Raw genomic sequence first — 261,814 nt, forward strand, 5'->3', positions numbered from 1 at the left:
TGCAGTTTTCCCTCATGTTCCCCTTAGACTTTTCACCTTTCACCCTTAACCCATGATTTCTAGTTGTAGCCCCACCCAAACTCAGTGGACAAAGCCTGCTTGCATTTACCCTATCTAAACCCCTCATAATTTTGTGTACCTTTACCAAATCTTCTCTCAGTCTTTTGCATTCCAAGGAATGCAGTCCCAACCTATTCAATCTTCCCATATAACTCAGTCCCCCAGACCGGCAACATCCTTGTAAAATAAAAATAAATGAATAAAACCTGGTGAGGAAAAGGATGGGTGAGGGAGGAGAGGTGAGGTAAGAAACTAGGAGGTGAAAGGTTGAAGAGGTAAAGGGGTAAAGAAGAAGGAATCTGATAGGAGAGGAGAGTGGACTGTGGAAGGACAAGGGGCACCAGAGAGAGGTGAGAAGGAAAAGGTTGAAAGGATAACCAGAATGGGGAATGGTAAAAGAGAGGATTGAAGGGGCAAAGTTAGAGAAATCGATGTTCATGCCATCAGGTTGTAAACTACACAGACGGAATATGAGATGTTGCTCCTCCAGTCCGAGTTCAGCCTTATCACGGCAGTAGAGAAGGCTATGGGCAGCCACATCAGAATTGGAATGGGCAGTCGAATTAAAATGGGTGCCACCAGGACTTCCTGCCTAATCAGCGTCAGGTCTCGCCATGTAGAGAAGGCCACACCAGGAGCACCAGGTACAATAGATAACCCCAGCAGACCTGCAAGTGAAGTGTCATCTCACTTTCCCAGTCCTGATCAAGGGTCTCAGCCAGAAACGTCACCTGTTTATTTCCTCCACCCACCTCCCCATAGATGCTGTCTGACCTGCTGAGTTCTTCCACCATTTTGTGTGTGCTGAAGTGTTCTGTTTTAAAGCTGGACAGAGTATTGTTTCATGAAAATCATTGCAGAACAGCATTTCCCTATGAAAATACCATGTGGTTTATGTTAATGTCATAGAAGATAGCATGATAATAACATTTTTCTGGCATCTTAAATTATTGAATTAAATTGTGGCTCTTGCCCCAAGCTCACCGCAGTCACAGCACACTGTTTTAAAAGCCACACTTGGGTCTAATAGAGAAGAAACTTAGCCTATGCTTAAAGACCTCAAAATTCCAAAGCAAATTATGGGAGAATTGATGAAAATTCTTTTTTTTTTCAGTTCATATGAACTACCTCCAGGAACCATTTTTCCTAAGAACCAGCAAGATTCAAACTGAAAACATTATTGATTGCAGATACTGGAATCTGGAACGAGAAACTAGTTGTTGGAGGAACTTGATGACTCAAACAGCAACTGTGGAGGAAAATGAACTGTCCTCATTTCAGGTCATGGTCCTTCTGTTAAGGCTATGCTATATTTTTAAAAAGATGGTATTAATATTGATGTTGGTTTATTGTTGTCACATGCACCAAGATCTCTTTTCTGTCTTGGTTTTGTGGTGATCTGGAGAAGAAAAATTTCAGAGTTGTATAATTCATTAATAAAATAAAGCTTTGATACAGTGAAAAGCTTGTCCTACAAACTGTTTATACAGATCACATCATTACACAGTGCATTGAGCTAGAATAAGGTAAAGCAATAATAATGTCAAATAAAATACAAAAACTACCAAATATCCTGCAGTTCAGGTGAACGATAAAGTGCAAGATCATAAGATAGATTATGAGGCCAAGAGTCCATCACAAAGTCCATTCAAGAGTCTGATAGCAGTAAGGTAGAAGCTGTCCTTGAGCCTGGTGGTACATGCTTCCAGGTTTTTGTGTCTTCTGCCCAATGGGAGAGGAGAGAAGAGAGAATGTCCAGTTGGGTGGGGTCTTTGACTATGCTGGCTGTTTTACAGTGGCAGCAAGAAGTATAGACAGAGTCCAAAGAGTCCATAGATGGGTTAAAATTATATGGTGACTCATAATTAGTGTAAAGTTACTCAACAATTATATGAATGACTCTGGAGTACAAGACATATCAATAATGAGTGTCACCTTACAATGTACTCAGTGAGGATTGTAATGTTCTGACACACTGTACTAATAAATCATTGAACACTGACAGTATCAAAACTTCTAAAAGCGCTGACTTCTTTATGAAAACACGGTGTCCTTAAGGGTCCATTAGTCATATGAGAATTGTTATCCTTTTAAGAATTAAATATGTTTATTTATCTTTTTTTTTTACCTTGGTTTAATCATAGCAACGTGGGTCCCACAGCTCTTCAGTTGAAAAGAATACGTAAGTTATCACAAATTGGTATCTCTGTGTGACAGTTCCATTGGTCGACTATCAGTCAGGATCTAGACTGCTGATCTAGACACGTGAGCTCAAATTCACCAAGGCTGCAGGAAGACTTGAATCTGAACAATTACTTAATAGACACATGGAGTCGTAATCAAGTCATACTATATCAAGCCCATCTGGTCCATGTTGACCAAGATGCCATCTAAGCTGTTCCCATTTACCTGCCTTTGACCCATACCTATAAACCTTTCCTATCTATGTACCTTTTAAATGACTTTTAAAGCTGAAGTTAAAGCAAAAAGAGTCTTTGTTGTGTATTCATTATTTCAATAATATTTGAGTAATCATGTATTAGGGTTGGGGTTAATTGGTGATTAAGCATTCTTGTTCATTTAAATAATTCATTGCGAATTATATACATAAATGCACAAATTGCATATGTCATCAGACTACCATGTGATAGATGCATGGATCACTGAAAGCAAATGCAAAGTTAGACTCATATCCCTGGATTCCAATGTCTTCCTTTGAACTAGTTTAATGTTTTGAAGTTACAAAGCATAACAGTCTCTGTGACAGAAACCAGTTAACTATGAAATGACTGTAAAACTCCAACTGGGAAAGAATTCTACGGTTATTACCTCATAAGGCTTATGTGTGACTGCAGACCCAGCTTATGGTGTGATGTCTGAACTGCACCATCAGTTGTTAGAATGTAGAACGTAGAAGAGCGCAGACCCTTCGGCCCACAATGTTGTATTGACCTTTTAACCAAGATCAATCTAACCCTTCCCTCTTGCATATCCCTCCATTTTTCATTCATCCATGTGCCTTTATAAGGGTCTCTTAAATGTCCCTAATATATCTGCCTGTACCACCACCCCTGGCAGTGCATTCCATACACTTACCTCTCTGTGTAAGTGCCTATGACATCACCCTTATACTTTCCTCTAATCACCTTAAAATTATGCCCTCTTGCATTAGCCATTTCCACCCTGAGATAAAGCTGCTAACTTTCCACTCTGTCAATGCCTCTTATCATCTCAAACACCTCTCATCCGCCAAGGAGAAGAACCCCAGCTTGCTCAAGCTGTCCTCAAAAGACACGCTCTCTCGCACAATGCTCAGCAGAACAACATGGGACACAACAAGCAACAAAACGACAACAGCAAAACAAGCCCTTATTATTAAATAAGGGCAGTGGGGTAAGCAGATGGGAACAGTGGGGGTGGGGGGCCTGGTGGAGGAAATGTGGAGTGATGAGTTTTGTAAACCGAAGGTAAACTGTGCTTAATGAAAGGAAGAGAAACCACAGAAAGTGGCATTATTTTTCACTAACTCAATCAACAAATTATCTGTGGTATAAATACCAAAGTGTGGCTCACAGATCCAAGAGTTTTTCAACAGACAAATGCAAAGATTTTATTTGAAATGTAACAGGCCCCAGAGTGGTTTAAGAGTGATGTTTGGACAATTTAAGTGCCAGATCAGAATGAAAAGGCCAGGGTGTCGGGGTCGGAGGCGAGGGACGGGTCAGTTCTGGCTGGTTCTGCTCGCTGCTCCATGATGTTTACTCAATTCTGTGCTGAACTGAGGCTGTGGCCTGTTCCGGCTACAGCGATGCCTGGCTTCGTGTTTGTGGTCTTGCAACATTTAATCAGCACCGCGATGAATTGAGGCTGTGGCCTGTGATGCCTGGCCTCATGGCTTTCAGTTCTGAATGCTATTTGACTACTTTTATTATTTGTTGATGTTGGTGTGTGGCCAAGTGGTTAAGGCGTCAATCTAGTGACCTGAAGGTCGCTAGTTCGAGCTCAGCTGAGGCAGCATGTTGTGTCCTTGAGCAAGGCACTTAACCACACATTGCTCTGCGACGACACTGGTGCCAAACTGTATCGGCCCTAGTGCCCTTCCCTTGGACAACATCGGTGGCGTGGAGAGGGGAGACTTACAGCATGGGCAACTGCCTGTCTTCCATACAACCTTGCCCAGGCCTCCGCCCTGGAAGCCTTCCAAGGCACAAATCCATGGTCTCACAAGACTAACAGATGCCTATATTGTTTGTTCTATTGTTTTTTTCTCTGCACATCGGACGTTTGATGTTTTTTTTAATGGGTCCTTTTGGGTTTCTTTGTTTTGTGGCTGCCTGTAAGGAGATGAACCTCGAGGTTGTGTAATCCTTTGATAATAAATGTACTTTAAACTTTGAACTTAATCAAAAGAAATAAATTACATGTAACACCCTGGGAAAGGTTTCACTGCGAACATAATGGTCTTCCTACAGGAGCAGTGTTTGGGTTATGGTTAGAGATCATGGGTGCTTTGGAATGTGAGCCACCCAATGACAAGAGTGTGTTTTCATATTGTGTGCCTGACACCGGTGTGAGCTGGGGCTTTTGCTCGGCGGGAGATGAAGGGAGAAGACGCCGGAGAGAAGAGCTCCTAGGACTCGACCCGGAGCGGGGCCATGATTCGATGAAGCCCAGGGAGATCGAAGGAAGATCAGTGAAGGGGAAACTGTGAGCTCCAACTTGTGCACATTAGACTGTTACATTAAAATGGGCCCTTTTCTTTTTTTTTTACCTTTTCTTTACCAACCCTTTAGTCAAATTAAGATTGTAAAGCTGAATGGTTTAATTGTATGCAGTGTGCTGTCTGATATTTCATGGTAGTTATTTGTAACGGGGTAACGAATCATGCAGCATCCATACAAACAGGGGGTTTCACTCTCCATCTCACACGTTTGGTGGGGCCAGAGATTGTCTTCCCCAGACTTATGCAGCCAACGGAACCAAAGTGTTTCATATAGAATCAATTTCCCACCAATAGTTCAATATAAGGACATTTGCCAACATATCTTTCTTTACTCTTGACTTCTAAGTAGTACAGGTATTTCTAAGTTAAAGACTGAAGATGTTCAAGCTCATGGATTCAATCATATCAGGCCTGGCCTTATAAAAAAGATTACACTCCGAAGTAGCCTTTACTGGCTAAATGAATTCACCTTAATTACAAGTATTATTTAGTTGTATTCCGCCTTTTTTCGCTTTGTCAGTCAAATAATTTTAGAGTTTACTTAGAGTTAAAGTCAAATAATTTTAGAGTTAAAGTCCAAAATTTTACATGGAAAAATGAATGATTTATGTCTAGAACATTCTGAACTTGACCTCCACCCATGTTTGTTGTCTGTAGTCTCATATTACCATGAATGGAAGTCTGATTATGACGTCGTGAACAAAATAAGATTGACTGCTAATCTGCTGTGAAATAAATTACGTGTAATCTGGAAAACAGAAAAGGAATGGCTACAACTCTAGTGGAGGGGAAGGAATTCTAACAGGAAGGGCATTACTACAACTCTAATGGCACTTGGAAGGGAGCTCTAACAGGATCTCGAATGGAGGAGAGGGAATTCTAACAGGAAGGGCATTACTACAACTCTAATTACACTTGGAAAACAAACAGGAAAAAGACAAAATTGCATTTATATAGTACCTTCCAGAATCTCCCAAAGAGCACACTTTGCAGTCAAAGTACATTACTGTGCAAAAGGCGCAGTTGTAGAAACACCCAGCACTGAGACACCAGGCAATGTCATTTGATTCAGAAAGTTGATCATTAGAGAATATCTCTCTAGGGCTTCCTGCTCTCTTCCCTCTCCCTTCCCTTGCCCTTCCCCTCTCCCCAGCCATGCTTCTCCTCTCCCTGCCCTTTTCCCACTCTCAGTCAACAATAAAGACCCAGATCAGAATCCGGTTTATCAACTCTCACATTATGAATTTTATTATGCGTCAGCAATATAGTACTGAACATAAAAGTACTACAGTTCTGTACCATTAGGACAAGGATTTAGGTAGGGAAACCTTCTTCCTCCAGGCCATGAGACTACTGAACTCCCTACCACCAACCAGATCTCACCATGTATGCAGCACCAGTAGCGTATACAGTCCACCTTTTGACTTGTGTTATAAATTTGACGATTTACTTGTAGTAATATTACCTTTGTGTTGTGCATGAGTTATATGTAGTATGTTGTGTGCCTTGATTCCTTGTAATGTTGTTGGTTTGGCAGTACTGTACTGTGAAAAAGTCTTAGGTATATATATATAGCTTGGGTATATAAGACTTTTGCACAGTACTGTATGTGACAACAAGGAGCAGAGAGCGAAAGTAAATCTGGTGGGAGCAGAGGACGTTGGGAATGGCGAGGGTGGGGCGCCACGGGAGGGGTGTGGGACAGGTGGCAGAGAAGGAGCGGAGGATGTGATGTGGGTGCAGACACAACCAACCTTGAGAAGCCAGGCAAGGTTATTTGATTCCAAACTTTGCTAATAAATGTATTTTTGAATTTTTGAATCTTTGAACTTTCAAATAAAGGTATCTTGGAATATACCAAAGTGAAACGCACACACAATCATTTCTGATGGAATTTGTACAGGACCTGGGTTAAAGTCCTGTCTTATTGATCTTGCATTAAATAATTACCAGCTATGTCTCTTGAATATTAATCCAGTTAATTTTCAATGTTTTTACAGCTAAACATTTTATCTTTTTTACATTACATCTACTTTTATATCGGAAAGGGTTTACAGGACAAAAAGGACCACAGGCGGAAATCCAATTTCATTCATATGATTTCTGACTCATTGCTTGCCACCTCAGGAACAGAATTGCATCATTTGGCCCATCATATCTGCTCAGCCATTTGATCAATCAGCTATTTTCTCTCTCAACACCATTCTCCCACCTCCTCCCTGTAAATTTTGATAACCATTCTAATTAAGAATCTATCAACCTCTGCCTTAAATATACCCAATGACTTGGCCTCCACAGATGTCTGTGGCAATGAATTCCACAGATTAACTAACCTCTTGCTAAAGAAATTCCTCTTCATTTCAATTCTAAAGTGATGTTCTACCATTCTGAGGCTGTGCACTCTGGGCCTAAACTCTTGCATCATTAAAAACATCCTCTCCACATCCACACTCTCTAGGCTAGGGGTTCACAACCTGGGGTTTACAGACCTCTCAGTTAATGATCAGAGCCCATAGCTTGAAAAAGGTTGGGAATTCCAGATTAAGGCCTCTCAATACTTAGTATATTTCAATAAAACCTCCTTCCCTTCATTCTTCTAAACTCCAGTGAGTATAGACCCAGAGCTATCAAATACTCCTCAACATTAAAACCCTTCCATTCCCAGGCAATTCTTCTCTTCACTCTCTCCAACAGCAGCTATGCTTTCTTAGGTGTGGGGATCAAATTCTACATAGAAACATAGAAATGTAGAAAACCTACAGCACAATACAGGCCCTTCGGCCCACAATCTGTGCTGAACATGTACTTACTTTGGAAATTACCTAGAGTTACCCATAACCCTCTATTTTTCTGAGCTCCATGTACCTATCCAGAAGCCTTTTAAAAGACCCTATCGTATCCGCCTCCACCACCATCACCAGCAGCCCATTCCACGCACTCACCACTGCCTGCGCAAAAAAATACGCCGGACATCTCCTCTGTACCCACTTCCAAGCACCTTAAAACTGTGCCCTCTCATGATTGCCATTTCAGCCCTGGGAAAAAGCCTCTGACTATCCACACGATCAATGCCTCTCATCATCTTATACACCTCTATCAGGTCACCTCTCATCCTCCGCTGCTCCAAAGAGAAAAGGCTGAGTTCACTCAACCTATTCTCGCAAGGCATGCTCCTCAATCCAGGCAACATCCTTGTAAATCTCCTCTGCACACTTTCCATAGTTTCCACATCCTTCCTGTAGAAGTGACCAGAACTGAGCACAGTACTCCAAGTGGGGTCTGACCAGAGTCCTATATAGCTGTAACATTACCGCTTGGCTCTTAAACTCGATCTCATGGTTGATGAAGGCTAATGCACCGTATGCCTTCTTAACCACAGAGTCAATCTGTGCAGCAGCTTTGAGTGTCCTATGGCCTCAGACCCCAAGATCCCTCTGATCCTCCACACTGCCGAGAGTCTTACCATTAATACTATATTCTGTCATCATATTTGACCTACCAAAATGAACCACTTCACACTAATTTGGGTTGAACTCCATCTGCCACTTCTCAATCCAGTTTTCCATCCTATCGATGTCCTGCTGTAACCTCTGACAGCCCTTCACACTGCCCACAACGCCCCCAACCTTTGTGTCATCAGCAAATTTACTAACCCATCCCTCCGCTTCCTCATCCAGGTCATTTATAAAAGTCACGAAGTGAAGAGGTTCCAGAACAGATCCCTGAGACACACCACTGGTCACCGACCTCCATGCAGAATATGACCCATCTACAACCACTCTTTTGCCTTCTGTGGGCAAGCTAATTCTGGGTCCACAAAGCAAGGTCTCCTTGGATCCCACGCCTCCTTATTTTCTCAATAAGACTTGCATCGGTTACCTTATCAAATGCCTTGCTGAAATCCATATACACTGCATCTATTTTATCAACTTGTTTAGTCACATCCTCAAAAAATTCAATCAGGCTCATAAGGCACGACTTGCCTTTGACAAAGCCATGCTGACTATTCCTAATCATATTATGCCTCTCCAAACGTTCATAAATTCTGCCTTCAGGATCTTTTCCATCAACTTAGTAACCATTGAAGTAAGATTCACTGGCCTATAATTTCCTGAGCTATCTCTACTCCTTTTCTTGAATAAGGAAAGAGCATCCGCAACCCTCCAATCCTCCAGATCCTCTCACATTTGCATTGATGATGCCAAGATCATTGCCAGAGGCTCAGCAATCTCCTCCCTCACCTCCCACCGTAGCCTGGGGTACATCTTGTCCAGTCCCAGTGACTTATCCAACTTGATGCTTTCTCAAAACTCCAGCATATCCTCTTTCTTAATGTCTGTATGTTCAAGCTTTTCAGTCTGCTGTAAGTTATCCCTACAATCGCCAAAGCCCTTTTCTGTAGTGAATACTGAAGCAACGTATTTGTTAAGTACCTCTGCTTTCTCCTCCGGTTCCATACTCACTTTTCCACTGTCATACTTGATTGATCCTATTCTCTCACGTCTTACCCTCTTGCTCTTCACATACCTGTTGAATGCCTTGGGGTTTTCCTTAATCCTGCTCACCAAGGCATTCTCATGACCTCTTCTGGCTCTCATAATTTTATTCTTAAGCTCCTTCCTGCTCACCTTATAATTTTCTAGATCTCTATCATGACCTAGTTTTTTTAACCTTTCGTAATCTTTTCTTTTCTTCTTGACTAGATTTTCAGCAGCCTTTGTACACCATGGTTCCTGTATCCTGCCATGCTTTCCCTGTCTCATTGAAACGTACCTTTACAGAACACCACGCAAATATCCCCCGAACGTTTGCCACAATTCTGCCGTACATTTCCCTGAGAACATCTGTTTCAAATTTATGCTTCCAAGTTCCTGCCTGATAGCTTCATATTTCCCCTTACTCCAATTAAACGCTTCCCTAACTGACCAGGTTCATTTCCCAGTACCAGATCAAGTACAGCCTTTCCTCTTGTCAGCTTATCTACATATTGTGTCAAGAAACCTTCCTGAACACACCTAACAAATCCTACCCCGTCTAAACCCCTTGCTCGAGGGAGATGCCAATCGATATTTGGGAAATTAAAATCTCCCACCATGAGAACCCTGTTATTATTACACCTTTCCAGAATCTGTCTCCCTATGTGCTCCTCTATGTCCCTGTTATTATCGTGTGGTCTATAAAAAACACCCAGTAGAGTTATTGACCCCATCCTGTTTCTAATTTCCACCCACAGAGATTCAGTAGACAATCCCTCCATAACTTCCTCCTTTTCTGCAGCTGCGACACTATCTCTGATCAGCAGTGCCACGCCCCCACCTCCTTTGCCTCTTTCCCTGTCCTTTCTGAAATATATAAAGCCTGGCACTTGAAGTAACCATTCCTGCCCCTGAGCCATCCAAGTCTCTGTAATGGCCACAACATCATAGCTCCAAGTACTGATCCAAGCTCGAAGCTCATCCGCTTTGTTCATGATGCTTCTTGCATTAAAATAGACACATCTCAAACCATCGGTCTGAGCATATCTCTTCTCTATCACCTGCCTATCCTCACTCTCGCACTGTCTCTCGCTTTCTCTATTTGTGAGCCAATAGCCCCTTCCTCCGTCTCTTCAGTTCGGTTCGCCTGTTCCAAAAGAGGTCCCAATGATCCAGAAATCTGAATTCCTGCGTCCTGCTCCAATCCATCAGCCATGCATTTATCCTCCAACTCACTCTATTCCTATACTCACTGTCGCATGGCACAGGCAGTAATCCCGAGATTACTACCTTAGAGATCCTGCTTCTCAACTTCCTTCCTAACTCCTTGTAGTCTGCCTTCAGGACCTCCTCCATTTTCCTGCCTATGTCATTGGTACCAATATGTACCACGACCTCTGGCTGTTCACCTTCCCACTTCATAATATTGTGGACCCGATCAGAAGCATCCCAGACCCTGGCACCTGGGAGGCAAACTACCATCCACGTTTCTTTCTTGCATCCACAGAATCGCCTGTCTGACCCCCTAACTATAGAGTCCCCTATTACTGCCGCCATCCTCTTCCTTTCCCTACCCTTCTGAGCCACAGGTCCAGACTCCGTGCCAAAGGTGTAACCACTGTTGCTTCCCCAGTTAGGCCGTGCCTTCCAACAGTGCTCAAACAGGAATACTTATTGTTTAGGGGGATAATTCTATTATTCTATTAATGAATTCAGTTTCCTTGCTATGGCTAAACCCTGTTTGCGCAGGTAATATTGTCGATGTTGGTCCACCAATAAATCATTGGGGCCTCAGTACTCAGAGAAGTCCTGCTCTTAAGAACACAGAACAGCCAAAAAGCAAATCAAAAACATCCAAACACTAATCGCTCCTACCTACATCACATCCACGTCCATCTTCCTTGCATCCATGTGCCCATCCAAAGATCTCTTAAAAGCCTCCAATGTATTTGCCTCCGCCACCACACCAGACAGCACATTCCAGGCATCCACCACTCTCTGAGCAAAAAACTTAGCCCTCACTTCCTCTTTGATCCTACCCCCTAACTGACTGCCAGTGACTAATGGTGTTCCACAGGGGTCTGTGTGGGACTGCTTCTTTTTATGTTATATGTCATTTATTTAGACCATGAAATTGATGGCTTTGTTGAAAATTTTGCAGACAATATGAAGATAGGTGGAGGGGGAGGTAGTTTTGAGGAAGTAGAGAGACTACAGAACGACCGAGACGGATTAGAAGAATGGGCAAAGAAATGACAGATAGAATACAGTATCAGGAAGTGTATGGCCATGCACGTTGGCAGATGAAATGAGAAAGTTGACTTTTCTAAATGGAGAGAAAATACAAAAAAAAACCTGAGGGGCAAAGGGAATTAGAAGTCCTTGTGCAGGATTCTCTAAAGGTTAATTTGCAGGTTGAGTCTGTGGTGAGGATTTCAAATGCAATGTTAGCATTCATTTCAAGAGGACTATAATATAAAAGCAAAGATGTAATATTGAAACTTTATAAACTACTTGCGAGGCCTCACTTGGGGTATTGTAAGTAGGTTTGGGGCCCCTTATCTTGGAAAGGATGTGCTGAAACTGGAGAGGGCTCAAAGGAGTTACACAAAAATGATTCCAGGATTGAATGGTTTGTCGTATGGAGAGTGTTTGATGGCTCTGGGCCAGTGTTCACTAGAATTTGGAAGAAAGAGGGGTGACCTCATTGCCACCTACAGAGTGGTGAAAGGTCTTGACAGAGTGGATGTGGAGAGGATATTTTCTAGGGTGGGAGAGTCTAAGACCAGAGAACACAGCCTCATAATAGAACAGAGATGAGGAGGAATTTCTTTAACCGGAGGGTGGTGAATCTGTGGAATTCTTTGCCACAGGCAGCTGTGGAGGCCAAATCATTGTGTATATTTAAGGCAGAGGTTGATAGACTGCTGATTTGCAACACACATAAAAGCTGCTGGTGAACACAGCAGGCCAGGCAGCATCTCTAGGAAGAGGTACAGTTGACGTTTCGGGCCGAGACCCTTCGTCAAGACTAACAGAAAGAAGAGCTAGTAAGAGATTTGAAAGTGGGAAGGGAAGGGGGAGATCCAAAATGATAGGAGAAGACAGGAGGGGGAGGGATGGAGCCAAGAGCTGGACAGCTGATTGGCAAAAGGGATATGAGAGGATCATGAAGGGATAAGGGGAGAAGGCAGGAGACTGGGTCTAAGAGGAAAATTGGATTAGCCATGATGAGTGGAGCAGGCACAATGGGCCAAACAGCCAAATTCTGCTCCTATATCTTATGGTCTTAACAGTTTACTGTCTCTTTGCATTTGCCCCACCAAGGTGCAACACTCCACATTTATCTGGGTTAAACTCCATCTGCCACAAGGGCTAGGAGATACAATAGCTTCTTTGTAACCCTATGTGACCAGGCAGCCTAGAATTACTGCTTTATATCAACTGCCATACTGTCAGCAGTTCTTGTATGAATATCATGAACATTTCAAGATTTAATGAGTTTCCCCCAAATTGTTCTACAAAAGCACCTGATAGGACAACTTCCAAACTCTATTCCATCTGAACTCAGCAGAAAATAATTTGCTTAGATACATTTGGTCTCATAAATAATCCTCAGTGATTTATGAACTACAAAAGTATGTAGGCCGGATAGTTCACACTCATAAACTACAAGGTCCAATGTCATCCAATAGTTTATTTTTTCATAAAGCCATGAACTTCAATCTTCATTGTTGTATCTATTACATCAAAGTAAATATCCTGTGTGTGGCCATAGTGTACTGTGTTTAATTTTACTCTGGTTCTAATAGATGGTTGCATCAAGAGTACTAATGGGCCATAAATACAGAAAATCTTGGAAACCATCAGCAGGTCATGCAGCGTCTGTGAAAAGAGTAATAATTAACACTTCAGGTCTGTAATGCTTCATCAGGGAGTTAATTTTTTTTAACAAAAGGGCAACGTGACATTGGCCAATATTTGGTCTTGATCTTGTCAAAGATTCAATATTCAAAGTACGTTTATTATGAAAATATGTAACAGTATACAATCCTGAGATTCATCTTCATACAGACAGCCATGAACCATGAGCAAAGAAACAGCATGGAACCTGTTCAAAGAAAACATCAAACACCCAATCCATAAAAAAAAACAAATCGTGCAAACAGCAAAAAAAAACGAGGAGAAACACAAAGTATGAAACATCGAACAGTCTAGTAATCTTCAGTTTAGTTCAATTTAGCGCTGTGTTGTTTGTTGACTGCAGGCCATTTTCCATTTCATTGTGACATTGTTTAGCATGGTAGGTTTTTTCAAGTGTACACTAATTTTGAGGGGTATAGATATGGTAAGTGCAAATAGACTTTTTGCACTGAGTTTGGGTGAGACTAGCACTAAAGGTCAAAGGTTAAGGGTGAAAGGTGAAATATTTCTGAGGAACATGAGGGGAACTTCTTCACTCAGAGGGTGGGGCAAGTGTGAAATGAGCTGCCAGTGGAAGTGAGGGTTGTGGGTTCAATATTTAAGAGAAGTCTGAATAGATAGGTGGATGGGAGGGGTGCTCCAAGTGCAGATTGGTGAGACTAGGCAGTATGGACTCGTTGGGCTAAAGTGCTGTTACTGTGCTCTAGTACATGGATGGGAGGTCTATGGAGGGTATGGCCCAAGTGTGGGCCAATGGGACTTTTTAGCATTTTCTAGATGGGCTGAAGGGCCTGTTACTGTGCTGTAGTACATGGACTGGAGAGGTATGGAGAGTATGGCCCAAATGAAGATCACTGGGACTTGATGGCTGATGGCCTGTTACAGTGTTGTAGTGCATGGATGGGAAGTGTATAGAGGGTATGTCCCAAGTGTGGGTCAGTGGGACATTTTGACATGTTCTAGATGTGCTGAAGGGCCTGTTTCTGTCCCATGGTACACATGACTCTATGAATCTACAGTGAGAGAACCCAGTATCTGAGATCTGAGTGAAAGGGCAAGCAACTGAAAATTACCATCACATACAGCACATTACCATTTAAATCAGAGTGGCTCAATTCAAGGCTAAATCAATGAAAGAAAGAGAAATAAAGGGAGGATTTTAAAGATTAGATTGAAACATCTGACAAATCTGTTGGAAATCCTTGAGGAAATAACAGACAGGATAGACAAAGGAGAGCCAGCGTGTATTGTTTACTTCAAGATTTCAAAGTACATTAATCATCAAAGCGTGCATACAATGTACAATTCCGAGATCCGTCCTCCCACAGGTAGCCACAAAACAAAGAACACCATGGAACCCATTTACTGAAAACATCCAACACCTAAAGTGTGATAAAAGAAGAAATCATGCAAACAGCAAAAAGCAAGCAAGTAACACACAGAATATTAAACATCAAACCGCAGAATTCCAGAAATGGTCCAGGAGCCACAGCCACCAAGTTTAATGCTGAGTTGATGACCGTAGGCCTCAGCCGCGGAGCCACTTCTGCGCCAAAGCACCTCTATCAAATCGCGCAAACAGCAAAAAAAAAGAGTAACTAGAAACATTAGTTTTGGGACCACTTCTTTTCATATTGTACGTCAATGATTTGAATAATGGAATTGATGGCTTTGTAACCAGATTTGCTGACAATATGAAGATAGGTGGAGGGGCAGGTTGTGTTGAGGAAGCAGAAAGCTGCAGAATGTATTTAGATTGGGAGAATGGGCAAAGAAGTGTCAGCTGAAATATAGTGCAAGGAATTGTATGGTCATGCACATCGGTAGAAGGAATAAAGGTGTAGACTATTTTCTAAACAGGGAAAAACATTCAAAAATCAGAGGTGCAAAGGGACTTGGGAGTCCTTGTGCAGGATTCTCTAAAGGTTAACTTGCAGTTTGAGTCAGTGGCAAGAAGGACAATGCAATGTAAGCATTCATTTCGAGAGGACTGGAATATAAGAGCAAGGATGTAATGTTGAGGCTTAACAAGGCTTTGGTCATACTGCACTTGGAGTATTGTGAGCAATTTTGGACCCCTTATCCAAGAAAAGATGTGCTGGCATTAGAGAGGCTCCAGAGGAGGTTCACAAGAATGATTCCAGGAATGAAAGAAAGGGGTTAACTTATGAGGAGCTTTTGAAGGCTCTGTGGTAGTCACTGGTGTTAGAAAAATGACGGGGCACCTCACTGCAACCTATCAAATATTGAAAGGCCTAGGCAGATGTGGAGAGGATGTTTCCTATCATACAGAAGTCTAGGGCCAGAGAACACAGCCTCAGGATAGAGAGGTGTCCATTTAGAATGGAGATGAGGAAGAATTTCTTTAGCCAGAAGGTGGTTAATCTGTGGAATTCATTGCCACCGATGGCTTATGAAGCCCAGGTCACTGGGTATATTTGAAGCAGTGGTCGATAGGGTCGCAGATAGTCCAGGCATCAAAAGTTACAGGAAGGCAGGAGAATGGGGTTGAAAGAGATAATAAAATAGCCATGATAGAATGATGGAGCAAACTTGATGGACTGAATAGCTTATTTCTGCTCCTACACCTTATGATCTTATGGTCTAAAACAGAGAATGAAAATAGAAACAGGCAAAATAAAGAAAAGTCCTGGTTTTAAATTTTAGACTTATAAAATTTCCAACAACAATAAAAACCTAAAAGATTGAAACTCAGTTCTCATAACAGCTCATTTCAATACGAGCAGCGTGCTCGGTAATAATTAACATGTGTTGAGAGGGGAACTTTCTTGACTTGTGTTTTGATGAAGGAGATATTGCAGGGATGAATCGAGAACTGCACGTTAGATGGTGTCTCAGCAATAGTGATCGTGATATTAGAAAGCTCAGAAGAGCCAGGCAGAAGAATGTCATTAAAGTTTAAAGATTAGTTTTATTTGTCACATGTATAGTACATCAAAACATCAAAGCATATAGTGAAATGTGCCATTTGTGTTAATGGCCAACACAGACCACAGAGGGCAGCCCACAAGAGTTAACCACTTCCAGCTCCTACATCGCATGCCCACAGTTTACTAATCCTAATCCATGCGTATGTCTTTGGAATGTGAGAAGAAACCGGAGAACTTGGAGGAAACCCTTGTGGTTATGGATAGAACGTACAAACTCCTTACAGACAAACAAAGGAATTGAACCCACTTTGCTGTTGCTGTAAAGCATTCTGCTAACCACTATATTGCCATGCCACCCTTGTATACATAGTGGTATCATTATGTATTTGTGAACTTTGAGTGAAATAAACACACCTAACTCAACAGGTTTCATCATGTGCTTCCTAGAATTGAAGCTATTTGATCTTCATGTCGTCATCCAGCTGTCCAAGCCCAGACAGATTCTTGGTGAACAGACCAAGTTGGTCTCCATAGCCCAGACCAACCTAATTCCCGACGCCCAAATTCAGCTGCGTCCTGATACTTCAGGAAGGCAGAGCAGAGGAGGAGAAAAGGAAAATGCAGCTAGAAAATTGTGATCACTTAGAAAATGCTGATTAGGTTTAGAAAATGGTGACAATAGCAAGCAAGGGAGCCTGAACCAAGGCACTGACTAAGGTGCTGAAAAAGCTCTCACAGAAAGATCTAAACTATAGGCAGTGCTGGTCGCTGGTGCCTCATTCCTGCCAGCCTGAAATGTGTAGGCTGCGGATGCAACTTCAAGAGAAACCTAGGCTCCCAGGGCTGGCACATCAGAGGTGGATTTGAGGCTCTACTTCAAGCTTTCAGCAATAGTGGCCACACTGCTCCCAGAGGCCAGAAGGTAAAAATGGACGATAAGGCGCTGGTCATTCTTTTTATGGAGACACAGCAGACTGCAGATGCTGGAACCTAGAGCAACCACACAAGAAGCAAGTGGAGCTGAGTGAACCAGGCAGTTGTGGGAAATGGGCAGTCGATGGTTTGGACTGGGAGCCTTCATCTGCACTGAATGAGAGAAGGGGAGATAGACAGTGAGTAAGGATGCGAAAGAGAGGAGGGCAGAGCAAGAGCCGACTCTGCAGTAATCCCAGTGAGCAGGGTGTCTTACAGAGAGCCTTTCAAAGAGAGCAGCTTAGCTGCGTTCTCAGAGTGGATGATCCTTGAAGAGGGCTCCCAGTGGAGCAGTAAACTAGAAGGCAAGAGAGCAGAAACTGGAGAATGGGGCATCTCAATGGGTCAGGCAGCATCTGCAGTGGGAAATGGACAGTCTGGAGATGTGGCAGTGTTGGTCTTACCCGTGTATGTGTGTGTGTGTATGTGTGTGTGTGTGTGTGTGTGTGTGTGTGTGTGTGTGTGTGTGTACATATGGGTGCATGTGTCTATGCATGAAAGTACTGTATGTGAGTATGTGTATACGTGTGTGTATGCATGTAGGTGTATGTGTGCTGTATATGTGCGTGTGTGTGTGTGTACTGTATGTATGCGTGTGTGTGTGTACTGTATGCATGTGTGTGTGTGTGTACTGTATATGTGCGTGTGTGTGTACCGTATGTGTGAGTGTGTGAAGTCCTTGGATTGGGACCTGGACTTATGTTGGTCAGGGTCAATCACAGGAGTTGCATCCTTGCTGCCTACGTAGTCGATACACAAGCTGGTACACAGGCCATGGAGCCCAAGTTGATGCCCATGGAGCAGGCTTCCCGTCTCCACGCAGCTGATGATCAGCAGAAACCAATACAGTTTGGCACTAGTGACGTCCATGAGTTGCCAGTCAGCATTGAACTCAATGTAGGACTGCCTTAGGGACTCCAGCTCAGGATTTTTCCATCAGGGTTTTATAGTTTCAAGGCAATGGAGTTTTGAGATCAGAGCTTTCCTTCTCTTAGATAAGCTGCCAACCACAGTTGATGAGCTCCAAGTGCCTGAAGCGAATGGTTTTAAGGCAGCAGTAATCCATCTTTGCCCCTTCTCTGTCAATAGAAATGTTTCTACCTGGGTTAGTAGCTAAGCCACACATGAAGGCCAGGAGTTAGACTTGGTTGTCAGAGGCTGTTTGAGACACACACCATTGGGAGCATTTACTAAGTAGTGGGAGCTTATCCCCATTAGCACCCCCCTCAACCTTCCCCCATCCCCACTCAACTAGCACAACCTTAAGGAACCACTGGGACTTACACACACATCCGTAAAGTGGTATGGCCAGAAATTACTGCCCATATCCAGGAGTAAGATAACAGAAGAAAGGAAGAAAGGGAGGGGAACCAGGAAGTGATTCCTATATGGCAAAGCAATTTGAGGCTGGGATGACACAGACCACACAAACTGAATGGTACTGTTTTAAAGAAGCTTTAAGAAGAGAGAGAACAAGGCTCTTAGCAGAATGAGTTAACATCGTTTATGGGATCTCAAACTCCAGAGCTAGAGGCTCAAATATAAAAGCCAAGAAGTTGTGCCAAGCTGTATAAAACAGTAGTTCAGCCCCCCTGAAGCTTTCTGCCCAGTTCTGGTCATCACCATCCAAAGGGATTTGAAAATTTTGGAGAGGATACAGAAATAATTTCTTGGAATAATTCCAGAGAGAGATTATATTAAATGGAAAATTGGATTTGACTTCATTGGACAGGAGAGCTAAGGGGGAGGTTTAACATTGCTTTATAAATCCACAAAGGCTCATATAAAATTAATTAAGAGAACCTGTTTTGAACAACTGATGGTTTAGTAGTTAAAGGTAGAGATTAAAGGAAATTGTAAAACTTCCATAAGCTACAAGGAAAAAATGTTGTTTTGACTCTCAAATGGTAGTGATTTGCAAAGTATTGCGGGCAAGGTTCATCGATATGGATTGAAGAGCAAACTTCCAAAAGATCCCTATCAGTATCTGAAAAAAAAGGCATGGGAAGATTAGAGAGTGTGAGTAAACAGACTTCAAAATTCAAAGTAAATTCATTATCAAAATACATTCTGTATATGTCACCACATACCACTCTGAGACTCATTTCTTTGTGGGCATTCACAATAAGTACAAAGGCACACAATAGAATCAATGAAAAACTACACACTAACAAAGACGGACAAACAATCAGTTTGCAAAAGACAATAAATTGACTACCTCACTTATTTTCTATTATTAGTTATTAGTTATATATTACCAGTGTCCTGACGAAGGGTCTCAGCCTGAAACGTCGACTGTACTTCTTCCTAGAGATGCTGCCTGGCCTGCTGCGTTCACCAGCAACTTTTATGTGTGTTGCTTGAATTTCCAGCATCTGCAGAATTCCTGTTATTTTCTATTATTTCTGTTTTTGCACTAATTTTAATTTTAACTATTTAATATACAGTACATATATATACTTACTGTAATTGATTAAATTACTTCTTTTTTCTATATTATCATGTATTTCATTGTACTGCTGCCACAAAGTTAGCAAATTTCATGACTTATGCCAATAATAAGTCATGAGGCCCCAGCGGCCTCAATGACTACAGACCGGTGGCATTGACCTCCCACATCATGAAGACCCTAGAGAGACTTATTCTGGAGCTGCTCCAGCCTATGGTCAGGCCACACTTAGATCCCCACCAGTTCGCCTACCAGCCCCGACTAGGAGTTGAGGATGCCATCGTCTACCTGCTGAACCGTGTCTACGCCCACCTGGACAAGCCAGCGAACACTGTGAGGGTCATGTTTTTTCACTTCTCCAGTGCATTCAACACCATCCGCCCTGCTCTGCGATGCAGGTGGATGCTTTCCTGGTGTCATGGATTCTTGATTACCTGACTGGCAGACCACAGTACGTGTGCTTGCAACACTGTGTGTCCGACAGAGTGATCAGCAGCACTGGGGTTCCACAGGGGACTGTCTTGTCTTCTTTTCTCTTCACCATTTACACCTCAGACTTCAACTACTGCACAGAGTCTTGCCATCTTCAGAAGTTTTCGGATGACTCTGCCATAGTTGGATGCATCAGCAAGGAAGATGAGGTTGAGTACAGGGCTACGGTAGGGAACTTTGTCACATGGTGTGAGCAGAATTATCTGCAGCTTAATGTGAAAAAGACTAAGGAGCTGGTGGTAGACCTGAGGAGAGCTAAGGTACCAGCGACCCCTGTTTCCATCCAGGGGGTCAGTGTGGACATGGTGGAGGATTACAAATACCTGGGAATATGAATTGACAATAAACTGGACTGGTCAAAGAACACTGAGGCTGTCTACAAGGGTCAGAGCCGTCTCTATTTGCTGAGGAGACTGAGACCCTTTAACATCTGCTGGACGATGCTGAGGATGTTCTACAAGTCTGTGGTGGCCAGTGCGATCATGTTTGCTGTTGTGTGCTGGGGCAGCAGGCTGAGGGTAGCAGACACCAACAGAATCAACAAACTCATTCGTAAGCCCAGTGATGTTGTAGGGATGGAACTGGGCTCTCTGATGGTGGTTTCTGAAAAGAGGATGCTGTCCAAGTTGCATGCCATCTTGGACAATGTCTCCCATCCACTACATAACGTACTGGGTGGGCACAGGAGTACATTCAGCCAGAGACTCATTCCACTGAGATGCAACACAGAGCGTCATAGGAAGTCATTCCTGCCTGTGGCCATCAAACTTTACAACTCCTCCCTTGGAGGGTCAGACACCCTGAGCCAATAGGCTGGTCCTGGACTTATTTCCTGGCATAATTTACATACTATTTAACTATTTATAGTTTTATTACTATTTAATTATTTATGGTGCAACTGTAATGAAAACCAATTTCCCCCGGGATCAATAAAGTATGACTATTACTACTATATTAAACCTGATTCTGATTCTGAAATTGTGCAAATACAAAAAGAAAAATAATATATTAATAAGAGATATATAATTAATAAATAATATTGAGAACATGAGTAGTACAGTGCTTGAAAGAGAATCCAGATGTAATAGAGTCAGATCAGTGTTGGAGTGAGTGAACTAGTTCAGGAGCCTGATGGCTGAGGGGTAATAACTGTTCCTGGACATGGTGGTGTGAGACCTAAAGCTCGTGTACCTCCTTCCTGATGGCAGCAGCAAGAAGACAGCATGGCCTGGATTGTTAGGGACCTTGATAATGGATGCTGCTTTCCTGCGACAGCACTCCTTGTAGATGTACTCAGTGGTGAGGGGCGTTAGAAAGAACCTGTGCAGACAATGGTGTTAAAGGTGTCCTCCTGCAATGCGTTTTACGATCATCGCATGAAGCTATCACTTTTCCCATTTATTTTGTACCTTCAGGGCAAACCCCAGCACACTAAACATTCAGTTTCTTCAGCGTAATTCAAAGCACACAGCAAGATGGGATATTTGAGAAATCGACGGAACATCATAATCTTCAAGTTTAAGTTTATTGTCATTCAACAAATGAAATAATGTTCCTCTGGGCTGAGGTGAACAACATAGTACATATAACTGACACTCAACACATAAAGTACTATTACTACAAATAAAATGAACAAATATTAAAAGATATTCCAAATATATTTGGCAGAATAAAGTGCGTGTGTGACAGGGAGTTCAGTAGTCGCATCGCCTGGGGGAAGAAACTTTTTGCCATTTTAATAGTCCTTGTCCTAAACTACAGTACCTCCTATTTGATGGTAGGGGTTCAAAGTGATTGTGGGACGAATCACAAGGGAGGGTCCCGCAAACACTGTGCTCCTAATAATTATCTCGGAATGCTGAACGAGAGACCCCAGTGAACCCCAGTCCTTGCAATCCTTTGTAGGGTCTTGTGGTCAGGTGCCTTGCATAGCAAACTGCCAGGTTTTGCCTCGTGCCCACCCTTGCCTGAAGTTGATGTGCTGTTTGTGTATAAATAGCAGTGAGAGCCATTAATCTCACCATTATTTTGGCAGCAAAATACAATACCATTTAAACCTCATATTTGTGTGTGGAGCCAGCAGATAAAGACAACTGTTAAAGCTCAAATGTGCAATGTGCCATAAATTTGCAGAATTGTTGGAAACTAAACAAAGTATCAGGTGCTCTCACATTGTGTCCATAATAAGTAACAGCCAAAGTCAATGTCTTGAACTTTAATCTCCTATTGTTCCATTGTTTTGAGTAGTGCCCGGATCCTTTCTCTTTTGGGAGCCTCTGTCTGGAATAGGGTGGCTGATACTGATCAGCGGAGAGTAGATTTCTGTTTTCCTCTAAACAGCTGGCTTTCCTCAAACACAATCGAATATTGTTGCAAAATTCAATATAATCAGCCAAACCAAAAAAAAATGCGTTTGGGAATATTACCAACTCAAGCTGCAGTAAATAGTTTAAACATCAGCGAGATAGGAGTTGTGAAAATAATGAGTGTTGTGTTGTGTTCGATTAAGGTGAGCTTCCTTTGTCGATTTTTGATCAATGCTCCACACAGCTGCAAGTCCAGATGTTGAGCTCATTGGTATATTTGCATTTATTCTTCGCCTCTAAGCTCTGTAATCTGTTAAATACGCAGTGCCTTTGAATGAAGTGGCAGAGCTATGATGGTCAGGAGTGATGGGTGCTTGACCAAACGGACCGAGTGGATCAGCAGCTTCTCAACAGCATCTGAGCCTGAGTCAAAGGTGGTGGCTAAAACCATAAAGTTCAAAGTGCATTTATTATCAAAGTATGAATACATTATACAACCTTGAGATTCGCCTCCTTACAGGCAGCCGCTAAACAAAGAAACCAGACAGAACTTATTATAAAAAGGACCAACAAACACCCGATGTGCAAAAAAAAAGACAAATCACGCAAACAGTAAAAGTAAGCAAATATCATTCACAAACGCAAACAACAGGAATTCTGCAGATGCTGGAAATTCAAGCAACACACATCAAAGTTGCTGGTGAATGCAGCAGGCCAGGCAGCATCTCTAGGAAGGGGTACAGTCGACATTTCAGGCCGAGACCCTTCGTCAGGACTAACTGAAGGAAGAGTGAGTAAGGGATTTGAAAGTTGGAGGGGAAGGGGGAGATCCAAAATGATAGGAGAAGACAGGAGGGGGAGGAATGGAGCCAAGAGCTGGACAGGTGATAGGCAAAAGGGATACGAGGGGATCATGGGACAGGAGGTCCGGGAAGAAAGACAAGGGTGGGGGACCCAGAGGATGGGCAAGGGTATATTCAGAGGGACAGAGGGAGAAAAAGGAGAGTGAGAGAAAGAATGTGTGTATAAAAATAAGTAACAGATGGGGTACGAGGGGGAGGTGGGGCATTAGCGGAAGTTAGAGAAGTCGATGTTCATGCCATCAGGTTGGAGGCTACCCAGATGGAATATAAGGTGTTGTTCCTCCAACCTGAGTGTGGCTTCATCTTTACAGTAGAGGAGGCCGTGGATAGACATGTCAGAATGGGAATGGGATGTGGAATTAAAATGTGTGGCCACTGGGAGATCTTGCTTTCTCTGGCGGACAGAGCGTAGGTGTTCAGCAAAGCGGTCTCCCAGTCTGCGTCGGGTCTCGCCAAAATATAAGGCCACATCGGGAGCACCGGACACAGTATATTACCCCAGCCGACTCACAGGTGAAGTGTTGCCTAACCTTGAAGGACTGTTTGGGTCCCTGAATGGTGGTAAGGGAGGAAGTGTAAGGGCATGTGTATCATTCAGAACTGAAGTTCACAGAATGAGTCCACAGCCAGCCATCACTGCAGTCGATTCAGGAGCCCATTCGTAACCATCATCATCATTATGAGCCATATCGTATGACGTGGGCGCTCACGGTCTCATCACCATGATTATTCTTGCCAAATTTACCGACAAAAGTGGTTTGTCATTGCCTCCTTTGGCCAATGACTTTACAAGATGGGTGACCCTAGCCATTATCACTACTCTTCAGAGATTGTCTGCCAGGCATTAGTGATCGCATAACCAGTACATGATATGCACCAGCGCCTTTAACAACCACCCGCTCCCACAGCTTCAAGTGACCCTGACCAGGAGGCTAAACAGGTGCTACATATTGCCCAAGGGTGACCTGCAGGCTAGCAGAGGAAAGGAGTGCCTTACACCTCCTTTGGTATATGGGAAGGGATACAGGGAGAAGGCAGGAGATTGGAACTGAAAGGAAATTTGGATCAGCCGTGATGAAATGTCAGAGCAGACGCGATGGACCAAATGGCCTAATTCTGCTCCAATATCTTATGGTCTTATGGTAGAGATGTATCTCTACTCTGCCATCCATAACCATAATATTCATAAGACATAATGGGCCATTCAGCCCATCAAGTCTGCTCCACCATTCCATCTTGGCTGATATATTTTTCCCTTTCAACCCTATTCTCCAGCCTTGTCCCCTTGACTTTTGACACCCTTACTAATCAAGAACCTATCAACTAATGCTTTAAGTATACTCAATGGCTTGGCCTCCAATGACTGTGGCAATGAACTCCACAGATTCACTACCTTCTGGCTAAAGAAACAGGACTTATCTGCAGAATTTTCCATATTGTAGAGTAGATTTCATTCTTCCATCTCAAATGGAATGGCTTGATCAGAGGTGTTTGCTGTATAAAGTTCAAAGTAAACTTATTATCATTGTGCATATATGTTACAGACTACACCTTGAGATTAATTTTACAGGGAAAATTTTACTACCTTGAGATTAATTTTACAAGCATTTACAGGGGAAATAGAGATACAATAGAAATTCACAGATGGACCATAAATAAACAATGTCTGACAGTAGAGCTATTAGGACTTGATGTTTCAATCCCTATGGTAAGTCGGCACTCTCGATGTTGGCAGTGGGCTTGGACTGTGACAAGGAGGGTAGGTACCTCATCGGGGTCATCGGGTGGGCACCCTCCTTTCATTGATAAGCCCACGGTGTCTCCAGAGGACTCAACAGTGCTACCTGGTGTCCCAGCTGCACCCCCCTCAGTTCCATACCCTCCTGTCTTCATCTTGCAGCCCAGTTGTTGTCTTTCCTTTTAATCCAAATCCAATTGCTGCTTTCTTCTGCTGCATTTGACAAAGACTTGATTGCTTGTTGGAGTGAATAACCCCTCACCCCCATCTTTTTCAATAGACTAGTCGTAGAAGTAGCCAAGTGGGTAAGGCATTCGACTAGTGTCCTGAAGGTCGTGAGTTCAAGCCCCAGCCAAGACAGCGTGTTGTGTCCTTGAGCAAGGCACTTAACCACACAGTGCTCTGCGATGACACTGGTGCCAAGCTGTGTCAGCCCTTGCCCTTCCCTTGGACAACATCGGTGTCATGGAGAGGGGAGACTTGCAGCATGGGCAACTGCTGGTCTTCCATACAACCCTGCCCAGGCCTGCACTCTGAAGAGTGAAGACTTTCCAGGCACAGATCAATGATCTCGCAAGACTGACGGATGCGTTAAGATGTAGCCACGAATCCCCTGCCTCCTATTTCTACAGGGAAAATCTTGGTCTTCCAGCCGTTCTGGGCAGCTTCAGTTGCCAATTCAGAGTACTTGGTCTTTTTCCTTTCATAAGCTTCTCCAACACCATCTTCTCATGGTACTGTCAATTCCACAACATATGCCAGCTTGGCTGTTGTATACCACAAGACCATGTCTGGTTGGAGTGTTGTAGCCACAATGTCTGGGGGAAACACAAGCTTTTTTTCCAAGTCCACGTCCATTTTCCAATCCCAAGCAATCTGCAGAATGCTTACATCTTTTGATGTTATGTGGTGTTCTAGAGGTTGCCTTAATGCCTTAATCATCATAATGCCTTACAAGGCACGAAACGAAAGACTGTGTGGCGTGCCACTCCTCACACAAACAGCAGGTGGCTGTTGACTCACAAAGAGTTCATCCGCCCTTTGACAGGTTTTGTTTTTAGTCCTGCTGGGTGCCTACACACCCTCCTCCCTGGTTAACCGAAGTGCACCAGGGGGTGAAACCATAAAACCAGGGCGAAGCAAAAGGGTCAGACTAGTTACACTCACAGATCTCGATTTTGCAGATGACATAATCCTGCTCTCTGACCAGATGGAGGAACCACAGCAGCTACTGACAAAAGTGGAAATAGAATACAATAAAGTTGGACTTCACTTAAACACTAAAAAGACAGAGTACATGGCGTTTAACTGCGATGAAGGTACTCTCAAGACTGTAGAGAATGATATCATTAAGAAAATCTTTGACTACAAGTACCTCGGGTCAAGAATGATGAGTTCGGAGAAGGACATATAGATGCGGAAGGCGCTGGCGTGGAGGGCTATGAACGACATGAAGGAAATCTAGAAGTCGAACCTGACCAGAGGACTTAAAAAGAGGATCTTCATAGCAGTCATAGAGTCCATTCTCACGTATGGATGCGAGACGCGGACACTCACCAAGACGATGCGAAAGTCTCTAGATGGTTGCTATACACAAATGCTCCGGATGGCTCTTGACGTGAGTTGGCAACAGCACATGATGAACGTCGAGCTCTATAACAACCCACCGATGCTCTCCACTAAAATCGAGGCAAGAAGACTGCAACTAGCAGGGCACTGTCTACACCATCCCAAGCAACCTGCCAGCCTAGTCATCATATGGGAGCCCAAGCACGAGAGGAAGAACCCTGGGCGCCCTCCCAAGACGATGGTCAACACACTCCTAGAAGACAGCAGCGCGGCTAATGTAAATGAACTGAACACACTGATGGGGGAGAGGGAGAAGTGGAGAGTCCGTCATCATGCCCGACGCTGACCCCCTAGGCCTGAGTCAAAGTAGTAGTAGTAGTAGTAGAGGTTGGCCTGCTGGTACAAATCGTGTGATGTGAACATTTCTTGCCGATGTACAGGGTTTCTTCTTTGTTATGTTAAATTTAAAATGGCTTCTTTGTTATGTTAATCTTCTAAACTGCTGCGTATGTGGATTAAAATGGCTTCTATGTTATGTTAAATGCTGAGAAAGTCTGTAGCTAGACATTTGCCTGGGTTAATACAGACAGCAGGGTGCTATTAGCCAATGGGTATTCATGTTATTCTTTCTTGGGGTGATAATGCTGTCTCATATGACTGGAAACGAGGGGCTTTTGGCAGGGAGTCGGACGAGAGACCAGGAGGACGACGGACGTGCAGGAAGGCTGCGGTCGATCACTCCGGGTGGTCCCGAGCTGCGAGTAGACAGGGTCAGGGTGGTCCTGAAGAAATTCCCAAGCTCCAACTTGTGCACGAAGAACTTGAACTTTGATAAGTCTGGCGCCTTTTCCATTCTCTTTTTCTGTATTGAACTTATATTAATTTCATAGACTTAGTAATATCTATGAAGTGTACTTGGTAAAACGTACTGTGTGTGCTGGCTGATGATTGATGTTTGAAACTGATTGCAGTGGCAGTGGTACAGAAACCGACAAAACCGGAAGTGTCCAGGCGGGCGCCGGACGGGATTTCCCCTAGATATACACGAGCCAATATAGCTGAGCGTTACGGTGATGTTTGTGGGAGAACATTTGTGGTGATTCGACTGTTCAGGATTGATGCCAGCTGTCTGAGAACTTGGTTATGCCACTAAGTATACCGCCCCTGGCTGAGGCTGGTGGCGCGTCCTGTTAAAATGTGCCTTAGTGATCCAGGTGCTTGACAAAGGAAGCAAGCAGGGTCTTCTCCCCACCACTGGTTCAGGTTCTGGGGTGTGGGTAGGAGGTCTCTGATGACAAAACTTAGCCGAGATCCCTCCATCTCCCAGATGTCATGCCAGCTAAGTTTCCTCTTTTCCAGGCTCTCTCAATTAGTCCATCGGCCCTGCTTGGCCATTGAGACGGCCCTGGCGTGTCGCTCTGCCTCCTCCTGTCTTCTCACCTCCTCCACCACAAGCCAAGCACTGATGTTGCCTTGTGCCATTGAGGAGCCTTTGGGACGAGCCTGAGCCCAGCTCTCCCAAGTAGGACTTGGCCAACCACATCCCTGAAGCGAAGAGCAGACTTAGCACTCTGAATGGCTTCAGATGGAGTCCAGTTCCTCCCCATTGCCACATGGGGGGGCCACTGTTCAGATAACAGTATCTTCAGATTCAGTGAGGGTCATGACCAACCTTGCTTTGGTGTATTTGAGTTCTTCCACAAGACTTGAGCATCGTGGAAGTTCAAGCCACTGTTTCACATGTGTGCTGATCATTCTTTTGAGCTTTTCCACCTTGCTGATGGGGATTTCATACACTGTTAAAGGCCACATAAGTCTTGGGAGTATGCCGAACTGGAAGCACCACAGCTTGAGTTTTCCTGGCAGCCAGGTCTTGTTGATGCAAGCAATGTACATGATGGTATCCTTTTTGAGTTGTTTAAACTGCTCGGTGTCCTTGAGCTTAGCATCATACCATCGGCCCAAGCTCTTCACTGGCATTTCTGACACAGTTGGGACAGGAGTTCCATCAATATGAAGTCTTTGATCCGTGACTTGACCTTTGACAATGGAGATGCTTCTGTACTTGCTGGGCTTGATCCTCATCTTCGCCAATGTGATGTTTTGATGAAACTTTGCCAGAAGTCCCTTGGTGCAGGGGACAGTTGTCGTCAGAATTGTTATATCATATATATAGGCTTGTATCGGTGGTAACCATTGACCAAACCGTAGCCATTTCCCTCCCGCAACCCATTTTGAAGCTCTGATAATGAGCTCAATGGGGAGATGGTGCACCCCGCCATGATGCCTACTTCCAGTGGTTGCCACGCTGTGGTGAAGTCTGATGTTGTGAGGCAAACTTGCAGATCCTGGAAGTGGCGTTTTACCAGATTTATTGCTGCTGCAGGCACCTGAAAGAATTCAAAAGCAGCGCACAAACAACCAACGTGCAAAAGAAGACAAATTGAGCAAGTAAAGATAATACTGAGACCATGAGTTGTGAAGAGTCCCTGAAAGTGAGTCTGTAAGTTCTGGAATCAGCTCAGAGTAGTCATGATTGAAGTTATCCACACTGGTTCGGAGCCTGATGGCCGTAGGTTAATAAACATTCGGGAATCTAGTGGCTCCTCTACCTCCTGCCCAAGGGTAGTAGCAAGAATGGGACATTGTCTGGATGGCAGTGGTCCTTGGTGACGGACGCTGCAGTATGTCAACAAAACCTCTCGCAAATTTCTACAGATGTACTATGGAGAGCACTGTAACTGACTGCATCATCATCTGGTATGGGGGGGCTACTGCACAGGATCGAAGTCAGCTGCAGAGGGTTGTAAAATGACTCAGCTCCATCATCGGCACTAGCCTCCGTAGTATCCAGGTCGTCTTCAAGGAGCGGTTCCTCAGGAAGGCAGCGTCCATCATTAAGGACCCCCATCACCCAGGACGTGCCCTCTTCTTGTTGCTGCCATCAGGAAGGAGGTACACACTCAGTTATTCAGGAACAGCTTCTTCCCCTCTGACGTCTGATTTCTGAATGGACATTGAACCAATGTACGCTACCTCACTACTTAAATGTCTTTTATTTTAAAACTACTCATTTAATTTAACTATTTTATATATATACGGGGAGAAGGCCGAGAACTGGCATTGAGGAGGAGAAAATAAAAGGATCAGCTATGATTGAATGGCAGAGCAGACTCTATGGGCCAGATGGCCTAACACTGCTCCTGTGTCTTATGGTCTTATGGTCATATATACTTACTGTAATTCACAATTTTCTTTTTCTCCCTACTATCATGTATTGCATTGTACTGCTGCCACAAAGTTAACAAATTTCATGACATATGCTGGTGATATTTAACCTGATTCTGATTCTGATCTGGAAAGCAGTTCTTTAGTATCTCACAGAGAATGTGGTCAAGGCTCCCTGTCGTTGCTGTGCCCGCTGCATTTAGCCATTTCTTCATATATTTTTTTAATTTAACAAAATAAACTTTATTCATACAATATGAATAAAGATGACACAAAGGTTGGGGGTGTTGTGGATAGTGTGGAGGGTTGTCAGAGGTTATAGTGGGGCATCGATAGGACGCAGAACTGGGCTGAGAAGTGGCAGATGAACAACCCAGATAAGTGTGAAGTGGTTCATTTTGGTAGGTCAAATTTGAAGACAGGATATAATATAAGTGGTAAGACTCTTGGCAGTGTGGAGGATCTGAGAGATCTTGGGGTCCGTGTCCATAGGACACTCAAAGCTGCTGCACATGAGCTGACAATGTTATTAAGAAGGAGTGTGATGTGTTGGCATTCATCAGTCGTGGGAATGCATTCAAGAGTCGTGAGGTAATGTTACAGCTATATGAGACCTTGGTCAGACCCCACTTGGAGTACTGTGTTCAGTTCTGGTCACTGCACTACAGTAAGGATGTAGATGCTTTAGAAAAAGTGCAGAGGAGATTTACAAGGATATTGCCTGGATTGGAGGGTGTACCTTATGAGAATAGGGGGTACGTTTTTCACACAGAGAGTGGTGGTTGCGTGGAATGCATTGCCAGCGGCGGTGGTGGAAGCGGATACAATAGGGACTCTTAGATAGGTACATACAGCTCAGAAAAATAGAGGGCTATGTGCTAGGAAACTTTTAGGCAGTCTCTAAAGTAGGTTACGTGGTTGGCACTATATTGTGGGCTGAAGGGCCTGTAATCTGCTATAAATTTCTATGTTTTATATTCTAATATACACTGTATATGCACTGATAAACTGCAAAGCACTTTCATTTTTTGACAATGTGTTAAATAATATTTGGTTACATTTTAAACTATTATTGTAACCCCACCATCCAGGCTCTTTTCTTACTGCTGCCATCAGGAAGGAGATATAGAAGCCATGGGACTCACTCCATCAGATTCAGGAATAGTTATTACCCCTCACCCATCAGTATCTTAAACAGAGGAGATAACTTCACTCAACTTCCCTCACCCCAAAACTGAACTTTTCCCACAACCTGTGGACTCACTTTCTAGGACCCTACAATCTCATGTACTGGATATTCATTGTTTATTTATTTATTATTATTATTATTTTGGATGCTTTTCTCTTTTATATTTACAGTATGATGTCTTTTCCACAGTGGTTGTTGTCTATCTTTCTTGTGTGTGGTGTTTTTTTGTAGCTACTGTGAATGCTTGCAAGGAAATAAACCTCAGAGAGGTATATGGAGACAGATGTGTACTTTGACAATGAACTTTGATAGCACTACAGCAGAGTATAGTATAGCAGAGGCAACTTAGACTGTGACCCTTCCCCAACAATCTCTTGTATCATCTGCTTCAGTGTATCCCTCAATCTGGAATATGTCACTCAGTCAGCAACGTTCCTCTATGGGCCTCTCGATGTGCCGGATCAATTGGAATTAGAATCCGAATCAGGTTTATTATCACTGATGAACGTCATAACATTTTGTTGTTTTGCTGCAGCAGTACAGTTGAATTAAAAAATATTGTAAGTTACAATAAGAATACAACTGTGCTGTGGACGGTTCCAAGCCCGGCTGCAAAAGGACGAGGGTTGGGCATGGGGGCCAGCAACCCTATCCTGTAAAATCCCAGAGCTATCAAAACGCCAGCAGAGGCTCCAAAGTCCTCATCCCAGGGAAAGGAACAATCTTTAGCGGACAGAGGACTGAGGTGAGGTATTGTCAACAGCCTATGCCCCAGTAGGGGTGTTGTGCTTAAGAAGAAGAAGAAGAAGATCAATTAGAATATGTAAAAAGATAAATAAATAGCTCTACCTGATTCTACTTTGGACACTTCTAACTTGCACTTATAACTTGATTTTAACTGACATGTGGCTGTTGTGTTTTACTATTTATTGTTATGTTTATTATTTAGTGTTGCGTTTGTTATGTTATGATTGCACTGCTCCTGAGAAACGCTGTCTCATTCTGCCCTGCAGAGCTGATGTACAGTTAGAATGACAATAAAGTTTTTTGAATCTTGATTCTTAACAAACAGAGAACAAAATAATGAGGTGATGTTCGTTGTTTATCGCCCATACAGAAATCTGATGGCAGAGTGGAAGAAGCTGTTCCTAAAATGTTGAGCGTTGGTCTTCAGGCCCCTGTATCCCCTCCCTGGTGGTAGTAATGTGAAAAGAGAGCACGTTCCAGATGGTGATTATCCGCCTGCCTCTTCCGACTGACGGGGCTAGAAACTGTTCAGCCTTCCCTGGCTACTATATCAGAACCACACCTTTCATCAGGACACATTACAGTCTTCAGGACCCAACGTTATATTTCAGCTTACTTACTTGCTGCGTTATGCCACTGCTGTTTAGGGCTGCAGTGAAGGTCCTCCATCTCTGGCGGTGTTCTGGGCTTCCTTCATCATATGTCTGTAGCTTCCTTTCATTTTCACTATTGTCAGTCATGCAGGTCCCGGGTGGAGACTCAGGAATACCACACTCTGATGTAGAAGGGTTCTTCATTGCTGTTTCCATACAACTTTTTCTTACCAGTCAGGGTCGTTATCCCTGAGCTGAACCCCAGAATCTGGGGGACAGACGGACCACTCTTAGTCTGACCTTTACCCTTTGACCAGTTTGGCATGGGTGACCCTACCAAGAGGCAATGCATAAAGCACTAATTCCAACCAGCAGAGCTCTCCGGGTCATTGAGACACAAAAGCCTCCAAACCACAAGATTGTGGTTCTCTTGGAGGATCAGATTTCAAAGCCCAAGGAAATACTGGTGGAAGTAGAATTAGTTGTGATTCACAGATCAGTCATCTGCTCTGACCGTAGTGGGTTATTATAGTTTCTACCCCCTACCCAAAAAAAGCCTGCTTGTCCAGGTCGACCCATTTTTTTCAGCTTGGTCCTGCCCCACTGAATTCATATCTGCATACCTGAACTCTGTTCTATCCCCCCCCGGTTCAGTTCCTTCCCACCTACATCTGTGATACCTCACACGCTCTTGATCTTTTCAAGGATTCCAAGTTCCCTGGCCACCATCATCTTATTTTTACTATGGATGTCCAGTCCCTATACACCTCCGTCCCCCACCAGGAAGGCCTCAAAGCTCTCCATTTTTTTCTGGACACCAGACCCAACCAGTTCCCCTCCACTCTGCTCTGCCTAGCGGAACTTTGTCCTCACTCTAAGTAATTTCTCCTTTGGCTCCTCCGCTTCTTTCCAACAAAAGGGGTAGCCACGGGCACTCGTATGGGTCCCAGCTTTGCCTGCCTGTTTGTCGTCTACATGGAACAGTCTATGTTGCAAGCCTACACTGGTGACCATCCCGCACTTTTCCTACACTACATCGGTGACTGCATTGGTGCTGCTTCCTGCACCCATGCTGAACTCGTCGATTTCATCCACTCTTCCTCCATCTTAAACCCTGTCCTCAAATTCACCTGGTCCATTTCCGACACCTCCCTTCTCTTTCTCGATCTCATTTTCTCTGTCTCTGCAGACAGCATATCCACCAATGTCTATTGCAAACCCACGGACTCTCACAGCTACCTGGACTACACCTCATCCCATCCTGTTACTTGTAAAAACGCCATCCCCTTTTTTCAGTTCCTCTGTCTCCACCGCATCTGCTCTGAGGATGAGGCCTTTCATTCTAGAATGAAGGAGATGAGAAGTGGCAGATGGAGTTCAGCCCAGAGAAGTGTGAGGTGGTACACTTTGGAAGGACAAACTCCACGGCAGAGTACAAAGTAAGTGGCAGGATACTTGGTAGTGTGGAGGAGCAGAGGGATCTGGGGGTAAATGTCCACAGATCCCTGAAAGTTGCCTCACAGGTAGATAGGGTAGTTCAGAAAACTTATGGGATGTTAGCTTTCATAAATCAAGGGATAGAGTTTAAGAGTCACGATGTAATGATGCAGCTCTATAAAACTCTGGTTAGGCCACACTTGGAGTGCTGTGTCCAGTTCTGGTCGCCTCGCTATAGGAAGGATGTAGGAGCATTGGAAAGGGTACAGAGGAGATTTACTAGGATGCTGCCTGGTTTAGAGAGTATGCATTATGATCGGAGATTAAGAGAGTTAGGACTTTACTCTTTGGAGAGAAGGAGGATGAGAGGAGACATGATAGAGTTATACAAGATATTAAGAGGAATAGATAGAGTGGACAGCCAGTGCCTCTTCCCCAGGGCACCACTGCTCAGTACGAGAGGACATGGCTTTAAGGTAGGGGGTGGGAAGTTCAAGGGGGATATTAGAGGAAGGTGTTTTACTCAGAGAGTGGTTGGTGCGTGGAATGCACTGCCTGAGTCAGTGGTGGAGGCAGATACACTAGTGAAATTTAAGAGACTACTTGACAGGTATATGGAGGAATTTAAGGTGGGGAGTTATATGGGAGGCAGGGTTTAAGGGTTGGCATAACATTGTGGACCGAAGGGCCAGTACTGTGCTGTACTATTTTATGTTCTATGCTCTATGTTCTATGTTCTTCAAAGAAAGGGGCTTCCCTTCCTCCACCATCAACACTGCCCTCCACCGCATCTCTTCCATTTCACACACATCTGTCCTCACCCCACCCTCTCCCACGCTACCAGGGATAGGGTTCCTCTTTTCCTCACCTACCACCCCACCTCGGTGTCCAGCACATAATTCTCCAAAACATCCGCCACCTCCAACTGGATCCCACCACCAAACACATCTTTTCCTCCCCTCCCCCACTCTCTGCTTTCCGCAGGGATCACTTCCTATGTGACTCCTTTGTCCGTTTGTCCCTCTCCACTGATCTCCCTCCTGGCACTTATCCTTGAAAGTGGAACAAGTGCTCCACCTACTCCTACACCTCCTCCCTCACTACCATTCAGGGCCCCAAACAGTCCTTCCAGGTGAGGCGACACTTTGCCTGTGAGTCTGTTGGGGTCATATACTGTGTTCAGTGCTCATGGTGTGGCCTCTGGTAAATCTGTGAGAGCTGATGTAGATTGGGAGACCGCTTCGCCGAGCATCTACACTCCATCTACCAGAACAAGCAGGATCTCCCAGTGGCCACCTATTTTAATTCCACTTCGCATTCCCATCCCGATATGTCCATCCATGGCTTCCTCCACTGTCAGGCTAAGGCCATACTTAGATTGGAGGAACAACACCCTATTTTTCATTTAGGTAGCCTCCAACCTGATGGCATGAACATCGATTTCTCAAACTTCCAGTAATGCCTCCACTTCTCCAAACCCTCACCTCCACCCTTCACCATTTCCCATCCCCTTTCCCTCTCTCTTGTTATCGCCTTGCCTGCTCATCGCCTCCCTCTGGTGCTCCTCCCCACCCCACCCCTCTTTTCTCCTTTCTTCCATGACCTTCTGTCTCTCTCACCAATCAACTTCCCAGCTGTTTGCTTCATTCCTCCCCCTCCAGGTTTCACCTGTCGCCTGGCGTTTCTCACTCCCCTCCCCCCTCCTTTCAAATCTTCTCCTCGGCTTTCTTCCTCCAGTCCCACCAAAGGGTTGCGGCCCAAAATGTCGATTGTACTTTTTCCCATAGATGCTGCCTGGCCTGCTGAGTTCTTCCAGCATTTTGTGTGAGCGGTTGCTTGGATTTCCAGCATCTGCAGATTTTCTCTTGTTTGTTACTGTAGTATAAGTTCAGTGTAGGTTAATTGCAATGACAATTTTGGAGGAGGTCTCCAACCAGAAGCATTAACTCAGACTCTGTTTCAAGTTGAAGACTCTTTATCATTTCTAAGCTTCTCGGCGACTTTAAATTAACTTGTCTTCTCCATTTTGGTGCCCCAGGAAAGAGCCTTTGACCTGAAATGTTAACTCAGTTTCTTCCTCCATGACGCTGCCTGCACAGTATTCTCTGATCTCATTTCTTATTCTGCCATTCATTTGAGTTTCATATTCAATGATGAATGAACTGGGAGGTGGTTAGAGTCTCTCTCATTATCAATGTTTTGTCCTTCTGTGATACAACCTTCACACTTCACACACCTTTTCTTGAAGGAAGGACGCAGATAAAGATCAGTCTAATGGGTGCCACCATCACCGAGGGTGGGAATGTTTATGGAATCTTCTCTTTCTGATAACAGTTCAGTTGTTGACCAGCATTCATCTTTACTTACTTGGATTTTCACCAAGTCATTGCAGTCATGGCATAGTTTCATTTTCTTAAAGATTTTCTTTATGGCACCACCGTTAGCAGGACACCTCGGGACACCTCGGGGAGTCAGAATTCAGAGTTCAATCTGGCATCACTTATAAGGAGTTTGAACATTCCTCCGTGTGAACACACAAATTTCTTCCGGGTGCTCCAGTTTCTTCCCACAGTCCAAAGATGGACAGGTAAATGGGTTAATTAGTCATTGCAAGTTGTCCCGTGATTAGGTTAGGTGGGTTACTGGGCAGTGCAGCTCGTTGGGCTGAAAGGGCCTGTTCCACATCGTATCTCTGAAGCAACAAAAATCAAAAATTAAAAAAAAACAAAGGGAAGTGAGCATGAATAGGGGCAGGAAAAGATACAAAGACGTCGATACAATGTCGCCGTTCAAGGGCAAATCCCATTCCAAACATGGTGAAAGCACTATCACATGATGACAATAATTGTTAATCAAATCACACACCCTAACAAGCTTAAGTGAACATGGAAGTTACCTGCTTGTGCTACATGGTTACTTTGGAATGGATAGACCATGTTATGTATAGAATGGGAGTTAAAGTGGAAAATTTGAAGAAAATTTAGTGAGTCAGACAACATCTGTGCAGGAAACAGTTAAAATTTCAGGTTGAAGACTCTTTACCCAGGCTGCAAATTGAGAAAACAAGTTCCTTTGCTGAGCAGTTCAGAAATGATAAAAGGTCTTTAGCTCAAATCTTTCCACAATGTTCTGCTTTCAGCATTTGCAGGTTTTTTTATTTTCTCTAAATATGGCAGGGGAACATTGATCTTTAGTGAGTAGTTAGGTATAAGCTCCTGACCAGCTCATCACCGTCTGGCGTGGGACTTGCAAAGCATTGGATTGCAAGACTTCTCAGAGGATTGTGAGCACTGATAATAGGATCATCGGGGTCTTTCTTCTACTCATCCGAGATACTTACCAGGAGCACTGTGTACACAAGGGACTTAACACTGTCAGTGATCCCTCCCATCCGTCCAACAACCTCTTTGACCCCCTATCATCAACAAGAAATACCGCAGCATTCGGACAAGGACTGCTAGGATGGGAAGCAGCTTCCCACCCCTCAGGCCATGAGACTACTGAACTCCCTGCCACCACCCAGGTCTCACCACGTATGTATGAAGCACCAGTGGCATTATACTGTTTACTTTTTAACTTGTGACATTAACGCACCTTATTATTTGTTAATTTATTTATGGTAATATTACCTTGTGTGATGTGAGTGAGTTATACGTACTGTGTTGTGCACCTTGTCCACAGGAACATTGTTTTGTTTGACAGTGTACAGTTGAAACAACAATAAACTTGAACTAGAAACTGAGGTCAAATGACAGAGGGAATGCACTAATAAAACAAAGGACCTTTTTCAGTTTCCCTTTGCTATTTTAAGATAAGATCTTTGACATATTTAAAGAAGTGCCAGTTAATTGCACTGCAGAATGCCTTAAGATATGGTGTTTCATGTCAAAGGCTAGGAAGTGGGGAGAAATTTTCAGAAGAAAGGGAATGTTACCAGACTTGGGGGAATAGGGCAAGAACAGTGAAAGTTCAGGTGGGATACAAAGCAACCTCCTGGTTCACTAGTCTCCATTTTCACCATCAGTCAGGACTGATTTTACCTTCTTTCTGTAGATGTGTGGCCAGATACAGTACTGTGCACATATACATAGTCCAGGTGCCTAAGAATTGTGCACAGTACTATAGTAATTTTATGTATTGCACTGTACTGCTGTCATGACATATGTGAGTGATGATAAACCTGTTTCTGATATGAGTCTCTGTTGTGGACTGATAGTGGGAAGGGGGCAGGGAGAGGGGAATCGCAGTTGGGAAAAGGGGAAGGGAGAGGGGAGGGAGTGGGAAGCACCAGAGAGAAATTCTGTAATGATCAATAAACCAATTGTTTGGAATCAAGTTACCTTGCCCGGTGTCTCAGGGCTGGATGTCTCTGCACCTGCGCCAATCTCTGCCCCGGCACTCCTCTGCCACCATTCTGGTAAATCTTCTCTGAACTCTCTCAATTTTGTTATAACCATATAACAATTACAGCATGGAAACAGGCCATCTCGGCCCTTCTAGTCCATGCCAAACGCCTACTCTCACCTAGTCCCACCGACCTGCACTCAGCCCATAACCCTCTATTCCTTTCCTGTACATATACCTATCCAATTTAACTTTAAAAGACAATATCGAACCTGCCTCTACCACTTCTGCTGGAAGCTTGTTCCACACAGCTACGACTCTCTGAGTAAAGAAGTTCCCCCTCATGTTACCCCTAAACCTTTACCCCCTAACTCTCAATTCATGTCCTCTTGTTTGAATCTCCCAGCGTCTCAATGGAAAAAGCCTATCCACATCAACTCTATCAATTCCCCTCATAATTTTAAATACCTCTATCAAGTCCCCCCTCAACCTTCTACACTCCGAAGAATAAAGACCTAACTTGTTCAACCTTTCTCTGTAACTTAGGTGATGAAACCCAGGTAACATTCTAGTAAATCTTCTCTGAACTCTCTCAATTTTGTTGACATCTTTCCTATAATTCGGTGACCAGAACTGTACACAATACTCCAAATTTGGCCTTACCAATGTCTTGTACAATTTCAACATTACATCCCAACTCCTATACTCAATGCTCTGATTCATAAAGGCCAGCATAACAAAAGCTTTCTTCACCACCCTATCCACATGAGATTCCACCTTCAGGGAACCATGCACCATTATTCCTAGATCCCTCTGTTCTACTGCATTCTTCAATGTCCTACCATTTATTTTGATTAGTCCTACCAAAATGTAGCACCTCACATTTATCAGCATTAAACTCTATCTGCCATCTTTCAGCCCACTCTTCTAACTGGCCTAAATCTCTCTGCAAACTTTGAAAACCTACTTCATTATCCACAACTCCACCTATCTTAGTATCATCTGCATAATTACTAATCCAATTTACCACCCCATCATCCAGATCATTAATATATATGACAAACAACATTGGACCCAGTAGAGATCCCTGAGGCACACCACTAGTTACCAACCTCCAATCTGACAAACAGTTATCCACCACTACTCTCTGGCATCCCCCATCTAGCCACTGCTGAATCAATTTTACTACTTCAATATTAATACCTAACGATTGATCCTTCCTAACTAACCTTTCGTGTGGAACCTTATCAAAGGCATTACTGAAGTCCATATAGACAACATCCATTGCTTTACCCTCGTCAACTTTCCCAGTAACCTCTTCAAAAAATTCAATAAGATTTGTCAAACATGACCTTCCACGCACAAATCCATGTTGACTGTTCCTAATCAGACCCTGTCTATCCAGATAATTATATATACCAACTCTAAGAATACTTTCCATCAATTTACCCACCACTGGCATCAAACTCACCGGCCAATAATTGCTAGGTTTACTCTTAGAACTCTTCTTAAACAATGGAACAACATGAGCAATATGCCAATCCTCCGGCACCATCCCTGTTTCTAATGACATTTGAAATATTTCTGTCAGAACCCCCTGCTATCTCTAAACTGACCTCCCTCAAGGTCCTAGGGAATATCCTGTCAGGACCCAGAGACTTATCCACTTTTATATTCCTTAAAAGCACCAGTACTTCCTCTACTTTAATCATCATAGTTTCCATAACTTCCCTACCTGTTTCCCTTACCTTACCTTCAATATCCTTCTCCCTAGTGAATACTAAAGAAAAGAACTTGTTCAAAATCTCCCCCATCTCTTTTGGTTCCACACATAGCTGTCCACTCTGATTCTCTAAGGGACGAATTTTATCCCTCACTATCCTTTTGCTATTAATCTAACGGTAGAAACCCTTTTGATTTATTTTCACTTTACTTGCCAAAGCAACCTCGTATCTTCTTTTAGCTTTTCTAATTTCTTTCTTAAGATGCTTATTACATTCTTTATATTCCTTGAGCACCTCATTTACTCAATGCTGCCTATATTTATTGCAGATATCTCTCTTTTTCTAAACCCAGTTTCCGATATCCCTTGAAAACCATGGCTTTCTCAAACTTTTAAACTTTCCTTTCAACCTAACAGGAACATAAAGATTCTGTACCCACAAAATTTCACTTCCATTTCTCTATTACATCCTTCCCATAAAACAAATTGTCCCAATCCACTCCTTCTAAATCCTTTCACATCTCTTCAAAGTTAGCTTTTCTCCAATCAAAAATCTCAACCCTGGGTCCAGACCTATCCTTCTCCATAATTATATTGAAACTAATGGCATTGTGATCACTGGACCCGAAGTGCTCTCCAACGTATACCTCCGTCACCTGACCTATCTCATTCCCTAACAGGAGATCCAACACTGCCCCTTCTCTAGTAGGTACCTCTATTTATTGCTGCAAAAAACTAGCCTGCACACATTTTACAAACTCCAAACCATCCAGCTCTTTTACAGTATGGGTTTCCTAGTCTATGTGTGGAAAATTAAAATCTTCCACAATCACAACCTTGTGCTTACTACAAATATCTGCTATCTCCTTATAAATTTACTCCTCCACTTCTCACTCCCCATTAGGTGGTCTATAATACACCCCTATGTGTTACTACACCTTTCCCATTCCTCAATTCAACCCAAATAGCCTCCCTAGACGAGCCCTCTAATCTATCCTGCCAGAGCACCGCCATAATATTTTCTCTGACAAACAATGCAACACCTCCCCTTCTTGTCCCTCTGATTCTATCACACCTGAAGCAACAAAATCCAGGAATATTTAGTTGCTAATCACACCCCTCCTGCAACCATGTTTCACTAATACCTGTCCCACAGCACCTCCACAGCGCTCCTCCCTCACCATTCCCAACATTCTTTATTCTCACCAGATTTACAATCTCGCTCTCGCTCCACATTGACAATAATAATAATAATACTTTATTGATCCCAGGTGGGAGATTCTTTCATTACAGCAGCAACATTCAAAAACACACTTAGCAGTGTGCAGACTTAACTAATAAAATACAGAATAATAACATACCGAATAATAATCTACCAACATACAATAGCAATGTACAAAATAATAAAACAGAGACTATTGTACTATGATGTGTGCTTTCCTGACACACAGAGATGAACTGTTGTACTGTATATGCTTATTGCATTTGATAGGAAAGATTTTCTGTAATGATCCTTGTGACAGAGGAGTTGAATGAGTTTGTTTGAAAGAGTGCTCTGCTGTTTATTCAGTAGGTCATGGAGAGGATGTGCCAGATTGTCCATAATGGATAACAGTTTGTTTAGTGACCTCCTCTTCACCACTAACTCAAAAGAGTCTGGGTTGTAGCCAAAGACTGATCCAGCTTTTTTGATGAGTTTATTTAGTCTTTTTCCATCTCCAGCACTGATGCTGCTCCCCCAACATAAAGCCGCAAAGAAGTCTGCACTCACTACAACAGACTGGTAAAAGATCTCCAACCTCCTGCTGTACACATTGAAGGATCTCGGCTTCCTTAGAAAATAGAGTCTGTTCATCCCCTTCTTGTAAACAGCCTTGGTGTTGGTTTTCCAGTCAAGTCTGTTGTCGAGGTGACACCCAAGTATTTGTACTCCTCCACCACCACAAACTCTTCTCCCAGAATGTATACAGGACTTTTCACAGTCCTCTTCCTCCTAAAATCAGTCACCATCTCCCTGGTTTTGGCCACATTCAGGAGCAGGTGATTCCTCCTGCACCATTCCACAAACTCATCCACCAGTCTTCTGTACTCTGACTCCTGCCCATCTCTGAAACACCCAACCACCGTGGAGTCATCAGAGAACTTCTGCAAGTGACAAGACTCAGAGATGTACTGAAAGTCTGAGGTGTAGAGTGTGAACAGAAACGGAGACAGGACAGTCCCTTGTGGCCCTCCAGTGCCACTCGCCACCATCTCAGACAGAGAACTACTCAGCCGTATAAACTGGGTTCTGTCAGGTAGTCAGGAGTCCAGGAGATGGTGGATTTCTCTACACCCTTCCTTTGCAGCTTCTCGCTCAGAAGGCTGGATTGTATAGAAAGCACTAGAGCTATCAAAAAATGTGATTCTCACAATGCTACCAGCATCATCCAGGTGGGAGTGAGCTCTCCGCAATAGGTAAATGATAGCATCATCTACTCCCACCTGTGGTTGGTAGGAAAACTGCAGAGGGTCCAATGAAGATCTCACCAGCAGTCCAAGGTAAGTCAGGACCAGCCTCTTCGTCACATGAGAGGTGAGGGCAATTGGTCTGTAGTCATTAAGTGCAGATGGAATCGCCTTCTCGGGTACAGGAACCAAGCAGGAAGTCTTCCATAGAACCGGTATCTTTTCCTGACTCAGGGTCAGATTGTAAAGTTGCTGCAAAATACTAGCCAGCTGGCTCGCGCAGGCCTTCAGTACCCTAGGACTGATGCTGTCTGGTCCAGCAACCTTTCATTGATGTAGTCTCTGCAGCTGTCTCCTTACCTGATCTGCAGTCACAGTCAGGAAGGGGAGGGAGGTCATCCCCGTGGAGGCAGGGTACTCCAACAGTGGTGGGTTTGTAAAGCAAGCCCACTGTAAAACTAGAGGGGAGCGAGGAGTGGAGGGAAAAGGCTTCAGGGGCAGGGAGGGTGTTTGCTCTGGAGAAGTGGGGGAGGGGACAGCAGGAGGTCCCATGCTGAACCTGTTGAAAAACAAGTTCAATCTGTCCAGGCAGCCCTTGATCTTCCTTTCCTTAATCTTGAAGCCAGTGATCTGCTTCGTGCTATTCTGCTGGAGCTTCCTCGTGTAGGAGTCTTTGCACTCCCTCAGTTCACTCTGCACTCGCCTCAGTACTTATCTATCTCCAGGCCTGAAGGCTTTCTTCTTATTATTCAAAAGTTCTTTCAGGTCACTGGTGATCCAGGGCTTGGTGTCGGGGAAGCAGTGCACATTCCTGGCTGGCCAGATGGTATTCTCACAGAATTTAAAATAGTCTGCGATACAATCAGTCATTTTGTTAATGCAAATACAGTACTGTACTATGCAAAAGCTTTGAACATCCTCCCTAGTTATATTTATGTGCCTAAGACTCTTACACAATACTTTACTTTGTGTACTCAGTCATAGTCAAAGTCAAAATATACTTATTATCAAAGTACGTAAATGTTAATATATCCTACCTTGAAACTCATTATCATTCAGGCCTTTCGAGGAAAAAGAAATACAATAGAATTTAACAAAAAAACTATACATATACAAAGACTGACAACCAATCAATGTGCAAAAGAATACAAACTGCAAATAAAAAATACTGAGAACAAAGTTGTAAAGACCATAAGACAAAGGAGCAGCAGTCAGCCATTCAGCCCATCGAGTCTGCTCCGCCATTTTATCATGAGCTGATCCATTCTCCCATTTAGTCCACTCCCCCGCCTTCTCACCATAACCTTTGATGCCCTGGCTACTCAGATACTTATCAATCTCTGCCTTAAATACACCCAGTGACTTGGCCTCCACTGCCGCCCGTGGCAACAAATTCCATAGATTCACCACACTCTGGCTAAAAAAATTTCTTCACATTTCTGTTCTGAATGGGCGCCCTTCAATCCTTAAGTCATGCCCTCTCGTACTAGACTCCCCCATCATGGGAAACAACTTTGCCACATCCACTCTGTCCATGCCTTTCAACATTCGAAATGTTTCTATGAGGTCCCCTCTCATTCTTCTAAACTCCAAGGAATACAGTCCAAGAGCGGACAAACGTTCCCCATATGTTAACCCTCTCATTCCCGGAATCATTCTATTGAATCTTCTCTGTACCCTCTCCAACGTCAGCACATCCTTTCTTAAATAAGGAGACCAAAACTACCCACAGTACTCCAAGTGAGGTCTCACCAGCGCCTTATAGAGCCTCAACAGCACACCCCTGCTCCTATACTCTATTCCTCTAGAAATGAATGCCAACATTGCATTCGCCTTCTTCGCCACCAACTCAACCTGGAGGTTAACCTTAAGGGTATCCTGTACGAGGACTCCCAAGTCTCGTTGCATCTCAGAACTTTGAATTCTCTCCCCATTTAAATAATAGTCTGCCCATTTATTTCTTCTGCCAAAGTGCATAACCATACACTTTCCAAGACCTTGACAGTGAGTTTGCAGGTTAGAGAATCAGTTTAGTGTTGAGGTGAGTGAAGTTATATACAATGATTCAGGAGCCTGATGATTGCAGGGTAAGAAATGCTCCTGAACCTGATGGCGTGTTGCCTAAGGATTCTGAACCTGCTGCCCTGTAGCTGTAGTGAGAAGAGGGCATGGCCTAGATGGTGACGGATTTTGAAGATTGATGCTGCCTTCTCAGTTTAGTGTTGGGATTACAACATGTCCTTTCTGGATTACAAACATTTAACTTGTGATTAGCTTATTTTATCATGAATACTTTGAGCGCAGTGGGAAGGGTTTGCTGTGGGACTGTGCAGGCATCTTCTGTCTTGTGGGAACTCGGTTTGCAGCCACATTTTGACTTGTGAAAGAGATCACAAATAGCTCACAGGAGTGGAACCCTGCTGTTTCCTGAAGAGAACTATCAAACTGGGACGTGTACAGAAAAGATTTACAGGATTGTTGCCAGGACGTGATGGACTGAGTTACAGGGAGATGTTGGACAGGCCAGGACTTTACTCCTTGGAGCATAGGAGACTGAGAGGTGATCTTATACGGCTGAACATCAGTCACGAGGGGCATAGATATTGTGAATGCCAGTGGCATTTTTTCCCAAGTTTGGGGATTCAAGAACTAGAGGACATAGGTTTAAGGTGAGAGGGGAGAGATTTAATAGAAACTTGAGTAATAACTTTCTGACACAAAAAATGTTATCTATGTGGAATGAGCTGCCAGAGGAAGTGGTTGAGGCAGGCAGAATAGCAAACTTAAAAGACAGTTGGACGGGTACATGGTTAGGAAAGGTTTAGAAGATCATAGGTCAAACATTGGCATATAGAATTTGCTTGGCTGAGACATCTTAATCAGCATGGCTTATTTCCATGTTACATAAATCTGTAATTTTATAGCTGAGTACAAACTGGCTCAAAACTCCACTTGATGGAAAAAATAAAGTGGAAATCAATGGAGGCAAATGTGTCTCTATGTTCTGTTTTATACACAGTTTGTTGTCTTCTGCGCGTTAGTTGTTTGTTCACCCTGTTAGGTGCAGTCTTTCATTGATTGTATTAGGTTTCTTGGATTTACTAAGTATGCCCACAAGTATTTCAGGGGTGCATATGGTGATATATATGTACTTTGATAGTAAAGTTACTTTGAACTTTGAACTGGTAATCAAACAGTTTGGTCAGTACTCCATCCGCTTCTATTTCCTTTCTCTAATTCTAATATTATGGCTTAATCTGGAGTTTTAGGTGACAGGGCAGAGATACATATCTACCAAAGGAGGTGTAAGCCGCTCCTGCCCTCTGCTGGTCTGCAGGTCACCCATGGGACCCCCCCACCCCCACCTAATCAGGGTCACGTGAAGCCATGGGAGCAGGTGGTGGATGGTCGTATGAGCAGCTGGTGCACATCGCAAGTCCTGACCATGTGACCACTAACACCAGACAGACAATCTCTGAAGAGTATTGATAATGGCTGGGGTCACCTGTCTTGTAAGGACACTGCCCAGGAGAAGACAATGGCAAACCTCTTCTGAAGAAAAATTTGCCAAGAATAATCATGGTCATGGAAAAACCCTGATCGCTCACATCATATGACATGTATGTAAGTGTTGCGCGAAAGCTGCTAGTTTACGCGGGCTTTGGGAGAAGGCACGCAGAGGATGGAGAGAGAAGACGTGGCTTGAGGAGACGGTTGCCGGACCCGTTGGGCCTGGGCGCGGGGCGGGAGCCCAGGGGTTGACGATGAGCAAAGGGGGATCAGCGAGAAGAGATCTGCGTGCTCCAACGTTTGTGCACTGGACATGTTGATGAGATTATTTGCGCCTTTTATTTGTTTTCCTTTTCTTTTGTTTCTCTACTAACCCCATACTTAAATATAAAATCTTAATCAGTTAACCGCACATTGTGGATGGAATATTAGTTCGGGGTACTGATGTTACACAGGGGACACAACACGCAGTATCCACCCAAACAAGAGTGCTGAAGTTTGGTCAGGGAGGGGGCGCCGCCCCCGAGATCATGCCACTTGATACAACGAACCTTACATGTACATAATGATAATAATGATGATGACCTTTGACATCCCCACGATAATTTTTCCCAATCACCTTAAAATTATGCACACTAGTATTAGTCATTTCTATGATTGGAAACAATGTGCTGGCTATCCATTCTATCAATACTTCTTATCATCTTATACATCTCTATCAAGCCACCTCTCATGCTTTTTCCAAAGAGAAAGGCACCAGCTTACTCAACCTCTCCTCGTAATTCATGTTCTCTCAATCCAGAGTCTTTGTCTTGTCAGTAGCAATGTAATATTGGAAATCTGAAAAAGGAACAGAAAGTTCTGTAAATACTTACTGAACCAGGCAGTATCTGCGGAAAGAGAAATGGTGTGGACATTTCAGGTTGAAGGGCTTGCTGTGTGTCCCCTGTAAGTTAGCACTCTGCTCCAGTTTGGAAGGGGGCAGGTGGGAGGTAAGAGGGAATGAAGGAAGAGGAATTGGGAGAAAGACAGGAGCGTAGCAGGGGTAAAACAAATGGAGGGGAACTGAAAGGAAGGGAGAGAAGGTGGGAGGACAAGGAGCTGAGGAGGAGGGAATGGAGTATGAAGAAGAGAGATTAGGAGGAAGAAAGATTGAAGGGGATGAGTAGAATGGGAAGGAGAGAGGAGGGTGGAGAGGAGCAGCAGGAAAGAGAGAATGGAGGAAGAGAAGAGAGATGGGGAAGAGGGATGAGAAAGGAGAAGGGAGGTGAGAGAAGGGAAATGGATTAGTGAGGGGCTGGGAGGGTGACTGGAGGAGAATAAGGGGCAAGGGGGGATGAAAGGTGGTGAAGGGAGCAGGAAGGGAAGCGGTGTAGTGGGAAGGAGTGGGTAGAATGGGGACAACAGAAATGACGATAGGAGGGGTAAGAGGGGAGAGGAGAGAGTGTGGAAGAGAATGGGGACAGAGAATGAAAGGTGAATGGTAAAGAGGAAATAGAGGAGAGAAGGAGAGAGAGGATGTGAGAAGAGAGGGAATGGTGGGGAGGTGGAGAGTGATGTTTGCCTTGAACTGTCATCCTAAACCTGGGTATGAGCTGATCACATGAAGCCGGCTGGTCATGCACTTTGGTAGAAGAAATAAAGACAGACTATTTCTAAATGGGGATAAATTCAGAAATCAGAGGTGCAAAAGGAACTTGGGAGTTCTAGTACATATTTCTTAAAGGTTAACTTAAGTCTGTACTAAGGAAGGCAAATGCAATGTTAGCATTCATTTTGAGAGGACTAGAATATAAGAGCAAGGATGTGATGCTGAGGCTTTATAAGGCATTGGTCAGGCTGCACTTGGGGTATTGTGAGTAGTACAGGTCCCCTAAACTAAGAAACATGTGCAGGCACTGGAGAGGGGCCAGACGAGGTTCACGTGAATGATCACAGGAATGAAAGGATTAACATATGAGGATTGTTTGATGGTTCTGAGCCTGTACTCACTGGCATTTAGAAGAATGAGGGGGGAGATCTCATTGAAACTTACTAAATCCTGAAAGACCTGGATAGAATGGATATGGAGAAGATGTTTCTAAAAGTGGGAGTCTATGACCAGAGGGCATAGACTCAGAATAGAAAGGCAAATTTTTGTAACAGAAATAAGGAGGAATTTCTTCAGCCAGAGGGCGGTGAATCTGTGGAATTCAATACCCTAGATGGCCGTGGAGACCAAGTGACTGGGAATATTTAAAAACAGAGGTTGATGGGTTCTTGATTAATAGGGACATAAAGGTTACAAAGAGAGGGCAGGAGAATGCAGTTGAGAGGAAATAATTCATGTTTATTTTGACATCATGGAATAATCATGAATAATTTAGAACACTATGAAATTGCCACAGTGATGCCCTGTGGCTAAGATAGTGAATCTCCAACCATCCTGACCATTTTTTGTGGTCATTTTATGTCCCAATGTCAAGGACAGTCATCCCTCAGCTCCGGAATCCCATGGGCAGGACAACCTTCAAGCTTGGGTTGCAAGCCACAGGCACTTTGACTTCTATTAGAACAGGGATCATTAGAGACTGGATGAAACCAGCCAACTGCGTGGTGTTACAGTATCTCAGTTCAAAGTTCAAAGTACATATACTATATAAAACCTATTTTCTTGCAGGCACCCACAGGAAAACAAAGAAATACAATGGAATCCATGAAAAACCAAAGACTGAAGAACATCCATTGTGCAAAAGAGGACAAATTGTGCAAATAATTAAAAAGTAAACAAGTAATACTGAGAACTTGAGCTGCAGAGTTCCTAGAACCGAGTCCACAGGCTGTGGAGTCAGTTCAGCGCTGAGGCGGGTGAAGCCAGTCCAGAAGCCCAATAGCTACAGAGCAACGACTGTTCCCAACAACCTTGCACTCAATGTCAGCAAACAAAGCAATCGATTGTGAACTTCAGTCGGAGAACACACACCAGGCCTCAGCAAGGGGTCAGTAGTGGAAAGGGCGGGCAACTTCAAATTCCTGGGTTTCAACAGCTCAGAGGATCTACCTGGCCCAATAATCATGAAGAAGACATTCCATTCTCTATCCTCCATTATGAGTTTCAAGAGATATGACCTTAAGACCCCAAGACATTAAAACAGAATTAGGCCATTCTGAGTCATTGAGTCTGCTGGGCCATTCCATCATGGCTGATTTATTTTCCCTCTCAACCCCTTTATCTCCCGATAACCTTTGGCACCCTTACTCATCAAAAACCTATCAAACTTTGCTTTATTTGCTAGGTCATCAAAAACTAGTTACTGATTAGATATTTACATCAATGAGCAGATGTGCCTAAAAAAATACCCACTGAGTGTAAATCAGTATTAGCTGGGGCTCCAGTGCTTAGGATAAACCTATCAGAACAGACAGTTGACACCAGCCAGCGATCAATGTGCTCAAAACATTTCTGAAGATCTGAGCGGTAATCTTGGCCCCAACCGAGAAATAGGGTGCAGAGGAAATAAGAACAGAAAAGTCTAGAAACATTCAACAGTCAGGCAGCTCCTGTGGAAAGAATAACAGTTAATACTTTAGATCGGACCTTCATCGGAGCTGAGAAAGAGAGAAAACAAGTTGGTTTTGGGTAGTAAAGACAGCTGAGTGGAATAAAGGAAGTATACATATCTGGCAGGGTGAGATCAAATTAATACAGTAGTTATATCAACAGCTAAAATCCAGTTATGCTTCTTTGTGTAATGTGTGGCTAACAGTGAGGCTGGAACGTGATTGTCACAGTGCAGGAGAGGCCACAGCGGAACGATGTGCAAAAGGATTCCACAGACAGAGGCGGGATTAAACGTTCTGTTTCAGTAATGTAGAGTGAGGAATAAATATTGGCCACTCTTCCTCAAATAGTTCCATGGGATCATTTATGGACACTTAAGTTAACCGGTTTTACCTCAGTTGATATTTTATGCAAATGTCAACCCTCTCAGGCTGCTCTAGAGAGTCAGCCTAGGTCATGTGATCTGGGGAGGACTAAATTCCACAACCTCTGATTCACAAGCCGTATCAAATAAAGTTACCTTGCCAGTAGCATATTTGTGTTTGAAATACTTCAGCCAATTACATTTCTGTCAGAAGACCCAAAATCCTCAGTGAAGCCTGAGCCTATGTTCTGAATTCTGAGTTTTCAGAATGTGCTTTCAGAATTTCTGAGACACTTTAGCTGAAGAGATTTGAGTTCGTAGGGTACTGTAATCATCTGAGTGTGTGTAACGTCTTTGTGGGAGGCAGCAATACTTGGCACGATCAAACCCTATTCATGGAGCTTACCAAAAGCTAGTTTGTGAGCCCCGCCTTGCCCGATGGAAAATTACCAGCAATAAACCCTCCATGAAAACAGATTTATGAAAAAGAAAACAACAAGAATTTGATAAACATCAAAGACAAAGCATCAACTGTTCAGCTTTGTTGATTTAATATTTCTGCAATGTAAAACTATGCCACATTCAGAGTACTGCTCACCATATTCTGCACATCTGGGAAATTAAATTTCAAATACTGCCAACTGAATGTTTCATATATTGTAACATTCTAAATAAATTAATCTCTTCTTTATACATATGGAAAATAGATAGCAAAATCTGGAGAGACTTTATTTTATTTAGATATACGGCGTGGATCAGGCCTTTCCGGCCCAACAAGCCTCACCACCTAGCTGACCACCAATTTAACCCTAGCCTGATCATAGGACAATTTACAGTGACCTATAACCTGTTAACTGGGAGTCTTTGGACTGTGGGAAGAAACCGGAGCACCTGGAGGGAACCCATCTGTTCACGGGGAGAATGAACAAACTCCTTAGAGACAGCGCTGGAAACTTCTTTATTAATGCTTTGAAATAATCTGAAATGTAATGTGTTTTAAAATAGTTCTGTCTAAATATACTATGAACATGAGGTTATTTGTCAAAGTGATGTTTCATGTCATTCTCAACCATTATGAATCTAAATGCATCTCTGTTTTCTCTTCAAAGTTCTGAGTAAATTTATTATCGAAATATGTATACACTCTGTAGCCACTTTATGAGTTACCTCCTGTACCTAATAAGTGAGCGTATGTAATATAATAAGTGGGAGGAGAAAATGGCGGCGCAACTGCGTGTGCGCAGCCCTCCGGTGAAAAACGATATTGTATCTGTTAAATAGAGGTCGTGGACAATTCTGATTTGATGGAGAATGGACGTGAAAGCACAGAGGAACATCTGGAGAAATTTCTGAAACGCCCGTTCACTGCTGTCATTACTGTGTGGTTGGGATTCTTTCGGCAGGTAGGCCTCAAAATCCCCAGCCTTGCCTGCTTTTGGCGACCGAGGAGGAGGTCGAATGGTTCGGCCAGAGATGGCACTCAGTACTCAGTGTCGGAGAGCTGATCAGAGCTCGAAGTTTTCGGATGACTCAGAGTCGGATTGTGGTCGGCGTGGCAGGGAGAGTTTTTCTTCCTTCTCCCGTCTGCGTGAGATGTAGGACATTTGAGAAACTTTGAACTTTACTGTGCTCATGGACTTCTTCATCAAGTTATGGTATTGTTGCACTGTTGTAACTATATGTTATAATTATGTGGTTTTGTCAGTTTTTTCAGTCTTGGTCTGTCCTGTGTTTTGTGATATCATTCTGGAGGAACATTGTATCATTTCTTAATGCATGCATTACTAAATGACAATAAAAGAGGACTGCGTGTCTTCATAATCATAATATAATAAGACAGCCACGGAGTGTATGTTCTTGGTCTTCTGTTGCTGTAGTCCATCACTTCAAGATTTGACATGTGTGTTCAGAGATGCTCTTCTGCACACAACTGTTGTAATGCGTGGTTATTTGAGTTACTGTCACCTTCCTGTCAGCTTGAACCAATCGTGCCAGTCTCCTGTGACACTCTCACTAACAAGGTGTCATCTCCCACAGAACTGACCCTCACTCTTTCTTTTTTGTTTTCCGCACCATACCCTTTAAGCTCTAGGGACTGACGTGTGTGAGATCAGCAGTTTCTGAGATACTCAAACTGCCCCGTCTGACACCAACAATCATTCCATTGTCAAAGGCACTCAGGTCACATTTCTTCGCCATTCTGATGCTTAGTCTGAACAACAACCGAACCTCTTGGCCATGTCTACACAGTTCTACGCATTGAGTTGCTGCCACATGATTGGCTGATTGGATATTTGTATTAACAAGCAGGTGTACCCAATAATGTGGCCACTGACTGCACATACTACTCTGAGATTCACTTTCTTGCAGGTATTTACAGGAAAATAAAGACATACAATGGAATTTATGAAAAATCATACTTAACAATGACTGACAAAAATCCTATGTGCAAAAGGGAACAAATCGCGGAAATAAATTTCTAAAAAGTAAATAAATAATACTGAGTTGTAGAGCCCTTGAAAGTGAGTGTACAGTTTCACTCACCAGTATTCATCAGCTCCAACTGTTCCCTCTGCATCATTTTGTATAATTTGCTCAACAACCTCTTTACAGTATAGTCTTATGGTCTTGATGCATGGTCTCAACCCTACATGACGCCTCTCCGTTTCCTTTTATTGATGCTGCCTGACCTGTTGGGTTCTTCCAACACCCTTGTGTGTTTACTGAGGAACACTGGCTTGGAATTGGCATGTTGTCTGCTGTCTCTAAATCAGTCCATATTCTAACCAGTTTCACTTCTTAGGCAGTGGCTCAGAGTCGAGGATAAAGTAATTGCTTTGCGGATTTGTGGGTTCAGAGCGGACAACAGACTCTTCCACTGTGAGGTGGTGCCAAAGCAAGGATTATGTGTTGTCACAATGCATGGTTCCAAGGTTTTCAACAGGGAGATGTTGCATCTTAATGCTCTAGGAACTCGGGAGGTCAGGCAGCATCTATGGTGGGCAATAAACCGTTGATGATTCGGGCCGCGGTCCTTCACCAGGACTGGAAAGGAAGGGGGAAGAAGCCAGAATAACAAGGCGGGCAGGAGGAGCGGGGAAGCGGAAGAAGTACAAGCTGGCAGGTGAGTGGTGAGAGTAGGTGATGGGGAAGGTAAGGTAGATAGATGAGGGAAGGGGAGATGAAGTGAGAGGCTGGGAAGGGATAGGTGGAAGAGGTAAAGGGCTGAAGAAGAACGAATCTGATTGGAGAGGAGAGTGGACCATGGGAGAAAGGAGAGGAGGAGGGCCACCAGAGGGAGTTGATAAGCAGATGAGGAGAGAGAAGGGGTAAGAGGGGAGCCAGAATGGGGAATGAAAAGGGAGGGGGAGAAATTACCAGAAGCTGGAGAAATCAATGTTCATGCTATCAGGTTGGAGGCTACAGAATATGAAGTGTTGCTCCTCCAACCTGAGCATGGACGCATCATGACAATAGAGGAGGCCATGGACCAGAATGTCAGAATGGGATGGGACATAAAATTAAAATTGTTCAGGAATGTGAACTCTGTTTCTCTGTCCATCCTGCTGAGAATCCCCACTTTTCAGGCTTTATCCAGGGGTGATCCAGGGCATGCAGTCATAGACTGAATCTCTTTCAGCTCCTGCTCCAAACAGAAATATTTTTACTCCTTCTATCAACCTCCCTATCAGTGTCCTAACTGAAATGTCTAGCTTACTGCCAAACTAGAAAACATTTTCTATCCTTTGCCTGAATTTCCTAAGACAGGCCCACCTCACAATTATTTGATATTATACCCTGACCGTGCAGAGCTGTGGTTTTCATCCTCTACATCTGGATTAGATTAAAATGTAAATACTGGAGGTGAAAGAGTTCTTACCCACATTGTCCAATTCCCTCATGTTAATCTGATTGATGAGCTGAATTCCTCTCTCTAACAGACTGCTATATTTGCACACAGATTCCTTGCTTAATTCCCTGCAGTATAAATCACTCTGCAACATTTCAATTCCCAGGCTCATGCTCCTGACCTGAATAGAATATTAGTGCTTGTCCGTTTCACTGGCACCACTCACAAATTTAAAGACCTGTGAAAAGTTGGATATAATCCATCTGTGCCTGTTGCTCTTCGGAATACCAGAAATTCAACATTTTCAGCACATTTACATTTCTAGCATTACTCCCCTCGTGGAATCCAACCCTCTGAAGTGAACAGAACATATCAATGTCAAACATCCAAAGTAATTTTATCAAAGAATATATACGTCACCTTATACTACCCTGAGGTTCATTCTCTTGCAGACATTTACAGGAAAATAGGGAAATACAATAGAATTTATGAAACCAATACATAGCAAGACTGATAAACAAGCAATGTGCAAAAGACAAATTGTGCAAATAAAAATAATAAATAAATAAATAAATAAATAAACACTGAGAACATAAGTTGGAAAGTCCTTGAAAGTGAGTCCATGGATTGGAGAATCAGTTCAGGGAGGAGGTGAGAGAAATTCATCAATATGATGGTTGAAAGGTAATAACTGCTCCTGAACCTGGACCTGCATCAAAGTAAAACAGAAATATAGAAACTTTAAAAATTAGCTACAGAAGTAGACTTGTTGAGCCTGCCCCACCTCCTAAGGAGACTGTGATTGATAACTCAAGTTTATTTATTTTTGAGATAGAGCGCAGAATAGGCCCTTTTGGCCATTCGATCTGCAGTGCCCAGTGATCCCCAGTTTAACCTGAGTCTAATCAAGGGGCAAATACAATGACCAATTATCCCACCACCCTAGATGCTGGAGGAACTCAATGGGTTAGGCACCATCAGGGGAGGGAAATGGACAGCCCACAGTTCACGTTGAGACCCTTCTCACTCCATTACCTTCTGAGGATTCTTTATTGGCTTTAAATTTGTGCAACAGATTTCACAACATATTACAGTGATAATAAATCTGATTCTGATTTGGTTGTTAAAAGTTTGAAAGTGAAGTACGAAACTCTGGTAACAAATGACAGACTACTGATCAGGAGAAGGACTAGATTCACATATAGACATGAAACTGGACTGCCGGTTACAGGGAGAAGGAAGGAGTTTCTTTCTTCCTGGACGCTGCCTAACTGCCAAGTATTTTCAGCAGATCTTTTTTTATACTTCAGATTTCCATCACCCGCAATTTTTTTTTGCTTTTCAATAAAATAAGACCACTTGTTCCTAATCCAGGGTCAATGCTTTGCATTCTACAGCACCAGTATCTCTGACACCTATTAGCTTAAAATTATATTAAAATGTATCAAGCCATTGTGCCGAAGGCTGGGTTCCTCCAGCACTTTATGCGTTGCTCCAGATTCCAGCATCTAGAGTCTCTTGTGTCTCCAAGTTCAGGACTTTGTTCCAACTTTCTCCTCAGGAGTCTGCAGAGATTCAGCATGTCATCAAAAGCTTTGACAAACTTCTACAGATGTGTGGTGGAAAGTGCATTGACTACATCACGGCCTGGTATGAGGACACCAATGCCTTTGAGTGGAAAGTCCGACACAAAGTAGTGGATTCAGCCCAGTACATCATGGGTAAAACCCTCCTAACAGCTGAGCACATCTACATGATACGTTGCCGTAGGAAGTCAGTATCAATTATCAAAGACGTTCACCACCCAGGCCATGCTCTTTTCTCACTGCTGCCATCATATAGAAGATATAAGTGCCTCAGGACTCACACTACCAGGGTCAAGAACAGTTACTACCCCTCAATCATCAGAGTCTTGAACAAAAGGGGATAGGTACACTCATTTAAGGACCCTTTTATCGTATTATTTCATGCTCATGAAGATAAGTCTCTGCCAAAGGAGGTATAATGTGATCCTTCCCTCTGCTTGCTAGGTGTAGCACCTGCTTAGTCTCCCGATCAGGGTCATGTGAAGCCATGGGAGCAGGTGATGGATGGTCGTAGGAGCAACTGGTGCATATCACAAGTCCTCATTATGTGACCACTGACTCCAGGTAGACAATCTCTGAAGAGTATTGATAATGGCTAGAGTCATCTATCTGGTAAAAACACTGCCCAGAAGAAGCCAATGGCAAACAACTTCCATAGAAAAATTTTCCAAGAACAGTCATGGTATTGGAAGACCATAATCACCTAAGTCGTACGACGTGACACATGACGAACAAACGATCATGCAAAAGTCCTACAATCCAGGACATGCTCTCCTCTCATTGTTACCACCATGGAGGAGGTACAGGAGCCTGAAGTCACACACTCAACATTTTAGGAAAAGCTTCTACCTCATGAACACTACTTCATTAAAATGAATCTCAGGGCTGAAAACGGTAACATACATGTACTTCGATAATAAAATTAACTTCAACTTTTTGAACTTACTGCACTATTTATTTAATTTTGTATTTTATAGTAATTTTACATCTGCCAAAGGGACTTGGCCCGAAACATCAGCTGTACTCTTTTCCATAGATGCTACCTGGCCTGCTGAGTTCCTCCAGCATTTTGTGTGTGTTGCTCAGATTTCCAGCATCTGCAGATTTTCTCGTTAGTAATATTATGTCTTGTTTTTGTGCTGCAAAACAACAAATTTCACAACATATTACAGTGATTATAAATCTGATTCTAATTTGGTTGTTGAAAGTTTGAAAGTAAAGTACGAAACTCTGGTAACAAATGACAGACTACTGAGCAGGAGAACGACTAGATTCACATACAGACATGAAACTGGACTGCCGGTTACAGGGGGAAGGCAGAAGAATGGGGTTGAGATGGATAATAAATCAGCCATGATGGAATGGTGCACCAGACTCTTTGGGCCAAATGGCCTAATTCTGCTCCAATGTCAGAGAAATGATACAAATTTCAGTGATTCTATATAAAGCGTGTATGAGTGGCTGAGATAGAGTGAGCAGGAAGGATCACTCTCGGTAGAGATGACTCTGTAATTACTGGTGGCCATCAATCTGAGCCAATTGGTATATGGAGTGAATGAGAATTCCAAATGATTGGCAGGGATCTGGAACTCACTTTATGAAAACATGGTAAAAGCAGTAAAGAAAATCACGCAAAGCAAATACTAGAACTGAGGGTCGAAGGTTAAGGGTGAAATGTGAAATATTTAAGGGGAATCTGTGTGGGATCTTCACTCAGAGGGTAGTGGAAGTGTGGAACGAGCTGCCAATGGAAGGGGTGGTTGGGGGTTCGAATGGAAGTTTGGCTAAGTACATGGACGGGAGAGGTATGGAGGGATATGGTCCAGGTGCAGGTTGACGGGACTAGGCACAACAACAGTTGGGCTTGGACTAGATAGAGGCCGAAGGACCAGTTTCTGTGCAGTAGTATTCTATAGTGACTCTATATAAAACATACTAATAACTATTTGATATGTAACAGGCTTCAACTGAGAGCTGAGACATTGGTTTCATTTAGGTTGTACTTTTCTTGATCATAACACCAGTCCTCACAGAGGGATCAGAAGTGGAAAGAGTGAGCAATTTCAAGTTCCTGGGGTGTCAACGTCTCTGAGGACATATCAAGCCAGCTACAAAGAAGTCATCATAGCAGTTATATTTCATTAGGATTTTTGAGGAGATTAGGAATGTCACCAAAGACACTCACAAATTTCTTCAGATGTACTGTGGAGAGAATTCTAACTTGCTGCATCACCATCTAGAATGGGGGGGGGGGTGCTGCTGCACAGGATTGAAATACGCGGCAGAGAGTTGTAAGATTAGTCAGCTCCATCATGAGCATAAGCCTGTGGTATCCAGGACACTTGCATGGAGCAATACCTCAAAAAGGCAGCATCTGCCATTAAGGACCTCTATCACCAGGACATGCCTTGTTCTCATTGCTACCATCAGGGAAGAGGTGTAGAAGCCTGAAGGCACACATTCAACGATTCAGGAACAGCTTCTTCCCTTCTGCCACCCGATTTCTGAATGGACATTGAACCCATGAACACTACTTTTTGTTTCTATTTTTGCACGACTTATTTTATTTAACATATATATACTTACCGTAATTCACATTTTTTCCATTATTATTTATTGCATTTTACTGCTGTTGCAAAATAACAAGTTTCACAACATATGCCGGTGATATTAACCTGATTCTAATGGTGGATGCAATGGGTCAGTTTCTGTTTATATGCGATACTGTATACTTCTATGACTTAAAACTACCCCTTTAAAACAAAATATGACATTTGAATGGTTATTTAAATGTTGCACTTTATCCACTGTCTAGCATAATTTATGTATAATTGATATTCCGTGAGATATCTATACTTACTGTACGTGCCCGTGATACTGATGCAAGCAAGATGTTCTTTGTACCTGTACCTGTAACAGTAATCTTGACTTGACTTAACAAGTACGTTTTGCATGCCTTGTGGCCTTTCTCATATATCGCCACAGCCGCACCAGCTGGTTAACGTGTTGTGTCCTCTGCTCCACAATATTAAAGTCCTGCACCTACCACAGTCAGAGATACAGGCCGTCTGTTCTTTCTCAACACTTGCAACTCGTGTTCACACATATCAAAAAGCATTAGCCTGCAGACATTAAAACTTGTAACGAAAACCAGAAACAGCTGGGAATACTCCAAAAGTTGGGTGGCATCTGAGGAGAGAGAAACGGTCATGAATTCAGGCCAATAGTCTTTCACCAGACTGGAAAGGGAACTGCTTCCTCTTTCCTTTACCGTTCTGATGAGGGGTATCAGCCTGAAATGTCCACTGTTTCTTCTGTTCTATAGATGCTGTCTGTCCTGCTGAGTTGCTCCAGCATTTTGTGCGTGTTGCTCTAAATAGGTTTCAAGTTGCAGAGGTGGGGGAGATGTGGATGGAACAATAGAAAGTCTGCGATGGTAGGATGAACAAGCCATACGGATTGACAAAAGTGGTGTCACAGACACAAAGAACACAGTAGGACATTCAACCCACCAAAGGTCACCTATCCATACTAATCCCATCTCCTAGCTTTTAGTCCATAAACTTCAACGTGTGCACAGGTGCTCAGTTAGGCACCTTTTAAATGCTATCAGCAAATCCGCTTCCACCACTTTCCCTGGCAGTGCATTCCAGGTACTCACCACCCGCTAGGTGAAAACATCTTGTTCTTATCACCTCAAAATCTCATAGACTTTTCTGTAAATTTATCAACATCTCCTTATCACCTCTAAATCCCATAGATCTTTCCGTAAGTCTGTCAACAGATCTAATCACCTCTGAGAAAGGGGAATGATTTCTGTGGTTTATCCTTTCTATGGCCATCATGATGTTTATGTACTTCAATCATTCACCCCATAGTGTCCTACTCTCCAGGCAGAACAGGCAAAATGTCTCCAGATTCTCCTCATTTTTAAAAGAGAGAGAAAAAGCAGGGAGGGAGGGAGGGAGGGATGGTGGGGTTTGGAGAGAGAGAAACAGACAGACAGACAGACTGAGATTGGCCTTATTTGTCCCGGATCTGGGCTGTACCCTACAAATATCCGGACCTGCATCTCGGTTTATTTGCAGCACCCTACTTTCCATTTTTCTATTTATGATTTATAATTTAAATTTTTAATATTTACTATCAATTTGTAATCCAGGGAGCAGGAAGCACAGAATCAAATATCGCTGTGATGATTGTACGTTCTAGTATCAATTGTTTGGCGACAATAAAGTATAATGTATCCATCAAAACGTACAGTGAAATGCATCGTTTGTGTCAAATCAAACCAGTGCTAGGCAGCCCACAGGTGTCAGCATGGTTCTGGCACCATCATTGCATGCCCACAGCTCACGAACCCGAACCTGTGCTGTACGTCATTGGAATGTGGGAGGAAACCGCAGAATCCAGAGGAAGCCCATAGGGACACAGGGAGAATGTACAAACTCCTTACAGACATCTGTGGTAAATGAACCCTGAATACACCTCGCACTAACTGCTAGCTACCCTGCCACACGGTGTTATAGTTCAGTGTTATTCTTCGGCAGGTTCTTCATATCCCAATACTTTTTGACTTCTTTGGTCTACAGTATTCATTTAATTGGCTCCTCATCCCATTTAGCTGAATGCAGTGATTCAATCACAAACATTCCTCCTATTTCAAACTTTTCAGCATTGAATTATCTTCTTCTTTCCTGCTGCATCGATTAACATCACCAAGGCATCTGTTCAAAACCACGCTGTGGGCAATCAGGTGACTCACAGGGGTGTTAGAGAACAGAAGGAGGCCTCTTGTTTCACTGGGCCAGTGCTGGTTCCTACCAGCCTCACCTCCAATCCTTCCCCAGAGCTAACTAATCTCTCTTAAATGCTATCCATTTCCCTTCTGAAGGCACTGATTGGCTCCTCCGCTGCCCCTGGGGGCAATGAGTTTCATATCTCTTTAAAAATAATCTTTCCTCAATTCCCTCTTGTATCTTTGCCACAATTCTAAATCTGTCCCCTGACTCTTGAAGTATCTGGTAATGGGAATAGCTTCCCCACATAAATCTGTCAGGATCTTGAACACAACTGTTGGATTTCCTCTCAATCTTCCTCACTCCAAGGAAAACAACATAGCTTCTCCTGTCTACCCTCATAGTTGAAAACTTGTGGCAAAGTTTCAGTTTCCGATGACGCACATGCATGCCATCTGAGAATTAGAACTATGCCTACATTATCCTTTGCTGTCTAATTATATTTACTTGTTAGTTCTCACAAAACATGAATGGGACAGGCTCGGGACATTTGGGGCAAGATGAAACAATTGTGGAAATAGATGAACATTTTCGGAAGAAAAATGCCAGAAAATCACTTTGGGAGACTCCAGCTCATGATCTACGTTATATTGGTTTACTTTTTTACTATACTCTTTGCATGATTTGTCCTCCTCTGCACATTGGATGTCCGTCGGTCTTTGTTGTGTGTGGTTTTTCATGGATTCTAGTGCGTCTCTTTTGTGAAAGCCTGCAAGAAGATGAATCTCAAGATTATATACGGTATATATACTTCGAATTTAAATTTGAACTTTGAACTTTGAAATTAGGATAACTTGCATGATTAAAGAAAGGTTGGCTATTTGTCACATGCACATCAAAGCAAATATATCGAGCTGTGTTGTTTGCATCCATGATCCGCATGCCCACAATTTACTAATCCATACACCTTTGGAATGTGGGAGAAAACTGGAGAACGTGGAAGAAACCCTTGTGGTTACAGGGAGAATGTACAAGCTTCTTATAGACAGTGACAGGAATTGAAAGTTAAAAGTTCAAAGTTCAAAGTAAATTTATTATCAAAATAAGTTAATGTCATGAAATACTACCCAAAGTTTTACTTTCTTGAAGGCATTCACAGTTGGACTAAGAGATACAATAGAATTAATGAAAAGCTACACACAAAGACAGATAAAATATACAAAAGACAAATTATTCAAATACAAAAAAATGATAGTAATAATAAAACAATTAAGTAACAAATAATATTGAGAATATGTGTTGTAGAATCCTTGAAAGTTAGTCCATATGTCGTGTTCAGTGATCAACTCAGTGTTGTAGTGAATGAAGTTATCCATGCTGGTTCAGGTATCAGGTGGTGTGGAACCTAAGGCTCCTGTACCTCCTTCCTGATGGTAGCAGCGAGAAGAGAGCATGGCCTAGATGGTAGAGGTCCTGGATGATGGCTGCTGCTTTCTTGTGGCGCTGTTCTTTGTAGATGTACTCAATGGTGGAAAGGGCTTCTCCTGTGATGAACTAGCCTTTTGCATTCTCGGGCCAAGGTGTTCCAACACCAAGCCACGATGCAGCCAATCAGGATACGGTCCACTGTAGAAGGTAGTCAAAGTTTCAGATGACGTGACGAATCTGCACAAACTCCTAAGAAAGTGGAGGAACTGCCCTACCTTCTTTGTAATGGCATTTCCGGGTGATTCTCAGGACTGATCTTCTGATGTGATTGAAACGCTCTGGTTCTGTTGGCTGCATGAGTCTAGGAAAGACGATCTCCCGCCCCACCAAATGTGTGAGATTGAGGTGCGAGTCCACCCCAAACCCTCTGTTGGTGTGGATGCTGCGTGACTTGTTACCCCGTTACAAATAACAACAACAAAATAAAAGACAGTACCCCACATATGATTAAACTATTTAGCTTCATAATTCTTAATTTGACTAAAGGGTTAGTAAAGAAACAGCAAAAAGAAAAAGAAAAAGAAAAAGGACCCATTTTAATGACACAGCCTAATGTGCACAAGTTGGAGTTCACGGTTTCCCCTTGGCCGATCCTCCTTCGATTTCCCAGGGCACAACACTGGAGCTGTACTTAGCCTCACAGTTATAAGTACAAAGCAAGTAGAGCAGGGGACTAAGCACACAGCCTTGTGGTACATCTGTGCTGATGAAGATTATGGAGATGTTGTTGCCAATCCAAACTGGCAGGTGTCTATAAGTGAGGAAATCATGGATCCAGTTACACAAGGAAGTATCGAGGCGCTGGAGCTTATTGATTAGTACTGAGGGGGTGAAAGTGTTGAATATTGAGCTGTAGTCAATGAAGAGCATCCTGATGTATGCATCTTCACTGACCCAATGTTGCAAGTTAATGAGAAGGGCCTCTTTACTGAGTACAGGAGGTACCTAATAACATGGCCACTGAGTATATGTGTATTCCGTGGAATGTTCAGTCAAATTTCCAGCTATTTAGAATTCTACAGGCAAGGTGGATATTTGTCAGAAGTTTTTCAAAGTTTTCATAGCATATGACTGGAAGTATATTAATTGTCCACCACAACCAGTCCTTTATATCAGGGTCAGATTTCTTATTGCTCTGACATTTACAATCACATTGGGAGATGACCGCCAAGCCTTTCTACTTGACAATAATACACTATTTATTGCAACGCCAGACACACAACATCATTAGCAATTGACAAAGGTACACAATTTATATTAAAGGCAGCTGTTAAGTACTAAAGTTTAAAACATGAACAGCCCAAGAACAAAAACAATATACAGGAATTGTGGTTTTGGGACAAAACTCAAAAGAATTATAATGATGTTCTGTAGATTATTCTAGCCCTGCAGCTAAAACAATAGGAGTACGATCCCGCTAGTGTCATATTGAATCTTGCATGATGGAAACCATTCTCTCTTCCCCAAATAAAATCTTACTGCCATTTGTTTCAATCAAGGTCTAAATCACATCCACAATAATATCAAGTGCACAGTTGTGATATGTCAGGGCCATGGGAAAAAATGGGCAATCGGCTGCTTTTGGAGATTGACATAGGCGTATGTCAAAGGACATCTTCAGTATGATTGGATATCGGGCCAGCAAGTAATGAAGATGAGGGCTGGTGAACCTCATCCCAGGTTAGCAAGTCACTGGTGGTTTCCAGGGTCCGAGTTCCATGCAGCCAGGAAGCATGACGGCTAGGTATACAAGTCGGCAAGACCAGATTTCAGGGTAATAAGACCATAAGATATAGGAGCAGAGTTAGGCTATTCAGCCCATCAAGTCTGCTCCACCATTCAATCATGGGCTGATCCAATTCTTCCAGTCATCCCCACTCCCCTGCCTTCTCCCCATACTCTTTGATGCCCTGGCTAATCAAGAAACTATCTATCTCTGCCTTAAATACACCCAATGACTTGGCCTCCACAGCTGCTCGTGGCAACAAATTCCACAGATTTACCACCCCCTGACTAAAGTAATTTCTCCACATCTCAGCTAAAAGGAAATCCTTCAATCCTGAAGTTGTGCTCTATTGTCCTAGAATCCCTTACCATGGGAGATAACTTTGGCATATCTAATCTGTTCAGGCTTTTTAACATTCAGATAGTTTCTATGAGATCCCCCCTCATTCTTCTGAACACCAGGGAATACAGCCCAAGATCTTCCAGACGTTCCTCATACTGTAACCCTTTCATTCCTGGAATCATTCTCGTGAATCTTCTCTGACCCCTCTCCAAGGTCAGTATGTCCTTTCTAAAATAAGAATAATAAAAATTAAAATAATAAAAACTGCACACAATACTCCAAGTGTGGTCTCATGAGTACCTTATAGAGCCTCGACACCACATCCTTGTTCTTATATCCTGTACCTCTAGAAATGAATGCCAACATTGCATTCACCTTGTGTTGTCAGCAAGTCCGGAATTTGAGTCCTAGCGTCTGGGATACTCATTCATCACCAAGCCAGCTGGTGGCGTGGGGACATCCGCACTGGACTTTGAAGCAAGTGGTCCTGGGTTTGAATCCAGCCAGCTCCTTGCACGCTTTCCATCCGTGCTGGGTAAAAACAGACAAATGCTGAAGAAACGCCAAGGTTGCTGCCGGATGCACCAGAAGGCACAGAGAGGAACAACAAAATTCATCGTCATCAATGAGTCCTGGGATGATACCAAAGATGCCACTCTTTAAGAAGGGAGGAAGGAAAAAGAAAGAAAATTATAGGCCAGTTAGCCTAACCTCAGTGGTTGGAAAGTGTTGAAGTCTATTATTAAGGACAAGGTTTCAAGGTACTTGGAGACTAATGATAAAATAAGTCAAAGTCCTGACGAAGGGTCTCGGCCCAAAACGTTGACTGTACCTCTTCCTTTAGATGCTGCCTGGCCTGCTGCGTTTCACCAGCATTTTGTGTGTGTTGTGTAAGTCAAAGTTAGCATGGTTTCTGTGAAGGGAAATCTTGCCTGACAAATCTATTAGAGTTCTTCAAGGCAGTAACAAGCAGGGTGGACAAAGGAGAGGCAGTGGATGTCATTTACTTGGATTTTCAGAAGGCGTTTGATAAGGTGCCACACATGAGGCTGTTTAACAAGATACAGATGTTCTCAGGGAAACATACGGAAGAAACGTGGCAAATGTTCAGGGGACATTTGCGTGGGGTTCTAAGTAGGTACGTTCCAATGAGACATGGAAAGGCTGGTAGGGTACAAGATTCGTGATGTACAAATGCTGTTGTAAATCTAGTCAAGAAGAAAAGAAGAGCTTACAAAAGGTTCAAAAATCTAAGTAATGATAGAGATCTAGAAGATTATAAGGCTAGCAGGAAGGAGCTTAAGAATGAAATTAAGAGAGCCAGAAAGGGCCATGAGAAGCCCTTGGCAGACAGGATTAAGGAAAACCCCAAGGCATTCTACAAGTATGTGAAGAGCAAGAGGATAAGACGTGAGAGAATAGGACCAATTAAGTGTGACAGTGGAAACGTGTGTATGGAACCGAAGGAAATAGCGGAGGTACTTAATGAATACCTTCCTTCAGTTTTCACTACGGAAAAGGATCTTGGTGATTGTAGGGAAGACTTGCAGCGGACTGAAAAGCTTGGGCATGTAGGTATTAAGGAAGAGGATGTGCTGGAGCTTTTGGAAAGCATCAAGTTGGATAAGTCACTGGGACTCACTGGGACCGGACAGGATGTACCTCAGGCTACTGTGGGAAGCGAGGAAGGAGATTGCTGAGCTTTTGGCAACGATCTTTGCATCATCAATGAGGACAGGAGAGGTTCCAGAGGATTGGAGGTTTGCAGATGTTGTTCCCTTATTCAAGAAAGGGATTAGGGATATGCTAGGAAATTATAGGCCAGTGAGTCTTACTTCAGTGGTTGGTAAGTTGATGGAGAAGATCTTGAGAGGCAGGATTTATGAACATTTGGAGAGGTATAACATGATTAGGAATAGTCAGCATGGCCTTGTCAAAGGCAGGTCGTGCCTTACGAGCCTGATTGAATTTTTTGAGGATGTGACTAAACACATTAATAAAGCTAGTGCTGTAGATGTAGTCTATATGGATTTTAGCAAGGCATTTGATAAGGTACCCCATGCAAGGCTTATTGATAAAGTAAGGAGGCATGGGATCCAAGGGGACATTGCTTTGTGGATCCAGAACTGGCTTGCCCACAAAAGGCAAAGAGTGGTTGTAGACACGTTATATTCTGCATGGAGGTCAGTGACCAGTGGAGTGCCTCAGGGATCTGTTCTGCAACCCCTACTGTTAGTGATTTTTATAAATGACCTGGATGAGGAAGTGGAGGGATGGGTTAGTAAATTTGCTGATGACACAAAGGTTGGGGGTGTTGTGAATAGTGTGGAGGGCTGTCAGAGGTTACAATGGGACATTGATAGGATGCAAAACTGGGCTGAGAAGTGGCAGATGGAGTTCAACCCAGGTAAGTGTGAGGTAGTTCATTTTGGTAGGTCAAATATGATGGCAGAATATAGCATTAATGGTAAGACTCTTGGCAGTGTGGAGGATCAGAGGGACCTTGGGGTCCAAGTCCATAAGACACTCAAAGCTGCTACGCAGGTTGACTCTGTGGTTAAGAAGGCATACAGTGCAATGGCCTTCATCAATTGTGGGATTGAGTTTAAGAGCCGAGAGGTAATGTTGCAGCTATATAGGACCCTGGTCAGACCCCACTTGGAGTACTGTGCTCAGTTCTGGTCACCTCACTACAGGAAGGATGTGAAAACCATAGAAAGGGTGCAGAGGAGATTTACAAGGATGTTGCTTGGATTGGGGAGTATGCCTTATGAGAATAGGTTGAGTGAATTTGGCCTTTTCTCCTTGGAGCAACGGAGGATGAGAGGTGACTTGATAGAGGTGTATAAGATAATGAGAGGCATTGATCGTGTGGCTAGTCAGAGGCTTTTCCCCAGGGCTGAAATGGCTAGCACAAGAGGAGATAGTTTTAAGGTGCTTAGAAGTAGGTACAGAGGAGATGTCAGGGGTAAGTTTTTTATGCAGAGAGTGGTGAGTGCATGGAATGGGCTGCCGGCGGCGTTGGTGGAGGTGGAAACAATAGGGTCTTTTAAGAGACTCCTGGATGGCTACATGGAGCTTAGAAAAATAGGGGCTTATGGGTAAAGCCTAGGTAGTTCTCAGGTAGGGACATGTTCAGTACAGCTTTGTGGGCCAAAGGGCTTGTATTGTGCTGTAGGTTTTCTATGTTTCTATGTTTTAAAGCCTACAGCATTGCAGGAAAGATATTGGCATGGATAGAGGAATGACTGACAGGCAGGAGGCAGCAAGTTGGAATAAAAAGGGGCCTTTTCTGGTTGGCTACCAGTGACCAGTGATGTTTCTCAAGGGTCAGCATTGGGACTGCTGCTTTTTACATTGTTTGCCAATGATTTAGGTAATGGAATTGATGGCTTTGTGGCAAAGTCTTCAGATGATACAAAGATAGGTGGAAGGGCAGGTAGTGCTGAGGAAGCAATGCGATTGCAGCAGGACTTAGACATATTAGAAGAATGGGCAAAAAAGTGGCAGATGGAATACAGCGTTGGGAAATGTATAGTAATGCATTTTGGTAAAAGGAACAATAGTGCGGACAATTATCTAAATGGGGAAAAGATTCAAACATCAGAGGTGCAGAAGGACTTAGGAGTCCTCGTGCAAGACTCCCAGAAGGTTAATTTGCAGTTTGAGTCTGTGGTAAAGAAGGCAAATGCAATGTTGGCATTTATTTCAAGGGCAACAGAATATAAAAGCAGGGAGATAATGTTGAGCCTTTATAAGACATTAGTCAGGCTGCACTTGGAGTATTGTCATCAATTTTGGGCCCTATATCTCAGAAAAGATGTGTTATCATTGGAGAGAGTCCAGAGGAGGTTTACAAGGATGATTCTGAGAATGATGGGATTAACGTATGAGAAGCATTTGGTGGCTTTGGGCCAGTACTCACTGAAATTTAGAAGGATGCGGGGATCTCATTGAAACCTACCGAATACTGAAAGGACTAGATAGGATGAATGTGGAGAGGATGTTTCCTGTGGTGGCGGTATCCAGAACTAGAGGGAGCAGCCTCAAAATTGAGGGACGACCCTTTAGAACAGAGGTAAGGAGGAATTTTTTTTAGCCTGAGAGTAGTAAGTCTGTGGAATGCTGTGCCACAGACTGCAGTGGAGGGCAAGCCCGTGGGTATATATAAGACAGAAGTTGATCGTTTCCTGATCGGTCAGGGCATCAAAGGATACAGCGAGGAGGTAGGTGTATGGGGTTGAGTGGGATCTGGGATCAGTTCTGATGGAATGGCGAAGCAGACTCGATGGGCTGAATGGCCTAATTCTGCTCCTACGCCTTATGGGTGGAAGCATGAATGCTGATCAGAAATCTAAAAGGTAAGACCTAATTGTTGAAGCCACGTGTCTGCGAATCTCTGTAAGTCCGCTTGGGAAATTAAATGCCTGCAAGTCCGTAAATCCTGGAGCCTGGAGGCCCGGAGACGGCCTCTCCTGGGGTCAGAGGACTGTATATGTTTGTGTGCGTGTGGGTGGTTGGAAGGGAGGTAAAGGGCTTGTACTGCTGTTGTTCTGTTGCTGTTATCGCTTGTGTGTTCTGCAAGCGAGGTGGGCTCGGGAACGTGTGGCAACACTTGCAGGCTGCCCCCAGGGATGTGCTGGCTGTTAACACAGATGACCTGTTTCACTGCATGGTTGGATGGGCACACGATAAATAAATGAATCTGAATCTGGTAACCCAACATGTATGGCTACTGACAACAAACACACATTTAATCGCATATGATTGCATTAGTGATCCCTATTGTCGCACAAACTGTACTTAACTGGATTCCAGTGATGCATATGGCATACATTGCTACTAAACTGTAGTGCAGTGCGGTTCGGACAGTAAATGGCAGACTTAAATACCCATTGAATAAGCTAAGTTAGAATGTTTACAAAAGTGTTATACTTTCCAAACAGTAATAATGGTTCCTTTGCAAATAACAACCAGCAAAAGACAAAAGACTGTATTCCAATTTGGACCTGACTGTAGTGTCTCTAGCCAAGATTAAAATTTGATTAGTTGAGAGAAAGAAACATAAGGTACAACATTTTCATTGTGAAGCTGTGATAGCTTACAGACTGCAGTTCAACAAGAAACCTAGTTAGGTGACAATTTCTTCCTCTGAGCCAAGAATTTGTAAGTACAGAAACAATCCCATTTGCAAGCTGTTGCCTAATGATACACAAAGTGCCATGAATTGAAATATGGATTAAGAAAATACAAATGTTCACACGTCCACATCTTGCCACATCTCCTTGGGGCTTCATGGAATTTGCACCATCACCAAGTGAGCCATCGTCAAGCACGTGGCTGGAAAATGCGATTCATTAGACCATTTATTCAGAACCTCACGAGAACATTCAAATAGTTTGTAAAGAAAATATCAAAGCAATGAGGAATATGAAAACATTTTTCAAATGTGACTAAGGAACTGCCAGCATCAATAATTGTTCATATTTTTTGGTCACAAGTACAGTAATGAAATTACATTGAACACGCAAACAACAGGAATTCTGCAGATGCTGGAAATTCAAGCAACACACATCAAAGTTGCTGGTGAACGCAGCAGGCCAGGCAACATCTCTAGGAAGAGGTAGAGTCGACGATTCAGGCTGAGACTCTTCGTCAGGACTAACGAAGAGTCCTGTTAGTCCTGACGAAGGGTCTCGGCTTGAAACGTCGACTGTACCTCTTCCTAGAGTTGCTGCCCGGCCTGCTGCATTCACCAGCAACTTTGATGTGTGTTGCACGAAATTGCTGTGACTTGTTCTCAGTTGTATTTCAGTTGGTACCTGTCTTGACCCACGTGAGGAGATGGTAGATTTCAAGTCCCACTCAGAAGCTTGTGCATGTTATATAATTCCAGAATTTAATTCTAGTGGTGATGGATAGCAGCATTTTCATGGTGTTATGTTTGAGATGAGAATTTAAGTCAATGCCCCGTCTCCTTCTCACATGATCTCATGGTGTCGACATTGTGGATCAGACCTAATTGCTTTTTAAATTCGTAGGGATTGATTTGAGGACAGAGAGGGGAGCTAGGGTATAGGGATAGTAATGGAGGAGCTAGAGATCAGGAGCAGCATCTCCAACACCATCACACTGAGCACGGGGGCCCCCCCAGGGCTGTGTGCTCAGTCCACAGCTGTTCACTCTGTTGGCCCACGACTGTGCAGCAATACACAGCTCGAACCACATCATTAAGTTTGCCGATGACACGACCGTGGTGGGTCTCATCAGCAAGAATGATGAGTCAGCGTACAGAGAGGAGGTGCAGCGGCTAACAGACTGGTGCAGAGCCAACAACCTGTCTCTGAATGTGAACAAAACAAAACAGATGGTTGTTGACTTCAGGAGAGCACGGAGCAACCACTCCCCACTGAACATTGACGGCTCCTCCGTGAGATCGTTAAGAGCACCAAATTTCTTGGTGTTCACCTGGCAGAGAATCTCACTTGGTCCCTCAACACCAGCTCCATAGTCAAGAAAGCCCAGCAGCATCGCTATTTTCTGCGAAGGCTGAGAAAAGTCCATCTCCCACCCCCCATCCTCACCACGTTCTACAGAGGTTGTACTGCGAGCATCCTGAGCAGCTGCATCACTGCCTGATTTGGAAATTGCACCGTCTCAGATCGCAAGACCCTGCAGCGGATAGTGAGGTCAGCTGAGAAGATCATCGAGGTCTCTCTTCCCGCCATTACAGACATTTACACCACACGCTGCACCCGTAAAATCCACAATGTTGTGAAGGAGCCCACGCACCCCTCATACAAACTCTTCTCCCTCCTGCCATCTGGCAAAAGGTACCGAAGCATTCGGGCTCTCATGATCAGACTGTGCAACAGTTTCTTCCCCCAAACCATCAGACTCCTTAATACCCAGAGTCTAGACTGACACCTACATCATTTATTATTATATTGTAATTTGTCCTCTACTGTGCCTATTGTCTTGTTTATTAATTATTGTACTGCCCTGCACTGTTTTGTGCACTTTATGTAGTCCTGTGCAGGTCTGTAGTCTAGTGCAGTTTTTATGTTGCTTTACGTTGTCTAGTATAGCCTTGTGCTGTCTCACATAGCCTAGTGTAGTTTTTGTGTTGTTTCATGTAGCACCATGATCCTGGAGGAAAGTTATTCCGTTTTTACTGTGTACTGTAGCAGCAGCTTATGGTCGAAATGACAATAAACTTGACTTGACTTGACCTGACTTGACCTGAGATCAGGCCTTTGCTCCATGCTCAAAATCCAGCGACGTGGACAGGGTTGAAGGACATCCAATTCCAGGCCTCCACTCTGCGCTCGTAGGGTGGTGACATGGATGGGCAATGCAGGATGTAGATGTCAGGCTGTCACAAGTCAGGGGGTCCCAGGATCAGACGTCTGTGCAAGCAGAAGGCCCAAGTGCTGTAAGCCGGCTTGTCCAGAGTTGGTGGAATGTCCACAAGTGTGAGTGGATGGGGAGCACGGTGATTTCCCTTTTAGGTATTCTCTTGCATTTCTTATACTCCTCCAAGTTAATCTCTTGTGTTTACCATTTGTTCTTTTCTGCCTACACCTGCAGTACACCTCCTTCATTTCCTTAACCAGGGCCTCAATATGTCTCATAACCTAAGGTTCCCTAAACCTGTTAGCCTTTCCTTTAATTCTGACAGCAACATACCAACTCTGTAATTTCAAAATTTCACTTTGGAAGGCCTCCTGCTTACTAAGCACACCTTTGCCAGTAACCAACCTGTCACAACTTAAACTTGCCAGATCCTTTCTGATACCATCAAAATAGGCCTTTCTCCAACTTAGAATCTCAACCCAAGGACCAGACGTATCCTTCTCCATCATTATTTTGAAATTAATGGCATTGTGATCACAGCGTGGAAGCTTTAGCGAGGGTGCAGAGGAGATTTACCAGGATTATACCAATAAAAATAGGTTAAGTTTTTCTCTTTAGAGGATGAGACTTGATAGAGATGTACAAGATCATAAGAGGCATAGATAGAGTGGACAGCCAAAACCTCTTTCCCAGGGCAGAAATACCTAAAAAGATGGGGTATAATTTTAAAGCCACTGGGGAAATTATTGTGGGGGGGGATGTCAGAGGTAAGTTTTTTTTACACAGAGTGGTAGGTGTGTGGAATGTACTGCCAGAGGTAGAGACAGATACCATAAGGGCATTTAAGAGACTCTTAAATAAGCACACGGATGAAGGAAAAATAGGGGGCTATGTGGGAGGGAAAAGTTAGGTTGATCTTAGATTGGCAAATCGAGGGCCAAAGTGTCTGTACTGTGGTAACTTCCACTTTGAAAAAGGCACACTCGACATCTTCATGCCCAAGAAACAACTTTATCTCGAACTTCAAAACTGTTATGTATATACAGAGACTTTCACAACCCGTACGGCATGGCAGGCACACTATATGCAAAGCACACTCGGAAGTGAAAAAGGAACGGAAGTAAAAAATCCATTATCCTAATTAGTATTGACTTACCTTTAATAATGCTCACATTGCAACATGTACTGTGCTATGCTCTTTAAATGTTCTATGTTCTTGTGGAATTCTCTACCACAGAAGGCAGTGGAGGCCAAGTCATTAGATATATTCAGGAAGGTGGTAGATATTTTTTCTGATTGCCGAAGTGATAAAGAGAAGGCAGAAGCAGGTAACTAAAGTGAATGATCAGAGGAACACACATAAAAGTTGCTGGTGAACACAGCAGGCCAGGCAGCACCTCTTCCTAGAGATGCTGCCTGGCCTGCTGCGTTCACCAGCAACTTTTATGTGTGTTGCTTGAATTTCCAGCATCTGCAGAATTCCTGTTGAATGATCAGAGGGTCATTTTGAAGGGTGGAGCAAATGGATGACTCCTCCTCCTATTTGCAGTGGTTTTAAACCACTCTGTGACTTAACTTCCAAAACACCTGAGGTGCAGCAAATCCTAATGGTCCGGTTCTTTTGAATTCAATGGCAATGCTTTTTGGTCCTGCCATCAATTCCCACATCACATGAATGATGAAAAAAAAGACCTTGTAATTTTTTGGGGATCTTCCAGTTGGCTGGGAAAGGCTTATTGGAAATCCTGTTTACACGTACATCCAGTAACTGACTCCACAACCGATAGACTCACTTTCAAAGACTCCGCAACTCATATTCTGAGAATTATTTTTTTTTATTATGTTGCACAGTTTGTCTTCTTTTGCACATTGGTCACTTTGTTATGCATGGTTTTTCATAAGTTCTTTTGTATTTCTTTATTGTCATATAAGTAACTGCAACAATACGAATCTCAAAGTAATACTTATGTGGTGACATATATGTCTTGTTCTTCTTTTTCTTAAGTCCATCATCCCTGCTGGGGCATAGGCCACCAACAACAGCTCACCAGAGTCCTCTGTCCTGGGCCAGTCTTTCACGTTGTCCCAAGGTGTAGCCCATTATACATCTTCCAGGTGAAGATCCTTCATCTCCCAGTGAAGAGGCCTTTGGAGCTTCTGTTGGTGTTTCTGTAGCTCTGGTTTTTTACAGGATGGGGTTGCTAGCCCCATGCTCAAGCCTCCTTCTTTCACAGCCAGGCTTGGAACCATTCATGGCAGAGTTGAGATTATACATACTTTGATAATAAATTTACTTTGAACTTTTGAACCTTAAACTTTCATTAGCTTTTAAGGCTTAAGCAGTTTGTCAAGTGAATATTTCCCTGCATTACAGGCAACTGTACACCAAATAAAGCATATCTTTGGCGCTAAATTTAATTAAAAATCTCTGGAGACCATGAAAGATGATTAAATAAACATTCCTTTCTTTTATTACACATTCCTGGTTGCTTCTAAAATTAAGTAGTCTGTATCACTGCTCCCAAAAGGTACATAATTTCAGGAATTGAGTCCCACAGAATTAGTTGAATGCCAATTAATTTAGGATATCTCTTGAGTGTTCTCCTGACCAGTTTCAATAAATGGTCTCACAAACAACTGCAGATATTGGAAATCTGGAGCAACACAGAAAAAGCTGGAGGAACTCAGCAGGTCAAAAGGCATCCATGCAGGAAAATGGACAAATCCAGATAAAGTTCAGTTGAAGGGTCTTGAGCTAAACATCTACTGTCCATCTCCTCCATAGATGTTGCCTGACCCATTGATTTCTTCCCGTATCTCGCAAGTCATTACAGATTCCAGTATTTGCATTCTCTTGCATCTCCCAATTGCCTTTAAGCTTGTAGATGGGCTGAGCAGCCTTTTTGAACCAATGATAAATGTAAACCAATGTGCCATTAGGGAGGGAGTTCTGGGGTTTACACCCTAGTGATGATTAAGGAATGGAATATGCTTTTGACTTCCAGATGAGGCTTTGTAAGGACATGGTCAGGCCACACCTGGAGTATTTTGTGCAGTTTTGGGCCCCATATCTAAGAAAGGATGTGCTGGTATTGGAGCGGGTCCAGAGGAAGTTCATGAGAATGGTCCCAGGAATGAAAGGGTTCACATATGAGCAGTGTTTGTTGGTTCTGGTCCTGTATTTGCTGGGGTTTAGAAGAATGAAAGGCGATCTCATTGAAACCTATCAAATATTGAAAAGTTTAGATAGAGTGGGCATGGAGATGCTTCCAATAGTAGGAAAGTCTAAGAATACAAGGATATCTCTTTAGAACAAGATTTCCTTAGCCAGAGGGTGGTGAACGTGTGGAATTCATTGCCACAGATGTTGCGAAGGTTAAGTCATGGGCATATTTAAAGAGGCGTTTGACAGGTTCTTGAGCAATAAGGGTGTCAGAGGTTACAGGTATGAGGTTGGAGAATGGGGTTGAGAGATAATAAATCAGCCATGATTAGTGGCAGAGCAGACTCAATGGGCTGAATGGCCTATTTCTACTCCTATGCCTTATGATCAATTATTTATGATAAGGGACAGGTTGTAAAATATCTAAGTTTGCCAATGACACAAAGTTAGGTGGGAGGGTAGGAAGCAAAGACTATTTGGACTCTGCATTGGGATATAAATAGGTCTAGTGAGTGGGTGAACACTTGGCAAACGGACATTAATGTGGGAAGAGGTGAAGTCATGCATTTCAGTACAGGAATCTGAAGGTAGACTATTATCTAAATGGAGAACAATTCCAGTTGAGTAGAGTATAGAAGTGTTACAAGAGGTTAGCAGGCGGGTGCAGTGAGTGTTTAAGAAGGTAAATTACGTATTGGTCTTTGCCCCAAATGAGCTGGAGTCTTGAAATACACAGTAGCCATTTTATTACACCTGCAGTATAGCCACAGTTTTGATACCCTTATTTAAGAATAAATATACTGGCATTGCAGGCAGTCCAAAAAAGATTCATTAAGATCATTCCTGGGATAAGAAGGTTGTCCTACCACAGGCAGCTAAAGAAATTATATTTACATTAATTGGAATTCTGAAGAATGAGTGGCTGAAATATGATCCAGAAGGGTTATGTCTGGGTTGATATCAAGAGATTTCTGAACTCTATTGTGAGAAATATCAAACAAGATTAGTTATAAGATAAGAAAGTAGTCATTTGATCTGCGTGGGAACTACTACTCACAGAGGAAGATGAATATCTGAAATTCTACCCAGGAGGCTTGTGGGGGTTATATCATTGGACATATTTGAAGTGGAAGTAAAGGCTTTTGTTCAGAAAAGGCAGGGAGCTGACAGCTGTGGGGAACTGGTGAAAAAAGAGGCAAAGCACTCCAGGGTGCAGGTCATTTATGATCATACTGAAAGGTGGGGTGGCAGACTGGTGTAATCCTGCAGCAAAATTCTAAGTCAATGGAACCGTGAGGCAGCACCTGCACAAACTGCGCCAATGGACAACTTGGGTAGCACAGCAGCGTAGTGGTGAGCACAACGCTTTACAGTCCAGACGACCCGGGTTCAATTCCCACCGCTGCCTATAAGGAGCTTGTACATTCTCTATGTCACTATGTGTATTTCTTCCAGTTGCTCCAGTCTCTTCCCACAGTCATAGTCATACTTTATTGATCCCAGGGGAAATTAGTTTTCATTACAGTTGCACCATAAATAATAAATAGTAATAGAAATAGTAATATTACTATTAGTAAATAGTAATAGTCACAGAAATAATAAATAGTAATATAGTAATAGAAAATAGTAATAAATAGTTAAATAGTAATATGTAAATTATGCCAATAAATTATGAAATAAGTCCAGGACCAGCCTATCAGCTCAGGGTGTCTGACCCTCCAAGGGAGGAGTTGTAAAGTTTGATGGCCACAGGCAGGAATGACTTCCTATGATGCTCTGTTGCATCTCGGTGGAATGAGTCTCTGGTTGAATGTACTCCTGTGCCCACCCAGTACATTATGTAGTGGATGGGAGACATTGACCAAGATGCATGCAACTTGGACAGCATCCTCTTTTCAGACACCACAGTGAGAGAGTCCAGTTCCATCCCCACAACATCACTGGCCTTATGGATGAGCTTGTTGATTCTGTTGGTGTCTGCTACCCTCAGCCTGCTGCCCCAGCACACAACAGCAAACATGATAGCACTGGCCACCACAGACTCGTAGAACATCCTCAGCATCATCCAGCAGCTGTTAAAGGACCTCAGTCTCCTCAGGAAATAGAGATGGCTCTGACTTACCGGGTAGGTTAATTGGTCATTGAAAATTGACCCACGATTAGGCTCGGATTAACTTGGGGGATTGCTGGGTAGCGCAGATAGGAAGCTGGAAGGGCCTATTCCACACTGTATCGCAATAATAACATAAATAAACTTTACAGTGGGCATCCCCTTTAGATTTCTTCTTTCCCCTCTGTGTATTACTGTTCTCCTTTCTCTCTAACTCAATACTTAATATAAAAATTCCTTGAACTTTCTTTGGGAATCTCCCATTTGGCTAGGGAAAGTTCACTGGAAACCCTGTGCATGTGTACACCCACATTGTTACTGACTAGCTTTCAGGACTACAGTGGGATTGAGTCTAGGAGCTGAGAGGTAATGTTGCAGCTATATAGGACCCTGGTCACGCCACACTTGGAGTACTGTGCTCAGTTCTGGTCACCTCACTATAAGAAGGATGTGGAAACCATAGAAAGGGTGCAGAGGAGATTTACAAGGATGTTCCCTGGATTGGGGAGCATGCCTTATCAGAATAGGTTGAGTGAACTCAGCCTTTTCTCCTTGGAGCGACGGAGGATGAGAGGTGACCTGATAGAGGTGTACAAGATGATGAGAGGTATTGATCGTGTGGATAGTCAGAGGCTTTTTCCCAGGGCTGCAATGGCTAGCACGAGAGGGCACAGTTTTAGGGTGCTCAGAAGCAGGTACAGAGGAGATGTCAGAGATAAGTTTTTTTTACGCAGAGAGTGGTGAGTGTGTGGAATGGGCTGCCGGTGACGCTGGTGGAGGCAGATACGATAGGGTCTTTTAAGAGACTCTTGGCCAGGTACATGGAGCTCAGAAAATTAGAGGGCTATGGGTAACCCTAGGTAAGGTAAGGACATGTTCGGCACAGCTTTGTGGGCCAAAGCGCCTGTATTGTGTCTGTCCAAGGTTGATAGGTTTTCTACGTTCTATGTTTCTACGTCTATGGAGGAAAATGGACAGCCGACCTTACAGATCAAGACCCTTCATAAGACATAGGAGCAGAGTTAGGCCATTTGGCCCATCGAGTCTCCTCTGTCATTAGATCATGGTTGACTTGTTTTCCCTCTCAACCCCATTCTCCTGCCTTCTCCCCATAACTTTTGACATCCTGACTAATCAAGAACCTATCAACTTCCACATTGAATATACACAATGACTTGGCCTCCACAGCCATCTGGGGCAATGAATTCCACACATTCACACCCTCTAGCTAAAGAAATTCCTCCTCATCTCTGCTTTAAAAGGACCTTCTTTTTTAAAGTAGGTTGAAAGGTCAAAACATAGTGGGCTGAAGGGCCTGTTCTATGCTCCATACTCTATTCTGTGGCTGTGCCTTCTAGTCCTAAGATCTCACACTAATGGAAGATTTTATTTGAATATTCAAATTATTAAGCTAGCTAAAGAAAAATACATTCAAAAACACACTGAAATTGGAAATCTCACATTTAATAAGGTATACTTTCAAAAGCTTTCAACCAGAATGCTTGACCATATACATTTTTAAATATTTATCTATTAAGCAATACAAGATCATTTTCTTTTAGAATGCAGTTTAGCATCGTTGTTGGGTGGGATCAATCCTGGGCAGCTTTCCTCAGACTTTGGGGGCCGTTGCTTGAGTATTGTAGGCCTGATCACGTCAATATCACGGCATAAGTGATCCAACATGGTGGGGAGAATGGTCGGAGATGCTTCAAAATCCACCAGGTAGTATCTGAAATAAATTAAACATGGAGAGTAAGTTCACTTTCAAGAAGTATCTTTTAAGCAAGTTGTGAGGGTGGTGGGTGCTCTGCCTGGGACCAAATTCAAATACAAAAATCAAATCAAATTCAAGTTTCATTATCACTCAGCCAGACATGAATCATCAATAAGAGGAATCAGTGTTCCTCTGGGGCTAAGGTACACAGCACATCCAAGATAGCAAGCACACATACAGTCACACTAAAAAAAAATGGTCCAAGTCCCTGAGAGACATGTCATGCAAATTGATGGCGCAGACGAACACGTGCACCCAATCCAGCTTGTCATTCCACCGAATGGACACTGGGGGGAAATACTGACGGGAGAGGTCAGCCCCCAAATGAGTATGGACACAACGCTACACCGCCTCCTCTCCTGGACTTCAGCAGCAGGCATCTCCTATCCTGGACTACAGCAGCAGGCAAGCCCAAAGATTCAGGCCTAGTCCTTGCTACAACTGAGGCCCACCATCGGTCACGCCACCAAACAAGGGAAGCTAGCCTGCGGCATCTTACACCATCAATGTCCAACAGGGTCTTGCGATCACAAGAAAAACATCCAAGACAATCACCCACAGTTACACTGCACGACACCTTCACGCACCAGCTCCAATGCCTTCATGTAATATGTCCTGCTCCTCCGCCAATGGCAGCTCACTGACGGGGTAGACCTGCAGTACCTGAATTTCTTAAGAGTTCAGCATTGTCTTGCGATTGTAAAAAAAAAAAGACATTTAAAAAAGGAAAAAAAAAACAAATCTTCCAGAAGGTGGTAAAGGCAGAAATATTAGGAATTTTGAAGAGGTGTTTAGGTAGGCACATGAACGTGAGGGAAATAGATTAGGGACATCATGTAGGTAAAAGGGACTAGTTTAGTTGGTGATTTGATGGGTTCGGCAGAACATTGTGCGCTGAAGGGCCTGTTCCTTTGCTGTACTGTTCTATGTTCTAAGTGGCTACAGCTTTAAAGTTCTGATTAGAGCACTCTGATCACGGACACTGTAAATGGGAAAAGATGTGGCAAATGGTATATAGAATCATGGAGTCACACACTATAGAAGCAGGTGCTTTAACCCGACATCTAGCGAGCTTGTCCCACCTGCCCATGATTGGCCCATAGACCAGGGGTCCCCAACCTTTTTTGCACAGCGGACCGATTTAATATTGACAATATTCTTGCGGACCGGCCAACGAGGGGTGGGGTGGTGTTCAAGTCGGGTTGCCAACTTTCTCACTCCCAAATAAGGGACAAGAGTAGCAGTCAAATACGGGACACTTGTGTTTACCCCGAGAAAGGCTACAATGACCATGAAGCCTTGCGCGGACACCTGTGTGCGCATGCGTGACGTGCGCATGCAAGTACATGCCAATTTTTTTTCGACAAATCAGTTTTGGCTTAATCTTCCCAATTCTGTTAAGTGAAACTATACTGTACATACATTATTTCTACTTTATATAGGCTGTGTACTTATCATATCATTCCTGCTTTTACTATATGTTAGTGTTATTTTAGGTTTTATGTGTTATTTGGTATGATATGGTAGGTTATTTCAAGTTCAACAGTGCGTGACAGGGAATGAGAAAAGGTGCAGCTGACTCATTTTGTTTCATATCGCCAAATCAGATCATTTCCTCGCGGCCCGGTAGCACATGCTTTGTGGCCTGATGGTTGGGGACCACTGCCATAGACCCCTAAATACCTCCTATCCATGTACTTATCTCAATGACTTTTAAACATTCTTCTTCAGTTATTCATTTATTGCGATACAGCGTGGAATAGGCCTTTCCATCTCTTCAAGCTGCCCCGCCCAGCAAACCCAGCTGAATCACGGGACAATGCACCGTGACCAATTAACCTACTGGTAGGAAACCGGACCACCTGGAAAAAACGGACGCGATCACAGGGAAAACGTACAAACTCCTTACAGGCAGCAGCGGGAATTGAACCCAGGTCACTGGCACCGTAAAGGGTTGCCACTAACCACTACGCTCCCATCCCGCCGCTGTTTGTAAGGAACTTGTACGTTCTCCCCATGACCGCGCGAGTTTCCTCCACCTACTCCAGTTTCCTCCTACAGTCCAAAGACGTACGGGTTGGTAGGCTAATTGGCCATTATAAGAGGGTAGGATTAAATTGGAGTAATGCTGAGCAGCAAGGCTCGGAGGCCCTATTCCGTGTTGTACCTCAATAAATAAACAAACTGCTAATGTGCCCACCTCAGCCACTATTTCTGGCAGCTTATCCAAAGACAAAGGAAATGTAAAATTTGGCAGGAAAGATAGTAAATAAACCTTATATTAACCAAATGGTGACAGATTGCAGAGCTCAGAGTTACAGATGGACCTGGGTACCCCAGTGCATAACATGTAAAAAGGTGAATATGTGATACAGCAATTAGTCAAATAGTGAGGACAAGTTTATTAAAGATTAGCATTATTTGTCACATAAACATCAAAATATACAGTGAAATATATCATTTGCATCAAATCAAATCAGCGAGAATTCTGCTGGGCATGTGCTACCATGCATCTGGCGCCAACACAGTATGACACCAATTTACTAACCGTAACCTGTATGTCTTTGGAATGTGGGAGGAATCCAGAGCACCCAAAGGAAATCCCCATGGAAACGTGGCGACACTTGCAGGCTGCCCAGCACAATCCTCACTGATTTGATTTGACGCAAACGACACATTTGCAATGCACACAGTTTTGGTTGCACACAGAGACTGTGGTCCAAAAAGCCCGTTCCTATGCTATGTTCTATGAGTCTTTGAAGATCTCTTCTTCAGAGGGTAGTGGAAGCAGAGTCTATGGAAGTTTTAAGACAGAAATAGATAATTGACAAGCAAAGAGGTGAAAGGTTATTACTGATAAATTAGAATGCAAAATTGAGATTACAAGCATATGAATCATAATTTTATTAAATGGCTCAAAGGCATCTAGTGACTCTTGTTCCTAATTTATCTGATCTATTACAGTAACATCGCTCCCACTTTCCTTGTGAAAAAAATATTGGAGGACTTAACCTTGCATTCTTTCTGTGCTGGTCTCCATTAGGAGGAATGTACCATGAATCCTAAAAAAACACTTCACTGAAAGTAAAAACTTGCTTGAATAAACAGATCATAGTTTTAATCTAAATCTTCTGCATCCCTCCTGTACAAACGACACAATACTGCTGTTTAAGACTGTTCCGTAACTGAAACTGATACAATTTCAAGATCACTGGGTTAAGAGAAATGAATTCAACAGATAGAATTACCCTTCCCCAGGAAGAACGCTGGTGTACAATACACAGATCATATAAAGAAGTGAATAACATTGGCAGCAGGCAATCTAGCGGTCACTAGTTTCACCAAAGCCAATAAGGAGCAGCTGTGTTTGAGTTATAAACCTTTCAAAATGAACAGCAATTGAGATATTAGAAGCAGAGATTCTATTTCTTTTACATCATATGTAATAAAAACTGCTGAAGCTGTTGCTCAGAGCCCTGTTAAGGACTGAACTGTCAACACTGCTACATAATACCACATATGGCTCCAAAAACTATATTCATCATTTCGTTGTTGCTAAAGAAGCAACAACCTAAAGATTTCTGAGCAACCCTGGCACTTGGCATGTCACCTCATACTAACAAACTTGTACAGAGGCACTAATGAAACTATCAAGAGCAACACACACGCAAAATGCACAACGCACACACGTGGGGTGCCATGGTAGCATAGTGGTAGCATGAGGTTAATATAGCTCAGGGCATCGGAATTCTGAGTTCAATCCCGGCATCCTCTGTAAAGAGTCTCTGCACGTCCTTAACAATTCAGGAACAGCTTCTTCCCCTCTGCCATCAGATTTCTGAAGGGACATTGAACCCATGAATACTATCTCACTATTTATTTTTCTCTCCTTTTGCACCACTTATTTAACTCTTTTTTATATATATATATTTACCGTAATTTAGTTTTTATTAGGTATTGCAGTGTACTGCTGCCACATAAGAACTTTCATGGTATATGCCAGTCATAGTAAACCTGATTCCTCCCTGTGACGGCCGAGGGATTCCTCCAGGATCTCCAGTTTCCTCCCACAGTCCAAAGACATACCTGGTAGGTTAACCGGTCATTGTAAATTATCCTGTGATTAGGTTACGTCCAGCAATTTCAACACACAGGAACATAAGAGGTTGCAGAGGATTGTGGACACAGTTCTCTCCACCATTGAGAACATCTGTAGGAAGTGCTGCCTCAAAACTCAAGGATTCAGGTGTTGAAATCCAAACTATCGAGATCCAAACTAGGTCATGCCCTCTTTTTGCTGCTACCATCAGGCAGGATGTACAGAAGCCCAAAGTCCCCCACCACGAGGTTTGGAACTTCAACTTTCCAACAACCATCAGGTTCTTGAACCTACCTTCACAACCCTAACACCAACTCAGCAATGGAGCAATGTGAACCACCCCTTACACTATAATGGACTATTTCTTTTACACTAATGCCTTATTTTTGCACAGCTCTTTCTTCCTCTTCACTGTCTTGCATAATATATGTATAATTTATCTTTTGTATGTTGTCTGAGCATACAAAATATTATATACAATTTCTACCAGGGGTGCTGCAGCAAGGAAGTTTTTCCATTGTACGCTGTAACTCACCTTAACAGTGCATGTGGCAACAAGCACAACTTGACTTGCCTTGGTTCTGATTACAAATGAACACTCAGCTTTAATCATGGCTCACACCATATTCGCAATGGAAGGATACAATGACACTATAAGGCTATCATTATACCGAAGAGGAAACTCAAGCAGCCTAGCGAAGGCATTAATCTAACATTGGACAAAGTGAATACACGTTTAGAAAATTGTCGAGTAATTAAGAAAGGTTGGTGTGAGAAAATAATTGAAGGAAAAAGCGGGGAATGTCACACATTTTATGGCTAAAGGAGGTCCAAGGTTGTACAAAGTCATCTTCCAGGTATACTAAGAATTTACATGAGTAAGTTCATAATGGACTACATCTGGGTTGCAATCACATCCATCTGACACCACGTTCTAGAAGACACAGAAAGAGATCATCTGTAAGAACTCCTATAGCCCACATCAGACCAGAACACCCAGCAGGCAAAACTGAGACAAAGCAGATCACAACCTGTTCTGAAGAGACAGAAAATTCCAGGTAGGACACAGAGTTTCAGAATAAGGGGGTCATCCACTGAAAGCAGGGATGAACAGAAAACCTTTGGAATTCTATGCCCAGAGAGCCGTTCATTTATTTTTATTAATAGGTACAGCACAGTAACAGGCACCTCTAGCCCAATTAAACTCATGTGACAAATTAACCTACTAACCCCGTATGTGTTTGGGATGTGGGAGGAAACCAGAGCTCCTGGAGGAAACCCACACAGTCATGGGGAGAACATACAAACTCCTTACAGATGGCGATGGACTTGAACCAGGGTCGTTAGCGTTGTTATAGTATTACACTAACCCCGATGTTAGGCACCACAAACTGGGGTCCTCCTCGGTTGCAGTGGACAACCTTGATGTCTTCTGTGCCTTGTCATGCCCTTTACTCTCCATGGAGCATTGCAGTACCACTTTCCTGGGCGTTGGATCTCGCTGTAGTCTACCAGAGCTGACTTCACATGCTAGGACAGGCACATCTCTATCTCACTGGGGTATGAGGCTGCCGGGTGCCCTCACCTCGTTTAGCCCACCTGTCAAAGCGGTGTGCCAGGCTGCAACCGCTGTCGCATGCAACCAGTTACTTGAAGCCACAGGTGAAATCTGAGTGTCCGGTGGGGACTAAATGTGAGTGACCTGGCCCGGAATGGACACCAGAGGGTCTTACACACTCCTTACGCCTCACTTAAAGAGTGTTCAGTGTGTAAATTCCAACTATGATCCCAATCAGGTAATGTTATGCAGGTCACATGCTTTACCCTATAGAATTCTTGCAAATTTGAACATTCAGACTATTTGGAAAGTGCGGTATTATGCTATATCACCATCATATTTTTTTAAAGGGGTAAAAGGCAAATTTAAGGCCAATATACGAGCAGAATTAGGCTATTTGGCCCATTGAGGCTGCTCCACCATTTAATCATGTCTGATTTATTTTTCCTCTCAACCCTGTTTTACTGCCTTTCCCCATAACCTTTGGGGAACCCATCAACCTCCATTAAATATACCCTAACATGGCCTCCACAGCCGTCTGTAGCAATCAATTCCACAGAAAGGGCTCATTCTCGACAAGAAATGTCATGGATCCAGAGACTTGAGCATACAACCCAGATCAAAACTCCCAGAGCACTACAGTCGAAGTTCTGGATTGGTGAATATACTGCCTGTCTGATGGGTTGGGAAACAGAGGCTACGTCCACTCTCTCAGGTGGATGTTGGGTTATCCTCAGTGCCCTGGTCAACTAATCATCATAATTGGCATCATCATCATCACTGAAACAGACAGTCTGCCAATTTAGTTATCATAAGTTATACTGATGATCTGTTGCAGGAACTCATCGGGTCAACCGGCATCTGTTGGGGTCAAAGAATCATCAGCGTTTCAGGTCAAAATTCTAGTTAGACCACACTTGGAATAAATAGTGTTCAGTTCTGATCTCCTCATTACAGGAAGGATGTGGAAGCCTTAGAGGAGGTGCAGAGGAGATTTACCAGGATGCTGTCTGGATTAGAGAGCATGTTTTATGAAGATAGGTTGAGTGAGCTGGGATTCTTCTCTTTGGAATGAAGGGGGATGAGGTAACTTGATAGAGGTGTACAAGATGATAAGGGGCATAGATCAAGTGGATAGCCAGAGACTTTTTCCCAGGGTGGGCACAGGGCATAATTTTGATATGGTTGGAGGAAAGTACAGAGAGGATGTCAGAAGCAAGTCTTTTACACAGAGAGTGGTGAGTGCGTGCGACGTCCGGTCAGAGGTGGTGGGAGAGGCAGATACATCAGAGACATTTAAGGAACTCGTAGGTGGACACATGGATGATAGAAAAATGGAGGACCATGTAGGAGGGAAGGGTTAGAGTGAGCAGTTAATAAAAAACCCAGCACAGCATCATGGGCTGAAGGGCCTATACTGTGCTGTAAGGTTCTATGCTCTATACGCACTGAGTGTATGTTCCTGGTGCTTTCCTGTCAGCTTGAACCAGTCTGGCCATTCTCCTCTGACTTCTCTCATTAACAAAGTGTTTTCACCCACAGAACTACTGCTCAATAGATCTTTTTTTTGTTTCTCGCACCATTCTCTATAAACCCTAGAGCAGGGGTTCCCAACCTTTTTCTGCCCTGGACCCCCTACCATTAATCGAGGGGTCCATGGACCCCATTTTGGGAACCCCTGCTCTAGAGAATATTGCACATTAAAATCCAATAGAGCAGCAATTACTGAGATCTCAAACGATCCCATCCGGCACAAATAATCATTCCATGGTCAAAGCCATTAAGATCACATTTCTTCTCCATTCCGATGTTTGATGGGAACAAGAACTGAATCTCTTGACCATGTCTGCATGCTTTTATGCATTGAGTTGCTGCCACATGACTGACTGATTAGATATTTATATTAACAAGGTGTATGGGCAGACCTAATAAAGTGACCACTGAGCGTATAACCCTACATCGCAGTCCTGATGCAGGGTTCCAAAGCAAAATGTTGCCAATTACTTTCCTCCTACAGATGCCATTCACCCAACTAAATTCTCCAGGAGATTGTTAGTTGCTCCAGATTCCAGCATTGGCAGTCACTGTGTTTACCATGAAGTGGGGAGGGCAGGAGGAATAGAACCGAGGACCACCTGGCTCGCTTCCCCTCCACTTTACCTCCCCAGCTCACAGACCTTATCCATGGGACAAGACTGCCAAGCTGTATGAAGATGCCAAACTGACATCTGTTGACTCAGCAGTTTGGAGAAAATGAACTGCTACGGCTATGGGGCAAAGTTTTCCCACACACACAGAATCATCAGTGCCAAACGTCCTTGAAAAATACACATCCAACTGGTTATCAAGATGGATTGTCACCAGAAGGAATGAAATTGCCGTTGCCAGTCTGAGTTCAGCACACTGATTTTTCAAATGGACTTTGAAAAAACTTAAGTGTTCTCACACTAATCTTCGGTTGGTTATTAATTTTTATTTGTGCCAAGTAAACAGCATGTCAGCAAGGAAAAAGACAAAAAGCTCAGGTGTGTTTTTCCATTTATGATCCCCAACCAACGTGACTCAAGTGATCATAACTGCAACACCTCATAGGAGCAGCAAAGTGAATATTCCCCTTCGTCAGGGGTTCCAAGGAATAATGCATAATAATTGTACATTTTTCATCATTTGTGGCTTCATAGTTATTCCTGGTTAAAAGAGCTGACTTACAAGGGAAAAGGCAGTTTCACGATGTAGTTCAGATTCAGATTTACATACACATCGAAACATACAGTGAAATGCGTTGTTTGCGCTAACAACCAACACACCCGAGGGAGGTGCTGGGAGGAGCACACAAGTGTCACCACATGTTCTGGTGCCAACACAGAATGCCCACAATGCTCAGCAAAACAACACAGAACATAACAAAAAAAATCAACAAAACAAGCCTCGTTTCCCCCTTCCCTCCCAAATCCACCCCCCCCCCCCACACCACACACACAGTCTTCCAAATGTAGGCCAGGCCTCCAGTCTCCAGGCTTTGACTTCTGGACTTGTGATCGGCCTTTGGGCTTTGGTATCCACCCCCAGACAAGCCAATGAGAGGCACCAAACTTCAGGCTCGAACTCTGGACTGGCCACGTGCCTCTTGCTTCCTCAGACATCCAATCCTGGGAGCCACCAACTGGGACATATCAACACTACAGATATCCTTCGTCACCCGCCCACATTGCTGGACTTTGAATGCGGAGCGGAGGAACGACCTCTAAGCCCTTCGCATCTCTGTCCTTAAATCTTTATCTGACCTTTAACACCCCTTTCTATCCCTGAACTTTGTAATCATAAATAACATCAGCCACCAAGATAAAAAGGAGACAACTCCTGTAATTCAATATTACTGAATGAAAAGTCAGTAAACAGAAAATATACATTTACTACCAGTGGTAGATTTCTAGTTAGAAAGCAACAGTGATCAATGCCACCAGCCACACACTATCATTCCTAGAAACTTAATCCCTACAGTCAACTAGTTTGTTAATGACTGTAATTATAGAAGCTTGGCAACAATACAAAATGTAAACACATTTTTCAACACTGAAGAGTAGTAACATCAGATCATAAACAACCAACCCTTTACCAACTTAGCCCCCCTCACACTTTCAAATCTCTTACTAGCTCTTCCTTCAGTTAGTCCTGATGAAGGGTCTCGGCCTGATACATCGACTGTACCTCTTCCTAGAGATGCTGCCTGGCCTGCTGCGTTCACCAGCAACTTTGATGTGTGTTGCTTGAATTTCCAGCATCTGCAGAATTTCTCGTGTTAGCTACACCTATCTGAGTTATTCCATTTACCTGCATTTGGTCCGTGTCCCTCTCAAGTGCTACCGAAGCAGCAGTTAGTACGACACTATTACAGCACGAGGCGTACCAGCGCCGGCTGTAATGGTGTTTGTACATTCTCCCCGTGACCGCGTTGGGTTACCTCCGGGTGCTCAGGTTTCCTCCAACAGTCCAAAGACCTACCGGTTAGTAGGTTAATTGGTCATTGTAAATTGGTCAGTTAGTAGGTTAATTGGTCATTGTAAGTTGGCCCGTGATTAGGCTGGGGTTAAATAGGTGGGCTGGACATGCCTGTTCCACACTTGATCTCTAAACAAATAAATGAATAAATCAAATGTTTCCATCCCTGTATCTGCTCAAATGTTGCAAGTTCTACCCACACCTACCATTTCTGGCAGCTTGTTCCATGTACCTATCATCTATTACCATACTTTAAGCCTATGACCTCTAGTTTAAGACCTCCTTACCCTGAGGGAAAAACTGTGATCATTCTCTTTAATTATGCCCCTCATCATTTTGTATACTCCTGACTCCCAAACACAGCGAGGCCCTAAGGTCAAAGCCACTAGGCTCCTATATACTTGATGACCTTGGGGGTCTGGCACCCAGCTATCGGAAGGATGTCATTAAGCTGGAAAGGGCTTCGGCTGCTCCAGGCTTCATGTGTACGAACTCCCATACGTTTTGCTCTGCATTGTGGTGAACTGAGGCTGTGGGCCTGCACCAGCTCCTCTGGCTTTCGTGTCTATGGATTCAATAGACAATAGGTGCAGGAGTAGGCCATTCAGCCCTTCAAGCCAACACTGCCATTCACTGCGATCATGGCTGATCATCCACAATCAGTACCCTGTTCCTGCCTTCTCCCTATATCCCTTGACTCCGCTATCTTTAAGAGCTCTATCCAACTGTTTCTTGAAAGAATCCATTGTGAAAAAGTTTTTCCTCAACTCCATTCTAAATGGCCTACCCCTTAATTTTAAACTGTGGCCTCGGGCTCTGGACTCCCCCAACATCGGGAACATGTTTCCTGCCTCCAGCGTATCCAATCCCTTAATAATCTTATATGTTTCAATCAGATCCCCTCTCATCCTTCTAAATTCCAGTGTATACAAGCCCAGTTGCTCCAATCTTTCAACATTTGACTTTCCCGCCATCCCTGGAATTAACCCAGTGAACCTACACTGCACTCCCTCCATGGCAAGAATGTCCTTCCTCAAATTTGGAGACCAAAACTGCACACAATACTCCTGGTGGGGTCTCACCAGGGACTTGTACAACTGCAGAAGGACCTCTTTGCTCCTATACTCAACTCCCCTTGTTATGAAGGCCAACATGCCATTAGCTTTCTTCACTGCCTGCTGTACCTGTATGCTTACTTTCAGTGACTGATGAACAAGGACACCCAGATCTCATTGTACTTCCCCTTTTCCTAACTTGACACCATTCAGATAGTAATCTGCCTTCCTGTTCTTGCTACCAAAGCAGATAATCTCACATTTATCCACATTAAACTGCATCTGCCCACTCACCCAATCTGTCCAAGTCACCCTGCATTCTCATAACATCCTCCTCACATTTCACACTGCCACCCAGGTTTTCATTTGTTGCTTGCTTTTATTGTTTGCACAATTTGTGTTTTCTTTCCCTCTCTGTGCATTGGGTGTTTTTTGATCTTTTCTTTAGATGGGTTCTTTTGGGTTTCTTGTTTTGTGACTGCCTGTAAGGAGACAAATCTCAAGGTTGTATAATGTATATGTACTTTGACCTTTGTAGTGGGACTGGATCACAGACTAGTCCTGGGGTCAACACCAGAGATCAAAGACCCAATTCAGCGAGTCAGGTGGTTGAAGCCCAAAGGACTTCTGGACTAAGTCACGAGTATATTAAATGATAATGGGCATAATTAGTTCACCTTTCAGCCTTCTACTGGATGTTATAGGGAAAACAGTCCAGCCTATTTAGTCTTTCAAATCAAATTCCACACCATCTCTCCCCCCAACACCTCACTGTCCCAGTAATATCTTTGTGAGCCTTTTCTGCACCCTCTCCAGCTTACGATATCCTTTTTATAGCTAGGCACCAGACAAGGTCTAGTGATCAGCCAGGTCAGCAAGTGCCAGGTTCCGAGGTCTGTGCGGCCAGGAGGCACGAGTACTGGTGAGCCCCAGGTCAGCGAATCCTGATGTCAGAGGTCCAGGGGACCAAGATTAGAGTTCAAAGTCCTGTGATCAGTGAGTCCTGGGGTCGATACCAGAGCGCGAAGCCCTAAGGTCAAGACCTGACAGTTGAAGCCTTTGGGCTGGCATATCCAGAGGTCAGAGGCCTGAAATCTATGAGTTTGCAAGTCCGGGCCAGCGACTGGAGGTTGGGGCCCTGTGATTCTGAGAGTGCAGGGCCAAGGACTGGAAGTCGGAAGCCCGTAAGTGGCCTGTCCTGGGGTTAGAGCCATGTGAGTGGAGTGCGAGTAAGAGAGGGAAGAGGGAATGAGAGTCCATCTTATCATTCAAGAGCTCTGACTGATAACAATGGGATACTAGTTGTCCTTGAGCCTGTCATCTACATTTATCTGAGGCAAAGAACTCCGAAGACTTCCAATCCTCCCTTTAAAGTAATTTCTCCTATGTGATAAATACTCAACCAATTCTTCCCAAACCAGTCCTCAACTCTATAACTGTTGCAATCAACCTCATAGCACCAACCATAGAATATCAATGAGATGACCTGTTGTTCTTCGAGATGGTGTAAATAGACCAAACACAACCTCTTCTCTTGAAGCAACCTCCTCCTAAGGCACAGCAGCACAGGGACAGAGCCTTGGGCCCGTCTAGTCCACATTAAACTGTATTTTGCCTAGTCCTCTCAACCCACACCTGAACCATGGCCTTCCATATCCCTCCTATCCATGGCAATCCATTGCAAGGTACTGACAGATTATCTTTGATGTCACATGTACATCGAAACATACAGTGAAATGCGTCTTTTGAGTCAACAACCAGCACAGTCCACAGATAAGTATGGCCACGGTTTACTAACCCCTAACTGTATGTTTTTGGAATGTGGGACGAAACTGGAGCATCTGGAGGAAACCCACATGGTCATGGGGAGAACATACAAACTGTGGTGGGAAGTGAACCCCAATCACAATCCCCAACACTGTAAGATAGTACGCTACCATGCCGCCCAGTTTTAAGATACTGACCATGACAGAGTGCGGAATCAGAAGGTCACACTCACTGAGCAGAGCACTGTTCAATTTACATTGTCAGGCAGGTATGAAGAAGAGCAGGGAGGAGACTGTCACCAAACTGGAAGAGAGATCTGCCGGTGTGAACCATAGGACAGTGCAAACTGAAAGGCAAGGTCAGCCTGTGGGAATGAAGGAAGTAGTGTAATGGTTAGCATAACGCTTTACGGTACCAGCAAACCAGGTTCAATTCACACCACTTAATCCCTTACTCACTCTTCCTTCAGTTAGTCCTGACGAAGGGTCTCGGCCTGAAACGTCGACTGCACCTCTTCCTAGAGATGCTGCCTGGCCTGCTGCGTTCACCAGCAACTTTTATGTGTGTTGCTTGAATTTCCAGCATCTGCAGAATTCCTGTTGTTTTCAATTCACACCACTGCCTGTAAGGAGTTTGTACATTCTCCCTGTGACTGCATGAGTTTCCTCCCTGGCCCAAAGACGTATTGGTTGGTAGGTTAAGATAAGATACAATAAGATAAAACTTTATTTATCCCAAAGGAAATTATTGTTGCAAGGTTGCTCAGTCAGAAATAAATACTTTAAAAGACACAATGTAAGCATTGAGATATGAAGAAGAATATGAAATGTGCATTAAAAAGTAATCATGCAAAATATAGATGTGCAATGAAACCATATACTTAAATATTTAAGGAGGAGGAGTTGTAGAGTCTTATAGCCACAGGGCAAAAGGATCTCCTGTGGCGTTCAGTGGTGCACCTCGGTGGAAACAGTCGGTTACTACAGGTGCTCCTCTTTTTGTTCAGTATGTCATGGAGAGGGTGAGAGGGATTGTATATAATGTTCCGCAGCCCCTGCAGCGTCCTCCTCTCCGACACAACCGCCGGAGAATCCAGATCCACCCCCAGAACAGAACCAGCCCTCTGACGGGTTTATCGATCTTCTCGGCGTCGGCTGCTCTCAGCCTGCTGCCCCAACAGACTACAGCGTAGAATAGAACGCTGGCCACCACTGAGTCGTAGAACACCTGCAGCATAGCACTGCAGACGTTGAATGACTGGAGCCTCTTCAGGAACTACAATCAGCTCTGTCCCTTCTTGTACAGAGCCCTTGTATCTTAGTCCAGTCCAGTTTATTATCTAGATGAACTCACAGGTATTTGTAGTCCCAGATGACCTCCACATTCATTCCCTTGATGAAGATGGGAATTCAGGGTATTTTTACTTTCCTGAAGTCCACCACCTTTGTCTTCGTGATGTTGATGCAGGTGATTCAGCTCACACCACTCCACAAAGTTAACTGGTCATCGTAAATTGTCCAGGGATTGCTGGGCACCACGGCTCAAAGGGCTGGAAGGGCTTATTCCACACTGTATCTCAATAAATACATTTTTAAAAAGAGAGGACACCCATCCTCCTTGTAATGGAGGTGGCAATGGATGCCAGTCAAATGATGGGGAGGAATGGGCCAAGGAAAACAGAAAATTACCACTGTCACTTCATTAGTGCAGAATAGAGAATTATCCTGAACTGGTGACTGCAGCATAATCTGATATTGTTATGATTACAGTCTGTTGAGCCGTAGGACGGGGAAAGGCAGACTATTATTAAGAGAACAAGTATATTCTGAGAGAGTTGGGAGAGGTGTGGGGGGAGGAGGTTTGAAGAGTTCCAGTATACTCTCAAGGAGAGAGGTGAAAAAATACCTGTGTACAATAGAAGAGTATTCCCTGAAAACTTCTTGGAGAGAGTGATCTTAATATCACACAGAATTTCATAGAATTTGAAAATGATTATACTTAATGCAAAGCTAGGCCCTGAATCGAAACAAAGGGAACTAGGAAGGCATGAGATGAGGAGCACACTTAAGGGCATGACATTGAACATGAGATAGTTAGCATTTAAAGAATTAATGTGCTAATTGCAAAAAATGTCCTAAGATTAAAAAAGTGAAGTAATTTACCAGTCATTTATGGCTGATAGGAGAAATTAGTGTTAAATCCAAGGAAAAGGTTTATGAGGCTGCCTGAAATAGTAGGTGATTTAAAGATTGGAAGTATTTTGGCATTCAGAAAAGCAGGATCAGAACTATAAAGCAAGGCCAGATAGGACATGGGATTGAACGGGAGAGAAACATTATGGTAGGAACCTTTATGGTTGAGGAAAAGGAAAAGACTAGCAAAGTGAGCCTTTTAAAGCCAGATAGGAGAATTTATATTGTGGGTTCTGGAAATGGCACATGAATTAATCAGTTATTTTGACTCTGTCTTTACAGCAGATAGACAAAACTTGCCAGAAATATTTGAAGATCTAACAAGAGCAAGTAACCGGAAAATGTAAGCATTAGGCAAAAAAAAGCTGACTGAAGTTGGTGAGTTTGAAAGCTGATAAATCCCAGATCTCAATGATTTAGCTCCCAGAGTTTTGAAAGTGGCGGCATTAGTGACAGTGGATCCTCTGGTTATCATCTTCCAGAACTGGATACATTGTAGGATTTTTCCCATGGATTAGGGGATAGAAAACGTGACCTCACTACTTAGCAAAAGAAGGGTGAGAGAAATCAGGGAACAACCAAACTTTTGGCCTCACATCAGTGGTGGAGAATGTGCTGGAGACTGTAATAAAGGATGTAATAGTGGAACATCTTGGAAAGAGTAATCAGACCGAGCAGAACCGATGCAGATTTTTTGAGATGAAAAAAATGACTAATCTACAGGAGTTCCTTGTGGATGCATCTAGTAGAAAAGATAAAGAGAATCAGTGGGTGCAGGTATTTGGATTTACTGAAGGTGTTCAGTAAGATCATTATTGGGCAGCAGGGTTTGAGCACTTGGAATGAGCACTGAGATGTGGGGTTCACTGGTGGTCTTCATACAAAACATAAGACCGTAAGAGATAGGAGCAGAAGGCCATTTGGCCTGTTGAGTCTGCTCCGCCATTCAATCATGGGCTGATCCAATTCTTCCAGTCATCCCCACTCCCCTGCTTTCACCCCATACCCTTTGATGCCCTGGCTAATCAAGAACCTATCTATCTCTGCCTTTAATACACCCAGTGACTTGGCCTTCACAGCCCCTCATGGCAACAAATTCCACAAATTTACCAACCTCTGACTAAAGTAATTTCTCCACATCTCTGATCTAAATGGACATCCTTCAATCCTGAAGTCGTGCCCTCTTGTCCTAGACTCCCCTACCATGGGAAATAACTTTGCCATATCTGATCGGTTCAGGCCTTTTAACAACCAGAATGTTTCTATGAGATCCCCCCTCATTCTCCTGAACTTCATGGAATACAGCCCAAGAGCTGCCAGACGTTCCTCACATGGAGAAACACTTTGAGCCTGAGGGAACAGAGAAGCATGGAGTGGGGGTATTTGGCAGATAGAGTTGCTGTGGAGAACCATCTGTGATCTTAATGAGTGCAGAACTAGCTTCATCCTCCTTTCTTGTGTTCTATTGAGAAAGCAGGGATGAAGAGTGCTGGTATACAGTACTTCGGGAGAGTCAACCATTATTGCAGGACTTGTGCATCCAAGACAAAGAAGCAGGAAAAAAAAAACCATTGCAAACACCACCCACCCAGCAAACGGCCTTTTTCAGAAGCTCTCCCAATGGGTGCAATAGGGTTATTAAAACTAAAACCTCATGCCATCTTAAAAGTTTCTGCGCCCAGGCAGTTAATCTGATCAACCACAAAGCAAGGGAGGCAAGTGTAATAAAGCAGTAGACATCTATCTGAGTGATAGTGCAGAGTGAGAGAGCCTCATGATTTCTGAAAACAAAACTTCAATTTAAGATTATCAGCGTCAGGTTTATTATCATTGACGTATGCCATAGAGCCATAGAACACAGAAATGGGCCCTACTGCTCATTGATTCCTTGCTGACCTGTGCCAGGAACATAGGCCCTCCATACCTCTCTCGCCTTTGTGCTTATCCAAATTTCTCTTAAATGTTTTAATCAAACCTTTTCCACACTCACACACCTCCACCCCCACCCCCGAGGGAAGAAGTTCCCTCTCAGGCTCTCCTTAAGCATTTCATCTTTACACTTAATCCACGACCTCTAGTTCCAGTCTCATTCACCCTCAATGGAAAAAGCCTGCTCGCAGTTATTCTTTCATTGTCATCGCGTGCTGTCTCGTATGATGTGGGCGTTGATGGCCTATGACCATGATTGTTCTTGGCAAATACTTCTACAGAAGTAGTTTGCCATTAACTCCATACCCCTCATAATTTTGCATATCTCTGTTAAATCTCTTCTCATTCTCCTATGCTCCAGGGAACAAAGTCCTAACCTATTCAATCCTTCCTTGTAACTCAGGACCAGGTAACACCCTTGTAAATTTTCTTCGTACTCCTTCAATCTTATTGATTATGGCATGGAATTTGTTTGGCAGCAGTGCAGTGCAAGGCATAAAAAGTTACTATAAGTTAAATAAATAAAATTTTAAAAAATAAATAAAATTACAACCCACAGTCTACAAAAATCCCAGTTCAGTACATAAATACATTACTTTAAGCAAAGCCATCCACGACTTAAAATTTAGGACAGTCAGCAGAAAAATGGTTGGTTTACAACAAGATAACTAACATGGCCAGTTGATGTTCATCTTTTGACAAGTCATCTGCAGGAAGGTATTTACAGCATGAAAATACCTCTTTTTTGAAGGTGAGTGAGAGCCAGTCAGTCCTGGAGCCGCTGGTCTCCTGCTCTCGTTGTCGCAGGAGCAATCTCTCGCTCCCTCGCTGGTGAGACAGCAGGCTTGTCTGACATGGCGAAGTACTGGGATGGATTGCAGCTTTTGATGGACACTAGATCAATGTCTCTTTAGGGACTTTGCTATTGCTGGCATGGTGGTGGGGGTAGGGGGGGTGAGTGCTTCTGCTGGAGCAAGTGGGGGGAGGGGGGAGGTTTGGTGCTTTTCCTGCTGCTTGTGACTGGGAGGGGGAAGGAGGATTTGCAGCTCTGACTTTTCTGTCACTCATTCTTTGGGTTTTTTTCTGTTTTGTGGATGTTTGCGAAGAGTAAGAGTTTCAGGATGTACAGTGTATACATTCTCTGATATTAAATTGAACCATTGATTAACCATTGAACCATTGAAATAAAATGGAGTTTTAATCCATTCTTCCCGATAAAACTGACTAGTGCTGGTTAAGCCTGCACAGCAGTACATATAACACGTTCTTTTACTGGGTGGAAATGTCCTCCTGTTTCTTTGTAAAAACCACCTGGCATTCTGTGTGTTTTAAAAACATAACTTGCAACTGTCATACAGGAATCACAGAAAATACCTCAGGCAAACGCAAAGATTTCTGAGATGAATGGTTAAGATCACTGAACAGAAAATGCAATCTTCATGGTATAAAGTGACAATTAACAGTGTTTCTGCACATCTGAGTGTCAAGAATCTGTAAAACAGCCATTTGAATTTCTTCCCTTTTCCAGGTACATGTGTTCTCTAGCAAGTAGGCCAAAACACTAATGACCAACTAAAATCTCGGTGCAGCTTGCTTTTACTGTGGGGAATGATAAAGAAAGAAAACTACTGACTAATAAATGAAAGCTGACATTCTGCAAGCTATATTTTCTACATACAAAGCATGGAAACCATGTGCCAGAAATATGTTTCAATAATCTCTTTAAACCAAATGAAAAGTCACAGAAAGTAGCAAGTATTGAAAGGAACTGCCATCTTTTAGGAATGCAATAATCAGGGGGAGTTCAGAAATAAAGTGGCAGGAAATTGAATTTGAAAGGGCCAAGCCATTAAAATCTATGAGCATTTAATAAGGGTGACCTTGAATCAGGTGTAAGTTGTTGAAGCTGTCCATATCTAGCACATGGAAAGTAGAAACATATCCTGGTGGGGAAGTTTGCTAAGGTTATTGGGGAGAGTTTAAACTAGAATTGCTGGGGGTTGGGAACCAAACCGAAGAGACGGAGGAAGGGGCTGTTGGCTCACAAATAGAGAAAGCTTGGAGACAGTGCGAGGGGGAGGATAGGCAGGTGATAGAGAAGGGATGCACTCAGACCGATGGTTTGAGATGTGTCTGTTTTAATGCAAGAAGCATCATCAACAAAGCAGATGAGCTTAGAGCCTGGATCAGTACTTGGAGCTATGATGTTGTGGCCATTACAGGGACTTGGATGGTTCAGGGACAGGAATGGTTACTTAGGGTGCCAGGCTATAGATGTTTCAGAAAAGACAGGGAGGGTGGCAAAAGTGGTGGGGGCATGGCATTATCAGAGAGTGTAAAGGCTGCAGAAAAAGAGAAAATCATGGAGGGATTGTCTACTGAGTCTCTGTGGGTGGAAGTTGAAACAGAAAGGGGTCAATAACTCTACTGGGTGTTTTTTATAGACCACCCAATAGTAACAGGGACATAGAGGAGACAGATTCTGCAAAGGTGTAATAATAACAGGGTTGTCGTGGCAGGAGATTTTAATTTCCCAAATATTGATTGGCATCTCCCTAGGTCAAGGAGTTTAGATGGGGAGGAGTTTGTTAGGTGTGTTCAGGAAGGTTTCCTGACACAATATGTAGATAAACCTACAAGAGGAGAGGCTGTACTTGATCTGGTATTGGAAATGAACCTGGTCAGGTGTCAGGTCTCTTAGTGGGACAGCAGTTTGGAGATAGTGATCATGATTCTATCTCCTTTACCATCGCACTGGAGAGGGATAGGAACAGACAAGTAAGGAAAGTGTTTAATTGGAGTAAGGGGAAATATGAAGCTATCAGGGAGGAACTTGGAAGCATAAATTGGGAACAGATGTTCTCAGGGAAATGTACGGCAGAAATGTGGCAAATGTTCAGGGAAATTTGCATGGTGATCTGCATAGGTACGTTCCGATGAGACAGGGAAAGGATGGTAGGGTACAGGAACCACGGTGTACAAAGGCTGGTGAAAATCTAGTCAAGAAAAGAAAAGCTTATGAAACTAGGTAATGATAGAGATCTAGAAGATTATAAGGCCAGAAAGAAGGAGCTTAAGAATGAAATTAGGAGAGCCAAGAAGGGGCCATGAGAAGGCCTTGGCAAGCAGAATTAAGGAAAACCCCAAGGCATTCTACATGTATGTGATGAGCAGGAGGATAAGACATGAAAGAATAGGACCTATCAAGTGTGACAGTGGAAAAGTGTGTATGGAACCAGAGGAAGTAGCAGAAATACTTAACGAGTACTTTCCCTCAGCATTCACTGCGGAAACGGATCTTGGCGATTGTAGGGATGACTTACAGCGGGTTGAAAAGTTTGAACATACAGACATTAAGAAAGAGGATGTGATGGAGCTTTTGGAAAGTATCTAGTTGAATAAGTCTCTGGGACTGGATGAGATGTACCCCAGACTACTGTAGGTGGTGAGGCAGGAGACTGCTGAGCCTCTGGCAATGATCTTTGCATCATCAATGGGGATGGGAGAGGTTCCGGAGGATTGGAGGGTTGCCGATGTTGTTCGCTTATTCAAGAAAGGGAGTGGAGATAGCCCAGGAAATTATTGACCACTGAGTTTTACTTCAGTGGTTGGTAAGTTGATGGAAAAGATCCTGAGAGGCAGGATTTATGAACATTTGGAGAGGCATAGTATGGTTAGGAATAGTCAGCATGGCTTTGTCACAGGCAGGTTGTGCCTTATCAGCCTAATTAAATTTTCTGAGGATGTGACTAAATACATTGATGAAGATAGAGCAGTAAATGTAGTCTATATGGATTTCAGCAAGGCATTTGATAAGATACCCCATGCAAGGCTTATTGAGAAAGTAAGGAGGCACAGGATCCAAGGGGAAATTGCTTTGTGGATCGAAAATTGGCTTGCCTACAGAAGGCAAAGAGTGGTTGTAGATGGGTCACATTCGGCATGGAGATCGGTGACAAGTGGTGTGCCTAAGGGATCTGTTCTGAGACCCCTGCTCTTCGTGATTTTTTATAAATGACCTGGATGAGGAAGTGGAGGGATGGGTTAGTAAATCTGCTGATGACACAAAGATTGGGGTTGTTGTGGATAGTGCGGAGGGCTGTCAGAGGTTACAGCGGGACATTGATAAGATGCAAAACTAAGCTAAGTAGTGGCAGATGGAGTTCAACCCAGATAAGTGTGAGGTGGTTCATTTTGGTAGGTCAAATATGATGACAGAATATACTATTAATGGTAAGACTCTTGGTAGCATGGAGGATCAGAGGGATCTTGGGGTCTGAGTCCATAGGACACATAAACCTGCTGCGCAGGTTGACTCTGTGATTAAGAAGGCATACGGTGCATTAGCCTTCATCAACTGTGGGATTGAGTTTAAGAGCTGAGAAGTAATGTTACAGCAAAATAGGACCCTGGTCAGGCCCCACTTGGAGTACTGTGCTCAGTTCTGGTCACCTCACTACAGGAAGGATGCAGAAACTATAGAAAGGGTGCAGAGGAGATTTACAGGACGTTGCCTGGATTGGGGAGCATGCCTTATGATAGTAGGTTGAGTGAACTCGGCCTTTCCCCTTGGAGTGGCGGAGGATGAGAGTTGACCTGATAAAGGTGTATAAGATGATGAGGATCATTGATCGTGTCGATAGTCATTTTCCCAGGGCTGAAATGGCTAGCACAAGAGGGCACAGTTTTAAGGTGCTTGAAAGTCGGTACAGAGGATATGTTAGGGGTAAGTTGTTTTTTTTTTAAAACACAGGGAGTGGTAAGTACGTGGAATGGGCTGCCAGTGATGGTGGTGGAGGCGGATACCATAAGGTCTTTCAAGAGACTCCTGGATAGGTACATGGAGCTTAGAAAAATAGAGAGCTATGGGTAACCTTAGGTAATTTCTAGTAAGTACTTGTTCAGCACAGCATTGTGGGCCAAAGGGCCTGTATTGTGCTCTAGGTTTTCTATGTTTCTAAAAGAGCTCAAAATCCAATCATGGAGGAGGTACCAGGCCTGACAAGACACACTCAATGTTTCAGGAACAGCTTCTTCCCTTCTGCCATAAGATTTCTGGATGAACAATGAATTTATGCACAATACCTCGCTATTTTTGTTTTGCTCTATTTTTGAACTACTTGTTTAATTTACTATATTTATATCTTATCACAATTTACAATTTTTCTTATGTATTGTATTGTTCTGCAGCCACAAAACATCAAAGCTCACATGTGCCAATGATTTTAAACCTGAGGAAAATGCTAAAAATGTGCACTATTTAAGATAGCATATTTATTTCAAAGCAGTGATTTAAATTTCTGAATGCATAACATTTTCTCATTGTCGTGTAGTGATCTCATGGTTCTCTTTCAGCAGATCAGTAAGGTACCCCTAGACTTAACAGTAATGACAAGGTCAATTTCCAGCCTGTTCCGTCACAAATATTGTTCAAAACTCTTTTGCCTTGCACTTGTACCCACAGTAAACTACAAGCAACTCCTTGGGTTTGTCCAGTCTCTTTACACATTGAAGCAGAACTCAAAGAGTCATGGAGGTGTACAGCACAGAAACCAGCCATTCGGCCCATCTAGCCCGTACCAAAACACTTAAACTACCTACTCCCATCGACCTGCACCAGGAGCACAGCCCTCCATATCCCTATTCTCCATGTACCCATCCACACTTCCCAAACATTGAAATCGAGCCTGCATGCAGCACTTGCGCGAGCAGCTTATTCCACACTCTCACAACCTTCCGAGTGAAGAAGTTTCTCCTCATGTTCCCTTCAAATTTTCACCTTTCACCCTTAACCCATGACCTCTACTGGTAGTCCCACCCAGCATGTTAGAAAGTCTATTATTTAGTCTTCCACTGGGTTTTCTTTGTTCCAAATTTAAAGAGTAGCAAGATTAGACCAAATGAATGTTGTGTGCAGTGTACATCTTAGTCCGCATCTTGTGAGAGGAGTAAGAGGGATCATGAAGTTTAACCCAAAGCTTTCAGCCGCCCTCTAGACATCCACAATTACAAGCCCTTACAGATTAATACTAAACAAATTTACAACTGGTAGGCTTATGATATAAAAATGAGTTTCAGAAATTCCAACATAATGACATTACCAGAGCTCTAACACCAAAAGCATATAAGGGAGAAGTTCCTGCTTCACAGACTAAACCAGCAGTTAGTGTCTGGAATTCAAGATAATTAATCAAAGATAAATTTGTGGAAAATAAGCAGCTGTTCTGCAAAGTATGATGCGAAGGAGCTCATGAAAGACATTTCAAATTCATTTTTATCTGTTGTTATTTCCCATCTAAATGATGTATGAAAGTTTCTAAAACAAGATAAAGGCACCACATGGATTTACTTGGATTGCATACAATCAAACAGCAATGAAATTTGATATGGTTAATAAATAACAATCTACGTGTTAAAGATTTACCTGCTTATTCCCTGTTGTTTTAAAACATTACCCATAAGCAACCATTTCAGGAAGTCTGAAAGTCACCTGAAACTAAGAGCGCTCCAAACAATGACATATGATGCATTTGGTTTACATAGTAAAGTTGAGGGGGAAGTGAACCAAGCCCAGATCAAAAGATGAATATTTTTAGAGATACAGCACAGGAACAGGTCTGACAGCTCACCAAGTTTGCTCTGCAACCTTTAAGGGAAATCTACATTAATCCCATTGTTAACTCACCCCACATTCTTATCAACCGCTCCAGACCCAACCACCTAGCTACACACTAGCAGCAATTTACTGTGGCCAATTAACCTAGTGAGTCACACACATTTGGGATCTGGAAGGAAACCGACCTGATCTCAGGAAGAACAAACTAACTCCACGCAGACAGCACCCGTTCGTGCTGTCCTCACATAATCTGATCGCTCCTAGTTCAAGAGATTGGCAAAAATTCTAGGCTTAAAAAAAACTTTTCTCTCCAGATTAACAATGCTCTAGGGGTGGATTAAAACAAAAGGAACACATTCAAGGGGAAACAGTTTATGGTGGGATTTAAACTCGTTTCTCACACTGTAAATCTTACATGGTCAATATCATCTAGCAGATAATTTTGCCACATTAAAATTAAAGAAGTATTTTTCATTTTTAATAGCAAATGTTTTACTACAATTCAAACCTCAACATCTATTCATAATCACTGTAGAAACTTAAAATCATACAGTACTGTGCAAAAGTCTTATACACAGATATAGAACTAGGGTGTCTAAGACTTGTGCAAGTACTGTATTTGTCAATGTGGAGTGGAGAGGAGTTTGCAAACCTGGTGGGAGCAAAGCATGTTGTGAATGATGAGGGTGGAGCGCTGTGGGAGGGGAGTGGGACAGATGGCAGGGAAGTATTGCTGGGTGCAGACACACCCAGCCCTGAGACACGAGATAAGGTCATTTGATTCCTAACAATTGGTTTATTGATCATTATTGAATGTCTCTCTGGTGCTTCCTGCTCCCTCCCCTCTCTCTTCCCCTTTTATCAACCATGATTTCCCTCCCCCTTCCCATTCTCAGTCCACAATAGAGACCCAAATCAGAATCAGGTTTATCATTACTCACATATGTCATGAAATTTGTTTCTTGATCGTGGCAGTAGTACAGTGCAATACATAAAATTACTTTAGTACTGTGCAAACATCTTAGGCACCCAAGCTATATGTGCCTAAGACCTGTGCACAGTATTGTAAATCAAACCCTAATGCATTTCCTTCAAAGAGACTTGATAAAGTAACATCAGATATTCCACTCTGTCGTAGAGACAATCTCTCAAGCCATATTCTTTTCAGTAATCACTGATGACTTGCTGATCAAAGTTTGGGGTATTTCCAGTTTTAAAAAACTTACAAAATACCCAACTCAAAATATCATGTGACCTTTAAATTCAAAACAGTAAGTCAACCCACATGAAAGAACACTACCTTCCCGGTATCATATTTAGAAATCATCTGAGAGAATTTGTAATTTCAAATGTAAAAGAAAAGTCAAATCTAATGGGAAGTAAGCAGTTAATGGTAGAACCCTTAAAAGTGTTAATGTAAAAAGGCACCATGGGGGCAAGGTCTATAGCTCCCTGAAAGTGGCCTCACAAGTTGGTAGGGTGGCAAAGGAGGCAAATAGTGCACTTGCTCTTAATGATTGGGAACTGAGTACAAGAGTCAGGAAGTTAAGCTGCAGCTGATTAGACCACATCTGAAGTTGCATTGCATTACATTCAACTCTGGTTGCTCCATGATAGGAGGATGTTGAAGCTTTGGAGAGGGTGCAGAAGAGGTTTATCAGGATGCAACTTGTATTACAGGGCATATGCTATTAAGACAGATTAGACAAACTCGGGTTGTGTTCTCTGAAGAGTAGAGGCTAAGGAGAGATCTGATAGAAGCTTATAAAATAATGATGGGCAGAGGTAGATAGCCAGTATCTCCATCCCAGAGTCAAATTATCTATTACTAGAGGGCATGCATTACAGTGAGGGGGTGGGTGGGGGTAGTTCAAAGGAAATGAGAGGAAAGGTTTTGTTTTACACAGAGTGGTGGATGCACTGCCTGGAGTGCTGGTGGAGGCAAATGCAAGAGAGGGATTTAAAAGGCTCTTAGATAGGCTCATGAATGTGTAGAGAATAAAGCAATAGGGACTATGTGTTGGCAGAAGGATTAGTTTAATTAGTTATCATTAGCTTAATTAATACAACACATCATGAGTCAATGGTTCTGTTCCTGACACTCAACTTCACTTGCCCATCATTGAAATGTTCCCACAACCTACGAACTCACTCTGAAGGACTCTTCAATTAATTTTTTCCCAATATTTATTGCTTATTTATTAATTATGATTACTTCTTTATTTTTGTATTTGCACAGTTTGCACACTGGTTGAGCACCCAGTGTTGACTGTCAGCGAAGTGGAGATGTTATTTCCAATCCACACAGACTGTGGTCTCCTGAAGAGGAAGTCAAGGATCCAGTTGCAGAGCGAGGTACAGAGGCCCAGGCTTTGGAGCTTGATGATTAGAATAGAGGGTATGATTGTGTTGAACACTGAGCTAAGTCAATAAACAGCAGCCGGATGCAAGTATTACTATCGTCCAGGTGATCCAAGGCCGAGTGCAGTGAGGTTGCATCCACTTTAGACTATTGTGGCTGTTTACGTCTTGTTTGTTCTTAAACATGAACTATAGCCTTGTATTCTTTTCAGTCATTGATCAGTTCTGTGAAAATCAATTCTCTCAGTCCTGCTGAAGGGGTTCAGCCTGAAACATCGTCTGCTCTTTTCCCTGATGCTGCCTCGCCTGTTGAGTTCCTCCGGCATTTTGTCTGTGTCAATCATCTCATAGTTGGGTGCGGGACTTCTTCGAATTATGCAACAGTGAATTTCCAGCATTTCAAACTGGCTGCATGGTTACAGTTAAACTCCAGCCGGAACAGGATCCAGATGCAGCCTGCTTGACAGGCCACAAACTAAATTACAATTTACTTCATTCAAGTACTGTGCTGGAATTGATTAATTTGTTAGTGCGGTTAAGCACTATTTTTGCCAATGGAAAATTAAGAAATCTATTCAAGACTAGGTCTTTCAAAAATCACATCTATGTTGTAACTTCATTGTCCCTGTAAGTATATAAATTTTGCAGGATTACCCATCATATGGCTGAATGCCTTTCTCATTTGAACAACTGGCAGTGTTGTTTAAACCATAGATTACTATTAGCATATAACAGCCACAAAATAAAATGCCTGCAGTATACCTGAATCAAGATTCTTAAATGAGATGTAAAACAGCTTGGCACATTCGAAATCTAAAATTGTGTATGTTTCCACCTGGAGTCAAGCACGTGACTTTCCACTTCTAGTACTAATTGTTTATACCAATTGAAGGTCACATTAGAACTCAAAGCAATAAACTGAAAATAATCTCCTTACAAAAATTCGTTTTAATTAAGTCAAAAGCAGCTAAGGCTATTACAATAAAAGCCACAATGTCACTGCTGATGTGTTGTAAAACCATTTCTGCTTTATATTTCCACCAATTGTTTTTAGTTAAACAGGCACTGTCAGATTATCACCTTTGCCAGCAATGCCTGCATCTCGTGAATGAAAATAATATTCAGCCTGAGTGTCATAAAGATAAATCATCAATAAAGGCGGAGCCATAAACCCAAAGGTGATTCTACGGACACGGTGTTTACTCCAACACCAGTAATCATTCCAAACCAGTTCTTCGCTGAGGTCAGCATTACCGACTGATCAAACAAAAGCAGGCATCCAGAAGAACGCTGCCATAAACCATTAGGATAACTGGTCCTTACAGGATTGGTGCGGAAGAGTAAAGTTGCAAGACACGTTCTGAAGTCCAAGGTTACAGCATTAGGAGAGGAGGAAAATGCTCAGGCCCGCCAGATTTGCTAAAATGACTAGTTGTAGCATTTAAAAAAAGCAAGGGATTGATTAGACATGCAGCATATAAAGAGTCACTGAATGGAAAATGGAACTGAGGGAGACAATAGGGATGGACATAATGCACCTGCCACAGGATCATTCTGTACTGTAGATGGCAATCCATATACAAGGTGAAACCTCGAAAGTAATATGCTCAAAACTGTTTCAAGGGGCCACATCAGAATCAAACCTAATATTACTGATATATATTTGTTGTTTTATGGCAGTACATTGCAATACATAATAATAATCATATAACAATTACAACACAGAAACAGGCTATCTCTGCCCTTCTAGTCCATGCCGAACTCTTACTCTCACCTAGTCCCACCGACCTGCACTCAGCCCATAACCCTCTATTCCTTTCCTGTCCATATAGCTATCCAATTTAACTTTAAATGACAACATCGAACCTACCTCAACCACTTCTGCTGGAAGCTCGTTCCACACAGCTACCACTCTCTGAGTAAAGAAGTTCCCCCTCATGTTACCCCTAAACTTTTGCCCTCTAACTCTCAACTCATGTCCTCTTGTTTGAATCTCCACCACTCTCAATGGAAAAAGCCTATCCACATCAACTCTATCTATCTCCCTCATAATTTTAAATACCTCTATCAAGTCCCCCCTCAACCTTCTACACTCCAAAGAATAAAGACCCAACTTGTTCAACCTTTCTCTGTAACTGAGGAGATGAAACCCAGGCAACATTCTAGTAAATCTCCTCTGTACTCTCTCAATTTTGTTGACATCTTCCCTATAATTCAGTGACCAGAACTGTACACAGTACTCCAAATTTGGCCTTGCCAATGCCTTATACAATTTCAACATTACATCCCAACTCCTATACTCAATGCTCTGATTTATAAAGGCCAGCAGACCAAAAGCTTTCTTCACTACCCTATCCACATGAGATTCCACCTTCAGGGAACTATGCAACATTATTCCTAGATCCCTCTGTTCTACTGCGTTCTTCAATGCCCTACCATTTACCATGTATGTCCTATTTTGATTAGTCCTACCAAAATGTAGCACCTCACATTTATCAGCATTAAACTCCATCTGCCATCTTTCAGCCCATTCTTCCAACTGGCCTAAATCTCTCTGCAAGCTTCGAAAACCTACTTCATTATCCACAACTCTACCTATCTTAGTATCATCTGCATACTTACTAATCCAATTTACCACCCCATCAACCAGATCATTAATATATATGACAAACAACATTGGACCCAGTACAGATCCCTGAGGCACACCACTAGACACCGGCCTTCAATCTGACAAACAGTTATCCACCACTACTCTCTGGCATCTCCCATCCAGCCACCGCTGAATCCATTTTACTACTTCAATATTAATACTTAACGATTGAACCTTCCTAACCAACCTTCCGTGTGGGACCTTATCAAAGGCCTTACTGAAGTCCATATAGACACATCCACCACTTTATCCTCGTCAACTTTCTTTAGAAACCTCTTCAAAAATTTCAATAAGATTTCTCAAACATGACCTTCCACACACAAATCCAAGTTGACTGTTCCTAATCAGACCCTGTCTATCTAGATAATTATATATACCATCTCTAAGAATACTTTCCATCAATTTACCCATCACTGACGTCAAACTCACAGGCCAATAATTGCTAGGTTTACTCTTAGAACCCTTTTTAAACAATGGAACAACATGAGCAATACGCCAATCCTCTGGCACCATACACGTTTCTAACGACATTTGAAATATTTCTGTCAGAACCCCTGCTATTTCCACACTAACTTCCCTCAAGGTCCTAAGGAATATCCTGTCAGGACCCGGAGACTTATCCACTTTTATATTCCTTAAAAGCGCCAGTACTTCCTCTTCTTTAATCATCATAATTTCCATAACTATCCTTCTTGTTTCCCTTACCTTACACAATTCAACATCCTTCTCCTTAGTGAATACCGAAGAAAAGAAATTGTTCAAAATCTTCCCCGTCTCTTTTGGCTCTGCACATAGCCATCCACTCTAATTCTCTAAGGGACCATTTTTATCCCTCACTATCCTTTTGCTATTAACATAACTGTAGAAACCCTTTGGATTTATTTTCACCTTACTTACCAAAGCAGCCTCATATCCTCTTCTAGCTTTTCTAATTTCTTTCTTAAGATTCTTTTTACATTCTTTATATTCCTCGGGCACCTCATTTACACCAAGCTGCCTATATTTATTGTAGATCCCTCTCTTTTTCCAAACCAAGTTTCCAATATCTCTTGAAAACCATGGCTCTCTCAACTTTTAACCTTTCCTTTCAACCTAACAGGAACAGAAAGATCCTGTACCCTCAAAATTTCACCTTTAAATGACCTCCATTTCTCTATTACATCCTTCCCATAAAACAAACTGTCCCAATCCACTCCTTCTAAATCCTTTCGCATCTCTTCAAAGTTAGCCTTTCTCCAGTCAAAAATCTCAACCCTGGGTCCAGTCCTATCCTTCTCCATAATTATATTGAAACTAATGGCATTGTGACCACTGGACGCGAAGTGCTCCCCAACACATACGTCCGTCACCTGCCCTATCTCATTCCCTAACAGGAGATCCAACACTGCCCCTTCTCTAGTTGGTACCTCTATGTATTGCCGTAAAAAACTATCTTGCACACATTTTACAAAGTCCAAACCATCCAGCCCTTTTACAGAATGGGCTTCCCAGTCTATGTGTGGAAGATTAAAATCTCCTACAATCACAACCTTGTGCTTACTACAAATATCTGCTATCTCCTTATAAATTTACTCCTCCACTTCTCACTCCCCATTAGGTGGTCTATAATACACCCCTATGTGTTACTACACCTTTCCCATTCCTCAATTCCACCCAAATAGTCTCCCTAGACGAGCCCTCTAATCTACCCTGCCAGAGCACCGCTGTAATATTTTCTCTGACAAGCAATGCAACACCTCCCCTTCTTGTCCCTCTGATTCTATCACACCTGAAGCAACAAAATCCAGGAATATTTAGTTGCCATTCACACCCCTCCTGCAACTATGTTTCACTAATCGCTACAACATCATATTTCCAGGTATCAACCCATGCTCTAAGCTCATCCACCTTTCTTACTATGCTCCAAGCATTAAAATAGATGCATTTAAGAAACTCTCCACCTCTTACTCTGTTTATCCCTAATGGTGCAAAGAAATGTGTTATCTTTTTCTTCCTTCTCCCCTACATCTTCGGTCTAAGTGCTCCCGTTCTCTGTCCCCTGTCTATCCTCCCTCACAGACTGTCTACAGCTTCCTCTATTTGTGAACTAACCTCCTCTCTCCTAGTCTCCTCAATTTGACTCCCACCCCCCAACCATTCTAGTTTAAAGCCTCCCCAGTAGCCTTTGCAAATCTCCCCACCAGGATATTGGTCCCCCTAGGATTGAAGTGCAACCCATCCTTTTTGTACAGGTCACACCTGCGCCAAAAGAGGTCCCAATGATCCAGAAAATTGAATCCCTGCCCCCTGTTCCAATCTCTCAGCCACACATTTATCCTCCACCTCATTCCATTCCTACTCTCACTGTCACGTGGCACAGGCAGTAATCCCCAGATTACTACCTTTGCAGTCCTTCTTCTCAACTCCCTTCCTAACTCCCTATATTCTCTTTTCAGGACCTCTTCCCTTTTCCTATGTCATTGGTACCTATATGTACCACAACCTCTGGCTTCTCACCCTCCCACTTCAGGATATCTTGGACGCGATCAGAAACATCCCAGACCCTGGCACCAGGGGGGCAAATTACCATCCGGGTCTCCTGACTGCATCCACAGAATCGCCTATCTGAACCCCTAACTATCAAGTCCCCTATTACTACTGCCCTCCTCTTCCTTTCCCTACCCTTCTGAGCTACAGGGCCGGACTCTGTGCCGGAGGCACGGCCACTGTTGCTTCCCCCAGGTACGCTGTCCCCCCCAACAGTACTCAAACAGGAGTACCTATTGTCAAGGGGCACAGCCAATGGGGTAATCTCTGGTACCTGACGCTTCCCCTTCCCCCTCCTAACCGTGACCCACTTGTCCGCCTCCCGTGGCCCCAGTGTGACCACCTGCCTGTAACTCCTCTCTATCAACTCCTCACTCTCCCTAACCAGACGAAGGTCATCAAGCTGCAGCTCCAGTTCCCTAACACGATCCTTTAGGAGCTGCAGCTCAGCGCACCTGGCGCAGATGTGGACGTCCGAGAGGCTGGGAGACTCCAGGATCTCCCACATCCCACACCGAGAACAACAAGCTGCCCTCACACTCATACCTCCCACTTTCCTCAAATAACAGGAAAAATTGTTATAAAAATTATAAATTACAATAAGTATAGTGTATGCACATGGGTTTATTGTCTATTGAGAAATCTGATGGCAGAGGGGAAGAAGCTGTTCCTAAAAGCTGTGCGTGTCTCTTCAGGCTCCTGTACTTCTTCCTTGATGACAGCAATGAAAAGCGGGCTTGTCCTGGGTAATGGGTTTCGTAAATGATGGTTGCTGCTTTTTTGATGGAGCTGGCTGAGCTTACAGCTCTCTGATCCTGTGCAATCGCCCCTCCATACCAACTGGTGATACAACCAGTAGAATGCTTTCCATGGTAGATCTGTAGAAATTTGTAAGTAACCAAATCTTCTCAAACTCCTAATGAAATACAGCCACTGTTGTGCCCTCTTTGCAACTGCATCAGTACGTTAGGCTCAGGATAGAGCTTCAGAGATGTTAACACCCGGGAATATGAAACTGCTCACCCTTTACAGTGCTGACCCCTCGATTAGGACTGTCGTGTGTTCTCTCGACTTCCCCTTCCTCTGGTTCACAATCAATTCCTTAGTCTTACTGCCACTGAATGCAAGGTTGTTGCAGTAACACCACTCAAACCGTTGATTTATCTCACTCCATTACAAAGGGATCACCAAAATTCTTCAAACAAGAGAAAATCTGCAGGTGCTGGAAATCCAAAGCAACACACACAGAATGCTGGAGGAACTCAGCAGGCCAGACGCAATCTATGGAAAAGAATAAACAGTCGACTTTTCGGGCCAAGACCCTTCAGCAGGTCCTGATGAAGGGCGTCAGCCCGAAACATCAGCTGTTTACCTTTTTTCAAAGATGCTGCCTGGCCAGCTGAGTTCCTCCAGAATTTTGTGTAAGTTGCTTCTTTGTTGTATTGCTGGTTACTTCTGTCACTGCACTCACCAGCATTCACATTTGGGGGAATTTCCATGCTTTTAGGATGTCGGAGGAAACCTGTCTGGTTAAAAAGTGCAAATAAATTCACCAAAGAACAGGACTGAACTCGGGTCACAGAGCTGTGAAGCAGCAGCTCTAACAACGCCACCACAGCCCCAAATTTAACTTAAAAAAAAAACACAGAACATTAAAGCACTTTATATGCCTTTCCATCCACAATATTCTATTTATTTATTGAGATACATCACAGAAAAGACCTTGTTCTAGAGAATGTACAAACTCCTTAGAAGCAGTAGGGGTATTTGAACCCTGGGTCACTGGTACTGTAAAGTGTTGTGCTAACTACTACACTATCGGAGTCAACTTCTTAACCTACTCCAAGATCAATCTATCTCTTCACTCCCACATAGCTCTCCATTTTTTCATTCATCCATGAGCCCAAGAGTTTAAATGGTCCTAATGTATCTGCATCTACAACCACCCCTGCAAGGGCAGGTGTTAAGGTATCAGAACCTTCACATACATAAGTAGAGGAGGAAAATTACAAGCATACATAAAGGAGTACATGGCTGCAAGTTCATCCCCAGAGTACCTCACAGAAATGAAAACTCTACACCATTTTATATTAAGAAACTTTGAAAGCAGCAATTTAAACGTCTACATTGTACACATCTGGTATAAGATTTGGACCTTATGATGCCCATGAGATAAAGAAGAAATCAGAGTTGAGCCAGTGATTTCTTCCAGATGTTAACTGCTTTTGAGGTTACAAGAGGTTAGCTTGATCACTGGGAAAACTATTGATGGACTCTTGACATATTTTCCTACACAAAAGATCTTAAATAAATGCAAGTTGCTATTAATGTTCACGCTAATCCACCAAATGCACTGACACATTCTTGGCTTCCTCAGCATGCTGGAATGGACATTTTGTTTACATGCTACAAAAACCCATCAATTGAAATCTCAATCTGGACTCTCCAGATGCAGATAAATTTGAAAACCAAGATGTAAGATTATATAGTATAGAAAATATCAAACCAAGTTCTACAAAATCAAGTCCCTTTTCTCAGTATTATGAGCAGGGGTGAAAAGAACGTGATTTGCGGCTAAAAACACAGCAAAGGTAGAAAGAGTCTGAACATCTGTGCACTCAGTATTTTAAGAACAACCTTACATTTAAGCGAATGCCTTTTATATTCTCAAGGAATCATGAAGAGCTACACAGACAATCAACTGTGTTTTAAAATTGGAAATGGTAGTGTGCAAAGCACATGTAGCACTCACTAAAGTCCAGCAAATGGGATAAATGATCAGATAATCTGTTTCCGTGACGTTGGTTAGAGGAAATATTGACCGAGTAGGACATTTTGTTACCTTGAATACGAAATCACGATGGATTCCCAATCTAACATGCAAAATATATCATTTCTAGTAACAGGAGAGTTCCTTTCCACTGTACTGAATCATCAGCTTACCGTGTTCACGGATTCTAAATTAAAACTCAAAATTACTGGTTAATTAATATAAAATCATTTTTGTGGCAGCAGTTAAAAACATAAAAATTACTGTATATGACAAATTGAATCAATAGTTCAAATAAAATGAATAACTGAGTAGTGTTCATGGGCCATTCAGAAATCTGACAGCAGAGGCGAAGGAACTGTTTCTAAGTTGAACAATACCCATCTTTGGACTCCTGTACCTCCTCCCTCATGACAGTAATTGAGCGTAGAGTCCCTGTTTTAACGATTGAAGATTTCTGATTATTTATTGTCATTCTTCAGTACACGAGTGTAAAGGAGAATGAAATAATTGTTACTCCGCATCTGATGCAGCATAAAAAAAGGCAATAAATATAAATGTAAAATCAATCATATCAAAAACAATGTACAAGTGACTGCTGAGTGCAACTGTACATCGTACATACACAAGATTAGCGTAGATATTACATATGGTTGGCGAGAATTAAGAAGCAAGACGATTCAGAACAGTTTTGCACACTGCGGTTTCAAGCATGCAAGATTGGAGATGCCAGAAGTGGCCATGAGTGAAAATGAAACCATGGAACACTACAGCACAGAAAACAGGCCATTCGGCCCTTCTGGTCTGTGCCAAAACTTTATTCCGCTAGTCCCATTGACCTGCACCCAGTCCATAACCCTCCAGACCTCTCCCATCCATGTATCTATCCAATTTATTCTTAAAACTTAAGAGTGAGCCCACATTTACCACATCAGATGGCAGCTCGTTCCACACTCCCACCACTCTGAGAGACAAGTTCTCCCTAATGTTCCCCCTAAACCTTTCACCCTAAAGCCATGTCCTCTCATATTTCTCTCTCCTAATCTTAGTGGAACGAGCCTACTCGCATTTACTGTCTGTACCCCTCATAATTTTGTAAACCTCTATCAATCTCTCATTCTTCTATGCTCCAAGGAATAAAGTCCTAACCTGTTCAATCTTTCCCTGTAACTCAACTCCTGAAGACCTGGCAACATCCTACTAAATCTTCTCTGCACCCTTTCAATCTTACTGATATCCTTCCTATAGTTAGGTGACCAGAACTGCACACAATACTCCAAATTTGGCCTCACCAATGGCTTATACAACCTCACCATAACATCCCAACTCCTGTACTCAATACTTTGATTTATTAGTGCCAGGATGCCAAAAGCCTTCTGTACAACCCTGTCTACCTGTGACGTCACTTTCAGGGAATTATGTATCTGACCTCCCAGATCCCTTTGTTCCTCCACACTCCTCAGTGCCCTACCATTTACTGTGTATGTTCTACCTAGATTTGTCCTTCCAAAATGCAACACCTCACACTTGTCTGCATTAAATTCTATCTGCCATTTTCTGGCCCATTTTTCCAGTTGGTCCAGATCCCTCTGCAAGCTTTGAAAGCCTTCCTCACTGTCTACAATGCCTCCAATCTTAGTGTCATCAGCAAACTTGCTGATCCAATTTACCACATTATCATCTAAATCATTGATATAGGCAACAAACAACAATAGTCCCAGCACAGATCCCCGAGGCACACCACTAGTCACAGGCCTCCAGACTGACAAGCAATCATCCACTACCACTTTACAAATTTATTACTTCAACAAGTTAGGGACTACAAGAATTTGGAGATATCAACCATCATCTTGATTGTTACAATAAAAATGAAGATTTAGAGGATTCAGTTGTTGATAGCATTGTATGAAGTACTATCTGCACTAGGTGTCTGCGATGTGCATACACTGGATGAATTCCTCTGTCAATAACTATTAGGAACTAATACATAGTTTTGTAGTATTGTAGCATTACTAGTAGTGTTCTCATTTATTCTGTGTTTCATTTAATTACATAATCTGTAACTCAGTGTATCGTTTTATACATTTTTATCTATTTCCATGAAACTTCGCCTAATCAGGTCAGCCACTTAATTTGGTCAAAATGCTTTGTGTCCTAATTGGACAGTTATCGACAGAGGGATTCATCCAGCGTGTGCATGAACAAAATCAGGGCCCTATTGCCGATAGCCTTCATACAATACTATCGACAATTGCATCCTCCAAATCTTCATTTTCATTGTAACAATCAAGATGATTGTTGATACCTTCAAATTCTTCGTGGTTCCTAACCTTTCGAAGTAGTAAATTTATTTCAATTTAACTCGCAGCCATTTCTGGCATCTCCAATCTTGAATGCTTGAAACTGCAGTGTGTTAAACAGTTTGGAACTGTCGTACTTCTCATTTCTCATCAACCATCAGAGACAAAATCACTATTTATCGAACACAAACACACACAACTGGCACTATTTAAGAACTGCTTGCTTTAAGCACGGTGTAGCATCTAATGGCACACAAGTGCATGACTGATACTAATTAGAAAACGTTCAGTAACAGCCTCCTGCCCCAATTTTGACATTGTGTCCCAAATAAATAGAAGGATTCCCAGCAATTTTCTCAATTGTTTCTGTTCTTTAAGAGTTGTGCCAAATAACCAGCTGCCCTGATTAATTGATGGACCAATTAACCAGAATCAATTGTGTGTATCTTTATAATATATATCAAAGCTTTTAAAATTAAAACAGTTAATGAAAACTACAAATTCACCAATCTGACACTGTTTAATTCTTTTTTCACTGATACTCTTGTAATTGCACAAGGTGATTTTAAGAGTTCCTAGACTATAGACCCTGATTATTTACCTTTAAAAGTTATGAAGATACTTCTGTGTCTACTGCTAAGGATGGCTTAGAATAACTATTCATCTTTGGGCATCAGAAACACATCAGCCAATCTTTCACTTACAAGATTAAATGAACAGGACAGTATTCCTTCTATTGTGTGTGTGTGTGTGTGTGTGTGTGTGTGTGTGTGTGTGTGTGTGTGTGTGTGTGTGTGTGTGTGTGTGTGTGTGTGCGCGCGCGCGCGTGTGTATATATATATATATATATATAAAATATAGTAAAACAATAGATAAACCTGGGAATGTGTTCTGCTATCTGTTTCGAGGATGTCTGTGGAGAGTAAGAATTTCAGGTTGTATATTGTATATATTCTCTGATATTAAATGGAACTATTGAAATACCCTTGTTGTGTAGTCGAAACTACTTCCTCAGTATGAACTAGAGCATTGTATTAAGCAATATTGTTGAGCTAGTTAAAAATTAGCAACTGTAAACCCATTATCTTATGCCCAATGCTAAAATTTAGGCTTTCAACTTTGACATTGAGTTTATCTTGGAGTGAAATCAATGCTTATTTTAATAAACAACTCAGTCTGACATATTCTAAAAATAGCTTTCTGTGTCTCATTTATAAGAATTTGGAGCTCAGATCTTAAAATACATCATGAACCCACTGTGCAATTCCCACAAACAGGCAGAGCAAAGTAGGAAAAATGTGGAATGGAGGTTCCTACATAGTGCAATCAAAAGTTAATCATAAATGCATGAGGCAAGAGAATTTAAAATAAAGTACAGGGAGGGTAAATAGACCTTTCTGTTTAAATTCAAGAAAATGGACAAATAGTCTCACTTCACTCTGCATGGAAGGGAACTTTATGAAACAATGCCATTATCACCTGCCAGCTCTTGCTCCACCCTGTCCATTGACAATTTTATGGGGGCTCTCAGCCCCTTTCTTTCCTGTCCAAATGAAGGGTCTTGACCCAACACATCATCTGTCGATTTCCTGCCGTAGATGCTTCCTTCAGGGCTTTTTGTGTAACTTGGAAAAACAACATATCTTCCATCTGGGCACACTGCAGCTTACAGAACTCAAAACTGAATCCTCAATATTGGGTAACCTGCTCTTTGTCTGTATCAGGAGTGGCCACTCATCCCTGCTATTCCTTTCTTCCTCTATTCTTTTGGTCCAGAGGTCAGCGAGTCTGGAGGTCAAAATCCCCAGGTGGATGAGGCCAGAGGTTGAAGCCCTCAGGTTGAAACCCTGGGTCTGTGACTCCAGAGGACAGAGGCCCAATGTCTGCGAGTCTAGAGTTTGGAATCCCAACATTTGTGAGTTCAGGGCTTCAGTCTAGAGGTCAAACGCCTGAAGGCAACCTGCCCTGGGTTTGGAGACCTGACTGTGAGTTTGGGGGGGGGGGGGGGGGGGGGGTTAGGGTGGGAAAAGGGGCTTGTTTTGTTGCTGTCGCTGGTTGTATGTTGGCTGCATGTTGTTCTGCTGAACATGGTGGGCATGCCATGTTGGCACCGGAACATGTGTAGTGACAGGGCGAACCGAACCCAAGCACATCTGCCAAATGGGTTACTTGTTAAGATGACTGGCACATTTCACTGTATTTTTCAACGAACATGTGATTAATAAATAAATCTAAATCTATTTCTCTTTCTTTTTCCTTTCATACAACATTGAAATCTACAGCACATTACAGGCCCTTCGGCCCACAATGTTGTGCCGACCACGTAACCTACTCTAGAAACTGCCTAGAATTTCCCTACCACATAGCCCTCTATTTTGCTAAGCTCCATGTACCTATCTAAGAGTCTCTTAAAGACCCTAGTGTATCTGTCTCTAGAACCGTCACTGGCAGTGCATTCCACACACCCACCACTGACATCCCCTTGTACCTACTTCCAAGCACCTTAAAACTATGCACTCTCATGTTAGCCATTTCAGTCCTGGGAAAAAGCCTCTGGCTATCCACACGATCAAAGCCTCTCATCATCTTATTCACCTCTATCAGGTCACCTCCCATCTTCCGTTGCTCCAAGGAGAAAAGGCCAAGTTCACTCAACCTGTTCTCATAAGGCATGCTCTCCAATCCAGGCACAATACATCATTTGTACTTTCAGGCCTCTGGCATAGTAGATCAAACTATGCCGCATAACCCAGGCTTCACATAGGCAATACATAACACAGCTTTAACCACCAATTTAAAGGTTTTATTACTTCATCCCATTATTGAAACTCCCTCTCCCACCTGTGCTAGTTTCCTCTCTGTTAGTTCAGACAGAGTCCTCAACCTGAAACATCAAAGTGACCAAAAGTTGAGGTCATTCATTTCTGTTCAGAAGGGCTAGGTTCAAAGGAGGTGCATGGAACGTGGTAGTGAAGGTAATAAGATAGAGGTCTTTAAGAGGCTCTTTGATAGGATATTCATGCGCAGAGAATGGAGGAAAATGGACATTGTGTGGGCAGAAGGGATTCACTTGGTTAGAAGTTAATTATTTCCGCACCACATTTAGAGCCAAAGAGCCTGTTCCTGTGCTGTACTGTTCTACATTCCATAAAATATTAGCTGTTTCTCTTTCCACAGATGCTGCCTGACCTCCTAAGATTCTCCGGCACATTTTGTTTGTACCTTAAGCCAAGACCAACAAATATTTTGAAAACTTAGGGATGCACTTACCAGAATGAGCAGTAACAGCAAGTACAACTTTAACCTTTGCCCAGGGTAAAATCTCCAAAGTACAAGTTTATGGAATTAATAGCAGGTTTTATACTTTGAACTGACATACCCGCCTCTGGTGTGCCGCAGATTGTGTTTGGATATTTTGTACGGCAGTGTCCGTTCTCCCAGGTTTTCCAGGTTCCTCACCACGGCTCCATTTTCCAGCAGCGCCTCTACAGTTCGCCGGAGGGCAGCGGCCGTCTCAGGCTATCGGGAAAACAAGGATGAATGGGAAGGTGGAAGAAGGAAGGGGGTGATAAAAGAAAGAAAATATCAATTGGAATCCAATGTTCACAGCTACAAAAAGAACATTCAACATCTTATTCGAAAGGAACAAGCAGTCTTGCAAGGTACTTGCTTTTAAAGTCAAAACATTGCATCAGCTTGTACAGCCATCATTTTAGATCTTTGTTTGAAAGATCTGAAGAACATAATATTTCACTTATCTTTCAGTATCTGACTGAAGTGATCATGGGAGTAGACAACCAAGATAGAACTTTCAAAGTTCGAAGTAAATTTATTATTAAACTTTGTATGTGTAACTATCTAACCCTGAGATTCATCTTCTTGTAGGCACTTACAGTAAAGAAATACACTCAAAATTTACAAAACTGTACTTAAACAGAAACCAGCAAACACCAATGTGCAAAAGACAAACTGAAAATAAAGTTATACTGAGAACATGAAATGTAAAGAGTTGTAATGAATTATAAACCTTGTTTCCTTACTAATGACGTTACTAACAAGGGCTATAAAAATTACCTTTTGATGTTAGGTCCATCTTATCGAATATATGCAAACACAAAGATTATTTGCCATTTCTGCTTTTCCTGCCTGTGGTTATCCTTCTGGCCCATCTTTTAATAGCTCTACTTCTATTTCCACTTTTGTTTTTTTTAAATATAAAATTCAGAATCAGGTTTACTATCACTGACATGCCATGCACTACATTGCAATATTAATAATAAAAACTGTAAATGACAGAAAGTATATATATTAAAAATTTTAAATTAAGTAAGTAGTGCAAAAAGAGAAGAAAAAAGTAGTGAGGTGGTGTTCATGGGTACAATGTTGATTCAGAAATCTGATGGCAGAGAGTAAGAAGCTGTTCCTAACTTGTTGAATGTGTGTCTTCGGGCTCCTGCACCTCCTTCCTATTGGTAGCAATGAGAAGAGGGCATGTTCTAGGGGGTCTTTAATGATGGATGCCATTTTTTGAGGCATTGCTCCTTGAAGATGTCGTAGATGCTGGGGAGGCTAATGCCCATGCTGGGGCTGACCGAGTTTACAACTTTCTGCAGTTTATTTCAATCCTGTGCAATGCTGCTCCCTTCCGACACACCAGGTGGTGATGCAGCCAATTAGAATACTCTCCACAGTACATCTGCAGAAATTTTTGAGCGTCTTTCGTAAAAACCCAAATCTCCTCAAACTCCTAAATATTGCTTCGTTTCTACTTTAAATTATTTGGAACATAAAATGTTATGTTCCAAATAATTTAACTTTTGAGATTTTCTCCACCTAATTTCCTGATATTTGGCTTTGTCATGTTCTGTCTTGCATCCACCTGGATTCTTGCTCTCATTACCACCTTTGTGGCTTTCATTCTTCCACTACATCTCATAAATGGTTAACTAGATTTTATTGGAATGTATTTTTCCTAGACCCTGCTCAACACCATGTTAAGTGCCTCCCATTTCTGTTCCCCATCATTGGCTGCTAATCTGTCCTGTCTATTTTGTTTTCCAAAGTTGTATTTCCCAGGCTCCGAAAACTGGGTTTCCTCCAACCATTAACCTATCTTTGTTCCACTTTGGACCTTCTTAATTACTATCATGAAGCACATTCTATTTCGGGTTCTACTTATCCAGATATTCACCCTTCACTGCTCTGGGCTATTCTGCATTACTAGATCAAGCAGCGAACTCTCCCTTGCTGAGTTACCGGATTAGGAAGAACTGACACAGAAGTTGTAGGAACGCTTTATTCACTCTTTCTGGCCAATTAATATTAAGCAGCTTTAAATCTCCCATAATTATTGGTCCCTTCTCTATTAATATATTTCCTTGTTTTTTGTCCACCACTTCCCACCCCCCCCCCACCTTAGTATGAACCCAGGAACACAGAGGACTAGTGTAAGCTGATCATTCATCCAATGGAATCAAAACTCATCTGTGACCTAAGTCTGTGAACTTATTTTCTTCCCTTATACATTAATTTCTTTGGTACACAAAAATCTATGCAATTTGGGTTTAAAATTAACATTTCACTTGGCTTCATCCGTCAAACTAATGAAGCGAAGTCAGTTACACAAACAGCAGTACTTCATGTTCAGCCTAGGTTGTTTACAACCCAGTGGCATAAACATTGAATTTTCTGGCTTCTGGTAAACCACTCCCCCATTCTCCCTTTTCTCCTGATCTAGAAAGTCGTTCACTCACCTCAGCCCCCATCACCCTGTTTCTTTCTTCTCCTCACCTCCACCACTTGATTCTATGCTCCACCTCCCGCTCCAATCAGATTCCACCATCTTCAGCCCTTTGTCATCTCCACCAATCACCTCCCAGTTTCTGGTGTTACTTCCACTCTCCAGTCCTCCATCTGCCTATCACCTTTCCTCAGCTGGATCCACCATCACTTCTTTCCACCTTTTATACAGGCTATTTCCCCTTTGTCTTTAAGTCTGGATCCACAACAGTGACTGCTCATTTGTCTCCCTAAATGCTGCCTCACCCACTAAGTCCCTCTAGGAACTAGTATGTTGCTTCCTTAGTTGATGGTCCCGGGTTCCAAATTAACCACTGTGTAAAAGTGTAAGCCAACTTCACTCATGCATGACTAGCTCTATTTTTTTTGTTGTCTCATTCACAGTGATGGTAGATCCCAGCATAATCGGGCTAGAGAAACGTCTGAAGAGGAACTGAATGGATGAACCATCTCAGTTTCTTTCTGAGACCCACATTATCATGAAGCTTAGCTTTCAGCCACTTCCTTTCACTCCACACAACATCAAGAATAAGAAAGCTGAATACTGTAAAGACCATGTGGCCAGACTACAACCAGGAGCAGTAAAAATAACTGTACTCTAGAACTAACTGTGTTTCCAACCAAGTTATTCCAGAGCGCATGGAGGAAACCCACACAGTCACGGGGAGGACGTGCAAACTCCACACAGCCAGCAGCAGGAAAGTGAATCCCGGTGCTGCCGCTGCTAAGTGATGTGCCAACTGCTATGCTACACCCACTGAAAAGCTACATGGATGAAAACTCACCAACCTGAAACATTATCCCAAAACGCTGCCTGATCTGCTGATTCAAATATTTCACCCTTTTGCTTACAATTGTTGAAACATAGTGCTTAGATCAATATGAAAGTAAAAGAATTATATTAGTGTGGCATACAGTAACCATTGAAAGGAGGAACAAAAGATGACAATTAAATGTAGGAGAAATATTTGGTGGAACAGGCTTGTTGGAGTAGATGTCTAAGGCCAAGGGTGGGGTGCGAGGTGGGGGACACAACTTCTGAGGGAAGAAATGGCCATTCCATACTGTGGTGAGGAGAAATTTCACTAAGGTGAAGAATATTTGGAATTTTCTATTCCAAATGTCTTATGTTTACTCAAAGCAGAAATCATTAGATTTCAAGGCTTTAAGCGAATCAAGGGATTTGAAGATAGTGCTAAAAAGTGACCTCGGGGGAAAACCTGGAATTTATTGAATGACAGAGCAGACACCAAGGGCCAAGTGGCTCACAACTCATCCTATTTCAAATATTCCTAAATTTTCATTGTCAGCATGTTTCAAAAATTCCAACACTTAAAGAATACAATCAAATAATTGAATTCAGACTTGGTAGAGAGAATTTCCCCAAAACTCCTTTTTGTAAAAAAGAGATACAGCCAAGTGCTGACCCAACGAGCCTGTACTGCCCAGTTACACCCTTGTGACCAATTAACCTGCTAACCAGTACGTCTTTGGAATGCGGAGGGACACCGAAGCACCCTAGGAAACAAACGCGGTCAGGGGGAGGACGTACAAACTCCTTACAGACAACAGCGGAATTGAACCCAGATCGCTAGCACTGTAATAGCAATACTCTAACTGCTACCTTGCCTTACAGCCCCAACAAGGAACTTACTTATTGCATATATTTCATTTCACTCTCTCTCATACTGTACATCTATCTATTTCTAGCATTAGATCGATATCGTTCTTCTTTCTCATAGCTCTAAAGCAGTGGTACTACACTCAATCACAAACAAGAGAAAATCTGCAGATGCTGGAAATCCAAGTCCTGCCGAAGGGTCTCGGTCCAAAACATCCACTGTAGTCTTTTCCGTAGATGCTGCCAGGGCTGCTCAGTTCCTCCAGCATTTTGTGTGTGTTGTACACTCAATAGCTACTTTATTTAGTACACTTGCACACTGCTTGTAATTGCAAGTATCTAATCAGCTGATTAAGTGGCAGCAACTCAATGCATAAAAGCATGCAGATACGGTCAAGAGGTTCAGTTGCTGTTCAGACCAAACATCAGAATGGAGAAGAAATGTGATCTAAGTGACTTTGTCCATGAAGTGATTGTTGGTCTAGACAGGGTGGTTTGAGTAATCTCAAAAACTGCTCATCTCTTGGAATTTTCATGCATAACAGTCTCTAGAGTTTAGAGAATGATGCAGGAAACAAGAAACATCCAGTGAGCTGCAGTTCTATGGGCAAAAATGCCTTGTTAATGAGAGAGGTCAGAGGAGAACGTTCAAGCTGATTCAAGTTGACAGAAAGGCGGCAGTAACTCAACTGACCATGGTTTCAACAGTGGTGTGCAGAGGAGCATCTCTGAATGCACACACGTTGAACCTTGAAGTGGATGGGTTACAGCAGCAGAAGACCATCAGATATAGGAGTAGGCCGTTTGGCCCATCGAGCCTGCTCTGACCATGAACATATACTCAGTGGCCAAATTATCAAGGACAGGAGGTACATTATTAAACACAAGAACATTCTTTTTAAGGCTAATTTTCAGATCAGCATAGTGCTGCCTAACTTTAAACATAAGTGTTTAGAATGACTGGTAAGTTCAATTCACTCTCATCTGCAGATTTATGTATTTTTCATTCCGATTTAATGCAATCCTGGTCTTAATTCTTGATGTTGGTGTTGTTGGTTATGACTTCCATAGTTCTGTATTTCTCAAAAGCATATTTGAGGAAAACTACTACTTAGAAAGTTTAATTTCAAGACAAAGTTACGCCAATGAATAATGAACACTATGATTACACTTCCTGTATCAAAATAATAAAACATATTCTATCCCTCAGCCTAGGAGGACGTTGTTGAAACTCTGTAAAGAGAATATATAGATGTCCCTTTCGTAGCCAACAATGCACTTACAGATTGGGTAAAAGAGCCTCTAAAGATACGCAAGTTTGAAATTATACAAAATAGCGATGATAACTGACATCAATTCGTTGAGAACATATTGATTTTTTTTAATTGCTTACAGCTGTATTTGTTGGAGGCTATAACTGAAGAGCACTGCTGACAAGAATATTGTGTGTTAGTATGTTAACTGAAGTGTTGGCAAATAATGTGAGACTTGGCAAATGGCATAGCATTAACTGTTATTGTTGACTCCACAACTTCTTAAAATGCTCTGGCTTCACTTCAAGTGTCTGGTCTGTTTTAAAATATAGAAAAAGTTTTTTTTTCCATTCCCTAGAGTATGCAGCTGCACTTGTGTCAAACATCATAAAAACTGGTATACAAGTTGCCCACATGAACCCCCTGCATTATGTCCATGAATAATGAGCATAAGCACAATATTTAACCACAATTCTGAGTGTGCCTTTCTTTCTGAATCAGTATTACATCTCTGCAAATGGTACACAAACTCGTAACTTTCTGCAGAGTACCAACACCTGATTGAAATTTAGCAGATGAACTAAACTGCAGATTTAGCATCATATTGTTATTTACCTCATAAGATATTAATTTATTGCTGGGTTAGTGTCCTCTCTGCATCAAGGACTTAATGTTTAGGTGGCCAATCTAGTGTAGATCTCATTTATCTATGTTAAACTGTATCACCTATTCATTAGCGCACCTTTACTTATTGAGATCTTCCTGAATGCTGAACTTGGTCTCTAGTTTTTCATCCGCTAAAAACTTGTCAATATTAATAAACTCTATATCATTTATAAATGATAAGATAGGACCCAGATTAAAAACCTGTAGTGATTTTTAAACTCTGGCTAAAGAAATCCCTCATTTCTATTCTAAAAGGACCTTCTAGTAATCCGAGGCTGTGCTCTCTGATGCTAGATTCCCCCACTATAGGAAGCATCCTCTCCACATCCACTCTTTTGCTGCTGTCTTTAGTGTTCTGCCACCATTTGCCTCCAGTGCAATAATAATTATGGTTTTAGAACATTTCTTTAGCGGTCTAGTATCTCACCAGCCATTAATTACATTACTTCACATAACCACTCAATGATTACAGCTTCAGGAGGCAGTAATTCAGACTAACAAGGCTCTACAAACAAGCTCTCTTGTCCTACTTCCTGCCTTCTTCTCATAGCCCTGAATTTCTTTTCCTTTCAGAAACTTATCCAACTTCCTTTATTACTCTATAAGCAAATCTATTTCAGAGCTGTCACCTCTGGCACTGCGTACCAGATATTAACTATTTGTTATCTAAGGCAGTTTCTTCATGGTACATTTGGTTTTTTCACCAATCATTTATGAACCCCAGTTCTTAACCATTTTTCAATTTGAATAGCTTCTTATCGAAGGTCTATTCCAGTGGTCAACCACCGGGCCACAAGGAAATGATATGGTTTGGCAATATGAACCGATATGAGTCAGCTGCACCTTTCCCCACTCCCTGTCACGCTCACTGTTGAACTGGAACGCACGTGAGGTCTGCAAGAATACTGTCAATATTAAACCGGTCTGTGGTGCGCAAAAGGTTGGGGATCCCTGGTCTATTCTGTTGAGACCTTCACGATTTTAAGTCCCTTTAACAGGGGTTGAAAATCTCTGTTCGGAGAACAACTCTGGTTAATAGACCAGAGAATAAGAAATCACAGGAACAGGCCCATTATGCAATCTAAACTAATCCTATCAGCCTGCACATAATCGTGGACTCCATGATAGGAACCCCTGGTCTAATTGCTTCTTAACTGCTGGTATTGTATCTGTTTTTACATATTCTCTGGGAGCATTTTCTATGCACTTTGATAAAAAACAATTCCTTGTAAATTCCATTTAAAGTCTTCCCCCATTTAAATCTATGTTCTCAGATATTTGACATTTCCATCCTGGGGAAAAGACTCTGACTATCTATCCTATATGGGCCTCTCATAATTTTATATACTTCTGTCAAGTCGCCAACTTCTCCATAACACAGCTAATGTACTCCAATCCAGAACAACATCTTAGTGAACCTTTTCTGTACCCTCTCCAAAGCCTCCACATCCTCCTGCAATGTGGCTGCCAAAACCACACACAATATACCAAACTTCTGCACAGCTGTGACATGACTTTCCAACTTTTTTTATTCAATGCCCTGACTGATGAAGCTAAGCATACTTGACACTTTCTTTACCATTTTACCCAACTGTTTTGCCAAATTCACGTTTCTCCAGTTTATCCACATAATTAAGTTTCCTCATTCCTCAATTATTTTAGTAAGTAATCTGCATATCCTCCAAGACCTTTGCACCTGGTCGAAATAACTCTCTACATCACGTACAGCTGATCCTGCCACTAGGTTAACAAATTTCACGACATATGAAGGTGATATTAAACCTGATTCTGAAGATTCATCATGACTTCCTTGTTCTTGTACTCCATGCCTCCATCTTTAAAGCTCTATTAGACCAACTAAAATGTTCACGAAAGATCAGCGAGTGATCTTCACAAAAAAGGTTTTTAGATAGATTTACCAGAAATTTAATTCTCTCTATCACGTGACTTTAAGTCTCCAAAAATAATTCCACAATAATTACTGATTTTTATTTTAAAGTAATAGATATGATTAATATAAAGGCACTGACAAAAAAATCATGTTAAATAATGCATTTTGAGATATAATTATTTTAGTTTTGTAATTCATAAAAATTGTAATGATGAGCTGCTTATTTGTCCACAACCTAAGACTCTTCATCTCACATTCTTAATATTTATCATTTATTTATTTATTATTACTTTTTATCTTTTGTTTTTGCACATTGGTTCATTGTCTGGCCCGTTGGGTGCAGTATTTCACTGATTCTATTGTGGTTCAGAAGACGAATCTGAAGGTGACATATACAGTATGTGGTTTGTTAATAAACTTACTTTGAACCTTGATCATTTCTAGACACCCTTTAGACTCAGTAGAAGGGAAATTAGAGTGCATTCACTTGGTAGGCTAAAATGTAGCCTTCAGCTACATCATAAGGGTATGTTGAAACCCTTTCCGCTGCTTTGCCTTCTCATTATAAAGTCATGGCATCATAAAGTAATACAGAATATAAAACAGGTACTTCAGCCCAACTTGTTCATGCCAACGAGGCTGCCCATTGAAGCAAGTTGCATTTCACCATCTTTGACCCCTATCCCTTTAAGCCAGGGGCTCCCAACTATTTTTATGCCATGGACCAATACGATTAAGCAATAGGAACATGGACCCCTGCAGCCTTACCTATCCATGCACTTATCCAATTTTGTCAAACATTGGAAGTGCAGTAGAAACGGATGCAATTTAGAAGATTTTATTTCAATCAAGGCAAACTATCTCATCAAACATATCATGGAAGCAAAAATGAAAATGCACATTTTCACTGTTTTAAATTTGAAGCAATCTGTCCAAGTATCTAGCAGCTTTCCTCTGTACCTTGGCTATGGATATTTAACCAGACAATATTATGTCTTCCAATCCTGCAACTTTCCAAGGATAGTTACACTGTTCCAAACCTCACGTTTTCAGCAAACCTGACTTTAATCACTCTGTAACTTTTATCCTTTCTTGTGTTTGCCAAGCCAGTAGATTTTGGAATTCACGATCTAAGCTTCGCTATTTATTGTTCCCCCTTTATGATGTACTTTAATTTTTTTCCCATTTAACCAAACTTTTGGACACCCTTTAACTCTTTTCACTTTGATAAATTTTGTTTGCTAATGCTTGATAGAATCTTCTTTTACCATACTCAAAAGAAATACATACATAAAAGTATGGACACAAGAGATTCTGCAGATGCTGCACATCCAGAGTAACACACACACACACACACAAAATACAAGAGGAGCTTAGCAGGTCAGCCAATACTTACAGAAAGGAATAATCAGTCGATGGTTCAGGCCGAGATCCTTCATCAGGACTGGAAAGGAAGGGGGAAGAAGCCAGAATAAGGTGGTGGTGGGAGGGGAAAGGCTTCAAGCTAGAAGTCAGGTGAGGATGGAAAGCAAGTTCAAAGTTCAAAGTAAATTTATTATCGAAATACATATATGTCACTATATACACTGCTGCCAAAATCTTAGGCATGCTGGATTTTTGTTTATAAAGTTTCAGATGGTGTGGCCTGATCAGTGCTCTGATCGCAACATCGAGGCTCTCTGGGATTACCAGGAGAGACAGAAGCAAGCAAGACAGTCATATGTCTGCAGAAGATCTGTAGCAAGTTCTTAAAGATGCTTGGAACAACCTTCCAGCTGAATTTCTTATAAAACTGCACGACAGTGCACCTAAGAGGACTGATGAAGTTTTAAAGGCAAAGTATTGATTTGATTTAGTTTGTTACTGTTTACTGCTCCTTACAGTAATTTTTTTAATATTTAGAAACTTTTCAATGGAGTAGTTTTGAAAGCATCTTCACTTTACAGAATTTTTTTTTACATGTGTCTATGAGATTTTTGCACAGTGCCGTACAATGCTGAGATTCATTTCCTTGTGGGCATACACAGTTAATCCAAGAAGCAGAACAGAATCTGTGAAAGACCACACCCTAAAGGACGGAAAAACAACCAATGTGTAATGTGGAAACACAAAATAAAAATAATAACAATAAATAAATAAGCAATAAATATCAAGAACATGAAATAAAGAGTCCTTGAATGTGAGTGCATAGGTTCAGTGGGAACAGTTCAGTGTTGGGACCAGTGAAGTTATTCCCTTTGGTTTAGAACCTGATGGTTGAGGGGTAATAACTGTTCCTGAACCTGGTGGAGAGGGTCCTGAGACTTCCGAACCTTCTTCCTGATGAAGAGAGAGAGATGGGGCATGGCCTGTGTAGTGGAGGTTCCTGATAATTGGTGCTGCCTTCCTGCGACAATGCTCCATGTAAATGTGCTCAATGATAGGAAGGGCTTTACTCATGATGGACTGAGCTGTATCTGCTACTTTTTGTAGGATTTTCCTTTCAAGGACATTGGTGCTGCATAACAGGCCATGACACAACCAAGCAATATACTCTCCACCACACATCTATAGAAGTTTGTCAAAGTTTTGGATGTCATGCCGAATCTTTGCAAACTTCTAAGGAAGTAGAGGTGCTGTCATGCTTTCTTCATAATTGCAATTATGTGCTAAGCCCAGGACAGATCCTCTGAAATGATAACACTGAGGAATGTAAAGTTGTTGATACACTCTGTGGCGAGGACTGGCTCACGGACCTCCGGTTTCCTCCTGAAATCAATAATCAGCTCCTTGGTCTTGCTGACATTGAGTGAGAGATTGTTGTTGTGGCACCACTCAGCCAGATTTTCAATCTCTTTCCCATATGCTGATTCATCACCACCTTTGATTCAGCCACTGACAGTGGTGTCTTCAGCAAACTTAAGTATGGCATTGGAGCTCTGCCTAGCCTCATAAGTATAAAGCAAGCAGAGCAGGGGGCTAAGCACACAGCCTTGTGATGCACCTATGCTGATGGAGATTCAGGAGAAGATGTTCTTGTCAATCCAACTGACTGGGGTCTGCAAGTGAGGAAATGAAGGATCCAATTGCACAAGGAGGTATTTAGGCCGAGGGCTTGAAACCTATTGATTAGTTCTGAGGGGATGATGGTATTGAATACCAAGCTGTAGTCAATAAAGACCACCCCGATGTATGTATCTTTGCTGTCCAGATGTTCCAGGGTTGAGTGAAGAGCCAACAAAATGGCATCTGCTATGGACCTGTCGTGCCGGTAGGTAAATTGGAGCAGATCCAAGTTGCTTCTCAGACAGGAGTCAATGTGTTTCATCACCAATCTCTCAAAGTTCTTCATCACAGTGGAAGTAAGTACTACTGGACGATAGTTATTGATGCAGGTTACCACGTTCTTCTTGGGCACTGGTATAACTGAAGCCTACCTAAAGCAGGTGGGTACCTCAGACTGCTGAAGCAAGACTTTAAAGAGATCAGTGAATTCTCCCAGCCAGTAGATTAGCACAGATCTTTAGTACTCAGCCAGCTACCCAATCTGGGCTGGATGCTTTCCGTTGATTCACCCTCCTGAAAGTTGTTCGCACATTGGCTTCAGGGTCTGAAATCATGGGGTCATCAGGAGCTGTGGGAATTTGTGAAGGTTCCTCCGTATTTTTACAGTCAAAGCGAGCACAGAAGGCATTAAGCTCATCTGGCAGTGAAGCCTTGTTGTCATCTATATCACTTTGGTTTCACTTTGTAAGAGGTAATAGCATCAAGCTCTTCCACAGTTGGTAAGTATCCTTCAGTAATTCAAATTTGGTCCAAAATTGCCACTTCACATGTAAGATGGCTTTCCAGAGATAGTACCTGAACCTCTCGTACCTTGACCACCAGAGCTGAATGCCACTGATCTGGCCCTCAGCAAATTGTGGGTCTCATGGTTCATCCAGGACTTCTGGTTGGCGAAGACTGAATGATCTTATGGGACACACTCATCTACGACTGTTTTTATAAAGCCTGTGACAACCATGGTGTATTCATTCACGTCCCGAGTCTTGAGCACGGTCCAGTCTGCCAGCCCAAAGCAATCCCATAGCTGCTCCTCTGCCTCCTGCAATCACCTCTTTGTTGTCCTCATCTCTGAAGCCTTGCTCTTTAGCCTCTGTCATTATGCAGGTAGGAGAAGGAAAACCAAGTGATCAGATTTCCTGAAATGCGGTCTAGGCATGGAACAGTAGGCATTTCTTATCATAGTATAGCAGTGGTCGAGTGTGTCAGGTTGAAGGTTACCTAGACAGAATATGAGGTATTGCACCTCCAGACTGAGAGTGACCCCATTGTGGCAGTAGAGGAAGCCAAGAACTGACATGTTGAAATGGGAATCAGCACTCAAATTAAAACCAACACACACAAAATGTTGGAGGAACTCAGCAAGTCAGGCAGCAGCTATAGAAATGAATAAACAGACAACGTTTCAGGCCGAGACCCTTCTTCAGGACTGGAAAGGAAGGGGGAAGATGACAGAAGAACAGAATTAAAATGATTGGCCACCAGGAAATCTTGCTTGTTGTGGACAGAGCAAAGGGGCTCAAACAAAGTGGTCTCCCAATTTATGTCAGGTCTCACCGATGTAGAGTAGGCTGCATCGGAACACCGATATACATAAAAGCAGTTATTTTTTGTAACAAATCCTGAGCATATACCTAAGAATTCCTTTGAAATCTACAGTACCTCTAAGTTAAAAACGTCATCTTCAGCAATAAGGGAGAAATTAATTCAGAATTGGAACTAGAAGAATAAATGATTGGTTTGACTGCAAACAAAGGTTATTGAAAATAGCTTACACCATTTGTGCCAATTGAGCTCAAGCCCATCAGAATACTTAAAGGGAAAGATAAAAGAAAAATATTGGAACAACAGTAGACAGGTCACTGAAAAAGAGATACTATTGACCTAAATAGCTCTTTCTTTGCCGAAGATTCTATGAATCTGTCTGACAAACTGTTCGTTGTCCTGCAGTAAATTTGCTCTATTTTCTGAAAAAGAATATTTGTATTCATTCTCTGCTGCTTCCTTAAAATAGATTTCAGTTACTTTCTCAACCACCCCGCCCCCTTTGCTTTCCACAATGGTTTTAAGAAGTTCACAAAACTGCTATTGATGTTGTAAAGCAACACCAATTTCTTTTTCTCCCAACTATCTTCAATCAGCAACTTTCTGGGCAGGTGAAGATTACCCAAGACTTGTCTTTTTCCATTAAAACAGCACAAACATAGATCTCCTAATCTTCAATGCTTTTCAGTATTTAAATATATAAATTCATCTTAAATTACATTGACATGGATACATCTGAAACTGAAGAAAGCGAATTGTTTCTGCTTTTCTTTAATCCTCCAGTGTCCGGCTTCACACCTGGGACCTGTATAAATATTGTGCTAGCTGATTGATTGCAATCTGCACACTGGAGTTCCTCAAGAAGGGATTGATTACTAGTTTGGAGCAACTTGCCCAGAAGAGTGGAAAGTGCCAATAATCAAATCTTAGGTCAAGTTTCTGATTCAAACTCTGAGAAAGAATGGGCCATCATTTAAGCAATCTCATCTTGTACATTGACATGAGATTATTGTCAAATAGAATATCACTTTATAAAAATAAGTCAATGTATTCTAAAGGTTATAAAATAGCACATATAAAGTATGATATGTTGGTATTAAGGTGAGTTACCTACATTTATAATTTCAAATGATTTCAAATAAGTCCAATAGAAGCAAGAGGTCATGGTAAAGACAATGGAATATCATCTACCAACCAATCAATTGGGACATAAATGATAGGAGTCTATTGCAGTTTCTGGACAATCTCTCATTCGGTCCATCATCTGGAGAAAGAAATCAATCAATCCTAAGCCTGATCTTGCAAATATGCAACTCCAGTCTCAACATAGCTGACTTTAATCTTCCTTTTCAAATGACATGATAAGGACACCCAAGAAATGTTTTTCTGATCAGCAACATCCACGTGTTGACTGGCTGCATTATGGCCTGGTATGGGAATATCAATGCCTTTTGAGTGGAAAATCCTACAAAAGGTAGTGGATTTGGCCCTATACATCACGGATAAAGCCCTCTCAACGATTGAACACATCGACATGAAATGCTGCCATAGAAAAGCAGCATCCATCATCAAAGATCCTCACCACCCAGGCCATTCTCATTTCTCTCTGCTGCCACCTTCAGGTAGAAGGCACAAGTGGCTCAAGACTCACACCACCGGGTTTAAGAACAGTTACTACCCTCAACCATCAGGCTCTTGAACAAAAGGGGATAACTACACTCACTCTACCTCTGGTGTTCCCACAACCGATGGTCTCACTTTAAGGACTCTATCTTGTTATTTCATGCTCTTTCAATTAACGTTATTTCATACTCATTATTTATTGCTATATATTTATATTTGCATTTGCACACTTTGTTGTTCATTGATCCTGTTTACAGTTACTGTTCTATAGATTTGCTAAGTATACCTGCAGGAAAAAGAATCACAGGGTTGTATTTGGTGACACGTATGCACTCTGATAATAAATTTTACTTTGAACTTTGAACAGTAGCAACTATACTTCAAAACTGTCTGATGTCAGGTCTCTCTTTATAACTTGGAAATCCAAATCATAAAATCAATCTTCTCAGTGTTTTCTGAATAAAATGGCCTTTAAATTAATTCACAATTGGTAAAATAACATAATAAAATCTTACATAAAGCACTGAAATTTAAGTGCCTGTAATCTAACTTCTATCTGATATGTAATAACTTTAGGTGGCTGAAATCATTCAGTCAACCATTAAAAATTACTCTTGCTTTCTGGAGTACTTTTCAGTTCCTTTTCCAGTGTAGGTGTCACTTACCAATGTTAAACTGTATCACCTATTCATTAGTGTGTTCTTTTCTATTCAGATCTTCTTGAATGCTGAACTTGGTCTCTAGTTTTTCATCTGCTACAAAACTTGTTAACATGAATAAACTCTTCTTCATTTACGAATGACAGGATAGGGCCCGGATTAAAAACTTGAGAAGCTTTCATTGTAACCATCTACTTTTTGCTAAGGCAATTCTCATTTATTATCTGATGTTTCCCATGAAGTAAATATTGAATCCATATTAGTTCCAGCTGTCTTGACCTCCTATAAGTTTTTCCACAGGCAATGTGATTCTTCTTCCTCTTCTGTATTTAGAACATAAGACCATAAGACATTGGAGCAGAATTAGGCCATTTAGCCCATTGAGTCTGCTCCACCATGTCTAATTAATTATCCCTCTCAACCCCACTCTTCTGCCTTATCTCTATAACCTTGGACTCCCTAAATAATCAGGAACCCATTAATCTCCGCCTTAAATATATCCAATGACGTGGTCTGCACAACCATCTGTGGCAATGAACTCTATAGATTCAACACCCTCTGGCTAAATAATTTCTTCCGCATCTGTTCTAAACAGACATCGCTCTATTTTGAAGCTGTGCCTTCTGGTCCTAGACTCCCCACTATAGGAACCATCATCTCCATTCCCACTCTGTGTAGGTCTTTCAATATTTGATAGGTTTCAATGAGATCCCCTGATTCTTTTAAGCTCCAGCGGGTTCAGGCCCAGAGCCATCAAACGCTCCTCATATGTTAACTCTTTCATTCCTGGGATCATTCATGTGAATCTCCTCTGGACTCTCCAATGCCATGCAACTTTTCTAAGATACAGCGACCAAAACTGCTTACAATACTCCAAGTGTGGTCTGAATAATGCCTTATAAAGCGTCAGCATTACATCCTTGTATTTACATTCTAATACTCTCAAAATAAATGCTAAAATTGCATTTGACTTCCTTACCACCGACTCAACCTGCAAGTTAACCTTTAGGGAACACTCTATCCCTATTTCCTTAGAATAAAGAACTACTTATATGCAATAGTCAAATCAGAAGTCATGTATAAACTTGTGCATTCATAGTTTGCTGAGGACAAGATCTGTGGCATTTAAGAACAGTGATCCAAAACTGTACAAGAAGTCCAGGTATGACCTATGGAAGGCTATTTTAAGGGTGAGAAAACAATTCCAATTGTGGTTAGAGATGGAATTGGATGCACATCAAGTCTGGCAGAGTTTGCAAACCATTACTTTCTACAAAGTAAACCTAACATCACTAATGGCTGTGATCACCTGGACCATAGTAATACCTACATTGAACTGCTGTCTATTGACTTTAGTTCAGTGTTCAACACAGTCATACCCTCGGTTCTAATCAACAAGCTCCTAAACCTCGACTTCTGTACCTTCCTCTGCAACTGGACTTCCTTACTGGGAAACCACAGTCTGTGCAAATCAGAAATTATATCTCCTCCTTTCTGACAATCAACACTGGTGCACCTCCAAGATGTGTGTTTAGACACTGCTTTATTCTTTCTACACCCAAGATTGTGTGGCTAAGCACATCTCAAACACCATCTATATATTTGCCAACTATATATTGTTGGCAGAGTTTCAGATGGTGACAAGAATGTGCCGGGTTGAGATAGATCAGCTGATTGAGTGGTGTTGCAGAAATACCCTTGCAAGCAACATAAGACCAAAGAATTGATTGTGGACCACAGGAAGGGAAAGTGGAGGGGACACACACCAGGAATCAGAATTTGAAAGGGTGAGCAGTTTCAAGTTACTGTGTGTCAGCATCTCTGAGGATCTATCCTGAGCCCAACATATTGATGCAATTACAAAGGCACAACAGTGGCTATATTTCTTTATGAGTTTGAGGAGGATTGGTATGTCATCAAAGACAAAGACACAATCAAATTTCTACAGATGTATTGTGGAGAGCATTACTGTCTGCTATGGAGAGGCCACTGCACAGGATCAGAAAAAACTGCAGAAAGTTGTAAACTCAGCCAGTTCCACCATGGGCACTAGCCTCCCAGCATCGAGACCTTTAAAAGATGATGCCTCAAAAAGACGGCATCCATCACCCAGGGAATGCCCTTTTCTCGTTGCTACCATCAAAGTGGTGGTACAGGAGCCTGAAGATACACACTCATTGTTTCAGATACAACTTCTTCCCCTCCACTATCAGATTTCTGAATGGACAATAAACCCATGAACACTACCTCAGTATTTTCCCCATCTCTTTCTGCATTAATACACACACACTTCAACTTTTGCACAGTACTGTATATATGAGATTTTTAAAGATACTTAATAGTTTTTTTATTATGTCTTGCAACGGTCTGCTGCATAAAACAAATTTCAAGACATAGGCCAGTGATTCTGATAGAGTTGAAAAATGCTTTGCAAAACTAGTAGTAAATGTATTATAAGCCGATTATACTAGCAAAGCTTTTCAAAATCAATAGTAACCATACCATGTGCGTGAGATGATGGGGCTATCGGGACTTTGAGACTTTTTTTTTTACCGTGCCCATGGTCTGCTCTTTATCAAATTACGGTATTGCTTTGCACTGTTGTAACTATATGTTATTATTATGTGGTTTTTGTCAGTTTTAGTCTTGATCTGTCCTGTGTTTCTGTGATATCATACTGGAGGAACGTTGTATCATTTCTTAATGCATGCATTACTAAATGACAATAAACGAGGACTGAGTGTCCTCATAATCTAATCTAAAAAATCTAACACAAAAAGCACTGGAGGAACTCAGCGGGCCAGGCAGCATCTTTCTATAGGGGGAAAATAGATGGTCAATGCATCAGGTGGAGACTGACAGAAAAGATATAACAGCTGAGATTTATGAAGATATGCCACATCTGGGAGATGGCAACTGTGAAGAATGAGCTAGGATTTTCTTTAACATATGGAGGGCAATGAGGAGAGACAGTTGGTGTGAATAATATTAGATAAGTAGGAAGTACCCATTTCCCTGAGCATTAGGGTCAAAAGCAAGGAGGCATGGATTTTGAAAAATTGGGGGAAGCAAGAGAGAGCAAGGTAGGAAAAATAAATCTTCACTAAAGGGCAGTTGATGTCTGGAAATCACTGCCTGAAAATGCAGTGAAGTTCTAATTCTTGAGTGAATTCATCCCTGAACATCTATCCTGGGCCCAACATATTGATTCAATTACGAAGAAAGCACACCAGCAGCAATATTTCATTAGGAGCTTGACGAAATTTGGTATGTAATTCTCACAGATGAGTAACATATGGTGACATATATATACTTTGATAATAAAATTTACTTTGAACTTTGAAGTGCATATTGAGACCAAGGCAGCAGAAATTGTAAATGTTTGCATCATACTCTCTTCAGTTACCAGGTGACAGCAGATTTCATAACACAAGGAGCAAAAGAAGCAAAACTTGTGGAGGAAAATAATATTAACAATAAGGAACTTAATATTTTGTCAAGAAATTAGTCTAGAGAAACTTACCCCCGTACTAGATAGCCTAGATTATAGTTTCTTGATATAGCCCAGCAAAGCCTTGCCCTCAACCTCTTGCTTTATTCCCTACAGCCTCATGTCTGTGGGGACAAATTCTGCTCTAATTCCACCTACAAGTTTGAAGGCCAGATGTGACAAAACATTGAATGCAGGAAGGAGAGCCTAGTGGCATGATGTCAAAGCATCAACCTTTCCCTCAGTCTCTCTCAGCATAATAAAACAGCTGATATGATAGCTGACTTGGAGAAGCAGACCCTTATGTCTATGAATGGTGCAGAGGTGAAGATGTTCAAGAACTTCAAATTCCTAGGTTAAGAATATCACCAATAGGTTGTCCTGATCTAAACATGTTGATGCTGCAGCCAGCAAAGCACATTACTGCCTCTACTTCCTCAGGTTAAGGAAACTCGGACCTCACCGATTTTTAAAGATGCACCATTGAAAGCACACTATCAGGAGGCATCACACCTTGCTATGACAACTGCTCTGCATGACCCCATAAGAAATTGCAGTGCGTTACAGACACAGTCAGTCCATCAGAAAAAAAAATAGCCTCACATCTCCTCCACTGACTGTCTGCTCTTCTTGTTACCTTGGGAAAGCAGTCATCATAATCAAGAACCCTTCCCACTTTGGTCATTCTCTCTGCTCTATCACTGAACTGAAGATACAAAAACTTGAATACGCTCACCACCAGGCTCAAGGACAGTTTCTATCCAGCAATTAAAAGACTCTTGAATGAATCTCTGGTATGATAACAAAGAACTCCTGACCATAGTCTACCTAATCATGGCCCTTGCACTTTATAGTCTACCTGCACTGCACTTTCTCTGTCACTGTAACACTACATTCTGCATTCTGTTCTCTTTGTACTAACTCAATGCACTTATGATTTGAAATGACCCAAATGGATGGCATGCAGGACAAAACTGTTCCACTGTATCTTGGTACATGTGACAATAATTAACTTATTTGCTCCAAGATTCTGGAAGATTAGAAAGTACAAACAAAAGGTGAAATGTGAATTGCGCACTACTGTGACAACAACTCAGTCAAAAAATCAAAATTGTCCCAGAACAAATGTAACCAACCAGCACATGCTATGTCTGGTGGCTCTGATAGAGTATGCCAAAATCTATTCTTAAATACACACTGAAAAGCACGTTGGAAAACTGTAGTACATTTAGATAGAATGAACATGTTACACAAGACTGATACGTTTGAAAATCCAGAGATTTCCAGGATTTGGTTGTAGCATCTGATAAGATGTCATATGATCATTATGTAAATAAGTGCTTATATTGATGGATAAACAACATGTTTAACAAAAGTTAAAAAACAGAAATAACTTTTTTCAGATGAGGAGGCATTTCTCATGGGATACAGCAAGGACCAAAACTGAGGTCTTAGCTATTTTCTGTACAATATGATAAAGACTTGTTAATAGCTGAGCCCTCAGTCTTGACCAATGATCAAAACTGAAGACAGAATATTTTCTAGTTTACACTTGACATAAAAGCCCATGGAAAAGTGAATAAGAAAAGTAAGCCTTCAAAGGGAATTATAGTCAAGTTAATTGATGTTAAAAGGTGGCAGAGAATAACATGTAATAAAAGGATAAATTTTGATAGGAAAAGTTAAATAGCATTATTTTTAAAATAATGAAAACTGTATAGAGAAACTTGAGCATATGAAGACATGAAATGCAAGAAGTTGAAATGCAAATATAAAAAGTAACATGGCAAACAAATTGTGCCTTCACCTTTACTTGAAGTTCTGCTGAGACAAACCAGTGTATAATTTCAGCTCAACTCCAAGAATGTACCTTTGGAGACACTATAATTCATAAATTGATTTTTCAATTAAGAAGGTTGCTTTATGAAGAGTCGGTGGGTGGGACTGCCCTATGTCCATTGACGTTCTAAAGAATGAGGTTCTATATCAATTTAAGTTGTATTATTCAAAAGAGACCAAACGAGATTGCTTCCCCAAAACTTGATGTGATCTCAGGGTGGGAGGTGTTTTTCTTGAAAATTTTATCAACCAGGACACTGCAGAAGCTCCGATGCTAAGTATATTCAAACCTGAGATTATCAGACTTTCAGGTACTAAAGGAATAGAGCAAATGGATCACAGATGGATAATCACTCATTAATAACTATATGGAAAATGTAAGTAGAATATTGATTTTGCCTACTTCAGCAACCAGACGTCAATACAATTAAGAGTGAAACCATGATTTGTGAAAAGTAGTCCATAGATGAAAAACATCAGAAAGGTGAATTCATGGTTACAAACTTCATATAACATATTTATACAACTCTGCTGTCCCTACATTTTTACATTGATAAATAAGATCACTGTGAAAATACTGTTTTGTTTGTTAACAGATGTACTGAAGTTAGCATAAGAAATCTACCTTTATTGATAAACCTTGGAATAGCTTAACTGAAACCCATGCTGATTCTCAATTCATCAATTTCATGCACCAGCTTCAGGGAGAATTGGTGTAAAAATGTCTGCTTCATGATTGACATCACTAGGTTTCTTTAGTACCTGAAAGCTTTGAATACACTTTGAATACACATGAGCCAAAGTACCTGTTTCTATGCTGTCCTTCTCTATTAACAAGTTACATAAGAAAACTGGAAAACAGAGTAGGCTTTCACTTACTGCCAATTTTGCAACCTGGGTGGTAAAATATAACAGATTTTACTTCACCTGACCAAGAATTTTGAAGTTATATCTAGCACAGTTCTCCAGCAAATGTAGAGCTCCTCACCTTGCCGTACCAATACACCAGATAGATGTCTTTCATTTAACCAGATGGTAACCAAGAGGGAACCATCAGACTGAACTCAATATTCTACCACTACTGATACTTCAACTTTTGACAAGTTAACACTGCAAACACATTATTGCCATACCTTATTGCCTTGATTAAAGACAAAAATAGCATGGAAACAATGCACTCACATCAAATGTATTTAAACTATTCAGGACCACATTATTACTAAGTACCTAGTAAAATGAAATATCTAAGTGATAAAAATGCATTAACACACTGATTTTCTTGGCTGCTTTAAAAATGTTCATTTCTTAAAACCATAACACTTTAGATTTTTGGATAATTTTCCAAAGTAATATTGCCTTCTTGGTGTGCCAGTCTTTCTACAAGAATCCCATCTTAGAATTTGCCCTGACTTCTCATTCTTAGCCTCCCCTTTTTAATTTGCCAACCTTTTGTCCAGGCATCATTACACTTCCTCTGACCCCTGCTTCATTGTCCTCTTCAGACGTGCTACCTTGTTCAATTTGAAATACAGGTAGACTAAACTCATTTGTAACAAAGATAAACTTGAATAATAAGGCTCTTAAGAAGCTAATTCTGAAGCTAATACCATGGAAAAAGGAAAAGGGATTGAAAGGAAATCTAAGGCATGGACAGTGACAGAGGTCAAGTGTTTTATGGACTGAGGAAATACAGCAAGGCAGCGATGAGGAGGAGGCATGTCAGCAGTTCTATTTCATTAAGAATTTGAAGATATTTGGTTTTTCCACCAAAGACACTTGTTAATTTCTGTAGCTGTATATTGGACAGCATTCTGACTGGCAGCATCACCCTGGAATAGAAGCTCCAAGGCACAGAATCAGAAGAGGCTGCAGTGGATTGTAGGCCTAGCCAGCTCCATTTCAGGCACAACCTTCCCCACCATTGAGGCCATCTTCAAAAAGCACTGCCTCAAGAAAATAACATTTATCATTAAGTACCTTTCCTATCTAAGGCATACCCTCATATCATCACTCCCATCAGGGAGGAGCTGCAGGAGCCTGAAGACCCCCACACAGTGATACAGCGAAGCTTCTCCTCTACCATCAGATTTCTAAACAGTTCATGTACACTACGTCATTTTTATTTGTTAAAAACTATTTTTTAAAAACTTATGGTAATTCTATGTATTTGCACCGTACTGCTGCTGACAAATTTCACATCATATATGACAGTAATATTAAAACAATTCTGATAATGCTTATGATAGCACTGGTCAGAGTACCAATAAAGATGAGTCACTTTTAGACCACCGCACCCAAATGCAGATTTCCCTTCAAGAGGGCAATTCCTGACGAGGTTGGCGTTTTAAGCTGTCCATGGTCTCATGATCAGTGATTTTAATTAACTGAATTAAAATACCCCAGGTCTCTGAATAACTAATCTAATTCAGTTACCCAATCACAATCACCACTTGTTATGAAGCAGGCAGCATTTAACAGCAAGAATACAGTGTTGAAAAGTTTGGATAGCACACTAAAACTCAGACAGCTCAACCAGAGACTATAGTAAGACATTGGCTTCAATCATTCTGGTGTGCAAGTGCAAGGATGGAGTTTACCCAATATTCAAACTTGGATAAGCACTTTTGACAACAGATGGGTTGAGAGCCAAAGCAGAGCTTGGTATTGTCAGCACACATGAACCCAGACACTTATCTGTAGCTAATGTAGTCATGGGGTAGCATGTTAAATACTCCACTAAATAGAATCAAACACAATAGAAGTCATCATGGAGGGTAATGCTTTAGTTGCATATAGATTGTTAATAAGAAAAAGCACGAAAAAACAACTGGACCAGATAAGCAATAGTGGGTGTTAAACGGCAGTAGTGTAATCAATGATGTCCTGTCTGAACTTTTAATGATACTACATGTTGGTGACTTTTGACTACATTTTAGCAATGTCAATAATAGAAATTTTCTGGAGATATTAAAATGAAGCTGCAATATAAAATGACCACATACTTAGATGGTTGTAATACTTCTGATAGTTTCAGAAGAATAAAGCAGTTGGTGATGCAAGATGCTAATGATGCAAAGTTTTCTAGAACCTCACAATGGTCAAAGATTTGTGGATGGGAAAATATATCCAATTCTGATAATTAGCAATGGGACTGTTGGCTCAAACTTTACGCCTGCTATGTACTGATAAAATCTGAACTCTAATGTTCTGCAAACAGTACATTGGTTTATTAGGGCAATTCTAGAGAGAACAGTAATTTATTAACATTTTAAACATAGTAAGTGATGGAATTTCTAACGTACCTCTATATTTGCACGAATCTGAAAATCTACAAGTACACACCTGATTTATTGACAGCCTGTGAATATGTACTTGGGAGATCAGAGGGATGTTTGGGCAACTGCTGTGGGGCTGCAGCCATCTACTTCTTAGTGGAAAGGGGGAAGTTTAGTGTGCCTTCTCTCCTTAATCACCCCCACCCAACTCCAAGGCCAACAATAGGGAACTGGGTCAAGCTGTGTAGAGCTGGGAGCACTGAGCAGGATCACTCAGTGAGGCTGCTCTTCCCATGCCTGCTGGCTCTTTTGTCACAGCTCTCTCTGACTCTCTCCAAAACACTTTTTGTTCAGTTCCAACACAGTTTAGGTTATGAAAAGTTCTTTAAAAAACAGAACTATCATAAGCTGGGAACAGCCTGTAAGTGACAAATGCATAATGGAGAAGTATGGAGAGTGACAAACACATTTCCAGGCAGTTTTTAATATTCACAGCAAACAGCATGCTATTTTGTCTTCCAAATGTCATGTAATGAAATTTGTAAACATTCTAATCTGGGAATAATACACTAAAACAAATAATGTTTTTGATGTATCCATAAAGAGCCACTACGTTTAAATGCATGATTCCATAGCTTTAAAGTATCTATACTCCTAATGTTAGTTTCCTAACAATTCATCTTCTCAATCTTAATATTTAAAAACTAATTTTTCTATTACTTATTAAAAGTATGACTGCAAATAACAGAATGACGAACATCAATGCACAAGTAAAATATTCTCATCTTTTATTGAATATTTTAAGTAAATAGATTTGAGTACACAAGTTGCATTGCAATTACAGGTAAAAAAGTATACAATTTTATTATTGAGTACGCTGGTTGATTTATATAAGAGTTACATAACAATCATAGGTACTAATAGATATACAAAATGATTAACCAAAGTTAAATAATTTTCTTCCATATTCCAGAATAAAATGACATCACTTCATCCAACTGTTTTTTTTTAAATTGTCTGTTCTGTCTCCTCTAGTAGAAAATACTCCCACCACCTGCTGATGCCTTGATAAATCCCATACAAAAAGAACTTAAAAAGATATATTGATGGTCCACTATTTTCTCTCTCCCTCCAAAATATGTGAAAAGATCATGTGAGGATACACTATTAAAATAGCTGAACAAAAATTTATCTTTAAGCATCAGTCCATTCAAACTGCTAACTCTCCTCACTTCAACCTACACTTAGATCCCTCGCCCACATTTTCAGAATATGATCTTAACTGAGATTCCTTCATAGACTTTCTTTACAAAATCTTCACTTAATAAAATCTTACAATTCATGGGACATTAACATATCATTCAGCATAAATTGAGATGGACACTAACTGTCTTCCCCGATACAAAACTTTGCAATATACTCAAACAAATCCTATTTCCATAAATGCAACTTCTAGCAAAAGCATCAATGCCCACCCAAATACTTCCTGGCAAATTCACTGAAGTGTGTACAGTATTAACAGATGATTTCTTGGCTCTGATCTACCATACTTTAACCTTGATGGGAAATAGCAACAAGTTCTTTCTTACAATGCGTGCCAACATGTTACTCATATAGACATTAATGCTCAGATGAAGATCTCTAACAACTATAATAACCTCAAACTGGCTTAAGAGCCTATTTGGGAGCACAAAGACTTGGTTCATAGTTACATATATACATACACACACACACAAACAGGAAACAAAAGTGTTCCCAAAATATGTTAAACGTGTACTAGTTTAATTTACAGTATATGAAAACTGCAAATAAAGTGACATTAATCTTCTACCTAAAATAATGGGGAAACGAGGATTGATAGTAAGTTGGGAAAACTCACTCCAATGTTTCAAATACTTCATATCACTTCAAGATTCAAAATAGAAAGCCTTATTTAGGAGTATGGTTTCTATTTGTTAAGTGCAGGTTTAATATCATAAATTACCTTCAAAGTCAAGCTTTAAAGATGGCTTGTTTAACACATTCGAAATAGATTATATATCTAAAGTTTGTGTCAGTGCAAAAGTGAAGTGAATAAATTTGTTAACTACTTCCAGGGAGAGAGAGTATTACCAAGTCAATATCTTTCTAGTCAGCAAAATGTTGAATACTATAATGGTCATACATAACACTACCAAATTTAAATCTCAGAAGCCGTTTCTTTGAGATGTTTTTAGCAAGATGTGAAAATAAGTTGGTTATTATTAAAGACTCATTATTAAATCTGGGTTACCAAAATGTTCAAATGTTCCATCTTTTCTTTTCTCACACTATATTCTTTTAAAAAGGTCAGGCTTCAAGTTTAAATTGGGTGGGTTTGGGTAATTCTCTTCCTACACTGAGCCAGGATATCTGCTGTATTCTTGGTGTCACAGTTGAAAACTACTTTGGGAGTTCAGGAGACCAACAGAATAGATCTGCCACTACCATCGAGCTGCAGGTATCTTTTGCCACCTGGGAACTTGATCCATGCTGCATTTCAGAGTTGTGAAATGGTCAGATTAACAACAGTTGAGAAACTCAGTAACAGAGAAAGGTTGAATAGGTTAGGACTTTATTCCCTGGAGTGTAGAAGAATGAGGGGAGATTTGATAGAGGTATATAAAATTATGATGGGTATAGATAGAGTGAATGCAAGCAGGCTTTTTTCACTGAGGCAAGGGGAGAAAAAAAAACAGAGGACATGGGTTAAGGGTGAAGGGGGAAAAAGTTTAAATGGAACATTAGGGGGAAGCTTCTTCACACAGAGAGTGGAGGAAGTGTGGAATGAGCTGCCAGACGAGGTGGTAAATGTGGGTTCTTTTTCAACATTTAAGAATAAATTGGACAGATACATGGATGGGAGGTGTATGGAGGGATATGGTCCATGTGCAGGTCAGTGGGACTAGGCAGAAAATGGTTCGGCACAGCCAGGAAGGGCCAAAGGGCCTGTTTCTGTGCTGTAGTTTTTCTATGGTTTCTATGGTTTTCTAGTTCACAGGAATGGAATCCTGCTGTCATCTGGTGAGAACATGTCGAATAATCCCAATTTCAAAAGGAAAACAAAAGCCATTCTATATATTCGGTTACTTAAAAGCATGAACTTAAGATTCAAGTTGCATAGACCCTCTTCAGTGTTCCACCCACTCAAAGACCACAGACCTCCAGCATGAGGAGTATCTTCTCTGTGACAATGGCCAAACAAATGGCAAGTATACTCAGGGACCGTCAATATAAGGAAATGCAATCAGTCATAAGGAGCAAAAGGTAGTGTAAGTTTTATACAAGTTTTGCTACTGCAAGTTTCTTAAATGTTTTTTTTTAAAAACTGTTTTGCTCAATTCAATTTCCTGAAAACTACTGATCTATTTCAAGAATATACTTATTTGTTATGTTTCAATCATTTCACCCAATTTACATTTTTTTTAATTTTGTGCTCCCTGTGGGTTCTCCTTGAATCAAAGTATCAACACAAATTTGCAGTTAGTCTTTGTCACCAGATAAAAGATGCTGAAATGCAATTACAACCATGACAACATTCAATGGCCAGGCATCCATTTGCAATTTGACAGCAGTTCCATAGAGAACTTTTAGCAAGGTGGCCTTTCACAGGTCAATGATTGCTGACTTCTGTGCCTGCAGATTGAATGCAGAAGTTGAAAACCAGATCCAGGAAGACAACATTTTTGGCCCTAGTTCCGAAGCTAAACTCTGAATATAAAGTACTGCGACATGACACAAAACATGGGGATAAAACTCAAAATTATGTCAGCCATTTGACCTGTTTTGACGTTTGACAGTAAAAACACCCTAAACGTAAGCTGAAATTTGATGAGTTTTCCTAAAGTGACCCAAAATGCGCAAAAATGGAAAAAATTCTGCTTAAAAAAAAATGGCACTTAGGGTGTTTTTACTGCTGTCAAACGTCAAAACTGGTCAAATTTGACCCGAATAGTACGTAAGGGTTAAGGTGCCATTTTAACACGTTTAATTAATATCACTGGCAGTTTATTTTTTAAACAGATTAAATCCAGTTAAATTTTTTTAACTGCCTTTGATCAAAGGCCTGTTGACATCAGTTAGGTGGCATCCCAGGGTCTTCAGGACAATCTGGGAACAGGGCATCTGAAACCACTGTCTGAGGCCAAGTCATGGCAAAGAGGTCTAAAAAGATAATTTTAGTAACCCAGTGGTTCATTTAAGTGTGGCCTTGGGAATAACAGAGGAGAAAACTGCAAGGAGCAAGCGGAATTGTAATGACTCTTCACAATTACCTATTAGTCAATGAGTGTTTTAAATATTCTGTGGTGAACAAAATGAAGACTCGTATATGGTACTGATTATTTGAGGAATGCTAGTACACTACATTTATAATTTATGAAGATCATATTTAGAATTCAAAAATGAGAAAATAGAGCAAACCAAACAAGAAATGCAGCCAAAGACAGACTAAATTACCAATTTTCAGTGAACCTAACATTATTACATTATTTTAATCACAGAATGTTAATATTAAAACTCAGGTGAATCAATTAATTAACATTCATTCATGTTGGGTAATTTGGTCAGAAGTCCAACTTTTATCCTTTATTATACCTATAGTTATATTTTTTAATTATCTTTGTGGAACTAGAGATACAAGCCTCAGTAACTCAATCAAGTTCAAGTAGCATTCTACAAGTCATCTTTGAGCTCATATAGTTCATTTATACTCATGGGAGTTACTATGACAAGTAACAATAGAGTTACCAATAATGCCCAAACAATGCCAAGTGCTGCTAACAACTTAAGTATTTAAAACATTATGATCAATACACTTTAAAATAAAGCTTTTATTACAAATGTCAAGTTAAAAAAACATGATTATTGATCTAATAACAAATTCTTGAATTTACACTGAGCATAAAGATTCAATTTTAAAAGTCGAAGTCTTAATTTTAAATCAAGGTACAAATTCTCCTGGTGTGTATTTTCAACTTTTTTTTTTATTTATGTATTTGAATTGCTGTAAGTGGTCAACACCTTTTCAGGCACTTGGACAAATGATTATTTGTACTTTGCAAAGGTGATCTGCTGGTTATGTAGTTACACAAGCAAATATACTGCCTTGCATAAAATTAGGAATGTCAGTCTGGACAGGACACAATGGTACATATATACATTATACATATTACATAATAAATATATATAACATATATATGAGCTGTCATCTGCTGGTGATAGGATAAATACCTTGAATAGTGAGAATGCTATTTTGCAAGTGCTCATTAATGCACATCCTATTTATATACTCTCCCATAAAGACAAATAGTACTTGCACAGCAATTTAAATTGTTAAATCTTTTTCTTCTTTCCCATATTAAAAAATGAAATCACACATTTTTAATACAATATATAAATTATAACTTACTCTTGATATTCATTTTCTTTGGCTGAAATCTAACTCATTTGAATCGAGAAAACTAAGTTAACTAACTTATAAGCTCAGTTAAAAGATTCAGCATCTGTGGTCTGTACTTTAGCTTATGTTTTAATAAAATACATTAATATTTCAAAATATAAAAGTGTTTAAAAAGAAACTAATTGACAGTAATGACAAATGGAGAGATATCTACAAAAGGTATTAGGATACAAGGAAAAGAAACGAAACTCCAATATATAGATCCCATACTTCTGAGACTAATAGATTATCCCCCTCACATATTCTTCTAACTCCAAACTCCAATCACTCCTGCTCTATAGACTTAATCATCACAAATAAGATTGGGAGGTCACAAGTGCGGATGTTACCCAACCAAAGAATATGTTTCCTAGTTATCACAACCTAGCTCCTGCATCTTAGCAAAGATGAGAATTTACTTGTCACAAACATATAAAATTATAACTGAGTCCAGTTAAAGCAGTTAACACTTTCAATATTAAAGCATCAATACCTTTTGATTAGGTTAAAAAAGATTTTTTTTAACAAAAGGACACTTTTTAAAACCTAGATCATCCATAATAAAAGTTACAGTATACAATGATAGCTATACAAAGAGACACTGATCCTTTTGTTGGCCTACACGAAATGTATTTGCATAAGGGTGTTACCTTTAAAGTTGTGAAATAAATCCCTTGGAGTGCAGCATCTGTTATGCAACTAAACTATTAAACAAATCTTTAAACATCAACCTCCATACCTCAAATAAGGAAGATCAACAGGCTGAATGGTGTCCTATAAAATTCACTTACTCCTGTCGTGGAAGGCGTTCTGCACAGTACAACAGCTTCATGTGGAGCGGGGAAGGAAATATGGAAAAAGTCAAAGCTGAACATATTTCTGCAGCAGACTTACAGGCTCTGCGGCAGAAATCCATTACAAGATGGGTGCCTAAGTATATATGTGAAATGGTGAGGGAAGAGGAAAAATGGAGAAGGGGGAAATGTAATGAATTTAAGAACTCTACATGTCATTAAACTATAATTAAACTTAGTAAGTATTTTACAGGCCACTAAAATTGCTTTTATTTTCGGGGCTACTTTTAACTATGCTGATAAAATGGACTTTATTGGAATTTCCATACATTGTTGTTTTAGGGCATAAAATAATTATTAAATAGCAATTGATTTAAAGTAAATCCTGTCATATCTTATTTGTATTAAATTTGAAATAAATATTTTAAAGGGTATTAAATTATCTATCCACAAAAGTCAGATGATGCTCTACAAATCCCAAGTTAAATTGGCCGCAGACTTAATTTCAAGGTCCCAACCACAATTTTCCTCCAAAAGATAATGACTCACTGTTTCACACAATGGATCTCTCCATTTCTGGTACCTAGTAAGATGTCACTGTGATCCTTGACAGCAACTATCATAAAAGGTATTTGTTAAATGTAACCAAAGCCACAAATGAATTCTCCACTAGTTCTCTCTTAAAACCCCATTTCCTGTAAGAGTTGCTAAATAGCAGGTTAGAAGATGAAACACTAATTTCCCAACTTAATACAAAAAGGAACAGGAATAATTTGACTGCCTCAGACCTATTTCAACCAAATTTAGACTGAGCACATACAATTTCATTTTATAACTTACTTCCATTACCACCCCTAATGATTTAAAAGCAAGCAAAAAATTATCTATCCAGGCCAACAAAAGGAATGCAGAAATCTTTAAAATGAAACTGCATTCACTTAAACCTTTAGATTGATTTTACAAAGAGAAATAAATGAACATACTTATTCCAGAAGATAATACAACTAAAAGTCCAATATTTAACAGTAACTTAATCCTTGGGCTCTCCTGTAACATTTCTAAGCAAATATGTTCCTCTTCTATGATATTTTTTGCTACTGGACTTGTCACGTCATAATTTTTTAATCCACAAATGCAGTCAAAAAATTTCCACCATTTGCTTCTTTCCAGTTGAGGTTCTTCATTGGTCTGGTGGGCCACAGTTGTTTGACTATTTAAATATCCATCACTTGGTGTCAGTCCTTCAATGCTGGATGGGGAGCACAAAGACTTGGATTCATCACTTCCAGACATTAAAAGAACTAATTCAATCCCATCGGTATCTTTGCGATTACAGTCAGATTTATCCACACATATGGTACTACCATTGCTTTCAGACACAGTTCGACTTGCTAGTTTAGCTGATTCTTCTGGCTGGGCCCTTTTTACGTTGTTCAAGTCTTTTAATGCCCAGATTGTGGTGTTTCGAGTATATTCTCTTGGAAGAGCAGGTGTCAGCAGACTCACTGTGACTGCTGTAATGGTGGTGGTCCAAAACAGAGCCATTGCCACATACATGTAATGAATATTTCTAATAAAATTTGGTCTGGTGTCAGGCTGATCACAGTCTGGTTCTTGATAGACAAAGGCAAGAATCAAGCGAATTATTCCCAGAATTGATCCAACCAATCCTCCATAGAAAGCCCCTTGTTCATTGCAGCGCTTCCACAAAATACCAAGTAGGAACACAGCTGCCACGGGTGGGATCAGATAATCTGCTACCTCTTGGATATAGAGATACATTTGTCCTCCTTGCATCTCTACAATTATAGGAACCCAGGCAATGCTCGTGCCGACCATGAAGATAACAAATAGACGACCCACCACCATAAGTTCTCGAGAACTGGCAGCCTTTCGAATGTGCTTGTAGACATCAAGGGTGAAAATTGTGCTGGCACTATTGAATATGGAATCCAAATCACTCATTAAAGCTGCTATCATGACTGCCATCATTAAACCACGAAGGCCTGCAGGTAAGATTCCCAACACTAGGCGTGGGTATGCAATGTTTGAGCAACCTGCACTGCTGCCACATACTTGCATGCAGTGCTCCGGATTAATGCAAACGATTTCATCAGTAAAGAGAATTCTGGAAATCATCCCTGGAATGACTATGATAAACATGGGCAAGAGTTTCAGAAAACCAGCCATCAGAGTGGCTCCTTTGGCATGAGCGATGTTCTTTGCTGCCAAGACACGCTGCACAATGACTTGATCAGCACACCAATACCAAGCAGAGGCAGGTGTTTGACCCAACAGGAAACCAGGCCAAGGAACATCCTCATCAGTTGGTTCACGTAGCATCTTTAGAGAATCCTCTTTAGGGTGGATATGGCAAGTGTTAGTCGAACTTAGATTGAAAGTAGTAACAATTGCAGAAACATTTGGAGAGGCAAGCATGTATCTTCGTCTCAGTTCATCCAGGCCTCCTACTTTGACCATACCGACAACCATCAATGTTAAAGCTCCACCAATCATAAGAACGGCCTGCAGGGCATCTGTGTAGATGACAGCCACAAGTCCTCCTGTGACAGTTAACACTGCTGTCAACCCAATCAAAATGATGATAGAGAGATACAGGTCCCAGCCCAGTGACACACGGATGAAGAGTGCACCAGCATACAAGTCCACGGATAGCTTGGTGAAAACATACAATATTAAAAACAACAAAGCAAAATACATCTTTAGTCTGCTACCACCATAACGTTTGGAAAGATACTGTGGCATAGTATACACACCAGATCTAAAATAGACTGGGATGAAGACCCAACCTAATACTTGTAAAAGTAACACTGCGTTGAACTCCCAAGCTCCCACTGCAAATCCACTGGCAGCTCCAGATCCTGCTAAACCAATAAAGTGCTCACTGCCAATATTGCTCACAAACAATGAAGCACCCATTGCCACCCAGGTCATGGAGCGTCCTGCAAGAAAGTACCCACTCACAGTACTTCTGTTGGATTTCCACATCGCAAAAAAACCAATGCACAATACGACAACAAAATAAAGTCCTACAACAGCCAAGTCAGCTGTTTCCATAAAGCCAAACATTTTTATAATGGTTTGGATTCAATTGTATACAGAATAGAATGCCAGACAACGGTCAGGTACGTTATGGTCACTAATGAAATACAAAAAAAAAGGAGTGGTAAAATGTTTGTCCTTTGGTTTGCTGCCTTGATTGAACCTGCAGGATTCCAGTTGTACAGGTACTGGGATGCTATTTATTTATCTTGTTAACTTCACTTTTGACTATTTCTCATGCTCTTTTAAGCAGCATTCCACAAGACTGGCACAGCTTAATTTGTTGGTGTTGAAATTCTTAGCTGTTGCTGAGAGGTCTAGTAAGGCCTAGAGTTACACTCCTGCAAGACAGCAAAGACAAAAGACAAAAAAAATGATATTAGAATTGCACTTATTAGGTTCATTTCCGGAAAAAAAAACAGAATACATGATGCTAATTTTCTCAATGACTAATGACATATGAAAACAAGAATGCAGAAAATTTGATTTCCATTTTAAAATACTTATTGCAGGACTGAAAGCCTACAATCAGTAGTACTACTGATCATAGACTTTCTCATAACCACAATCCATTCTCATGTGAATAAGGAATGTGGGGCAAACACCCTCAAGTGGCATGAAATGGGCTGGATCTGATAAAAAACCAAATAACCTTATGGATGTTAGACTTCAAGGATAATTACTCTTTCATTTTACATAAAACAAACTAAGTGGCACCAATTCCATGCACCCTAAATACCATATGCATGGGTTATTAGGCCACAAGACAAAATATATTATGTGCAATTCTTATAGGTATTTCCTTGAGCATGATTGGTGATGACATTTCTGCCACCAAATGTAAAAGAACTTACCGAGTTAGATTTGATGAAAAATTGGGCATTAACACGCCTGGCAAAAAATACCAGACAACCCAAATTCAAGGCAAAGAAAATAGTTGGTTTTTATGCTCAACGTATTAAAATGTGCAAACTAAATTCAGATCACGTGACTTTGGAAATATCTTAATACTTGTTTTATTGGTTACAGTGGAGGAATGAACCACCACCATACACCAAATCTTATAAACACACACAAAGAAAACAAATTACAAGATTTCTGACAAAGTCCTTAGAAAGTTGCACCTAATAACCATATTTTGGAATTGAGAGCTATTTGTATTACCCAACTAAAAAGACCATGTTGTTGTTGATATTGATATTTACTGTGGAGCTTTTCTCCCAAAGCAGTGGAAATATAAAAATAATATTTTAAGTGTTTTACTGGTAACAGAAGTACATTTGAAAAACAAATCAGTGATGTCATTCCTGCATTAGAAGTAGAGCGCAATATTCAGGTTTACACTCATTTTTAACAAGGCAAATACAACAACATGGCCTTGTAGAGGCAAAAAGGATGGAATCTTGTTGCACATTGGAAATATATAATGAATGGTGGGATACGCCATATTCAATCTCTGGCTTCAGAAATTGGCCAAAATAGGGTGCTACAATTCACCTCGATGCTTTGAGTTGATTTGGAGTAAAAGGTGGAGTTGTTGGGGTGTGTTGGGGCATGTTGGGGCATTGGTACAGGAAAGAGATGGGGATGGAAGGAATGTGCAGTGCTGGGTTGGATTGGAAAATAATGAACCAAAATGTTCTGTTCCTGATTGTTATTCAATGATCCCAATTTAGAAAGTATACAAACTCAACAAGAAATTGATGATATAAAATGTGAATTTAATTACAACCAAATCATAAAAGGCCTTTCAATTCCCAGTATCACATGAACAGTGATCTCTTTCAACAAGAGTATTAATTCAAGTTTGGATTACTGGACAGCAATCAGGCACCATTTGATTGCCTTTCCTCCTCGCAACATGAAATGACATGGAGGCCAAGTGTACTGCATCAACCTAACTTGTAGTTCAGATCTGCTAACAGTGATCAAATCTGGAACCTTCCAGTCTGTACAGCTCAGTCACACCTCCACTGTTTCAAGTATCAACTACATAAAATGTTGCAAAAAATTATAAATAGGAAAGGACTATATACATTTAAGCATCTTTCAAACTGAATTTAGACAGGCAGCTTGAGAAAGTTTTGTGCTAGTGTTATGTAATGGCAACTCCCAAATGATACAAAAAGAAACCTTAAATCATAAAGTGCATTTGTATAAAACTTTACCATAGCAGAATGTTACTAGTAAATGGTTAGAAGATATATCTACTCACGTATGCAGAAAGGAGAAACCACGGGTTTTCCAAAAGATTTGCACTTCTGAGGTTCACGTAAGGCACATGAATGGGTGCGGGTATCCTAAACTTACAGCTGCACTGTAAGTACCATTGACAGCAATGCACCTTTAACACAAGTGCTGGAGTAATTGCATTCAAGAGGCTAAATGATCCATTGCTACCATCAAATGTAGTGTACATGTCATGGCTCCATTCTACAGTTTTCTACAAAGCTACCAGTCATACCCTTATAGCTACAGAACAATACCACATATAAGTTATAAATTATACAATGTTAGAACTTCTCCCTCATCACTAGATAAAAATATTCTTAACGTGAATCACCATCAACCATGACAGAATGACTTATAGTCTAAACTGCATTGAGAGTCATTTCTTATAATACTGTTGTGAAAGTTCTTCAAAACAGTTGTGGCTGCAGCAAAATCAATACTTAACTGCTAAATATATATTCAGTTCACCATTATGCTTCATGAAAGATTGAGAATCATTTCAATGACCATAAGACTTGCTAATTTGTTATGTATTTATTTGGTAATACAGCACGGAGTAGGCCCTTCCGGCCCTGAGTCATGTCTCCCTAGCAACCCCACGACCCCGATTAACCATAACCTAATCACGGGACAATTTACAATAACCAATTAACCAACCCAGCAAGTCTTTGGACTGTGGGAGGAAACCTGAGCACCCAGGGAAAGCTCACACATGCCAGAGGGAGGACATACAGCAAGTCCTTACAGAACAGCATCAGAATTGAACTCCAAACTCTGGAAAACCCCAAGCTGTAATAGCGTCACACCAACCACTATGCTACTGTAACTGTTCATGATATGACTATTTCACAAAAGGAAATGAACAATTTTAACAAGTTCCAACAGGTCACCAACATTTTGCTGAATGTATCTGGTGTTTTAAAAAAAATATTTAAAATCAGTGCTGAATACTGGGAAATTTATTTGATCCTCCATTCCAAATTCAGTTTAAAAACTTAAGTGGAACTTGCCACATTTGAAATGTTTTCTTGCAAACATGTTGGCCTAAATTTAATAATCTGGAGCAGTGAAGCCATAAGAATTCAGTAATATTGAGTAAACTGGACAAGTTTCAGCATCCATTCATATATAATATGCAAATTAGAAAGCTGCCATCCAATTTGGCTGAAACACTCGCAGGCCAAAAGATGTGGCATTTACCAATAAATATGCCCGAATAACAGTTAAGTTCACCCATTCCAATGTATCTGAATTTAATATGATTAATTACTGGAAACAAGCTCTAAAAATTACCTTTATAAACACTGGTTTCATTCCTTCAAATTTAATTAGCACTTTATTGAACAAATACATTTCCTTCATCCCCACCCTCTTTCCTTATTTCACATTTTATATACGACTTTCCACTAAATTGATCGAAATTGATTTTTTTAAAAATTTCTTTTAATTCAGAAAATATTCTGGAGTCCAGCTAATTAGGCCATTTGTTAATCAAGGCAGCCACTTATTTGGGACAACCCTTAAGGAACAAAAACTAATCGAGAAAATAACCAGGATATTCTTCATTGATTTGGGACACTGTCACTTAATTGGGACAGGAAACTGTTGGCCAACAGTTTCTAACTAGCTTCAGACACGTGCACTTGTGTGGCCATTACACACTATACTGTGCTTCAAGCAAACTGGTTTTAAATATCATCACTTGTGTGTGTTTGTGTTCAAAAATCAGTGACTTTTGTCACTAATAGTCAGCTAGAAATAAGCAGGAGGACAATTCAGAACTGTTCTGCTCATTGCGATTTCAAGGATTAAGGCTTAGAGATGGCAGAAATGGCCAGGAGTGAAAATGAAACGATTTCACTGCTTCAACAAGTTAGGATCTACAAAGAATTTGAAAGTATGAGCAATCATCTTGAATGTTACAGTGAAAATGAAAATTTGAAGGATGCATTCACTGAATACATTGTTTGAAGGCAGTCCACTGTCTGTACTGGGTGTCTGCACTGATTTTGTTCATTTACTGTGAATCAAAAGAATACAGTGGCAGACACTGGATTAAATTTTCTGTTGGTAACAATCAAGAACTAATAGTTTTATAATACTGTAGTAGTTTTGGTAGTCTTCCAAATTGTTCTTGATTTTATTCAAAAATACATAATTTGTTACTCAGTTAAATGGTAGTTTGGCTTTTACTTAAAATACATTTTAAAATAGATCCATGAAACTTCAGCTAATTGGGGCAGACGCTTATTTGTGCCAAGATGAACTGGTCCTGATATGTCCCAATTAACTGAAATCCACTGTATATTTAATTTTACCTGACATAGTATAGTTCAAAGAAATGGTACCTTTGCAATATGCTTATACTTAAAAAGCAACTATGTGTTTTACACAAGTCCAAGTCCTCTTGAGTTGCAATATAGATGCCCATAAAAGGTTGGCTAAGTATAAGCATGGTTGATATAATTTGTTTACAGATGGACGTAAAACCTTACTGTCATTTTCAATATCCTTTACTCCCAGTACCGCATTTCCCAAGAACTTAATCTACAGCCATGTTATTAAGCAAGGTATCTTGTAAAGTAAATTGCTTTTATCATCAAATTTGCCACATTAGACATCTCTGCTGCTCTACTTTGAATACTTGGAGATGCACGTTCTCCTACCTCAACTGTGCTGTCTACCACTTATTGCAGTTAGTAGTTTATCTCATCCTTTTTTGGTTGGATATAGGGTTCTGCAAAACAAGTATCCCAATCTCATTTATTATCATACCCTAAATTCATTAAGCAGAATATTGGCAGATTGCTGAATCTTACAAGATAATGTCCCCCATCCAATTCTTCAATAGAATTTAATACAAATCAATTATTTTCTATTCTTGTTCCTTTATTTTGCTTCAACCACTGGAACTTTTACAACATTATTGTATGTTGTACGACTCACAGAAAAGTGGCATTTGGACAAACAAACCTCTTATTCTGATACTGCAAATGCTACTTCTATACAAGAGAATATTTTCTCACATGGCTGGACAATATAGAAAAACAATGTAACAGCTGCTAATTTGTCCAGTTCAGTGACTGAATCCTTCTCAACTTTTCAAACTGAGTCTAGATATGAGAATTTTCACTCATTGATTGGAATTTTGCATCAATTGACTGTATTTTCCTTAAATTCTCATTTTATTGAAAAACTGTAAAACTCTAATCCCACCCACTGTACCTTCTTATGACCTCATTTATAAAATCTTAGTTGACATAATTTAAGAATTAATTTACCTGGAAATCTGTTCCTACATTGGTAGCTCCTGTTGTACAAATGTTCTTCCTCCAGCTTGGTTTCTCAATTACAAATGATCAAGACTATGTTAAATTAACAAGCTTACTGAAAAAAAAGTTAAATATTTTTTAAAAAATAACTTGGAATCCATTTTGTTCCATCCTGCTTGGCAACTGATCTTTCATAAATGAATGCAATTCTATTATACAACATCTAGGTAATAGGGTTGGGCTACATATAGTTATTGTATATACAGCCCACCTACCTGCAGTACCACACTAGCATACACACTGTAGAGAGAATATTAGCTATTATACAATAAACAGTGACCAAGTTAGCATGTTCAGCTTCATGAATATTTTGTTCCTTTCTAAAAATGTTTTTCCCCAGTACATCAAATTGATAAAGCATTTTGAAGTTTTAAACCAGGCAATTCAGTACCAATTTTCTTCTCATACTTGATAGAAGCCAATACTGTACTATGTGTAGAAGCCAATTCATGAGCAAATGCCAAATCAACATTTAATGGGAAATAAAAATCTTGCCTTACATATTTACCAATGGATTATACAAATTAAAATATTAAAATACAGTTTAATGGAATTTTACTTCAATTAAATTTTCATTAACAATTTTTTGTCAAAATGTATCACTCCACTGATTTAATTTCACAGCCTGAGTCACTTTTGGACAGGCTATGGTGGAGCTAGCATATATAGAGATAAAAGGTAGCTACAAGAAAAACTGCTGGGAAAAAGCCAGATAACAACCAGAAGGATTCAATTTCCTTACTGTCAGCCATGACATATATTTACACCACATTTGTACAAACACTATTTCTGAGAAGACCCTTATACACAAGAATTTACAGGCTGCATATTTTAAAGCGATAATGGAAATAAAATCCAAAGTAATAGAGTTTAGCTTAATAACAACCCTCTATTTTATTTCCAATTCTGATAATGTTTTGTACTTTTCTGTTCTCATGACTACTGAAAACAAATACTACTATTGTTCTAGTTGAACCTTAAATGTGGTTATAATTCTTACTGAAACAGCTATCTGAAAGCTGGAACTTATCAATTATGTCAATGTGTTTATAACCACTATTTTGGGCCAGGCAAAGTTCTTCAAAGCAGGAAAAATGGGAGTAAAAATTTCTGACCTACCTGATCTCTAGAATTACTTCATTATCTTATACCACTGCTAAATTATAGAGTCTTACGTGGGAAAGAAATGTGATCCTCTGACTTGTTCATGATTGACCATCAGTCACACACTCTCCATACCCCAATGTTAACTTGGCCTTGGCTCCCAGACCTAATTCAATCTGTACATTTACCTTTTTTGTTTAATAAGCAATCTCCTTCTAAAAATGGAGGATACATTGTATCGGGAAGAATATGATGTGTGGCATCTCCTCAAAGAACTGGGTTTTTCCATCATATTTGTCAATAATTCATATGAAGGAGGAAGAGTTAGATTCCTTTGTCTCCAACTCATGCCATACGAGAAAGATTTATGGAAATGTGAGCAGAAAGTTATGAAAAAACTGACAACCTATAAAGTGATGAAACTTTAGAGAAATGGATTCAACACATGCAAAAGGCGATCTGTTTTGGACCCAAAAAGATAATCAATATATTTTTTTTTTAAATGGAAACTGGAAGTGCAGGGGATCAAAGATATACAAGTCCATAAATCATAAAAAGCTGGTAGTCAGTCAAGTAATCAAAAAATTATGGCATTATGTTGCTCCCTCCTCCCAATTGACAGGTGTTTCTGTAACAGAGGATGAAATTGTAGCTCAGTTGGTCAGACCCCCACCTGCAGCTCATAAGTTTAAGTGTGTTAAAATAACTCAGGTTTAGTAGAGAGAAGCTAATTTCTCTGGTAAAGAAAATCATTAACAAAAGGCAGCCTTAAAACTTGTTGGGCCACTCAGCAGCAAAATGAGGAACTGATTCCTCTACATACTTAAATATTGCTCCAAGCGTTCCTGTAAATGGACAGCACAACTCTAGAACTCTCAAAAGATATTGATCCGAGGAAAATTGCAGTTTAAGGTCAAAAGAGATTTTGGTGAAGCAACAGAATCAAAGAATATGGCTGCAAATTAGCCTCCAACAGAAATTTAAGAATATCAGTTTTTGATCCAAAGGATTAGGTCTCTCCAGCTAAAGTGTCTTAGCTAAGAATGGAATATCAACAGTAAATGGGAACATCCATTAAAAAAAACTTTTCAACTAGTCATTTAACAAAATGTACTTTGAAAAATTTACCTCCTTTTCCAGTAAAAATATAGAATATGAAACATCTTCCCTTGCCATTTGCATCTTAATTGAACTGAAATATCTTCTTGCACCCATAATGAAGATCCAAACAGTACACAGAAAATTGCAAATTTTTCAATCTTGTACTTACCTGCCCCAAGAATTGACATAACGAACAGGAGATTCCTATTGATACATCAGTCTAGCATTTTGTTAAAACATGATACATCTTCTGAAATTATCACCTTAAATGAATCTTTTAAAAGTTAGAAATGTAATAATGAAAGGTTTTGGCTAGGATTTTCTATTCTCTATCAGCATAGTGGTATCCTGTGCAAGTAGAAAAATGTCTTTGCCCCAACTGAATTTCCAGGTAAATATACAATTACAGGAATAGTACTTCTGTTACAAAGCTTTGTGATCAATTTTTGTTTAATATTTAAACTGTGTAATATTAAAATTAACAATTCAAGTTACAAAGGCAATTTCATTCAGGTTACAAAAACAATTTTAGTTACTGCTGCATACTGAAATTTAGAAATTTGTTTTTGTTTAGCTATAATCTTACTATCAAACATGTCAACTTGAAGCACACTTCAGAAGATCTGAAAACATTATTCCAACAGACATCCAAATATTGGAGCTGAATTTTAAACTCTTCCTGTAAGTGAATTCAGAAACTGTTCTGAGCCTATTGAATCCTATTTATTTTATTGAGTGCTGTGTAAACTACTGAAATCATGAAGATTTCCATATAACAGGGTTCCACCGTATGTCATCACTAGATAACTTACCTTCTGTCCAAATGAATTCATTCAGAAGATGTGGCAGTTGCTTTAAAGACTAGCATTTATTGCTGAGCAGAGATTGTTTGTGAGAAGTTAATGAACTGCTTTTTTTTTGAATCAGTGCAAACTATGTGATGAAAGAGTCACACAGTGCTGGCAAAAGAATTCAGCTCTTTTTTAAACCAAAGGAGGAATGGTTATTTATTTCAAACCCAGAATGGAGTACAAGATGATCGGGAGTATTTACAGCTTCTGGAGTCTCCACACACCTGCTGCTCTGGCCCTTCCTGGTGATGTTATTCCAGGATGGGGAGGTGGTCCCTCTTGATTTACAGGAGGGCACCATGATGATAGCATACACTGCAGTCGCCATGCGTCACTGATCGAGGGACGCCTGTTCTTAAGGTAAAAGTTTAACCGCAAATCGAAACAAAACTTCGCTGAATAAGTAGCAAAATTTTTCGACGATAGAGCTAGCAAGGCACGATTCTGAAGCTGACAAATCATTTTATACCAAGTAGCAAACACGTTTATTACTTAGATACTTTGGGCACCCTGTATACTAGGCAAGGTTCAAAAAATAATTTTGCATTTGCACCACCAGTTGAACGCATGAGAAAAGAATTTAACTTCTCCATTAAAATTCATTAAACAATGTTCAAATCACAAGCTTACAATGTGAAAAAGGCACATCTGCAACATATATTCTAACTCAAAACATTTAATACCTCATTTTAAATAATACACAAATTTCAAGATGGGACGAGATCGCACGAGAGAAACAATGGTCCGAAATAAGCTTAGTTTTCTCTTTAGAAAGGAAGGGGTTGAGAGGAGCAGCTTCATCTCCAAACATTTGATTTAAAAACGAGACAGCCGAGGCTTTAGTCCCAAGAACGGGGAGGGACTGAGTTGGGATAAAAGGGGAGGGTGGGGGGGGGGAGAAGGGGTAGAGTCTGCGGGTAGTATTAAGCCTCTGTGGTGCGGTTTCTTCAGCTAATCCCTCTGTCCACAGTCTCCACAGAACAGCAGCAGCAACAACATAGCAGCAGCAGCAGCCGCTCGTCCCTGGCGGCGCCAATTATGCGGCCTGTGGCTTCAATGGCCAACCGACTCTACTGGCAAAAACAGCAACACACACAACGCACCATCCTGACACCGAAAACAACCCAAAAAAATAAACCCTCCATTCATTTTTAAAAGGTAGAAACAGCAACAGCAGCAGGTCGGGTAACACTCTCCCGTTACTCAGTCGGCTGGCACTTTCGTTGGATAAACCGGCAGCGGGAAGATGGCGACTGTTTTTTTTTCGCTTTGCTTTCTTGTTTTGTTTTGTCCTGTTTTTTTTTGTTTTGTGTGGGTATGAACACTCACCCGCTGCATGGCTTTCAGAATCAATGCGAGTTCGTATCTGGGCATGCTGTGGCGCTACTGGCTCTACAGCGCTTCTATCGCGAGTCCTTTATACGTACAGACGGCCGCCTCCAACACACGATGTACCCCCTGACAACGCCCCAGTGCGCAGCCGCGGCGCTCTTAAAGGCGCAGTCGCGGCGCTATCTTAAAGGCGCGGGCAACATACGCAAAATACTAGGGGAACTCAACAGGCCAAGGACTGGGGAAGATAAAATGAGAAGTTAGAGCAAAAACGTTTTCGCGTTTTGCGCTTAAAGGCGCATCCCACTTCTTGCCTCATCTTTAATGCGGCGGCTAAGGGGCATTAGAGCAAACAGCAGAAAAGAACCGCACAAGCACGAGAAAATCTGCAGATGCTGGAGATCCAGAGCAACACACAAAATGCTGGATGAACTCAGCAGGCCAGGTAGCATTTATGGAAAAGAGTAAAACAGCTGACATTTTGCGCTGAGACTCTTCTTCAGAACTGGAAAGAAAGGGGAGAAGTCCATTTAACCTACTCTACGACAGATGGTGCCGATAAGTGGCAACTCTTTGCGTGCAGCTCCAATAGGAATCATCAAATATTCACGTCTAGCTGAAATTCATGGTCACAGCCATGGCTACTTCAATAAGCACCATCACTTTAAGACTTTTTTTTAAATTATTGATCCTGAAAATCAGCGTACCCTGAACAGCAGACACAGGACACAAGTGCGCTTCCCCTTTTAAGAAAACAGAGCTAGTTTACTGGTACAATGAAATGCAGATATCTTAAGGCCCCACTCCTAACTATCCTGCTGGCAAATGTACAGTCTCAGGAAAATAAAATTGAAGACCTCAGAACAAGATTGCAGTACCAGAGGGATTGCTGTGTACTGTGCTTCACAGAAACGTGGCTCAACCCTGCCATTTCAGACACAACACTGCAGCCCGAGGGTTTTACCATTCACCACAAAGACAGGACATATCAATCTTTTAAAGGCAGAGGAGGGGGAGTACATTTATGATTAATTCATTGAGGTGCTGTCTAAATCCTGCTCACCCCACCTGGAATATCTAGCAGTCAAGTGTTGTCCATTTTATCTGCTGAGGCAGTCTACCACCATCATCCTGGCAGTGGAGTACAAGGCAGTGTTTTCTGTCATGCTGACTGATGCCTTCAGAGATGGTGGCATAGGCATCAACATCAGATTCTGCACTGATAGGAAATCGTTCAACTTCAGGTGGATCCAAGCAAAAACAAAGGTTATGACAGACATCATCAGAGATTTCCATTTTGCTGATAACTGCCCTCTCAATGCTGGTTCAAAAGATTATATGGAGTGCTGTGTCGACAACCTTTTTGGTGTGCGTACAAACTTTCAAGAAATTGTTGATGAAGTAATGCATCAGCCATTTCCAGGAAAAGCATAAGTTCAGCCAAATATCACAATCAATGGTCAAAGGCTCAACCCAGTGAACAGATTCACGTATCTTGGCAGCACGCTGTCCCAGAACATCGTCATTGATGGAGAAGTAAACAGCAGGATCACCAAAGCAAGTGTAACCTTCATCACACTTTATACCAATGTTTGGAATAGAAGAGACACAAGTCTACAGACGAAGCTTAAGGTGTATAGGGCCATGGTACTTCCCAGTCTGCTTTACACCTGTGAAACATGACAGTGTACCAAAGGCACGCCAAAAAACAGAACTATTTCCATACAGCCTGTCTCAGAAAGCTCCTCAACGTAAAGTAGAAAGAAAGAATCCCTGACACTGAGGTACTTACCAAGGCCGGACTGCCCAGTATCTACACCCTCCTGATGAAGTCCCAGTTATACTGGGCAGGCCATGTAGCTCGTATGCCAGACCATCCGCTGCCTAAGAGAGTGCTCTATGCAGAACTACAGAAAGGAAAGTGTTCCCGTGGAGGCCAAAGGAAACGCTATAGAGACATGCTGAAAACTTCACTCATAGCCTTCAGCTTCAACTCAGACACATGGGAACAAATCACACAGGTTTGGGTTGAGTGGCACTTCTCCCTCTATAAGGGTGCAGTAACACAAGAGGCAGAAAGGACAATTGCAGCAGAGAGACATAGGGTGGCCAGGAAACCCCCAGCCGGTGATCCCCACAACCCAATGTGGCTGCCATCTCTTGTCCACACTGCCAAAGAACTTTGAACCTCTCCAGCCATCTGTGTACCCACAGACCGGTGCAGCCCCTACAGATCGCAGATGACTAGAGTGGTTCTCATAGTTACATGATGGACGAATGAACAAAGGGTAACGGTATACATTCTACTTCTGGCTAATGTCATTCAGGCACTGGAGAAGCCGAGCACTGTGATCAACAGACACAAAACAGTATACCTTGATGCCTTCCCTATTGTTGAAAACCACAGTTTTTTTTTTAAAAGGACTTTATATATCAGATAAATTCAGATAAGATGAAAGTTGTAGTTTAATCATTTGTACTTTTGAACAAACTCATGTATTTTTTACAGCACGTGGAGGTTCATCCCCACTCACTGGCAAAAAGTGGTATAGCAGTTAAACTAAAGGTTTATCACCTTTCTCCTTTTTCACTGGCTAAGTGTTAGCACATAACCCACATGATGTAACTGTGCCTCCATGATCTCTTCAGCCACTTCTTTCAGAACTCTGGGGTGTACACCATCTGGTCCAGGTTACTTATCTACCTTCAGACCTTTGTTTCCCAAGAACCTTCACTCTAGTTATGGTAACTTCACACACTTCATGCCCTCTGACAGCTGGAACTTCAACCATGGTACTAGTGTCTTCCAGAGTGAAGACTGATGCAAAATACTTATTCAGTTTGTCCACTATTTTGTTGCTCCCCCCCCCCATTACTACTTCTCCAGCATCATTTTCCAGTCATCTGCTACACATTTTTGCCCCTCTTTTACACTTTATGTATCTGAAGAATCTTTTGGTATTCTCTAATAGAAACATAGAAAACCTACAGCACAATACAGGCCCTTCGGCCCACAAAACTGTGCTGAACATGTCCTTACCTTAGAAATTACCTAGGGTTACCCATAGCCCAATATTACTGGCTAGCCTACTTTCATATTCCTTCTTTACCTTCTTAATGACTTATTTTTTAATTCCCTTCTGTTGGTTTTTAAAAGCTTCCCAATCCTCTAACTTCCCACTAATCTTTGCTCTGTTTTATGCCTTCTCTTTAGCTTTTATGTTGGCTTTGACTTCTCTTGTTAGCCACAGTTGTGTCATCTTTCCTTTAGAATACTTCTTCCTCTTTGGGTTGTATATATTCTGTGCCTTCCAAATCGCTTCCAGAAATTCCAGCCATTGCTGCTCTGCCATCATCCCTGCCAGTGTCCTTTTCCAATCAATTCTAGCTGACTCCTCTCTCTTGCCTCTGTAATTCCCTTTACTCCACTCTAATACTGATACATCTGACTTTAGTTTCTCCTTCTCAAATTTCAAGGTGAATTTGATCATATTATGATAACTTGAACCTCTCCCCACCCCCACCCCACACAAAGGATTCTTTTACCTTAAGCTCTCTGATCAATTCTGGTTCATTGCACAACACCCAATCCAGAATAGCTGATCCTCTAGTGGGCTCAACCACAAGCTACTCTAAAAAGCCATCTTGTCAGCACTCTAGAAATTCTCCCTCTTGGAATCCAGCACCAGCCTGATTTCCCAATCTACCTGCATATTCAAGTCCCCCATGACTATTGTAATATTGCCCTTTTGGCATGCATTTCCTATCTCCTGTTGTAATTTGTAGGCAACATCCTTACTACTGTTTGGGGGTCTGTATACAACTCTCATCAGGGTCTTTACTGCCTTGCACTTCCTTAGCACTATCCACAATAATTCAACACCTTCTGACCCCATATCACCTCTTTCTAATGATTTGATTTCATTTTTTTACCAACAGAGCAACGCTGCCCCCTCTGCCTTCCTGTCTGTCCCTTTGATACAATGTGTATCGTTGCACATTAAGCTATAATCTTCTTTCAGTTATGATTCCGTGATGCCTACAATATCATACCTGCCAATCTGCAACTGTGCTACAAGTTCATCTACCCTATTCTGTATACCGTGCACATTCAGATACAACACCTTCAGTCTTGTATAAAACCTTGTTGGTTTTGTCGCATCATGCTCAACCTTTTGATCCCTAACTTTGTCTGATGTCTTACCAACATCTGCCTCCGCAACCTCTCCATCAACTTGAACTCTGGTTCCCAACCCTCTGCAATTCTAGTTTAAACCCCAGCATGTCACATTAACAAATCTTCTCACCAGGATATTAGTTCCCCTCCAGCTCAGATGCAAACTATCCCTTCTGTACAGGTCGCACCTTCCCTGGAAAGGAGACCAATGATTCAAAAATCTTATGCTTTCCTCCTGCACCAACTCCTCATACTAAACTGTAGTACATGTTCAGCACAGCATTGTAGGGCCCATATTGTGCTGCAGGTTTTCTGTGTTTCTATGTATAATCTTCCTAGTTCTGGCCCCACTAGTACACAGCATGGTAGTAATCCAGAGATCACAGCCCTGGAGGTCCTGCCCTTTAAATTAGCACCTAACTCCCTGAACTCCCTTTGCAGAACCTCGTTACTTGTTCTACTCATGTCATTGATACCTACGTGGACTACGACTTCTGACTGTTCACCCTCCCACTAAAAGAATGCTGAGTACTCAATCCGAGACATCCCAGACCCTGGCACCCGGGAGGCAACATACCATCTGGAAATCTCGTTCTCACCCACAGAACTTCCTGTCCATTCCCCTAACTAGCAAATCCCCTATCACCACAGCAAGCTTCTTTGCCCTCCCCCTTCCCTTCTGAGTCATAGAGGCAGATTTAGTGCCAGAGACCCGACCACTGTGACTTTCCTCTGTCAAGTCACCCACCCCACCCCTCACCAACAGTATCCCAAGTGCTATACCTGTTGTTGAGGGGGATGACCACAGGTGTATTCTGCACTGGCTCCTTAATCCCTTTCTCCTTCCTGACTCCAAGTTTTCTGTGTCCTGCACCTTGGGTGTAACTACTTCTCTCTATATGTCCCATCTATCACCACTTCAACCTCCCAAATGATCCAGAGTTCATCCAGTTCCAGCTCCTCAGTACAGTTTGTTAGAAGCTGCCCTCGATGTACTTCTCACAGTTGTCATGGTCGAGAAGATTCTGGAGGTCCCCCTGTCTTCCCAAATCCTGCAAGAGGAGCATTGCACTGTCATCTCTACCTAGCTGAGCAGATATAAAGAAGTAAATAAAACCTTGAACTTTTCTTTCTCTCAGTGAAGCCTCTCTTTGCTGAAGCCTCGAAGCTTCAGAGTGGACATGATCACCACTCTGATTATGTCCACACATTATCTCGATTATAAAGGGCATGGATTTTTCAGAGGTGCCATCCTTTTCACTTTTTATCTTCACTTTCTTTGCATTTCATTCATCTCTGCTTTGCTTCTTAGCTTTGTACTTAGTTTGCTTAGTATCTGTATGTTTCTTTAAACTTTACAATGAACAATCAGTGAGAATTAAGACTGCTTGCCATTCTTGACACCCAGAAGAAGGAGAAGTTGAGGGAATACATACCAGTGCTTCTTGGAGGATCAGCACTGTCAACATCTCTGAAGATCTATCCTGGACCCAGCATATTTTTGCAATTACAGAGAAAGCACAGCAGTGGCTACATTTTATTAGGAGTTCGAATAGACTTGGTATGACACCAACGACTCGCAAATTTCCACGAATGTGCAGTGGAGAACCTTCTAACCAGTTGCATCAATCTCTGTTATAGAGAGGTGACTGCAAAGGATCAGAAAAAATTGCAGGAAGTTATAACTCAGCCAACTCCATCATGGCCCTCTCCGCGTTGAGAACATCCTCAAAAGGCGATGCTTCAAAAGTTCAGCATATATCATTAAGGACCCTCATCACCCAGGATATGCCTTCTTCTCATTTCTACCATCAAGAACGTACAAGAGTCTGAAGACACACTCAACATTTTAGGAACAGCTTCTTTCCCACTGCCATCAGATTTCTGAATGGACAATGAAGCCATGTACACTAACTCATAATTGTTTCTTTTTTTTGGTTCTCTTTTTGCACTTACTTATTTTTAAATATTTTTCTTATTGTAATTTATAGTTTTTTTAAATTATGAATTGCAATGTACTGCTGCCACAAAACAAATTCCGTGACACGTACAAGTGATAGTAAACCTGATTTTGATCAATCTAACCCATCCCTCCTACATAACCCATAATCACCCCCCACACTTTTCTTCATCCATATGCCTCTCTTAAAATCTCTTAAAAGTTCCCAATGTATTAGCCTCTACCCCACTCCGGCAATGCATTCAAGTGACTTAACCAGTCTGTGTAAACAATCTTCCTCTGACATCTCCCATAAATTTTCTGCCAATTACTGGAAAAGGATGTCCTTGGTATTAGCCATTGCTGCTCTGGGGGTTAAAAAGCTGGCTGCCCTCTCTACCTATGTCTCTTAAATACCTTAGTCAAGTCACCTCTCATCTTCTTTTGCTCCAAAGGAAAAAACCCTAGTTCGCTCAACCTTTCCTCATTAGATGTGTTCTCTACACCACCACTCTGCCCTCTCCAAAGCATTCCTGATTATTAGATACTTTTGATTTCAAGCATATTACTCTGGATTCTCAGCATCTGCTGAATCTCTTGTTTACGAATACTGAAAGGCCTGGAGAGAGTTGGCAAGCAATGCAACATGGATACAGGCCCTTCAGCCCAAGCGGTCCATGCCAACCGAGTTTTCCTGTGCTCACTCATTAATGGGTTTGGTTGCTTTTACAAAGCTGCTCCCTACTTTCCCCAATTGAGACAGAGGAGAGGATCTCATACAAAACCTGTTGAATACTTAAAGTAGCACATATAAAATGCTGGAGGAGCTCAGCAGGTCAGGCAGGGTCCATGGAGGAGAATAAACAGTCAACGTTTCAACAGAGACTCTTCATCATGGCTGAATTCCTTCAGCATTTTTGAGTGTTGCTGTGGATTTTCAGCATCTGCAGAATCTCTTGTGCTTACAAATAGTAAAAAGCCTGGGTAGAGTCGGAGAGTAATGCAGCACAGATTCAACCAATCCATGACACCCACTAGGTACATTTTCCTGTGTTCAGCACACATCGCTCCAAGCCCTGACTCTCCATGTACCGACCCAAGCACTTCTTAAAGTATATTATTGTACCTCTTAACCACCTTTTCTAGCAGCTTATTGTATTTACACTCTACACTCTGCATGAAAAAAAATTGCCAGGACAGTACAACATGGAAGCAAGCTGTTGCCCATACAGCATGCTTCCCCTCTCTGCAGCTGATGAATCCATTTCCTTGGATTTCTTTGGATACAGTTTGGCACCAGCAGCATCACAGGAGTTGCCAATTAGCATTAAACTCAACGTAGGACTGCCTTAGGTCTGGATTTTTTCCTCAGACTTTACTCACAAAGCCTTCCCCATGAATAGGTATAGCCACAAGGCAGAAGAGGTTTGAGATCAGAGTTTTCCTTCTCCTAGATGAGCTGCCAACTACAACTGACAAGCCTCATCTGCCTGAAGCAACTGGGTTTAAAGCGCCTGTAATCTGCCTTTGCCCCTTCTTCTGTCAGGAGAAATGGTTCCACTGGGCTTAGTAGTTAAGCCACAGGCAAAGGCCAGGAGCTGAACTTGGCTGTCAGAGGCTACTTGATATGCATGCCATTGGGAGCATTCAATAGGTAGTGGGAGCTCAGCCCCACTACTACCCTCAACTATAACAACCTTAAGGAACCAGAAGACTTACCATCCACCTTATCTATGCCTCCTATAATTTTAAGCATTTCAATAAAGTCGATCCCACTCCTGCCTTCACTCTCCTGCATTCCAAGGAAAAAAGTCCTAGGACCTAGAGTGGACATGGAGGTGATCTTCATAAGAGTGTATAAGAGTGTAGATTCTGAAGGCACAGCCTCAGAATGAAGGAATACACCTTTAGAATTGAGATGGGGAGTATTTTTTTCCAGCCAGAGAGTGGCAAATCTGTGGAAATTGTTGCCACAAAGAGCTGTGGCGGTCAATCTATTGAGTGTATTTAAAGCAAAGATTGTTGGGTTATTTATTTGTAAAGGACTTAAAGGATACAGGGAAAAGGCAGGAGAATGAGATTGGAAAAAAAAATCATGATTGAATGTTGCAGCAGAATGGCCTATTAGGCCTAATTCTGCTCCTATAACTTATGATCTGTAGAAGAGTACAACACAGAAATAGGCCTGGGTCCTGATGAAGATTCACAACTCAAAATATCCAATTCTTTTTCCCTCCCTAGATCCTGCCTGACCTACTGAGTTCCTCCAGCATCTTCTTTGTTGCCACGGGGACAGAATCTTTGGCCTATGATGTCTGTGCTGAGCAAGATGTCTGAACAATTGTAGGCCGTATCTCCGGTAATGATGAGTTTGAGTACAGAGAGGAAATTAAGAATCTGGTGGCATGGTGCGAAGACAATAACCTATCCCTCAACGTCAGCAAGACGAAGGAATTGGTTGTTGACTTCAGAAGGAGTAGCGGACCGCACAACCCAGTTTACATCGGTGGAGCGCAAGTGGAACAGGTCAAAAGCTTTAAGTTCCTCAGGGTCAATATCACAAATGACCTGACTTGGTCCAACCAAGCAGAGTTCACTGCCAAGAAGGCCCACCAGCGCCTTTACTTCCTGAGGAAGCTAAAGAAATTTGGCCTGTCCCCTAAAACCCTCACTAATTTTTATAGATGCACCGTAGGAAGCATTCTTCTAGGGTGCATCACAACCTGGTATGGAAATTGTCCTGTCCAAGACCGGAAGAAGCTACAGAAGATCGTGAACACGGCACAGCACATCACACAAACCAATCTTCCGTCCTTGGACTCACTTTGCACCGCACGCTGTCGGAGCAGAGCTGCCAAGATAATCAAGGACACAACCGACCCAGCCAACACACCTTTCGTCCCTCTTCCCTCCAGAAGGCGGCTCAGGAGCTTGAAGACTCATACGGCCAGATTTCGGAACAGCTTCTTTCCAACAGTGATAAGACTGCAGAACAGATCCTTATCCAGATCTGGGCCGTACCCTCCAAATATCCGGACCTGCCTCTCGGTTTTTTTGCACTACCTTACTTTCCATTTTTCTATTTTCTATTTATGATTTATGATTTAAATTTTTAATATTTACTATCGATTTGTAATCCACGGAGCGGGAAGCGCAGAATCAAATATCGCTGTGATGATTGTACATTCTAGTATCAATTGTTTGGCGACAATAAAGTATGAAGTATAAGATTCATAGTTGAAGTAATTCCTTCTGGCTGAATATGATCCATATCCCTCCATTCCCTGTGTATTCATGTGCCTGTCTGAAAGCCTATTGAATGCCCTTATATCTGCTTCCACAAACCCCTCTGGCAGCGTGATCCAGGCACTTACAACGCACTGTAAAAAAAAATGTTGTCCTTTTAATTGTTGAGACACTAACAAACATCAAGGCTCATTTAGGTGATGAGAAAGATCCCATGGAACAATTTATACAAAATGAGGGAACAATCTCCCTCCCTAACTCCTGCACATTTGTCCTTTAGTCAGCATTTTTCTGGTAACTATCATATTTCTGTTTGTGGATGAAGCCTAACAAAAATTATTTGCCAAGTTTCCACAACAGTGTCAAAATTTAGAAATGTTTCACTTTTGTAGACCACTTCAGAACAATCTATTAGTCTTATTTTCATAAAATCTATTTATGATAGATATATACTGCATTCCGCAGACAATAGGAGTCTCAACATTGTGATCATTTTTCATGACCCAGGCTACACAATACAATCTCAAAGACAACCATCTTTTCACATGTTGCTTTTGAAAGAACCATCATTTTCTTTACAAAATTGCTTCCCAATATTCATCATTTGTTGATGATAATGCACAATAACCTATGTTTCCTCTCCAATATAACATATGGCCCAATGCAAAAACTTAAGTCACATAATAAAACATTATTGATAAGCACTTACCTGTTGGTAAGGTAAGCAAGCAGCTTGTGGGCAATGTAGCATCAAAATTATAGATGATCATAATAAAAATCAAACCTCTCAAGAACCTAAAAAACGCAAATGACCATTTTCTGCTATTGAACATTCAACACAGAATGGCTAATTATGGATAAGAGGCATAAAAGTAGCCATGACAGTGTGATTTTTCCCAGGAAGTTATTGTGCCAATAGATTTAATAATCCTGGTTTGCTAATTTACCATTAAGTGCAAAATTTCCAGCAGAATATCGGAAAACACAAGTATCCCTGATGTCCAGTTTTGATAACATCGTCTGTACCTCAGGACATAAGGTGCATCTTTACAGGCAAAAGCATGATCTGTATATTAGTCAAAAAGAAATTCTACAAATTTTGAAAAGATGCATTTGTGAAACTGGGAATGATGTTGTGATATGCTGTTGATTTGCATCAATATTTTCTTATATATTCTGCTTGTATTTCGTGTAAGGATAGCACCGCAGGATATTAAAGTGGATGACTTATGGATAAGTTTACTAGATTTATTTGGAGCCGCACACCAAATACTTTAAGGTTAGAGCAAAAAGTATTGTCTAAATGAGAATGGAAGAGTGTGAACAAGAGCTGGTAAAACTGGGATGATCAAACAATCAACCTTTTTTTAAAATTTTGTGTGTACACAATCTAATCATTTATGATTATGTTGTTCAAATTTAAAATAACTCCTGTTGATTCAAAGTTCAAAGCTGGGTGGCAATATTTTATGTGCAAAGAAAACCAAATCACTTTTCCAAGATCTTGAAATTATGCTGCAAGATGTTTATGCTTAAAATTCTGAGACATTAATTTCATTGCTATTTTAGTAGTGCATTAATAATGAATGTATATTAGTTAATGTATCACAGAAATATATTAAAGAGAAAATTTAGGCAAATAAATAAGCATTTCTATATTAAGATCCAACAATGAAACTTTCATTGCAGGACTTTCATGAACTCCAATGCAGATTGCTGAGGTAGATTAATTGTAAATTTAGGTTTATTGTTAGGTCTTCAACATCTACTGCATGCAAAAGAAGAAATGAATAACAAAATGCAGCTTCCACTTAAGATTTTAAATTACAGGTACTTGCAATGTGACGAGAATACATATAAATTAAGATGTTTGCTGACCTGGGCTAGCATCAGTGGCATCAGCAGTTGGTCTGCCACCTGTCCTCAGGGGAAGGAGAGATAAGGAACAATGAAGCAGCGCCTGGAGATGTGTAATGAAGGGACGGGAGAGAGAGCTGTCTGGAGCGGCTCCCCCTTTGAACCCTGAACTGTTTGAAGTGATGGACAGGCGATACTCCAGCAGGGGGATAAAAAGGGACAGGTTCGCTAAGGCAGGACACACACGACACCCGAGGTAACGAGACCCTGGAAGCAGTGCGCCTCTCACAAGTCGGTGGAAAGTACCGGACCTTAAACGCACAGGGTGGAAAGGTACGATCAGCGGGAACCCGGTTTGTGTCCACCCTCCCTTGGGTGCCGGGTTCACTGCAGAGGATCGACCGCATCTGGAGGAGGGGTCACAGTCAGTGACCTCAGGTGACATCACAAAGTCACCCAAAAGCTGCTTGTGAGCAATATCGCCAGTCTGTGAGTGGAAGCCGTTTCTGAATGATCAGTCGTTCTCGTTCTCTCTCTCCCTCCCCCCCCCACATTGTCCATCGCCATGGCAACGATTACTGCGAACTGAACTAAATCGAACTGGACTTTTGTGTCACTTTGAAATTGGTCATTTACCCCTAGACAACAATAGAGCTTGATTGATGCTGTTATCTTAATTCTGTGCACATGTATGTTTATCATTGCTGAACTGTTGCATTTATTATCCTTTCGATTACTGTGTTGCTTGTTTCTTTAATAAATCTTTCTTAGTTCTAGTAATCCAGACTCCAACTGAGTGATCCATTTCTGCTGGTTTGGCAACCCAGTTACGGGGTATGTAACAGCAACAATTAAGATAATAAGAACTGTTTATTTTTGGAGGAATTTAATGATCACAAGGCAATTAGCACACTTTGGCAGGAATGATTCTGACCTTTGGTGTCCTGTCTATATCAACACACAGCTGGTTATATTCAGAAAGCAAATCAGAGATCTATTTTAGTCATAGTTCACTCTTTGTTTCTAAAGATATGCATATTCAAAGACAGAGAGAAAAAAAACAATTTATATGGGATCTATGGGGCCCTAAAGAGACTGCTCATGCTACTATAACTAGAAGGATGCACTAAGTAGAAGGGCCAAGATCTTGGTCAAGGAACATCTTTGAAAAAATTAAAAGCATGAGCCCAAAAGATAGATGCTTAAAAGCAGAACAAAGTAAGAATCCCAACAGGTATATGTCTACACCTGTTGCTTGTGAGGAACTAAATAGCAATCATTGTGTGGCAAATTGAAAAGTGAGATGGAGGATGTGTTTTGGAGGGGCAATGAATGCCATGGACAATATACAAGGATAAGGAGCCATAAATAAGATCTACTAGTATAGAGACCTAAGAGGATGGCTAGATGATCAATAGTTGAAAAAGAATGGGGTCAATAGGACAGGAACTAAGTCTCATGGACATCATAAGATCTATGTGCACATGAGGAAGAAATGACAAACACATTTTGGCATTATAAGCTTCCATCTGATGCTATCCATCATGACTACATTCTGGTTTCAGTTACAACACTGATGGGGGAGCCAATGACATAAAGGAATTGCCCACATTTCCTGGAGTTGAAAAATTCTTAAGAGGGAGGGGTGTTGAAATTTAGCAACATACAATCAAAATCGAGCATAAATTATCAAATAAATGTAAATAGTACCTTTTTCATAGTGTTGATGAAGCCATCTGATGTTGGTGATCCCTCATCATCAAGGACAATCACCTTTGTTGATCAGCTGGATGGATGTAGGTGACCATATTGTTTGCTGAAAAGTCCAATCCTCGAAACCACAAACTCTGGCAGCCAACACAGCCGATGTTTCAATGGAAGAAATACAATCCAGGAGTTTGAATCATGTTCCTTCTTCTTATCTTCCTTTTATTCACTTCCATATTGAGATGAACCCATAAGGTGATGCCATGAAGCCTCATTTTGGGCTGATGCCATACTTCCTAATCAAAGTTCCCTTAACTTTGATGCACTTTCTCTCTTGCTATGGTATTCACATACTCAAATCACCATCAACTGTAAATATATCTATTGAATGATTTAAAATGTACCAAATCATAGCTACCAAGTCACCCAAACGCATGAGGAACTCAGCAGGTTCAGCAGCATCTATGGAGAGGAATAAAGAGATGATGTTTCAGGCTGATAAAGGGTCTTGGCCTAAAAGTCATCTCTTTATTCTTTTCCATAGATTCTGCTGAACTTGCTGAGTTCCTCCAGCATTTTGTGTGTGTTACACTGGATTTCCAGCATCTACAGAATCTCTTGTGCTTACCAAATTACCCAAGTATTCAAAAGTATCCACCAGATAAACTAACTACTTCCAACAACAGCAACAACTTATATCAAACTAGCACCTTTAACATACTCAGTGCTTTGAAACATCATTACCAGAACAAAATTTCAATATGTTAGGAGACACAAACACAGAAGTTGGTTTTAAGATCCATTTTGAGTGACAAGAGGTGGTGATAGAGAGATGAAGAGGTTTGGGAGTGGAATTCCAGTACTTGAGTCATAGATGCAGCTATTAAAGATGGATAGAATGGAATAAGGAACTATACAGTAGGACAGGAAGCCGGAACATAGAGGTCCCAAAGAATTCTAGGGATGGAGGAATTGGGGAGGAGCATTAGGGTCACAGAGAAATCTGAAAACAAGGATGACAACTTTGAACTTTCAGCCCTGCTTGTTCATGACCACCAAGATTTCTTACTGAGTTAATTCCATTTGCCAACATTTGGCCCATATTCTTCCAAGCCCTTCCTATCCCTGTATCTGTCCAAATGTCTCTTAAACTTTGTAATTGCACCCAACCCTACCACTTTCTGTGGCAGCTTATTCCATATACCCACCAGCTTCTGTGTGGAAAAAAAACAATCTCACAGGCCCTTTTAAATCTTCATGTTTCTCAGGATGTCCTCAGGTTCCTTCACATTAGCAATGAACAGCACAGACACGAGATACTGCCTTTTGTGATATAATATTAATCTTAACTTCACACCGCAAAAAATAAATAGATTAAATTCAAATCTATCTGATAAATGTTTTCGGTGTAATCAAGAAATTGGTACTTTTTTACATTCTACTTGGTCTTGTTTTAAAATTCAACTCTTTTGGATAAATTTAAGAATCTTATTGGAACAAATTACTGGAACTCAACTTCCACATAACCCTGTATTATTTCTATTAGGTGATATTGAAGGGATAAAACCGAAACTTAAATTGAATAAATATCAGAAAGAATTTATAAAAATTGCATTGGCAGTAGCTAAGAAGACTATAGCAGTTACTTGGAAATCTGATTCGTATTTAAGTATGGATCGTTGGAATAATGAAATGGCTAGTTCTATTCCACTCGAAAAAATTACTTATAATTTAAGAGACAAATATGTAACATTTTTGAATATTTGGCGCCCTTATTTACAAAAGATAGGATGGCATATTTAAGTGCTCCGATAAAGACTTTGGTCACTTGGGGAAAGTAACAAATAATTATACCAAATTTATTTTGAATCCCATGGAGCATGTGGAAACCTTCCAATACCCAGGCGGCTCTTTTCTTCCTTTCTTTCTTTTTTCTTTCTTTCTTTTTAGGTAGGACTATATATGGGGGGGGTGAGGGTAGATTCTATTTTTTCATGTATTCCTTTTGAAAATTCAATAAAAATTATATTACAAAAAAAAATCTTAACTTCATAAAAATTGTAATATCCTATTTTTAACCTTATCTGAGTGCTAAACATGGAATGGAACAAATTTGCTTATGATACAGGTTCATACTGTCCCCTGATGGCTAAGTAACCAATGAGTGTTGCTATATAAATAAATCTAGTCTATTTTTATATACAAACTTATAAAATTGATCTGCTTTGGAGTAAAATATTGCTTGTATTTTTGTTTAATTTTAGGATCTGAAGGTCATGGCAAGACTAGTCTTTAAGCTACTCGCCTTCAAGAAAGTGGTAGCGAGGCATCTTCATTCCCCGTCCTTTTTATTTTGTTACTGATAGTAAAGGAAGCTCACTGCATTCTTCAGTAAATCTTGCCTTACCTCCCTTCACACCAAATAAAGTACCTTGAAATGTTTTCTGTGTTAAAACAAGCTGTTATCCGTGCCTTTCAAACCATGGATCTCATATGAGAAGAGCACGAGTCCCCAGAGTCTAAGCTTAAAGGTCAAGGCCATGATTGGCGAGTGAAGTCTTAAGTTAGAGGTCCGATGTTCACATGTCAGGACCAAAGAAAGCCTGTCTTGGGGATGGAGACCTGTCTCTGTGTGTAAGGGTGGGAAAGGGGTTTGTTTTGCTGTTATTGCCTTGTTTTATTTTGTTGTTGTTATCCTTTCTGTTTGTGTTGTTCTGCTGAACATTATGGGCATGCTAAGTCAGTGCCAGATTGTGTAGCAGCACATCCCCTTGGGGGTGGGGGGGGGGAGGGTGTTAACGCAAAGGATGCATTTCACTGTATGTATGTTATATGTACATATGACAAATAAATGTGAATCGATTTTAATTTGTAAAATATCAAAAAAAACACAGGTCTGCAGTTGTTCAGACAAAATTAGACACAAAGTACATGAAGAGAAAGCTAAAATGCTCGGTCTCAGAAGTGTCAGCCATTTTGGAATATGTGAAGACAATTGATTCAGAGAGTTATGAATCTTTGGATTTTCTTATCCTAGAATTAAGGAATTGGCACAACACTGATCATCTTGTCACTACAGAGACATACGGACAGGAGGCACAGAGGCCTCAAGTCCTGCACTACCAGGTTCATAAACAGTTTCCTCTAACCATTCAGTTCTTCAAAGTTCAAAAAATCAATGTAAATTATCAAAGTACATATATGTCACCTTATACAGTCCAGAGATTTATTTTCTTGTGGGAATACTCAATAAATCCAATAACTATAATAGAATCAATGAAAGACCACACCAACAGGACAGATAACTAGTGTGTAAAACACAATAAACTGTGTAAATATAAAAAGAAAGAAAAATGATAATAGTCATAATAAGTAAATAAGCAATAAATATCAAAAACATGAGAGATGGAAAGAAATGGATCCATCAGGCAGACGTAGCATGGATTCAGCAAAGGCAGGTCCAGTTTGACAAACTTACTGGAGTTCTTTAAGGATGTAGTGAGCACAGTGGATAGAGGGGAACAGATGGACGTTATTTACTTGGATTTCCAGAAGGCATTTGATAAGGTGCCACATAAAAGACATCCATAACAGAAGGATGCATAGAGTTGGGGGTGATGTGTTAGCATGGATAGTGGATTGGTTAACTAATAGAAAGCAGAGAGCGGATACATGGGTGTTACTCTGGTTGGCAATCAGTGGTGAGCGGTGTGCTGGGCCTGCAACTGTTCACGATATACATCAACAACCTGGAAGAGGAGACCAAGTGGACTGTATTTAAGTTTGCTGATGATACTAAATTGAATGGAAAAGCAAATTGTTCAGAAGATACAGAGAGTCTATAGATAGGTTAAGTGAGTGGGCAGATGGAGTACAATGTTGGTAAGTGCAAGGTCATCCACTTTGGAAGGGAAAATGAAAGAGCAGATTATTATTCAAATGGAAAAAAAATTTGCAGCTTGGTGCTGTGCAGAGGGACTTGGGAGTGTTTGTGCATGAATCACAAAAGGTTGGTTTGCAGGTGCGGCAGGCTATCAAGAAGGAAAGTGGGCTGGTGGCCTTCTTTGCTAGAGGGACTGAACTTAAAAGCAGAAAAGTAAATACCTTAGTAAATATATTTAAGACAAGGTTGGATAGATTTTTGCATAGTAGGGGAATTAAGGATTTTGGGGAAAAGGCAGGTAGGTGGAAGAATTCATGGCCATATCAGCCATGATCTTATTGAATGGCAGAGCAGGCTCGATGGGCCAGATGGCCTACTCCTGCTCCTATTTCTTATGTTCTTATGTTTCTTATGAGATTAGGTGTCCTTGTAAGTGACTCCATAAGTTGTGGGAACGGTTCAGTGACAGGGTAAGTGAAGTTGAGTGAAGATTTCCCTTATGGTTCAGAAGCCTTATGGTTGAGGAGTAATAACTGTTCCTGAACCTGGCGATATAGGTCCTGAGGCTTCTGTACTTTCTTCCTGATGGCACTGCAAGAAGAAAGCATGCCCTGGGCGGTGGGGATCCCTGATAATGGATGTTGCTTTCCTGCAACAGCACTCCATGTAGATGTGCTCAGTGGCGGGCATAGCTTTATCTGTGATGTGCTGGGCCACATCCACTACAATTTGTATGGTTTTCTGTTCCCAGCTTGAACCAACCTGCACAACCCTAATCACTGCTTCAGTCGAGCAGCACTATGGCCACTTTGTACTACATTGGACTTAGTTTTTCTTGTTCTGATTGTGTACTTTCCTGTTCCTATTTTCATTTTTAAGTTTTGTTTTTCTTGTGAATGCTGTATTTCTAATGCCTGTGATGTTGCTACAAGTAAGATTTTCATTGCCTCTGTACTTACACATACGTGTGTATATGACAATGGACTTGACTTGACACTGTAACAGATCTTTCAGACCCATTTAGTCATTACAACTCATATTATAGTACAGGCCATCCCTGGTGAAGAACCCCTTCTTATGGGCACCCCTACCTAAGAACAAATTCCCACAATTCCAACATACAGTACTGTGCAGAAGTCTTAGCCACATGTAGAGAAAAAAATTCTGTAAAGCGGAGATGCTTTCAAATGAAATGAACTGTTTTTAAATATCAAAAAAATTACTATGAAGAGAAGTAAACAATAAACTAAATCATATCAATATTTGTTTTAACCATCCTTTGCCTTTAAAACTGCATCAATTCTCTTAAGTATACCGTCATGCACTTTATAAGAAAATTAGCTGTTAGGTTGTTTCAAGAATCTTAGAGAACTTGCTACAGTTCTTCTGCAGACTTTGGCAGTCTTGCTTGCTTCTGTCTCTCCAGGTAATCCCCGACAGCCTTGATGACATTGAGATCAGGGCTCTGTGGAAGCCATACCATCTGAAATCATATAATAAATCTAGGGTGCCTAAGACTTGCACAGTACTGCAAACAAACATTCGTTCCTACAAACAGCAAAATTCACTCTCTCTTCACTTTACTAATTGTTCTTTCTTATCAGTCTTTTGATACCATTCATTACAATACCGTGGAGGTGTGGTTGCCTTATCAAGTGACTAAAGCTAACGGCTTTACCAACTCAATTTATAAATGTTTGTAAAAACGGAAGCTTTTCGTTAGTCACACACATCCTGTAATCCATCAGTTACATTTTCAGTTCTTTTCCTGATGATTTTGTTTATACCTCAGATGCCTATCCAATTCTCCGAGAGCCTACTCTGCTTCTGCCATCCTTACAGGCAGCAAGTTCTAAATCATAAATATCCTCTGTGTAAAAACAGGTCCTTGAGAAAAAGAACCTCAGAAGATCGTACTTTTTCTATAGATGCTATCTGGCCTGCTGAGTTCCTCCAGCACTGTGTGCATGTTGTTCTGGAGGGTTGACTGAGTCACATGCAAATTGGCAGTAAAACATATAGGACTGGTGCAGAACAGAAGTTTTTTTTTCATGGGACGTTGGCACAGTTCTAAGGCAACAAGGAGCTGTAGCAATGGGATGGGCTCTATCTGAACTGGAATAAGATCTACGTCCTTGCAGAAAGGGTTAAGACATCTCCTTTAAAATGATCTAAAGACTTCAAGCTAATAAGGGGGGAGTAACATAAACAGCCCGAGTATAAGCAAAACAGGAAAAGGGAAAAAAGAAAATAAAGAAACACTCACACAGCAAGGAAACATAAACAGGAGTCTAAAAAAATATGGTGAACTATAAAATGATAAAAATAGAGCATCGTACAGTCCAGGCCCTATGGCCTATGACATTGTATCAGCCCTTTAACCAAAGATCCCATGAAATCAAATTAAATTGTCCTTACAACAATTCACTGAATGCAAATACACCCTGATGACAACCAGATAAACTAGAGTTTACTAAGGGATAGATATATTTAAAAAAATCAGGACTGGGAACTAATCATTGCTAACATTGGGTTGCATGGGGTGTCCAGGGAGGTGTGGCACCTCTGGTGAAGGGGCTTGTTGTGTCTAGTCCGGGGCAGCTCTTTCACCTTTGGTCCCCAGTGGGCACTCAGTTGTCACTGTTTGCATGTAACAGCTGCCACATCCCTTCGAGAGGCAGACTAAACCCAGTGAGGACAGCTAGCGGCCTCATATTCCTATGAGATAGGGACGGCAGATGGAGTTCAACCCAGATAAGTGTGAGGTGGTTCATTTTGGTAGATAAAATATGATGGCAGAATATAGTATTAATGGTAAGACTCTTGGCAGTGTGGAGGATCAGAGAGATCTTGGGGTCCTTGTCCATAGGACACTCAAAGCTGCTGTGCAGGTTGACTGTGTGGTTAAGAAGGCGTACGGTGCATTGCCCTTCATCAGCCAAGGGATTGAGTTCAAGAGCCAAGAGGTAATGTTACAGCTGTATAGGACCCTGGTCAGACCCCACTTGGAGTAATGTGTTCAGTTCTGGTCACCTCACTACAAGGAGGATGTGGAAACTATAGAAAGGGTAGATTTACAAGGATGTTGCCTGGATTGGGGAGCATGCCTTATGAAAATAGGTTGAGTGAACTCGGCCTTTTCTCTTTGGAGCGATGGAGGACGAGAGGTGACCTGATAGAGGTGTATAAGGTGATGAGAGGCAATGATTGTGTGAATAGTAAGAGGCTTTTTCCCAGGGCTGAAATGGCTAACACAAGAGGGCACAGTTTTAAGGTGCTTGGAAGTAGGAACAAAGGGGTAAGTTTGTTAGAGGTAAGTTTTTTTTTACGCAGAGAGTGGTGAGTGCATGGAATGGGCTGCCAGTGACTGTGGTGGAGGCAGGTACAATAGGGTCTTCTAAGAGGCTCCTGGATAGGTACATGGAGCTTAGAAAAATAGATGGCTATTGGTAACCTTAGGTAATTTCTAAAGTAAGTACATGTTCAGCACAGCATTGTGGGCCAAAGGGCATGTACCGTGCTGTAGGTTTTCTGTTTAACTGTCGAGCATGCGAAGTCAGCCCCAGTGGACTGGGTGGATCAGATCTACAGTGAGATCCAACAGTAGGCTGCACCGTAACGTGCCACGGAGAACAAAGGGCTCCAAGGCACAGAGATGTCATGGTTATCCACTGCAACCAAGGAAGACCCCAGTTGCTGATGCTTGTACATACCACTGGACCCTGATTTCTGGGGTTGAGAGAGTGGAACTGCGCCAGTGCAACAGCTTTTTCCACTTTAAAAACTCTCTCACACAGGTTTCCTGTCATCATTGAATACAACAGACAGCCACCAATTATGCCTATTTAGAAAAGATAAAAGGTGGAGTAGCAGTAAATAAAATAATATAATAAACTGCAGAATAAAATAATAACAGTATTAACAGCGAAAAAGTCAAAAATAGAAAGCAACTCAATCAAAATAAAAGATAAAGGACCAATCAATAACAGGTGCAACCTTTAAGCCTAATAGAGAAAGGGGGAACAATTAGGGGTATGAGTGAAACAACAGGGCAATCATGGGAGATTTCAATCACACCAATTTTAATTAAGTCTAAGAGGTAGAAGGAAAGGAGAAAAAGTAGTCCTGTACATAATATGAAAGAACACCAGGCAATGGAATATTTGTTACTGAATTATTGATGAGAAATGATACAAAGAAAATTGAAGTAAAATTAAAAAACATGTAGGTATCAATAAAGGGCATTAATATGTTGACAAATAAGGGGCTGAGAATAGAACGAGGAAATTAAAATAAGCAAAAGTACTGGTGAATTCTGGTAACTGCAATAACGGTAGCTGTCCGTCCATTGTGTCCAATGATAATAGGAGAGTTCATAATGTGGAAAAGCCGTTGCACTAGGGCAGTTCTACTCTCTTGACCTCAGAATTCCAGGTCCAGTGGTTCCAACAAGCATCAGAAACTGGGGTTTTCCTTGGTTGCAGTGGATGACTATGACATCTTCCGTGCCGCGTCAAGGCCTTCACTCTCCAGACAGCATTGCTGTACTGCCTTCCTGGCAGTTAGACCTCTCCGGTCCAGTCCCACACAGCTGACTTCGTATGCTGGGAAAGGCAACTCCCTACCTCACAGGCTATGAGGCCACCGGCTACCCTCAACTGGTTTAGCACACCTGTCAAAGTGTTATTCAGGGTGTGGCCGCTGTGACATGCAAACTTGGAACTACAGCTGAGAGCTGAGCATCCGGTGGGGGACCAAAGGTGAGTGAGCTGCCCTTTATGGACACAACAATCCCCTTCACAAGAGGTGCTATCCCTCCCTGGACACCCTATAATAGTATGAAATACTCAAACTGGTATTTAGAGTGCAGTAATACCAAAGATGCATAAAGTCACAAGGGAAAAACTGAGCGTAAGAAAAGAGAGATAAATTAAGTACACACACTGCAGAGAAACCCAAAGGCAGAACACAGAGCATTCAGGGAGAAACACCAAAAAAAATTAAAGCTGTAAAAAGGATGATGATATAAATGATAAAACTGTAAAATGTTTTACAAATACACCAATAAAATGTTCTGTAGGGTACACAAAGACTATTCCGACAGAGAGCAACAGCAAAATGGCATAAATATTACATTACAATTTTGCTTTGGTCATTACCAGGGAGATAGAAGGCGAGAAATAAAATATCCAGTTCGTAAATTTAACTGGACTTGAGGAATCAATCAAGTCCAAATAAATTAAATATATATTATGCACAGAAACTAAACACAAACCTAATCAAGATGGATTGTACTCAAGCATTTGAAAGAAATTTAAGGAACAAAAAAATAGAATGATACAGACAGAAAGGGCTCTTTCTGACCACGTCATCAATGCCCATGGTGATGACTATCCACATTAATCCCATTACTACTTTTTTTTTGCACTACTTAATTTAACTATTATATATACTGCTACCACAAAGTCAGCAAATTTCATGCATATGCCAGTGATATTAAACTTGATTCTGATTCGGCTCTTGTTTTTTCCCCATCCGTTCCTATCCAAGTACTTGTGTAAACTGCCTGGTACCTGCCACATCCTCTGGGAACTCATTCCCAATACCACCAACCTCTGCGTGAAAACAAAATTCTCCAGTCCTCCCCTAAGTGTTTCCCATTTTACTTTAAAAGCATGCCCTTTATTTACCTGGCCCTGGAAGAAAGATTCTGACTATCTACACCTCTGATAATCTTCTAAAAACCTCTTTTAGATCACCCCTCAGCTTCCTACATTCAAGCGAGAGTAAAAACAGCCTAACCAATCTCTCCAAATAACTACAGTCCCACCTTCTAGGTGACATCCAAGTGAATCTCCTCTGTAATCTCTCTATTGCCGCACATGGGAAACCCACGTGGTCACAGGGAGAACGTACAAACTCCTTACAGGCAGCAGTGCAATTTGAACCCGGGTCGCTGATACTGTCAAGCGCTGTGCTATCTACTATGCTACCAAACCATCCAATAATATTAGAAAATGCAGATTAAAGGGAAAAACTAGCAGAACAAATTATAAGCTAGTAGCAACACAAAAAGCAAAATGTGGGAGTAAACACTAGTTATTCAGAGTGGAACATGCCAACAGACATATTTGGCACAGGAATAGGCCAATCAGCCACTCGAGGCTGCTTTGCCACGTAAAAAGTTAATAGCTAAAGAAGGTGGGTAGTGCTTCACAAGAACCAGTGACAGAAATGGTGCTAATTGCAATTTACATTAATGACAGAGGTTATAAAATCACGAGCATAATTCATAAATCTGCAGTTACCACCTACTTGCTGCCCAGCAACCCTAGATTTCACCCTAGCCTAATCATGGGACAACTTACAATGATTAATTAACCTACCAACCAGTACTCCTTTGGCAACACTGAAAGCTAACCAAAATCTTGGGTTTATTTCTAGAGATATAGACACATTTGTGGTACTCAAAACACATTAGGTCACAATATTATTAAAAGATATTGAGGCAAAGATGATGATGCAGAGCAAATTAACCATGATGATACCCAAAAGCATGGGTATTTATCAAGAAAGGATGAACTTTTGGGAAAAGATTGGGGGGGTGGTGACCTAATAGAGATTTTAAATTATGAAATATTAATAGACAATACAAAGAAACTGTTTCCAGTTACTCCAAACACTTGAGTGGTGAGAATGTGTAACTTAGGAGTGATTGAAGTGAATAGAATATATTAGTAGGGGGAATGTGAAAAGTAAATAAAGGAAAAATGAATAAAGGATAACACTTTTAAATTTATATGATGGAAGCTGGAAGATGGCACAACTGGAGTGGAAATGCCAGCATGGACTGATAGGCCGAACGGTCTATTTCTATGGAGACACAAGAGACTGCAGATGCTGGATTCTGAAGCAACACACAGAAAGATGGAGGAAATCAGCAGCGTTTAGAGAAGGAAGGGCTTCAACCCAAAACATTGACTATTTCATTTCCCTCCATAGATGCCACCTGGCTCCAGCTTTTTGTGTGGCTAGGTCATTCATATTTTTCTTAATCTTTAATGGCCAGAATTCCTTCTGGTCATCAAAAATTAAGAAAAATATGAAATGTGAAAACGTGCAATAGTTGGGCCTAACAAATGCTTTCTACAATTTGACCAAACATCTTTTAAAGAAGCCTTGGATCCCATAAGCTTTATCAACCAGAATTCTACATGTCCTGCCACTTGCAAGGATAGATGGATATGAATACCCAGATCCCACTACTTCTGCACTCTTCAGAACTGCACAGTTTAGACTACATTATAAGATGACATGACAGGAGCAGAATTAAGCCATTTAGTCCAAAATTTCATCTTTTATTTGTGTTCCCAGTTTGCCAGCTTAGCTACATAATGTATTAAGTCCTTCATAAATTTGATTAATGTACTCAGCATACATAAACTACTTTTAAAAAACTGCCCGGCACTATCCACGACTTGAGAACTGCCCAGCACAATTGTCACTGATATGATGATATGCAAACAACACACTTCACTGTATGTTTCAATATACATGTGACAAATAAAGCTGATCTTTATCTTCACAGCCTGAAACATAATAATCTACCACTATTCTTTCTTTTTGCTGATTTCCTGCCATGGTGTTAAAGATCCTTTTAATTACTTGGGCCTTAATCAGCAGCTTGCTCTCCATATCGTACTGCCTAGGCCTGCATATCTAGACAGCTAGGGCGCAATATCCATGGTTAATTCCGACCAATGGAGGCCTTCACAATTTCTCTAACCAGACTTCTATGGACAATGTCACTGTTGTGATAGCAAACAGATTTAAATGATTCAAATATGAATTTTGGGAAAACCTTTTGGGAGAGACGAAGGAGTATTGAAGGAAAGAATGGCTGATTTTTTTTAAGAGGAGGGATTAGTTTTGGAAGGTAGGAACATTAGAAATAGAGAAGGCTATTTAGTAACTCGGTCAATTAAATAAGGTCATAAATGACTAGACCTTTTCCCCCATAAGACCATAAAGCATAGGAGCAAAATTAGGCATTTGGCCCATTGAGTCTGCTCTGCCATTTCACCATGGGTGATTCACTTTTCCTCTAAGCCCCAATATATTGCCTTCTCTCTGTATCCCTTCATGCCCTGACCAGTCAGGGATCTTTGCCACTTAATACTTTGATATCAGAAAGCAATCGACTCAGATGTGCATTCAGCATAAATTGCTGCCTGCAAATATGTTTTAAATTCATATTACCATTTGCAAGTAGTAGCAGTCTCTTATTTCACCAGAGAAAATAGTACATTTTTTAAAAAAAAACTTAAATCCAATCACTCTACCTTCTAACTTCCATGAAATAAAACCTTGATTGATTCAATTTCTGCATAACTTAACCTCTCACTCCAGATACTAAATCTGCAAAGCACCTCCTCAAAGAACAATATACCCTGCCGAGATTACAAAAACGTGCTGGACATAGCAGGTCAGAAGGCAACTTTGGAGAGAGAAGTGCATGCAGTTGCTCACCTCCTAAAAATTGCCAGAATCTACCCCAGCCAAGACCTGCTGTCAAAATATGCATGTGTTTTTGTTACCTTTAAAATACTCCTGATTAGATTTCTATCCATCAGTAAAGGGTGTTTCCTGTACCAAGTCCAAATTATTCATTAATCAGTGACCTCCACTGACTCTGAGAAAAGCAACCTGTACAGGTAGTTCTACAGTAACACTATATTGATGTTCCTAAAAGACTCTCATAATAGAAAGTTGTGTTATATCAGAACTGGCTTTAGCTGCTTTCAAAGTACACCTTCAAACAAGTTTTTCGGGGTTGCAATCACACCATCACTGATACAGCCTGCATAATACAAATGGTGCTCCATTATCCATCAGACATGTTCTAATCATTTACTGTTACGGAAACACATTAAGCAAATCACCTGCATTTGGTTTAAAAACACTCTTCCACAACCTTACCCTTTCCTACCCAAGTATCTTTTGCAATCTAAAAAAACATAGCTATATATCTAATTCCTGCCAATATTTCACACATAATTCTCTCAATATTCAGCAGTTGTGCCTTTGATGTTGAAGGCCTATATTCTAGAATCTGCTCCTTAAACATTTATAGCTTCCTCTTTCAACATTTAAGACATGCGATGGTACAAATTAAGGTGTAGGTCACTGGGCCCCTCAGACTGGTTCCTCTTTTCTCATTATGACAACTGAGCTGACTTTAACCTGAACTCCACGTTCCTGCCTTTCTTTATGTGGCTTATTAAGAATCTTCACCTATATTCAAAAGCTCTTCTTGTACCATATGTGAGTGAGACTGAGTGTTCCAAAGACTCATAACCCTCTGAGTAAAAAAAATTGCTTGTCATGTCTTTAAAGGGGCTTCATAAAGACACATTTTAAAACCTACAACATCTGCTCTAAAATTTCCTGCATTACTGTGTCAAATTTTGTCTGATAAAACATCATGCTTTACTATGTTTATGCCACTAGATAAATATTTTAAAAACAGAACTCCTATACTCCAAACCATTAAACTCAATATGTGACTTACTTGCTAAGTCTATTCAAATGGATATAGACAAGATTAGTACATGGAGTTTGTAAAAAAGGAACATTCCCAAATTCTACAGGGGAGAAAAACAGCAATCCCAGTTCTATTTTTGAAAGGAATGTAAATTGGGAAACGTTTGAGTTCAAAAGGGGATCTGGATGAATCTGCACAGCCGCTGAAAATTAAGAAAACCACACACTTTTGGCCTTAGTTGCAAGAAGGTTTGAGTACGTGGGGTGGGGGGGGGGCGGGGTGCAACTATATAGGGCCACATCTGTAACATATTGTGTGAAATTTTGGTTTCCAATAGAAAGAAAAATGTACTTGTCGTGAAGGGAGTGTAGCATAGGTTCAGCAGACTGGTTCCTGAAAGTGACTTCATGAAGACATACTTCATGAATACTTTAAGGGCCACTTAGGCTAGTAGCCGCACCTTCTAGGCTATAGGTTTCTCACTTAGGCCCTTTAGGACTGAGGGGAGAAATTAGACCGCTTTTCTACCATCTTTGCGTCTTAAAGTTACAATTGTAGCAAATCATTTCTTCATAGCCAGCTACAGTATTGCTATGAAGTAGATCAGCCATGTTGAATGGTGGTACAGGCCTATAAATCGGAAGGGCCTTGGCCTATTCCTACTTATTTTGTCTTCGCAAATGACTACCATCAAACTGCAAATAGATGTGTTCCTCCACTTTTAATACATTACAAACACATTAAAAATAATGATATTGGTTTACTGAAGAAAACAAAATGCTGGAAATACTCAGCAGGTCAGACACATCTATACAAAGAGAAACAAGAGTTAACACTGCAGGATGACTCTCTTTAGAAATAGTCACTGACCTGGCTGCTATTTCCAGAATTTTGTGCTCTTATGTCAAGTTTCTGCAAGTGCAGCTTTCTATTTTTGCATAAGTATTCTAAAGACATCACGTAAGTTCCTCGATAGAATGAGCTTTCACGAAGAGAAGTAGAAAACACCCAGAATATTAAGTCCAAAAAAACAGGTCTCATTTCCGGCAGCGCCCCAGGTTGTCTCACCAATTCTTGCCTCGCAATGCCTTCCGGACGTTGTAGTCTAGAGATCACAGAATATGCTCTTCCGCGGCCTCTCTGCTCCATTTTCCTACAAGTCCCAGAATCCACAGAAGCAACCTACGCATGCGTAGAAGTCGTTCTCCGGCCTTGGGTTGACCTCCATCAGAAGAAGAAGATGGCGGCACCGGCCAGATTAGGCCTGAAGGTGAAAGGGGGAATAGGGTTTAGTTAAATTAATGTTAACAGTTTGAGCATGTAACCTGGATTGTTAAATGTTCTGCAGCTTCTTCTATTTGGATTGAATCTCTTTGCTCTGAATAACGCTCAATTTACTCCACTAGTCACTTGAATGTCATGGTGTGTAGTTGTGTGGAAATGTGATGTTGGTTATTATGCACGAGTCGTCTTGATTTTTGTCAAATTCGGATTTTTCAGCTTTGAAACTGTAAAGGAATTCGCAACTAAATTTCTTTGACATTTAAGAATTCACTATTACTTACCTGAGTTATTTCTTGGTAGCCACTTATTTAATTGTTGTGCCTTTCTTAGTACAATGCAAGTATATTTTAACTTCTCCTAGAGTGGCTCTTCTAATGAAGCCGTTGACAGATCAAGGAAAAATTAATTAGGTTGGATCTTCCTCGCTGCAATATTGAGGAATGAGATGTGATCTGATTGAAACATATTAAGATTCTGAGGGACATTAGCTGGGTGAAATTACCTGGAACCTTGGGGCACAGTTGCAGGACGATGGGCTACCTATTTGCAGATGAGCACTGATCCTCAGGGCTTGATGAGATGTGTTCCAGGCTGTTCTGCAAGACAAGCTATGAGATTCCTTAGGATCCTGAAAAAAATGTTAAATCTTTGGCCACAGGTGAGGTCAGATAAATGGAAAACTATAAACATAGGCAGCAGGAATAAGCCAACAAATTAAAGGCCTATTTGGGGGAGGAGGGGAGAGAAAGGGACAGAATCAAATTAAGTCAAGTGGAGTTCATTGTCATGTCCACAGCTATGGTGAAATACAAGTACAATGAAACATTGCTTGCAGCAGTATTGTAGCATTAGGTACAGACAACATATAGAATAAATACATAAATTATACAAGCAACAAAAAATGAAAAAATACTTTCTTGCATTAATGCCTTGTTTCCTACAATCAGAGACAAGTTCATAGAAGTGGCAGAAGTGGTCTTTAGTGTTAACATTGCTGACGATTTTGGTTTATTATTGTTGCATGTTCCAAGATACAACAAATAGGTTGTCTTGCACATTATTCATACAGATCAGATCATTACTCTGCAGTGATGTAAAACAGGTGAAAGAATAATAATAATGCAGAGTAAAATGTAAAAACAGAGAAATTGCAGTGTAGGTAACTAATAAAGTGCAAGATCATAATGTGGTAGGTTTCGAGGTCAAGGGCCTATCTTATCACTCTGTGTACATACATCTACTGATGCTTCTGGACACATCTTCAGTGATGTTCCTGGAATCATCGGGTGTTTCAGGTCTTTCAACATCATACAACCTCCTCCAGGTGACCCAGCCAGGCTGATCAGACTCCAGCTTGTGTCCAGGTGGCTAGCTACCTATGACTCCATGTCTCCCCTCTTTTGAGCCACAGCCATCTTGAGGCCCTCTCTGCCGCATCAGTGGTACTGCGGATGGCTCTCCTCTTCCTCTCTCCCTCGGTGCCCAAAATGCTGAAGGCTCTAACTAAGGAACGGGCTACGAATCCCCTACAACCAACCTCCACTGGGAGACACCTCGCTCTCCATCCAGCCTGCTGACAGTTGCTGACCAGTCCTGCATACTTGGAGAGCTTCCTTTCAAAGGCCTCCTCCAAGCTATCTTCCCATGGGACTGTCAGCTCCAGCAGCACCAAAGATCCATTCAAGTGTCTGATAACAGTTGGGTAGAAGCTGTCCTTGAGCTTGGTGGGCTGTACTTTCAGCCTTTTGTATCTTCTGCCTGATGGGAAAGGAGAGAAGAGAAAATGAATAAGCTGGCAGAGGAAGTGGTCAAGTCGTGTGCAATTGCAATTTTTAAAAGGCATTTGGATAGGTACATAGAACGTATCAAGTGTACATGTATAGGGAAAGGGCTTGGCAGGTTACAGGCCAAGTGGGGACATCTGTGAGTAACAGGGAGGATGCTGTGATTGACACGGAGTAGTTTAAAAAAAGATTAGCATATTATGTTCACAGTGAAATGCATCATTTGTGTCAACAACCAATACAGTCCGAGGATATGCCGGGGGCAGCCCGCAAGAGTCGCCATGTTTCAGGTACCAACATAGCATAGCCACAATTTACTAACCTTTGCATCTTTAGGCCACCCTTGTGTGTTTGGAATGTAAGAGGAAACCCACATGGTCATGTGGAGAACGTACGGACAGCAATCGCTAGTGCTGCAAAGCATTATGCTAGCCACTATGCTACCGTACTGCCTGAGTTGGGGCAAAGGGACTGCTTCTGTGCTGTATTACTCTATGATTCTATAACTAGTATTAGGGTTGTGCACATTGGTTCAAGAACCTGGTGGTTGTAGGAAGTAGCTTTCCTTCAAAGTGGCATCATAGGTAGATAGGGTTGTAAAGAGAGCTTTTAGTGGATTATACTGAGAACAGGAGTTTGGGATGTTATGTTGAAGTTGTCCTTAAACTGTAACTCCCCTCTCTGTGCCCAAGACCATCCCTACAAATGGAAAAGACCACTAAGTCTGAGCCGCGACCTCACTGGAGACTGCAGCTCGACACCATCTTGACCAGAAGCATTGCCCGCTTCCTTGAGGCAGTGTCTCAGTTTTTACATTTGAAAAGGCAGGGATTAATCACAGATGGTCAGCAGAGCTTTGCTTGCTGGAGATTCTACCTAACCAGACTGAGGCATTGATAGGATAGATAGGAAACATTTCTTCGCAGCTGAGGTCTCAAATATTTCAAGGGTGTCATGCATGCGCGGAGAGGTAACAACAATGGATTAGTAGGATTAAGTATTTTTACTGGGTCGTGTAAAGCACTATACACATTAGCAACAAAGAGCACAGGAGGAATGGACCTGGCCCACCATGATGAAAACGTGCACACACAAAAACCTGCACGAAAAGAGCCTTCTGCATAAAGGAGGCCCTTTTGATTCAGCAGGTGATCAATCAGCCACATGCGCAGTTGCCACGATGCGGAGAGCAATGCCCATATAGCAGGCTCTCCATCTCCACACAGCCAATGAATCCAAAGAAATGGCAGCGATCGGTACAAATGGTACCAGTGGTGTTGCAGGAGTTATCAGTCAGGCTTGAACTCAATGTAGGACCGCCTTAGGGACTCCAGCTCCAGATTTTTCCTCAGGGTTTACTCCCAAAGCTTTCCTATTGAGTGCATGTGGCCACTAGGCAATGGAGGTTTGAGATCAAAGTTTTTCTTCTCCTAGGTAAGCCGCCAACCTTGGCTGATGAGCCCCATCTGCCCATGCCTCTTCTCCTGTCAGTAGAAACAATTTCACCGGGTTTAGTAGCAAAGTCACACATGAAGGCCAGGAGCTGGACTTGGTTGTCAGAGGCTATTTGAGACAAATACCATTGGGAGCATTTAGTAGGTAGTGGGAGATTATCCCTACTGACACCTCCTAGCTATGATATCATTAAGGATGCAGTAATTACACAGGATAAAAGCAGGTTGGTGGAATGGGCAGATGGAACTTTATTACAGAGATATAGGACATGAATGGATTTTGGTAAGAAGGGTGTAGAGAGTCAATATAGAACAAAAAATAGCACGCTAAAAGGGGTGCGAGAGGTATGTATGTACTAAACACTGAAAGTGGCATGGCAGCAGGAAAACATTTAATTCTGCTCTTTATCAATAGAGAGAGAGCATATAAAGAACAGGAAAGTTGTGCTAAATCTTAATAAAACACTGAATGAGGCCATCCAGTCTGCTCCACCAGTTCCTCATGGCTGATCCATTTTCCCTCTCAACCCCATTCTCCTGGACTTCTGTCCGTAACCTTTCACACCCTGACTAATCAAGAACTATCAGCCTCTGCTCTAAGTACACCCAATGACATGAATGCCACAGATTCACCAACCTCTGGTTAAAGAAATTCCTCCTCATCTCCGTTCTAAATGGACGGTTCTCTATCCTCTGGTCCTCGACTCCTCCACTATAGGAAACATCCTCTCCATGTCCACTCTATCAAGGCCTTTCATCATTCAGTAGATTCTCCCCTCGCCTCAAGTCTTTTAAATTCCACCGAGTACAGGCCCAGAGCAATCAAATACTCCTATATTAACCCTTTCATTCCCATAATCATTCTCGTGAACCTCCTCTGAACCGTCTCCAATGTCAGCACATCCTTGTTCAGTAAGGGGCCCAGAACTGCTCACAGTACTCCAAATGAGGCCTCACCAGGGCCTTATAAAGCCTCAGCATTACTTCCTTGTTTTCATAAAAATATAAGGGGCCTGGCAGAGGAGGGTCGTGCAAGGCTGTTTTCTTAGGTAGAGTGACCAAGCACTAGAGATCACAGATCTAAAATAAAGGAAGAGAATGAAGTGTGACTTGAGGGAGAACATGTTCCTTGTGGTTGGAACATGGAATGCTGCACCTGCAAATGTGATGGAGGTTGCTTCCTTTGTGGCCTTGAAGAAAGCATTTGATGAATATGTAGTGAAGAATATTTGGTAAAGTTAGACAGAGCCTTGTAGAAATATTCAGCCCCCACAAATATTTTCACATTTTACTGCCTCATTTCTAAATTTTAAAATATATTAAAGTTGGATCTTTTTGAGCTAATCTACAAAATATTGTGCATCATGTCAAATCAAAAGAAAAATTTCAAAACCTGTCAACAATTTACTAAAAATTAAAAGCCAAAATTGTAAGGCTAAAAATGAATTAATCACCTTTGTGCAATATTGTACTTTACCTTACCAACTTACCCAATTTGTCGATGTTGAAAATTGAAGGATCACCTTTTTTCAGTGAATTCACAAGAATAAGTACCCCTTCTCTCAGTAAGGCCCAACATTATGGTAGATTTTCAATAGACCAAACCAAAATGAAGACAAAGGGGCATTCAAGACAATTTCGGGAAATGATAATAGAGAAGCACAAGGTAAAAGACCATCTTAAAGGCACTGGACATGTCTTGTAGCTCAGTACAGTCCATCATGAAAATTGAAAAAATATGAAATCACAGCCACACTACCTAGATCAGGCCATCCCTTTAAAGTTAGTCGCCAGAGAAGAATGGCACTTGTAAGAGAGGCTACTGTGATGCCAGCAGTCACTTTGAGTTAGCTGCAGAAGTCAGTGGCTGCAACTGGGGATGAAGTTCATGGCTCCACAATCTCTTAAGGCCGTTCACAAAAAATATATTTGTGAAAGAGTAGCAAGGAAGAAGCCCTGGCTAAAAAAAAGCATATCCTTGCCTGTAAAGATTTTGCAAACTGTCACTGTAAAGATGTGGAAGAAGTTCTTGTGGTTGGATGAGACTAAAGTGAAACTTTTTGGCCATAGCACTAAGCAGTATGTGTGGCATAAATCTAATACTGCGCATCAGCCAGGTAATACCATCACTATTGTAAAGTATGGTGGAGGAAGCATCACACAGTGAGGATGCTTTTCAACAGCAGGGACTGGAAATCTGGCCAGGGTTGATGGGAAGATGAATGCTAATAAATACAGAGATATCATGGATTAAAAATCTGCTCGCCTCTGCCAGAAAGCTTAAACTGGGAAAAAGTTTGTCTTTCAGTAAGGCGACAACCCAAAGCACACTGCCAGAGCAACCACGGAGTGACTTCAAACGAAGTAAATTGATGTCCTTGAGTGGCCTACTCGTAGTCCTGACCTTATCCCGATCAACCATCTATGATAAGACCTCAGGACTGATCTCCATTGCCACTCCCCAACTAACCTGGCACTGCTTGAGTGATTTTGCAAGGAGGAATGGGCAAATCTTGCATCATCACATTGTGCAAAGCTAATAGAGACTTATCCAAAAGACTTCTGGCTGTAATAGCTGCGAGAGGTGGTTCAACTGACTACTGACCAAATGGGGAATGAATACTTTTGAACTGCTGACACTTCAGGTTTTGAATTTTAGTTTTTCATGCTTTATAATTTTCACTGTTTTTTCGGGGGGTGGGGGAGGAAGGCTCTACTGTGAAAAAAGCAGCTTGTGATTCACAAATAAAAATTCTCAGTTAAATTGATCAAAATCCCTGCATGTAATCCTCATTTATGTGAGCAAAGGGTTGGGACAGAATACCTTTACTGCAAACTGAGGGCTGGCGGTGGGAGTACGTAGAGACAGGCCATGGTAGAAAAGCAGTAAAGAAATGATGAGCTGTATGGCTGCCTCCTCTACTGTAAACATTTTATAATTTTACACTAATTTTATCATATTGTGAAAATTGAAGTATTATTATTCTGCAGGCATTTATCTTGGGCCTCAAAGAAAGCTGTCCACAAAAATCTGGTGACCTGTGTAGTGCAATGACTTTCCTTTTTCATCTTAAATTGCATTCAGGTATTGTGTCAGTGGAATTACATATGTTTGCAAGAGTGATAAATTCTCTAAATTCTGGCTAAATTCTCACAGAAACCATGAAGTAAAAGTACAGTATTAGCTAATTTTCTAAGTTTTGAATAACACTGGATTAAGATTAAAGTTTGAATATATATTTTTTAAATCTATTATATTTTGAAATATTTGTAAGAGAATTACTATATACTTAAAATGTAGATTTTGGGCAGAGAATTTTCTGACTTGTGAATATGGCAAAGTGCATCATTTAAAACTTTTATTCAGAAAGCATCATGTTTTTGGGTATAACAAGAATAGTTCAAAAATGACATCTTGTTCATGTCAGTGTTTTGATTTCAGATGATTATATTGGAGAAAGCAGCAAAACTACACTTTCTGAAACAAGCTGTCACTGACATTAGCTTTTGAATTTATGTATATAACTTTCCATGTATGGACATCAGACACTGCTGTCAGTTTAACCGAAATGATGGTGAATATTCACGGCTTTACTATCATTACAAATCACAAAAACTCAGCCATTAAATATTGACACTGTGACTTAAATCAATTAACCTGGTGCCTGGACTATTCGATTACATACAAAATTAGGTTTAAAAATAAATTATTTGATTAGTTATCCCAAATTATTATAAGTAATTTATTCTCCTATTTCTGTGCTAAGCATAATAGTTTGAATAGTATGTCTACCAGCTAATTAATTTATTCTCCTATTTCTGACTGCTAAGCATAATAGTTTGAATAGTATGTCTACCAGCTAATATTCTAATGGCTGCCTCAAAATGTAAAGTCATTCCAGGTGCAATTCTTTTGATGATACAAGATTGGACCTTCGTGTATTGAAAAGTAGCAGATCAAACAACATGTCATGAGAAGACGTAAAGTTTGTCTCTACAGTCCTGTCAATTTGACATTCTGTGCAAAAGTCTTAGGCACATGTAAAAAGATTCTGTGAAGTGAATATGCTTTCAAAACTAATGAAATGAAAAGTTCCTAAATAAACTAAATCCGATTAAAATTCGGTGTGGCCATCCTTTACCTTTAAAACTGCATCAATTCTCTTGGTACCTTTCATGCACTTTTATAAGAAAATCAGCTGGTAGCATGTTCTTTGAGAACTTGCTGCAGTTCTGCAGACTTTAACTATCTCAGTTGCTCCTGTCTCTCCAGGTAATCCCAAACAGCCTTGATGATGCTGACATCAGAGCTCTGTAGAGGCCTGTTGCAGAACTCCTTGCCGTTCTTTTCACTGAAGATGGTTCTTTATGACCACGGCCATGTGTTTGAGGTCATTGTCGTGCTGCAGAATGAAGTTGGGACCTATCATTGGCCTCCCTGATGGTATTACGTGATGGATGAGAATCTGCTTGTACTACTCAGCATTGATGTTTCCATTAATTCTGACCAAATTACCAATTCCATTTGCAGAAATGTAGCCTCAATCCTATAGGGAACCTCTCCCGTGCTTCACTGTTCACTGCAGACACCCATCCAGGTAGCGCTCTCCAACTCTTCTGCGTACAAACTGCCTCCTGTATGAGTCAAAAATTCCAAATTTTGACTCTTCAACCCAGAGCACTTGCTGTTATTGTTCAGCACCCCAGTCCTTGTGTTTTTTTCTGTATAGATGAGTCCCTTGGCTTTGTTTCCACTTTGGAAGAATGGCTTTTGGCAGCAACTTTTAAATGAAGACCTCTTCTGACAAGACTTCTCTGGACTATAGAGGGGTGTACTTGGGTTCTAGTGATTTCTGTGAGTTCAGAACTGATAGCAGTGCTGGACTTCTTCCAGTTTAGAAGGGACATCAGTTTGACGTATGTCTCATCTTCTACACTCAGTTTCCATGACCAGCCATTGTGTTTCCAGTTCTCAACCTTGCCCATTTCTTTGTACTTCTTCAGAGGAGCTTAGACAGAACATCTTGAAGCTCATGTCTGCTGTGAAATTTCTGCTTGGGAGAGAGAGACCTTACTGTTGTAGGATGACCACCTTGTGTCTTGTTGCTCTGATTACTCTTGACATGATGTAAGAATTGATGATTTGAAAGTTATATTGTCACATCTGCCACACCCTCACCTTTTAGTTTGATTGTCCTTCGCCCAGTTTGATTCCTCTACACTCATTTCTTCTTCTTCTTCTTCTTCCTCTTTTTTGTTTTCTGGCGGTTGGCAACCAGTTTTTCAGTGCATTACCGCCACCTGCTAGACTTGTGGTGTTCCGACCAAATATGTCCTGGAGTTCTCTACTTTAGACAATCTAGTTCAGCCCGCAGTTCTCTATTAGCATCACTCTGTAGTTGCAATTCCTCGTGAATGCTTAATGCACTCTTTAGATAATGCCGCAAACTGCTATCTTCCCTAATTTTGTCACGTTTTCATGTAATTGCATTACCTCAATTACATTGATTTCATCTACTTCACTTGTAAGACTAGAATCGTCTTGTTAAAGAATAGTAATTATCGCATGTTATACTTTTAAAATTGCTGTTTTTTTCAAGTCTATCTGCTTTTTCAGGTTTTCCTTTTCTTGGATCACAGCCTGCAGTTGTTTACTGAGACCTCGGAGTTCTTCTTCATTTGTTTCCATGTTTTCATTTTATAATCTGAATGTAGATAATTCATTTTGCAACAAATCCCTTTTCCTTTTGTATCCTTGTAATAATTTCCTCCATTTTCCAATCTCTTTCCAACTCACAGTTGTTCTTGTCGAAATATTTGTTGTTGGAGTTCTGTACATTTACCCTAGGCTTCAACCATAAAATCTGAGGATTTTCCTTAAGTTCTGAAACATATTTCTTAAATTCTTGACCATTTGCAATAAATATACTGCCATTAAGATTCCATCTCCCCTGCCTGTGAACTGTTGGAACCTCCACTCAGTGTGCCATAGTTGGATGCATCAGAAAGGGAGATGAGGTTGAGTACAGGGCTATGGTGGGAAACTTTGTCACATGGTGTGAGCAGAATTATCTGCAGCTTAATGTGAAAAAGACTAAAGAGCTGGTGGTGGACCTAAGGAGGGCTAAGGCACCGGTGACCCCTGTTTCCATCCAGGGCGTCAGTGTGGACATGGTGGAGGATTACAAATACCTGGGGATATGAATTGACCATAAACTGGACTGGTCAAAGAACACTGAGGCTGTCTACAAGAAGGGTCAGAGCCGTCTCTATTTCCTGAGGAGACTGAGGTCCTTTAACATCTGTCGGACGATGCTGAGGATGTTCTATGAGTCTGTGGTGGTCAGTGCTATCATATTTGCTGTTGTGTGCTGGGGCAGCAGGCTGAGGGTAGCAGACACCAACAGAATCAACAAACTCATTCGTAAGACCAGTGATGTTGTGGGGATGGAACTGGACTCTCTGACGGTGGTGTCTGAAAAGAGGATGCTGTCCAAGTTGCATGCCATCTTGGACAATGTCTCCCATCCACTACATAATGTACTGGTTGGGCACAGGAGTACATTCAGCCAGAGACTCATTCCACTGAGATGCAACACTGAGCGTCATAGGAAGTCATTCCTGCCTGTGGCCATCAAACTTTAAAACTCCCCCCTTGGAGGGTCAGACACCCTGAGCCAATAGGCTGGTCCTGGACTTATTTCCATCTGGCATAATTTACATATTATTTAATTATTTATGGTTTTATTTTGCTATATTTATACTCTATTCTTGGTGCAACTGTAACGAAACCCAATTTCCCTCGGGACCAATAAAGTATGTATATCTATCTATCTATCTATCTATCTATCTTTGACTTCTTCCCACCTAATCCCTTTAATACCAAGATACTTTTCTGCAGACTTGACTATAATTTTAATTTTCTCAGTTCTTTTGCTTGTTTGCGCTGAACAATTAATTGCATCCACCATAAAAAGTACGAAATCCTTTCTCCTCGTTAATAGTATATCCTTATTTTTGATATTACAGCCTTCACAATTCACCAGTTTATTATTCCCTGTATTTGTTTGCTTGACAGTCTTTTTTCCAGCAAATTCTTTTACTGCCTCTGCATAACTGATTCCTTGAGTTACTTTTATATATTGTATCTCAGCCGCCTTCTTGCTATAAATGCACCCTCGATAAGCTGCGTTGTGTTCCTCGCCACAATTGTAGCATTTCAGCCTGGCTCCCACTTCACATTTCCCATATTCATGTTCTCCAGCGCATCTCCCACATCTTTGTTTCCTCTGCAGACCACCGCAATGTGCCCGAATTTCTGGCATTTATAGCATCTTAAAGGCGGTGGTATATATATTCTAACCGCATAACACATATACCCTAAGTAAACGTTAGTCGGCAATCTCTCTTCATCAAAGTTAATCATTACCAATAAACTATCACACTTTTTCCCATTTCTTTTAACTTTCAAACAATTGGCCTCAATAATTTTTGCTCCTTTTATGTTCTGTTTAATCTAATCCATAGTAACTTTTGTTGATATCCCTGAAGTAACTCCTCTAGTCCACTTTCTATTGTTGGGTATTGAGCATTGTACTTCTTTGCCGTCTATTTTACTTAATCTTATCACTTTGCCTTGCTGAGCACTATCCCAACAAATCACTGATAGTGATCCATTTGTAAAATCTTTGCTCTTTTAATCTCGCCTATAATTTTGTTGAGCATCTTCGTCAAACGAATCAGGCTCCAATCACCAAGAGATGCCCCGTCTTTGCTTAGTTTTATAATTGCTTTAATCTCATCTTTCTATTGTTTTGCTGTCCTGTTTTGATCATCGGCTGACTCCTCAGAGTTTGATATCCCGTACAACTGCTTTCTTTTCTTCCTCTTTCCATTCCGTTCCTCTTTCCCGCCGACCTTCATCTCTAGTTCACTTCCACTCTTACCAAAAACCTCCTTCAACAGCTTGGCTCTTTCCTTGATGTTCTCTCTTTCCGCCATTTTCCAGTCAGCCGTCTCGACCTACTGCTTCCAACACACACTCAAATCTCCTCGCCCAAAAAACAGCAGTCCTACACCCATTTCTGTTTCAGTTGATCAGTTTAGTTGATGCAACTCATTACGTCATTGATCATTAAAACCTGTTTGTTACCTTTGTTTAATCATGCAAAGTAATCTTATCTACAAAGTAATCAAGTTTTTGTTTGAAAAGTGGTCTATTACTTAATGTTACTTTCTAAAACGGAATACAAAAAATTCTCCGTAACATTTAATTTTCTGGAAAACAAATGTTTGGAAAACTAAAATGTGCTCTTTTCTACTGACACACTGATGTAGAAGACGTAAACGTAAAATAAACGTAAAACAAAATTTATATAAAAATATCTAGGGTGCCTAAGACTTGCACAGTACTGTAATCTTTAGTAATTATCTAAAAGACTTGCAAAGTACCAGCTGATCATTTTTTATAGGGTTTGTTGTGTGCTTAGATTAGTTTAAGTATGATGTACTGTGGAGTGCCTATAAATATTCTCTTTGGAATTTCCAAGATTGTAAGCAAACATGAGAGGTAATGATTTGGAGGTAATCCCTGCTGTTTCACTGAAGGTTCACTGCTTAACTGCCTTCTTCAGCACTCCCAAAAATCTGTAAATAGATAATGCATGGATCATTCTCTTGTGGGTCTTCTACATAAATTGATAATTGTTGAAACGGGTTAAGGATAAAGGATCTGTTCTCTAATTGCCTACCATGTTGTAGAGGTTGAGTAATCTCAGCTTTTCACCTACACTGTCCAAAGATGTACAGGTTAGGGTTGATAAGTTGTAGGCATGCTATGTTGGCACCGGAAGCTTGGCAACACTTGTGGACCGCACCAACACAATCCTCGGGCACAAGATGATGCATTTCACCACGTTGTACATAAAGCTGATCTTTAGATCGCTCACCGTATGTATTGAATGAAAGGATTTGGTGGGTAATAATGAGCTACTTTTGAACAGCCTAATTAATTCATCATTTACAAAGTATTTTGACGCCACACTCCATTGTACTGAGATGAAATGGCATTGACACAGTGGAGTGATAAAGTTCTATAGCATAGAAACAGGCCCTTTGCCACCCATCCTGCCTAGATATGTTAATCCCACTTGCCTGCATTAGTTCCATGAGTTGCTCATTCAATCAAGTATTTGTCAAGATGCCTCTGAAGTGTTATTTTTGCTGCCTCTACCACCACCTCTGAAAACTCATTCCAATTACCAACCACTATGTGTGGAAAAAAATACTAGTTGGATCCCCTTTAAACCTTCTCCCTCTCTAAGACTGTACACTGTAGTTTTGGACACCACTAATTTGGGAAAGGGGCACCAGCTATCTGCCTCTCTTAATGCATATATACCTCTATTATGTCACCTCTCAGCCTTCTTTGCTCCAGGGAAAACAGACTCAAGTGATCCAATACCTTCTTATAACTCAAGCTCTCTAATCCAACCAATGTCCTCGTGACTTTTTGGCACTCTCCCCAGTTTGACCATAAGTGATTTATCCTCATCTTTGATCTGCCTCGGTATTTCACATTACATGCCGTTTTTTTTTCAGTCGTCGATATGCATCTACACAATACAAATCAGTAAGTATAAACTAAAACTGATATATATTTCTCTTAATGTTTTTTAGGTTTGTTACCTCAGCACCTCGGTGGCCAACCCAGCAAGCAAGCTGGTTATGGTATGAAAACTTTTAAACTTTGGTCAAGTCACTATAAATGCTTCTTTGTAAGGGCTGAATTAAACAGTTCCATTACTGTCATAATATTGTCTTCCTTCCATAAATTGAAGTACAGATTGCTTTCAAATATTTCTCTTTTAGAGAACTGGTATATTTCAATCTTATTCTAACCACATATGAGATTTCCCACCCATTGATCTAAATACAGGAAACACTTGTTTTTGTAGACTGCTTTTGAAGCTAATGATGCAGCCTTCATCTTCTGTGAAAATGCCATGGTTGGTTCCTGCTATGATTCCAATCTCACCATTATGTGACTTCTGACGACAGTAATACAATTAACTCTTAATTGCCTGTTGCAGTGGCCTTACAAGATGCTTATTGCAGAGGCAGTTAATGATGAACAGGCCAGATGAATGAATAAATAGTAAAGAATACCTTACCTAAAATCACACTAGCCAACATTTATTTGTGTATATAATATAAGAGTTCAGCTCTTAATTCTTTGCTCTGGCTATGATGGACTGAATGGCCTAATTCTGCTTCTTATGTCTTATGGTCTTTACTATGAGTTTGGGTTGAGACTTCTTTTCTGACATGTTGATCCATGGCCCCCTCCTGTGTCAAGATGAGGCCACCCTCAGGATGGAGGAATTTAACACCTTATATTAAGAAGATAAGAAATAGGAGCAGGAGTAGGTCATCTGTCCCATTGAGCCTGCTCTGCCATTCAATAAGATCATGGCTGATCTGGCCATGGACTCATCTCCACCAACCTGCCATTTCCTCATAGCCCTTAATTCCCCTACTATGTAAAAATCTATCCAACCTTGTCTTAAATATATTTACTGAGGTAACCTCTACTGCTTTATTGGGCAGAAAATTCCATAGATTCACCACCCTCTGGGAAAAGCAGTTCCATAAGATCTCTCGTTCTTCTGAATTCCAGGCGACTCAATCTCTCCTCATAGTCTAACCCCCATCATCTCTCGAAACAACCTGGTGAACCTCCTCTGCACCGCCTCCAAAGCTACTATATCCTTCCGCAAGTAAGGAAACCCGTACTGCCCGCAGTACTCCAGATGTGGCCTCACCAGTACCCTGTACAGTTGCAGCATGACCTCTCTGCTCTTAAATTCAATCCCTCTGGCAATGAATGCCAACATCCCATTTGCCTTCTTGATAGCCTGTTCCACCTGCAAAGCAACTTTTTGTGATTCTTGCACAAGCACTCCCAGGTCCTTCTGCACAGCAGCATGCTGCAGTATTTTACCATTTAGGTAATAATCTGCTCTTTCATTTTTCCTTCCAAAGTGGATTACCTCGCATTTACCAACATTGTATTCCATCTGCCAAACCCTTGCCTGCTCACTTAACCTATCTATATCTCTCTGCAGACTCTCAGTATCTTCTGCGTAATTCGTTTTTCCACTCAGTTTAGTACCATCAGCAAACTTAGATACACTACACTCGGTCCTCTCTTCCAGATTGTTAATGTATATCGTGAACAGTCGAATTCTCTTTCCAGTGAACAAATTTACCCCACTTCCCCTTCCTGTATTCCCAGTCTAACCTATCTCTTCTTCTCACCTGCCTATTACTTCCCCCGGGTCCCCTCCTACTTTCTCCTACTGTCCACTCTCCTCTCCTATCAGATTCTTTCTTCTCTAGCCCTTGACCTTTCCCACCCACCTGGCTTCATCTATCACCTTCCAGCCAGCCTCTTTCACCTTCCTCCCAGCTTTTTATTCTGACATCTTCTCCCTTTCCAGTCCTGGAGAAGGGTCTCTGCCTGAAACACCAACTGTTTACTCTTTTCCGTAGATGTTGCCAGACCTACTAAGTTCCTCCAGCATTTTCGTGTGTGTTGCTTTGGATTTCTACCATCTGCAGACTTCCTCATGTTTGCAATTAATAGTTATTGTTTTTGCACCCAGCCGCCTATTCAAGTCTACGGAGTTGAAGGCAGATATGCCACAGCTTTGTACTCAGCTGCCAGCAAACAGAAGAAACTGGACCAAGTAGAGCAGGAACTACAGAAGATTAATGTAAGTGGATATTCTCCATAGCATTTGTATTCAGTGTAAGAAAAATGTACTTAAAGTTGGAGGCTTGAATATAATTTTTAAAATTCAAGATGATTAAAGAAAAACAGTTTTGTAGCACTCACATCAACAGTGATGAAATGCTTTGAGAGGTTGGTCATGACTAGACTGAACTCTTGCCTCAGCGAGGACCTGGACCCATTGCAATTTGCCTATCGCCACAATAGGTCAACGGCAGACGCAATCTCAATAGCTCTCCACATGGCCTTAGATCACCCAGACAACACAAACACCTACGTCAGGATGCTGTTCATCAACTATAGCTCAGCATTTAATACCATCATTCCCACAATCCTGACTGAGAAGTTGCAGAACCTGGGCCTCTGTACCTCCCTCTGCAATTGGATCCTCGACTTCTTAACCAGAAGACCACAGTCTGTGCAGATTGGTGATAACATATTCTCCTCGCTGACAATCGACATTGGCACACCTCAGGGGTGTGTGCTTAGCCCACTGCTCTACCCTCCGCATACACAAGACTGTGAGGCTAGGCATAGCTCAAATACCATTTATAAATTTGCTGAACCGTTGTTGGTAGAATCTCAGGTGGTGACGAGGGGGTGTACAGGAGTGAGATATGCCAACTAGTGGAATGGTGCCTCAGCAACAACCTGGCACCCAACGTCAGTAAGACGAAAGAGCTGATTGTAGGCTTCAGGAAGGGTAAGGTGAAGGAACACATACCAATCCTCATAGAGGGATCAGAAATAGAAAGAGTGAGCAGCTTCACGTTACTCGGTGTCAAGATCTCTGAGATCTAACCTGGTCCCAACATATCAATGTAGTTATAAAGAAGGCAAGACAGCAGCTATACTTTATAAGGAGTTTGAAGAGATTTGGTATGTCAACAAATACACTCAAAAACTTCTATAGTTGTACCATGGAGAGCATTCTGACTGGCTGCATCACTGTCTGGTATGGAGGGGCTACTGCACAGGAACTGCAGAAGGTTGTAAATCTAGTCAGCTCCATCGTGGGTACTAGCCAGGACATCTTTAGGGAGCGATGTCTCAGAAAGGCAGCATCCATTGTTAAGGACCTCCAGCACCCAGGGCATGCCCTTTTCTCACTGTTACCATCAGGTAGGAGGTACAGAAGCCTGAAGGCACACACTCAGCGATTCAGGAGCAGCTTCTTCCCCTCTGACGTCTGATTCCTAAATGGACATTGAAGCTTTGGACACTACCTCACATTTTCTAATATACAGTATTTCTGTTTTTGCATATTTTTTAAAATCTGTTCAATATACAAAATTGATTTATTTGTTATTTATTATTATGTTTTATATATTTTCTCTCTCTGCTAGATTATGTATTGCATTGAACTGCTGCTGCTAAGTTAACAAATTTCACGTCACATGCCAGTGATAATAAACCCGATTCTGATTCTTAATGATATGAAAAATAGATATCGAAACATTATCCAGATGCTTCTCTCACTCGTTCTTACTGCGTTTAAACAAACTATCGCTGCTGCTTTCGGTCCTGTGCAGAAGCCTCCCCACCCACCCTCCCCCCCAATACCAGACAGTGATGTGGCCTGTCAGAATGCTCTCCACGGTACGTCTGTAGACATTTTTGTTGACATACCAAATCTCTTCAAGCTCTCAATGAAGTGTAGTCGCTGTCTTGCTTTCTTTATAACTATCGATATGTTGGGACCAGGTTAGGTTTAGGTCCTCAGAGATCTTGGCACCCAGGAGCTTGAAACTGCTCACTCTCTCCACTTCTGATCCCTCTATGAGGACTGGTATGTGTTCCTTCGTCTTACCCTTCCTGAAGTCCACATTCAGGTCTTTTGTCTTATTGACATTGAGTGCAAGGTAGTTGCTGCGACACCACGCCACTAGTTGGTGTATCTCGCTCCTGTACATCCTCTCGTCTCCATCTGGGATTCTACCAACTGTGGCTAACAAGAGAAGTCAAAGCCAACATAAAAGTAACATAAGAAGGCATATAATAGAGCAGGGGGATATCTACGGAAAATAGCGCCTATGGCAAGCACTGAAATTGTGCCCTGTCCAAACATCTGACACCCATCTTATAGATAACTTTACCATAATATCAGCTCAAACATACACGTCAAGCTCGTTAATCTTTTAATTAACAAATTATGGCACTACATGAAAATTATAACTGCGCCTTCTTTGCTTTCACTGATGCAACTTGATCTATGATGTGATCAAAGTCAGTTTATTCAGTTTCTTCTCTTTCTACACTCAGCAGAGCAAGATCACAGAGTCTGCCTTGACCCATGGAGGCTCTCAAATACGAAAGTATTAGTTTTAACTTGCTGAATGATCTCTCACAGCTGGCGATGGAAACTGCGATAGTTAGCATTATCTGAACAACAATGCGAAAATCGGGGAAGATGCTCTCATCTCCATACTGAACAATAAATTCAAGAAGCTCTTCAGGTCTTGATATTTTCATGTTGACCCGCCTTGATAGCAACATTCTGCAATTCAAAATTTCTTCATATAGCTGCTGTCCATCAACATCAGAGCTGTACAATTCGCCCAAATTTTCGCACTTCTTTAGGTGGCTACTGTGGGTGCCGTAACACAGTCCCTCGACATCGAGAAAGAACCCAAACTTGGCATCAGTGTCATGCAAACGAGCGAATCTTTCGTCCATTTCTTTGTGAAGACAGTCGAGTGTTCCCTTCGTGGCTCTTTCCATTTCCTCCTTAGCTGTTAACCCAGCATCTTTCGAGTTCTCATCCGCCATTTGTTTCTTTCGTCTCTGACATCTTTCAACTTCAATATTCCATTCTTGACAGAGTCCGACTCCTTCTTCCAGTGACTCACTGACCAACACTTCTCGTTCATCATAAAAATGATCTCGATCGAAGGCTTTCAAATCCTGGGCAGCATCGTGGAAGTTCATGCTAGGATCCCGCAGCCTCTTTTGAATACGGTCAGTGTGAATGAGTACTTTGTTCCAAAATCCTAGCAAAATCAGAAAATCATAACTCAACAAGTTTCTCTGGTCTTGTTTTCATTGTCTATCATGTCCTGGAGAACTTGAAGTATCTCCTCAAGGTACTTGTTGAGGGGCTTCACTGCTTCTGTCCTTGCACTCCACCTGGTTTCGGACTCCGACTTAACAACCACAGGCACGGCGTTTTTGAGCTTTTCCCAGCGCTGTGCTGAATGAGAGCAAAACATGTAGAGAGCTTCGATGGTTCCAAAAAACGTGACCATCATTGTATCCTGCTTGGCTGCATGTACACCCACCAAGTTGAGTGAGTGATTATCGCAATTCACAAACACAGTGGTTATTTTTCTCGCTTATTCTTTGATGAACACCACTTCTGTATCCAGCCATCACAGCAGAGTTGTCATAGCACTGTGACCAACAACTTTGTAACTCTATTTTGTCCTTCTCTAGCTGTTTCAAGATGTCTTCAACCAAGCTCTCGCCATCCTTCTGGCTTATCTGGATAAAACCAAGGAAGGACTCTCAAAATCAATTTCCACATACCTCACTACTTCTGACATCTGCTCACGGTGTGCCTGATCAGGAGTCGAGTCGAACATGAGACCATAGTACTTGGTTTTACGAATGCTCCTCAGTAAACTCTGGTGAACAGTGGATGCCATCATGTGGATGAATTCATTCTGGACACCCGGTGAAAGATAAGATGTGGATCCAGGATGACTTTCCAAATGAGTGAAGTGTTCTTTTATGACAGGGTCAAAAATGGCCAGTAGTTTCAGTAAGCCAAGGAAATTTTCCACATTGGAGTCATCGTCTAGCTGAAGTGACTTCCTGTGTCCTCACAAAGCCAGGTTCTGAGTCGCAAGGAATTTTATGCAGTGAAGGATTCTTGTCAAGATATCACACCACTTCTCTTTTCCTTCTCTATCTGTGACTGAAATACCGCGTCAATAACTCCTCTGTTTCCAGCTAAATTTCGTTCCATTTCTTTCCACTGTGTGAAGCATTCCTGATGATTCTTGGCATTTTTATGAACACTAATCCTTTCAGGTGGTTTCCACTGGTTGAATCCACTTTCCTGCTCCAATGAGGATTGATGGTCTGACCAGGAATACAGAAGACAACAGATACAAAATGCAGAAAGGGAATGGGCCAGCCATGAGCGAGTCACTTCCTCACCATGACCATTTCCCAATTTCCTCTTGAACCAAGTTTTGTTCATTGAGCGGTTATTTGTTGGTAGGAAAGGCCCCTCACTGTTCTGGAAATACTTCGAACCCAGCTTTATTATTTCTGTGCTCAACACGTCAGGCAGAATTGCTTTTCCATTACAGGTTTCCCCCACCATCCGAAGGTAGAGTGTTCCTGTGAAATGGTTCGTAAACCGAAATGTCATAAAGCGAAGAAGCAATTACCATTTATTTATATGGGAAAACTTTGTGAGCGTTCGCAGACCCAAAAATAACCTACCAAATCATGCCAAATAACACATAAAACCTAAAATAACAGTAACATATAGTAAAAGCAGGAATGATATGATAACTACACAGCCTATATAAAGTAGAAATACTTCTCTACAACCATTGCCTGCACAGATCTCTGTAGCAAAAATCTCACGCAAGCGCTGTTAGCATAAGCGCGCTCTCCAATAACCTTTAAACTATGAAGCTGCCAATCTACCAAATAACACGTAAAAATACACAGCCTATATAAAGTAGAAATAATGTATGTACAGTGTAGTATCACTTACTGGAATTGGGAAAACAGCACCGAGCACACTGATGATGGTGTGTTAGACTGAGTCGTCGCAGGCTGGGTGGTGCAGTGGCCCCCACCCTCCGGGCCGCCGACCCGATACATTGCCACGAAGGACACAGTGGTAGCCGGGAGGCACACAGCACATTGTTAAGAAAAAAGCCAAAATAAATATGCTAATTAATTAGGTGCTGCCCGGCACGTAAATGTCAGCGCAGATCAGAGGCGATGCAATCGGCAATCGACTTTTTTCTTAAAGATGTGCTGTGTGCCTCCCGGCTACTGCTGCGTTCTTCGCGAATTGATACAGTATCTGTCCAGGGCCCGGGTGTTGAGGTGGTGGGACACGGGGGGGTGTCACCTCATCGTCGATCAGGGCAGGCAGCTCATCTTCTCTTATGACTGCCCGCCTCGATGTCGAAGGTCGAGGTTCGTCGTCTGCTGTGGCTGATGTGGAAGGCTTGCTTGACTGCTGAGCCTCAAGCATTTTTCTATCATACAGTTGTTTGTAAGCACTCAAACCATCCTGCAAATATGCCCTAAACCTACGTAGCCTTTTCAAAATTAAAGTCGTACTTTATCATTGCAGCGAAAATCTCAACGCAGTTACTTCACTTTCTGCATTGGATTTCGATTGTTAACCTTTCCTCTTCCAATTGCATCAGCTCTTCATCTATCAGTTCTTGGTCATGGGATGCCAAAACCTCTTCAACATCACCTTCGTCAACTTCCACAAGCCAAACTCACTTTGTCCTTGCTTCATTCACCTCGATCGAAAGGCTTAATTATGTCTAGTTTTACGCTAAGTGTAACACCCTTACTCTTTCAGGTTTTTCCGACACCTTAGAACTCATCTTGCTAATGGCTGCTCAATGCAACGTATTTAAGCAATGCCGTTCCAAATCCGGGGCAGAGCGGCTACTCGGGGCGCACGCTGCCTTGCTTCGTAACAGTGAAAACACTTTCTGAAAGCAGAAACAGGGTACTAATGTAGGTCTTTCATAACAGTGAGGTTTCGTGAAGCGAGCGTTCGAAAAGTGGGGGATAGCTGTATCCTTGTCGAACTTCAGAAGTCCAGTGTCATGCTGTTCAATCACCTCTGGTATGACAGTTCGAGGCTCTTTGACACCATCCAGTTCACTAGGTTCAGTGTTGTCAGGTTCAATCTCATTAGGTAAAATCTCGTCAATAAACTCAACATCACCACCATCATCTTCCCCTCCTGTCACGTTCTCTGTGGCAGTCTCAGTCTTTTTTTTTAATATAATTTTTTATTAAATTTTCAAAATGAATACGTAGAAGATAACATCTACCCTCCCCCTCTCTCCCCCCCCCCCCCCCCCCGGATGTAGTCCTACCTAAAAAGAAAAGAAAAGAAAAAGAAGAACCGCCTGGGTATTGGAAGGTTTCCACATGCTCCATGGGATTCAAAATAAATTTAGTGTACTTATTCGTTAGTTTCCCGAAGGGACCAAGACCTTTATCTGGGCAATTAAATATGCCATCCTATCTTTTGTAAATAAGGGCACCAGATATTCAAAAATGTTTTATATTTATCTCTTAAATTATAAGTAATTTTTTCGAGTGGAATAGAACTAGCCATTTCATTGTTCCAACGATTCATGCTTAAATACGAATCAGATTTCCAAGTAACAGCTATAGTCTTCTTAGCTACTGCCAATGCAATTTTTATAAATACTTTCTAATACTTATTCAATTTAAGTTTTGGCTGTATCCCTTCAATATCACCTAGTAGAAATAATACAGGGTTGTTTTTGAATTAGATGAAGCTGCAACAACACTACCCACCCAATCTCTCTTTAATTTCTGATATTCTGTTTCTGTTAAATGCGTTTCCTGTAAAAAGGCTAAATCTATCTTCATTTTCTTAATATGTGTTAAGATTGTTTTTCTTTTCACTGGTCCATTAAGCCCATTAACATTAAAACTCAAAAACTTCAATAAATTAGTCATTTTTAACAAAGTTACTCCAATCTAAAACATTACTTAGCTTCTCAACTCTCATAGTTCCTTGGGGAATCTCTTTGAACTTCACCATGTTGCTATGTGTTTCCCTCCCAATCATCCAGGCAAAAGGAAAAAAAAAGATAGATGAGATATAAAAAAAAGAAAAAACAAAATACCCCCCCACTAATGTTGTGAATGAAAGGATACACAACACTACCTCCCTCCATTTAGCGGGTCGTGGCTAAAGCCACGGTTGCACACGTGATTAGTGTAGCAATGATCAGTGCTTATTCCGGCTGCCCCGTAACAAAAAAATTATATATATATATATATATATATATATATAAAAAAAAATTAATGTTACTATTCCCAACTAGTATTCCTCAAATTTTAACCTTACTTCCCCTCCCTCATATAATTAGTAATATATTTATATATTCATCCGCCTTCAAAAATCCAACAAGTCCATTCTTTGACCCAGTCTTCTTCTTCAATCCATCTCGCTCCCCTGGTTTTGTTCTTGTATCTGGTGAATATTCAGAGAGTTTTGCACAAACTGCTCCGCTTTCCGGTAATCATCAAAAAATCTTTTTTCTCCACCAGCCAAAAAAATCTTCAAGGTTGCAGGATAACGCAATATAAATTGATAACCGTGATCCCATAGGATTTTTTTCACTGGATTAAATTTCTTCCTTCTCTTCAAAAGTTCATAACTTATGTCAGGGTAGAAAAAAATTTTGTTCCCTTGAATCATCAATGGCCCTTTTCTATTCTTGGCAGCTTGGGCAGCTGCCTATAGAATCCTTTCCTTGTCTTGAAATCTTAAGAATTTTATTAAAATTGCTCGTGGATATTGGTCATCTTGTGGTTTTGGTCTTAGAGCTCTATGTGCTCAATTTCAATTGATCGGTCCTCCTCTTTCATTTGCAAAACTTCCGGGATCCATCTTTGAAAAAATTTTATTGGATTTCCTCCCTCCATACCTTCTTTAAGACCAACAATTTTAATATTATTACGTCTACTGAAATTTTCCAACATGTCCACTTTCTCCAAGAGACGATTTCTTTCCGTGTTCCGGACAAGCAGATCATTTTCTGTTTTTTCCACTCTATCATTAATATGCTCCATTTTTCTTTCCATCTTCTGAAGCTTCTTATCCATTTTATCCTGTCTTTTCATAGCTTTATTATAGCACATCTTCATGTCTCTAAGTTCTGCTCTTACTTTTCTTACTTCAGCCGTTAATTGCAATAAAGCCTCTCATGTCTCCGTCATCTCCTTTAGTTCCAATCTCTTCCAGTTCTTCCTCCTCTTCTTCATCTGTATTCTCTGCGGTATCCGATTCTGACTCTGAGTCACTTTCAGTTGCAGTGGCTGTCGGTTCTTGTAGTTTGAGTTGTGTCGATTTGCGCATGCGTTCTTCTTTGCGCGTGCGCATTTCCGGCATCTTCTTCCGAGAGACCGCTACTGCCGCCATTGCTCCCTGTTCTACGGCGGGGATAGAATGCATCTCCTCCAAAGGAGATTCAACCTGAGTCCAAGGCTCCATCGCTGCAGTAGGCCCTTTTTTCTTCCCATCTCGCGGCGGCTTCGCAACAACAGACTTCTTCTGCTGCGGTTTAGGAGGCATATCATTAAGTAGTCTTGCAAAGTTTATAAATAGTTTTCGGAAAGTATTTATTAACTTTGTTTTGTTTAAACGGTACTTTGCTAATTTTTTACGGGAGAGCTGGATTTATGCATCTCAATCCCACGTCATCACGTGACGCCCCCGGCAGTCTCACTCTTAATCTCATCATACTCGGATTTATCTGACTTGACTTCTTCCTCGGCTTGTGATGCATTTGTATTTGATCCATCTTTGGATTCTTAACAAACTTGTAGCCAGTGCAGGCGACTCCATGGAACATGTTGAACTACTTGTTCCGGGCTCTTCAAATTTGCAGGTTGAGGAAAAGCAATGTTAGCATTCATTTCAAGAGGACCAGAATATAAAAGCAAGGATGTAATGTTGAAACTTTATAAAGCACTGGTGAGACCTTAGTTGGAGTATTGTAAGCAGTTTTGGATCCCTTATCTTAGAAAGGATGTTCTGAAACTGGGGAGGGTTCAGAGGACATTCACAAAAATGATTCTAGGATTAAATCGCTTGTCATATGAAGAGCATTTGATGGCTCTGGGCTTGTATTCACCTGAATTCAAAAGAATGAGGGTGATATTGAAACTATCATATGGTGAAAGGCCTTGATAGAGTTGATATGGAGAGGATGTTTCCTATGGTGGGAGAGTCTAAGCCAGAGGACGCAGTGTCAGAATAGGGAGTGGGGGCAACCTTTTAGAACAGAGATGAGAAGGAATTTCTTTAGCCAGAGTATGGTGAATCTGTGGGATTCCTTGCCACGGGCAGCTGTGGAGGCCAAGTCTTTATGTATATTTAAGGCAGTGGTTGATAGATTGTTGATTGGTGGGCATGAAGGAATACGGGGAGAAGGCAGAAGATTGGGGCTGAGAGGAAAATTGGATCAACCATGATGAAGTGACAGAGCAGACTCGATGGGCCAAATGGCCTAATTCTCCTATATTTGATGATCTTCATTGAACACCCTCTGGAAATCTTAATTTACAACATCCACCTGTATGCTTCAAATCACTGCAAATTATATCCTCAAAGATATAATTTATCAAGCATGACCTGCACTTCCTGATGTGCTGCCAAATAGAACCAGTTATTTTCAGATATCTCACTATTTTTTTTGCTAAATATAGATTCAAGCACCTTTACAGACATTAAGCCAATTGCCTATAGTTACCTGCCTTTTACCTACATCCTTTTTTAAATAGTGGTGTGACATCCAACTTCTTCCAATCTGCCAGGATTTGTCCAGAGTTCAGAGAACTTTGATTTTTCAAAACAAGTTGACTTCCTCTTTTAGTACTCCCAAAGATCCAGCCAGGGCAAAGGAATGGACCATTCTTGATGAAAAGTTATTCCTACAGTTAAGGGTTAATTAATTAATTTAAGCCATTAGTTTTGAAACTATGTTCTCCCCCCCCACCCCATTTCTGCCGACTTAAGGAAATGACTAAGCATCTCTTCTGTCACGAAGCAGTTAGTGACATGAGAACCATAGTTGGCTTGTGAGGGGAGTTAATTACCTACAAATTATTAACAATGAGAAATGTTTAACTTGTTTGTTTTCACATTATTTTATTTACTTTTATTGGTCCTGTTTGAAACTAAGTGCCCTACTTTTATTATAGCAAGAATTGATAACAGTAGCTTAGATTTTTTTAACTTGAATATTCCACAGGACCATAGCTTTGATCAGAATAACAGGTTTGCTTTTTTATAGTTTGACTAGCAAGAGGAGTTTAAAAAGAAGACAGATTTATACGCTTCAGCGATAAAGGGTCGAGGTAAGGTAGGTTATCTGTGCAGAATACAGACAGAAAGTATGTGTGTGAGGCTGGTTTTCTGTGCTCGGTGTCAGATGTGGGAGGTCCTGGAGACTCCCAGCCTCCTGGACGGCCACATCTGCACCAGGTGCGTCGAGCTGCAGCTCCTTAGGGACTGCGTTAGGGAACTGGAGATGCAGCTCGATGACCTTCTTCTGGTCAGGGAGAGTGAGGAGGTGATAGAGAGGAGCTATAGGCAGGTAGTCACACTGGGGCCTGGGGAGACAGATAATTGGGTAACAGTCAGGAGAAGGAAGGGCAAGAGGCAGATGCTAAAGAGTACCACAATGGCTGTCCCCCTTAACAATAAGTACTCCTGCTTGAGTACTGTTGGGGGGGCAGACGGCCTACCTGGGGGAAGAAACAGTGATCTCACCTCTGGCACAGAGTCTGGCCCTGTGGCTCAGAAGGGTAGGGAAAGGAAGAGGATGGCAGCAGTGACAGGGTCTCTATAGTTAGGGGATCAGACAGGCGATTCTGTGGACGCAGCAAAGAAACACTGATGGTAGTTTGCCTCCCAGGTGCCAGGTTCCAGGACGTTTCTGATTGCATCGACGATATCTTGAAGTGGGAAGGAGAACAGCCAGAGGTCGTGGTACATATTGGTACCAACAACATAGGCAGGAAAAGGGAGGAGGTCTTGAAAGCAGACTACAGGGAGTTAGGAAAGAAGTTGAGAAACAGGACCACAAAGGTAGTAATCTCGGGATTACTGCCTGTGCCACATGACAGTGAGTATAGGAATAGAATGAGGTGGAGGATAAGTGCTTGGCTGAGGGATTGGAGCAGGGGGCAGGGATTCATATTTCTGGATCATTGGGACCTCTTTTGGGGCAGGTGTAACCTGTACAAAAAGGACAGGTTGCACTTGAATCCCGGGGGACCAATATCCTGGCGGGGAGGTTTGCAAAGGCTGTTGGGGAGAGTTTAAACCAGAATTGCTGGGAGGTGGCAACCGAACTGAAGTGACAGAGGAAATGGAGGTTGGCTCACAAATAGAGAAAGCTTGGAGACCATGCGAAAGGGAGGATAGGCAAGTGATAGAGAAGGGACGTGGTCAGATTGATGGTTTGACATGTGTCTATTTTAATGCGAGGAGTATTATGAACAAAGCGGATGAGCTTAGAGAGTGGATCAGCACTTGGAGCTATGATGTTGTAGCCATTACAGAGACTTGGATGGTGCAGGGGCAGGAATGGCTACTTCAAGTGCCAGGCTTTAGATGTTTCAGAAAGGACAGGGAGGGAGGCAAAAGAGGTGGGGGTGTGGCACTGTTGATCAGGGATAGTGTCACGGCTGCAGAAAAGGAGGACGTCATGGAGGGGTTGTCTACGGAGTCTCTGTGGGTGGAAGTTAGGAATAGGAAGGGGTCAATAATTCTACTGGGTGTTTTTTATGGACCACCTAATAGTAACAGGGACATCGAGGAGCAGATAGGGAGACAGATACTGCAAAGGTATAATAATAACAGGGTTGTCGTGGTGGGAGATTTTAATTTTCCAAATATCGATTGGCATCTCCCTAGAGTGAGGGGTTTAGACGAGGTGGAGTTTGTTAGGTGTGTTCAGGAAGCTTGCTTGACACACAATGTAGATGAGCGTACAAGAGGAGAGGCTGTACTTGATCTGGTATTGGGAAATGAACCTGGTCAAGTGTCAGGTCTCTCAGTGAGAGAGCATTTTGGAGATAGTGATCACAATTCTATCTCCTTTACCATAACATTGGAGAGGGATAGGAACAGACAAGTTAGGGAAACATTTAATTGGAGTAAGGGGAAATATGAGGCTATCAGACAGGAACTTGGAAGCATGATCTCAGAGAAACATATGGAAGAAATGTGGCAAATTTTCAGGGGATATTTGCGTGGGGTTCTGCATAGGTATGTTTCAATGAGACGGAAAGGATGGTAGGTTACAGAAACCGTGGTGTACAAAGACTGTTGTAAATCCAGTCAAGAAGAAAAGAAGAGCTTACGAATGGTTCAAAAAACTAGGTAATGATAGAGATCTAGAAGATTATAAGGCAAGCAGGAAGGAGCTTAAGAGTGAAATTAGGAGAGCCAGAAGGGGCCATGAGAAGGCCTTGGCGGACGAGATTAAGAAAAACCCCAAGGCATTCTACAAGTATGTGAAGAGCAAGAGGATAAGATGTGAGAGAATAGGACCAATCAAGTGTGACAGTGGAAAAGTGTGTATGGAATCAGAGGAGAAAGCAGAGGTACTTAATGAATACTTTGCTTCAGATTTTACTACAGAAAAGGATCTTGGCAATTGTAGGGATGACTTGCAGCAGACTGAAAAACTTGAGCATGTAGATATTAAGGAAGAGGATGTGCTGGAGCTTTTGGAAAGCATCAAGATGGATAGGTCACTGGGACCGGACAGGATGTACCCCAGGCTACTGTGGGAAGTGAGGGAGGAGATTGCTGAGCCTCTGGCGATAATCTTTGCATCATCAATGAGGATGGGAAAGGTTCCGGAGGATTGGAGGGTTGCAGATGTTCCCTTATTCAAGAAAGGGAGTAGAGATAGCCCAGGAAATTATAGGCCAGTGAGTCTTACTTCAGTGGTTGGTAAGTTAATGGAAAAGATCCTGAGAGGCAGGATTTATGAACATTTGGAAAGGCATAACATGATTAGGAATAGTCAGTATGGCCTTGTCAAAGGCAGGTCATGCCTTCCGAGCCTGACTGAATTTTTTGAGGATGTGACTAAACACGTTGATGGAGGAAGAGCAGTAGATGTAGTGTATATGGATTTCAGCAAGGCATTTTATAAGGTACCCCATGCAAGGCCCATTGAGAAAGTAAGGGGGCATGGGATTCAAGGGGACATTGCCTTGTGGATCCAGAACTGGCTTGCCCACAGAAGGCAAAGTGTGGTTGTAGATGGGTCATATTCTGCATAGAGGTCGGTGACCAGTGGTGTGCCCCGGGGATCTGTTCTGGGACCCCTACTCTATGATTTTTATAAATGACCTAGATGTGGAAGAGGAGGGGTGGGTTAGTAAATTTGCTAATGGCACAAAGGCTTGGGGTGTTGGGGATCATGTGGAGAGCTGTCAGAGGTTACAGCGGGCCATTGTTAGGATGCAAAACTGGGCTGAGAAGTGGCAGGTGGAGTTCAACCCGGATAAGTGTGAGGTAGTTCATTTTGGTAGGTCAAGCATGATGGCAGAATATAACATTAATGGTAAGGCTACAGTGGGATTGAGTCTAGGAGCCGAGAGGTAATGTTGCAGTTATATAGGACCCTGTTCAGTCCCCACTTGGAGTACTGTGCTCAGTTCTGGTCACCTCACTACAGTAAGGACGTGGAAACCATAGAAAGGGTGTAGAGGAGATTTACAAGGATGTTGCCTGGATTGGGGAGCATGCCTTATGAGAATAGGTTGAGTGAACTCGGCCTTTTCTCCTTGGAGCAACGGACGATGAGAGGTGGCCTGATATGAGAGGCATTGATCCTGTGGATAGTCAGAGTCTTTTTCCCAGGGCTGAAATGGCTAGCATGAAAGGGCATAATTTAAAGGTGCTTGGAAGTAGGTACAGTGATGTCAGGGATAAGTTTTTTATACAGAGAGTGGTGAGTGCGTGGAATGGGCTGCCGGTGGCGGTGGTGGAGGCGGAAACGATAGGGTCTTTTAAGAGACTCCTGGATAGGTACATAAAGCTTAGAAAAATAGAGGACTATGGGTAAGCCTAGGTAGTTCTAAGGTCAGGACATGTTCGGCACAGCTTTGTGGGTCGAAAGCCCTGTATTGCTCTGTAGGTTTTCTATGTTTCTATGACTCTTAAAACACTGGTTTAATACTCAGGATCACATGTATGTTTTGGTTTGTATGCTGACAGTTGATTTAAACATTCCCAGAAGTGTGCTGTACTTCCATTAAAGGTTATCTCCTTCTTCCCTTCCAGTCAATAATGAAAGACCCCAAGTTCTATGGAGTGCTCACCAATCCCCATATCAAGCGCAATATCAAGCAAAAAACTGTCAACGATGTCTTGACAAAGCAGAAAGTTTCCCCGATTATGATCAACTTTATCAGTAAGTGCAGTATGGTTATCTAATAATAATGATTTTTGCTGATATTTTCAGGAATGCATATCAACACTGCAAGAGCAGCATACGCAAATAAAAGAAGTCATTAATTAGGAGCTTAGTAACTTAATTATACTTCATTAATGAATTTAAAAGTACAAAAATGGCAGCATACATTTCAGAGTGATGATAGTTCTATGTATTCAGAAAGTAGTACTTGCACTTCATCATGTTAGTATTTTTATTCATGAGGCAAAACTGAAAACAGTCATGTATCCAAGCTGAATGCAAACTTAAAGCGTCATCTTGACAAAATTAGGTGTTAATCAGTGAGATAGTCAGAACATTACTGTGAATGTATTCAATTTTTTTTGCTGCATTAAAACAGTAGTCAAAGGTCAAAAAGAACTGAAATAGTTCCAGATATCTTGATACTTGTCTTGCAGAAGGCCTCAGAGCAATCCAGCAATCTGAAATATTCCACAATAAACCCATCTAATGGTCCTGAAGCACAGAGGCTATTCGGCTGTTTGTTTCTGAACTGGCCTTCAACCAATCGGAAACTAATTTATAGTACTTTAATTAATCTCTTAACCTACAATTTTTCTCTGCTTTCAGTATTTATTCAATTTTCCTTTGGAAGACACAATAACTCAAATTGCTTTCTATAATTTTACTATCACAGATTTTGTCTGCCTTTTCTCTGGCACCAAGAAAACAAAGCTAAAGCACTTTTTTATTTGACTGATAAAAACGGAGTAAATTAAATCTGGTAGGTTAGCATGTGAATACTTTAGTGTTTGTCTTCCAATAACTCCCAATTAAAACAAAACCATGTATTGTTGCTTAACTGCAATATTTATGTAGTAAGTAACTGATACTCCTTGTCAATTATAATTAATATTTTAAAACCATGGTATTGCAAACAGGCTTAAGTATCAGTGAAGGAATTTGAAATTCTTTTTTAGCTAGAGGATTAACCTGAAAAGTGAAATGTTTAAGTGGAACATGAGGGAAAATTTCTTCACTCAGAAGTTGGTGAGAGCATGTAACGAGCTGCCAGCGCAAGTGGTGGATGCAGGGTCAATTTCAACATTTAAGAGAAATTTGGGTAGGTACATGGATGGAAGTGGTATGGAGAAACATGAGCCAGATGGAAGTCGACGTGACTAGGCAGATTAGATGGCCCGAAGGGCTTGTTCTATAACTATGACCGGCAACTTATCTGGCAATGAACTGTGGCATGAATTCAGGGGAAGAGAGAAAAATGTTTATAAAGAAGGGTTTTAGGGAGTTTTCTCAATGAATATAATTTTCAAAGTACTGTGTTTAAATCTTGACATCTTTAGTTTCAAATGTAATAATTACCCAGGTTTCCAGAATACAAGTAGTAAAGAAAGAACTCTTATTTATTCAGATTTGCTAGCCGAGAATGGGCGATTGCGCCAGACCCCTGATGTTGCTGTAGCTTTCAGCAAGATTATGAGTGCTCACCGTGGCGAAGTTCTCTGCTCAGTCACTACTGCTCAGGTAAAATAAATTCTTTGCTGTACGCAGCTGTATTAATAATGTGTGGTTAAAGGTTAGGAACCTTCAAATTCACTGAACAGTTTCTCTAACTTATATTGGCCACTCTAACAAATACATAGTGTACAACGCTTTACAGTACCTACGACTTGGGTTGGATTCCCGCTGCTGCCTGTAAGGGGTTTGTACATTCTCCCCATGACCGCGTGGGTTTCCTCCAGGTGCTCCAGTTACCTCCCACAATCCAAAGCTGTACTAGTTGGTAGGTTAAAAGGTCATTTTAAGTTGTCCCATGATTAGGCTATGGTTAAATCAGAGGTTGCAGGGCAGTGCAGCTCAAAGGGCTGGATTGGCTTATTCCGTGCTGTATCTCGATAAATAACATACTGAAATGGAGAAAGCTAAGTGCCCAGCCTAAAGTGCAACTTGCAAGATTAATAAGAGACAATTTGGTAAATCTAGATGTAGTGGTTTAGATGACAATATACTTAGAATTTAAAAGTCTCAGTATTATTGAAGGTTGTAATGAAAGTAAAATGGTGAAGCTTCTTTCTACTACTGAGAGTCCAAGGACAGGAGGCCTGCTGGTGGCCTATCCAGAGGATGGAGGCCTGTCTCTGTGTGAGCTGGGAGTGGTGAGTGGGTGGGTGGGATAGGTGCTTGTTTGTACTGCTATTGTTGTTGCTTGCGTCATTCTGCTGAACGTTGTGAGTGTGCATTGCTGACGCTGGAATATGTGGCGACACTTGCAGGCTGCCCCCTGCACATTCTTGGGTGCATAGATCGTTAACGCAAATGACGCCTTTCACTGTATGTTTCGATGTACGTGTGATAAATAACTCTGCATCTGAATCTACTCTGTGAGGGGCACTTGAGCAAGGAATGTCATTGCCCCCTGGTGTCTATGCCAATAAACTAATTTGAATCTGAATCTTCTATACAGTCTTTTTCCGATGTTTGGATCAAAATATTTTTTCAGATCAATTTACTGGAGTATGAAAGATATGTGCTGTTATATATTGTTAATATTGTGAAACAACATTAGCAGAGCGAGGAAGAAAACTGAACCCATTTTGGAGGTGGCTGTAGAGATTTTTCTAAAAATTAGGGAAAGAAACAAGAATTTTAATGGCAGTAGGAGGGTTGAGAGTAAAGCCATGGAAACTAATAACCATTGGCTTTTGGTGAAAAGGAGGAAAAAAATAACTATTAGACATTCTGAAAATGCTTGTGCTGAAAGAATACAGCCAAACTGATGTAAAGCCATTACCAAAACAGTGCATTCAGTAGGGAGGATAAATATTTTAAACTTAAGCACAAAGGCTTTTTGAAGTCACCAGAGAAGGCAAGTTTAAAGAATTAGCCATACAATAAGTGGAGTGCTTTAAGTGAAAACAAAGCATGGATTTACTGGGATACTAATAAAACAGCTTAAGCAAGAGCTTTAGACTTAACTAAACCAGAAAAGAATGAGAATAAGATGAAAGGAGAAGCAGTTACTGGCAGCAGCACAATAGAACCTTTCATGAAGTGAATTAGCACATACTTTCACTCCACAGTGTGAGTGCAAAGAACAGATTAATGAGGCTGCTAATGAAATAATTATATAATTAGTAATTTAATCAACTAATGAATTGCTGCTTTGACAAATGTCTGTTGGTTGAAATTTGACATGGAGACATTTCATTCACTTGTAGCCCCTGGATGAAGCAAGTCTTACAGATCTAAAGGCTGCTCTTAACGGTTTCCTGAAAAAAAGTGAAACCCTTAAGCTAGAGACCAAGGTAAGACTGAAGTCAGAAGTACTCAAATGGAATTTGCTATGGCTGTTTTAAGATATTGTGGATGTGGGAATGATTCCGTTAATTGGGAACTAAAGCAAATATTATATTACCAAATATTCATTTTCCAAAAAAATTAAATGTTACAGAGAAATCTTTGTATTTCATTAAAGAAAGTAACATATTAAGTAATAGACCACTTTTCAATTTTGTAGGTAGTGTACATAAAGAGACACTGACTGGGTACAGGAAAGTCTAGACATAAGATGATTCTGATAAAGTAGAGTACATAGCCAAAACTTAACACACTTTTATTTGTTATAGGAGTGGTATGGTAGTGATTAAGTTACCAGTCTGTTAATCCCAAGGCCTTGAGTAATAAACCAGTTCAGATGCCACCATGGTGTTTGGTAAATTTACATGCAATTATAATTTGCATTTATATTCATATTGGACCATAAAACTACCAAGTAGTTGTAAAAACTCAGTCTTATTTACTCATGTTTTACACGAGAGGAAATCTGTGAACTATTCTGGTCTGGCCTTGTGTGTCTCCAGACCACCCATGCATTTCAGAAATATCCTCTGAAATGGCTGAGGAAGTCACACTGTTCAAGGGCAATAAAGCTGGCAATAATCTCGAGCCTTATCAACAAAGCTCAGATCCTGAAAGATAAATGGTAGACAGAACAGAATTTAGTAAATTTTGGACTCGTTCTTGTAAACCATCGCTGGACATTCTCCAAAATGCTTTCCTGAAAAGGAACAAAAAATAGAATAAGGAAACATTAACAAAGATAATTAGAGAAATCAAAAAGGAGATTTGCATTGACTTTCTTCAGTTACATTTTCCTTATGGAGTTGGCATGTAGAAATGCACTTCAATGGGTCCTAGCTACCTCTTGATGCCTGAGTCGAGCTTCCATTGGCCTAAACTGTTATTCATGTGCAAGGCTGATTTGACTATTAATACAATTCAATTATAAAAAACATCATAAATCTACAGCTCCTGCTTAATTGATGCATAGACATACAGACCTGCTACAGGAGTTATGATAAGTTAATCTCCTTCTACACCTTTCCTATCCCAGCTTAAATTAGCCAAAGTAGTGTGTTTCAGTCACTTTGTCATTTACTGAGATGTGAACAGCAAATTTTCAACTATGTGGTTCTAGGTTTAGATTGAAATCAATGCATTCAAGAAAGCTAGATAAAATACATGCATTTGATATGAAAAGCACACTTTTTATCTTGTATGAAAAATTAACATTTTTTTTTAAATTCTAGACTGATCCTTCGATACTGGGTGGAATGATTGTTAGCATTGGTGACAAGTATGTTGATATGTCTACGAAAACTAAGGTTCAGAAACTCAGCAAACTAATAAATGAAGCTATCTAGGAATGCTCTGTGATCTGGATACTTTCCTATCAGATGTTTAATGTAAATCGGTTTTACTGTGTTCACAGTGATCAGTGCGTAATGAACGTTCATTGATATTAAAAGGAATGAATAAAAATCTTCCTCTGAAACAGTTGGCTACAATAATTTAATAAAGACAATAGAGAACTTATTTTGTGGTAAATAAATAATAGTTAATCGGTTATGTAACCTGAACATGGTAGTGCGGAAGCTGATGAAGTGATTCATTAACACAAGAGATTTTGGAGATGCTGGAAATCCTGAGTAACACACACACACACACACAAAATGCTGGAGGAAATTCAGCAGGTCGGGCAGCATCTGTGGAAAGGAATAAAGGGTTGACATTTTGTGCCAAAACCCTTCATCAGGACTGGAAATGAAGGGGGAAGAAGCCAGAATAAGAAGATGGGAAGGGAAGGAGTATAAGCTAGAAGATGATAGGTGAAGCTAGATGCGAGGAAAGATAAGTGGTAGGAAGGAAAGAGTGATTCATTTCAAGGTAGAGACCTGGAATTGGATCCTTTTACCTCAGCCATCCTACTGAATTATTTTTGTACCATAGATTTTGGAATATGAAATGTCTGGCTGTTAACCAATCTTTTTGGATATCATGGCCTTATGTTGTCTAAGTATATAATTATATTTTAAATTCTTGAAAAAATAGCAAGCAAAAGAGAAGGAATTTATTAACAGAAAAGTAAATAAAGAACATAAGGTAAAAGACAAAACTGGTTAAAAACCCTCTAGGAACAATTTACTAATTAATGGGAGTGTGATTGCTTAGTTTCAGCTATTTCTGGGGTTTCTGAGATTAGATTAGTGTTCAAAACATAATTCACTAACCGGGTTGTTATATAAGCTTTGAGATTAATATGTTAATAGTGCCTACCCAACAACATCTTAATATTTGGGTAAATCAGTATCAGGTTTATTATCACTGATGTATGTTGTGAAGTGTTTTGTGACATCAGTATAGGGCAAGGCATAAAACAATACTGTAAGTTTCAATAAGATAATAAATAACCAGTGCAAAAGGGAAATAGTGAAGTTCATGGTCTTTCAGAAATCTGATGATTGAGGGTAAGAAGCTGTTCCTAAAAACATTGAGTATGTATCTTCAGGCTCCTGTAGCTCCCTGATGATAGTAATGAAAAGAGGGCATGTCCTGGGTGGTGAGTGCCACTTTCTTGAAGCACTGCCTCTTGAAGATATTCTCGATGTTGGGGACAACTCTGCTAATGATGGAGTTGGCAGAGTCCACAATTCTTTGCAGCTTTTTTTGACCTTGTGCATTGGAGCCTCTATACCAGCCTATGATGCAACCATTCAGAACTCTCCACTCTACATCAAAATTCTCACCAAGTTCCTTTTTAGACCATAAGATATAGGAGCAGAATTAGTCCATTTGGCCCGTCGAGCCTGTTCTGCACTTTCATCATGGCTGAACCACCTTCCCTTTCAGCCCCAGTCTCCTCCCTTCATGCCCTGACTAATCAAGAATCTGTCAACCTCTGCCATAAATATACCCAATGACTTAACCTCCACAGCCACCAATGGCAACAAGTTGTATGGATTCACCAGTCTCTGGCTAAAGAGATTCCCCCTCATCTCCATTCTGAAAGGATGTCCCTCTATTTTGAAGCTGTGCCCTCTTGTCTTGGACTCTCCCACCATAGGAAACATCCTCTCCACATCCACTCTATTGAGGCCTTTCAACATTCGATAGGCTTCAATGAGGTCACCCCTCATTCTTCAGAATTCCAGTGAGTAGAGGCCCAGAGCCACTAAATGCTCCTCATATGACAAGCCTTTCAATCCTGGAATCATTTACGTGAATCTCGTTTGAATGCTCTGTTATGTCAGCAATCCTTTCTGAGATAAGGGGCCCAGAACTGCTCACAATACTCCAAGTGAGGTCTCACCAGTGCTTTATAAAGCCTCAACATTACATCCTTGCTTTTATATTCTGGTCCTCTGGCAATGAATGTTAACATCACATTTGCCTTCCTCACCACTGACTCAGCCTCATGTATTAAGTAGATTTCTAAATTGTTGAGATACGTTTGACAGTTTGCAACAAAATAATGAGCATTAATTTTTCTGAGAAATCTTGGTGAAGGTCATTGTTCGATGGTTACATTTACTATTAGAGAATGTATAGAATATACAACCTGAAATTCTTGTTCTTCACAGACATCCACAAAAACAGAAGCGTGCCCCAAAGAATGAGTGACAGTAGAAACGTTAGAACTTCAACCCCCCACACACACAAGCAGCAGCAAAACAATGACCCTCTCCCTGCCCCACTTCAGCAAAAAGCACCAGCACCCTCCACCCACCAAGCAAGCAATAGCAAAGCCCCCAAGAAAGACCATGATCTGCAGTACAACAAAAACTAATTGTTTACCTGACAATTCCAGATACCAAATTGTTTATCACTAATTCACCTTAATATTGGCATATCTTTCCCGAGATGTTGCAGTGTGCATGTTAAAATTATTCCCACTTTACGGTTTAAAAAGGTGTTTAAGGATTTTCTTTCAATGACATTAAAGGATTATTTTCTTGTCGAGATAGTGTGTGTTTGGTTGGGAGCATCGTATATCCATATACCTGCTTACTTTGCTCTTTTGAAGTACTGGAGTTCTCTAATGTAGTTAAGTGATATAGTAATTATAGATGATCATCGATTAGCACCAATATTGTTAGCCACTCAGCAACCAAGGTTTGAATGTTGTCCAGATCCTGCTACATGCCAATGTAAACTATTTCAGAATCCGAGGAGCTGTGAATGGAAGTAAATAAACCAATATTTGACCTTTAAGGAGGGATAAATCACTGAAGAGGCAGCTGAAGATGGTTATGATAGGGTTTGACTTGAGTAATTAATGGAAACTTGTCATCAGTGCTATCAAGTGGCACCTACCAATAACAGATTAACTGACACCAGCTTGAATTTCACCAGAGGTATTCGGTTCCTTCTGGCTGTTTTCAAACAGCTGCAGAGCAGACATACAGTAAACTGAAAGTGACTCCCCTTGATACCAAGACAGTATTTGACCAAGTGTGACTTATTAGAATAGACACTCAGTGGCTACTTAATTAGATACACCTGTACACCTGCTGATTAGTGCACATATCTAATCAGACAAAACATCAGAATGGGGAAGAAATGTGATTTAAATGACTTTGACCATGGAATGATAATTGGTGCCAGATGGAGTGGTTTGAGTATCTCAGAAACTGCTGATCTCCTGGGATTTTCACACTTAACAGTCTCTATAGTTTACAGAGAATGGTACAAAAAACAAAAAATCACCCAGTGACTGGCAATTCTGTGGGCAAAAATGTCTTGTCAATGAGAGAGGTCAGAGGAAAATGGCCAGACTGGTTCAAGGTGACAGGAAGACGACAATAACTCAAGTAATCACACAATACAACAGTGATGTGCAGAAGAGCATCCCTAAATGCATAACACATCGAACCTTGAAGGGGATCAGCTGCCACAGCAGAAGATCAGAAACATACACTCAATGGCCAATTTATTAGGTACAAGAGGTACCTAATGAAATGGCCACTGAGTGTATTTTACTATCATCTTGCCTTTGGAATCGAGAAGATTCAGACTACAAGAAAATAGGGAACATCGTTAAACATGTAAATGAACTGGTTTGCCAAACAAAGTGCATTTACAGAAGTTAACAAACTAATATTTGAAATGCCCAAACAAGCTCTACTTCACAACAAGAAAAACTGAATTTAGAAAATAGTCACCAATATTTCCATGTTGTTCACTACATGAGGCATTCAATTAGATGCCAAACAAAAGATAGATTACACTGGCTGCATATAACTAGAATTACAATTCTAATTTTATCACAACACATCTTAAAACAAAGGAAATATCAAAATAAGTAAAGCTGTACTCTAGCCTCCATTTTCCACCTTGATCTTCATACTAAATAGGATTACATATTCAATCCACTGGAAGAAATACAAATGCCGCTGTCTGTTCTGGTGTTTAGATGTTTCAAAAGGGACAAGGAGGGAGGCAAAAGCAATGGGGGAGTGCCATTGCTAATCTGAAATAGTTTCACAGCTGCAGAAAGGGAGGATGTCATGGAGGGATTGTCTACTGAGTCACTGTGGGTGGAACTTAGAAAAACAGTACATGGAGCTTAGAAAAATAGAGGGCTATGGATAACCCGAGGTAATTTCTAAGGTAAGGACATGTTCGGCACAGCTTTGTGGGCTGAAGGGCCTGTATTGTGCTGTAGGTTTTCTACGTTTCTGTGAGTCACTCGATTGTGAGTATTCTATAGACCCCCCATAGCAACAAGAGGCACATTTTCAAAAGGAGCAAAAATAACTGGATTGTTGTAATGGGTGACTCACCCTCCCTAATATTGATTGATAACTCCTTAGTGCAATAAGTTTAAATAGGGCAGAATTTGTTAGGTGTGTCCAGGAAGGATTCCTGACACAATATGAAGACGTATGCTGACTAGGGGAAAGCCATAGTGGATCTGGTGTAGGAAATGAAGCTGGTCAGGTGACAGATGACTCATTGGGTGAACATTTCAGAGATAGTGGCCACAACTCCCTGACCTTACCATGGATAGGAGCAGACCTCATGGAAAAGTATTTAACTGGAAGGTAAATTATGATGCTATTAGGTAGGAACTAGGGAGCATAAATTGGGAACAGAAGGCCAACACACCATATGCCTTTTTAACCACCTTATCAACTTGTGTGGCAACATTGAGGGATCTGTGGACAGGGACCCCAAGATCCTTCTGTTCCTCCATGCTGCTAAGAATCCTGTCATTAACCCTGTACTCAGCTTTCAAGTTCAACCTTCCAAAGTATATTACTTCATATTTTATTGGTTTGAACTCTATCTGCCACTTGCTAGCCCAGATCTGCATCCTGTCAATGTCCTGTTGTAACCTACAACATCTTTCTACAGTATCTATAACACTACCAACCTTCATAAGACCATAAGACATAGGAGCAGAATTAGGCCATCTGGCCTATCAAATCTACTGCGCCATTTAATCATGGCTGATCCTTTTTTTCTCTCTTCCTCGAACCCAATTCCCGAACTTACTCCGTAACCTTTGATGCCATGTCCAATCAAGAACCTATTAATCACTGTCTTAAATACACCCAACGACCTGGCTCCACAACTACATGTGACAACAAATTCCACAAATTCACCACTCTTTGGCTAAAGAAATTTCTCCGCTTCTCTGTTTTGAAAGGCGCCTCTCTATCCTGAGGCTGTGCCCTCTTGTCCTAGACTCTCCCACCTTGGCAAACATCCTTTCCACATCTACTCTGTCTAGGCCTTTCAACATTCGAAAGGTTTCAATGAGATCCCCTCTCATTCTTCTGAATTCCAGTGAGTACAGACCCAGAGCCCTCAAACGTTCCTCGTATAATAACCTTTTCATTCCCGGAATCATACTTGTGAACCTCCTCTGGACCTCTCCAAGGCCAGCACATCTTTTCTAAGATGAGGGGTCCAAAACTGTTCACAATACTCAAGGTGAGGCCTCATCAGTGCCTTATAAAGCCTCAGCATCACATCCCATCTTTGCACTTGTATTCTAGACCTCTTGAAATGAATGCTAACATGGCATTTGCCTTCCTCATCACCAACTCAACCTGCAAGTTAACCTTCAGGGTGTACTGCACAAGGATTCCCAAGTCCTTCTGCATCTCAGATTCCTGGATTTTCTCCCCATTTAGAAAATATTCGGCACATTTATTTCTACTACCAAAGTGCATGACCATGCATTTTCCAACACTATATTTCATTTGCCACTTTCTTCCCCAATCTCCTAATCTGTCTAAGTCCTTCTTCGTCCTACCTGTTTCCTCAACACTATCTGCCCTCCACCAATCTTCGTATCATCTGCAAACTTGGCTACAACACCATCTATTCCATCATCTAAATCATTTATATACGCATAAGAAGAAGTGGTCCCAACACCGACCCCTGCGGAACACCACTAGTCACTGGAGCCAACCAGACAGGGGTCCTTTTATTAGCACTCGCTTCCTCCTACCAATCAGCCAATGCTCTAACCATGTTGGTAACTTTCCTGTAATACCATGGGCTCTTAACTTGGTAAGCAGCCTCATGTGTGGCACCCTGTCAAAGGCTTTCTGAAAGTCCAAATATACAACATCAGCTGCATCCCCTTTATCTATCTTACTTGTAATCTCAAAGAATTCCAACAGGTTCATCAGGCAGGATTTTTCCCGAAGGAAACCACGCTGACTTTGTACTAACTTGTCCTGTGTCGCCAGGTACTCCATCACCTCAACCTTAACAATTGACTCTAACATCTTCCCAACCACTAAGGTCAGGCTAACTGGTCTATAATTTCCTTTCTGCTGCCTTCCTCCTTTCTTAAAGAGTAGAGTGACATTTGCAAATTTTCCAGTCCTCGTTGATATTACCTGCTAGTTTGCTTTCATATTTCATCTTTTTCCTCCTAATTATTTTTTTAGTTGCTCTCTGTAGGTTTTTAAAAACTTCCCAATCCTCTGTCTTCCCACTAATTTTTCCTTTGTTGTATGCCCTTTCTTTTGTTTTTACAATGGCTTTGACTTCCCTTGTCAGCCATGGCTGTACTATTTTACCATTTGAGTATTTCTTCATTTTTGGAATACATGTGTCCTGTACCTTCCTCATTTTTCCCAAAAACATGTGCCATTGCTGCTCTGCTGACATCCCTGGCAGCAGCTCCATCCAATTTACCTTAGCCAAATCCTCTCTCATACCACTTTAATTTCCCTCACTCCACTGAAATACTGCTACATCAGACTTTACTTTCTCCCTATCAACTTTCAAGTTGAACTCAATCATATTGTGATCACTGGTTCCTAAGGGTTCTTTTACCTTAAACTCCCTAATTGCCTCTGGTTCATTACATAACACCCAATCCAGGAAAGCTGATCCCCTAGTAGGCTCAACAACAAACTGCTCAAAAGAGCTATCTCTTAGGCATTCAACAAACTCACTCTCTTGAGATCCATTACCAACCTGATTTTCCCAGTCGACCTGCATATTAAAATCTCCCATGACTACCATAACGTTGCCTTTTTGACTTGCCTTTTCTATTTCCTGTTGAAACTTGTGGTCCACCTCCCAGCCATTGTTGGGAGGCCTGTATATAACTGCCATCAACGTCCTTTCACCCTTGCAATTTCTTAACTCAACCCACAAGGATTCAACATCTTCCAATCCTATGTCACATCTTTCTACTGATTTGATACCAGTAGAGCTACACCACCCCCTCCGTCTACCTTCCTATCCCTCCGATATAACATGTAACCTTGGATATTCAGCTCCCAACTACAACCATCCTTCAGCCATGATTCAGTGATGGCCACAACATCATACCTGGCAATATGTTATAGTGCAACAAGATCATCCACGTAATCTCTTATACTATGCACATTTAGATACAACACCTTGAGTAGGTATTTGCTATCCTTTCTGATTCTGCATCCGTAATGATTTGATACTCAGACTGTTGGCTGCGACCAAGTCCCATCACCTGCCTGCCCTTCCTGACAGTCTGAATGCACGCAATCATTACTTTTTTACCATTGGTCCTATCCTGGGTCCCTTTATTCTGGTTCCCACCCCCCTGCCAAATTAGTTTAAACCCTCCCCAACAGCTCTAACAAACCTGCCTGCAAGAATATTGATTCATGTCACTTACTGATTTAATAACCCACCTTTCTATTTCTTCATCCCAATCTTTTCAAAAAAATCACAAAGAGAAGGGGTAGTCTCTCTAGTCATGGACCTCCGGAATGCACTCCATCTACACCAGCCTTTGCCAATTCCAAATCCATGCAGCCAAGTTTCCCTGGATCCCATGCTTCATGACTTCCTGGATGACCCTACCCTGGGGAACCTTGTCAACCTACTTCCTAAGATCTATACACACCACATCCATTGCTCTACCTTCATCAATTTCTTTTTCCACCTCCTTGAAAACCTTAATTAGGCTCATGAGGCACGACCTCCCCCTCACAAAGCCATACTGACTATGCTCAATCAGATCTTGCCTCTCAAAATGTTCGTAAATCTTCTCCATTAATCTGCCAATCACTGATGTAAAACTTGCTGGTGTGCAATTCCTAAGATTATCCCTATGACCGTTCTTGAACAATGGGACAACATTTGCCAATATATTATTACAGAATAAGTGTTACAGTTACAGAAAAAGGGATTATTTAATTTAGCTTGTTTCAAATAGATAACAAGGCTAAGTTATTTAGTTAAAGAAAGCTTGCAGACTGTGTTGATATTATCACTTACCTCATCAAATGGCTGAATGGCTGATATGTTAATACTTGGAAGATTTGTATGCTCAGAGAGTCAGCTTCATAGCACTAATCAAGAGGTGCACGAGCCAGTCCTCACTGGGGGATCAGAGGTGGAGAAGGTCAGCAACTTTAAATTCCTCGGTGTTATCATTCCAGAGGACCAGTCCTGAGCCCAGCAGGTAAGTGCAATTGTGAAGAAAGCAACGCAGCATCTCTACTTCTTTAGGAGTTTGTGAAGATTTGGCATGACATTTAGAACTTTGACAAATTTCTATCGATGTAGGGTAGAGAGCATATTGACTGGCTACATTACAGCTTGGCATGGAAACACTACAAAAAGTAGTGGATATATCCCAATCTATCACTGGTAAAGCCTTCCCTATCATTGAGCACATCTACGCAGTGCACTGTTCCAGGAGAGAAGAATCCATCATCAGGGACACCTCCACCGCCCCCCCCCCAACCCCTAGGTCATGCTGCCTTCAGGAAGATACAGAGCCCAGAGCCCCCGGGACTCACACCACCAAGTTCAGTAACAGCTATTACCCGTCAACCATCAGTCTCTTGAACCAGAGGGGATAACTTAACTCATCTTCACTTGCCCCACAACCTATGAACTCACTTACATGGACCCTGCATCTTATGTTCTCGATGTTTATTTTAATGCTTATTTATTTATTATTATTTCTATTTTTCTTATGCATTTGCAGTTTGTTGTCTTTTGCACAATATTTGTCTGTCCCGTTAGGTGTGGTTTTATTTGGGTTATTGAATTTATTGAGTATGCCCACAAGAAAATGAATCTCGGCGTTGTATATGTACTTTGATAATGAACTTACTTTGAAATTTGAACTTAATTTAGAACTAGTCTTTGAAGAGTATGTAGTTACGGTATAATCTCCCTTTAGTGAGGGTACATGTGGCTATCTATATTGAATAATGTTTAAGGTCTTTCTTTAAGCTTAGAACTTTGCATCCAGCAAACCCAGTACTATCACAGTACAGGCAGACAAAAAAGGTGCAAGGCCATAATGAGAGGCCCACATACAGACTCACTTTCAAGGACCCTACAACTCATCCTCAATATTACTTTTTTATAAGTATTCCCAGGTGCTGTCTTCTTTTGCATATTGGTTGTCAGTCTTTATTTATGTACAGTTTTTCATAAATTCTGTTCTATTTCTTTATTTTCCTGCAAGAAAATGAATGCCAAGGTAAAACTCTATTTTAAAGGCATCCGTTAGTTTTGCGAGACCATGGATCTGTGCCTGGAAAGTCTTCACTCTCCAGGGCGCAGGCCTGGGCAAGGTTGTATGGAAGACCAGCAGTTGCCCATGCTGCAAGTCTCCCCTCTCCACGACACCGATGTTGTCCAAGGAAAGGGCATTAGGACCCATACAGCTTGGCACCAGTGTCGTCGCAGAGCAATGTGTGATTAAGTGCCTTGCTCAAGGACAAAACATGTTCCCTCGGCTGGGGCTCGAACTCATGACCTTCAGGTCGCTAGTCCAATGCCTTAATCACTTGGCCACGTGCCCACCAAAACTATATATGATAACATATACAGTACATAATTTGATTAAAAGAATTTACTTTGACTTGACTTGTGACTTTAACAGATAAAATCAACCCCAGGTGACAATTCACGAACAGCGGTGATGATCACTGGTGCTGCAGAGAATTCTGAAATATCTTAATTTGATGGTACCAGATACAGAAAAATTTCTAGATTTCCAAAATTGCACCAATCATTGTCTATAGAATTCTAAACACTAACTATGCAATCACAAAATAAATATCTGCCATGAATAGACCAGAGGGTACTTGAAATGGAATCAAATGAGTTGAGTCTGAATTTTCTGTTAACATTCAGGCATTTCTCAATTGTCAGGCAATTTAGGCAGTCTTGTTTAACAAGATTGCTTAGCTGTGAAAAGTAATTTTAATTCCTTTAGCTATATTGGTATATAATGACTAAGCAGGAAAGTCTGACTTTTCCAGCAATAACATTCATAATAATATGAATGTTCATTGGGTTACAATGACATTTTTTATAAAAGACTCAACAAATGAAATGCTTACTGAATTATTATTTTAAATAAAGTCTCAACATTTCCTTCCATGTGTTCTCAATTATAGGGTTATCAGGTTATGGTCAGGAGTCTGTATTTAAGAGTAACACACACAAAACACTGGAGGAACTCAGCAGGTCAGGCAATGAATAAACAGTTGACATTCTGGGCTGAGGCTCTTCTTCAGGAGTGGAAAGCAAAACAACAGAATAAAAAGATGGGGGGAGGGGAAGGAGGCTGGCTAGAAGGAGATAAGGTGATAGGTGAAGCCAAGTGAGTGGGAAAAGTAAAGGACTGGAGAAGAAAGAGTCTGATAGGAGAGAAGAGTGGATCATGGAGAAAAGGGAAGAAGGAGGGACACCAGGGGGAGGTGGTAGGCAGATGAGGTGAGGAGAAAAGAGGCCACAGTGGCGATTAGAAGAAGAGGGAGAAAAAAAATTACCAGAAGAAGAAATCAATGTTCATGCTATCAGGTTGGATGCTACCTAGATGGAAAAGAAGGTGTTGCTCCTTCACCATGAGAGTGACCTGATTGTGGCAAAAGAGGAGGCCTTGGAGATGGCTGAGGAGCTTACTTTCTTTGGCCTTTAATACCAAGTGGAGCATCGGCCATTGATGACCTCCTGTCTCCATCATCCTCTGAAGTAGATGGTATGTTTGGAACTCATCAAAGCTTCTGCAATCCGTTGCATCCACTGTGCAGGAGATTGACCTATAGGGCTTCACCAGAGTCCTGTTGGTCGGCCCTACCCTTTTCCACCTCTCACGATGAACACAAAGGGTTGGAGTTTGAGAGCAGATGGCTGAGAAGTAAAAAAAAACATGATTTTGAAGCTGTCAATCAATTATTTTTATTGAAATTTAAAACGTGATTGAAGGCTTCACTGCTTCATGACTAAGAAACCTTCTGAAATAAAAATATTTGCTATTCTGGTGATTCTGAAGTACAAGTGGTCATATTGCTAATAAAATCAGAATATTAATGGGAACCCCTTAATTTCCTCAATATTCCTAAGCTATTTTGTAAAAATACATGTTTAATGAACTCAGATCTTGCATTATAGAAATTTCACCACATTTCACATAGTACATATGAAAGTTTTCAATGTTACAACTTATTAAAGTAAAATACTTGGCATGCATGCACTCTGATTAGCACATAGTAAAAGTGTAACGGTATTGCTTCAGAGTTTAAGGTCTTCTATCTCCAAGGTTAAAATGAACTTTTTCCTGATTCTCATGGGACTTAAAGTACAAATGTGGATTACACTGACATGAAGGCATTTGTAGCTGTCTAATAATATATATTTGCGGTATAATTGTGCAGTTTTTTGGCATTTCTGTACAAATCTAACAATTTGCTATGTCAAATTTATAATATTCACAGTACATTCAGTGGCCACCTTATTAGATACAGGAGTGATCCCATTGTGGTCTTCTGCTGCTGTAGCCCATCTACTTCAAGGGTTAATGTGCTGTGTAATCAGAGATGCTCTTTTGCTGATGTTACCGTTGTAACGCATGGTTATTTGAGTTACTGTCTCCTTCGTGTTCACTTGAACCAGTCTGGCTATTCGCCTCTGACTTCTCTCATCAACAAGTAATTTTTGCCCACAGAAATGCCAGTCACTGGATGTTGCTTTTCGCACCCTGGCTGTTTTTCTACTAGCTCTGGAGACTGTTGTGCATGAAAATCCCAGGAGATCAGCAGTGTTTGAGATACTCAAACCACCCCATATGGCACCAACAATCATTTCACGGCCAAAGTCACTTATGTCACACATTTTCCATTTTGATCATTGGTCTGAACAACCACTTCACCTCTAGATCATATCTGCATGCTTTTATGCAATGAATTGCTGTCACATAATTGGCTGATTAGCTGTTTGCATTAAAGACGATTTATTGGTTAGAGGAACAGAAAAGAAGGTCTGTGGACGAGAACAAGGTTCCCAGATGGTTTGCTGCCTCCAGGTTGCCAAGGTTAGGGACATCTCAGATCGAGTCCACAGCATTCTTAAATGGGAGACTGAGCAGCTAGAGGTCATGGTCCACATTGGTAGCAATGACATAGGTCGGAAGAGTGACCAGGTTCTGCAAAGGGAGTTCAGGGAATTAGATGCTAAGTTAAAGGGCAGGACCTCCAGCATTGTGATCTCAGTATTGCAACCTGTGTCACGTATTAGCAAAGCCAGAAATAGGAACAGTTTACAGTGTAACACATGAAAGTCATGGTGCAAACAAACATGCAGCATGCAAGAGAATTCATAGAAGCATGGTTTTCTGCAAACAATTCTGTAAACAGACATGTAGACCGTGATCCTATTTATGACCCAATGCGGGCAAAATTCCAGACCACAGCGCACAGAGTTCGCCACGCAGCCTATCAGTGATGGGATCCTCTCCCTACATTCCAATTGAGTTTCCGTAATGATGGCCAATGTGCTGATTGATAAGTACTGTATACAAGGGCCAAGCATTCAGAGGATGCACCACTAATTAGCAGCACACTGATGATGTCACCTCGTATGGTGAAGAAACATTTGCAAATGAATTCCAAAATCAGAGAACAACTTAACTCAACCAGTTTAACACGTGGCTAAGGGGTTGGTGCATGAGGGAGGGCTACAGATTTTTGGAGCATTGGGCTCTTTTCCAGGGAAGGTGGAACCTGGACAGAAGGGACGGTTTGCACCTGAACTGGAGGCGGAGTAATATCCAAGTGGGAAGGTTTGCTAGTGCTGCATGGGAGGGTTTAAACTAGAGCTGCAGGGGATGGGAACCAAAGCGCCAGAACAGATAGTGGAGTTGTTATGGAGAAAAATGTTGTTAAGACTATATACAAGGTCAGGAATCAAAACATTGAGCATAGTGGGACTAATGATCTGAGCTGCGCGTATTTCTATGCAACAAGTACTGTAGAAAAGGTGGATGAGCTGAGGGCATGGATCGGCACGTGGAATCATGGTATTGTAGCTGATAGCGAGTTGCAAGAGGGGCAGGAATGGCAGCTCAGTGGTCCAGGTTTCCACTGGAAGTGGTGGCGTTACTAGTCAGGGAAAATGTCACAGCAGAGCTCAGTCAGGACAGACGAGAGAGCTCATCCAGTGAGGCTTTATGGATAGGACTGAGGGATAAGAATGGTATGACCACTTTAATGGGATTATATCATAGACCACCCAACAAACATAAGGCTGCTCTAGCAGGCAAGGTGAAAGAGAATCCTAAGGGGTTCTACAGGTGTATTAAAAGCAAAAGGATAGCAGGGGAGAAAATAGGGTCTCTGGAAGATCAGAGTGGTAATATATGCATGGGGCCAAAAGAGATGAGGCAGATCGTAAATAGGTTTCTTGTATCTGTACTTACTCAGGAGATGGACACAGAGTCGATATATGTGAGGCAATGCAACAGCGAAATCATGGACCCTACACGGACGACAGAGAAGGAGGCGTTTACTGTCCTGAATTAGGGTGGATAAATCCAGGGCCTAGCAATAAGTTTCCTTGGACCCTGTGGGAGGCCAGTGCAGAAATTGCAGGGGCCCTAGCAGAGATATTTAGAACTTCTTTAGAGAACGTTGAAATGCTGGAGGATTGGAGGATAGCTAATATTGCTCCTTTGTTTAAGAAAGGCTCTAAGAGTAAGCCAGTGGGCCTGACATTAGTATTGAGAAAATTATTGGAATTTATAGAGTTTTTCAAGGAAGTTATGAGGAAAGATGATGATGGCAAGGCAGTAGATGTTGTCTACATAGGCCTTAGCAAGGCCTTTGACAAGGTCCCACATGGGAAGCTGGTCAAGAAGGTTCATTCATTTGGCATCAAGATGAGGTAGTAAATTGGATTAGACACTGGCTTCACAGAAGAAGCCAGAGAGTAGTTGTAGATGATTGCCTCTCTGACTGGAGACCTGTGACTAGTGGTGTGCCGCAGAGATCGGTGTTGGGTCTATTGTTGTTTGTCATCTATATCAACAATTTGGATGATAATGTGGCAGAATGGATCAGCAAATCTGTGGATAACACCAAGATTCGAGATGTGGTTGACAGTGAGGAAGACTATCAAAGCTTGCAGCTGGATCTGGACCAGCTGGAAAAATAGGATGAAAATGGCAGATGGAACTTAATGCAGACAAGTGTGAGGTATTGCATTTTGGGAGGACTAACCAGGTAGATCTTACACAAAGAGCAGTAGGGCAGTGAGTAGTGTGGTTGAACAGAGAGATCTGGGAATAGAGATCCAGAATTGCTTGAAAGTGGCGTCATAGGTAGATGGGGTCATAAAGAAAGCTCTTGGCACATTGGCCTTTGTAAATCAATGCATTGAGAATATGAATTAGGATGTTATGTTGAAATTGTGTAAGACATTGGCAAGGCCTAATTTGCAGTATTGTGTCCAGTTTTGGTCACCTTCATACAGGAAAGATGTAAATAAGATTGAAAGAGTGCAGGGGAAATTTACGAGGTTGTTGCTGAGACTTGAGTTATAGGGAAAGTTTGAATAGGTTGGACTTTATTCCCTAGAATATAGAAGATTGGGGGAAGATTTGATAGAGGTTTACAGGACTATGAGGGTCAATGATAGGATCAATGCAAGCAGGCTTTTTCCAATGAGGTTGGGTGTGACTACAACTAGAGGTCATGGGTTAAAGATGAAAGGTGAAGTATTCAAGGAGAACATGAGGGGGAGCTACTTCACTCAGAGGCCAGAGCAAGTGGTGGATGCGGGGTCAATTTCCACAATTAAGAGAAATTTGAATAAGTATATGGATGAGAGGCATACGGGAACAATGGTCCAGGAGCAGGCTAATGGGAATGGGCAGGTTAATGGCTCAGGTCAGACTAGATGTGCCAAAGGAGCCTGTTTCTATGCTGTAGTGTTCTATGACTCTGTAATGTGCAGGGGTGCCTAATAAAGTGGCCACTGAGTGTAAATTACAAACAGAAATTGCAGATGCAGCAGCATCTGTGACAAGAGAAACAACTAACATTTCAAGGCCAGAGTCCTTCACTGGAATGGTGAAAAGAAATAAAACAAATCAGCTCTAGGTAGTGGAAACGTCAGGACAGAACAAATCAGATGAGACCAGAAGTGGCAGTCAGGTAGTAATTAAAATCAGATTAAACTTCTTTGTCTGTGTAAAGTATTGCTGATGGTAGGTTTGTTAGACAGGCCCAGAAGGCCAGAAATATACAATAAAAACAAAAAAAAGATAAGTAGAGATGGCGATTTCTAATACAGACAGAATGAATGTTATCTGAAGTTGGAGAATTCAATACGGAATCCCAGAAGGCTGCGAAAAGCACAGAAAGAAGGTGATGTGTTGTTCCACAAGCTTATTGTCTTTTGTTATATAACGTTACAGGAATAAAGAATAAAGATCAGCTTTATTTGTCACATGTACATTGAAACATCGAAATATACAGTGAAATGCGTGTTTGCGTCAATGACCGACATAGTCTGAGTAAGTGCTGGGGGCAGCCGACAAGTGCCGCCGCACTTCTGGCACTAACATAGCATGCACACAATTTACTGACCATAACCAGTGCAGCTTTTGGAATGTCAGAGGAAGCCAGAGCACGCAGAGGAAACAAGGAGGAACTTACAGACAGCAGCGGGAATTGAACCCGTATCGCTGGAGCTGTGAACAAATCACAAACAGAAAGGACAGAGTTAAAATCCACGATAAACTGGAAGCTCAGGGTCACTCTTGTAGTGCAGGTGCTCTGTAAAGCTTTTGCTCAATCTGCATTTGTTTTTTCCAGTGTAGGGGAGGCAAGTCTGTGCATAATACCGGTCCTCTGCCCGGGATTATTTTGACTCCGTTTCTCTTTTCCTTTGCATAATCCTGTTGCACTGAGCCACACCCTATTTTCACAGAACAAGAAACTCAATTTAATTTTAGCCTCCAACCTGATGGCATGAGTGTCCATTCATCCTTTTGGTAAAAAAAATTCCTTCCCCTCCCCTCTTCTTCTATTCCCAACTCTGGCTTCTTCCTCTACTCACCTGCCTATCAGCTCCCCTGGTGGCCCTCCTCCTTTCCTTTCTCCTATGGTTCACTCTCTCTCCTAACAGATTTGTTACTCGCCAGCGCTTTACCTTCCCTACCCACCTGGCTTCACCTATCACCTTCTGGCTAGCCATCCTTTCCTTCCCCCCACCTTTTTATTCTGGTGTCTTCCCCCTTCCTTTCCAGTCCTGAAGAAGGGCCTTGGCCCGAAACGTTGACTGTTTGTTCATTTCCATGGATGCAGACTGACCTGCTGAGTTCCTCCGTCATTTTGTGTGCGTTGTTCTGGATTTCCAACATCAGCACAATCTCTTGTGTTAACGATTTGTCACCAATGTTCCCTCTAATTTTTAGTAGTCAGTGTGCGGAAAAATCTTACGTCATGCAAACTTTTTTCCTGTGACAAAGTATGTGTGCACTGAATGCACACATGGCACAGTTTATGTAGGTTTGCAAACTATTTCACATAAAACTGCACAGAATAACAACAAAATAACATACATATTTAAGTCTCACAGTTATTTTTTCTCTCTCCTGTCTTTGGAATTTACCCATTCTTTGTAAGCTCTATCTAGACTAAGAGAACTTCCATCCAATTGATAGGTTTTGATTCTCATTAACATATCCAAATGACATTCACCTAAATGGTTTCTCAACTTGTTTTTGAGTTGATTCATTAGGCTAAAACCTCGATCACAGTCCGCACTAGACGCAAGAAAGATTCCCCCAATGTCCATCAACTGTGGGAGTTGAACATACTTTTCCATATGTTCATTAATGTGTTGAACTCAATGTCTGTCTAGGTACCATACCCGATGCAGACTTTGGTGACCATGGTTTTCCATATAGATCTATCCTTCGATTTTTGGATGACTTCCATTTCCTCGATGTGTAGCCAGCTGGCTATGCTTTTGATGTACATAGGCCGAGATCTTCCTCTAGGTTTACTCCCCTCAATCTTTCCAGAGAGTATGAGTTTTTCTAGTTCATCTTTCCACATGATGTGTCCTAGGAATCTGAGTTGTCTTCCTCTTATTGTTGGTATGAGGGATCGAACTGATTGGGCTCTTCTGAGAACTCAATGTAAAGAGTTATTTATTTTAACAGCTAACAACACACTGTTGATAAGAACTTTGATCTTCTCTGGGTTTGATTGTTTTCGCTCTTGCTCATCTGCACTCAACCGTAACATGCGCAGCACTCCTGTAATGGGTAATGACGGTTCTGTTGCCTGAGCTTTTGTACACCATCCAAATGCGATTTACTTGCCAAATGACGCTTCAAAAAGTCAAGTTTCCAAATATCATCCCACTTCTTCCCACTAGCAAATTCTCCAGCATATTTATCATCGCGATAATACAAACATATAACTCCAGCTTCCGAATCATACATAAATATTTCTCATAGCTGAACGTTCATGACCTCATGAGCTTCTGATGTAGCAATTTCTACTATTTTGTTAAGCCATTCAACTTTAAGCAAACTTGCAGTTCTTTTGAGCTTCACGCCTTTTGTTTCTTTTGAATTCGACATCATGAATCTATATTTTTTTCAACCAAAACTTAGTAAGCTATCGACATGAATTGAAACAGGTCTTTGTAAACTTTACGATATGAACACTGTCCGCTCAAGATGGCTGCCACCGTGATGCAGCTGTACAAACCGGAACAGGAAACGTGAGGTGAAGTAAATTAGTGACGTGCATTGTGGTATTTGAAAAACGACTAACTAGTTAACAGAAATATTTTGCTAAATGATTATTTTCAATAAGTATAATTATTAATTACTACAGTATTTTAGGTAACTAACCTTTTGTGCATACATTAATTTCCTTTGTGCGCTGGTTGAAAAATGTGTGTGCGCACGCACATGCGCACAACTTAGAGGAAACATAGTTTGTCACATTAATTTTTTTGGTTTCACACTATCAGAGCTATTCCCCTTGTTCCAACTATTCTTTCCCCCATTTTCTCTGCTCCCTGGAACTCACTTGTTTCCTCATTTTGCCAGTTCAGGTGAGGATCCAAAACCTGAAACATTAACTCTTTCTCTCCAACCTTCTAGGTGTTTTCAGCAAATCAATTCTTTTTAAATTTCAGATTTCCAGCATCTGCAGCTTTTGATTTTCAAATTACATTTACATTGCCATTTATATATAGGAAATGAGACCAAGGCAATCCATAATATTATTACCATAAGATCATAGATATAGGCGCAGAAGTAGGCCATTCAGCACATCAAGTCTCTCTTCCAGACAAAGGGTATTTCAACTGAAACATTAATTCTGTTAGTCATTGCACAGTCGTTGCCTAAGGTGCTGTGTGTTTCCAGCATTTTTTTAATCTTTCTGTCTCAGACTTCCAGCATCTCAGGTAACGTCTATGGAGAGGAATAAACAGTCAATGTTTCAGGCCGAGACCCTTCATCAAGACTGAAATGGCCTCGGCCTGAAACGTCAAATGCTTATTCCTCTCCGTAGAAGCTGCCTGACCTGCTGAGTTCCTCCAGTATTTTGTATGTGTTGCTCAGGGTTTACAACAGCTGCAGAATCTCTTGTGTTTATTCCAGCATCTGCAGTTTTCTTAATTTCAATCTACAAACTAGCTGAACTGTTTAGGAGTAACACAGAAAATGCTGGAGGAAATCAGCAGGCTGGGCAGTATCTATGGAGATGAATAAACAGTCAGCATTTTGGGCCGAAACACTTAATCGGGACTGGAACTGTTTAGGAGATTGGTTAGGCAACAAAAAAAGGAATGAGTACGTGCTCGAGGTGCAAGGTACATTTAATGTGAAACTATGTATGCAGTATAAACGCAAACACGAGGAAATCTGCAGATGCTGGAATTTCAAGCAACACACATAAAAATTGCTGGTGAACGCAGCAGGCCAGGCAGCATCTATAGGAAGAAGTACAGTTGACGTTTCAGGCTGCGACCCTTCGTCAGGACTAGCGGAAAGAAGAGATAGTAAGAGATTTGAAAGTGGGAGGGGAAGGGGGGAGATCCAAAATGATAGGAGATGATAAATCCCCCCCTCTCCCTCCCACTTTCAAATCTCTTACTATCTCTTCTTTCAGTTAGTCCTGATGAAGGGTCGCGGCCTGAAACGTCGACTCTACGTCTTCCTAGAGATGCTGCCTGGCCTGCTGCGTTCACCAGCAATTTCTATGCAGTATAAACTCCGAGATTCGTCTTCTCCAGAGAGCCATGAAACAAAGAAAACCACAGTTTCCATTCAAAGATAAACATCAAAACCCCCCACGCACAAAAAAATCAAATTGCGCAAATGGCAACAATAATATCAAACCTACCCCCCCACTGCCCCCGCCGGCCATGCACAACAAGAGAGAACGGCAAAACTCAGAAAAAAAGTAACCAGTGAATTCCCATAAAGATTTGCCCTGGAGTCTCAAGTATTCTCTTTATTTATTAAAGACTTAATAGGATCCATGTTTCTAAGTTTAATAAAAGACTAGTTGTAAGGAGCTTAGCTTGGAATGCAAGATTACAAAGCAACATTGACAGATTAAGTCAGTGGACAAAAATGTTGCAGAGGAGCTTCACGTGCTTAAGTATGATGCCCAAATATTTCTTAAAACTTTGAAAAGATAAAAACACCTAAGAATCAAACAAATTTAGGACCTTTATAAACAGGCTGTTGAAACATAGTGGCAAGCTACACAAGAAATCAAAAGAACCTATTGTTATATCTAAAGGAAATTAATTCTCTGTAACTAAATCCTGGTTACACTCCTTAGAACAGCTACATTGACTTTGGCAAGAGTCCACACAAGTTCACCAGTATGTTACCTAGGATCCCAAGAATTAGAGTATGTAGGGAATTTTACATAAATGAAGCTGGCATTCTCTACATTATTTGTGATTAATAAGACTTTGAAAAGAGTTAACGTGATACATAAAGGAAAACTTTTCCTCCCAACAGGGAAGTGTAAGATATGGAAACTTACTAAGATCCAACCCAAGCCTTTTGGGAGAGATGTAACATTTCATATAACCATCAACAGGTGTTTGGAGAGTGACAGCCTGTTTGCAGTAGGTCCCACAAGGAGAGTAAAAGGGGCCAAATAAATAGAATGTAATCATTTCTGGTGATATACATTTCTTTGGTTGTGAAAGTCTTTACTTTCCTTGGCAGTGTGGCCATACACTTTTGATCTGGAGACAGCAGCTTCTTTGTTTAATAAAAGGTCAATTATGCAATTCTGTTTGAGTTGTAAGGATTGTTTATTAGAAACTAGTATGTCCTCAGTGACATTAATTATGAAAATAGACTGTGTAAAGTCAAAAGAGAAAATGGAGGGATAAACTACTAACTTAATTTACAGAATGGACACGTTATTGGGAATCAAGTGTGAGAAATTACATTTTGGTAAGAAAAATAAGGGCATCATATATTAAGGATAAATATTCACATTTTAAGAAATAAGAATCTAGATAGGATAGGGAAGTAAAATGATGACTAGTCAAGTCAGGTTTATCGTCATTTAACTCTGTGCATGTATACCATCCAAATGAGACAATGCTTCTCTGGATCAGGGTATAAAGCACTGCAGAATACATAACACACATAACACATAATAACTTATGAATGCAAGGGTGAAATCTACAGATGGATTACACATAAAAAAACTAAAGTGTATAAATAAAATACTGTAAGGTACAGAAGGTATTTTAAGATAACCAGAGTCACTTTGAAAGTGATGCAGTATGGAATTCAGAAGCCTAATGGCCTGAGGGCGGAAACTGTTTCCCATCCTGACTGTTCTTGTTTTTATGCATCGGAGTTTCCTGCCTGATGGTAGAAAGGCAAAGAGGATGTTGGATGGAAGGGTGGGATCCTTAATAATACTAAGGGCCCTGCGAACACAGCGGTCCTGATAAATGTCCCCATTCAAAACACAGAAATTATCAAAAGTTGTGGTGCAGGTCCATCAAAAAAACAAACAAAATCTCGAGGATTATAATTGAAAACTAGAAGAGTGAAGTTAACAACTTTGATTACACCAAAATGTTGTATACGAAAAGGAAAATCAGGCATTGGAGTGGGAGGGCATAAAACAGGACGACACCAAAGTTATGAAGTTGTATCCCCCTGGAAAAAAACATCGAGGCTGGGTCTCTTCTTTTGCAAAGGGAAAGCTGAGCAATAACCTAGCAGTGGTCATTAAAGTTCCCATGGATTTTAGTCAAGTAGAATCAGATGCCCAGAGATTGGAGTCACACTAGAATGATTTTCATATTTGATTTGTGCTTTATAATTATTTGTGCATGTCAGATAGATTAAACCAGCAATTATTTCCTGGCCAATTCATAGTCATAGTCATAGTCATACTTTATTGATCCTGGGGGAAATTGGTTTTCGTTACAGTGGCGCCATAAATAATTAAATAGTAATAAAACCATAAATAGTTAAATAGTAATATGTAAATTATGCCAGTAAATAAGTCCAGGACCAGCCTATTGGCTCAGGGTGTCTGACCCTCCAAGGGAGGAGTTGAAAGTTTGTTGGCCACAGGCAGGAATGACTTCCTATGACGCTCTGTGCTGCATCTCGGTGGAATGAGTCTCTGGCTGAATGTACTCCTGTGCCCAACCAGTACATTATTTAGTGGATGGGAGATATTGTCCAAGATGGCATGCAACTTGGACAGCATCCTCTTTTCAGACCCCACCGTCAGAGAGTGACAGTTAGTGACAATTGGGAAACTGGCCAAGGAATGCTTCACCCGAGAGTAGCTAATTTTGGCTGGTGTCAGTCAGGCACTTACTATCAGACACTATTGATAAAGCAATACCAAATCTGATGGATAGTTAATGTCATCTGGATGCCAAACTCACATCTTCCCCAAACAGAACCTTTACTCTTAGTGGAAGGTAAGTCAGCGAGCCTCTAGAGTGCAAAGCAAATGCTTCAAAGATAACATCAAAATTATCCTGAAGAAATACAACATTCCATCTAAAAGTTAGGAAGACATTGCACTTAGTGGATACACCTGGAGGAAATCTGTTCACCGACACTACACCAGAATATGTGGATCTGGATCAGACTCTAAGGCCACCTGGGGACCCACCAAAATCAACCTCTTAGGAGAAAATCAAACTTGACTCGAGTGATTACATAGCTAATATTACTGACACTATTATATTGCACAGCATACCTTATCAACACTCCCAGCAGCAAGTGGAGCCTTTTAGGGTATCCTACTACCTTGCTTATTAAATTGTTGGAAAAAGCAGAAGCATATTACACTGTATTCAAGAAAGATATGGCAACCAAAAGATCTGTATACATGAGGAAATCTGTAGTTGCTGGAAATTCAAGCAACACACACAAAAAACGCTGGTGAACGCCAATGGCCAATGGTCAATATGATCTTATATAATCACTGATTATAGCCTTCTGTTAAAAAAAACAGTAACCTGCAAGCAATAATCACTAATTTCTGATCAGCTTGCAGATCCCAGTGGTTTTATGATACATCATTACATGGGTGGTCCTCAGACACAATGCAAAGTGCCATATAACACTCTCACATCTTCCTACCACCCACCAGCCATGCACCCTGCCCTCCTCTGCCTTGTTCCCTCACCTCTTTGGCAACCTTTTTGTTGCTATCCTGTGTTGCCATGGAGACTGCTCCTTGTCTGGTTTGCTTTCTAGCACAGCAATGGGACAGCAGCTGCAATATCTGCAGACAGCTGCTTGCAAGAACAACGCAGGTGACGTGCTGCACATATTCAGGGGGAAAACACATGGATAATTCTTTTTATTATTATCCAGTCTTTTCACCAATGAAGAATTGAGTGTGAGCTTTACAGATCAATCTGTTTTGCACACCAATGAGGAGTGAACCAATGTCGATTAGTTCTCTCATCTCAATGTACAACCTGAAGAGTCACTTTCAAGGACCCTACCACTCAAGTTCCAAGTATTATTTATTTACTCTTTTTCTCTATTATTTGCACGATTTGTCTTCTTTTGAGCATTGTTTTTGTCAGTCTTTGCATATCATTTTTCATAGATTCTACTGTATTTTTAAAATTTTCTTACTTGCAAGAAAATGAATCCCAAAGTATGGTGACATATACATATTTTGATAGTAAATTTAATATTGACATTTTGATCTTTGAGAAAGGTGAATTTCTGTTTCCAAGTAAAAGGATGTGGAACAAACCAAATTTCGAGGCCACCTATACATGTTATGACTCAGGGAATTGAAAAAATACATAGTCATAGAGTTATAGAACAGTACAGCACAAAAACAGGCCCTTGGCCCATCTAGTCCATGCTTAACTTTTATTCTGTCTCATCCCATCAATGTGTACCTGAACCATAGACCTCACACACTTCCCAATTACCTGGAAAGTGGTGAGAAAATGGACCTTATAAGCACACAGAGTCACTGAGATGACGGTATAGATGCATTAAAGGGAAAATAGGGTAAATAATCAAGCGGGAAAGGAATAGAGGACCAAATCAGAAGCGGAAAGGTGTGAAGAGATTGAATGGAGTATAAAAATTGGCATGGACCAGTAGAGTTCTTGCGTTTTTATTCTGGGAATGTTAAATAAATATCATGCACAACCTACTATTTTGCTTGTGGGCTATCTTGAGTTGAGAATGTGATTTCCAACATGATATTCCATGGCTGCGGAGATAAGTGGATCCAAGATAGATAAAGGAGAGTCAGTGGATGTTGTTCACTTGGATTTTCAGAAGGCCGTTGACATGAGCCTGCTTAACTAGTTGAGAGCCCAAGGTAAAAATTGGCTGACTGGCAGGAGGCAAAGAGTGAGAATAAAGGGGGTCTTTTCTGGTTGGCTGTCGGTGACTAATGGTGTTCTGCAGGGGTCAGTGTTAGGACCATTTCTTTTCACATTAACTGTCAGTGATGTGATAGACAATATTAATGACTTTGTGGCCAAATTTGCAGATGATACCAAGATAGGTGGATGGGCAGGTATTTTTAAAGAAGCAGGGAAACTGAAGAAGGACTTAGACAGATTAGGGGAATGGGCAAAGTAGCAAATAGAACATAGTGTAGGGAAGTGTATGGTCAAGCATCTTGATAGAAAGAATTAAAGTTTAAAATATTTTCTAAACAGGAGGAAAATTCAAAAATCAGAAGTGCAAAGGGATTGGGAGACCTTGTGCAGGATTCCCCAAAGGTTAACTAGCAGGTTGAGTCAGCAGTAAGGAAGGCAAATGCAATGTTAGCATTCATTTCAGGAGGACTAGAATATAAGAGCAAGCATGTAATGCTGAGGCTTTATAAGACACTGGTCAGACTGTACTTGGAAAATTGTGAACAGATTTGGGCTTCTTCTCTAAGAAAAGATGTGCTGGCATTGGAGGGTTCCAGAGGAGATTCATGAAAATTATTCTGGGAGTGAAAGGGTTAATGTATGAGGACCATTTGATGTCTCTGAGCCTATACTTGCTGGGTGTGGGGAGGATGCTTCCAACAGTGAGGTAGTATAGGACCAAAGGGCACAGCCTCAGAATGTCCATTTAGAACAGAGACGAGGAAGAATTTCTTTAGCCAGAGGGTAGTAAATCTGTGGAATTCATTGCCAAGTCATTGTGTATATTTAAAGCAGAGGTTGATAGGTTCTTAATTAGTCAGTGCATCAAAAAGTGCAGGGAGAAGACAGGAGAATGGGACTGAGAGGGTTAATAAATCAGCCATGATGGAATGGTGGATTAGACATGATGGGCTGAATGGCCCAATTCTACGCCCATGTCTTAGGCCCTATTTATGGACTAAATCAGTGGTTCTAACCTGGGGTCCATGGCATAAAAACGGCAGGGAGCCCCTGGTCTAAATAGATCTGTGTGTCTCTTCATTGAACTGATGCTACATCCTGTTGTAGCCTAAATGCCAGAGTGATTCATCCACAAATATAGTGCAAAATTGTATATAACTTTATCACATTAATTCTGCATAAATTATAATGACGTTTAGATCTATTATTATAAGGAATATTTACCATAGAACAAAAGGAGAGTGAAACAGGAGAGGATTTTCGAAGAGCTGTTACAATAATAATTGACTAAATGAGCCCTATTGTGAAATGTCAGCTCCACTTCTCTCTCCACAGATGCTGTCTGATCTTTTGATTTTTCCAACATTAGTTTGTTCATTCTCTATTATGTATGCTTATAATAATATTTATCTCACTTTCCAAAACTTAAGACTCAATTTTGTTCTTCACTTCTCAAAGAATTTTTAATCTTTTTAAAATCAAAGGATCAACTTTATTTCCCATAGACATTTGCGGGTATTAGGAACTTGCTGTGCTGTGTTGGTCTGATATTCAACAAAAAACAAAATTCAAGGAATAAAGAATGATATAGAAATAACTTAGTTAAAATGAAATTAAGTGTGCATAAATACATAAACACTAGCATGTATTTACAATGTTAACATATTGTAAAAAGTGGTTTAATGTGTTTATTGTGCAGTGCAGTGACTGAGGTAATTGATAGAAGGGATGGCAGAGGGCGGCTAAATAGAATGATTAATCTAATTAACTGCCCAGGGGAAGAAACTTTTAAGATGGTATAAAGTTTTTGTTTTCATGATATATCTTATACACGGAAGATTATCACTTAGTTCTTACTATTTAATTGTAGATTCACTTAATAGCTATGGGTTTCTTTCCAAATAGCTTGACGTGCTAGATTTGAAATACTGAGCCTGAAGCCGCCTGAGGAGACATTTTCCACTGTTGTCTCTCAAACCACAGATAACTGAATGGGTTGTCATTTGACATGATCCAGCTTGCCTGAGCTACTGCAGCTCAATTTTAGATGCCTGTATCAAAGCTCCTCTATGTTCTGAACTCCAGCCTGGAACTATCACAAACTCTCACGGTGAAATAAAGAAATTGCAACCAAATAATGTTTGTTCATTGATACTCGCACTGAATAGGAATCAGGTGCAATTTCACTGGGATATATTGTGAAATGTGTTAATTTTGCAGTAGAGGTACAATGCAATACATAATAATAGAAAAAAACAATTGTGAATTACAGTAAGTGTGTATATATATAAAATAGTTAGATATGTAGTGCAAAAATAGAAATAAAAAAAAGTAGTGAGGTAGTGTTCATGGGCTCGATGTCCATTTGGAAATCTGATGGCAGAGGGGAAGAATCTGTTCCCGAATCACTGAGTGCATACCTTCAGATTTCTGTACCTCCTCCCTGATGGTGGAACTGAGAAGAGGCCATGTCCTGGATGATGAGGGTACTTAACGATGGACACCACCTTTATTACAGGAAAATTATGAAAAGGTTATTGCCGTAAATTATGAATCTTTTAAAAAATGTTAAGCAAATTTAATTCTGGATAGTAATGCATCTGTTGTATTGTGAAATGGGAACAAAAAGCAATACATTCTTTACTAAAAGTAGATTACAGAACAGAAAATAATTATATGACGATGGCCAGGCATCATTCAGTTTCCATTTAAACTCAATGTCTTTTGTTAGATGCCTTTGTCATGGGGTGTTTGTTCTCATTCTACATTTTAAGTTCCTCCTGGTTACATGCTTTCCATTCTAATTATTGCAATCAGATTAGCAGCAATAATGATTTGTTTGATATAGCACCTGTAATGTGGTAAATCATCCTATGATGTAAGCAGGTATTTAATTTTATCCTATTTGTATGGGATGCTTAAATAAATGAGGGCTTAGAATGGTGAGGAAAGTTGTTTGTACACTGGCCTTCATCAATCAGAGTACTGGGTATGGAAGTTGGGGCATTATATTGCAGTTGAAGAAGACATTGGTGAGGCCACATTTGGAGATACTGTATGAGACTGCAGATGCTGGAATACAGAGAAACATACAATCTTCTGGAAGAACTCAGTGGTCCAGCAGCATCAGGACTAAGAGCGCAGAGGCAATCTCAGTTTTGCTGCAGTGTCTCTGCCTGAAACGTCAACAATTTCTTTCCTCCCACCAATGCTGCTTGACCCACTGATTTCTTCCAGAAGATCAGGGTACCACACTACCCTATTTCCTATAGCAGGGTGATCTAAATTGAGCACAATATTCCAAAGCAACCCACCAAGCCTCTCCATTCACCTCCTACCAAAGGATGTGTAAGGTTCTCCTTCCCTCGGCGGGTCACCTTTGGGCAAGGTGTAGCCCCTGCTTAGCCCCCTGATCAGGGCCACGTGAAGCCATGGGGGCAAGTGGTGGATGGTCATAGAAGCGGCTGGTACATATCACAAGTCCTGGTTATACTCCCACTGAGACCCAGGCAGATAACCTCTGAAGAGTGTTGATAATGGCTGGGGTCACCTGTCTTGTAAAAACACTGCCCAGAAGAAGGCAATGGCAAACCACTTCTGTAGCATCTGCCATGACAATTGTGGTCATAGACCATGATCGCCCACATCATACAGCATTGCAGATGATGATGATGACGCTATAGGAAAGATGCCGTTAAGCTGGAAAGAATGCAGAGAAGCTTTACAAGGATGTTGCTGTGACTCAAGGGAGAAAGGTGAGAAATTGGGACTTTTTTCAACAAAGTGCAAGAAAATGGTGGGATATCTTGCAGGGCTACTTTAAATCATGAGGGGATTAGATAAGGTCAATGCACACAGTCCTTCTCCCAGGCTTGGGGAATCAAGAACTAGATTGTACAGGTTTAAGGTGAGAGGGAAGAGATTTAATAGGTAGCTAAAGAGCTAATTTTTCACCCAGAGGATAGACAGTACATGAAATGAGTTACTAAAGGAATTGGATGAGGCAGGGAACAGTAACAACGTTCAAAAGATACTTCTACAGGTTCATGGATAGGAAGGTTTAGAGCATCAGTTCCCAACCGGGGGTCCATGGAGCCTTCGGATATCGGTAGGGGTCCATGGCATAAAAAGGTTGGGAACCCGTGATTTAGAGGGATATAGGCCAAATGTAGGTATATGGGACTAGCTTAGATAGGAATCTTGATCAAAATGGTCCATTTGGGCTGAAGGGCCTGTTTCATTGCTGTATGATCAATTTGAGAAATCACATTTCTGAGGTCATAATTTCTCATGATGATTTCAAGAGTTTGCCACAATTAGTACCCAAGGTTCTTAAGCCTAAGGGAAATCTAACAGATCTCAGAAAAATGTAAATGTATTTCTTAATTATAATATAATGCTATATTTTTCTCCCTCTGTAATTTTCAATATCCTTTTCCTCCACTCTTTTGCTATTCATCTCTCTTTTCGGGGCGTGTACTCACTGGAGTTTAGAAGAATGGGGGGGGGGTGGATCTCGTTGAAACTTACTGAATATTGAAAGGCTTAGATAGAGTGAATATGGAGAGGATATTTATTTCTGATAGTGGGGACAGCTTCAAAATAGAGGGACATCCATTTAGAAATGAGATGAATTTGAAGAGTGGGGAATCAGTGGAATTCATTGCCACAGATAGCTGTGGAGGCCAAATCATTGGGTATATTTAAAGCAGAGATTGATAGGTTCTCGATTAGTAAGGGTTTCACAGGTTATAGGGAGAAGGCAGGAGAATGGGGATGAAAGGGAAAGTAAGTCAGTCATAATGGAATGGGGAGCAGACTTGATAGGCTGAATGGTCTAATTCTGCTCCTGTGTCTTATCGCAGGTGTTCCCGAACTTTTTTATGCCATGAACCAATATCATTAAGCAAGGGGTCCATTGACCACAGATTGGGAACCCCTGTCTTCTGGTCTTATGGCCTTTTCCTCATGTTTATCTAGTTGCCCCTTCTGCCGGCAATTCTGTCTTTTCTTTTCTGCTTTAGGGAATTTCAGAAAATGCTGAGAGTAACTTTGTAATTTTCCATATATTCATTGTAATAAATGTTATTATTTTGTAATTATAATGGAATGGATGAAGGTTGAATTGGAGTTATATCTCTGATTTATTTTGCTGCCGTATAATTAAGAATGACAGATAAACCATTGCCTAGAATACACATCCAACTTTTTTGTTTCTCAAAAACAATAGTTCCTTCATCCTGATTAACAGAATTTCTGTTTATGTGACCTTGTAATGGTTGAGCAATTTCTGAAGAATTTATTTATTTCACTGGTATGATAATCATTTAATATAATTTTATGGGTGAGTGCTAACAATGCTTGCAGGATAATGCACTGACTGATTAAAGTGCAGACGTGCTGAAATATCAAGAAAGAGAATGCAAAATGTGTGTGTGAAAATGAAACAGCATGGATACACTTAGAAAAAAATATCAAGAGGAATTTATTTCATTAAATCAGATCTAAAGCATGAACATTATTTTGTACGCTGCAGGATGATAGTATTGTCTGGTACATCCAGTACTCGATGATGATAAAGGAAAACTGAACACAATAGAAGGGAATTCGTAAATGAATTTAGAAGGACAGAATGTGAATAAAACAAATGATTATATTAATGAAACACTTGAAGCTTAAGAATGCAAGAGGGAATGATAACTAAATAATTTACACTATTCCTATTGCTATACTAATAGGAAGCATAATATGCTATTTACTAACCTAGAAAACTCAATCAGAATTGGAATCAGGTTTATAATCACTGTTTATTATTGTGAAATTTGTTGCTTGTGGCAGCAGTGCAGTGCAAGACATAATAAAGGTTACAGTACATTAAACAAGAAATTAAACAAATAAATAGTGCAAAAGAAGAGTAGAGAGGTAGTGTTCATGGGTTCACAGATCCTTCAGGTATCTGATGGCAGAAGGGAAGAGTAGAGACTGTTCCTAAAATGTTGAGTGTGTGTCTTCAGGTTCCTGTACCTCCTCCCTGATGGTAGTAATGAGAACAGGCGATTGTGAGGTTCCTTGATGATAGATGCTGCCTTCTTGAGTAATATGAGAATAATTGACCTATTTCAGCGTGTTGGTGCAATGCTGTGCATATGCAGGTACAGGTCATGGCATTCTATTCTGCTGCACCCATGCTTTGGGCCTTCTGTACAGTGCTTTGATATGAATATTTCCATAGTATGTGGCACTCATATGAAGCACAGATACATACAGTCTACAGTTTTGGTAGGGCAGTAACGCATGTGACGATTGTACCCAGTGGCAGTTTGCAATGTATACATTTGGGGAATAAACTCTTCTCGGACTACCAGCTGGGTACAAGTATCGATTATAACCGATGTTTCGATGACAAGCCCCACTATCTTCATCAGGGATGATGCTGGGCATGTTTAGTAATTATACCCCGTAATCCGTCCCTCCTGATTCGTTAGTCCTCATCCAGTCAGTTTTCTGCTCCCTCATCTTGTTTACAATCAAATTCTGGTTCCTACTTAGAGTGAGATCTTCATCTTTGTTAAAATTCTTTTCCTCTAGTTTTATTTCAATGGCTTCCTTTACCAGGCGGTCCCAAAAGCCACTTGGCACAGCATAGTAGTTTTGCACCTGATCCTTTTTATTCATATGGGATTCAATATTTGTGCAACATTGATCTGAAACCAGTCGTGTCAAATTGGACCTCAAGTCTGCAGTTAACAGCTGGTGTTTAATTCACATAGAATACAGAGTGTAACTTAAAGGAATGAGCAATTATTGGCAGAGGTGCTGGTGACAAATTTCAGAGTGTGAATTGTACAGAAATATTGGTAATGTTTTCAAATCTCAGCACATTTTTTGAAGTCTACTGAGAGACTATGATATGTCCCAGTACCAGTGACCCGAATTCAATTCCCGCCACTGCCTGTAAGGAGTTTGCACGTTCTTCCTGTGACTACATGGGTTTCCTCCAGGTGCTCTGGTTTATAGACAATAGACAATAGACAATAAGTGCAGGAGTAGGCCATTCGGCCCTTTGAGCCAGCACCGCCATTCACTGTGATCATGGCTGATCATCCACAATCAGTATCCAGTTCCCGCCTTATCCCCATAACCTTTGATTCCGCTATCTTTAAGAGCTCTATCCATCTCTTTCTTGAAAACATCCAGAGACTTGGCCTCCACTGTCTTCTGGGGCAGAGCATTGCATATATCCATCACTCTCTGGGTGAAAAAGTTTTTCCTCAATTCCGTTCTAAATGGCCTACCCCTTATTCTTAAACTGTGGCCTCTGGTTCTGTACTCACCCATCAGCAGGAACATGCTTCCTGCCTCCAGTGTGTCCAATCCCCTAATAATCTTATATGTTTCATCAGATCCCCTCTCATCCTTCTAAATTCCAGTGTATACAAGCCCAGTCGCTCCAATCTTTCAACATATGACAGTCCCACCATACCGGGAATTAACCTTGTGAACCTACGCTGTACTCCCTCAATAGCAAGAATGTCCTTCCTCAAATTTGGAGACCAAAACTGCACACAATACTCCAGGTGTGGTCTCACCAGGGCCCTGTACAGCTGCAGAAGGACCTCTTTGCTCCTTTACTCAATTCCCCTTGTTATGAAGGCCAGCATGCCATTAGCTTTCTTCACTGCCTGCTGTACCTGCATGCTTGCTTTCAGTGACTGATGTACAAGAATACCTAGATCTCATTGTACTTCCCCTTTTCCTAACTTGACTCAATTTAAATCATAATCAGCCTTCCTGTTCTTACCACCAAAGTGGATAACCTCACATTTATCCACATTAAACTGCATCTGCCATGCATCTGCCCAGTCACCCAGCATTCTCATAACATCCTCCTCACGTTTCACACTGCCACCCAGCTTTGCGTCATCGGCAAATTTGCTAATGTTACTTTTAATCCCTTCATCTAAATCATTAATGTATATTGTAAACAGCTGTGGTCCCAGCACTGAACCCTGCGGTACCCCACTGGTCACCGCCTGCCATTCCGAAAGGGACCCGTTAATTGCTACTCTTTGTTTCCTGTCAGCCAGCAAATTTTCAATCCATATCAGTACTCTGCCCCCAATACCATGTGCCCTAATTTTGCCCACCGATCTCCTATGTTGGACTTCATCAAAAGCTTTCTGAAAGTCCAGGTACCACTACATCCACTGGCTCTCCTTTGTCCATTTTCATAGTTGCATCCTCACAAAATTCCAGAAGATTAGTCAAGCACGATTTCCCCTTCGTAAATCCATGCTGACTCAGACCTATCCTGTTACTGCCATCCACATGTGTTGTAATTTCATCTTTTATAGTTGACTCCAGCATCTTTCCCACTACTGATGTCAGGCTAACCAGTCTATAATTCCGTTTTCTCTCTCCCTCCTTTCTTGAAAAGTGGGACAACATTAGCCACCCTCCAATCCACAGGAACTGATCCTGAATCTATAGAACATTGGAAAATGATTACCAATGCATCCACGATTTCTAAAGCCACCTGCTTAAGTACCCTAGGATGCAGACCATCAGATCCAGGGGACTTATCGGCCTTCAGACCCGACAGTCTATCCAACATCATTTCCTGCCTAATATAAATTTCCTTCAGTTCATTCATTACCCTAGGTCCTTTGACCACTATTATATATGGGAGATTGTTTGTGTCTTCCCTAGTGAAGACAGATCCAAAGTACCTGTTCAACTCGTCTGCCATTTCCTTGTTCCCCATAATAAATTCACCCTTTTCTGTCTTCAAAGGCCCAATTTTGGTCTTAACTATTTTTTTCCTTTTCACATACCTAAAGAAGCTTTTACTATCCTCCTTTATATTCTTGGCTAGTTTACCTTCGTATCTCATTTTTTCTCCATGTATTACCTTGTTAGTTATCTTCTGTTGCTCTTTAAAAGTTTTCCAATCCTCCGGCTTCCCACTCATCTTTGCTATGTTATACTTCTTCTCTTTTATCTTTATACTGTCCTTTACTTCCCTTGTCAGCCACGGTCTCCCCTTACTCCCCTTAGGATCTTTCTTCCTCTTTGGAATGAAATGATCCTGCACCTTCTGCATTATTCCCAGAAATACCTGCCATTGCTGTTCCACTGTCATCCCTGCTAGGGTATTGTTCCATTGAACTTTGGCCAGCTCCTCCCTCATAGCTCCATAGTTCCCTTTGTTCAACTGTAATACTGACACTTCCGAATTTCCCTTCTCCCTCTCAATTTGTAGATTAAAATTTATTATATTATGGTCACTACCTTCTAATGGCTCCTTTACCTCGAGGTCCCTGATCAAATCTTCCCACAATCCAAAACAATACCGGTTGGTAGGTTAATTGGGCATTATAAATTGTCCTGTGATTAGGCTAGTATTAAATCAGAGGATTGCCAGGCTGAGTGGCTCGAAGGGCCAGAAGGGCTTATTCTGTGCTGTATCTCAGTAAATAAATAGATAGATAGGTAGACAGATAAATAAAACACTTTCAAAGCATGGAGAACGTTTTTAGAAGGAAGGTGTGGAGGAAGAGGGCATTTAGAAAAAGACCACATCCACAAAGAATTTTATCAGGAGCAAATTTCTCTGTATGCCAAGATGGTCCTCGGGGTTGATCCTTGGAATGAAGGGTTGTTATTTGTAGAAAGATTGAATAGGTTGAGTGTACACTCATGTGAATTCAGAGGAATGAGAGGTTACCTCATTGAAATATTTAAGTTTCTGAGAGAGATGGACAGGCCGGATGCTGAGAGAATATTTCTGCTTGTGGGACACTTAGAACTAAGGGCATTGTTTCAGATTAGAGGGTTGCGTACTTATGAGGAACATAAGGAGGAATTCCTTCTCTAGGGGGGGTTGGGGTCTGGAATTTTCTATAGTAGACTACTGTGGAGTTGTTGACCATAATCAAAGAGCAGACTGATAGATATTTGAACTCCAAGGAGTCAAGAGGTATCACAGAGAACAGAAAAGTCATGTTGGAGAAAATACTGTATGAGCAAGGATTTAATTGAATGGCAGAGCAGGCTTGAAGGGTTAATTGTCCTATTCCTGCTGCTGTATTATAGAACATAGGTCTTTTGGTCCATAATGTTGTGCTGACCTTTTAACCTACTCTAAGATCAATCTAACTCTTCCTTCCTTCATAGCCCTCCATTTTTCTAGCATCCATATGCCTAACTAAGAGCTTCTTAAATGCCCCTGTTTGACTTTACCCCCACACCTGGCAGGATGTTTGTAAAAACTTGTCTCTGACATACCCTGTATTCTTTCCTCCAATCACCTTAACATTATGCCTCCTTGTATTAGCCTTTTCCCACCTTGAGAAATTCTCTGAGTCTCTACTCAACCTATACCTCTTATTATCTTATACAGTATATACCCTTACAATGTTGTTTGTATATTACTTACTGTGGCAGGATTTAGTGTGTTGGTTAGTGCTAAGATCAGGAGGAAAGCAATGCTTCTGGTCTGTAGATAAATTGCACGTTCTACACTTTCTCAATACCTCTAACCGCAAAACAACTAAACATGGGTCAACACATAATATTTAAATGATTAAAATTGAAGATATTGTCAAATAGATCATAAACACTAGTCTCTATCTGTTCAGTTCAATATCCTGTCTCTCTGATGTCTGGTTTTATATGGTATCTGCTGACTTACTTCCATCTGATCAATGGTTTTAATACTTGAGCTGTCACAGCTTCAGCCAAAGATCTATAGAAAATCAAACTATTTTCCAAAAGATAGAGCTAAACTTGAAGTACTAACTGTTCCTTGTGAGGAAAAACTATGTTCAAGGTTGCTTAATCATATAAGAGAGTCTTTTTATTCTGCAAAATCAGCATTAAAGGATATCAAGAATGCACATTTAAGTAACATTGTTAACAGCAGACTGTTGAGATATAAAGCAAATCCAAATGGAACATGTTTTTTAGATTTGTTAAGAAGACTTCCCAGTGCTGGTTTGGCTAAAGAACAGTGGAGAGTATCATGAATGGTCACATCATGACCTGTTATGGAAACACCAAAGCTCAAGAATGGAAACATCTATAAAAGATGGTGGATACAGTCGCATTTCATAACAGGCAAAGCCCTCCTCATCATTAAGTGCATCTGCGAAGAATGCTGCCACAAAATGCAGCACCCATCATCGCAGACCCTTGCCATCCAGGGAATATTCTCTTTTCACTGCTGTCATCAGCGAGGAGGTACAGGAGCCGTAGGTCCCACGTCACCAGGTTCTGGAATGGCTAACACCCTTCAACCATCAGGCTCCTGAACAAGCATGGATAACGTCATTCACAACTCTAAACTGATTCCACTGATGGAATCCCTTCCAAAGACTCTAGAACTCATTTTCTCATTATTTATTTCTGTATTTATTTATTGGCTGATTGACTGATTGGCCTTCTTTTACACATTGGCTATTTATCAGTCTTTGTGTGTAGTTTTTCATTTACTCTATTTTATTTCTTTGTTTTCCTGTGAATATCTGCATTGTAGTACATGGTGACATATATGTAAATTGATAATAAATTTACATTGAATTTGAACTTTGAAAAATAGTTCAGAGTCTTGTGCTTTAAAATTATGAGTGATATAGATAAGGGAGATGCAAACAGGCTTTTTCCACTGAGGTTGGATGAAACTACAACTGGAGGTCAAGATTAAGGGTGAGAGGTGAAATGTTTGAGGGGAACAAGAGGGGGAACTTCTTCACTCAGAGGGTGGTGAGAGTGTGGAATGATCTGTCAGCTGAAGTGGTGGGTGTGGGTTTGAATGCAACATTTAGAAGAGGTTTGGATAAGTACGTGGTCTGGGCATAGGTCGCCGGGACTAGGCAGCCTAATAGTTAAGCATGACCTAGATGGGCCAAAGGGCCTGTTCCTGTGCTGTAGTGCTTCTTAGTTTGCTTAGTTTGGTTAGTTTGCTTCTTCTCTGCTGTTGGTGCCTTTCAGGGGTATGTTCTCATATCATGTGTCTAAAGCTGCACAAGTAACTGTATTATTTTAACAAACTGTACACAGTCTGGAGTGGCTCACCCTGACTTGTGCTGCCTCACACTTCTCACATGGCACAGGTCTTTACTCAGTACTTTTCCATACAAAAGACTGCAGCTGAGCTGGGAACGCGGGCTGCATGAGAAATAAAACCAAAAACGTATCCAACAAATTTCTGGAATAGCAGACGTGTCTCAGAATAACTCAAACTCTAAAGTTGTGGTTTTTAACACAGTCATTTATATTGCATAAATCTGCATTCATAAATGAAGATTAATGGATTTTAAATTCAGCTTTGATATATTTAAGAGGCTGAAAAATGCTTGATGACGCTCTCAGTAAAAATTGCCTACCCTGACTACACCTCCCAAACCTGTATACTCTATTGCCAAGAAAAGCAAAGGCATCAGGAACACCAGCAAGTTGAAAAACATCCGGATTTTAAAAGTTGTGTTCCTTCACTGTTGCTGAGTCTAAACCCTAGAAGCTCAGAGCATCATGGAAGAAACTTTACTAACTTCTTAACGGCAATTACAGATTGACAATCATTGCTGACTTTGCCAGTGACAACTACATACTAAAAGTCACAAATAAGCTAGGGGTTAATTGAAGACCTTCCACACGCAAAAAAAACACGTTAATTTATCAAGAACAAACTGTACATGTATAAAACTGGGAAAATATATAATTGATTATAATTGACCTTGCTTTTTATTTTACATTATGTATCTAGACATATAAAATATGTATTCTCAGTGGATTCTTAGCCCACATCAAAGTCCATTGCAGAATGTGCTGAATTTTATATGGGCTCATGAAGGCAATGAGACATAGAGGCAGAATTAGGACATTTGGCCTATTAAATCTGCAATTTCAACATGTCTGATTTGTTATCCCACTCAACTTCATTCTCCTGCCTTCTCCCTGTAACCTTTGTCTTACTGATCAAGAACCTATCAACATTTTAAACATACCCAATGACTTGGCCTCCACAGCTCCCTGTTAAACAAAGTCTGGTGTGGTTTGTTCAAAGACTCGTCACAGATTCTCGAGACCTTTCTCTCAAACTGTTGCAACCCAGAGAGAAATTAGTCACATTACCTAGTTCCTAACAGGGTAACAGCCTGACCCCCCACCTTGATAACATCATTATTTACAACCAATGTTACTTATGCAATGGCAAACCACTTCTGTAGAAAAAAAATGTCTAGATCAATCATGGTCATGGGACCATCTTTAAATTTGATTTGTGAGCTGACAGCTTGCCATTACCTATGTCATTTGTTCCAATGTGGACAATAGCTACTGGATCCAACCTGGCTCTGGTCAGGAGCTTATCTACTCATCCAGGGAGGTCTCCTATTTGTGCTCCTGGTAGGCAACATACTGTACAAGACTCCTTGTCAGTACACACCTGATTCTCAACCGATCTGATTATTGAGTCCCCTACTATCACTACTTCCTTTTTATGGGGTTTAGGTTTAGGATTAGCCCTGTGGGGCTCCTCTGTTCTGCCTACCACCTCAGAGGTTCATAGCCGTCGTCAAGCATTGCTAAATGTTCAAGATGGTTGAACACCACCAACTCTGAGGTAGATGCCCCGGGACCTCTTACCCTGCGCTTCCTTCCCATGGTCACGTACCTATCTCTTTCTGGTCTGGAATCTCAACCTGTGGCTCTCTTGGAATACAGACTACCACCCTAAAGTACATCTGCAGCACATCTGCCAATTCTCTACAATATCGCAGGTCAGCTACCTCCTCCTCAAGTTCAGTCACCTTGTTCCCAAGGTGTCTGATCATCTGACATTTCTCACATATGAACTCTCCAGGGGAGCAAGTTTCTGTGAATCAAAGCATTAGCAAAACTGACATTACAGAGGCTATATAGGAGCAGAATTAGGGCAATTTGGCTCATCGTGTTAGCTCCACCATTCAATCATGGCTGATTCTTTTATCCCCTCCTCAGCCCCACTCCCGGCCCTTTCCCTTTAACGTCTTGTCCAATCAAGAACCTATCGATCTCTGCCTTAAATACACCCAATAACCTGGCCTCCACAGCTGCCTGTGATAATAAATTCCACAAATTCACCACCTTCTGGCTAAAGAAATTTCTCCGCATCTCTGTTTTAAATAGATGCCCCTTTATCCTGAGGTAGTGCCCTCCTGTCCTTTATTCCCTCACCATGGGAAATATCCTTTCCACATCTACTCTGTCTAGGTCTTTCAACATTCAAAAGGTTTCAATGAGATCCCCCCTCATTCTTCTAAGTTCCAGTGAGTACAGATCCAGCCATACCAAACGTTCCTCACATGATAACCCTTTCATTCCCAGAATCATCCTTGTGAACCTCTTCTGAACCCTCTCCAATCCCAGCACATCTTGGGCCATGGTGCTGGAGGCGGATACGATAGGGACTTTTAAGAGACTCCTGGATAGGTACAAGGAGCTTAGAAAAATAGAGGGCTGTGGGTAACCCTATGCAATTTCTAAGTAAGTACATGTTTGGCACAGCATTGTGGGCCGAATGGCCTGTATTGGCCTGTAGGTTTTCTATGTTTCTATGATCACCTGCATCATACGACGCAGCACATAATAATGATGATGAATGTTACTATAATACACAAGCAATCGCACATTAATGTCCTGTTGAAAAAATTACATTTTGTGTTTATTTTTCTTCACGTGTGAGTGAATTTTATTCTGTGTCTCATATTTCTGAGTAGTGATTTTTGTAAAGGCAAATTTTTGTAAACACAAGGGCCCGAACACAGGGATTGTCTGTACAAATTTAACAAAAAAAAACGCAAGTAGAATTCTGGAAGAACTTAGTGGATTAAACAGAGGCAAAATGTGTTATATAAGCTGTTCAGGCTGAGGTCCTGCATCAGAACTAAGACAGAAGAGGAAAGATTGCCACTATACAGCAGTACAAGAGACGGGCAGGACACAGGCTGGTTGATGATAGGTGGAACCAGATGTGGAGGGAGTGGTAGACAGATAGGACCAGGTTGGTGGGGGTGTACGTCCAATTTGTCTTCTTTTCCACATTGGTTGTTTATCCATCTTTGTTTACCTTTGTTTTTTCATTGGTTCTATTGCATTTCTTTGTTCTACTGTGAATGACCTAAAGGAAATGAATCTCAGAGTAGTATATGGTGACATGTACATACTTTGATAACAGTTACCTAGAGACCTAGATGCTGGAATCTGGAGCAAATACAAGCTGCTGAAGGAATTAGCAGGTCAGGCAACATCTGTGGAGGCAAACAGACAATTGATGTATCAAATTAAAATTTCTCATCTGGACTGGATGAAGAGTCTTGACTCTTAACACCACCTGTCCATTTCCCTTCATAGGTGTTTTAAATATATCTCCCAGGTACCCTTCAATTTCTGTATAGCCTTCCACAAGGTCCAAATGGACACCTTGTCAAGCCCTGGGGACGTATCCACTCTAATTCACTTCAAAATGGCCAGAACCTCTTCTGTAATCCAGATGCAGTCTATGACCTCATTATTTTTTCCTTCAGTTCAATAATCTGTGTTTATCTCCTGAGAAAATAGAGATGTAAAAGATGTCATCTAAGATCTCCCCAACTCTTTTGGCTCCATGCAAAGCTGACCATTCTGATCTTCAAAAGGATTTGGTTCCCTGATATAACTCTTGATATAACTTTTACTCTTGATATAGCATTTCAAGTTGAGTTCCTGCATCAGAATTGAGAGGGAAGAGGAAAGATTGCCAGTATACAGCAGTACAAGTGAGGGGAGGTACAGAGGGTTTTCTGTCATGAATCCTATAACCCAGCTTGCTTTACATCCAGCCACGTTAACTGGGTGTCAATTGATATTAAGAAGCTGCCCACTCCTTTTCTCTCAATGATTAATATGTCCTGGTGGAGTAATCTTGTAGGATACATCCAAATCTTCACACATGCTTAAGAGGTTGTGCATTGCAATCCTGACATACCGTATTTCTACTGGTTAAGTCTTGAATTTCAATGTCTAGACAAGCAAGATAAATCTCTTAGCCATCCACATTTGTGTTTACTATCTTCAAGTGCTCTGAACAGAGTTCTTCCGCAACCATCTTTAACAATTCCTACCCTGCAACACTACTGCATGCAGTCCTAGTTAACTGCAGTTCATCACACCTGTGATGAAATAGCTTCATGTTTACAGTAAGATCTCTCTAAATCTATTAATTTTGGTAAGAATTATGTAAATTTCAACACAATCTCTTCTTATTCTTCTAAATTCCAGAGAACACACTCCACATCTACATAATCAAAGTTCAAGGGAAATTTATTCTCAAAATATGCGTACGTCACCATATTCTACCTTGGGATTCATTATCTTGCAGGTAATTACTAGAAAATAAAGAAAAAGTAATTTATGAAAACCTGTAAATTACAAAGGTTGACAACAACCTAT

General features: G+C 41.2%; 3 protein-coding genes across 7 annotated transcripts; 1 reads left to right on the forward strand and 2 right to left on the reverse strand.

Moving 5' to 3' along the window:
- Positions 1-77,389: 77,389 nt before the first annotated feature.
- mrps6 (mitochondrial ribosomal protein S6) lies at positions 77,390-186,843 on the reverse strand. Of its 4 annotated transcripts, none has more exons than XM_072259889.1 (3): positions 186,739-186,843; positions 116,925-117,064; positions 77,390-77,678 (listed from the first exon to the last, which is right to left on the reverse strand). In XM_072259889.1, exons 1-3 carry the CDS (start codon positions 186,823-186,825, stop codon positions 77,495-77,497), a joined length of 411 nt encoding a protein of 136 aa, XP_072115990.1. In that variant the 5' UTR covers positions 186,826-186,843; the 3' UTR covers positions 77,390-77,494. The 4 variants fall into 4 exon arrangements, with proteins under 4 accessions (XP_072115990.1, XP_072115993.1, XP_072115991.1 ...); XM_072259892.1 differs by lacking the exon at positions 186,739-186,843 and adding an exon at positions 172,445-172,850; XM_072259890.1 differs by lacking the exon at positions 186,739-186,843 and adding an exon at positions 159,513-159,604.
- On the reverse strand, positions 144,172-160,831 carry LOC140198819 (sodium/myo-inositol cotransporter-like). 2 transcript variants are annotated; one of them, XM_072259887.1, is made up of 2 exons: positions 160,584-160,831; positions 144,172-149,904 (listed from the first exon to the last, which is right to left on the reverse strand). In XM_072259887.1, the coding sequence occupies exon 2, from the start codon at positions 149,588-149,590 to the stop codon at positions 147,458-147,460; it is 2,133 nt and encodes a 710-aa protein (XP_072115988.1). In that variant the 5' UTR covers positions 149,591-149,904; positions 160,584-160,831; the 3' UTR covers positions 144,172-147,457. The 2 variants fall into 2 exon arrangements, with proteins under 2 accessions (XP_072115988.1, XP_072115987.1); XM_072259886.1 differs by lacking the exon at positions 160,584-160,831 and adding an exon at positions 159,513-159,599.
- Positions 186,844-187,039: 196 nt separating the features above from the next.
- atp5po (ATP synthase peripheral stalk subunit OSCP) lies at positions 187,040-221,222 on the forward strand. The gene is made up of 7 exons (XM_072259888.1): positions 187,040-187,138; positions 200,069-200,119; positions 202,057-202,167; positions 216,259-216,388; positions 217,800-217,912; positions 219,607-219,693; positions 220,978-221,222. Exons 1-7 carry the CDS (start codon positions 187,109-187,111, stop codon positions 221,089-221,091), a joined length of 636 nt encoding a protein of 211 aa, XP_072115989.1. The 5' UTR covers positions 187,040-187,108; the 3' UTR covers positions 221,092-221,222.
- The last annotated feature ends 40,592 nt before the right edge of the window (positions 221,223-261,814 follow it).

This window comes from Mobula birostris, chromosome 6, assembly GCF_030028105.1.
Source record: "Mobula birostris isolate sMobBir1 chromosome 6, sMobBir1.hap1, whole genome shotgun sequence".
In the NCBI taxonomy this organism is placed as follows: domain Eukaryota; kingdom Metazoa; phylum Chordata; class Chondrichthyes; order Myliobatiformes; family Myliobatidae; genus Mobula; species Mobula birostris.

What these genes read in the sequence shown, in the direction of transcription:
- LOC140198819 (XM_072259887.1), bottom strand. Translation starts at nt 149,590, where the DNA reads ATGTTTGGCTTTATGGAAACAGCTGACTTGGCTGTTGTAGGACTTTAT.
- mrps6 (XM_072259889.1), bottom strand. Translation starts at nt 186,825, where the DNA reads ATGTCTTTAGAATACTTATGCAAAAATAGAAAGCTGCACTTGCAGAAA. An exon ending in ATTCTGGAAATAGCAGCCAG is followed by an intron (nt 117,065 to 186,738) that starts GTCAGTGACTAT and finishes TTTTCCCGATAG; the next exon opens with CCTGAGACGGCCGCTGCCCT. An exon ending in CTGCGGCACACCAGAGGCGG is followed by an intron (nt 77,679 to 116,924) that starts GTATGTCAGTTC and finishes AATTTATTTCAG; the next exon opens with ATACTACCTGGTGGATTTTG.
- atp5po (XM_072259888.1), top strand. Translation starts at nt 187,109, where the DNA reads ATGGCGGCACCGGCCAGATTAGGCCTGAAG. An exon ending in CGGCCAGATTAGGCCTGAAG is followed by an intron (nt 187,139 to 200,068) that starts GTGAAAGGGGGA and finishes AATGTTTTTTAG; the next exon opens with GTTTGTTACCTCAGCACCTC. An exon ending in CAGCAAGCAAGCTGGTTATG is followed by an intron (nt 200,120 to 202,056) that starts GTATGAAAACTT and finishes TTTTGCACCCAG; the next exon opens with CCGCCTATTCAAGTCTACGG.